At 30.2% G+C, this 288,358-nt stretch overlaps 2 protein-coding genes across 3 annotated transcripts; both read left to right on the top strand.

Moving 5' to 3' along the window:
- The first annotated feature begins 95,978 nt into the window (after window positions 1-95,978).
- Window positions 95,979-240,192, top strand: LOC129985014 (uncharacterized). Its single transcript, XM_056094944.1, has 27 exons — window positions 95,979-96,203; window positions 187,841-187,882; window positions 193,046-193,261; window positions 195,637-195,837; window positions 198,777-198,995; window positions 200,747-200,776; window positions 201,461-201,685; window positions 202,901-202,963; window positions 203,753-203,971; window positions 205,437-205,616; window positions 207,540-207,625; window positions 208,132-208,213; window positions 209,171-209,281; window positions 210,081-210,191; window positions 210,453-210,647; window positions 211,236-211,457; window positions 212,500-212,700; window positions 214,581-215,020; window positions 216,321-216,402; window positions 216,497-216,607; window positions 220,126-220,338; window positions 222,073-228,924; window positions 229,640-229,846; window positions 231,284-231,472; window positions 233,420-233,623; window positions 235,522-235,938; window positions 238,250-240,192. Exons 1-27 carry the CDS (start codon window positions 96,134-96,136, stop codon window positions 238,261-238,263), a joined length of 11,202 nt encoding a protein of 3,733 aa, XP_055950919.1. The 5' UTR covers window positions 95,979-96,133; the 3' UTR covers window positions 238,264-240,192.
- Window positions 240,193-251,262: 11,070 nt separating this feature from the next.
- On the top strand, window positions 251,263-281,691 carry LOC129983912 (keratin-associated protein 16-1-like). Of its 2 annotated transcripts, XM_056093614.1 has the most exons (11): window positions 251,263-251,421; window positions 254,862-255,059; window positions 264,103-264,216; window positions 264,423-264,527; window positions 267,541-267,645; window positions 269,619-269,723; window positions 271,450-271,560; window positions 271,662-271,775; window positions 275,045-275,158; window positions 280,121-280,228; window positions 281,342-281,691. In XM_056093614.1, exons 1-11 carry the CDS (start codon window positions 251,361-251,363, stop codon window positions 281,458-281,460), a joined length of 1,254 nt encoding a protein of 417 aa, XP_055949589.1. In that variant the 5' UTR covers window positions 251,263-251,360; the 3' UTR covers window positions 281,461-281,691. The 2 variants fall into 2 exon arrangements, with proteins under 2 accessions (XP_055949589.1, XP_055949590.1); XM_056093615.1 differs by lacking the exon at window positions 275,045-275,158.
- The last annotated feature ends 6,667 nt before the right edge of the window (window positions 281,692-288,358 follow it).

Here is a 288,358-nt window from a genome sequence, read left to right as displayed (position 1 = left end):
TGACAAATGAAAGTTTATTTGTCTTTTATTTGTTAGCACACATGAATAATTAAAGTGCTCATAAAATATTCAATTTCAGTGACATTTTTTTCTTCTGTTGTTTTTAAGAAAATACAGAGAGAATCTGTAATATTTGCGTTTTAATAAAAGTGTATATACGGTATTTTCTCGCCTACTAAGTACACAAGGAAAGAAGTATTGTAATCGTGAAAAGTTTCAAACTCGACATTTTGACGAATCTTTATGTTTCAATTTTCCCAGTATATAAAAAACACATCTTTTGATTTATTTATGTTTGCTCTCTGACTTTCTGTCTGCCTGTCTTTCTGTCTGAACCAAAAATGCTTTGTGCTAAACAAAGAAAATCAGGCATGGGGCTTTTATAGTAAATTTGTAAATTTCTATGAAATTATGAAAAAAAAAATTAAATTACAGTATGCTTCCGAATATCCGGTTCACGACAATCCGGCTTCCGTACTATCCGGCCTAGTTTTCTTTGATTGTAATTAAGTAAGGTATTACAGAATTTATGATAAAATGTGAACAGTTTATATCTTGGAGTTACTTTTTCTCTTATAAATTCTTGAAATGTACAGTGCAGTATATAAAAGTACAGAGCCTTCTACTTTAACTCTACACGTTACCTGCAACTTCTTTTGTGATTCACAAGGCGGCGTTCAGATTCTACGCGGATTAAGATAAATGGAGGGCTTAGTACTTAATAAGAAGAGTAAAAATATGTATTATAACAATGAGTTTTTGTATAAAAACTTTGTCTTCTGTTATTGGTGGGCAAAAAGGTGAATTCATAGAACTTCGGCCTCTCAGGCTTTTTAGATTTAGCCTGCACTTCCACCACATTAGGCTGGATGCTTGGGTTGTTGTTGTTTCTTACGGCACTTGCCACGGACAAGCCCGCTGTTCAAAGACAGCCGATTTAAGCCTAAGGGGGAGCGCCTCTTGTTTTCATCGTAGAACCAACTAGGGCCAAGAGTACGACTTGACTACTCACGCATCACTCATTCGCTTGCACAACCCCTTTTTAGAACCCCTTAGGGGCACATTCACACACCTCACAGATAGAACACAGAAGTAGGAAAACAACCATTCCCAAACCGGGACTCGAACCCGAATATGATAGCTACAAAACATAATTAGGTGATAATAATAATATAATAAATAATAAAATTTGGCGCATAGATTTAGCTTGTAAATTGTAGATTCTTGCCAAATTTCCAGTTAAATCCAACATAGAAGGACCACCTATTGATCATTACTATTGCATACATTTAGACATGGTAACTCAGAAACTCGGCAACTTGGATAAATGAAAATTAGCAGAGTTTTAATACTTGAAAATTAATCCTTATTAACATTTTAATCAGATCCGTCAAATGGTTGACCGTCTGTCGGTCTGTACATTCTCATGCATAAAAATGCAATAACTCAAAAAAGCATTAGCTCAGATATCTAAAATTTTATATGTCAAAAATTGCACAAACTGAATTCTACTGCAGGAGCTTTACCAATTGTTTAAATTATGAGCTAATATTTGAATACTTGTTTAAACATGTTTTTCCAGTTAAATTCGATATTTCTTAAATTATCATAATAATAGAAAAGAGCTTTGACATTAATTGCTATTAGATGCTCTTTTAGTAAAATATGAAAATCGTTAGTAAATTTTAATAGTATAAATAATTTTAAAAATTAAATGATGTCATTTTCCATAGTTAAATCTGCGTGAACAAAGTTGTACAAATACATTTTGAAAATTTTTTTCTTATATTTTAATGTCGATTCAACACTTATTTTTTTCAGAATGAAGCCCTTTTCATAAAAGACAGCCCATGTAAATGTAAAGAAAAGATAAGCAGCTAATGACACCAAAGATGATGAATTGTTTGAAGAACTTAACATCATTAACTGTAAGAGTTTCTAAATTTTATAATGATCCAGGTTCTTTCCAGGGCTATTAAGAGCTTCCAAGTCCATTTCCCAAAGTGCGCTGGACTGCTCTGCATGTCTTCCATTGATTCTTGAATGGAAGAAGAAGAGAGAGAGAGAGAAAAAAAAAAGAACGTACAAGGAACTTAGTTTTAGTAATTCTCGTGTGTTAATTACGAAAGATTTTAGCACGGAATTCCCAGGTGAGATTTTCTAAGCTCGCTTTATTCATTTTGAGTTGATTGTACATTTTCTGCATGTAAAATAACTATTGATATATTATATTTTTTAAGGTCGCGTTTTCAGCATATAAACCACTGCTGATTTACCATATCTCTTTTCAATATTTTTTTTTTCAAAAACCTGACTAAGAAAGTGGGTGGTTATAGTACATTTGAGTCACCTTGTACCGCCATAGTATAAAACCGCCCAGTGGCCTACGGTTAAATTGAATGGTCGGAAAGCTACGACTGCAAGAGTCAAGAACTTTAGTTGAGTCCTAATGGCCATCAGCGCCAACAATACGTCTTCATTCGATGGAAATACGTCCCGTCATTTGCAGGCAATGACTTTGCCCCACACTATTATTATAACTATTATTATTATTTTTTGTTATTTAACTGGTATATTTTGATTTCATAGATGTTTTTGAATCTTTTTTTATCCAAATATTTGAAAATATAGCTAGTTTCGAAAGTTTTTCACAAAACTCATCTCGAATGTGGCGCTTTCGTATTACAAATTGCTTATTTAATTTTCTGTTACTGTTTATCGTCCTTGGATAAAACACGAATTCAAACCAAATCCTAAGAGATAGAAGACAGAGGGGTGCAGTAGCTTCTAAGGGTAAGGACCCCTGAGCACACGAGGGCAGAAGTCTGACTTCTAGCTCACATGAAAATAACACTCACACACTCAGCTGCCCAACCACTTTTTGCAGGAATGTGGGGGGGGGGTATTTCACACACCTCACAGATAGAGAGCAGGGTGCAGAACAAACATGCCCGAACCAGAACCCGTCACGCACAGATCACTCAGAAGATGCGCTACCCTTAGACCAGGAGGCTGCCTTTTACGATCCGTAGAATTTTTTTTTTATAAAATCAATTTAATTTTTCATGCGTTTTAATAAAAACATTTCCAACTAAAAGGAAGAAAGGTAAATAAGTTATTATATTACTAGCATTCTTTATTCAATTTTATCAAAAAATAATCTGCTTATAACGAAGAATCCGTTATATCGAAAACTTTTACCACAAATCTATACATAGCATAAAATGAATGTCTTCTGAAAGCGTCTGTATGTTTGAAAGAGAAAAACTCGAGAAATGCTTAACTGATATTGGATATATTTGTACCATTTTGCAGAGCATTTATCGGGGAAGGTTTTAGTATATTGAAGTCATATCAAAACAAAAAAAAAGAGTTTTATAATTGCGATTTTAATGCCTAAGGACAAACTTTTCACACTGCTGGAATTCATTTAGACGAAGAATGTTTTTCTCATGCACAACTTTATGTGGCACAATCTAGAGTTACATCGAAACAAAATCTCTTTGTCTCGGCACCAGGAGGAAAAACAGCCAATATAGTTTACAAAGAAATATTATGAAGCAATCTGAATTTTATTTTCATATCAAATTAAGCAAAGTTGATAAACAAGTGTGGAAGAGTTGGTACAATGACTTATTTATATATTTTTAAATTTTTAAACGGCTTTTCTACTGTATATTTTTAGTGAATTGTTTTGCATACCATATTTTTACCTTTTTAACAGTCTAATTATTTCTGAATATATGCTCTAAAATTGTTTTGTAAATACTTTTGATGACTTCTAAATATATTTTTTTATGTTTGTTTGATGTTGCTTGACACGCCCATATCATATCAGATTCTAGACTTAAGTTTAAAACTAAATTTACTTCTTGAATGTTATGTCACGAGCCACGCTGCGCGGGTACTGTTAGTATATAATATAAAAGACTTTTAATGTATTTCAGAAACGTAAATCTAGCTGAACTAAATTTATGATTTTTTTTTTTTTTTTGAAAAATGAGAAAGTCCGCCAACATTATGAGAACATTTTTTCAACTCCAACCATTGAAAATTCCACTGTTGCCTCTTCTTCAATGCGAATTCACTCGCATAATCACAACAAAACGAGTTCAGGAGCTCAAGTTTTAACGCAACAACTCACATTTTCGGATAAATTATGGCGACTGTCAGTGTCACCTGGCCTTCACGTGGAGTTTTGAAGGAACACCCTGGGACTTCAGAGAGCACGTCTCCTAAAGTATTATCAGCATCATCTTGCTGATAATACCTTATCCCTCGACCCTCGGCTTCGGTTTCCACGCGTCATAAAGCATAATATTTACATAAATGAGCACGCGCACTTCATTGTGATGCATGGGGAAGCCCGCGACACTGAGAACGCCACTGCCGGGAACTCGGCGCTTCATTAGTCACGGGGCTTTGAGGGTACTTTGCGAGAAAGGGGAGAGGGTTGGCAACCTGTGTGATTTATGATGCCCGAGAGACACGGCCTGTTTGAGTGAATTTCAAATTAAACATGAACCTGAGAAGGGGAGGGTCATTACGTTTCGTTTGGTCAGTAAGGAAACTGGTGGTCGTGGTACGTGTTATCACTTGGATTCGATTTGAAAAATTGAGGAAAGGGTGTAGATTTTTTTTTGGGGGGGAGGGAGGAGATGAAGAAGTAAGTGATTGTAGAATAGAGAAGGAACAGATTTAGAATAAGTGTCAATCCTGATATTGAAATTTTCAGCAATACCATCTAACCTTTACTAATAGATAAATAATTTAATGTCTATAAATAAAATAGAAGAGAATCTGTTTATTGATGCTCTGCAGGTTAGATCATTGGACGTAGAGCTATCAAATCATGTGCCAATACATTTAAGATGGGGATATGGGTGCTTTTAATTTTAATTAATTAAAACCTAAGTGGGAAAATATAGTTTTTCTGCAATATTTCCGAAAAATATTATTGCATAAAAGACTTTTTACACCATTTTAAGATTGTAACAAGTATATTTTTATTGATTCTTGTCTTTTTTCTTAAAATTTAACAATATTTAGAAGACAATATTTAACGATATTTTTTTTACATAAATTCTGAAAAATAATTTTTTTTTTGTTGCAATGAAATTTAAAATTTTTCTTCCTTCCATCAAATGTTTAATTACACTGAATTTTTTTAGTTGTATAAAACTAAAGAACAACATACTATTTAGTATCTAACCATGTCACACGAGGAATAGGAAAGTGAAATTATAGTGTCACGAAAATCAACATGCAATTCGAAAAATATATCTTTAAATGTTCATTTTAGTGCTCTATCATATCATGAACTTGATTTCGATAATATTGTTCATTTCTTCAATAACAGAACAGATGTAAGACTATTAAAATAACACAGCTTTAATATTTACAACACTTAGCTGCTCAAGAATTCTTTGCAATTATTAGGATATACTTTTGAGATTTAGTTGAAAATTAACACAAACCAATATTACAGGCGAACCAGTTGATCACGGAAGCTGACTAGTATTAAAGAAAATACGAATTTGGTGTTAGGTCCAAGTACCAAAATTCATTCATGTGGCTCAAACCGGTTTTTTAGGTATGGTATTTACAGACAGAAAAATGATTCCAAAAATATTTTTGTTGCACTTCTTATGCACAGCCGACCACCCAGCTACCACTGAACATGGTGGTATCGACAAGATTTGTTGTGGCGGACTGCTGTCTTTAACATAACCCCTCCATAGCAACTGTCTGTTCACCGAACTGTCATCATCTTCGAGGCAGTGGCTCCCCAGCTACAAAGTGGTCAATCTGTGCCCTTTCTCATCTTCCCGTATAGCTATAATCCTGTTAAAGGAGGATAAGGCTACCACTTAAAGAAAGTCTTCGTAAAATTCTCGTTCCACAACTAAAGAAATACAAACACTTAGAAACCTTCAAATAGCTGGTAAAAAACTGATAATTTTAAACACCATGTCCTTCAGTGTTTTAAGATTACCTGATGCTATTTTTATTGGACTCGAGGAAAATACCAGAGCTGACAGACCCCTCCCCAAACTTTCACACCATACCAGCCGGAGGACGTTTGGCCCTGACAGATTTAACGTGAACCAGTCCCTCTTACACGACGGTTCTTCGGTAAAATCGGGTCTCGAACCTGAAACCCCCCGGTTCTGAAGCCTTATCACCAGGTCACCGAAGCCCCAAATCGATTTGGAGTCTATCTTTTGTTGATAATTATAATGCTTTTGATTTTCACATTCTTATATCAAAAAATAAAAAAAACCCAAAAAATAATATTAATTAGCTTTAATCGTAAAATATTAAAAGTCGACAGGATCCCGTTTTGCTTTCGTTATTATTAATTAACGAAAATTTCATAAACATTATCAGTTTTATACATCATAACTATTCAAAATATGCATACATTTTCCAAATTAAATATATTGAAATGAAATGTGCATATAGACAGTTTAAATTATTTATTATTTCCATTTATTACTCATTTTATATGACGACTGATAAATCAGTTACTGATATCTCTGAATATTAAGATAAGTGCGTATATCATTCTGAAACAAACTAGCTGATAATCTTAAATGAAACGGCAAATATTTCTCAGTCTGTCTGAGAGTGTTTGTCCAGTTTATAAATTACGCATCCAATTAGAAATTCCTAAGGTAAATCCTCCACCTTCGGGAAGTCTGAGCCGTGGTAAACATTCTCCAGTCTCGCGACATCTCATCAGTTAGGACAAACTTCGCCGAATTCGAATAAACCTCTTAATATAACTTCAAATGCTCTCTCTCACTCTTTGACGAATGTTTAGATCTGATATACTAAATGGACTAGTAGTGGGTTTTAAAACTTTTATCAAAATAAGTCACTGAGAAATCATGTATCTGAAAAGTAAATCAATCATATGGCCAAATATGAAAACGCAAATAATGATTAAAAATGTATTCGTTACATCATATTTACTTAAATATAATCATTATATGTAAAATCACAATCGTAGATCAGACCTAACGACCAATGATGATTATAGTACATGTACGTCGCTTATCTAATACCTTATGCTGTACACATTGCTATTATACATGCATACCTTAATCAATGCTTCTGTACATACATATCTTAATCAATGCTTCTATACATGCATATCTTAATCAATGCTTCGATACATGCATACCTTAACCGATGGTGCTATACATGCAAACCGTAATCAATGCTTCTATACATGCATATACCTTAATCATTTCTATTATACACGCATATCTTAATAATAGCTGCTATACACGCATATCTTAATCAATGCTTCTATACATGCATACCTTTATCAATGCTTCTATACATGAATACCTTAATCATTGCTGTTATACATGCATACCTTATTCATTGCTGTTATACATGCATACCTTATTCATTGCTGTTATACATGCATACCTTAATCCATGCTTCTATACATGCATATCTTAATCAATGCTTCTATACATGCATATCTTAATCAATGCTTCTATACATGCATAACTTAACCGATGGTGCTATACATGCAAACCTTAATCAATGCTTCTATACATGCATATACCTTAATCATTTCTATTATACACGCATACCTTAATAATTGCTGCTATACAGGCATTTCTTAATCATTGCTGCTATACACGCATATCTTAATCAATGCTTCTATACATGCATACCTTTATCAATGCTTCTATATATGCATACCTTAATCATTGCTGTTATACATGCATACCTTATTCATTGCTGTTATACATGCATACCTTATTCATTGCTGTTATACATGCATACCTTAATCCATGCTTCTATACATGCATATCTTAATAAATGCTTCTATACACGCATAACTTAACCGATGGTGCTATACATGCAAACCTTAATCAATGCTTCTATACATGCATATACCTTAATCATTTCTATTATACACGCATACCTTAATAATTGCTGCTATACAGGCATTTCTTAATCATTGCTGCTATACACGCATATCTTAATCAATGCTTCTATACATGCATACCTTTATCAATGCTTCTATACATGAATACCTTAATCATTGCTGTTATACATGCATACCTTATTCATTGCTGTTATACATGCATACCTTATTCATTGCTGTTATACATGCATACCTTAATCCATGCTTCTATACATGCATATCTTAATCAATGCTTCTATACATGCATATCTTAATCAATGCTTCTATACATGCATAACTTAACCGATGGTGCTATACATGCAAACCTTAATCAATGCTTCTATACATGCATATACCTTAATCATTTCTATTATACACGCATACCTTAATAATTGCTGCTATACAGGCATTTCTTAATCATTGCTGCTATACACGCATATCTTAATCAATGCTTCTATACATGCATACCTTTATCAATGCTTCTATATATGCATACCTTAATCATTGCTGTTATACATGCTTTCCTTATTCATTGCTGTTATACATGCATTCCTTATTCATTGCTGTTATACATGCATACCTTAATCAATGCTTCTATACATGCATATCTTAATAAATGCTTCTATACACGCATAACTTAACCGATGGTGCTATACATGCAAACCTTAATCAAAGCTTCTATACATGCATATACCTTAATCATTTCTATTATACACGCATACCTTAATAATTGCTTCTATACAGGCAATTCTTAATCATTGCTGCTATACACGCATATCTTAATCAATGCTTCTATACATGCATACCTTTATCAATGCTTCTATACATGCATATACCTTAACCATTTCTATTATACACGCATACCTTATTCATTGCTGTTATACAGACATATCTTAATCAATGCTTCTGTACATGCATGTCTTAATCAATGCTTCTATACATGCATACCTTAATTATTGCTGTTATACATGCATACCTTAATCAATGCTTCTATACATGCATACCTTAATTATTGCTGTTATACATGCATACCTTAATCAATACTTCTATACATGCATATGTTAATCAATGTTTCTATACAGGCATATTTTAATTAATGCTTCTATATATGCATATCTTAATCATTACTGTTATGCATGCATACCTTATGCTGTATACTTGTCTGTATACATTGCGTGCATTTTAATCAATATTTTTACTTTCTCATGTACACTATACTAGACTAATGCTGAGCGTTAAGGATGAGCCCCCATTTAAGGACGAAGATACGAATTAATAATTATACTTAACTCAGATCTTGCAGGAGAATCAAGAACCTGTTTTTAAATCTCACTAAAATATAAAGTGTTACTAAGACTCGCATTATTCGATCAATGCATTTATCGTGCTATTGTGATAATAAATGCATCGATTCCATTTAGAAGTTTATTTTTTGAAATCTAGAAATGATATGATCCTAAAACAACAAGTTTCTACTAAGAAAATTCTCAGAAAATTTCAGAACTTTTTAAATTGACGACACAATGAATATAAAATATTCATTTAATCGTGGGAATCAAATATTTCTAAAAAATCCATTAGAACTCATTTTAAATTGATATACAAATCAGCCGCAGTATTTTCTTCTCAGTCTTTTCATACTTAGATATTCTAGGTCTTTATTTTCAAAACTCCTTATAAAAAACTGTATGACTTTAATGAATCATGGGGAAGGGGTGAAAAAGAAGAAACAACGCCCCATCCTCCTAAAATCAGGAATAGTCTACAAAAGCATATCCCCTTCATCCAACCGATTTCCGTTTGATGTGACGCTCAGTATATAACACTGTTTGCTTCGTAGCAAAATGAACAAAACTGAGTATGAAAATCGTCCAACACATTGGATCCAAATTTCAATGCGGATCTTTTAAGAACAAAACGGCATACTAGATTTCATTTATCTAAATCTTTGGATTTTTTTAGTCATCGCGCTCATATATATGTAATAATATATCTTAATATATCTTAATTCCTAATTTTTATCATAATTTAACCCATAATAACTTCTTTCTAAAAATGTTCTCTTATTTCCTGATCCATTTCCCGCTATTTTTATTTAATTTATTCTATACTCGCTCTATAAACTGCTGAATTCAGCAAGTTCTCATGCTCTGAGCGAAGGCATGAAAATTCTAATGCTTGCAACATTCTTTTAAAGATACCTAATATTCCCTTTCCTATGTCTACACATGTCAAAGAAATTCCTATCAAAATATCATAGTAAAATTACTAAAGGGAAAAATTTATATCGCTTCTGCTCTTGTGTCGTGATGTAGACTAACATATTTCTTACCATTTACTCTTTGTACTTAAGTTATGCCTTCCGTGGTGAAATAGATCGAAGTTTTACAAGTTCAAAATTGTCTTCTCTCTCTCTCTCTCTCTCTCTCTCTCTCTATATATATATATATATATATATATATATATATATATATATATATATACGAAATACGAAATTTTATCTATATATTCCTCCTCGTTTTATCCTATTCACATTATATGGGCAGATGCATATCCCTTCAACGGATTTATACCAAAATTTATTAAAAATCAACAAATTTGACGTTATAATCACTTGCCAAATTTCATTAATATAGCTCAATGTGTTTTTGAGCTCTTGTGTCCGTAGAACAGATAGATATATGCGGAAATACATATTGTGATCAGAATGTTCTGACGATTCCAATAATTGCTCTTTGTGCACTTTTCATACAATAAAGTAAAAATGCAGAAGACATTTATAAAAATATAATGGCAATGTTGTTTTTATTCTTTCGTTGTTTTCTCTTATTCTTGTACTTCGCACTAAATGATTCCTACCAATTCAAATTCCGCGTTATCAAATTACCTATTTAAAAAACAGAAATGTATTATTTACTTTTCTTATCGCAACTTAAAACCGTGAAAAACGTTTTCTTATCGCAACTACCGTGAAAAACGTAAATTTTTCAAAAAGCGAATTACCCTTAGAAAGAAAACGAATTAAATTCTTGCGTTAGAAAACATATCTCGTCAAATTCTCAAGAGACACCGCTCCCGAAAAAGGAAGAAATTCATAATTCATTCACCCTGGGGCAACAATTTTTATTCGGCGTCGTAGATGTTGGAAGAAAAGCGATATGAAAAGTCGTAATGAATTTTCAGATAAATCTTTGATACACTTTAGAACAATCTTTAAGAAACGGTTTTTTCATTTTTATGGCGATTTATTGCCTTAGGAAATGTCTTTAATTTAAGAAATGTTATAAATTTAATTTTTAACGTGAAACTATCTTATAGTTCAAATTATTTTTTACTAATTTACAAGAGTTCTGTAAATTGTAAGAAATAATCTCTTAAAGTAGACAAAGTGTAGCTGAAATATAAATAAATGGAATTAGAAATAGGGAAGATTATTGTGTATTGAATCGATTCTTATATTACAAAACTGAAATCAAACAATTTATATTTTTATTTTAGCTATGAGTATCTTATTTTATGGAGCAATATTCAATTTCAAATTTTGCTATTTGCAAACGGTAAAATGTATTTTATTTTTTTAAAAATGAAAAATTATAGTTGCTTGTATCACTTTTTCTTGCACTTTGTATCACGGTACTATTGTCAGTTCTGTTTCATTTTTGATTTCAGATGCAATAAAGGGGAGGAGGGATGGAATATTTTTAAAGAATATTCTATCGTTGGTTAGAACTAATAATTGTTACCCTTGCGAAATGTGTCTTATCTGGCTTTCCATTGAATAATTTTGCAGTTGTCGTAATTAGGGTTGCGTGTATTTGTTGTGACTTCATTCAATTATTGGGACGTTTTAGAAAAATAATTTTATTTACATTTTAACTAAAGCAATCAAACATTTGATTTTTACTACGAGCTTCACCGAGGCAGTGTGCGAGAGAGTTCCGAAGAGAAAGGAGAGAGAATAGCTTTTTCAGAAGCATACCCGGATGATGAGCGCCGCTGTAATTACATCACACACAGCCTCGACGGAGCCTGTAGTTTACAGATATCTGATATGATTTATATGATTCATGATAGATATGTATGATTTATGATAGGTATTCACTGCACAGTCTTCCTTTTCATAAATGGACTCAACTATTCTTCTCTAGCTGTTACCCGGCGGAGTACTAAGCCTCTAAGAGGACTACAGAGGATTACAGATTTAGTAATCCAGTGACGTAATGTTGTATTGATTAGTTCTGTAATGTTGTAACTGCTAGAGAAGCTATAATAGTTCGAGAAGATTGCTATTATTATTTCTTAATATTATTTTTTATGTCACAAGGATTCAGATATCTTATAATGAGGTTATTTGAAAGTATCTTTATTTCCCAGCAATTATTTCGTATTATTAAAGTCAATTAGAAGAACTGGGTACAAGAAGTAATTGGTAACCGTGTCTACAAAACGCACGGATGAAGCCTTAGCGAGTTAGAAACAATATACCTTCTTTAAGACACTTTAGAAGATGATAAGCACTTTCCAGCTTTTTTTCAGTCAAACTTTTTAACGTTTATTTACTTTAGTTGCAACCGTAGTCAATAAGTGAAACCAAAACCTGAATAGGGTAAATGTTAAAGAAAATTAATTGAATTCGAAACTGAATGTTCTACTTGAGAACGGAGCTTAAATTTCTACTACTAAATTGAACTACTAATCCTTCTTCATTTTAAAGTAAATTTCCAAATATTATATACTTTCTTCTTGGGTCTCATAATATTCTATCTTTCCATTCTGTTAAAGGTTCTGAATTTTCTAAATAAAATGGCAACGGAATGATTATAAATTACTTCAAATGAAGGTATTAAATAGTTATAACAAGGAATAAATATAGCAATTAGGAACAAAGAATAGTTATAATAATTTATATGCGATATTCCATGAAGTGGAATACATTTTCATTGCAAAACAGTTGTAATCAACTTTGGGGTAGTTGGGAAAGAGAGGTAAAATAAATTCTAAGGCAATGAACAGCAATTTCTAATTATTTCACATATATTCACTTCACTCCATCGGTTCGTTACTATGATCAGAAGTCAAAATAAGTTTTCCCAATTATCCCATATTTTCTGGGGTAATTGGGTACATACCGGGATAATTATGAGCATCACTGTAACTAAGATTGGTTAATTAATAAAATAATTTTGGAAAAGAAGTATTGTTTAATGAGCCCTTCAGAATAGGATTATACACTCACATAAATTATAGACTCGTTTTCCTTTTCATAAGAACATTTCAAATCGAAGTAAATGATAACTTCATTAAAATTTGTTCCCATTTCTATTGATATTTCTACTCTATTGATATTGTTTTTAAATCAAGGATTTATGTTACATTTCTGCACTTAAGAATCTAATAATCAAATTGAATGGGCATTACCCTTTTTGTGTTGCATATTATTTCATTTTATTGCCTTATTGTTTTGTAAACCTCTTATTTATGTTGCTAAACTACATATAGGGATTTAATAACGTCTTGCACGGTTCACCTATTCTTGTCCAGCTTTGTTTATATTGTAACCGTTTTGTAAAATACGGATTCTTGGCTGCATTTAGGATTATAATAACAAAATTGCTAGGTATTACTTTCCTGATTCTAAATTTGTTTGTATTTTAAGTTGTTTAGCTTTTTAAAACCTGAATTCCTGTTGAAAGGGGACATTAGGAAATGTAATAGCAGTCCTATATGGGAATATATTTTTATGATTTTGCATCCTATAGTAAACTGTATTCTTCCATAAACTACAAATATATGTTCAAGATAGTAATTAAGAATTGGATAATGTGTCCAAAAGATAACATTTTCTACAACGCTATTTCATAAACTACAAATAATGTACAAAGTAATTATTAAAAATTGGATAATGTTTAAATGAGATTACATTTTCTAGTCCAGAACTGTTTCATAAATTACAAATAATGTGCAAAGCAGTTATTAAGAATTGGAAAATGTTTACATGAGATTACATTTTCTAGTCCAAAGCGGTTTCATAAATTACAAATAATGTGCAAAGCAGTTATTAAAAATTAGATAATGTTTACATGAGATTACATTTTCTAGTCCAGAACTGTTTCATAAATTACAAATAATGTGCAAAGCAGTTATTAAGAATTGGAAAATGTTTACATGAGATTACATTTTCTAGTCCAAAGCGGTTTCATAAATTACAAATAATGTGCAAAGCAGATATTAAAAATTAGATAATGTTTACATGAGATTACATTTTCTAGTCCAAAGCTGTTTCATAAATTAGAAATAATGTGCAAAGCAGTTATTAAGAATTGGAAAATGTTTACATGAGATTACATTTTCTAGTCCAAAGCTGTTTCATAAATTAGAAATAATGTGCAAAGCAGTTATTAAGAATTGGAAAATGTTTACATGAGATTACATTTTCTAGTCCAAAGCGGTTTCATAAATTACAAATAATGTGCAAAGCAGTTATTAAAAATTAGATAATGTTTACATGAGATTACATTTTCTAGTCCAAAGCTGTTTGATAAATTAGAAATAATGTGCAAAGCAGTTATTAAGAATTGGAAAATGTTTACATGAGATTACATTTTCTAGTCCAAAGCGGTTTCATAAATTACAAATAATGTGCAAAGCAGTTATTAAAAATTAGATAATGTTTACATGAGATTACATTTTCTAGTCCAAAGCTGTTTCATAAATTAGAAATAATGTACAAAGCAATTATTAAGAATTGGATAATTGGATAGCAATATATATATATATATATATATATATATATATATATATATATATATATATATATATATATATATATATATATATATATATATATATATATATATATATATATATATATATATATATATATATTTCATATAATTTGTCAAAATACATACAAATTTCTACAATCTTGTATTGAAGATATTTATATGTTCAGCTTTATTGGTTGAATTTTGCTCTTTTATTTTTTCATGCACCATTTTTTTTCCTCCTCAAAAGTCTTCTTCGAGTTTTAAAAGACAATTAAGTCTTAGCCTTAATAATAATCTCCAGCCTGACTTTCATTTCGGAGAGTTTTCTAACTCTAAGATTTTAAACTTTCTATTAAGTCTATCACTTCAGAAATTCATCAGTTGAGAAGCTTCTTCGGAGGCAACCAATTATCTCGGGATCGGTAGAAAACGAGACTGAGAAAGGAGCTTTTTATCCATTTATTGGGTCTTTTCCCCTCAGAAGAAGCTTGGAATTTTTGGATCCAGTGAAATGCAATGTATTGGGCAAAATTGTGCGGATATTTTTCCCATTTATGTGCTCAAAAAGAAAAGACTCTTAGATCTAATTTTATGTGCATTATAAGTGAAATCAGGTTTTCATTTTATATTTAATTTTTAATTTAATTGAAATATCTTCGCTCAAAAAGATTGAAATTACAGAAATTTAGATGCAGTGTATTTTCTGCTTTTACACACTAAAATTGACACATTAAAAATTTGACTTGTTTATATATATAGTAATAATATTCAATTCGTCATTTATTCTGTTAATGAGAAATATTCTGTGAACTTTTTGTCCGTAAATAAACTAAATGTTTTTAAAGGTTTCCTTTTTAACGATTTTATATAAAAATGTTCGATGTCAAAACTCATTAGCTGCTAGATACTCGAAATTTGGATATAAAAACTGGAACCATTGCAACATACGGTATTGCGTGAAAAACGGTATTTGTTAGTAAATGTAGCTAATTTTCTGCACGTAATTTATATAATCAAAATGTTTTGGTAAATTTGATACATGGTATTTCTATATAACGTTGACAATATTCATCTTTTTAAATATAACTTTGTCGTATATGTTGTATAGAAAAGTATTTTGATCGTCAAAAAATTGAATTGGAGATTTTGACTATGACGTTATATATTTGACGAAATATATATGACGTTATATATTTCGTAACTATTAAACATAAATATCATGCAAGGGGTTGTCCTTTAACAGAGAGTATGCAGAGAGAAATTACAGAGAGAAATTTTTTAACAGAGAGAAATTTTTTAACAGAGAGAAATTTTTTAACAGAGAGAAATTTTTTGGATTTTCCCACTTCATTTTTGTACCGCACTGTAATTTGTTCATATGTCAGTGCAAACGATTTATTTATTTTTTCGTGTTTATTTATATATTATAAGAAATTTAATTATTAATGAATAACTTTCACATTAATTAATTTATTGTGAACGACTGTTATATTTTATCAGAATCTCATGGTTATTTCTGCTTTAAGTATATAAAGAAAAAAGAATGAAAGAGTTGTTTAAGCTATTGAATTGGAATGCAGTTGAATATATAAAGATAAACACGATGATTTATGTATTTATAATTTATAATATTATCAATGCACTGGATCATTTTCAAGCAATATAAGATGTTAAAAGCATAACAAGGAACATAAGGAATGATATTACGCACCAGTAATCTGTCAATATACTTTCCAAATTCCTTTTAAAACGAAAGATGGGGCCATTTGACTTTAGATGGTTAATTAATATCCTAACATTTCCTGATTTATAGAATTTGTATTGTCTTATTTAAGAACGTCAATTAGAATAATTACGTCTCTTTAAGGTACTTGCTTGCTGCCTCCTTCTTAGCCTAGCAATTCTAGGCAGCTGCCTTTGTCTGCCTAGTTAGAAATCCGCCTTTGACTACTCTAACTGAAGGATTTGACAAATTTTAATTCGAAAAGTGTAAATAATATCCTAATATTTCCTAGTTAACAGAATCTGTATTTTTTATGAACGAAAACTAGACCAATTACATTTTTTAATGTGCTTGCTTGCCTTCCCTTTCTTAGCTTAGAGATCCTAGGCAGCTGCCTTTATTTTCCTAATTGGAAAATCGCCTCTGACTTCTCTGACTGAAGGATTTGACCAATTATATTTGACAAAGTGTTAATAATATCTTTATTAACAGAATCTATATTTTTTATGAATGTAAATTAGATCAATTACATATAATTTTTTAAATGTGCTTGCTTGTACTCCCCCCCCCCCCCCTTTCTTACCCTAGCGGTCTTAGGCTGCTGCCTTTGCATTCCTGGTTGGAAATCCACCACTGACTTCTTCCTCCACGATGTTTCCCTTCAGATATTTGAATTTCAGATTTGCCTCTTATTTAAGATCATTAGAAAGGAAACAAAAAAAAAATATCCCACTACAAAAAAAAAAAAGGCAGTCAATTTCTAAGAGCGAAAGATCAAACTATCTTTTGAAAGATCAATAGGAATATGCGTGAGTATATCCTTACAAAAACAACAACAACAACAAAAACTTATAGCTTTTATGTGCCTATCAAGTTACCTATGAATTTCCAGTTATTGTTCTAATATCAAAAGTCGGCTTTTAGTTTTTACTTTTCTTTCATCCCCTTCCATTTAATAGTTGTTCGGGGCTGATGTCGAGCTCAAACGGTTTCACACATATTGTTTTTGAATGGATGTAGTTTATGCACATGAACTCTCATCTAAAAATCTTTATAAACACTGTATCAGATTTTCCACCTTTTTACGAAATTGCACGGTTTCAACCTTCACCAAACGATCGTTAGATAAGGACTATCTTAGTTTGTTTTTGCTTATTTTGCAAGTCGATATGCAGGAGATGGCTGTTCTGGTTATCTATGAAAAACAAGCATAAATACTTCGTTGGGAATAAATAAGGGATGGTGGAAACTGTTACTGATAACAGGTTGTATCAGTAGAATATAATTTTTTGTATATCTTAAAACTCACTCCCGATGCTGCTGGTTGTTACTCTGGTTATTATTACTTTTTTTTCTTTTTATATTGGAACATAGATACAGGAGAACATACATGAACATAGATGATCCACCCATTATATCTCGTAAAAAAATAGAGGGAGAAAAATTACCCTAAATTTTTGGTCTTCGAAAAAATTTTGCCTACAAAAATTTTCAAAATAATTTAGAAAATAAATAAAACCATTAAAATATTTAAAACTACAGACAAACGACATGTAACGGACTGTTGAGGCTTTCTTTTTTCTGTCTATTTTCATGTAATTGCAGAAAACTTCCAACATTTAACTTTGCAAACGATATTTTTAAGTTAAAGTCAGAGTGGATTTTAAAAATAAACGTCGTCTCGTGTCTTTTATAATATCAAAGAAATTTATTGCATCAGAAATTATTATATCAAAAAAGAAGTATCAGAAATTAATTTCAGAAATTCTAAATAAATTGTTGTATTCGATTTTTATTCTTTTACTAGAAAGAGCAGATTTTCATTTCCTTTCATAAGAACCTAAATCCATTTTAATATTATCTTTAAATCTTTTTCTAAATTCTAAGAAATTCTTTAGAATTATCAATCTATTTATAAAAGAAAGAAGACAATAGGAATGTTTGTATTATAGGAATATTTATTTTACAGGAATATTTATTATATCTTTTAATTAAAACATTTCATTGTTGTCAAAATATATCAATAAAAAATCAGAACTTTGTACCATTGAAAAAATTTTAATCAGCAAAAACAAGAACGCAGCTTTTTTTTTAATTTTTAACTTCCTTGTCAATAATTATTTTCACCAAAACATCTTAAATGTTATGCTCTGTCGACAGTTATTGGCATTTGTGACGATAGTTTTCAGTTTGGAAAATGCCAATAAACGTCACTGCGAATTTATTTTTCACAAATATTCTAAACAAAGTTTTTTTAATTGCTTAGTAGATTGCAGTTAGGTAAGAGATATTGTTGTAAAATGTACAGTGTTGTGAAATTTAATTCAATTTTTACTTTCTGATATATCTAGTGTAGAGGATGTGTAGTAACTGTCAAAAAATTCGAAATTGAGATTTTAATGAAATTTCACGCTTTAGACCGCCCTGAGTTCGAAAAACATATTTTGGAGATATGTGAAACACAAGTTATCTTTTCGGATACTATTAATCTCCAAAAAACTTGCAAAAGATTCATTAAAATAGCTAAATTTACGCCAAAGCTTTATTTCCTAACTATTGTATGTCAATGCATGTATTATTAATGGAAAGTAATTGTTGTATGAAAGCACTTCCACTGGTTTTATTATAAAAATATTTTTTTTAAAACTTTATCATATATTGTTTATAATTGCATTAAAATTATTTATCTGAAACTATTGGTCATGAGTTTAAATTATTGTTACTAAAATGATGAAGACAGTCTTGCTTTCCGTTGACTTTTGCCTTAGCATGATAATTATTAACGAAATCTAAACCAGAATAACTTAAAATAAAGTTCTGAAAACCGAAGGAAAAATATATAATTTTCTTTCTGAAAATGATATTATTTAGTGCACTACAGCCGCTACAATTAAAGAGAGACAAAAAAAAATTCTTTCTAAAAAGAGAAAGGGTCAATGAAACTAGAAAATAGGCAGTAAACGATTTTATTAAAATTTAAATTATATGAAAATAGTTTTCCCGGTTTTTGATTTTCGAATTTGCTTGCTTACCAAAGCAGTGAAGAAGCAAAATTTCTCCCCACAGATCAGCAAAAATAATCTTTCAAATCACCGGAAAATAATTAATTAACTATCAAGGAATAAAAATTTTCATCGTTTTTTTTATTTAAATTAGAGACAAACATTTAATTAATGACATCAAAAAATTTGAAAAGGATAAAAGAGTTAAAATATGGAGATTTTAGTTTTTAATTCCTAGATTTTGCCTGGTAAATTCATTATTTTATAATGTTTCCTTACGAAATTCAATAAATAATGTTACAGCCATATAACATGTTTTTTAAAAACATCAATTGTTTGCTCTCTTTGTTAGTGTACCCATTATTTTTCTACTGTCGTTAGAAATGAAACTATAGATAACAAAAGCATGAAATGTCCCCCAAAGCAACTCAAACTATTAAATAATAGATTTCTACAGTGAATTTTAAAATTAAATTTTCAAGTCAGCATTATAAATACTTGCGTATCAAATGCCAAGTATGTTAGATTTATTTAAATAATCGGATCATTTGGCGAAATATATAAACACTTCTTTTCGTATATACTTATTACCGTTGCAATAACGATAATGAATTTGTGTTCTATAAATTTATTTCATTCATAAACTTTTATTCGTCCCAAATTTTAAATGTTTCACCTGCGTAAAGTTTAGATATTTAATAATATTTTGAAATGTTAAATTCAGTGAAGATTTTTGTGTTCTATATATTAATGTGTAGCAATAGATAGAACATTTTGACTCTATTTGATTTTAGAAATTTGTCACTGAAAGATGATTAACCTAATTCAAAAAAATAATTTAACGAATTCTTAAAAGAGAACTACCAGAAGACAAAAAATTTAATTACAATTTGACTGTAATTAGAATATTAGAAATTGTTTGAGAAAAATAAGTAGCGAACAGTAATATATTGGAAAATAAGCATAACCATGGTATTTAGCCAATACTGTTTAGGCAAATAAGTCTTTTGATATATAAATCAAATAATTACTACAAATTTAACAGAAATAATTTCAACACAAATTCTTAATTCCCTTTCAAGTTTCGATATTCTTAAATGAATTATTTTAAACTGATGTTCTGAATTCATAAATTAAAGCAGAACGTTATTCGAAAATTTCGAAAGAGGTAAATATTTAGCTTCAGATTTAAATTGTTCATATTGCAATAATTAATGGAATTTTATTTCATAGTTGAATTAGTTATCAAAATCGAAATTTACGCAACAGATGCTTTTCAGAAAAGACGATTTAATTAAGTATTTAACAAACATGTTACATTATTGAAAAGTATTGTAACAATTATGTTTTATTTATTAATTTATCACTGTTGATTAATTTTTGATATCGATTAATTTTTAATTCAAAACTTATTTATAACTTTGAAAACCCCTTTTCAATGAGCGCCCGTTCTACTACCGAAAATGTTGCCAGATTTAGTAACTCTCGATGCACCAATCTATCGCGGTTTACAGTTAATATGCCAGCCTAAAATCTTTATCATTTTAAAGTTCTTACATTTCAGAACTGACAAATATATACCTTGTGAAAAATTTTGCTACTGTTACTGGAGTATTGAGTTGCTGCTTCAATGTTGCAGTACTACAAGTTTGAAATTATATTCTACCACTTTGTGGGAATAGCTGTTTATTAACAGTGAAGATTTAGAACATGAGTGTTTCACGTTCGAAACTCAGTTCCATCAATGAAAATGATCCGTCATTTATGTGGGTAAATGCACATTAAATCAGATATCAATTTTAAGCTTTTTCTCACAAATATCAGGAGTGGATGGTTCAAAATGTCTAAGTCTTTCTCCAAATAACTCCGCATTACCTTTGGCCTGGTGTTAATAAAGGATGTACCAGAATTAACGTAGGATTTGAATTTGCCATCATTTGCGAAATAAATTGTTGGTAACACTATTAAAAAACAATTGACAGCTGATAGTTTAGGGTTAGTAAAAATGGAACGTTACACGATAGAACAACGTGCTTTCATCGTTGAATAATATTTCGTTATTGTTATTTCGTAAATAATGAAATTTGGCAGCCACAGTTCGGAAATTGGAGAATTGGCCTCCTAGATCTCGTGATTTAACACCATTGGATTTCCTTTTATGAGGATATTTGAATTTATAGATCTATACCAACAAGCCCATAAACACGCGTGCATTAAAGGATGAAATAAATCCAGCCACATTTATGCAAAATGGTCATGGAAAATTTCGGCAAAAGAGCACGTATGTGTCAGCAAAGCCGTGGAGGCCATTGTTCCTATGTGTTATTCCATACATAACTCTATTCTGTGTACTTTACGATTAAATAAAAATACAACAATTTAAAGGGAAAAAAAACTGCGATTTTTTAAAATTTAATTCATATTTTGTGTTAACACGTTGTTCTATCGTGTAACTCTCCATTTTTACTAAACCTAAACTGTCAGCTGTCAAACGGGTTTTTAATTGTTGCCAACATTTTACTGGAAGAATGGAGATAAATTCAAATCTTGTGTTAATTTTGGAACACCCTTTAAAAATAATTTAATCGCCATCCTTATATCTGTGATCCTAGCTCCCTGTAAACTGGCATTCATATGGTAAATGTACTACATTTATTGTCTAATAAATACAGGGTGTTGTCGGGGTTTCTGTACCTCATAATTTTCGAATAAAAAATATTACGCAAAAACCGATTACGTATTCGTAAATTACAACTCAAAGAATTTTATTAATGATATTAAAAAGATTAATGAATTTGCACATGGCTGCCCTTCGTGGCTCGTAATACATCGAGACGAAATTCGATTTCCCTCCACGTGTTCTCCAGCATTTGTGGGGTAACATTTAGAATCGCAGTAACAATTCTGCTCTTCAGTTCATCAAGGGAGGGCACAGGGGTCTTGTACACAATGTTCTTGACAAACCCCCATAGAAAGAAGTCCAGCGGTGTTATATCTGGTTCTCGGTCTTCCCGCTCCCTTTCGGTGTAGAACGCTACCAGTTTCCTGAAATTGTGTTAACCAGTGTCTGATAGAATTATCCGAAGGAGGATCTTTCTTGTACGTGGTCCTGAAGCGACGTTGAGTTTTTATGACTGATTTAGTTTCGAAAAACCACAATACACACATTGCTTTTTCTTCCACGATCGCTTTTATTTATGACGTCATAATTACCCAGACTGCAAATGCGCTAAGATCGCATTGTTGCCACGTAAAATTCTTTGAGTTGTAATTTACGAATACTTAATCGGTTTTTGCGTAATATTTTTTATTCGAAAGTTATGAGGTACGGAAATCCCGACAATAATTAATGAACACCCTGTATTTCGTTATCATCCTCACCATCTAATTAGAATCCAGTTCATATTCTCTCTCAAATAGTCATCGTGTTGAGTTCAAAACAGAGCATTCATTCCAAAAAGAATTACAAACATCAGATCAATGCTCCAGGCCTAATAAAATATTCACTTATGAATATTTCATATCAAAGGATGTTTGATAAATATTTAAATGATGATGTCTCCAAAAAAATTATTTTTAAAACTTTTTAGATTAGTATCGATTTGTTGTTTAAAATTCAGCTTCTTTAAGATTTTATTTGAAAAATTATCGCTTTCGTTTCAAGATAAAAGGTAATTTTTAATCTATCCACAGTTTGAGTTCTGCAGTATAAATTCCTAATCGAATCGTTCCCTAATCCACTTAAGAATCAAGAGGATTAATGGATTGGAAAAACAATTTCAAACTCTCTTACGTAAGCCATTGTCTCAGAAGTGATTTAAAATAATGTCTGAAAGTGGATCCCGTAAGATTACCCACCATATTTATCTTTCACTTGCTGATTAGTATCGATTCCGATTAACGTGAGGAAAGATTACCTTTATTGGGGAAAAAATTGTTTTGGCTTCGTGGACGGTATTCTTGGTTCGTTGATTTAAATCAAAGAGAAGAGATAAGGGAGATAAAGGGTTAAAAGAAAGTAAAGATCCTCGAATTCTTGTGTAATTAAATAAAGTTAATTTTGGCTGTTTCGAGCTTTTTAATTTAGAAAAAATGTCTAAGACTTTATTTTATCGTTACCATGCCCTTTCTTTTTGATGATTTAATTAACAACTTAGTAAATATTCAGATGTTACTTAACGGATGGTACAGATGTTCTACATTATACTTCTTCTTGTGTACAGCCGAGTATATAGTAAGTAACATCGACAGGGTTTGTTGTGGCATTTGTTCATTATACTATTAAATATTACATCTTTAAGGAAATAATATAATTTCTCTAATGCCTACCCTCTTGATAGTTAAAATGCCCTTTATGTTGCTATGTAATATACTGCTGCTGTAATATTTTATCGATTATTTGGCTTTAAAGTACATAGAGATGATAATATGGATATAATCTCATTGAGCACAAAATGGAATATTTGGAGATAATTTGCATGAGAATTGGCTTGGTAGATTTTGGTAATAGCTCATTAATATAACCTGGACGTTTTAAAATACCTCTTGTTTTTATCGATCATTCGGCTATTTGTTTAATGGCAGGCAGTCATTACAACAGAGAGGTTGATAAGTAGTAACCACAAACTGGCTACTCTGACCCGCCGGAAGGCACATGGAAAAGTCTGAATGACCGGACCGTCGCAACAGCAACATTGGTGTGAACTATGGTTGAGTCTTAAGAGCCGTCATCGATCACGGTACAACCCATCCCTAAGGAAGTACATCCCGTCATCGATGAGAGAAGCCAGACCCCCACCTTTTTGTGCACCCACAAGGGTGGTGAGAACCAACAACCATACCGGAAACTTCTTATCACTCAATTACGAAGTGCACTCCCCCCCCATGGGACATGGTAAGTAGTAACACTTCCTCTCCTCTAAAACCACCAAGTGTTATAGCTATATTCATTGCTAATGAGAGAGACAAGAATATATTATTTCATATTAGTCACATAAGGCCTCGGCTTTTCTCGAACAAGTAAAGTTTTCTAAAATACTCTTTGAAATGGCCCCTTCATGGAATCAAAATTTAATTAAATTAATTGATGAACTGAGAATTAAGTTTTAAAAATTTTAAACCATTATCATAATAAATATAATAATTGCCAAGATAACATGAGTACACTAATTTCACCATTTTAACGCATCAGAAAGGGAGCGAATAATCGCTCTACAGAAATTCACCTTTTACAAATGAATGAATAAATGTGTTTAAAAATATGGTGAATCGATGATAATGAACCTTTTTGTGTTTAAATTTATTAACCAACTACTTTTAATAGTAATATGCTAAAGAGACTTTGTAAATTCCCTAGTCTTCCACGGGAGTTACCAAAGGATGGATGGATGGTAATTCTTAGGATTAGCCTTCCTCCTGCTGCCAGATAAGGGGGTAGGGATTACCAGTTTGGGATCAAAGCAACTGAGGAAATGTAACTACCATTATGGCTTTAAACAATGCTGATAGTTAAGTTTCAACATAGCAAGCAGTTGAGGAAGTTAAGAATATATTCTCTAAAGGCATGAGAAAATTTCTACTCATTTCGGATTTGGAAATATTCGTCTGTATCAATTCTGCCATGCATGCCAGGATTTTGAGAGTGAACCCTGTTTTAGAATGTTTTTTTTAAATGTAATTATATTGACAATGTGTCTTTACACCTCTTTAATTACCTCTTTAATAAAAAAAATGAGGAGTTTTAGTGTTTTCTATATATCATTTTTATCATTTATATTACCGGCGTCCTGGCATAGGGGTAGCGTGTCTTCCCTGTGAAGTGGGCGTCTCCGGTTCGAATTCCGGTTCGGGCATAGTTGCTCTTCATCTGTGCTCTATTTGTGAGGTGTGTGAATGTGCCCCCCTGTAGAAAGGGGTTGTGCAAGCGAATGTGTGTGAGTTTCATGAGCTAGAAGTCAGACTTCTGCCCTCGGGTGCTCAAGGCTATTTACCCTCAGAAGCTACTGCAACCCCTTTCCGTGGTAACGCGGACACGACATCATCAATTATGTTTTCTTGGATCTGTGATGAATAAATCATTTATTTTGTTTCATTTGGTACTGTAAACGAATTTTCCTGCAGTGCGCATTTTGATATCACAATCATCCGTGTGATATTTTGATTCAGAATGATCCGTCTCATAAAACTGAATGACTGGTCCCCCGAGACAGCAACACTGACGGAAGGTGTGGTTGAGTCCTAAGGATCATCATCGGCCACGGTACAACCTTTGAAAGAAGAATAAAACTGCTGTTTTACCCTTTTTTTCAAATAATCCGCTAGAATACAGCCAAATATCTAAATATATAAAAAATGCTATCATAAATACCTCTTATTACATATTGTAGAATGGCAACAAGTCACTATGCGAGGGGTTTAGACAGTTAATGAACGTTTTTACAGCTGTACTTTGTACTTAGTAATCAATGAAGTTTCAGAATATTATTAGAAATATCTGGATAGTTTTCAAAAACTTCACCTTGGGGAAGGAAGATGTAAAAGAACTCAAAAAGTAGACTTCAAAGTCTAATCGAATACGAAAATAGGCATAACTATTGCTATATAGGTAATGATTATGAATTATCTATGGAAATGGATGACCATATAACTAGTGAACTACTACTAAAAAACTAAAACTGTTAATACACAAAAAGACTAAAACTACACAATCTCACCAGAATGGGTTTTGCATTACTTAAAAGTAACGAAATGATGATTTTTTTTAAAGACCAATTTTATTTCTGTACAATGTTTGTTTTTAACAACTATTTTTAATGTACACAATTTGTAACATTTACTTTTTGAATTATGATGAAATTTAAACTTATTCATCAAAACATTTAATCGATTTCATTTGCCAATGTTAAAATTAAGATTTCAAAAAACAAATACTTTGTTAGGACATTAATTGCGAAATAAGATTTTCAGATCCATTTTTATTCCCTAGTATATACTGTTTTTGATATGCACGAGTTATAATTTGTTTTGATTTATTTAATTAAAATCATGTTTTCTATTTTATAAAATAAAAAGGTGATTTTTTTTTTCAAAATATATCCATTCGACATAGAAAAATAAAAATATCCATTCCGTATATTAAACAACCTAAAATCTCAACTGGGAAAAACAAACTGATTACCAGAAGGGGATAATATAGTGAATTTCACGACACAAGAATTATTAAACAATTATTCGCACAATTATTATTAAAAGACTATTTTTCTTATTCATAATCAATGAACATTAAAATAGCCAGCGATTTTACAGAGAAAAAGTAATAAATCCTTCAACAGAAAGTTTAAAGTCGTGTTTTTTTCGTTAGCAAGACATTAATCGTCACTATGCTAAGCTCATAACGACAATAATCAACAATTATTAATTAAATCTTGCCGATAATGTAATATCATTAAATCTTGGCGACAATGTAATATAATCTCTTATCATTAAATCTTGGCGATAATGTAATATAATCTCTTATCATTAAATCTTGGCGATAATTTAATATAAACTCTTATCATTAAATCTTGGCAACAATGTAATATAATCTCTTATCATTAAATCTTGGCGACAATGTAATATAATCTCTTATCATTAAATCTTGGCGATAATGTAATATAATCTCTTATCATTAAATCTTGGCGATAATGTAATATAAATAACAGTCAAATATTGGAGTTAAAATTTGATGCTTTAATATTGGTGGGGTGTTACCCAAAATGCATCATTAATAGATTAAATTAAAAAGATCGTCATTTAAAAAAAATTTCGAGACCAAAACTAATAGATATTTTGGTTAAAATCTCGGTTAGAATTCCCTTTCATCTCGCCAATCATGCCAACAATGCCAATTCGTCAAAGCCTAAAATCAAGATGGCAGATAATAATTGTTTTCTAGTATTGTTTATCTAGTCGATATTCTAATTGGCAATTTGGCATTGTTGGCATTCTCAGCGAAGTGAAGGAGTGTCCTAAATTTGATTTCGACCGATATTCTTCATTACAGATTTTAAACTTTGTGGAGATACATTCATAATAAACCATAGTACTTAATCAGGCATTTACAATTTTAATAGTTAATTTTTATAGAATAAATGCAAAAAACAAAACGTAATTCAGATTTCTAAGTACTACACGCACACACCACACACACTCACAACACACACATACACTATCACCACCACACACAAACACACGCACGCTAAGCACACAACACACATACTCAAACAAACAAAATTATTTAAATATAAAACCTTCTTTAACATCAAAAAAATGTATCCGCACTTTTTCACAAAAAAAATTCAATTTCCATCTCCCAAAAACCTCTTCAACCTCCTAATAAAAGCCCCACAATCAAAGATATCTGCTTTTACCTTTGCCGCTGCCACAAAAGTGCAGTACCCCACCTAAAAATATTACAATAATTCTACATATCCCCCGCTCTCTGACAAGGCTCTTTCCCTAACTAAAAAGCCCGCAATTCCTGTTCGCCGGATGGCATCCGATCTGTGCGGTGGGGTTAGGTCAAGAACGGATCCATCGATCGCTATTGGTTCTCGTTAACGGGCCAGTGCGTTCCGAAATTTCCATTTGAAGAGATTTTCAGTGCCGTCTCAGAAGTTGTCCGACTCGGATGGAGCAGACCAATTGAGTTGTTTTCCAAGCGGAAGATTGGGGGAGATAGACTGATCGGTGGTTGAGAGGTTCTCTCTCCCTTTATTGCATGCCTTCTTTTCCCGGGGAATATATTTCAGCTTTATGGAAGCAGGAGGAAAGAGATGGGTATACGTAAATCTAATTTCGGCCAATGCCAAAAAAGAAAAAGAAAAAGCTTTTATCTACGGAAAGTTATCTGGAAATGTAAATGAGTTTGGGCTTTTAGATGGGTTTTGGTTCTGAGTTGTTAAGTGGAACGATGGGAATATTCTTCGGTTTAGACTCACCTGTTGGATATCTTATATTTGTAGAAATAAAAGGTTAAATAAAGGTTTTTAATTAACCTTTTATTTTTGCAGGTTGATAATTTCATCTTTTAGTATTGATATTATTGATCTTAAGAGATATTAATGGTTAATTCCAGATGAAAATATATGACAGCAAAAAATTGTAAAACAAGAAATTTTTAACCCTCTGCACTCGGTAAAGTCATTCGATGCTTAATTATTCACCTAATACAACGATTTGTTTATTGCTCTGAAAAATAAATATACACAATTGTTCTTTGAAAAATGTATGTATATCTCATTACCATTCTGTAGGCTTTTTTGCAATCAAAATTGAAAAATAAATAAATAAAACGTCAAATGGATGCACCGTCTTGAATGGTGTATGAAAGACACCATCTGAGTACAAAGGGTTAATATGTTAAATGGTATCTCTTAAGGCATCCAACTAGATTAAAACATGAATATGGATGAAAATTCACATATTTATTTATTTTTTTGCAGTTTCCAAAAATAGAAACGTTTTGTTTTCCTGCGAATTTTTTTTTTTTGCCCCTATGTTAATGAGAAGCCAAGTATTTGCAAATTAACTCTAATGCATTTTCTGCCACCCGGGATGAAATAAAACGAAGTTAAAAATTCAAAGTGTCTTCTATGTCTTCGATCACGAGTCTGCTATATATATATATATATATATATATATATATATATATATATATATATATATATATATATATATATATATATATATATATATATATATATATATATATATATATATATATATATATATATGTAATGATATTTTAATTCTATTTTCAATTTAATTAATTTCCAAGATTTTATTTTAATTCAGTCCATAGTACCTTCTTTAAAAAATATTCTGTTATTTCGTGATCCAATTCCACTTTCGGTTTAACTAATTCCTCTTAAAACTAATGCGGCATCAGTACTACATATCAAATGAAAGTGATACTTCCTTTTCCCTTGTCAAAGGTCATCATATGTATTCCATTGGCGCATGGCCGGAAATCCTATGTTATATAACACTAGTGATCATTTGTTTCGCCCTTCTTTCTTACTTCTGCTTTTGTGTCGCACTGCGTCTGCTTGTAAATGAATTGCTGTCCCGAGATGGATATTAAAGAGAATTAAAAATACAACGTCTCATCTATGTCTTTAAACCAAAATAATGATATATATATATATATATATATATATATATATATATATATATATATAAGAAAATAAAATTAAAAGCAAAGAGAATGATAAAATTTGCTATTAAAATCCGTCAAATCCGTCTTCTAACATAAGAGGTTTTTCAATACAAAATACTATTCATTAGCTAAAAACAATTGATTTTTCTCAATCAGTAAATAAACAAAATTGTAAAAAAGCAATAGTTAAATGAATTTTGTAGAATAAAAATTAATTTAATTTATAAACATCATAAGCTATAAAATTGTGTGCTTCTGAGCTGAAGCTTTTTTTTTAATTATGAGTCGTAACTAGTATCCTAGAGAAGAACATCAAACACAGAACGTTGCCAAAATTTAAAACATAAATTTTAGAAAAAATTTTTTTCTGAGATCTACTTCTTGCATTTTGCTTTCGAATTTTTCATAAATAACTAAATACTCCGACATTTCAGAAAGCATTTAACTTTAAAAATCTCATTGAGAGTGGGCATTTTAATTCAAGATAAACAATAAGAACTCACTTCAGATATGCACATCATAAATAAAATCATCTCTAACTCAAAACCTTAGAATGTCTATTTATTGATCCCTAACTGATATCAAACGCATTTCGTTGAAATGAGGTCATGAAAAATTCAGTACTTTTCATTGTCGAAGTCTTCTGTCAGCACAGATTACCATTCATTTAGCTTTATTTTATTTCGAAGTATAATTATTTGCTTTGAAAATGAGAGTTATGAATATTTCAACTTCTCAATCTGGACGTTTAATTCATGAGCGAATTTGAATTTAGATGCATGTTTTAATAAACGGTCTATTTTAATGAATAGAGAATGTAGATATTCTTTTCATTTTCTCTAGTCATAAGGAATTGCTTTCTAACATTTTGACATCTTTTCATAAATTATATATCTTGTATTTAAAAACTGTTTTCAAATATGTTTTTTAAAAAATTATTTTATGCATTTTTAAAAATAATACTTTTGATGGTTATACAGTTTTAAGTGAAATAACTTTACTTTTAATCACAATTTTTCTAAGCATTTTAATAATATAATTTAAATATTATCTAATCTTAAATATATATATTATTTTATCTTGCATATAATATCAAAATTATAATAATTGCGAAACTGCTGAACTTTGAAATTAGATAAACAATCAGGATTTAGATTGTAAGTCCGAAAAAATATTTTAGAAATTATATCTATCAGTTAGCTGAAACTGTAACTAATACTTAGAGAGTGAGACAGAAGAACGAAAAATTTATTTTATATAGATTTAGAAAAAGGCCGCGGTGGCCTGAAAACAAAGGGTTCCAGATTCGAGACCTGATTCCACCGAAGAACCGTCGTGTAAGCGCGACTGGTTCAAACTAAATTCTTCGGGGCCAAAAGTTCTCCTGCTGGTGTGGTGCTGAAATTTGAAGAGGGGGTGCTTGCTCAGATGTAGTCCTCGTCATCTAGCAGCCGTTCAAATTTACATGGTCCGTCCCTAAATAATAATAATATTGCTCTAAAATGGGACGTTAATATAACTAAACTATGTAGATTTAGAAAGAAAAAAAATGTAGATTTGGCAAAAAAGTTAACATAATTAAAATATTAATACCGGAAAAAAAAGGCTGAATTTTTCAATGAAATATTTCCTAATATTACATAAAATATTTTCTTTACAACATAGGAAAATACAATAACATTTAACCTTTTGAGCGCAAATTTTTAATAATCTCTTCATTTTAACGCAAATGAATATATTAGTTTCTGAATATGACAAATTTGTTTGCAATTTTTTTCCAAATAATTTTTTAATCAAAGGCTGACAAACAATATCAGAAAAACCACAAAAAATTATCTTAATAAAAAATTATTTAAACTAATTTTAAATGATTAGTGAGATATATATGTCCTTTTAGAAGACAAAGGGTTATTTTTTTATTGTAAAACTCGAATATAGGACAGATATGGAATACTTAAAGATCTTTAATAGAAATTGACAAAAAAGGAAATAATGTAATAAAGAGTTTTATTTATAGGAATACAATGTATTACAATCAGACAAACTAAACTAAAGAACCATATATGTTGAAAAAGTTATAGATTTAAATGGTAGTTTACAAAATATGCACAATAAATACTATAATGCTGCTTATATGTCTATAATTACAAAAATTAAATTTTTCAACTTCCATTAGAGTAACCAACACATGCTATGTCAGCTCATTATATACAACAGAAATACTGGGCTTAATTTTCTCCTCTGATGTCCTTAAGAAAGTTTCTATCACAAAATGTATCTTCATAACTGGATTTCTACATCAGGAATGCTAATTTCACAGATTGATCTAGAACATTCTATGAGCCATGAAAACTTGCCTCTGATTCGTCTTGAAACCGTTTTTTCATTATTTCTTTCAAGGATGCTTGGTAACCACTAGATCAAGTAGAGACTGTTCAATCGTAAAGTCCTCGTTTGATTCGTCTTGAAACCTTATTATCATTATTGCTTTCAAGGATGCTTAGATTCCCCGAGATGAAACAGAGGCCGTTGAATCGTAAAGTCCTCGTTTGATTCGTCTTGAAACCATTTTATCATTATTGCTTTCAAGGATTCTTAGTTTCCCCGAGATGAAACAGAGGCCGTTGAATCGTAAAGTCCTCGTTTGATTCGTCTTGAAACCTTTTTATCATTATTGCTTTCAAGGATGCTTAGTTTCCCCGAGATGAAACAGAGGCCGTTGAATCGTAAAGTCCTCGTTTGATTCGTCTTGAAACCTTTTTATCATTATTGCTTTCAAGGATGCTTAGTTTCCCCGAGATGAAACAGAGGCCGTTGAATCGTAAAGTCCTCGTTTGATTCGTCTTGAAACCTTTTTATCATTATTGCTTTCAAGGATGCTTAGTTTCCCCGAGATGAAACAGAGGCCGTTGAATCGTAAAGTCCTCGTTTGATTCGTCTTGAAACCTTTTTATCATTATTGCTTTCAAGGATGCTTAGTTTCCCCGAGATGAAACAGAGGCCGTTGAATCGTAAAGTCCTCGTTTGATTCGTCTTGAAACCTTTTTATCATTATTGCTTTCAAGGATGCTTAGTTTCCCCGAGATGAAACAGAGGCCGTTGAATCGTAAAGTCCTCGTTTGATTCGTCTTGAAACCTTTTTATCATTATTGCTTTCAAGGATGCTTAGTTTCCCCGAGATGAAACAGAGGCCGTTGAATCGTAAAGTCCTCGTTTGATTCGTCTTGAAACCTTTTTATCATTATTGCTTTCAAGGATGCTTAGTTTCCCCGAGATGAAACAGAGGCCGTTGAATCGTAAAGTCCTCGTTTGATTCGTCTTGAAACCTTTTTATCATTATTGCTTTCAAGGATGCTTAGTTTCCCCGAGATGAAACAGAGGCCGTTGAATCGTAAAGTCCTCGTTTGATTCGTCTTGAAACCTTTTTATCATTATTGCTTTCAAGGATGCTTAGTTTCCCCGAGATGAAACAGAGGCCGTTGAATCGTAAAGTCCTCGTTTGATTCGTCTTGAAACCTTTTTATCATTATTGCTTTCAAGGATGCTTAGTTTCCCCGAGATGAAACAGAGGCCGTTGAATCGTAAAGTCCTCGTTTGATTCGTCTTGAAACCTTTTTATCATTATTGCTTTCAAGGATGCTTAGTTTCCCCGAGATGAAACAGAGGCCGTTGAATCGTAAAGTCCTCGTTTGATTCGTCTTGAAACCTTTTTATCATTATTGCTTTCAAGGATGCTTAGTTTCCCCGAGATGAAACAGAGGCCGTTGAATCGTAAAGTCCTCGTTTGATTCGTCTTGAAACCTTTTTATCATTATTGCTTTCAAGGATGCTTAGTTTCCCCGAGATGAAACAGAGGCCGTTGAATCGTAAAGTCCTCGTTTGATTCGTCTTGAAACCTTTTTATCATTATTGCTTTCAAGGATGCTTAGTTTCCCCGAGATGAAACAGAGGCCGTTGAATCGTAAAGTCCTCGTTTGATTCGTCTTGAAACCTTTTTATCATTATTGCTTTCAAGGATGCTTAGTTTCCCCGAGATAAAACAGAGGCCGTTGAATCGTAAAGTCCTCGTTTGATTCGTCTTGAAACCTTTTTATCATTATTGCTTTCAAGGATGCTTAGTTTCCCCGAGATGAAACAGAGGCCGTTGAATCGTAAAGTCCTCGTTTGATTAGCCTTAAAACTGTTTTTCCATTATTACTTTCAAGAGTGTTCAGTCCGGAGATCAAATCGAACACTGTTGAATCGTGAAGTCCTCGTTTGATTCGTCTTGAAACCTTTTTATCATTATTGCTTTCAAGGATGCTTAGTTTCCCCGAGATGAAACAGAGGCCGTTGAATCGTAAAGTCCTCGTTTGATTCGTCTTGAAACCTTTTTATCATTATTGCTTTCAAGGATGCTTAGTTTCCCCGAGATGAAACAGAGGCCGTTGAATCGTAAAGTCCTCGTTTGATTCGTCTTGAAACCTTTTTATCATTATTGCTTTCAAGGATGCTTAGTTTCCCCGAGATGAAACAGAGGCCGTTGAATCGTAAAGTCCTCGTTTGATTCGTCTTGAAACCTTTTTATCATTATTGCTTTCAAGGATGCTTAGTTTCCCCGAGATGAAACAGAGGCCGTTGAATCGTAAAGTCCTCGTTTGATTAGCCTTAAAACTGTTTTTCCATTATTACTTTCAAGAGTGTTCAGTCCGGAGATCAAATCGAACACTGTTGAATCGTGAAGTCCTCGTTTGATTCGTCTTGAAACCTTTTTATCATTATTGCTTTCAAGGATGCTTAGTTTCCCCGAGATGAAACAGAGGCCGTTGAATCGTAAAGTCCTCGTTTGATTAGCCTTAAAACTGTTTTTCCATTATTACTTTCAAGAGTGTTCAGTCCGGAGATCAAATCGAACACTGTTGAATCGTGAAGTCCTCGTTTGATTCGTCTTGAAACCTTTTTATCATTATTGCTTTCAAGGATGCTTAGTTTCCCCGAGATGAAACAGAGGCCGTTGAATCGTAAAGTCCTCGTTTGATTCGTCTTGAAACCTTTTTATCATTATTGCTTTCAAGGATGCTTAGTTTCCCCGAGATGAAACAGAGGCCGTTGAATCGTAAAGTCCTCGTTTGATTCGTCTTGAAACCTTTTTATCATTATTGCTTTCAAGGATGCTTAGTTTCCCCGAGATGAAACAGAGGCCGTTGAATCGTAAAGTCCTCGTTTGATTCGTCTTGAAACCTTTTTATCATTATTGCTTTCAAGGATGCTTAGTTTCCCCGAGATGAAACAGAGGCCGTTGAATCGTAAAGTCCTCGTTTGATTCGTCTTGAAACCTTTTTATCATTATTGCTTTCAAGGATGCTTAGTTTCCCCGAGATGAAACAGAGGCCGTTGAATCGTAAAGTCCTCGTTTGATTAGCCTTAAAACTGTTTTTCCATTATTACTTTCAAGAGTGTTCAGTCCGGAGATCAAATCGAACACTGTTGAATCGTGAAGTCCTCGTTTGATTCGTCTTGAAACCTTTTTATCATTATTGCTTTCAAGGATGCTTAGTTTCCCCGAGATGAAACAGAGGCCGTTGAATCGTAAAGTCCTCGTTTGATTCGTCTTGAAACCTTTTTATCATTATTGCTTTCAAGGATGCTTAGTTTCCCCGAGATGAAACAGAGGCCGTTGAATCGTAAAGTCCTCGTTTGATTCGTCTTGAAACCTTTTTATCATTATTGCTTTCAAGGATGCTTAGTTTCCCCGAGATGAAACAGAGGCCGTTGAATCGTAAAGTCCTCGTTTGATTCGTCTTGAAACCTTTTTATCATTATTGCTTTCAAGGATGCTTAGTTTCCCCGAGATGAAACAGAGGCCGTTGAATCGTAAAGTCCTCGTTTGATTAGCCTTAAAACTGTTTTTCCATTATTACTTTCAAGAGTGTTCAGTCCGGAGATCAAATCGAACACTGTTGAATCGTGAAGTCCTCGTTTGATTCGTCTTGAAACCTTTTTATCATTATTGCTTTCAAGGATGCTTAGTTTCCCCGAGATGAAACAGAGGCCGTTGAATCGTAAAGTCCTCGTTTGATTAGCCTTAAAACTGTTTTTCCATTATTACTTTCAAGAGTGTTCAGTCCGGAGATCAAATCGAACACTGTTGAATCGTGAAGTCCTCGTTTGATTCGTCTTGAAACCTTTTTATCATTATTGCTTTCAAGGATGCTTAGTTTCCCCGAGATGAAACAGAGGCCGTTGAATCGTAAAGTCCTCGTTTGATTAGCCTTAAAACTGTTTTTCCATTATTACTTTCAAGAGTGTTCAGTCCGGAGATCAAATCGAACACTGTTGAATCGTGAAGTCCTCGTTTGATTCGTCTTGAAACCTTTTTATCATTATTGCTTTCAAGGATGCTTAGTTTCCCCGAGATGAAACAGAGGCCGTTGAATCGTAAAGTCCTCGTTTGATTCGTCTTGAAACCTTTTTATCATTATTGCTTTCAAGGATGCTTAGTTTCCCCGAGATGAAACAGAGGCCGTTGAATCGTAAAGTCCTCGTTTGATTCGTCTTGAAACCTTTTTATCATTATTGCTTTCAAGGATGCTTAGTTTCCCCGAGATGAAACAGAGGCCGTTGAATCGTAAAGTCCTCGTTTGATTCGTCTTGAAACCTTTTTATCATTATTGCTTTCAAGGATGCTTAGTTTCCCCGAGATGAAACAGAGGCCGTTGAATCGTAAAGTCCTCGTTTGATTAGCCTTAAAACTGTTTTTCCATTATTACTTTCAAGAGTGTTCAGTCCGGAGATCAAATCGAACACTGTTGAATCGTGAAGTCCTCGTTTGATTCGTCTTGAAACCTTTTTATCATTATTGCTTTCAAGGATGCTTAGTTTCCCCGAGATGAAACAGAGGCCGTTGAATCGTAAAGTCCTCGTTTGATTAGCCTTAAAACTGTTTTTCCATTATTACTTTCAAGAGTGTTCAGTCCGGAGATCAAATCGAACACTGTTGAATCGTGAAGTCCTCGTTTGATTCGTCTTGAAACCTTTTTATCATTATTGCTTTCAAGGATGCTTAGTTTCCCCGAGATGAAACAGAGGCCGTTGAATCGTAAAGTCCTCGTTTGATTCGTCTTGAAACCTTTTTATCATTATTGCTTTCAAGGATGCTTAGTTTCCCCGAGATGAAACAGAGGCCGTTGAATCGTAAAGTCCTCGTTTGATTCGTCTTGAAACCTTTTTATCATTATTGCTTTCAAGGATGCTTAGTTTCCCCGAGATGAAACAGAGGCCGTTGAATCGTAAAGTCCTCGTTTGATTCGTCTTGAAACCTTTTTATCATTATTGCTTTCAAGGATGCTTAGTTTCCCCGAGATGAAACAGAGGCCGTTGAATCGTAAAGTCCTCGTTTGATTCGTCTTGAAACCTTTTTATCATTATTGCTTTCAAGGATGCTTAGTTTCCCCGAGATGAAACAGAGGCCGTTGAATCGTAAAGTCCTCGTTTGATTAGCCTTAAAACTGTTTTTCCATTATTACTTTCAAGAGTGTTCAGTCCGGAGATCAAATCGAACACTGTTGAATCGTGAAGTCCTCGTTTGATTCGTCTTGAAACCTTTTTATCATTATTGCTTTCAAGGATGCTTAGTTTCCCCGAGATGAAACAGAGGCCGTTGAATCGTAAAGTCCTCGTTTGATTCGTCTTGAAACCTTTTTATCATTATTGCTTTCAAGGATGCTTAGTTTCCCCGAGATGAAACAGAGGCCGTTGAATCGTAAAGTCCTCGTTTGATTCGTCTTGAAACCTTTTTATCATTATTGCTTTCAAGGATGCTTAGTTTCCCCGAGATGAAACAGAGGCCGTTGAATCGTAAAGTCCTCGTTTGATTCGTCTTGAAACCTTTTTATCATTATTGCTTTCAAGGATGCTTAGTTTCCCCGAGATGAAACAGAGGCCGTTGAATCGTAAAGTCCTCGTTTGATTAGCCTTAAAACTGTTTTTCCATTATTACTTTCAAGAGTGTTCAGTCCGGAGATCAAATCGAACACTGTTGAATCGTGAAGTCCTCGTTTGATTCGTCTTGAAACCTTTTTATCATTATTGCTTTCAAGGATGCTTAGTTTCCCCGAGATGAAACAGAGGCCGTTGAATCGTAAAGTCCTCGTTTGATTAGCCTTAAAACTGTTTTTCCATTATTACTTTCAAGAGTGTTCAGTCCGGAGATCAAATCGAACACTGTTGAATCGTGAAGTCCTCGTTTGATTCGTCTTGAAACCTTTTTATCATTATTGCTTTCAAGGATGCTTAGTTTCCCCGAGATGAAACAGAGGCCGTTGAATCGTAAAGTCCTCGTTTGATTAGCCTTAAAACTGTTTTTCCATTATTACTTTCAAGAGTGTTCAGTCCGGAGATCAAATCGAACACTGTTGAATCGTGAAGTCCTCGTTTGATTCGTCTTGAAACCTTTTTATCATTATTGCTTTCAAGGATGCTTAGTTTCCCCGAGATGAAACAGAGGCCGTTGAATCGTAAAGTCCTCGTTTGATTAGCCTTAAAACTGTTTTTCCATTATTACTTTCAAGAGTGTTCAGTCCGGAGATCAAATCGAACACTGTTGAATCGTGAAGTCCTCGTTTGATTCGTCTTGAAACCTTTTTATCATTATTGCTTTCAAGGATGCTTAGTTTCCCCGAGATGAAACAGAGGCCGTTGAATCGTAAAGTCCTCGTTTGATTCGTCTTGAAACCTTTTTATCATTATTGCTTTCAAGGATGCTTAGTTTCCCCGAGATGAAACAGAGGCCGTTGAATCGTAAAGTCCTCGTTTGATTCGTCTTGAAACCTTTTTATCATTATTGCTTTCAAGGATGCTTACTTTCCCCGAGATGAAACAGAGGCCGTTGAATCGTAAAGTCCTCGTTTGATTCGTCTTGAAACCTTTTTATCATTATTGCTTTCAAGGATGCTTAGTTTCCCCGAGATGAAACAGAGGCCGTTGAATCGTAAAGTCCTCGTTTGATTCGTCTTGAAACCTTTTTATCATTATTGCTTTCAAGGATGCTTAGTTTCCCCGAGATGAAACAGAGGCCGTTGAATCGTAAAGTCCTCGTTTGATTCGTCTTGAAACCTTTTTATCATTATTGCTTTCAAGGATGCTTAGTTTCCCCGAGATGAAACAGAGGCCGTTGAATCGTAAAGTCCTCGTTTGATTCGTCTTGAAACCTTTTTATCATTATTGCTTTCAAGGATGCTTAGTTTCCCCGAGATGAAACAGAGGCCGTTGAATCGTAAAGTCCTCGTTTGATTCGTCTTGAAACCTTTTTATCATTATTGCTTTCAAGGATGCTTAGTTTCCCCGAGATGAAACAGAGGCCGTTGAATCGTAAAGTCCTCGTTTGATTCGTCTTGAAACCATTTTATCATTATTGCTTTCAAGGATGCTTAGTTTCCCCGAGATGAAACAGAGGCCGTTGAATCGTAAAGTCCTCGTTTGATTCGTCTTGAAACCTTTTTATCATTATTGCTTTCAAGGATGCTTAGTTTCCCCGAGATGAAACAGAGGCCGTTGAATCGTGAAGTACTCGTTTGATTCGTCTTGAAACCATTTTCTAGTAGTTTTTTTTTCGGTTGCTTATTTTCGAATTCAGAAGGTATTTTTTTCTATGATGACAAATATCATATATTATTCTATATTTATCAATTTATTAGTATTGCATATTTATATATATTTATATTTAAACATATATTAAAATATGGAAATATTTAATTAGATTTCTTTAAAAATGTCAGTGAAAATAAGTTAGACATATAAAACTTTGATGTAAAAAATAACAGGAAAAGGTAGAACAACAAATAACATTAAATAATGCAATAAATATATTTCATAAATTCATTCTAGAAGGAAATCATTTTCATAATATTAGAATTTATTTTCTATAAAGCAGAGATATTATGTAACATTCTATCTACGCGGTGGCTTATGAAAGGATATTGAAAAAACACTAAACTTTACTTAACTTCTGGAAAACATCTTTTAAGTAATGGAAATTTTATCGTTTTCTGCAACAAAAGCGGTACTGATAAAATGGAGGAGAAAATATTCCCTTCAAATTCAAATGTAGAAAAGTATTCAAGTCAAAGAATCAATTTATGACATAAATAGAATTTCTTATGTGACAGTCAGACGGCTTTGAATTGTTTTTTTGCTCCCCGGCAATGTACTTATTTTTATCAACACTTTTTCTCTTTATATTTTAGACATTTGGTAGTTTTATAAGTAAATACGAAATATATCTATTTCATTGTAATTTTTCATATATTTTATTTACAATAATTGAAGATAATTTTTCAAGAAGGTATGAAAATTGACTTATTGAGAAGGTCTAGTTGAAAATATATATATAAAAAAAGAAAGCTGAAAGACTTTTATAGACTAATATTTTTAAGCATAGTTAATATTTAAAAACATATTATGACTCCATTAAAAAATATCATGCAGAGTTTTTAGTTAAGAGTTGATACAAGTAGTTTTAATGAAAATAATTTTAAAAATTTAATTTAAATAATGTATTGAATTTTTTACTTTCCCTTATACGTAGTATAAAAAAAGTCGTATACCTAGTATAGAGATTTAGATCTCTCCGAGTTCGAAAAACTCTTTTTTTTGGAAAATGTCCGTCTGTCTGTGACAAAGATAACTCAAAATCACTTTCATATAGACGGTTGAAATTTAGTATACGCACTTTACACCTAATTGGAAGATTTCAGTAAAAATTTTGAGTAGTATCTGTTAAGATGAAGTCCTTCGTCTGGCTGTACGAAGATAAGTAAACACAAAAACTATGAAATGAAGAGAACTAGATAAATTCGGTACACAGATTTAAAGTCTATAGAATAGACACCTGTCGAATTTTCTACCAAATCCAACTACCGTTTGACTGTCTGTCGGTCTATCTTTACAGAAACATGTAAACGCGGTAATTCAAAAGTGATAAGGTCTGAGAATTTATGACTACAGATGCAATTTTGTGTCAAATTTTTGTTTCAATTAGCCGAGAAAAACGCCAAATCGCTAAATTACTCGCCTAGGATCACACGATATAATCAGTAAAAATGCTAAATTCACGAGAAATATTCTGTAACAATTGTACGCCAGTGACAAATAACTCGTTCTCTAGCATGACAAGTTTGTTTAAAAGTCTACAAGAAAGTTTTAGGGAGACCATGACTGCTTTTTATTTTAATTATTTCGCTTTTTTTTTCTTTAATTTATAATTCATTGTTATGATTATGTTAATAAAAATGAATTTTTTTAAGTAGATTTTACTTTACTTTTGTATACAAAGGAACAAAAGTAATGCATAATTAATTTCAAACAATTGTAACGTGACATTTTTTATGAATCTCTATGCTTGAGAACTCCCTGAATCTGCAAGACCCATTTTTGGAATTATGTCTGCTTTTCTGTATGCCTGTGAAGACGATAATTGAAAGCCACTTTGAACTGTACAGATGAGACTTCGAAAAAACTAGAAATGATCGAAATAAGAGTTCATTTCATATGATGGCAAATATTATATCCCTCCATAAATTAATTTTAAATAGACGTGAAACAAATAATGAATTATATAACAAATTCTTAAAACTGCAATGTAGAAATATGATATAAATGTTACATTAAACTTTGAAGGGAAGTCAAAGAAAAAACATTGAAAAGAGTTGTTGAAGTTATCAGCAAAGAATTTCTTATCGTCTGCTATGTTTACGTTATCTTTCAATCAACTAATTTGTCAATAACATCTCCAAGGTGCTTTTTTTCTTTTATATTGAGAAAGTAATAATGTCTATGAAAATTTAATCAAAGTAATTTAATTAAGTTCATACAAATGAAAAAATGAAAATAAAGTTACTTCCAAAGATTGTGTTTATGTATATTTACTTTTATTCAAATTTCTGAAGGCTTTCAATGTCTTTGAATCTTACCAAACAACGTGTCAGGGAATTGTAAATGTTGTGAATTTTCATTAATATAATTGGTGAGTTTTTTATATTTTGCTGTGGAATTTATAAAATTTTCAAAGATTTTCCATACATTTTTATTTATTTAATAAAATATTTAATCCTTTGCAAGCATTATATGAAATTGACTGAAGTTCAAACATGAATCTGATAGAAAGGTTCATATTTCTTTAGAAACTGTAAACAGGGATCAATCTAAAAATGTGATAACTTTGTTAAAATTGAGAAACAAAAGAATGTGCCAACCGTTGCAAATTGTTTAACTTTTATAGTCATCATAGTCATAGTTAATGAAAAATTCAGTTTGATCTAGACTAGAATAATTAAATTATGTTTATAAAGACACAAGCAATTTTAGGAAATTTTGTGACTTATACATTTGTTTTGTTCTCTATTTATTTCAGGATTAATTAACCTATATTTAATTTCGTTATATTTTATTTTGTAACAGCAACACCTAAGTAATAGATAAATAAATAAAATAAAATAAATAAGCGAAAATTATAGTTATTTCAATTGTTAATTATTTTTGTAAAAATAATCTCAGTAGCCCAGCCAAAGGTGCTTTTGTTATCTCTATTTATGCGCAACACATGTGATAAAGACAGCAAGCCGAACTGTTATCCACATTAATAAAAAATACCAAATGTATTGTTAAGCTATATTTACTATATTTGGAATATCGATCAATATCGGTGGGTTTGGTTTGGTTTAGTTATATTAACGTCCCGTTCGAAGCAACACTAGGGCTATATTGGGACGGACCTCGTAATTCTGAACCACGGTCAGATGACGAGGACGACACCTGAGCTGGCACCTTCCCCTCCACGCCACACCACACCAGCGGGAGGACGTTTGGTCAGGACGGATTTAACGAGCAACAGACCCCCTTACACGACGGTTCTTCGGTGGAATCGGGTCTCGAACCTGAAACCCTCCGGTTCCGAGGCCGAGACCTTACCACCAGGCCACCGCGGCCATAATAGTATCTGTGGGATATCGTACCATATTTTCTACTTACAGGGTTCAGATAAAATAGAGAAAAATAATAATATATATTTCGTTCAATTACGAAAGAATTGTGATTTATGTATAGCCGTACGGAAGAGGATATCAGTGAAGGTTAACCAGAGTGCAAGGATGAAAAGTATAATAATTATTTGGTCCGGCCACCTCTGCGTGCATTTTATGTGGTGAAAACTGATTTATGGTCCTTCTTATGCGGGGAGCTGTAATGGGGCATGTTTTATAAGAAGCATAATTTCGACTGTGAATACATTCAACTGCTTTTTAAAAAATAAATTGCTATCCATGTTCTTAGTTAATATAATAATTTGAATTCGGTGAACAAATGATCGACAACCATATTAATAGTATAAATTCAGTTACATGAACCAACTTTGATGAACTAGATTTTACCCCAATAAAAGAATACTTTATTTTAAATTATATTTTCATAATAGAGCTTCGTCGTTGAATGATTGTTATATTTATATGATGACGAAATTGTTCTTGATTTTCAGTCTGTCGGCTGATAATGCAGACAGCTGTCAAAGTTTGAGCCAAATCAAACTACGGGTTGACTATCTGTCGGTTTGTATTTCCAGAAACATGTAAACACGATCATTTAAAAATGCAATGATTTAAATACATATCAGATTTGGCATAGAATTTTGTGATTACAAGTGCAGTTTTGTGCCAAATTTTTGTTTCAATCGGTTAAGAAAAACGTGTCTAAAACGCAAATTCCATCTTTGGATACTATTAACGCATGCCAGGGATTAATCGCCAAATAACTCGCCAAGGATGACACGATAGATTCAGTAAAACTGCTAAATTCAAGCCAAAATTTAATATTTCAGAACTATTGTACGCTAATGCCATGCAAGGCGTTCTCTGGCATGACAAATTTATTACAGAATATGCGAGAAAGTTTAGAAGAGGCCACTACCGCTTATTGTTTTATGACATTTCTGGAAACGAAAGGGAAGGACCAGTGTTATTATTGATGGCATATCTAGGAATCATGAGGTTTTAGATCAATAAAAGAGTTGAAAAATCTAGAAGGTAATTGACTATGAGGGGGGGGGGTCTCGTTTTCTACCCTCTCCCTTTACAAAACACGGTGATATAAAGTTGTTGATATTTTTGTCGAAAATGGTGGCGTAACAGAGGATAAAAATAATCTGTCTTTGGTAATGCATTTAGGTGCCATGAGTCTTTTATATGAAAAAATGTAGAAAACAAAACCCCTTCTTGTATATGAAGGACTCTATTGTAGGTATCCCCCCTCCTGCCTCCTCGAAAAAATATATAGTGAAGCAGTGATTTCGAGATTTTTCTCGATAATGTGGGTAACTAGAGGTTAGATGGCGATTGATGGTATATTTAGGGATTATAAACTTTCATACGAATCGGTAAAATCAGGATGGCGGTTGGGAAATTGATTCGTTAGTTGTTTTTCCGATTATTTTAATTATGTAAATACAATACAACGCTGTTTTAGTTAAGGGATTTATTCTTTGAATTCTATTTTCCCGATTATTTTAATTATATAAACATAATACAACGTTTTTATAGCTGGGAGGAATTGATTCTTTCCTTTTCCCGAGGATTTTAATTATGTAAGTACAATACAACGTCGTTATAATTATAATAATTTAAATAAATCTAGTAGTAATTTAATTTATAATAATACATATAATAAATAAGAAGTAATATCTAAATTACCACCTCAGCCTAAACATATCCTGAAAAATATTGGAACAATTTTTTATATTTTTATTCTCTTCTGATAAAACAAGCAAAATCGACACCTAAAATTGACATCCCGCTAAGCTCATTCACATTATTTTGATGGCAATATGAACTTAAAATTATATTTTCGCCGAGTATCGAGTCTCCTTTGCAAAGCAGTCCCAGGTTATTAGTTAGCTCCTCGTTTGCACGATAACGAGCAGCGTTTACACCCAATTAGACCCATAGTTACACTCGAGGTTGTGATAAGCGAATTTCCGATAAATCAGATGCTTCGCCGAGCAAGGGGTTATCTCTGTTGGTAATAAATTTAAATTTATCCCTACAGCGATGTAGCTCTGGGGGAGGGGGGGAAGTTTCTTCTGGTGAAACTAATGCGTCCGCAGTGGATTTAAGTCCAGAAGAATAATGAAAGTGCAGTGTGATAGTTAGAAAATATTGGAAATTAATTCTCTTAATTTGGATTAAACGTTAACTATTGTTTGTTGGTAGACTGGTTTTTGTTTGAGTGTATTTTGTAAAAGATAAAACATTGCAAATAATAAAATTTTGTGGTTAGTATCGGAAATTTTATTTAGATAAGTGAATTTAAAAATTGATTTTTCCCCCTCTTTTCAGATCCTGTTTCGGAAGGAAATTTTCAGTGACTTTTTTTTTCTTTAGCAAAAGAATGAATAAAAAAAGAAGAAGATTAGATTTTAAAGATTATTGGAGTATTCTCATAACGATTTTTAATATTTACATAGTATTTTGAATTATGGATATTAAATCTTTTACGTAAATTAAATGTTAACTATTGACTATGATAAAAAGTTGGTGACTGGTTTTGTATGAGTTTGTTTTATAAAGAAAAAGACATCGAAAGCCGGCATCCTTGCATAGGGGTAGCGCATTTTGCCTGTGATCTGGGCGTCCCGGGTTCGAATCCTGGTTCGGGCATTGTTGTTCTTCATCTGTGTTCTATCTATTAGGTGTGTGAATGTGCCCTCCTGTAAAAAGGGGTTGTGCAAGCGAATGTGTGAGTTTCATCTTCATATGAGCGCGAAGTCAGACTTCTGCCCTCTGGTGCTCAGGGGTCTTTACCTTCAGAAGCTACTGCACCCCCTTTCTGATGTAACGCGAACACGATATTATCAAGACATTGAAAAAAAAAATTCTGAAGGTTAATTCGATAGCAGGTCATTTCGAGAATTAATTTAAATTAAATGATTTTACTTATATTTAATGATTAAATTATACTCATAACAAGTTTCCAACTTTAAACACTATTTTAAATTTTGGAGATTAATTATCTTATTCGAATTAACCATTAACTCTAGTCTGCAATCAGAAATACGGCGACTGGGTTTGTATGAATTTGGTTTTTAAAGAAGACAAGTTAAAACTAATATAAAGGCAGAGTTAATTAGGATTTATCAGAATATATTTTAACCAATGAGTTTAACAATTTAATTTTTATACTTTTGTATTCGAAATTTGAAGGAACATTCAAAGATTTCTTGAGAAAGAATGAATAAAGAAAACACGAGATTTAATGGTTTAGAATATGCTTATAATCTTTTTTTAAAAGATTACATATAATTTTTAATTAGGGGTCCCTTTCCTTTGTCCAAAATTTTTATTAATAGCATATATGCAGAGACATTAAGGATTCAAATTCAGTTTTAACGATAATGATGATGTCGTGTCCGCGTTACCACGGAAAGGGGGTGCAGTAACTTCTGAGGGTGAAGACCCCTGAGCACTGGAGGGCAGAAGTCTGACTTCTAGCTCATATAAAGAGGAAACTCACACATTCGCTTGCACAACTCCCTTTTACAGGGGGGCACATTCACACACCTCACAGATAGAACACAGAGGAAGAACAACCCTGCCTGAACCGGGATTCGAACCCGGGACGCCGAGATCACGGGGAAGATGCACTTCCCCTATGCAAGGACGCCGGCTTAATGTTTTAATAATTATACAATACACTTAATTCGTTAAGAAAAGCATAATTGATGAGCATAAATTCGAGGACTGAGATACTAAATATTGGAGTATTCAAATATTAGTCAAGGAAGAAGATATTCAATTCGATGAATCTTTCCAAAATTATTCAAAATTTAGTAGACCAGTGAGCATTTCAGCAAAGGTTTATCACTGTGGTTGGATTGGAGAATCTTTCCTCCAAATGAAACGTATGTGACCTAATTTTTTTGAAAATTTGTTAAAAAGACAACTTTTCTCATATATTTCTCCCACTGGGGGGGGGGGGGACCTCAAAAATGAGAATGGGGAACTTCCGGTATGGAGGTTGGTTCTCGTCTTTTGGTGGGTACAGAATGAGGTGGGAATGAGGCCATTCATGATGAGATGTACTTCCCAAGTGAAGGGTTGTGCCGGGACCGGTGATGGCAGAAAGAAGACATCAAATACACTGAGAGTCCTTGGAAATAAACGTATATGTGAAGACATAGATATACTCATTTTTTTGGAGCTAAATAGCACATTTGTAACTAAAAATGAAATATTGAAAAATTAGCACAGCAATATAATAGTAAAAGTATACCTAGAGACATCTAATCATTGTCGTTTATTCAGAGATATTCAGTCTTCCTGACGAAAAGTCATCTGGTGAAATTCGATGAGTTTTTGAATATTATAATCAAATAATGAAGAGATCTAATCAAATAGTGCTCCCGAAATACATTTCAAATGAGTAAAATCAATTCAGTTTTGAAATCACTAGGAAAATCGAGTTTCTTGGTGAGTTTGAAAGAGGTGAAATCTGGATAAATTTCGAAATCTAACAGGTTAAGTTGTGTTGTAATTTTCGAAACCTTCCTTTCAATGGTTGAATTTATTTATTGGCAGTTGCATCATCATCACTGATATACAAGCATACCTAGAAATGCCTTTGGCGAGATTGAAACATTTGCAGGGCATCATTCTTCAGAAGTGTGAAATAAGTTATATATATTTTATTTTAAATATAATAATATCAGTATAATTTAATAGAAATCGGAGTTAGAATATGATCCTAGGGCAATATCAAAAGAGAAGTATTTGTTCGATAAACGAAATTGGAAATTTTTATTTGATTTACACACACTGAAATAAACATTTGATTGCAATATTCTAATCTATGGCGTATATGTATTGAAATAAACATTTGATTGCAATATTCTAATCTATGGCGTATATGTATTGAAATAAACATTTGATTGCAATATTCTAATCTATGGCGTATATGTATTGAAATAAACATTTGATTGCAATATTCTTATCTACGGCGTATATGTATTGAAATAAACATTTGATTGCAATATTCTTATCTATGGAGTATATGTATTGTTGAGCCTGTAAATATTTTCATTTTTAAAATATAATTGAATCTTTATAAAAATATTAAAAATATCTTGTTAAGTTACAAAAACAATAATATTTTTAATTTAAATCTATTTACGTCAAGCTATGCTAAATTTAATTATGTGCGTGAATATGTAAATACGTATTAATACATAAATGATACAAACGAGAATTCAACAATGACCAGTTGGAACAAAACATCTACCAATACAAAAGCATATCGAATTAAGACATTCATTTTCAGTGAATAATTTATAATGCTTCATAAATTTTAATTTTATGACAAATCGATAAATGCGTTTATGTCTCACTTTTGGAAAAAGCACAAGTACACAGCAAACAAAATGTACAGAGATAATAAATGAGATAATAATGACATTCAATATCAGAATTCTTGTTACAATAATTCAAGTAAAATTTATTGAAAATTAAGAATTTTCCAGGATATTATCCTAAAAATGTGTACAAATTATAGCTTTATATGAAGTGTTTAAGCTGTTTGTTCTAAATTTGACTCCTAATTCTTCTTTGGTGCCAAGTTATTTGTCAAAAAATCCTTAGAATTTCGCAAGATTCAAAACATTTTTGGGTAAGTTTTAGTTTCTCATATACATAGCATAAAGTACAGTAGTAAAAAATTTAAAGTCGAGATTTTGATGAATTTAGACCTCATTGAGTTAAAAAAAGAGTAAGTCCTTCCGTCCGACTGTTTGAATATAAGTTAACACTATAATTACAAACGAAGAAAGTTAGATAGATAAAATTCGGTACACAACTTTTATTCTTCAGACTAAACATATGTAGACATTTGTAGACAGAATAGACATATGTAGACATTTGTAGACAGAATAGACATATGTAGACATTTGTAGACAGAGTAGACATTTGTAGACAGAGTAGAAATATGTAGACAGAGTAGACATTTGAGTCAAAACCAACTACAGGTTGGCTATCTGTCTGTCTATACTTTCAGAAATAAGTAAAAGCGATGATTCAAAAACGCAATGTCTTAAACGTATCAAAATTTGTTTTGGAAATTTGTGACAACAAGTAGAGTTTTGTATTAAATTTTTATTTCAGTCGGTCGAGAAAAACGTGTCTAAAACAAAAATTCGACTTTTCTATACTATTAACACATGCCAGGGATTAATCGCCAAATGACTCGCCAAGGAGACACGATAGATTTAGTAAAAATATTACATTTACGCCAAATATTAATATTTCGTAACTATTGTGCGCCGATGTCATGTAAGGCGTTCTCTGGCACGACAAGTTCATTTGTGAAGATGCGAGAAAGTTTTTGGAGACCACTCCCGCTGATTTAGAAGGGTTATTTTTTGTATCATAAAAGAAACTCCCTTTGACATGAGTATAAACAAAATGAAGTGCAATAATTTAACTACAAATATTTTGCTAATACCTGGAAAAAAATTCCAATTCTCTCGTGAATTTTCCTGCTTTTACATTTTTTATTTCCCACTCCATTTCTTAAATTGTTAAACGCATTTTCATCTTCTTAAAAACCATCCGAATCAGTTACATTTAAGCATTTTCTAACCATTACTGAAATTAGTTTTTGTAATTTTATTTAAATTTCTAACTTTGTTGATAATTGTTTTACACTCCAAACTAAGCCTTACTAAACTAAATACAGAAAAGTCGATACAACTGTGCGAAACTCTCGCTCTCAGTTGCACCTAATCTGGCAGAAGGATCAACCATCAGAAGCGTAGAGAACATTTTGGGTTACTTTTAATCTAATGAAATATTCAGAAAATCTAACTAAATTTTCGCCTCTGTTTCGGCAAAAAAGTGAATAATTTGATTAAATAGTTATTCGTGCAAACGAAATTCAAGGCTGTGTAAGTTAAAAAGAAAAGAATTCAAGCTCCATGAGCATTCCTAATGAAATAAAGATTTCTTTTTTTAAGAAGCATTCATTTTTATTGGCCTTCCTTCTTATTATTCTGGCAAATCATTTCGCCAATTATTTGAAAACAATTCATTCCTTTCTTAAGACGTGTGATTGTACACTTTTGAAGGCAAAGCGTAGAAAGATTTCTTATTTAAGAAACTTTCCTTTTTATTGGACATCCTTCTTATTATTCTGACAAATTTTCTCATCAGTTATTTGAAAACTAATCACTCATTTCTTCGATACAGAAATTTGATAAAAACTATGTAATAAATTTTCAATCTAGCATTTTACGTTTATTATTATTGTGTTCACTTGTATTTGGATAGATAGACAAACAAATTTACTGTCAATGTATATTGTCAAAATTCACTAGAAATCAATAAAATTGGCATCAGAACCACATGCCAAATTTCATAGCTGCAAATCAGTACGTTTTAAGGCATTGCGTTGACAGAAAGAATGCATATTTCCAACTCAGAGATGTGTTTGTTATGTAAATTGTTATATTTTTATTGAATCGTAAATGACGCAGGTTAGGTTTATGTATGGAATAGCACATAGAGCAAATGGCCTCCATGGCTTTGCTGGCACATACGCACTCTTTGTCGAAATTTTCCATAACCAACTTGCATAAATGTGACCGAATTTCGTTGATGCAGTATTGAATTTCCTCCTTCAAGGCACGCGTACTTGTAGGCTTGTTCTCAGTGACCTTTGTCTTCAAATAACCCCATAAAAAGGTATTCAATGGTGTTAAATCACACGATCTAGGGGAACAATTCTCTACTTTTCACACTATGGCCACCAGACTTTCATTATGTTTGAATTACAGTGTCCGCTGAAATATACAGTACTGAAACTCGCGCATCTCGAACACGTAGTTGCGTTTGCCGACGAGGCATATCTCCAGTTATATGTGTTCGCAGTAGTGAAAAGGAAGTTGTGTTGTGCAGTTGTTATTGGAAATGGGTCTCTCGATGGAGGAGAAATTATTTATAGCTGAGCATTATTTCCGCTCATACGGAAGCGGTCGTGAAAATGGACCGAGTCTAAAAAAGGTGGCAAAACAATTCCAAGAGAAGTTTAATAAGACAGCACCAAGTAACACAATTATACTGTCTATTCTGGTTAGTATACTGTATGAACTGGAGGAGACGTCTGGTCGACAGTAACTGTTTCTACAAATGAAAATGGGGAATGTTAAAGGAGAGTATGTTCAACTTTGAATATTTTAGGCGATTGTGATGCGCGAGGATAGAACCTGGAACCTTATGGTTCGTGGACCAGTAACATAACCAGGATACAAAAGCAATTGCTGGTGCAGCGTAATTGTTAAATGGCTTATATCCTATTCACCACAGACTCTCCCTCCAGTGAGTCGGAGAGTGAGACGAACGATATGACAGTTGAGTGGTGATGTATTTTAGCTGTTGTCTATTAGGCCTGTACCCAATTGAGTAGTGTCAAGCATTATGGCGAGCATGTGTGGGTGAGTAGTTGCTGATGCTGCGTCACGTAAGTGTGATGACTTTAGGTTGCTGTGTCAAGTGAATCTGACGATTTTGGTTTTCTGTGGGTAGATGGCGCCAGCTGTACGAAGGTTGAAGATTCATCGTCCGAAATCACCAATTTAGGGGATTATGAAGCGCGAGGATAGAACCTGGAACCTTATGGTTCGTGGACCAGTAACATAACCAGGATACAAAAGCAATTGCTCGTGCAGCGTAGTTGTTAACTAGCTTATATGCTATTCACCACAATATCGACCAAGGACTGTGCCTGCATGACGTGAGAAAATCATCTCTTTTTGCAGGAGTGAGCAGCAACCTTTGCTTCAGGATATGATTGAAAATCTACATGAACGATATGAACACTGTCTACAGCGAGACGGTGCACACTTTGAACGCTTACATTATGCATACCGTGGTGAATCAACAAGCTAATAGTGTACCTGTATGTATGTTAATTTCTTTTGAGGAAAAATAAACTCACAGATGACAATAACGCAATTTTGTTCATCTTTTCATTTCAGTATATTTTGGCGCATACTGTATTTTTCAATAACGAAAACACATTGTTCTATGGTGTAACGCTCCATTTCTACTAATTTTAAATTATGAGCTGTCCAATGATTTTTAAAAAGGTTGCCAACACTTTACTGCACGAATGGTGGCAAATTCAAATCTTGCTTTAATTTAGGGACACCCATTACCGGATATATGGGAAAATAAATGACAATTAAATAGTCATATCTATATATCTATCATAGGCTTGAATGAAACTACTTTCGTTTTTACAAATAGCTAAGTTTCGAAGAGAATGGGAGAGTGCATCACTGAAATCCTCCAATCGATTGCAGGCAAAAGTAGACCGAATTTTGTTTCTTCGGCATTGATCAAGTTGAATAATTACCTCGGAGCTTTTGTGCCGAGAAATGAGTTCTTTAAAGATTCTCGGCCAGTAAAAGAGACGGAAAATTCCAACTCATCCATCATACTGCTTTCCACTTTACATTTCCTATTTATTACGTATGACTGGCAGAAAGTTTTCGAGAATATTAACCCTCTAAGAAATGGCGAAAAATCCCTTAAAAACTAAAAAAAAAAAAGACAGTGAATCAATTAGACTAATTAATTAACCAGAAATCATCTGCCATTGTCCCAAAATGTTATTTAAGTATGAATATATTGATGGATCTTCTAAATACGTTGATGGATAAAAGGGGATGAATATTTGTCTAATAATATCTGTCTTCGTCAAGTCTCTATTGATAATCGATGAGATTGTATCCAGACGATATTCTAATCTTCCTTTATGGCTATATTCAAGATAACGGCTGGGGTTTTCCGGGTGGTAGAGTTTCAACTTCCAGATTTGAAGGTCTCAGTTTCTTGATTTAAATGCATTTCTTATAGAATGGTAAGGTTATGGTTGCGGAACCAAAAATCACCTGCCTGAAACTTCTATTCAATTAAATATCGATTATATATGCGCGTTTGGAACTAACATCAAGAGTCAACTTTAATATTCCGTCAAAAATTCGAGAAAGTGTGCCCTATCATATGCCGTCCTCGTCATCTGGCGCCGGTTAAATCTGAAGAAATCAGACCCAAATATCACTACATTGCTTTAAAATGTGACACTAATAATTTAAAATTAAACTAAGCTAATCCATTAGGAATTATAAGTGAGGCATTAATGTTAGTTAATGATAAATTTATCCCTTTCCCAATAGTGTTTGCATTGATATGATTTTAACTGTGGATTTGTGCAGCATAGTCACAAACCATGGCTTTTGAGCTAGAAAAATCCAAAGAAATCCAAATCCCAATATTGTATCAGCTATAATATAATTCATTTTATGCGATCGCCGTTATAATTGCGATACCTTTGAGAAATTGTAAAATAATCCACAATAATATCAAAATTCGACATAAATCTAATCAATAGAATAATTTGGGAACCAGGGCTCATATTTCGTGCTGATCAGTGGTTTGAGAATCTTGTTTCTTTTTCCCTTAAGTTTGCATGAAAATGTAATCGTTTGCTGTCCCCTATTAAATAAAGGTGGAATATCTTGTATTGCTTGAACAGGTCCACTATCCAGTATCCCTGGGGATAAAATTCATAATTTAGTTTCCGAAAAATTGATATTGTATTCTATTTTTTTCTACTTATTCAAATTGATTTATTCGTTCTATAAATTAATTTAAACCTGGCTCCATCATTCTTAGGAAATCAATGGAGCGCAAAAGGCTAATGTTGATTGTTTCATTCAATAAATGCTTTTCAATATTCATTCTCATATTATACAAAAATTAAAGAGTAAAACATCATTACACATAGTATTATTTTTAGTTGAAAAATGAGGAGCTTATTATTATTACGTTTAAATCCAAACTGTCCCACTCACTTTTTCTGAACAATCATTCATACAGGCCTCTATCATTCTAAAAAGCTCATTGTAGCAGTTGCATTACTCTTATCTTCTCTTTTGGATACTAGATGGCGATGCCTGATTAGGCCATCCCATAGTGCATTGCGATTGTAACTAGAATAAGATGTGACGCTGAACTGTGAAGCCGCGCGCGTGAATGTCTTGTCTTTGTATTTGTTTAGTGTGTGAATGTGATTATTAAAAACATTCGTCCTTTTGCTTCCTGCACGGATCATAATAATCTACATACCACCACATTGGCGCCCAACGGAAAAGAATTTGTGAGGAAAGGAAAGTGACGTCGTCCCGACCATCACAAGAAAAGTTTCCCGCCACCACATTGGCGCCCAACGAAAAAGAATTTCTGATGAAATGAAAGTAAAGTCGTCCCGACGATGAATTTTTGATGGAAACGATGAAATGTGTTGTCCTGACACAAAATAATTTTTTCCATCCCGGGAATGGTTCATCATTGTGTTCCAGTGAAATGATAAAACTGAAGTGAAATCGTACCGACCATCACAAGAAAAGTTTCCCGCCACCACATTGGCGTCCAACGGAAAAGAATTTGTGAGGAAAGGAAAGTGACGTCGTCCCGACCATCACAAGAAAAGTTTCCCGCCACCACATCATTAGAATACTGTAGAGTAACTACCAAATTTTTAGTTTGACTTGCTGAAAAGTGTCAGTTATATTTCACATTATTTGGTCTATTTGATGTATCCATTTAAATACACTTAATTTGATTATATAGATTAAAAGCTTTCGTGAACAGGTGGTTGATACTGTTAAAAGTAATGGAATTAAAAGTTTTATATGTTGGACAGTTATAGCAAGATATTTACTGATTCAGCATAAGTTATTATTCTTTATTTCTATTAAAATGCCCTTCTTTCTGGAAATATACGTATCTGGAAAAGATATGGTACGATATCTCCTCGATTTATTTTATTTTAAATATCAATCCACATTAAGACGACGACCTAACAATATCATATTTAATAGAGATATGTCTGTTTATGATAATACAGGAATTAGTTATAAAATAGAATAACTAAATTCTGCTTGTAACATTGATAGGAAAATCGTTCTACATAAGAACAATTCATACAATGTGGGGTTCGAAGATTCTACATATCCATAAAATACTTTTACTATGCATTTCAGATCAAGCAAAATGTAATTGAATAGATTTCTTCCTTTTAATGCATTTTTACTACTCCACCAGCTTTACATTCACATATTTCAGCAAAACTCTTTCCCTGAAATCTGCCCGGGACGTTTTCATGGCTCATTACCAGTGAAAGTACACTTAGGATTGGGTAGAAAAACAAATCCCCGGGTAAAGTCGAATGTTAAACTACCCTCTTCAGATGCAGCCGAGTTATTTTTTTCCTCTTTTCTTTTTCTAAAGCGATTTAGAAGAGATCTTGAAATGTTTTGAAAGAGGGGGAAGCAGCGTATATAGAATTCAGCTCTATATGGCTGTTTACGGAAATGCTTGAACTATTTTATATATGGTTTGGATATATTTCTTCAATATATATTTACTATATCTGAGCCAGTCTCTATCTATATACACTATTCACCGATATCTTAATTGTATATCCATTAAATATATACTTATTAACAGTATATCCATTAACAGTATATCCATTAACTGTATATCATTAAGTATATACTCATTAACCGTATATCCATTAAGTATATATTCATTAAAAATATATCCATTAACTGCATATCATTAAGTATATACTCATTAACCGTATATCCATTAAGTATATATTCATTAAAAATATATACATTAACTATATATTAAAAATATATACATTAACTATATATTAAAAATATATACATTAACTATATATCATTAAGTATATACTCATTAACCGTATATCCATTAAGTATATATTCATTAAAAATACATCCATTAACTGTATATCATTAAAAATATATCCATTAATTGTATATCATTAAGTATATACTCATTAACCGTATATCCATTAAGTATGTATTCATTAACCGTATATCCATTAACTGTATATCATTAAAAATATATCCATTAACTGTATAACATTAAGTATATACTCATTAACCGTATATCCATTAAGTATGTATTCATTAACCGTATATCCATTAACTGTATATCATTAAGTATATACCCATTAATCGTATATCCATCGCCGATATATCCATAGATTATAAGCATTTTTAACGCTTTAAATTAAGTATATATTCATTAAAAATATATCCATTAACTGTATATCATTAAAAATATATCCATTAATTGTACATCATTAAAAATATATCCATTAACTGTATAACATTAAGTATATATTCATTAACCGTATATCCATTAACTGTATATCCATTAAGTATATATCCATTAATCGTATATCCATCGCCGATATATCCATAGATTATAAGCATTTTTAACGCTTTAAATTTAATGAGACTGTATTTGAGGCAGCGGTTTTGTTGATTTCTTCTCGTGCTCCACTAAATCGTCTGATTCTTCGGCTAGTAACTAAGTTCTTATTTTCACCTCCGCCATTTGAACCCCCTGACACAAATCAAACGAATCCTTGGGATTTTAAAATTCATCATTACTAAGGAGAAAACAGAACTTCGATCATATCAAAGTGTTTAGAGACATAAATCGAAGTACAATTCCAGTATCTACTTTTTGGTATTTGTGCGCCAGATCGTAAAATAAACTTCATAATGTTCCTTCTTTTACCTTTTAAGTCATTTTCCATTGGAAATAATGGTTAGGAAATCGAGATTAAGTAACCTTGAATGACCTTACATTTAATTGGGATCATTTAAAAATTTGTGTAAATTAAATAAAACATTTGACTTGAACAATTAACGAAGCTAATATTATTGGATTGCTGAGCATACATATTCAAAAGTTTGCCTGACTAGAAATAAAAGCGGATATAAATGGATATATACTTAATAGATAAACAGTTAATGAATATATACTTAATGGATATACGGTTCATGAGTATATATAAAAATTAAACCTTTCATTTAATGACCAAAGATCAGTGTAACTTGGACAAAAATATGTCGATGAAAGATTTGATAAAACAATAAAATAAGTTTGGATTTAAATATAAAAAAATAGATAAAATTGTCTAAAATTTATAAGTAATTTTGAAAAGAATTAAAATTGAAGTAAACCTGTTCTACAATAAAATTGTATTCGAATAAAAAAACAACAATTGTTTGCTTTTTAAGATAGTATAGAAATAATATTCGAATGATGATTATTTCAGAAATAATTAGTGGCGAACTGCATGAAAATACTGAAATTTTGCTTAGTTTTTGGGAATAAAGAAAGTGAAAGAAAGATCCAATGGGACACAAAGAAAGTTCATCTTGTTGCTATACACCAATTCGAATCAGTTCTTGAGATAGACAAACAAACAGATACATATGTTTTCATATTTATGATATAAATTTACCTCGTATTAACCCTGAACCCTTGGATTTATTATCAAATTCTATTATATAAATTACGATGAAATTTATTTATTAATATTTTTTTAGCATCCATTTTGTTTTACATCATTCGGATTTTTTTTAATGTTATATATTTGCAGATTTTTTTTTGTATACAATCTTTGACACTTTGAACACAATCTTTTGAGAATAATAACTGCGCATGTTATTTATTATTCAAGAACTACTATGACGTCATCCCTTTTCAGATTTGAAATGAATCCCATGAATAAACTTTCGCTCGGCATTTTAACTCCGTTACCAAGGCAAAAACATTAATAATGCTCACATAAATGGATTATTGATACTGATTTCTCATCTTTGATGTCTGGCTTTTTGTAATTTATTTTTAATTTCTCATATATACAAAGGCATAAAAAGAGAAAAAAAATTGCAGTTGTCAAAAAATTGGAAAGTGGAGTTTTGACGAATCTTCAAGTTTCAGGCTTCTTTCAGTCTGAAACACAAATTTTTGGAATTATGTCGGTCTATGCACATGATAATTCAAAAACATTGAGCCAGACGGAGAAATTAGACATTTGTCTTACTCAACAAATTTGTGAATTTCTATGAAATTTTGAATGAAATCTATTCAGAGGAAGTCCTTTTTTCCATGTGAAGGAATGGAACTGAACAATATAAGTACTATAAGTACTATAAAAGGTTAAAAAGGAAGATAAAAAAAATTGGTACATAGTTTTAATATCTAAAATGTAGATTCATTTTTCAAATTTTGGGTCAAATCTGCAAAAGGTTGCCCATTTACCAGTCTGTACTTTCTCATGCATATAAAACATAATAGTTAAAAGGTGCAATGTCTTAAATGAACTTTAATACCTTAAAGAAATTTCTTAAATAATTTTATTACTTCAATTGCATCAATTAAAATCTTCAATTCCTCTAAAAATGCGTCAACGATATATATTCAATTCCCTGGACTTCAATAATTACCGCATGCCACCGATAAAATGAGAAATATTGCACTCTAATAGGGGGTTTTCGTACACAAGTACAGTTTTCCTTTACTGTAATAAGAAACACACAACTCTCATGTGAGTGATATTGGAAATAAAAATCTGAGCACTCGTGGAGAAGATATAATAACTTTATGAGAGAATATGCTAGAAAGGTTTGGAATATCCCTGGCCACGCTTGTCGGATGGGAAGGTATCAGTTTCGGAATTCCGAGACCTGCTTCCACCGAAGAACCGTCATGTAAGCGGGTATGGTGCACGCTAAATCCTTCGAGGACAAACGTGCTCGTGCGGAGAGAAAGTTAGGAGAGGTGGATGCCAGCTCAGGTGGCATCCTCATCATCTACCCGCGGCTCAAAATGATGAGGTCGTTTCCAAAATAGCTCTAGTGTTGTCTTAAAACAGGGCGTTAATAGAACCAAACTGAGGGCTCGGAATATCACTCCCACTGTTATTTTCTCGTGTACAAAGTACGAAACGAAACATAGCATATCAATCGTCAAAAAACTAGAGATTAAGATACTTATGAACAGCTTCATTCTAATTTAAATTATTATGTGTTTGAAAAAACACTGTTATCTGAATTAGTCCTTTTAGCACTATAACTCAAAAATACAGCACACGAGGTGATCAAACATGGCATGCGAACTGGCATATGAAAGTTGCATATTTCTATAAAATTTTGTTTCACTTGAATCAGGTTCCAACTGTGTATTGTTCTATAATATGCTTAAAAAATTTAAAAATAGAAACTAGCAAGAGTGATCTCCTTAAATCCTTCTCCTATACTTTGTAATAAACTTTGCATGCCTCTGAATACCTTGCATGGCACTGGCATTCAATAATTACGAAATATTAAACTTTGTCGTGAATACAGCATTTTTATTGTATCTATTGTGTCTCCATTGGCAAATTATTTGGCGTTTAATCCCTGGCACGAATTAACAGTGTGAAAAATCAAATTTGTCTTAGACACGGTTTTCTCAACCGATTGAACCAAAATTTGACACAAAACTCCCTATCAAATATCGCATATGTAAGTCACTGCGTTTTTGGATTGATCGCGTTTACATGTTTTTGAAAGTAAACACAAACAAACAGTCAATCCGTAGTTTGTTTTGACTCAAAATTTGACAAATGTCTACACCATAGAAGTTAAATCCGTATACCGAATTTTACCTATCTAGCTCTCTTCGTTTTGTAATTATTGCATTAACTTTGAATCGAGCAGCCAAATTGACGGGGTTTTTTTCTGAAGAGATTTTCCTCAAATTTTGATAGATATTTACAAATTTGGTTTATAGACCATATACCGAATTTCATCCGTTCTAACTCAAAGTGTTATTGAATTATTTTGGCACAGACAGACAGATAGGCGGACGAACATTTTCTATAAATGTGTTTTTTGAACTCAGGAAAATCTAATACGTGGAGATCTGTTAAAATCTCGAGTTCAAAATTTTTTACGCTTATTATATTTTCTCTATACTATTTATACGAGAAAATAAAAAATAAAAAAATTGATAGCATTAAAAGGACATAATTTTAAGATGATGTAATAATTTCTAAAGTCCCCACGAAAAAAAATGTAGCTTAGTTTTTAATTAATAGAAATTCTAACGAAAATTTTTTAAAAAATCTATCCGAGGTGCATTTATTTACCATCCAAAATATATTAGTAACGAATCAAATTTGTAGTTTTTTACTAAACCGCTTGCCCTGTAAAGCGCCAAAGTATACACTCATTTTCTCCTTTATTACTGGTGGAGTTAAATTAGAGGAATAAAAAAATATGATTTTTAAAAATTTATTTTTCTTGATTACAAAATAAATCAATTAAATTAAAAAAATAATACAATGAATCAATGATAAAATAAGGTAAAAAACGTTATTATAGTTTGGATCATTTTCCTTAACTGAACTCGCATTTGATTCGTATATCCGAGAGAGTTTAAAATTAATTCTCGTATTCCGGGCTTCTTTCCGATACGGTCTTTAAATAAAATAACTAACCCGTCGATTTTTCAAAATCAATTTAATTACAAGAAACGTACGAATAAAAGAAACATGTCGCGATAGGGACAAAATCAAACACACTTTCATATGGAAATTCGATACTTAGAAGAACAAAACAGCCTTGATGCCAAGAACGGCAGTTTTTTGACACTCAAAAGCAGACGATTTCTATTTGTTGCCACTAGGAAAGTAGAAATTGGATGCCTGCAGCGATTCTCATCCAATATCACGCCAGCAAACTCAAATAAGCTTCATCTTTAAATCAATTTCTTTTTCTAAACTAGTTATACTTTCATCTAAAAGTGCTTCTCTGTCAGCAATTTGAAACAGGAGGAAAATTATTTTTTTTTTTCGTCGAGCTTCGTAAATTCTTCTGAGAATTGGATGTCATGGATAATTTTTAATTTACAGTGAAATTTAATTTCCCAAACTTTTTTTTTCTTTTCATCTCTCTTGTGAAAGATAAAAATATCGATATTCTTAAAACATTTTCATAGTTTATTTTTATTCGTAAATTTTATTTCGCCTCTTCTGTATTTAATTTTTTTATTGGAAAGTAATTGAAAGAATATAAATAATTTAATTAGAGATGGAGTTTTAAAAAGGAAGTAAGAAATGGATTAATTAATTACTATCTTTCTATTTTAATTGAGTTATTTGCTGAAAAATTTATTCAACTGAGAGTTTTTTCTAAATCTCTTTTTCAGGAATAAAAGAAAACCAAATGTCGAATAAAAATTGAGAATTAAATATCCAAGCAATATATGTATGTTTAAATTTTAAAACTGTTTTAGCTAATATATCTGCATTGCTCCAGATTATATAGATTTATGTTCAATATTTTAATGTATAATTTACATTTTTTATGAAGTATTATAATTAGCAAAATCCGCTTATTATATGAAAAATTTTAAAATTAATCTGAGAATCAATTGCAACAGACAATTTTTAAAAACATCTGATAGTTAATTTTCTCCATAACAGTTATTCAAATCCTTAGTTGCTCGTAATATAAATTGCTAATAGTCTACTTTTCAACTTTTTCTTTAAGAGTTCTTTAAAAATTCTTATAATGTGTTCTTGCAACAATTTTTCTTATGTGTTTTTCTTCTCAGCAATAAAAAATATTGTTATAAATAATGCATGGATTGTATTTTAAAGCAATAAAAAAATTGTTGCCGAATATATTTTTAAAAAAGCAGAAATATCAAAAATTGAAAGTAGTATAATTCAAAGTTTCACCGTTACAACAGATTATCCATACATTTCTTAATTTCAAAATTGTCTGCTCCTTTTTTTAATTTTTAATTAATTTTTTGAATATTTTTATAATTTTTTGATAATAATTTTTGAGTAGATTACATTCATATTTTGAAACTTGTTGTGAATTTCAAACTACTGAATGCTTTTAATTCATAGAAGTTATTATTGTTAAATTTTCTAAAGATTTTTCATTATGACTATTATTATATTACATATTAAAATTAGATTTTTATTTATTGTTTTTTTAATTATTAAAAACAATTCAATTTTTAGATTTATTAAAACTGTTTATTTAAAATCAATTTTTAATTCTGTTTTCAGTATCTGAGTTCAAATTTTTGATACATTTGAAGATTATTTATCGGAATCCAATCAGCTTCGATTAATCAAATTTCATGTATGGTTTTCAACTTATTAACAAAATATATTCATTAGTAGAAGTTATAACTCTATTCAAAATTCCACAATAACGTTCCACAATAATTAAACCAATAACGTATTTATAAAGCATAATATGATATCTAATAAGACAGAGGGAAGGTTTTCTGCTCGAGCAAATTTCATATTCTGTGAACTAAATTTCTTACTCCTCCCACTTAAAATTGGGGCTTTGGTTAATTCCGTGAATACCTTGTATGGCATTAGTGAACAAAGTTTAAAAAATGTAGAATTGTCGAGAATCTAGCATGTTCAATAGGAGATATAATGACAAAAATGTGTTTTTCGATCTCAGGGTTATTTGAAACTGTGGTGAAAGCTTATAAGCCAGTTAACAGCTATGCTGCAGTAGCAATTGCTTTTGTATTGTGGTCATGTTATTCGGCTGCGAACCACAAGGTCCCAGGTTCTATCCTCGCTCAATTCCATCCGCTACGAAACGCGAAGAGTCGTCAAAATTTTCTTTCGATTTTTTTGACAATGCATATCAGAAAACGTAAAAACAGAATTGTTAAGTGATTAAATAACTGAGTTCTTTTAAGGAGAATTCGGCCCTAAAGTTCGTAATTCGAACTTATTACAAAATTATTCATATGATTATCTAGTTAATGCTGCCTTTTGATATAACTGTTGAAATATTATTGCGCAGACGATTATATAACGCAACAGATTATTTAAAGCATCGCTTTCATGAAATGCTAATCACAATTCACCTGCAAGCAATCCTATGTCCATAATCTACTTAGACAGCACTGAAAGTTATTCATTTGCGCAAAGAGCAATAACTGCTACGTGTAAACAGTGCCGACAAACAGCAAATCCGTTTTAAACACATGCAAATGATTTCAGACATTCTGAGTGGAAACGAAACGCAAGCAAAGCAGCTTGTCAAATGCGTGGTTCAGTGGTCCACGATGGCGGTATCGCCATTTCGAGCCCCTTGCGGAGATTACAGTTGATTACGAAACTAGAGACCATTAAAATGCCATTTTAGAACACAGATCTCAAGAGTTGAGAATTATTAATTGGCTCTTTTCTAAAATTTTATTGTTGTCCTTTAAGAATGTGAATCAACTCGGTGTTCATTAACAACTTGAGTCGGGTTTAAATTTAAACTTGATAATACTTTTATTCCGTTGCATTTTCTGTAAATACGTTATATGCATAAAGAAATGCTAAAGAGAACTGTCGCATTGTACCTAGAGTAGATCCCATTTGCTATTTAAAATTGCTATTTTTTTCAGGTAGATATTTCTTTGTTAATAGATTTTCATTAAAAAAGTTTTTTTTAAAAAATAATTGATGATAATTAATAAAAATTTTAATACTTTTTCTAAATAACTTCGTAGCATATAACAATACAAAAGTATTTTTACACCATTTTTGATTTAAAAAGTTTTATTTTTCAGTAATAATCATTTTTAATTTTGAGCAATTTATCTTATTTTAATAATTATTTCAAGATTAATTTTAAAAATAACTTCTAACAATGCTTTTTACCTTTTTATATTCCAAGTATACAAGGAAAAAGTATTATAATCGTCAAAAATAAATTAAGCATCTAAAATGTATATGCTTAAAATTTTTTTAAAGCAAGTTTGTTAAAAGGTTAATAGTCTATTGGTCTTTACGTTCTCATATAAGCAAGCACATTAACTCAAAATAGGTAAATGAAATTTGTGTGTGTTCTTATGCCTACAATTGTAATTCTGTATCAAAATTTGGTTCTGACTAGTCGGTAAAAAGCTTCTAAAATGCATATTCGATTTTCGGATACTTGCTTACTAGCTGTGTGCCAGGGGCTAATCAAAAAACCTTTTGTACTAATATATTTTGAGATTTCTTTAAAATGATATCTCAAAGAAAATTAAGCACCTTTATCTCTGAAGCTAATAACCACACAAACTGAAACATCTTCGGTAAAATTTGCATTTTATCTAACTTTATTAAAAAATTTCTAGCAAAGAATTGGTTTTATCCAATTGAATAAAAAAAAAATATCGAATAACGATATTTTTTCTAAAAAAATGAAATAGTTTGCATGCAATTAAGTTATCCATAAGTATTATCCAATCAAAGTATCCATGCATAAGTATTATCCAATCAAAGTATCCATGCATAAGTATTATCCAATCAAAGTATCCATGCATAAGTATTATCCAATCAAAGTATCCATGCATAAGTATTATCCAATCAAAGTATCCATGCATAAGTATTATCCAATCAAAGTATCCATGCATAAGTATTATCCAATCAAAGTAGAAAAACCGCTAAATAGGAATAAAAGCAGACATTCGAAAACGATTTTGTAACAATATAATCAAGATCGTTCCACGTTCGAAGATATAAATGGCATTTATTTATTTCTCAGGCTTGTATCATAAATTACCTGCGTTGTTAAGTTTCCTGCTTTGAAAGAAAAAAAAATGGTAAGCACTTAATTTATTTCCGATAGCACAATTAATAAATCATTAGCCCGCAGTTTATTGATGGCTAATTCTTGACATTTAAACCAAACCACTCGAATACTTAACGGATTGCGAATGTCATTTAACAAACGATTCTTCTTCTCTTTAATTTTAAAAGTTTTCGCCCTCATGCATAATGATGAAATTCCAGCTTTTACTAAACTTGTTTCCAATATAAGACAATCGTCTGCGCTTTCGAGAAAGAATATCGATTAAACTTTTCAGTATGTCATCGATTAATACCGTCGAAAAGAGTCTGTTTATTATTCAAAAGCTTTGATCTTTTAGGAACTTCTTGAACTTAAAATAAATCAGCGGAAAGTTGGATTATTATGCAGTTGAAAGTTTTGGATAATTTAATGGTTGGCTAACTTTTGTGGTTTTCCTTACGATGAATTTATTATGCAATCGTTGAATTAATGGGTTTAAAAAACATCATTTTTCGCTGAATGGAATAACAGGTTCATATAAAGAAAATTATTTGTGATCTTTCAAATGAAGCAGTGGTTTAAGACTTCGATCTTTAGAGCTTTTATGGAAATGGCAATCGAATTTAAATTCAATGATTATAAGTCTTTATATCCCTAATTATTCAATGAATTGCTGCAAGTATCATTTCGAAATTGTTAAAAACTGAATTTTTCTTCGGATACACTTGAAAATTCGATTTTCTTCATCTTTTGCGACTGATAATATTACATTTCATTAAATTTAAATTTTTCACCCACCCAATACTTGAAATATTTTAAATCTATAATTGGCAACACCATCGCAATTTATAATTGTTGTATAACGTAATATTTGCTTGTGATTTCTGTTTTATTTCTCATATTGAGAAGTATGAAAATTTCTCATATTGAGAAATATGAAAATTTCTCATATTGAGAAATATGAAATGGATAATTGCAAACATTAAAAAAAAAATTAGATGAATATTCAAGCTTTAGATTTTATTGAGTTCCAAAAATAAACTAATTTTTAGATTTATATCTAATTGCCGAAGAATAAAAAAACAACCCAAAAATGCATTTAGCTAGACAATTAAAGCTTGGTTTGCGACTTTACACTAGAAGAGTTCTGTCAAATTTTGATCCGAATTCATCAAAAAGAAGCTATCTAATTTCTTGTCAATTTGCATGTGCACCCGATAATGCAGAAATACACTAAATGGATGCAATCTGACACATGGTTTTTTGACCAAACTTTCAGCTGCATAAGAAACAATACAGAAAATCATGTTTGGATACTCCCTAGATTGTTTTAAATTGATAAAATCTTAAAATAACTACACAAACTCGGTACTAAAAAACTGATACCATCTTTGTTATTTATACAACTAAATTCTGTCGGGTATAAAAGTAAGATTCCATCCTTTTTTTGAGTAAAGAAAATACAGTTATTTGTTATTAAAATTAATAATCGATTTATTTAAAATATTTCCACTCATAAATTATAAAATTTGGATATCTTTTGGGCAACAAACGAATTCCAAGAAGAAAAAAGTCTCTTTGTTTAGACACAATTCATTTATCAAGCCAATTTTTGATATCTGCGAAGGAACTGAACCCCTCTCTGAAAGGAAAATCTGTATGGCGAGAAATAAACGTTAGTCTGAAGGAGCAACGTCTGGTGAAAACGACGGTTGGGGTAACATATATCATAACCTGTCTTTTGCCGTACACTTGATATTTCTCTTTCAATGGTTCCTTCAGAGATTCTTATGTCGTTTACCACTCACGTTTATCAAATAATGCTTACATTTTGCATCTTTAAATAATGTTTACAATCTGCATTTTTGGTAGTTTATCGTGTCTTTTATCTGTATGAAATAGCTATCTTTAAATCGTCAAAATCACGCTTTGTAAATTAGATAGGTCAGTTCACCATAAATATCCAGTTACAACTTTTGTGATTCTGCTGAATTTTATTTACTATGAAATAAATAATATAACATAACTTGCCCGCAACATTTGTCCACCAACATTATGAGACAGGTAAGTGTTTGGATTAAATTCAAGATCTAGATTGTCCGTTTGACTCTTCATGGATACGTGAATTGCCGTAAACAAAAAATGTAGCAAATTATATAAATAAAATTCGATGTAAAACCCTGAAATCTCAATTTTATCAAAGCATGAACTTTTAAACTTAATTTGTTCACAGGCATATTAGTTAATTTTCTACTAAATATTTACTAGTTTTTGTTCGTGATCAATAGAACTTAACACAAAATATGAGAAAGTGTAAAAGAATATTTAAAAAATCATGGGTGGAAATTTGTTGATTGTCTATGTATTGTCATTTTTTAAAGTGTAAATTGAAATGATTTTTATTAAAATTGGTGTATTTTTCGTTCTAATCAATCGATTATAAAACTAGATAATATGAAATCTGAATTTTTAAGAAAGACATTTTTTTGAGAATAGATAAGTAAATAAAGTTAAACAGTTCTTGTCTACAAAAAAACTAAAATTCTTATATAAATGGTTATAATATTTTTTTTTTACTTCCATATTTTTGATAATTTATAAAAAAAACCATAAAAAAGAAACAGTACTCCGAATTTTTAATTTTTCTTCTAAAAATTTTACGAATGATTTCATAAAATCCTCAACTTTAACATTCATTAAAGGTATTAACATCTGAATATGATAGATTTAAATTGTAGAAAATTTATGTTCTGTAATTTATATTAGCAAATTCTACTTAATTTTTATAGAGAAAAAAGGTGTTATATTATTTATTCTAAGCGTAATCAGCCAGAAAATTAATTGAACAAAATTCAAATATTAAATATTAAACCGTAGTTAAATGACCATTCCACTTATTTAGGAAAACATTATACAGGTACAAAATTCTATAAGCTGATGGAACAAAATTTTAAAACTGCTTGTGAAATGTACGAACATTGCAAAGATCCATTTCTGCTTTTTTTATTATTCTAGTCAGAAAAATGTATATAAAATAGTAGAAAAATTATAATTTACATGAGACATTTGTAATCAAGCAACCACTTTGTTAGTTCGAAATATTGACTTTAAATGTCAAAACCTGTTATTTGAAAAAATCATTTTGATAAAACTAATAGAATCAATCTGCTACAAGTTACTACCTGTGAAAGTAAAAGGAGAAAACATAATTATATCTCTGAGCTGCTATCCAAAGAAATATTTTTTTTAATATTAGTTTTAAATCTGACAAAAGCAAGCGATTGAATGATATACTTTGAACTCTATTTTAACAATAAAAATATTGCAAAAGATTGTAAATGAAACTGAAATTTAACAAAGCTGTCATAATTGAAGAAAAATTATACTTTAGAAATGAAATTGATGTCACCAAGAAGGTAGTTTTAAGATCATTTTTCTGAAACAACATTCTTGTGAAGTGTCACTGAAAAACACCAAGAAATTCTTTCTTTTTTTTTTCATTTATTTTCAAATGTTGAAAGTGACCTTCTTTATTTATTGAAAAGCACATTAGTCGTATAACATCAAAATCGTGAAAAAAAAATTTGAACAAATTTGTATTAAAAAAGAGAATACAGACATTCATATTTATTTAGATAGAAAGATTAAATGGCGTTTCTGTTTAAAATAATATTAAATCCATAAATATATTTTTAAAGACAATGCTTTTGAAGCAGCATCTGAAAAAATAAAACTATGGAATTTTCAAAACTTTTCCAAATATGTTAAGTCAGTGGATTTCGTTGCCTTTCTCAAAATCCACATACTTCAGACAAAAATAAATTATAAAAAAAACATAGACTATTTTTTATTCTAAAATATTTTTTACTTAAAATATACAGCTATTCGAGAAATCAGACATTTCTGGTGTTTTATAAGACATATTTTACAGTACTTGGGCCTCTTATATCCTATTTCATTTTCATACGATGGAAACTATGGTCATAATTCCGCTAGCTATCATTTCGAATTCTATTTTTCTAGTTAGGTCACGTACCGATATGGTAGATATCAGATGGACGAATGGAAAAGCATAGAGATAAGTGAAACATTAAACACTTTAGTAGAAAGAGACCAATTTATTGGAGTAACTGCATCAAATCTTCAAAGAATTTATGTGGACTTAGCTTCTAAAATTATGGAGCTTATGAATAATTTATGAGTGTTTTTTTTAAATTTATGCTAAATTTTCAAATATATTTTATATTTATTACTGTAGGAAATTTCTTCTAGACGGTTGAAGTGGATTTTCTTGAAGAAGTTGGTTCAGAGGCTTTTTCATGGAATTCAGTTGGTCAATCAATATTTGATCATTTCTTGAGTTCAAGTTTCTCATTTTTTGAGAGTAAAAACCAAAGGATTCTGCTCTTTGTATTAAAAATTACATGAGAAACTGAAATTACTGTTTTATCTACTTAGCATTCCATTTTAATGACCTGCATATATAAGAAATCGGCCGGCGTCCTGGCATAGGGGTAGCGCGTCTTCCCCGTGACCTGGGCGTCCTGGGTTCGAGTCTCGGTTGGGGCATGGTTGCTCTCCATCTCTGTTCTATCTGTGAGGTGTGTGAATGTGCCTCCCTGTAAGAAGGGGTTGTGCAAGCGAATATGTAAGTTTCATCTTCGTATGAGCGAGAAGTCAGATTACTGCCCTCGGGTGCTCAGAGGTCTTCCTATCTATATATATATATATGAGGGTGTTCCTTAAGTTTCCTCTTTCTAACATGAAATGAATACACTATATTTACTTTAAGATATTATTTATTTTTTTATATAAGAACCCTTTTGCTCTATTACCTTCTTCCATCTCTCAGGAAGCTTCATTATGCCTTCTTTCCGAAATTGTTGTGTTTTGGACAAGAAATAATCCTCGAGGGGTGCTTTTATTTCGCTGATGGATTTAAAGCGCTTTAAAGGATTTAAAACACGAAGAGAAATTTTTAAGGAGAGAAAGAAGTAATAATCAGATGGAGCGAGATCTGGAGAGTATGCAGGATGCGGTAAAACATCCCAATCATACATTAAGAGCTTCTCTCTTACAACAAATGCAATATGTGGTCTCGCGTTGTTATGAGGAAAAACAACGCCTCGTAGGTTCATTAATTCTGGCCGGTTTTTTTTATTGTTATGGCAGCTTTCAGTTGATCCAGTTGATGACTATATTTCACAGAATTTATTGTTTCACCTTGAGGAAGGAGCTCGTAGAAAATGACGCCTTTCCAATCCCACAAAATGGACAAAAGAATTTTTTTTGGAGTGTAGTCTCGGCTTCGACAATTGAAGGCCTGTTGTGCTTACATCAAATGACGTAGGTGGCTAATAAATAAGCCTACATGTTTGCACAAGCAGAAGCAGCCATTCATAGCGAGATGAGAAAGAAACTTTTGGGACACTTTAATATATAAAGGCGAATATGTGCTTATCTGTCTTTTTAGCAAATTTACTGTTATTAATCTATTTGGTTTGGCATCCAAATTTGGCATCCATGCTTTTCAACCAAGAAAAAGTCTAGTGTCAAGTTTCAAAGTCTAAAATTAATTAAAATATATCTTAACTATGAAATAAGTAAATTTTTGAGGTTTTCCAGCTAAATCTTCCGAGAATTTTATTTAACAAAAATTAATTTTACGCACTCATAAAGCACAAAAATTGTCTTTTAAACACTTACACATTTGTAAAAGTTTCTTATGGGTAAAACTACTGAAGTCTACGATGCCAAACATTAAAAAAAAGAACTAGCAGGAAAGATAATCCTTCAATTTTTCTCATATTAACCGCATACCACTAATGATCAAGAGTTGCGAAAGAACCTGTTGGAAGCGGCGATTTTTTTGCAAGCTGGAATGCACAAGCACCAAAAAATCAAATGTTTGTTTTTAATTATTTCTTTCCAATTCATTAAAGCCAAAATTTGATGCAGAATTACAATTGTAATCTTGAAGCTACATACAGAATTTCATTTATTTCTGTTACTGCGTTTTTCAGTTATCGAATTTACGTGCGTGAGACGGCCGCAATGGCCTGGTGGTAAGGTCTGAGCTTCGGAACCGGCGGGTTTCAGGTTCGTGACCCAATTGCACCGATAAATCTTCGTGTAAGCAGGTCTCGTGCGCGTTAAATCCGTCCTGGCTAAACGTCCTCCTTCTGGAGGAGTGATTGGTGCCAGCTGAGATGGCGTCCTCGTCATCTGATCATGGTTCAAAATTATGAGGTCCGTCCTAAGACAGACCTAGTGTTGCTTTAAAACGGGACGTTAATGTTACTAAACTAAACTAAAAATCTAAACTTACATGCATGAGAAAGTTTGGACTGATAAACGGTGAACCCTTGATAAATTAAATGCCAGAGTTGATAACGATCTGCCTTTTACGTGCTCAAACTCTGCATCAGTTTTTATTGACCAATTCTTTGTGTTTATCTTATATCGTTTCACCTTATATTCAGACATGTGCAAACAGATTTCCTCCGATTTAATTTCATTCAAAATTTTGTAGAAATCTATATATTTTGTATAAGGGCCATACATCAAATTTCATCCGTCAAGTTGAACTAGTTTTTGAGATATCATGTTCACAGACATTAATGTGTATTTTAAGACAGTTTGTAATGTGTTTTAAACAATTAATAATTTTTAACTAATTGTAACAAAAAGTTAAATAACCAAATAAATCTTCATTCTATTTTTCTTGTTTTATTTATTGTCGTCTTTGAAGATTTACAATGATTAAGTGATAAAATATACTGATTATATAATGTGAAATTATTGCACATTCTATTAAGTATTTTCATGTTCGTTAAAGGAAAAAAATTATAGAAGGACGAGAATTTTTAATAAAGTTTTATTAATCATAAACATTTTTCAGTATTTTTAATTTTTATTGACAGGCTTATAAGTAAACTCTGAGGAAGAAAAGCGGTTAAAATAATACTTTCAATATCTTTCAGAGAAGAGTTGGTGTCCAGGCGTTTGAGATTGTTCCGGGGTTTTTTTCCACTTCAAAAAAGAGTATAATTGTGCAACACAATAATACGCTTTTACACATGCGTGTTTTAATTAAAGACATGTACCATTGAGAATTGTGAACATTTTAAAAATTCTTTTTCCCTATACATAAAACCTCCCGGGAGGCACCTCGAAATAAGGATGAAATGCTTCTGATATGGTGGTTGGATTTCGCCACCCTGGAGGGTACACAAATAGGTGGGGGATCTGACTCCTCCCATCGATGACGGGACGCACTTCCTTCGGAGAGGGTTGTACCGTGGCCGGTGACGGCCATTAGGACTCAACCACAGTTCCCACCAATGTTGCTGTTGCGGCGGTCCGGTCATTCAGTTTTTATGGTTTAAATCCGTGTGCCTTCGGGCGGGTCGGAGAGTTAGATGGTTGACTTCCCTATACATAAAACCTCCCGGGAGGCACCTCGAAATAAGGATGAGATGCTTCTGATATGGTGGTTGGATCTCGCCACTCTGGAGGGTACACAAATAGGTGGGGAATCTGACTCCTCCCATCGATGACGGGACGTACTTCCTTCGGAGAGGGTTGTACCGTGGCCGGTGATGGCTCTTAGGACTCAACCACAGTTCCCGCCAGTGTTGTTGTTGCGGCAGTCCGGTCATTCAATCTTATGGTTTAAATCCGTGTGTCTTCGTGGGGGGTCGGAGAGTCAGGTGGTTGGTTGACTTCCCTACACATAAAACGACTTATGCCTTTTTCCCATGCTTTTTCACTGAAGATTAAAATCTCTAAAAGGAATGACACAAGATTAATGATGGATTTAAAAAACATGTGCAACAATAAATGAAAATAAAATATAATTATAGCTGAAAAAATCTGGAGTAGAGGGGGGGAGAGTTACTCTTCCGCAACGCCTACGCGTGAGCAGCTTCTAGCCATAAGCCGTATTGATCTGTCTTCTCTTTCTTTAGCTTTATTACATCGGCTTTTGTATTTCATTTTTAGCGAAACATAAGCTTAATTATTTAATAATTAAGCTTAATTATTTGCTAAATTCGAAACGTGTAAGTTAGAGAGTGATTGCTATGGCATCATCTGCTGCGTAATTAGGCATTGCATTGTCTTGTTGCAATGTGATAATATACTTACTGTCAACAGGTCCTATTTTTTAAATCGACAAAATTTCCTTTTCAGTTCATTTCAGCTTATATTCGCTTTCATTCTTAAAGTCCCTCAATAACTTTTGCTAAATCACATTTCTGTCTTCAGACTTTTAATTGCATTTCTTCTTCATAGTTTAGTAAAAAAAAATGAATGAAAAGAATCATATAATACCAGAATTTTATCTTATAGGATAAGAAATTAATATTTTCAAAAACCATTCTTCCCGATTCTATCTTCTTAATCTAATTAAAATTTATAAATCAGAATAATTTCGATATGAGGGGGGGGGGGTATCTTATTACTATCTGCTACCGTCAATCAAATGGGGAGGTGGTAGAATAACTTTCTCAGAATGCCATTCTGGCCAGATTGAAAAATCAGGCAAAGGGATACCTGCAAAGACAATGTTATCAACTTTTTCCGTTATTCATACTCAAGAGAGAAAAACAATCATCATCATTACTTTACAAATGCCGCCGTACTGACCTAGGGGTAGCGCATCTTCCATGTGATCTGCGCGTCCCGGGTTCGAGTCCTGGCTCGGGCATGGTCGCTCTTCGCTCTATGTACTATCCGTGATGTGTGTGAAAGAACCGCCCCATCCCCCTGTAAAAAGTAGTTGTGCAAGCGAGTGTTAAGCGGCGTTCCTACGACCTGTCCAGACGGCAGGCAGGCCACGCGTTCCCCCCTTGAGCTTCTCTTGCGGCTTTCTGGGGTGCTTTGATGTTTGTCCAGTTTACCGACAAATTGACATCAAAGCACCCCAGAAAACCAAAAGAGGGGCTCAAAAGGGGAACGCGTGGCCCGCCTGCCGTCTGGACAGGTCGTAGGAACGCCGCTTTATCTTCATGTGAGCTAGAAGGCAGACTTCTGGCTTCGGGCACTTAAGGGTTTCTACCCTCAGATACTACTGCACACCCCTTTCCGTGGTAACGCGCGCACATCATCCTCATTAATTTACAAATATAATAGAAATGGTAGGTTTGTACTGCTTGCCGGATTGTCATTACTTCACTTTAGAGTTGAAAATTATGTTTGCATTTACTTATGGAAATCTAGGAAGTATGTTAAAAAGATCTATAAAATCTATGGTAAAAATAGAAAATCAATTTTATGAAGCTGTCATCATTCGAATTTGTAATTTTTGCAATTTTGTAAAAGAATTTGTAATTTTAATGTGTATCTAAGTAAGAAATCTTTATGAACAATTTAATTTGAGGTTTCTCTTTTATGTAAATTTATATCATTTAGATTTTTCCTATCATATCATAACTACACTGAATTTCAAAAATTAAATTAAATTTTTTTCTAGGACTGACATTCTTTATTTTCTTGTGTAAGAAATATAGAAAAGTATTGTCAAAAATTCGAACAGGAGATTTTATCGTATATCCATGTTCCAGATCCTAAAAACACATTTTTGGCATTGTATCTATCTGTCTGTGAGCAAAATAACTCTAAAATATTTCGAGTTAGATGGATGGTATTTAATAAGCGTACTTTAAATCAAATTTTTGGATTTTTATTAAATTTTGAACTAAATTTTCAGAAAGTCTGTCTATTAAAGCGCAAAGGATTTCGGTAACTACAAAACTACAGGTTCAACGTCTAAAATATAGATTCTAATCGAATATTAAACAAGTTTGCCAAAGGATTTTGTGTCGGTTTACACTTGTTGCTTATGTGTTGTACACATAATTACTCATAAACACAATGATGTGTTCGAATGTAAGTCTATGAAATTCGATAAAGATCTTATGTGTACAATCAGTGTCTCATATTAAATATTTGTTTTAATCGGTTAGAAAAAAGGTGCCCAAAATACATATTTGCACGATAGATTTAACAAAAATTCTAAATTCACACCAAAGATTCACATTTCGAAATTATTCTTCGCTAATGCTTTACAAAGAATTCACGGCAATCCACAATTTTATACAGAGACAGAAAGATAACAATTCTATTGTAGAGAACACAAGAGCGCTTCAAGAAGACCATTCACGTGATTTTCTGTCTAAGTATACTTCATCCTATCATTCAAATTTTCACATATCCGAATATGCCCAAAAACCGTTTTTTTTTTTTTTTTTTTTTTTTTTGTCGTGTGACTATTTAAGCCACATTTTTACACAGTAGCTTCTGAGGTAAAAGATCCCCTAGCACCCGAGGGCAGAAGTCTGACTTCTAGCTTAAATGAAGATAGCACACACACACACTCGCTTGCACAACCCCTTTTTACAAGGGGTCTCATTCACGCACCTCACAGAGAGAACACAAGGAAGAGAACAACCAAGCCCGAACCAGGGCTCGAACCCGGAGCGCCTAGTTCACGGGGATGACGCGTTACGTCTAGGCCAGGACGTCGGCCGGTACACTTTTAATATGGAAAATTAAAGCTGTACGATAAAGTAATGAAGGGATAAATAATATTTACTTCGACCGAATTATGAGCATTAACTGATAATCCTATTACAAAATAAGGATTTTAAATTCACGGCAAAGATTTATATTTCGAAATGATTCTTCGTCAATGCCTTGCAAAGTATTTGCATCCTTACATAAAGTCGACAATTTTATACGGATAGAGGGAGATAACACCTTTATTAAAAAGTCAAGAAAACCATTCCTATAAGTTTATCCAGTCATCCGAATTTTCGCATTTCCGAATCTCTCTGGTACTCGTTTAATACAGAAAATTGAAGTCGTACAATAAAATGCTGAAGGAATGAATAATATACCGAAATAATTACCGAATAATTACCGAAATATGCTCATTAACCGATAAACCCCACGTACAAAATAAGGATCAATGATTTCAAGAATATTTATCAATAAGTTGTTGATGAAAAAACAGGTCACGCTTGCTCTCTGTAACATGAACTTTATCCATTGTGAATTTAAACTTCTTAAAAACAAATAAGATAATATATAAATCATCAATCCATAATTGAAAAATGCTTCCGTACCTCCAAAGCAATTCTCAAACAATAATCCATGGGAATGGATGGCCTCCAATTTCCCAGAAGTCTCTGGTCCTGTATGCTCTTTCTGTATTAAACAATCGTCACCGAATAGTACCGGGGTGACCTCAGACCGAATTACATTTGTTTCATTTTCCCCAAACAAATTACGAATCAAATTAGCTACAAAAGGGTTCTGTTTTTCTGAGTATCAGTGGTAAGGGGGGGAGGGGGGGTTCCGTCTGCATTCCGGCAAATCTCCGACCTGTGAAAAAGCACTTCCACACAAGTCGAAAACATCATTGCCCTTAAAATTGAACAAACACATTGTTCTCTCGCGTCTTCACACATTTTTGAAATAGAAGACAATAGATGAGAAAACAAAACAAACGAGTTCCAACGGAATCTACGCAAATGTGTTCGAGCTCTTTGTTTTCAATTAAGCCACAGCCAAGGTTGTTTGATTTTCGGTTGTTTTGTTAATCTTTTCTGTACCAGGGCGGAATTAAACCGCTATTTTTTTTTATTATTGTTGGGGCGGGCAGATGGAATGCGTCTTCCGGGGCAGGTGGTGTGAGTAAGGGCAACCTGCATTTGTTTAGAATTTGTAAATAAGGAAGGTTTCATCTGCGGAGAGAATGGGGAATAATGGCTGTTGTTTAAGGTATCATGAGGGTTATACATTTTTAATTCTGGATGAATGAAATATTTTCGCAAAAAAAAAAAAAAAAAAAAAAACTAAGGTTGGTTTTTTTTTGGGAGGGGGGATGTATTTCGGTAATCAGAAACTATAAACTGTTTTATGGATTTCGAACTGAATATTGAAAGATGTACCTAAATATGCCTGGTTTTATGCAATGTTGAGTCAGCTATCACCAGTTGCTGAAATGAAATGTCATGAAGTGGCGAAAAGATAACTTACTGAACCTGTTTAAAGGACTTATAGATAAATATATCAATAAGTCCTTTTAATTATATCAATAAAATACTTATCAATATGTCCTTTTAAAATAAGTACTTATTGATAAGGAGAAAAATTATTTTGTCATGCCGCGAGTGTCTGTTATCTATCATACGCCACTGGTGATCATGTTACAGGCTTTGAGCTTATGACTAAAAATTTTGTTCAAATTGAAATAAAATTCCTATTCGTTGCATAAAATTTATTAAATAAATAATTCCTAATTAGATATTAAACAGGATAATATTTAAAAGTTCTTATACTATATGTAAATTGCCGGCGTCATGGCGTCTCGGGTTCGAATCCCGGTTCGGGCATGGTTGTTCTTCATCTGTGTTCTATCTGTGAGGTGTGTGAATGTGTCCCCCTTTAAAAAGGGGTTGTGCAAGCGAATGTGAGCTAGAAGTCAGACTTCTGTCCTGGTGTGCTCAGGGGTCTTTACCCTCAGAAGCTACTGCACCCCCTTTCTGTGGTAACACGGACACGACATCATCACCATATGAAAATTACTGCAAAAAATGAGCGAGAGTGATTTGTCCGGAGCTTTTTTGCATATCCTGTAATTACCTGTACATATCTGTAATCACTTGTGCATTATTAATATTTGCTACTGGTAAACAATAATAACGAAAGAGGAAATTAGCTTGCAATATTTGACGTTTTTTTTTTTTTCACTTTGGGATGCTGTTAATACAAAGATGTGGGAAAATTGACTTCTTATTTCCTACCGACTTATTTCCGGCCCGATTCAAACCAAAATTTGACAAATTCACACAATATATTTCATATTTTTAAATTTCAATTTTAAGTTAACTCGTTGACATGCTTGCGAAAATATAAAGCAATAGACGGTCAACCTCCTCGCGGATTTGATTACAGATTTTATATGCATTTATACTTTGGATGCCAAACCTGTGTACCAAATTTTTTATTAACTATCTTATTTTTGTAGCTAGTGTTTTAACTTTTATTCGGACCGACGAACTTGATTTTCTATAAAATTTGAAAACAGTCTATATATTTGGTTGTTAAATCCATATGCTGAATTTCATCCGTTTAATTCAAAAGATTTCTGAGCTATCGTGTTCACAGATATAATCCCAAAAATGAGTTTGTCAGAGTCAGGAAGATTTAAAACATGGAGATTCGGCAAATTCTCGCGTTCGAATTGTTTTTCCTGTGGACAAAATTCTATCCGTGCAGCTCTTTACGTTTTGAAGTTATTATGCGCATTTGCATTCGGACTGCGGGGCAAACTGACTTCCTCTGAATATAATTCGTTAGAAATTTGATAGAATTATATCCATTTTGTGTAAAGACTAAATACCTTATTCCATTCGTGCAGTTCAAAACGTTTGAACTGTCTCGTTAAAAGATAAAATAGGTACAGAAATAAGTTTTTCTGACTTATAGAGGTTCGAAATGTGGAGATTTGATAAAATTTCGAATTCGAATTTTCTGATCGGCACAGTAATTTCTCTTTGCATACATTACATATGAGAAAGTAAAAAATTACTTAATATTGATACCTAAAGAACAATTTTCTGTCCCTAAACAAGGGATTTCCAATTTGTGAGGCAAAAAGTGCGTAAGAAACTCAAACTAATTTGGTAAAGATACCTAAAAAGTCATTAAAAAAGCTGCAAATAATTTGATCACCGAGAGAAATACTGAAATCAAAATTTGGTAGGGAAACATTAGACTAAATAGAAATAAATCTTTCTTTGTAAAAAATAGATTAAAACATATAAAACATTTTGATTTGATAACATGCTTAAAAAGTTTGATATCAATTCAATGGTAATGAAAAAAAAAGAATTCAGCAACGCAGACGATTCCTGAATTACCAAACGTCGAGAAATATTATTTTAATCTATTTAAATTAAAATTTTAAATCTAACTTCTGAACATGAATTAGAAACCCTTTTGGCACGAAGATATCATGATACAAAAAAGGAATATCTAATCTCATTTGAATTAGAAATTATGCTAATATTCTATAACTGTAAATTAAAATTGCTATTTACATTCCAAACACCGTTATCGAAATTCATAATTAATACTTTGGAGTTAAATATTACCGAATTTTTTTCTCATCATTAAAGCCTTCAGCAACACACCCAGAGCTAAGAATATATGAATTACCATTTTGAGAGAACCAAGAACCATTTTGAGTAAGTGAAACATCTCTTGGAGCTTCATAATTATTTCTCTCAACAGAATGTTCGAATTTGCATGGCTGCCTCCAGATGAAGTTATTCCCAGATGCTTCAGAAGCCATAAAGCGCAGACGATTTCTTTATTCATGAGCGCTATCATATCGATTGCGCGTGCTTCCTTCTGGAAATGCAGATCTAAACTCAAAAGAGTTATTCTTCTCGATTTCGGAGGAAGTTTCCATTTTGTCAGCGAAATCAATACTGATTAAGATACACTGACGAAGCCTCTGAATGTAATTGCGTGCTCCTTGCTTACAAGAAAGCAATCGAAACCATCCACTGGCAGGTAATCTTTTCATGCAAGTTCGGTCTGAAAGCGGATTGGTTTCACCCGGGATTTTTTCATTTGGATGAGATCTTTTCAATTGATATGATGATGGACCTATTAAGTGCTTACTGCATTCATAAGTTGAACTCTGATATTTATTACCAGTGATTTATACAGGTAATTTTTGGAAAGTATCGAAGGAATACAAACAATTTATTTATTTGATGATGTTCTAAACAATAAATGGTGAATTATGAGAACATTCACTATAACCCAGTTTTAAAAGACAGCAGTTTATTTTTCGATAAACATATTTAGAATGGCATATTTAAAGAATCTTAAGAACCAACCTACGTAGCACAAAATGGTAAAGTCTGATAAAGGATGCGTTTCAATTATGAATAATAATGTAAACGAAAAATTTTAAAAATCCAGAATCTCAAATATTAAATTTCGAATTGTTTTCTTTTTTAATGATGCTTTTGAACAGTTATTTGAAAGAGAAATCACAGAGTATGTTTTCAGTGTTTATGTTCTCATTTCTTTGCTGAAATTTTTATTTCTCTTGAATCACAGATTTGATTAATTGTTAACAGGTTTCAAAATGCGGATAAACCAATAATCTAAAGAAGAACCAATTCTCTTAAGTTGAAATTGCATATTTACTATTTTTGGGGTACAGATAAATTTGGGGGGTGGTTTGGAAAGGGTCAATGGAATGCAAATAATTTATTTATTTGATGATGCTTTAAACAATGAATGGTGAATTATGGGAACACATTATATGTACATGGAACGTCATGATAGCTCAGTGTAAACAGACAGTAGTTTATTTTTCAATAAACATATTTAGAATGGCACATTCAAAGCATGATAAGAACCAATATACATAACACAAAATAGTAAGGATTTTAAAATCTGACGGAGGTTGCGTTTCATGAAAAAATTATAATATGAATGAACAATTTTAATAATCCAGAATCTCAAATTTTTAAATTTTTTGAGTTTTTTTTAAATGATACTTTTGAATAGCCATTTGAAAGAGAAATTATTTAAATGAAATTAAAAAAAAAAAAACTTTCTTTGATCACAGAGTACGTCATTAGTGTTTATTTTCTCATTTCTTTGCTGCAATTTTTATTTCTTTTGAATCACAGATTTAATTAATTGTTAACAGCTTTCAATATGCGGATAAATCAGTAATCTAAAGAAGAACCAATTCTCTTAAAGTTGAAATTGCATATTTTCTGTTTTTGGTGTACAAGTAATTTTTGGGGAATGTTTTGTAAAGTATCTAAGTATGCAAACAAATTATTTATTTGATGATGCTCCAAACAATAAGTAATAAATTATGAAAACACATTATACATGGAGCATTACTATGACTTAATTTAAAAAGTCAGCAGTTTATTTTTCAATAGACATATTTAGAATGGCATATTTAAATAATGATAAGAACAAACCTACACAACACAAAATAGTAAGAATTTTAAAATCTGATAAAACATGCGTTTGAAATAAGAGTAATAATGTGAACGGACAATTTTAAAAATCCATGATCTCAAAATTTTAAAATTCCAGTCGTTTTTTAATGATGCTTTAGAATAGCCCTTTGATACAGAAACTATTTGGAAAGTTAATAGAGAAATTTATTGGAAAGTTAATAAAGAAAATTTAATAGAGAAATTATCAGAAGTCAAAAAAACTTTATCTGATCATATAATATGTCTTTAGTGTTTAGGTACTCATTTCTTTGTTGCAATTTTTATTTTTATTGAATCAAAAATTTTATAAATTACTAATTGCTTTCAAAATGCGGATATATCTATAATCTAAATACGATAGAATTCTTTTAAGTTTAAATTTCAGATTTACTATGAGATAGTTGTTATATAACATGAACATAGATATCCCTTTTTGCTTTCTTTTATAAGAAGTATATAAAGTGTAAGTAGTATAAATATCAAAACATGCAACATCGGTATTTTGACGAATCTCTACCCTTCAAATTTACCTGTTGTTGTTGTTTATAATGGCACTTGCCATGGACAAGCTCGCTGTCGAAGTCAGCGATTTTAAGCCAAGGGAGCGTCTCTTGTTTTAGTAGCGCCAACTAGGGCCAAGAGTACGTCTTAGCTACTCACGCATCACATTCGCTTGCACAACCCCTTTTTACAGGAGGGAGCATTCACACCTCTCACAGACAGAACACATGAAGAACAACCATGCCCGAACCGGGACTCGAACCCAGGACGCCCAGATGACGGGGAAGACGCGCTACCCCTATGCCAGGACGCCGGCTCAAATTTACCTAAATCCTAGTAATACATTTTTGGAATTAACCTTTTTTGTCTGTGAATACCATAATTCAACATCGTAACTAAGCTATGTGGACAAAATTTGCTACGTAATGTTTAAATCCATCAATTTCAATAATACTGAATAAGTCTCTTACTAGTTGTCTACTGACGCTTGCTTATAGCTACCTAATCAAAACTGAAAATTACCTTAATTTCGATTTGATTGAAAGTGTTTTAATCTAAATTCTGAGAAGGGAGAAGAAATTCCGGTAGATATATCTACCATCCAATGCAACGCAAACAAAATGGGCTTCTACCCAAAAGGTTACAAGAATAGAATATAGCTTACATCACACTCTCTTCTTGCTGTAATTGTATTAATCTATTTAAGATGTAAAATTTACTGAATGCTACACTCCTTGTTTTCTTAGTTACAAGTACCAAATAGCAGATAAAAAAATGAATAATTTTTTTCACACGAATTTCCAATATCAGTTAGCTAAGCTACTAGGCCTCCTTGTAGAGATTACGTAATAGAATTATGTAACTGGAAAAAATTAATATTCGTGCGATACAGGTCAAATGTGCTGCATAAGTTTAATTTTGAAATTCATTATGCATATTTCTGGAACAATGCGGACGTGACATGATAGCACAGAATATGGCAACGTGCAGTTATGTATTAGATAACTTGCGGAACAACATTAATTCTGACGAATTTATTACATTGTCGTAGTAAAGGTTTTCTTTCGGGGAAAAAATCGTAAAAGGAATTTTAGAAATTAATTTGCATTTTAAAAATATTGAGAATTCCTTAAGATATATTTCGAGTATAATGACATTAAATACCAAATATAGATAGATAGATATAGATATTTGTAAAAAGAAGTGGAATACATTTTTTTTCATGCAAACGCATTAATGTAAAAATAGCATGCAACTATTATTTTAAATTTTATTGAAAACTTTCAATATTTCATGCTCTGGTTTTAAAAGTAAGAATTAAAAAATAAGCAAATAGAATAAATTATATCTCACAAAAAAATATTATTTGCGGATGAATTTGATATAGCTAACTTATCGTTATTTTTCTTAAACATTAATCTACTTAAACAATAACTGTCATGTTGACTTTGGAATTTTGGACAATGGCAAAGATGAGACAATCAATAAAATTGTATATTTAGTTGAATGAATTTGTTCCGATTCGTCAACCATTCGATTTGTCACTGTTTTTGGAATTCCGTAACTACAAGAGCAAAGTAACTATTACTTAATTAAGAGTAATATGTCTTCCTAACTGACATATAACTAGAAAATAAATTATGGTTTTTATATTAAGCGGCAGTACGAAACAAATCGATGCACAGCTTAGCATAATAAAAAAGCTCTTCTATGACATTTTTTTCTTTATCTAAATAACAATCCATTATATCTGTAATAGTTTCAGATTTCGGTCATCGCATAATAGAAAATATTTATCCTAAAGAAAAGAAAATATAACACACAAGTACCTAATATTGTTTCTTTCTGCTCAAATATTTATCCTTATAAAACTAATCTTTAGAGATTGGCAACTGAACAAGCTAAAGTAGACTTTCACCAATATATAATTAATTAGGGGTACATTTTGGAAAACTCCTATTAATACTTATATATTCTTTTATAAAAATTAAATTGATAAAAACCCCAAAGAAAAAAAAATGGCAAAAATATTTTTTTTTCTGAACAGGAATTCAAAAAAAGTACGAAACAAAACGCTTAAAAATTCATAAGCATATCAAAATATTTGTTCAAAATTTCACATATAAGAAATACATTTCATAGTTCCTGATATATGAAATAATCGGTTTTTCAAATCAATCTTTTATTCGACTGATAACGAGAGAAATTTTCTATCACATTTTGAAACATTTAAATAATTATAAAATCATTTAATGAGCATATTATTTATTTTATATTTGAAGAATATAAAATATAGCAAAATTCTAAATTTTGCTATTTAGATTTCGGATAACAATTATGAGAAATTATTTTACGAAATTTGAACAAAAAAAAAAAACCATGAATTTGTATTGAATTTACAAGGTTTTCCGAAAAATTTATCAAAAATTTAGAATTAGAGAAAATATATTTTAAAAATGTAATTATAGGGTTAAAATGCAAGTGAAAAAAAAGGCAAGGGCTTTATAAAGAAAGTTGTCCAAAATATGATACAGAACTAATGTTGTAGTCGTAATATTACGTATCAAATATCATTTAAGAAACTGTATAGACAATGCGGTCTACTATTATGTTTATATGCATGTGGGAGTACAAACCGACAAACTCAACTCTTTGACGGATTTGATTTAAAATGTCACACTTTACATGTTATCTCTGTAGTTTAATCCATTTAATTCTCTAAGGTTTTTTTTAATTATCTCTTTTTTTATATCCTCTGATAAACAAACAGATTTTCTCAGAATGAATTTCATTCAAAATTTGATAGTAGAGAAATCTACGAATTTGGTACATTTTTCCTCTACGAAACTTCATTTGCAATGTTTCATGTATTAACTTCAATGCACAGAGACTGTGCCTCAATGGTTTCATGTATTACTATTCATTGATTACAGGTATTGTTCTTAGAGTGTGTTCTTCGATCTCAGGGAGCTCTGAATATGGAGATACGTCAAAGTCTCGAGTCCGAATTCTTTTTTTCTTTTTTTTTAAGTCTTACGGATATTTTTTCACTTTGTATACTGGAAAATAAAAGTCGAATATTGTCTATAATTCCTTGATATAGTTTGAAATTCTATGTCCGAGGTCACAAATGGGGCACAACGTGGAATTTAGTTTTCGAAGTTTTAAAAGAGAGGGAAAATACTTTTCCCAGTGCTTATATACTGTAAGACTTTAATAGAGATCTTTTAAAAAGAATGTGTTTGGTTGGACAGTTTTTATCCCTTCACTCGGAGTGTGGGAACTTGTCGGCTTTTAGCCGATTAAGCAATTTTAGAAATATATATATATATATATATATATATATATATATATAATACTTTTCGAATCCTGTCGGCTTTTTAATAAGTAACAAATTCGAATCCTGTCGGCTTTTTAATAATATGTAATAATTTTCGAATGTTGTGAAGCATGATGCAGTTTGAAGACAGTGAAGATACTTTAATTTTTGTGACGTCGTTTTATTTCATTTTGAAGAAGCAAGCATATGTACAAGCGATGAGCACACAGAGCGACACAGAAACGGAATGAGGGAAAAAGCTCTTGTACATTTTATCCCTGGTCTTATATAACCTATGATTTTGATAGGGAAAATATTTCTTTACAGTGCTAATGTATTATGAGATTTCGATAGGGATTTTCATTACACGGGTGGACAAGGTAGGGGAAACACAGGGAGATTTGAAAAAAGAATTTGCTTGATCAGAGGTATGTTATCTCTTCACGCGTAGTGTGGGAAAGTTAGATTTTAGCTGATTCAACAATTTAACAAAGCTTCTCTTGAATTAATTAAGTAGTGACAGTGGAATTGGATCACGAAATAAGAGAATATTTTAGAATGAAGTTACTATGGCCTAAATTAAGATGAAGTTACTATGAAAATTAATTAAATTGAAATTAGAGTTAAAATATCATTACATATATATATTATCAAAAACTTGTACAAAACAGCATAAGGGAAAAATGTATATAAATATCGAACTTCATATTATTTCTTTCACTAATTGTTGTTCAGTTTCAAAAATGATATGCGCATCCAAAGTATAATAATTTTCTTCTATTGGAATCATTTTTTTTAAAGAAATTTTGGCACACTAATTAAAATATACGATAAACATCTTTCAATGATAAAATTATACTTAACACAGTCCAGAGATGTGTGAGCTATATTTAATTATCTTTGTAGCATTTTAAAATAAAGAAAGCAAAATATAATGATTGGGTTTAATTAAAATTGCTTTAGCCCTTTTGAACAAGCTTTCATACATGTCTTGGCAGTAATTATTATTCTAAGATATTCCTTAGAGAAGATTACACCCATCATATTTTTATTTTCTGAGTTTAGAATATGCATTTCATCACATTCATTTTGATTGTTCTATTTATTATACATTTTAAAATTATATACATTGTATCTGCATTGATTAAATAATGAGGTTAGGGTTGATTGATCCGAACCTTATTTTTGGCTCGACTCTCGGGGAATATATATTTACAAATTAAAATTCTTTTTGTTATTTGGAGGTGAAGTCTGCAAAAATATGCATCTATAGTTTTGTAAATATAAAGGTAATGGTAAAATCTATACCATGTACCATGGTAAAATATATGGAAAGTACCATGGTAAAATCTATATTATAACCAAGTATTTTTTCCAATCAATACTAAATGGGAAAAATAGGGAGTTAGTTGTAAATGTAATGTAAAAATAATAATGTAAAAATAGGGAGTTAATAGTAAATTAGTTGACAAGATATCAGTATAATTTCGATGCTTAAAATGCTTCAAGATTTTCTATTTTTTTGCCAAAACATTTGTGAGTTTACTGCTTTGTTTAATACATTAGTCATAGTTAGATTCCAAATTCCAAACGTTTATTTTCCAAAAACAAAAAATACTTTCGTTTACTTTATTTTGCCGATTTGTAGCTCCATAAACTTACCCTGGATTTAACGAGCACCTTAACTGGATGTCTTTGTTGTGTAGGTCTTTTTTTCCTTTTCTAATTAATTATCTGTACTTTTTTCTGTTGTTGTTTTGCTTCAGTTACAGTTGCCATACTGGGTAAGCCGATGCGGAACATCTGCTCCAAACGATAATAATCGTCGTCTGCAAATGAATAAGATATACAAGGTTATTTTGATGAGAAAAATTATGTACTATTTATTAAGATATGTGTTTTGATTCGAATAAGATTTTTTGCTGTGCATTTATGTCATATATTAATATTCACATATTAAATAATAATTAAAAAGAAATTCATTTATTACTATTATTAAATTATATGTGTTTTTATTAATTTTCGCTAAAATATTTAGTTTTTATTTTAATTCCTATTTCCAAAATGTGTCTTGGATAATTCATAAAAATTTTTTCATTTAATTTATTTCTAATAAAATATAATTTTAAAAAAAGAAATGATGACATTTTAATATTTAAAAATATATCACTAATGCTTAAGGTAACCGAAAATGCTTCCAGTCGAAAAATACGACTTTATTAATTAAATGAAGTCGTAATAATATATTTATTCGATGGCGATAAATCCTTTTTCTTTAAATTAAGTTAATTCCAAGATGATTTTCTAACTCCAAGGAGAAGTTTGTCACCGAAAGCCGGAACGATTAAGCTAATTAGACAGAAGTTGAAAAAACGAATTCAATTAAAACTTTTTTTTAAAATAGAGTCATTTTAGAATTTTTTTCTTGTTCAGTTACTAAACGTAATTGATTGATTCAAAGAAGTAATTGATTTTTAATTCTTGATTTTTATGTTTTGTAAAACTTTTTAAATCATTTTATTGATTTAAATAAAAGTTCGACATATCGGACATTTATTAACAAAATTCTCAAATTTCAGGTACATATATAATATAATTATAGGTATTTTTTTGTTTAAATTTTATATAAATTTGTTTTCATGGCTTGAATTTTATATAAACTGAATGAAAGTGAATTTTTATGACTTTGATAATCAATATTTTTCTTGTAAGAGCTTGTATATCGAATATTTCCCACATTTAAAAAAAAAATGATCGAAGGTTGTACAACTTAAGTCAGTGATGACCAAATAGTTTGGGGAATTCTGTTTTCGGATTATATTTCTGAAGATGAGATTATATAAAGGGCTTCCAGTTCATTTTCCAAAAATCAACAAGTATTTCCAAATCTCGGATTTTTGAAAAAGCTCGATATTTGTGTTTCACTTTAGTTGAAGGAAATTTAATAAACACAGTGTGCTAAATCTGCAGTTTACGTTACTAAAAGTATTAAAAAAGAGTGCAAGAATTCCGTATAAGTAAAGATATTGTAATTTATTGTAATTGTTAAAAAAATCGAAATCGAAATTTTGAAAAATTTCAGCATTTTTGGCATTATATCTGTCTGTTTCTGTGACTGTGAACAAGATAATTCAAAACCTCTTTTGGCTAAACGAATGAAATTTGGTATATGGACTTAAGATCAGATTTGTAGATTTCTACACAATTCAGAACAAAATCTATTCAAAGAAAATATATCTATCTGACTGTTCAAGTACAACAAAATTCATTAGCTCGAATAAGAAAGATAGATAAAATTTGGACAAACCTTTAACATCTAAAATGTAGTTTCTTATCAAATTTCAAGCCTAATTTGCCAAACGTTGATCATCTGCTGCAAATTATTTCGAATGTATTGCAATCTTTCACTGGAATTCTAGATTCCAGTGAAAGATCTATATTTCATAACTATTATTCGTCAATAAAATACAAGACATTCCTCGTATTAAAAGGGTTAACAATTTTATGCGGCGGGAAGATAAGACTTTTATTGGAGAATATGTGTTGTTGTTGTTTCTTACGGCACTTGCGACGGACAAGCCTGCTGTTCGAAGACAGCCGATTTAAGCCTGAGGGGGAGCGTCTCTTGTTTTTATAGTACCGCCAACTAGGGCCAAGAGTACGACTTAGCTACTACACACGCATCACTCATTCGCTTGCACGACGCCTTTTCACAGGAGGACACATTCACACATGGAACAACGGAAGAATAACCATGCCCAAACCGGGACTCCAACCCAGGACGCCCAGATCACAGTGAAGACGCGCTACCCCTATGCCAGGACGCCAGCGGAGAGAATGTGGGAATATTTTGATAAGACCATTCCTGCTAGTAAAAATGAATGATAAAAAATGGTTTGCTTGCTATAATATGGATTGAAAAGTTCTTGGAGTAAATAATAATACATGTTTCTGAAATTATAGACCGACATACGGTAAACACCTTGGTGGATCTAGCTCAAAATTTGATATGTGTTACACTATAGATACTGAAACTGCGAACCGAATCTTACCTATCGTGCTCTCTTCGTTTTGCAGTTATCGTGTTAACTTATATTCGAACAGACAGACAGACAGGCTTCCTCTGAACTGATTTTGCTCAAAATTTGAAAGATATCTACAATGTTAGTATAATACTCGTATAAGTCTTCCTAATTTCATAAGTCTATCTCAAAGCGTTTTTGAGTTATCTGTGTCACAGACAGACAGACGGACATTTACCAAAAATGTGTTTTTCGAAATCAGGGAGGTCTAGAACAGGTAGATTCTTCAAAATTTCGGGTTTGAATTTTTTGACGATTACTATACTTTCTCTAGAATATGTATACGAGGAATTAATTTATAAAATTGGACAAAGTAAAATGTCCTGAATCGGCTACTATCAACACTATGGCATCTGAAAATTTTGCACATCTTTAGTGACTCATAAGAAATAATTAGAGTTTTTGTACTAAAGGAGTATCATTTATTTTTATCTTTTTCCGCAAATTTATTTGAATGATTTTCATGCAGAGGAATCGCCATTTGATCGTGTGCTTGTTAATAAGGGCCTGAAGTGACACGAACAAGAGTTAATGATAAAGTTATCAAGCTAAATGGAAAATTTATTGCGAATAAATGTTCTTTCAAAACTGGTACTTAGTTTCCTAAGGGTAAAAACAAAACTATTTTTGCACCATCTAAATATACCGACTGTAATTATATACTTGCTGCTATTAAATTTCCAGTCTTTGCATTAACAAGTATCTTTTATCAGCTGGAATAGATCAAGCAAAATAAACCACTACCATTTTATGGGTTTATTCCATTTGTCGATAGCTTGAATGCATTCAAACGCTAGAATATTCTATAATAATTATAAGAGTAATTATTGGAAGTTAGCAGCTTCTTTTTTATTCGAAATCTTCTACAAATGGCTGAATGATAAATTTATATGGATGATAGATGCGTTCCACGGGCATTCCATAAAATGCCTTCTAATATGCTAACTGAGTGTGAAAAAAACATTAAAAATTAACTATTCTATTAGTATTCAAACAAAATTTCATATTTATTGTTTCCATTTTTATAACTTGAGATATGTTATGACGTTTGGGGTGATGTTTTTGAAAAATATTCGAAAATAGTTACAGTTTTGAATAAGAAAAGGTTGAAAATACATCTATAAAATAAGATTGTACCAATTAAGTAACAAATTATTTTTTAAAAAGATGGAAAAAGGGCGGGTTTTTTTTCGAATTAAAAACTGGTATAAAGCAAAAATCTTTCAAATTAGAAGTCTAATGATTTGCTTAAAAGTTTTCAGATAGTTTACGGAATATATAATCTAGTACTTGGAATAAAAATAAGTTGTATTTATATTCATTCCTTAAGTAATGAGATTCCTCTGATAAATAAGACGATTTTTTTTACAATGTGAAGCACTAAAACAACTATAAAATATTTCTGAATGAATAGATGACTTATTTTCTATTTCAGGAATTGTAGACCATGTTTAGAAATTACTATACCGAATTTGAACATAAAATATGCATTAGAATTTCATTTATGAGGTTTTTAGTAAGAAAACTCTTCAAAAATTAGAATTTGAAAAAATAGCATTAAAACAAATATAAAGGCAAATATAAAACTCTGCGTAGTTCCTAAATTCAGGAAAACATAGACTTAGAAATGAAGTTCTAACAATTTTATAAAGAAACCTGTTCAAACAGCAGGAATATTAAATTTTAAAAATTTCATATTTTCACAGAAAAATCGACTTTTTAACATTGTCATCTACCTTAGTTGAAGATCTTTCTGATTTTAAATTTTCCTTTTTCTTTCGGGTTTATAATTTAAATAGGAATCAAAACATGATTCTCTTCTAACACTGACAATAATATCTTATTTTCAAAATTAGGAAATCATCAAATGAATTCGGTTGTGATGATAAATATATTCTGAAGAGAATAAATGATTGAATTATTTTATGGCAACCTTATATATATTTTCAATCTATAAATTAACTACTTTTATTTCATTCATTCTAATTTATTTCAGAATCATAATACCTGATCCACATTAATTTGTTACAGAAATTCTAAAAACATTTTAAAACAGATTCGAGATTTTTTCAATTTGATTGCTTGTTATATTTAATACACTAGCAAAATACCTGGAATTTTTTAGTTTTATTTTTTACCAAAAGGGAAATCTGAGATGGCATAAAGTTATATTAAAATATAATGCTTGTTATTAATATATTTTGATAAAATATTTTGCAAATTTCAAAAACAGTATGTCAGTTAATTTAAAATGCAAAACAAAATACTTATTTTCATTTCAATACAGTGAAAATAAAAATTATTAAACTTGCAAAACTTAACAAATATATGCTATTTTTAATTATAAACAACATCTTAACAACATTAATGCACAGAAACAATAAAGCTACAACCTACATATGCATAATGTCTTTAAATATTCTAGTGTAAAATTTCTTGTCTAAGAAATGTTAAAAAATATTACATATGCGTACCTAAATTTGAAATATATATATAAAGAAAAGAATAGAAAGAAGTGATAAAGAAAAGAATCAAAAGACAAACATCGAAAAAAAAATGCAGACTATTTTATATTTTTATCACATTGATTCTATTTAGCAACGCTTTTATACTCAAATTTATAAACTTTTAGAATTTTTAATGTAAAAACCTCACACATTTCCAGAAGCAGTAGAATATTTTTAATTAATAAAGCTAAAAGTGAAAAAAAATTTGATTCCTTGACAGAATAAAATATTTCCATTTTCTTAAGAAGAGAAGCCGAAAGATAAATGAAAAGGTGAGGTAACGGGAACTTAAAGATTTTTCAGAATAATCCTCAGAATTTTTTTAAATATAGTTACAATTAAAAATATCCTTAATATTTTCTCTTAGAGATTCTCTTTTGCTTAAATAAGATGACTTGTTTTGAATTTAAATTTTACCTGAAAGAGTGGAGAATTGAATATATGTTTTTTAATAATAATAATTTTTAGATAATTTTCTCAAAAAGAAAGATGAGAAAATTATCTTAAAAAGTTTTGCTCTCCTATTTTTAATGAAATTCATACTAGTGTTACAATATTACGAATGTATAAAACATGAATTTCATTAGAAAAACAGCCAAACGATTTTCTTAAATCTTGTAATGAATCATATCAAAGAGATTCCAAAAGGCGATATAATTTATTATTATATATCACGTGATTGGAAAATTATGAGATAAACTATTGGCTCGAGCTTGGATTTTTTTTTAATATTACGGCAGCTGAATGTTTACGCTTTAATGATGTTTCAATCGCCTTCACAATTTTACTGGTATGCAAAATAAAAGAATCAAAAATATTCCTTCTTAAGTAAAATTTATCTGATATAATTAGATATTTTTGTGTAGAAAGGCACTGACGATATGTTTATCTGATTCATTTGCATCTTTAAATCCATGACATTAGAAGCATATAAAAATATAATAAAGATTTCCTGAGGTAAAATCTTTTGCTATAGATACAAAGAAAAAAGAAATAAATTTTTCATAAAAATGTCATTATCTTTTGAAATTATTTAGATGCTGAAATATTTTACGATATTAATAACTGGCCACCTTTTTCGACTAGCTGATTTCGACAAAATATACTGGTTATGACTAATCTCAATTAAATTCCTTATACATAATTTACGTTCATAGTTTTCTCAACAAAGTAGTTGTAAGCATTAAAATGTTTGCAGACATTAAATCCATGTTATTTCATTAATATTACAATTATTCTGTTTATAGCATACATAAACCTTCTTAATGGTATGGATTACATTGGCACCTTCATGTCATAATTTAAGTGCTTGGGTAATGCACTTAATTTTTTTGTGGTTATACAGTTTCAATTTCTGATTCCTCCTATACATATAATTTGCAGAATCTTTCTGCCTTAGATTCCCACGATGGAAAAAATCCTGCAATTAAATATTTGGTAGTATTGAAAATGATTTGAATATCAGTAAATATTGAAAGCTAATATTAAAAATTATACAAATTTTTTTTTAAAAAAAATCGTCAAAATTTAGATAAAAATATTGCATGACATTAAATTAGCATCATTAAAAATATTTTTTTTTCAATTTTTTTGATTGAATACTTTTTTATTAATACTTTTTTTTTACTTTTTACTAATGGATTAAGAATGAATTTTGGGCAATTAAAGTTTTGGAAGTTATCGCTGAAAAACGCCAAAATCCCACTAAATTTCCACTCAATTAAAAAATTTTTAAATTGTCCAACATGTAAAATGTCAAATTTCCACTCAATAATATTTTTTTAATTCTACGAGATGCATATTCCTTCCCTTAAAAATATATTTGTGCCCTGTTTGGTACTTTTGAGTCAATGATTGATTGATTGATTGGATTTTAATGGCGTAAAAGCCAGACATGGCTATGCTGCGTCAAACGTAACACTTTTGAGTCAAATAATTAGTCATTCGCCTTTATTATTAATAGATCTATCACAAAATGATTTTTATTGTTGTTAATAAATCAGCCTTGAATTCGATTTCCAAAGAAAATATTTTTAAAAAATGAAGTAATTATTTTCAAAGCATGAAAGGAAGATATATGTGGCATCAAAGTCACGTGATAAACGCAATGAACATGTCATCGAACAAAAAAAAATCTGTACGTAGCAATGCATTCCACTTGATATGCAATATTTTTAAATCTCCGTGTACGTTGGCGATGAAGCAATAAAATCGTCAAAAAATTCGACCTCAGATTTTGATGAATTTTCACGTTTTTGACCTACCTAAGTCGGAAAATATTATTTTTATAAGTTATACTAATCTGCCTGTCTATGAAAGCGATAGCTCAAAGCACACGAGAAATGGAAATAGACTTTCATATGCTCACTTATCATCAAAACTTAGACATCCAGAGTTATCCTTCTTTATAAGGTGGCCTATTCTTTATAAGACCTAGGTACAAAAAAACCATTTGGGACTTTAAATGTTTTAGAAAGTAAAAAAAGAAACATACAAACAGAATATGTAGTACAATTGCGTGCTTATTTATTACGTAATTTTGTTTTTTCTATTAATTATTTCAGAAAAAATAAAAAATTATGCAATTTTTTTTTTCATGAAACAGAAGTGCATTTAAGCGTGATTCTATGTTTTCATTGCAAGAGTGTTCAGTTTGTGCGGAACTTTTTTCCCCAGTTGGAGCTTGAATTGTAACTTCTGAAGTCGAAGCAATATCATTGCCAGAATTACTTCAGAGACAAGAAAACAGATTTACTTGTGACTTCTTGAAATGTAGCTTTTATTTATTTTCCTTTTCTGCTAATTTTTTTTTTCAAACAGAAGAGTATTTCCATGGCATGGACACGATTACATTTAACAATAATAAACAGTTTTTGGTATGAATTATCAAAATACTATATGCAATCTAACCTAGACGATGAGGTAAATGACCGTAAATCTATTTACTTCATGTTTATAATATGTAGCACATTTGCCCCAGAATGTAATATATCTGCAAACTTCGTATATTTCCAAATACGTCGTTTGTTTCAGTTAAATTTCTTTCTCTTTTCATTTCAAATCGCAATTATTACACACAGCATTATTATTTTTATGTTATTCATTAGTTGGCCCCCCTCAATCACGGGGCCTCTGTGCATGGCACCCACCGGATGGCCGGTCCTGTATACATAAAATTTTGTATGGAATTTATCCAAGTGGAGTAGTCTGCAAATAGGCTGTCCCTCTGTCTGCAACACGATAATTTGGAAATGAAATAAGCTAAATGAAAGAAATTTGGCAAATAATTTTATTACTAGACTTGCAGAAATGTGTCAAATTTTGGATCAAATCTGTCGTGAATGTATGTTGGTTTGTTTAGTCATGCGCATTTGAAAGCGATAAAACAAACAGAAGAAAAGTTAAAAATTGTAATTTAGTGTGAGGACTTGAAGTCGACACTTTTAATCATATTTTTGCTCATATAACCAAAAATATATATCACGTACCATTTTTTTGTAACCAATGTTTAAAGACATGAATTGCAAAATTCTTAGTTACTTCCCTACAATTTAAACAGAAATTTCTAAAAAGTTAATAGTAAGTAAAATCCTATATGTTCTGAATTGAGTAAGTATACCATAAGATTGAGAGAAAAACATTGCAGCGATTTCAATAGAAAAATACTGTGTTATATTCCTAAATAGGTTTATTATAATGCAATAGAGAAAGTTGGCATTAGAGCGAAAGATAAGTTTAAATTTCTTACTTAACAAACCTGGCATATGAAACTCTTGCATTACAAGACAACTTATATAAGAAGATAAATTTCTAAGCAGTATCTCATTTTTCATAAAGGATTTTCTAACGCATTGGTGAATATACGTGTGTTTATTAAAAAAAAGTCTAGTTAATAATTTAAATAACATTAACTAAATATATCACCACTTTTAAATTATCAGCCAGCTACATAAGGCTTTTAAAATAGGAAAATAATATTTAAAAACCTAGACCCTTTAAAAAAATTTTAAAAGGTCGAAAACAAAATTTCATTAGGAACTAGAATTATAAATGACTATTTCAAACACTAAAGGAATAATTTTGAATATTACTAATAGTAATTACATTTGTCACTCGTTATGTTACATTGGATTTCCATTTAATTTAATTTTTCAATTTTTATTTTTATTTTAACATTAAGTTTCAATTTTAATTTTTATTTTAACATTAAGTTTCAATTTTAATTTTTATTTTAACATTAAGTTTCAATTTTAATTTTTATTTTAACATTAAGTTTCAATTTTAATTCAGGTATATTAGAATTTCAATTATAATTGCCTTATTAACATTCTTCGTAATTTTGTGGGCGGTAACTACGTTAAAAAATGACATTAACGTGGTTGCCATAATGGTGCTATAAATAGTCATATTTATTAAATACATATTTTTCTGACTTTACAAACATTTCTGAAAGACAACGCTGTTTAGTTTGAACAATTTTTTTTAAATATTTGTTTAATAAATTTTAGCACGTGCGAATCTACAATCTTTTTTTAAAGATGTTTTGTTTTTCACCTCAACAGAAATATTTTCTATTATTTCTTGGACCGGTATTTGTTTAAACATCATATTAATTTATTAAGTGATAATGATTTTTAACTCCAATAGTAAGCATGTTGAATTTCTTGACGGCTGAGAATTCTTTAGCAGTTATAAAGAATTTGTTTTCTTTCAATATTGATAATTTGCAATATTTTATTTTCATTTTATAAAGACAGCGTAAAAATATTAGTAAAAATTATTGAAAAAACATTTATCAAATTAGTATTTTTATTATGTTTTAAAATAACTCTTGGTTAAGTCAGAAATAAAAAGAAAATAAACAAGTGAGGATGAAATTCCTTCCCGTACCATCCAGTTACATAAATTTTTCATATGGAGTAATTCTCTCTCATAGGGTTCGAACATGTGTCAGTTCTTAATTTTGCAAAAGTATGTAGGAATATTACTAACTAAGACATAACAATGAACTAAAAATATCATACAAATACTAATAATTATTTCATTTATTTTTCTATCTTTTTTCCATCTTTTCAATATTTTAACAATCATTTCATGAGTTTTAAAATAAATCTCTATTTTTATTTCAACCCTGAAAACGTTTCAATCAACGAATAGCAAAAAAAAAGAAGAGCATCGTTCTTTTATCAAATTCATCAAGGCGCGACTCTCCGGTTGGCATTGACCCTTAACGATGGATGCAACTGCCTTACGTGACCGATAGGGGGCGCAGCTGCCACGGGTGACGTCACCGTGTCTATAAATACCCCCCAATACCTGTCGGGCATGTCAGAGGAGTGATAGAAGAAGCGGGAAGAGAGCGAAGATAAAAAGATACGGAGGAGCACCGAAAACTTCTTGCGCGCGAGTTCTGATTTTTTTACGGAAGCCGCAAAGGACTTTAGTTTTATCCTGAATTCGAACCAGGGAATTTTATTTCCCGCCTTTTAATTTTGTTCCGATGGAGTGCCGAGGACTTTGGAGTGCTTGGCATCTCGTTCTTCTATTCCTGTGCTCGACGACATCAGCACGTGAGTTTTGGAATTTATTATTTCTAAAATTTGCATATATGCCAATGGGGGTATTGATTGCCTTGTTGGTAGTGTTGTCAATGGGATTTGTGGCAAGTTCTTATTTTCTAGAAGTGTTTGTCATTAATTTTAATAGAATTGTTAAAATATTTTTCAGTGAATATAAATTTCGAATGCATAAAAGAATATTCAACAACGATTTAGGTTTTTTTTCATCGTGATTTTGGATATTTCTTTTGGATAAATAGTTTCTATGCCATACTTAATTTGTTATCATTGGGATTTATTTTATGGAGCTGATGAATAAAATTGTTCATAGTTTCCAATAGAAAATGTTAAATAAACTCTGTGAATTTTTAAACCGTTTTGCAGTGTTTGATAAAAACAGTATGAAAGAAAATGTAGAAATTTGTATTGGAATTAAGCTTGTACTAACGATAAAGTTATTTCGGTTGATACGCTGAACCTACTTAGTAATTTATCGATAGGAGTAATATCAAACGCTCATGTTTAGATTTGTTCGTAAAATTTTTTGGAATTATATGAAAAGTTTACCTATGAGGATTTTAAATCTTATTGAGGGTTTAGATATAAGAGAAAGAGAACGCCAAACAAGGATATCAATATTTTTTTCGAAAATTACTAACTGCTTTCTTGCCGAAGAATATATTTTGTGCTTTAAAGAATAATATTTTTCTTACTTAATAATGTATTAAATCGATTACATCTGGATTTTCTTTTAATATCGAGCATCGATTCTTTCGTTTATTTTTTAAAGACTTTATTTTCTGAAACGTTTTCTGCCAAAAATATTGTTACCTTATATTTCTTAAGGATTATGAATCAACATTTTCTCAAAATTCTTGTTTAAGTTTGTTTAAAATTCGAATTTTATGCTATAAATTTTATGCTTGAAACTATTATTTAATATGAAATGATTAAAATTAATTATTAATTAATTCTATACAAGTAAAGAACTATATTTTGATAAATTTTCATTTTTTAATAGTGATGTGAAAATGTGAATGTTTCATTCTTTTCGTGTAAAACATCTACCAATAAGTAATAAAACGCGGTATTTTTGCAAAATACTTTTTATTTAATAGTTTGGTTTAAACACGCAGCAACATTGTTAAATTACTTAACCTTTCTTTCTGACTCAATATATTTATTAGAAAAAGATCTGTTCAAATTAAGTTAATTATTTGTTAAAATTACTTGAATTACATCCATGTCATGCAAAAAAATAGCTTTTTAAAATGCATTTATTCTGTTCATCACTTTATCAGAATTTCATTTCGGAATGTTTCAAATTTTGATTCATATTTTTGAAATAATAAATGACTGTTGAATTAATCAGATGGATATTATATTATACTGTGAACGATTTCTGAAAACGTAGTGAATTAATCAATAACAAATCTATTTTCACTTTATTGTCATTTCAGATGTAAAATAATTTGTGACAATATCATCTGTAGATAATTTTTATCATCATCAAATATTTAAAAACATCTTCTGTAGAACGATAATTTTTAAAGGGTTGTTATTATAAACATGGTATATTTTCATAATAAAATATGCTCTTATTTGCTATATTTTTAATAGAAGTAAATAACGAATTATATTTCTATTTTTATTTGCTTAATTAATTCATTTTCATTGATTGTTTATCACTTAAAAACAATCGTATACGATTAAGGAATTTCAGAAAAGAAATAAAAATAAGAAGATGATGTTCTGAGCCAAAAAATGTCGAATATTTCATATAAAATATGTCTTTCTGGTTCTAGGATATTGAACATTTATAAATTCCATTATTATTGTATTGCAACTAATAATACATGATTTTTATATCATACTGTTTAGTTTAGTTTAGTTGTATTAATGTCCTGTTTTCAAAGCAACACTAAGGTATTTTGGGACGGACTCGTAATTTTGAACCACGGTTAGATGACGAGGGCGCCACCTGAGCTGTCACCACTCACTTCCAATTTCCTCACTGCACCAACGGGAGGACATTTGTCCCCTGACGGATTTAGAGCGAATCAGACCCGCTTACATGAGAATTGTTCGGTGGAATCGGGTCTCGAACTTTCTGGTCCCGAAGACAAGACCTTACCACTAGGCCACTGCGGCCTTTTTGAATCATAATGGATTTCAGACAAAATATCTTTTCAAAACATACGAACAATTTTTAGTAATATTTAAATAAAATAATAATTTAATTAATATTAATTAAAATAATGTTCATTAATTTGTTTCGGAAATCGTTTGAAAAATCTTTAAATAAGTTCTTACTAAAATTTTAATGGAGTAAAATCGCATCATGTCTCAAACACCTGACAAAAATCATTGAGTCAATCATTTAATTTCCAGTCGCATGTTATCTTACTACATGCTGTGATATCATGTCTTTTTTAACTCTTGAAGATGTGGATTCTAAAATTAGATTGGCGCTGCCTCTTAGGCATCTGAGTTTTGTATATAAACTAATCACATTACAATTATGTTGCTTTTTTAACTTATTTATCTTGGAAAAACATTTAACTACAAGAATATTAATATTAATAGTTAAAGGGATAAATTTTCACATGAAAACTCTTCATCATATATAATCATTTCTATAGAGAAAAAAAGTTTTTTGATTTGCTCCATATATGTGCATCTTATCACAAGTCCCTTCTTTACAAAGAAACTTTACATGAATAATGAATATGAATCTTGCATCTAATGCATTATCTTCCATCTCTCATTTTATTCCTCTGATAGCTAACTAATAGCCCTATTTCAGCCTGAAGAGAAGAATTCTGGAAGACATTAAACGTGAAAATCAATTCTTGCGGAATACAATCTAGGATTCTGTGTTATAATTTAATCTTGGCGGGGAAAATTTAATGAAATGTTAAATCATAAGTTCTAGTGGAACTGATTTGCTTTGGAATAAATGCTTCTCAGATTTAATTAACTGCAGTGTAATGGCCGGACCTTGAAGAATTTAATTTCGGGTTTTCCTGCACGAGGTGGAATTGTTTTCGTTTTGCCCGCAACGCTGGAATAATAATTTAATCTCTTTCGCGGAATTATTTGTTTTGGCTTATTAAAGTGTTATTAAAACTGTCAAATGCATTTATACAGTTCTAGTTATATTTTCCCCTTAAGTCACCGTTGTTGTTGAGGAGAGTTGAGATGTCTCGAAAAAAGTCGATTGGTCTCCAAAGTTTAATGTTATTATGAATAAACTATTTATTAATTTTTCAAAAATATATTATTGAACGAAGTTTGAAGAATATTATTTTTTATTTGTTTTCGAGCTAGAAATAAAAGTATTTGATGTTTAAGGAGATTTAAAATGAATATATAATGAGACTTAATACGATTTTAATTAATGAAGTCAAACATTCTTAATTTTTATTCTAGAGATATATATTAATTCAAAAATGTGTGCATTGTTCTTTAAATCCACCTGTTTCAAGATGAAAAAGAAATGAAACATTCTTTTTTTAAAAAATCTGGATTTATATATTAATTTATTGTCAGATTATTTGTCCTGCTTATTGAATTGTTACAGAAACTGTCGCGTATTGAGTTATTCTTTTCCAAAACAATATTGTAAGCAAGCGAATGTTGAGACGTTTTCAAGAATATCTGTTTATTGAATTCAATCCAGTTCCTGAATTTCTTTATTGAATGAAATAAAATAATAAATCAGAAAACTTTGCTTAGGAGAACTTCGTTTTATGATATATTTTACACACACACACACACACACACACACACACACACACACACACACACACACACACACACACACACACACACACACACACACACACATATATATATATATATATATATATATATATATATATATATATAAGCAAAAATATTTAACTTTTTTTAAAACTATGTAACAATTTAAGAAAGTTAAAATCTAAAGTTTTTAAACATAAAGGCCATATTTAAACTAGTAGAAGTTGCCTAGAAATTTTCGTCTTTTAATAAGTAAATCCTAAAAATTTTTCACTTTAATTTAGAATTTAATAGAGTTTAAAGATATAATCTAAGATAAGTATTAACGAACAAATCATCCTTAACAATACAAAGATTTTTTTTCAGTAAAAAAAAGATCGTATTTTGAATATAGTTAACGCATAACGCATAACTCAAGAAAAGTATGGATTAAACATGTTGCATAACCTTCTCATTTTTAAGCATGAGGGCTATAGAAAAAAGACCTTGTGCTCTGAGACCCTAATTGGAGCTAGGAATAGCATTTTACCAGCACTCTACTCGCCAAACATCCAAAATGTAAGAACATCTACATCAAGTTTTAGTGCAAGTTTGAAATTTTGTAATCTAATTTCCTTCTTTTCTTTCGTAAGAATTTCGTCATTATTTTTGCAGTCAGATAATATCTTTGAAACTAAGCTAGAATTATTTTGAGAAAAAAAACAAAATTAAAAATTTTCCTATATATTAGGTCGCAATGAGCTAAATTCACTGAATGCAATGCTTTTTAACCTCACGTTTCTATTAAATTAATTAATAAAGGGAAGTAGTGTTTGAAAAAATTGGAATATTAATTTCTGGACGTATTAAAAATTATGTTTATGCGTTTGCTCATTAAAAATATGAAATATGTATAAATTATGCAGTAATAAAATTATTCATAGGTAAGTGCATAAAATGTTGTTTATAGGCGTTGTTATAGCGACCGTATTTTTTCAGTCGCAAATCTAGTGTTAATTCTATTATATCCCTGCCTTGTTAATGAGAAACAACATCGTAATGCAGATGAATATTTTTTAAAATATATTCCCGATTCCATGAACGTAATTAAAGTGCAAATATAAGACAATAAAAAGTCAACAATCTATTGAGTCACGACTATAGTGTTGCCACTGAGAGCCTAGAAAATGTACTATTGGTTTTTGGCTGACTCGAAAATAATCAATTCTTTAGTTCTATTTTTTTTTTTTTTTTTTTTGAATTTCCTGAATTTAAAGAAAATTTAAAGTCTATTCTGAATCATTTTGATTCGGAAACGACATTTTTTAAAATAATTTGTTACCATTTTTAAGTATAATTTAGTTACATACTGTGCAAAAAAAGATAATTTTGCGAGAAATTTGAATATTGTGAAAAATTGTTTTCTCCTTTAATGATTTGAAAAGAAATGTATATTTTAGGATGGGAATCATATCATTAGAGTACTAAAATTGATACAAAAATTGAGATACTTGTAATGAAATACTATGCAAAAAAGATTTCTTCAATATGTTTGGAGATTTTATTATATTTTGAGTATGACATCTCATACAATATAAAAACTGATGTAGAATTGAACTTTTTATAATAATGAATTTTGTTTATTTTGTTTTCTCTCTGTTCTTCTGGGTCATTTTTTTTTGTCGAAATAATAGAAGGTATGTTTTTTTTTATATATTTTCGTTACAGATCCTCCAATAATTTTTTTATCTAATCAGATTATTATTATTTTATCGTTATTATTTCTTCACATTTTTGTATCATTGTACATTTTTTGAATCACTGAAACACCGTACCTCGTTTTTGAATCATTTTATGCGCTGAATTATTTCTTGTTCTGGGATTCTACTGGAAATATGAAATTTGTGTCAAAAATTGACTTTCTAAATTCCCACATAAGATTATAATAAAGATGTTTGATTTACCGTAAACATATAGATAAATGTGATCAAATCATAAGAAAAGGAAATTTATGTTAATGTATTTTTGTTGTTTCAAAATGCCGTCTCTATGACAAAAAAATATCAGGCATCTGTGAACCCTCGTCAGAATAAAATGTACTGTACTTATATTAATATGCGTAATGTTTTTGTTTATCAATACGTTATTCTTATAAATTATTATAATTTGCTATTATTAATCATCATACAATTATTTTTTTCGCTCTCGTGATCTGTTCAAACCGAATTTTAATTATCGCCATTCACTTAGGAAGAATATTGGTTTCAATACAATTGAAGCGCAATTAATTGTACCTTATATACAGTTCATGGCTGGTTTTGACTGCTGTGTTGCGGAATATGATATTTATTATCAATTGAAGTTTTAATACTAGTTATCAAATAGCTCTGCGATTGTTTCCAGGAATAGTTGGCCAGCGGGAATGCTGTTTTTGAAACTTTTCTCGCATATTATCTAATAAAGGTATAATCCACCACCCCCACAACGCATGAAACTGTGGGCCTCGTATAAAGTCATGAAGGCAATGTGTCTTCAAATTTATATTTTGAGAACCCCACACATCAGTTGTTTGCTTCTTAGTTTAGAAAACAAAATCTGTGCTTGTGTATTGAATACTTAGCTTTGGTGAAGAGTATTTAAACTCTATTGAATCTATTTACCATTTCCCTGACATGCGGTTAATACACAAGTATCAGAAAATCAGATATGTATCTTAGACACCTTTTTAGAAAACGCTACATTAATAAAATTTGGCATACAGATTTAGCATCTAAAGTGTGTATAAGTAGCAAAATTTGAAAGAAATCTGTGCAGGATTGATTTCTGTACTTTCACGATCATGGAAACGAGATAACTCGGAAAAGCAGAGAATTAAATATGTATTAAATTGTTCATGCGATTTTTGTAATTATAATTGTAATTACGTTCCAAACTGTGACTGTAATCGAACGGAGAAAAGACGTCCTAAATATATATTCGTTTTTTTACTGCAGGCGTATGAAACGCATCCTGGCTATTAATCGCCAAATAAAAATCGCCACAGATAATTCTTTGATAGACTCTTTTCTAACTATTATTTGGTAATAGTATACGATTTATAATACAGAAGTGCGTTTATTAGAGAGGGTGAGAGAAAGTTTCTGAGAAACTATCCCCACTTTTATTAATTTCAAAACTCTATGCAGATTTATAATTCTAATATGGAGGTGAAACTTAAAATTTAATTTATATAGGTATTTGCAATTTTCTGATATCATGTTTATATATACAGTATTAGAAAGGCAGATCTTGGACATAATTAATTGAAGATTTAGCATATATTAACTATGTAAATTTAAAGACGACATAGCCGATTTTATACAATCTAATATTTTTCTCATTTTTTTTATATTAAAGTTATTTTTTTAGCTATATGCACCCTGTTTGTATACACTCGAATTATTCGGATTTGATCAAAAATTTGATCAATAAAATGAGTCTTCAGTTCACATCCCAAATGAATCTTGCTCAATTTTTGAATTTTCATCTTAATAAATAGGCAGAGTTAATTTTAAATACGATTTTATAGTTCAGAGAGATATCTAACACGTGGATGTTCCTCAAAATCTCATGGGGGAGTTCTTTGGGGATTACTTTAGATTTCTCCTTCTATGTTTCATATTCGAAGTAATAAAAATTTGCAAACGAGCGAAAACTTTGACTGCTGGGCTTATGGAGATAAATATCTCTGCGGAACTCCTCCCCTCCCTTCTTTGCACCCCACACACCCTCTGAAGTCAAGTTTCATTAAATATTACGTACCCAGCATCTCAATAACGGAAGCTTTCTACCATTCTCTTCTCATTTAAGTTGTCCTAGGGTATACAAGGATTAGGAACCAACTCTCGTGTAAACAATAGAAACGCAGCTCTGTTAATTCCCGCCAGAGTCCAACTGGCGTCAGCAGTGGGGGCCTATAAAAGGCATTCTCCATTTGCTTCTCTTTTGGATCGATGGTTTTGGCGGCACCCACAAGACTTCTTACAACGTGGCAGATCATCACAAAGATGACGATATATGACGTCATGAAATTAGACGGAGGACTTCCCCGCTCATCTTGAGATTGGTTTCTGGTTCGAGATGCTGATGAAAGAACGCCGCGGGGGCAGATTTTACGCTTCATCCTACTCCGTTAAAGTGTTCCTCCGTGCTTGAAAACTATCTCAGAAATCTCTGGAGATGATTTTTGGCTTTAAGGAACATGTTAATGTCAAAGTGGAATCGAGGGATGATTGTTTCGTCACGTTTGTTTCTTATCGATTGTTGTTAGCAACTTTGTTTGAAAACCCTGGGATATATCGCCAATACAAATAAAAATTACTGAATGCTCGAAATTTATTTGATACTTAGTCATAAAATACCTTCTCCTATTCCCCTTCCCTGCGCAACCATTAAATCTTCTATTAGGGATATTTTGTTAAATCTTTTGCATTTAGCTCTTTCCTAATGTAAAAAGTGAACACTCATTTAATGTTATTTTATGCGTTTTTAATGTTTCACAACTTAATGTGTAATGTAAAATGTAATGCTTTTTTTTCTATTTTTTTCTTCTTTTCTTATATGCGTTTTCTCTGGAGGGGCCTTTATTGTTTCCAAGGGTCCAATGTCAATGTAGTTGCTCCTTCGTGCTAGGTAGAGTTGCTCTTCGGAGCCCCCATGAAGTTTTTCTACATGGCCTCTGGCTAGGTCGGGGTATAGCACAGTTTATCTCCCCCCGTATCTCTAACCATTTTGGCTGCACAGGGAAGATGGTTCAAGGGATTAGCATTAGTAACAGACTATAAGTTTGGAATGAAATGCAAAAATTATTTCTTCAGCTTGCAACGTGAAATCTGGTTCAAGGCATTGCTATCATCATTTCTGAAAGAACTCTTGAAAGATGGAAATGAAAAATGTGTTTACATTTGTATCAACGATATTTTTAAGTATGCATGTTTTCCCCTAAAATGTGTTTTAACATTAAACATCTGAAGCATAGTGAATTCATAAAATGCATCAGAGTTTCAAGACCCAAATAAATTAATATAAATGTAAAATTTCGTTAATTCTGGAATTTGTTGATATGCCTATTAGAATCATGAAAGCTCTTCTTAAAATGTTGACTGAAATAATTGTAAATTTCTCTAGCCTTATCATCTGGCATTTTGATGCATTTTTTTATATATATCTTTGGTTTTATATGAACTAGTATATTGAAGGAATATTAGGGCTATTTGGGACTCAATTCGTAATATTAAACCAGTGGTCAGACGTGGAATTCGTCGTCTGAGCTGGCACATTTTGATCCAAGCTTACGCCCCACACCAGCAAAACACGACAGCCAGAACAGATTTTAAACATAATAAGTCTGCTTACAAGACTTAATAGGTGGAATCGGATTTTGAATCTAGAACCCTCTGGCTCCGAAGTCAAGGCTTTACCACCACCCTCTTCGTTCCTCAACTTATGGATTATGATTGAACTTAAACTTTAAACTATAAACATTGAGTTCTAGAAAAATTTCCTGCCTAAAGTATACATTGGGTAATATTCAGTGTATAAAGGAAGTTTCCACCTAATTTTATTTACTATTTTGTCATCATAAATTTTTTAAGAAAAGTATTAAATAAAATTCTTCCTCAAATTAATACATTCAATTCGATGGCAAATAATATATTCAATAAATTCAGAATACAACTTCTTCTATAGTTGTTTTCATTAATTGCAGATTCTCTTTTCTTTATTTTATTACTAATTCCTTGTTGAGAACTACATATAATTCTTAACAAAGTCTAGAATTTGAAAATATAAGTCTGAGTTCCGGTTACATTGAAAATTCTCCGCAAATTCTTGCAATATTTGATGCGGCGAGTTTAAATGCTAACGTCATGTTAAAAATGAGTGAGTTATGAATTAAGGCATCAATTTTGTCTTAAAAGCAATGCCTAGAATCAAGAGGTCATTTTATAATTTCAAAATTCCTAGATATATACATTGAAATCATTCCAATGTAAACAGTTTTAAAAAGTAGTTTTTGACCTTTATTTCTCCCATATAAACATCATTTTTTTGTTTTTGTTTTTTTACTTTTTCATAAATTTTTGGAAGTGATTCCAACTTCCGATTGTTTTAAAAATAAGAAAAATGAATGAAATTTAGACACGTCCATTACTTTAAGTATAGGAAATATAAAAAAACAAAGGACTAATGCATCCATTACATTCAGCTGTTGTGGGCATATAATAGATGATACAAAACGGATTGTTCTTGGAACGAGAACACAGAAATGCGCTCCTTTCTTAACGTTTTCCCGCCAAAATGAATAAAAGAAACATTCTTCAAACTCAGTGCTTATCGTGGGCAAAAATTCACTGCCTATCTCTAGAGTACCGTAACTCAGGATTCTTTCCCTAAAAGGCCATACTTTTTCCACTTACGTTGCTCCCTATTCACAGCAGAGTATTTACGACTCCATATGCATGTGAAAAGGGTCGTACTCGTGTGTTTATAGTTAGTGGCTTTATTTAAGCATAATTTATGGTACGGAATGCTGGTCGAATTTTAATAAGATTTTGTTGTACCTCGTGGACTTTTGGAAAAAGGTTACCATTCTTTTTATCATCAGGTCTCTAGAGATTTCGTTTAGTTGTTTCTGGTTTTGAAAAATGGTAGGTGCTAAGTTAAGAAACAGCTCTGCATTCTGATTGGTTGGAACTGTAAAATAGCGTTTGAATTTATAATAGAAATGTAATTCTTTTTATTTGAGTAGCATTTAGAAGGGGTTTTTTTTATTTCCTGTGAGATTTCATATCAATTTTTGCCATATTTAGTTGGCTACAACTATGGAACAGTTAAAGAATTTGGAATAGAAAGATCTACTCGTTCTTTTATCTACTTCAAAATGCATTAACATTTAAAAGCTATATTTTTTCAACAAATTCATATGCTATCAATTGCGTATACCAGAAATTAAATTTCTGGCGTTCAGTTGGTTGAAAATTTAACAAATTGCTTGGAAATGGAGAATGTTAAGTTGTTATGCTTTTGTTGTTATGTTAAAATATTGTAAAATATAAAAATTACGTGCAAAAAAATCGTTTTTTTTTAATTTTTAAAATTCTGCATATAATATAAATGTATGATATTATATGTTTACAAAAATAATTTATCTTGCTGCTTTATAAATATTTAATTCTAATACATAATATAATATTTTATAATTATTATATTAATTTATAATTTATATTAATACATTATATAATATTTTACTCTAATATATAGTTATTCTTAAATGCTGTTTTCCTTTCTGGACTTAAGTGAATTATTATATAATTGTAATTAAAACTAATTTTTTAAAGCGAAGAGAAACCTGCAGCAATATATTCGGAATTAAAACATTAGAAATGGCATTTTAACAAACAGAAATTTGAGATGCAAAAGTAAAAAGTGAAATATGAGTAAAGTTAAACAAGCCTATAAAGTATATCTCTAGAACTTAAATTACTTTTTGTATATGAATATTATATTATTATTTCAAATACTCATATTTTCAGTTATATACTTGGGACAGAAAGTGTTTCCTTAGTAAAGTTAACTTGTCAAATTTAATTTCTTTTTTAAATTGAAATCAAACAGTTTTTGCCTACAATTTCTTTCGTTTACCTTACAAAATCCGAAATGTGAGAATTACTGTTTATTAACGAATTAGCATTTTTTTTTGTACAAAGTAATTCAGGTAAATATTTACGGCGATTAATTAAGATTTTGTTTATCATGCAAAATAAACGATTCTTTATAGCTTGGTGAATGCTATTTAAATTATTTCTATTCTGTTGGCATAGAAATGAGAAAATTTAATTTTCTTCGAGACAGAGTTGCATAATTAAATGTCATCTTCAGAATGAGTAATTGTCTATTTGTGGAAGAATGATTCTTCCCAAGATGTAAGTTAATTTAATTCGGAAACAAAAATGGAAACGGAGCAACGGAAATAAAAGAAAGCTTGCAAATTAAGTTTTTTGGCTGTTTGTCAAAATGTCTGTATTTAAAAAAAACATTAAAATATCTGCTTTAGGAATTTTATATTTTTCGAGCATGACATTTTTATCTATAGAAAAAAAATAATTAAAAAAAAAAGATAGCGTGTTTTTTTTTTTGTTTTTTTTTTTTCTTTTTTTTCTGTTTTAACTATTGTTTGGTATTTTTGTTTGAAAAAAAGGAAAATTTATTAAGTAGTGGCAAAACGTTTATAAATTGATAAGATTGTAAAAAAAAATCATACCTTTACTCAAATTTTAATTTTTTTCAAACTTATGTTAAGAACATTATTAATGCATTCTTAACCCTAAAAACATTTTATTTTTATTTTTGCATTAAATTTATTATTTTTTGTCAAAAAAATCAGCAAAAAGACGATATAAATGAGCTTGATTATTTGGTATAAATATGCAATTTTGAAATTATTTTTACTTAAAAAAAATTCAAAAGTTACATAGATGGGTGTTCGACAAAATTTTTTCTTTAGAATTGTGCATTTAAATACAAGATAAGAAATTCCATAATGCACTGATTTAGTAAGCAGATAATTGTTTCCGTTTTTAAAAAAAATTATTATTCTTCTTTGTATACAGAGAATATACACAATAAGTAAATCCTTTTTTAAGCCATAAAATAGTTTTATGCACTTAATTTTACGAGAAAATTAATTGATTTGTTATAATGAGAATAAAAATCCAAAAATTATCTGCAGAAGCTTAAATACACATTGAGCATTCCTTAATTAATTTATACTTACATTAACACATAAAAAATTCGTCATTTTTTATGATCGTAAAAGAGCATCCATTTATTAATGTTTTCATTTGAATTTTTTATCAGCATTGTTATAAATTAATCCATAATAGCATAATAAATTATTTTTAATAATGCGCACATCTCTTAATTATTAATAGTCTTAATAAGCACTACTTAACTATTAAGATTTATATTGCTTTTTTACCAAATAACTCATTGTGCTAATGAGAATTGTCTTTTTGAAAACAATAATTTTAATTAACAGGGAGATAATAGTAATGATTCATTATATTTATCATGAATTTGTATACGTTTTGTGTAGATAACTATTACAAATCTATGTGTATGGGAAGTACTAATTTGTAACAATTGCTATTTTAAAATAATTATATGCATAATCTGGCAGTTACTGTTTTTTTTTTTAATTCTTCAATATTTAAGAGATATAAAGGGATTTACTGAAATAGTATTTATAGAATTATATTATAAAAGTCATTGAAGTTTTATTTATTTCGTTTTAAATATTATCAGGATAAATATTTAATTTATTAATCATTAAATTGTTAAAAAATACTTAAATCTTCTATAAATTAAATACATATGTTATTAAATGAAATAAAAAATTAATTGGGAAAGCTTTTATAAAAAATAATGAAAGCTTATTAAAATGCTATATTTTTTCCTCAAGAATGAGTATCTCAGATAGATATTCAATTTAAAATCTGTACTAGAAACTTTTTTAACTGTAAAAAAATATTATACATTAACAAATGCAAGCATTTTCAACGACTGTTTCTATTAAAAAAATGAAAGTATTTTACTGAATACTTAATTTTGATATAATATTTTCATTCAAAATAAGCAGCCACATATATGTTTCATACATGATTGAGTATATTTATTAAATTTGAATTTAATTAAATAATTTTTTATCGAAATTCATCGATATTAAATTTATATATATAATTACCCGATAAAAATATGTAAAAATTGAAAGAAGTTGGGGTTTCTACTTTCATTTTTCTCACATAACACTTCAGTTATCTTTTGAACATTCTAATTTCAACATTAAGTATGAAAATATTTAAAAACATTTTTCAAGAAACCCAAAAAATGCTGAAAGTTAACTTTGGCATGAGTATCATTAACTGAAAGGAGGAAAAAAGAACTTTAACAAGAATTAAAAACGCATTAAAGGATTCAGGAAGAAACAGAAACGTGTCGCCACTTAAAAGATAGAAAAAAAAACCCTGCAAAAGAAGCAAGATTTTTCTGTGAAAGTGAAATTTATGATGCAATGCTTCGTTATTATTTTTGCCAAGTAATTTGTAAGTTTTATGGGGGAAAAACTGATTAATTTGACTATAATTTTTATTGAAAATTATTAATTCGTTTTTAATTAAATTTTTTCTGCATTTTATTGTAATACTTTCAGCCAAATTATTTTAAATAGACGTTAGCAGGCCCTATTTATGATATTAATTATTAATTAAATCTTTGTGTTAGAAAATTCTAAAATTCGGCTTGGTTTTTATTTAATTCTTTTGCAAACGATAATTTTAATTTTCAAAATAATAATATATGCATTTTTATTAAAATATTCTGCATCTAATAAAGATTTCTAAAATATAAAAATGAACCCTTTTTATTCTATCTAAATGGCATATAAATTATAAATATTTTTACGAATTAAAAGATGATTACAATTCTTTATTGTAGAAGATTCTGTTTAATTCTTTTGCAAACGATAATTTATGTTTTCAAAATAAAATAATATATGTAATTTTATCAAACTCTTATGCATCAGATGATTTCTAAAATAGAAAAATAAATCATTTTCATTTATTATCTAAATACCAAATAAACTGTAAATATTTTACGAATTAAAAAATTTATAACATTTCTTTATTGCAGAAGATTCTTAACAAGATCATATCACTTCAGAACTTTTTGACACTTATATATTTAGCTTCTTTTAAACCTGGCAATGAGATTCTCTAACATTAAAATGCTTTCAGTTTCTTGCAAGGCTTAACTTACTTTTATGTTTTTCCATAGATTTTTCAAAGATTCCTTGACAATCCATGCGATGCATTTCGCATTAAGGTGCTTGTCAGATGCAATTTAAAAAATCCCTCCCCATTTCGCGGAAAGTTTCAAAATAATCTTGAATCTATAAATAAATCACACGTTTATGAGATACAGCAAATTTTGATTGATCGAAGAATATTATGTAAAATTCTTTCATATTGCTGAGCTGGAAGGAAATTTCTAATATATTCATTCTAAAAAATTCTGCATTGAATTCTTTTTTTGATATAGGATCTTATATTTTACATTTCAATTCCATTTATATATAATGCAATCACTTTTATTTCTTAAAATTTTTTAATTTGTCAAATGCATTGCAAATTATATCAATATCAAATGAATCTTTTAAGCATTTTTTATAACTCTATATTTAATTTACTTTTATGTAATGCTTATATTTAATAAAAGGCTGGATTATTATTGCTATGGTGCTTTATATAAATGAATATAAATAATAGTTAATTTTCTTTGGGGATTCAGTATATTTTTCATACATAGTAAAATTGCAAATCTGAAATAGCTAATTTATTGTTTATTGCAATGAATTTAAGAATAAAAAATATTTACCATTGAAAATATTGAGTTACACATATAGAAAACGGTTATGGTATTAAATTAAAATTGCAAAGATTATATTTTAGAATTAGAAACATAAGTTACTGGAATTAGAGGTTATTATTAGAATGATTAGGTCTAATTAAAACAATATTATGTTACTTTTACAAAGATTATATATAAGATAAAAAGAATTTTCACCATTATAGTATATTATTAGAAAAATTAGGTTTAAGAGTAGTAAGTGATTTTACTGTTAGAACAGTTAAGTTTAAGAGAAGAAATAATTTTTTATATATGTATTGGAAATATGTCGAACGAAGAAGGTATCAAGTAATAGAAGATATTTCTAAACGACGTATTCTAAATTTTACTAGATACGTTATGGTTCAAACTTTAATAAAACACACAAAAAATAAATGCTAATCTACTTTGTCTTTATATATTTAAAAGAATAATTTTTAAAGCATCCCAAAAAAGGTTTATTTTCTGAAATTCAATAAATTACAAGAATAAATAATAATATATAAATAATAAAAATAAAGAATCAAATGGAACCAATGAAAATGCTTGATATGTGTATCACTTTTACTATTTTATATGATTGAAAATTCAGTGGGGAATACAATAATTAAAATTAATACTGAATATTTAAATGATTCTTTGAAAATACATTCTTTGCTTTATTTCCCCAAAAAAATAATGTTATGAACGTATCAAACTTGTCGTAATGATATTACTATGAATATATTTTATTGCTGAAAATCCTAAAATAAATTTCATATCCGTTTTATTGTACATAAACTTAATAATTAAATGTATACAAAATTCAATTACAAAATTTTTAAATTACAAATATAATTTGGATTGAGGTACATTTTGTAGAAAGTGGTTATTACTATTGTGACTAAAATATTTATAATATTTAAATCAAACCATGCTACTCAGAAAATAAAAAAAATAAAAAATGAAAAACTCAGAAAAGAAAATAAATTACTATTTCTTTTTTAAACTTTTGAGATCGTAATTAACTGTAAAGTAGAAAAACTACTCTCGGACAGAAAAATTTATCTCTATTCCTATGGGAAATGTAAATTTATACCTCTGACATTTAAAACATCGCTTATTTTGATGGTTAATTAAGCCTTAACTATCAGTTATGGATAACGACTTAACTTTAACCGAGTGCGATACGAGCCAGAAATACTTTTAGTTGTTTTTTCCTGTGTAACACTATTTTCGCTGGGAAAGTACTTTTACCGTTACTCTTAGAAGAGTTACAGATCATTGGTTCTTGAACTGTTGAAGTTGTATCGCTTCGTGTTTTGTACTCAAAATTTTATAAATATTTATTTTCTTTAGGATAATCATTAAATTTAATAAAAAAACTGTTATGAAAATAATTTTGATTTAAATTCATTTATTAAAATTATTTAAAATTCTTCATTAACTGATGATTCATTAGTATAGATTTAAAAAAAAAATCTTTTTTAAAAGGCCATTTAAAATTACGAAAAAAAAAAAAAATCGACCTTATTTGAAATTGTAGAAATATCTCTCTGTAAGATAGTGTACTCAATTTGGAAAAGCATTACGAAGATTTTTCATCATTTCTTTTGCCCATATTGTCAAATGTTGGTGCACAAATAGTTAGGTTAAATTCATTTCAAGCTTCACGCTTCGAATCAATCTATCTCGCCTCTAATACTGCTCTCTTTCACTACCAGAGAAATTTACAAAAACTTAATTTTACAGCAGCTTTCTACGAGATATTTCGTAAAAGGCAGTAAATAGATTAAAAGACAAAAAGCATTTTTTTAAAAATTCTCCATCAATATTTTTAACTGCAAGAGGACATTTACGATATTTTGAAAAGAATGAAAGAAACTTTAATTTAGAATTTGCTATTTTTCTAATTTTTTTGTATATTTTAATTATTTTTCGTAATTCTTTCAAGAAATATCTTTTGTTCAAGGAGCATTAATTAATTCTGAATAAAATGTAAAGATTTTTTTTTATTTCTTTTATCTGTAGTCTATTTTCCATTTTTAGTAAATTATTTTTATGTGTAAAAATTATTGTCGATCATTTCAAATAATTGCCCTTTAAAGAAGCCACATTGATCGAAAATTAAACATTTCCCAATTACAGGATTGCCCTATTTTTATGAAGTAATATTTCTATTTCATTTGTAAGTAATAAATAATTTAAACTATTATTATAAATCATAAATGAATTGTTGATTCTAGGGTTGAATTATATATGCAGCAAAATAATATATTCTTATTAATTTATACAACGTAACTTTAAAATTATAAATTTATTTGTCATATGGTTCTTACAGAGTATCAATATATTTCTCTTGTTTTCCTATGAGTAAATCCTTTTCATGGCGCATTTTTCTTGACTGTTATTTGAAGATAATGGCTTTCACCACTCTTATATATAAAATAGAAATATATTTCATGAAAACTTTCGCCAAAAAAAAAATTTTTCCAATAGTTGATTTTTCCACTCGATGAAAAAGTCACCAAAACCGAATATTTTCCTTCTTCTCATAGTAAAGCATAAAATGTATTGGAGTAAAAATGGTATTTCAATGCTTATGTTTCTATTCCAGGCAGCTATTTTATGGTAAAAGTATATGTTGAAACGATACAAAGTAATTTCAGTCATATTTTGATTAAAGCAGCAATATATTGATTATTTTGCTGTTAGTTGCAACCGAGTTTTTGAGATATGTTGGTTTGTTTAATTTTTAAAAAAATAACATTGTTACAGCAGAAGAATGATTATAAAACTAAGAACAATTTTTAATCCATAACTATCATACGTGCAAACTACATAGACATCCATCATTATCACAGATGATGAAGTCATTGGTATCAAAATCATGTGATGCAGATAATTTCAAAAATTCATCTAACATGTGACTTAACAGTTCTTCTGAAACTTAACGTGACGAAACTTCCGAAAACGAAACTTCCGTGACTTAACAAAAATTCAGTTCTGTAATAAATAAGGCATCCATCAGTATCACATATGATGATGTCATTTCTCAAGACACACTCACGTGATACAAGTAATTGCAAAAAATCCTCTAACATATGACTTAACAGTTCAAAATGAATTCATTTCGTTAATAAATAAGGCATCCATTAATATCACGTATGATGAAGTCATTTTTCATAGCGTCACAATCACATGATACAGGTAAATGTAAAAATCATCTAACATGTGACTTAATAGTATTAATGAATTTAATTCCGTAATAAATAATTTGCTATTATTATAAATCGACAAGATTATTGCCATTTGAATACTGTAAATAACTTTTATAGTTCTGCTGAAAACCATAAGGACAATTTCAATCAGTCACTGTCGTCAGAAGTGTCAGACAAACAAACTTCACACTGACAAATTTTGTCCAACTTTTACACAGATCTATGATATTAGTGTATCATATACCAAATTTCTCGCTTGTTTTGTTTTTGAAATACTGTGTTCACAGACAGACTGATAGACGTAATAATGAAAATGACTTTTGAACTGAAGGAAGTTTGAAACATGGACATTCAACAAAGTCTTTACATGTACAATTACAATTCTCTATCTTTCACATGCCTAACAGTACTTAAGAAACGTCATTACCATATTTCTTCCAAAAAATATCTATCAATCTATTCAAGATGTGTTTTCCTTTTTTGAATCATAGCCATTACAATAAAAATGGCTTTTGAATTCAGAAATGGTATGAAATGTGGTGCTGTATCAAAGTCTCAAGGTCAAATTATCCATCCTGCTTATGAAAAAAAGTTTTTAAAAAGTCTCTTTAACATATTTCTTCCAAAAAAAAAATATCCAACAACCTGTTCATGACATGAGCCGAAGATTTCCCGTCACTATGAACTCCAAAACCGAATCTTCTGACGGCTTATAAAGCAATCGACATCGGGGTTATCCAGCCTTATAAATCCCCCCTCCCACCTTTTGCTTCGTTAATCACAGCATTATTTCTCCTTTTCGACTTATTGGATTAGCGGTAAGGCTCTTCGATCTTCCGCACGTAATGCTCCACGAGGATCGGCTTCACGCTACCTGCTATTATTGCATTTTATTCTTTTATCAAGCCAATACACGGGGCCGGGGTTTAATTCCTTTTTTACGAGGCCGAAACAACTGGATCCACCCCGAGTGGATTACACAAGAGATGAATGAATGTTTCGATTGGAGCTGTGGAATGAAAATGTGTGTTTTGCAGTGGAATGGACTCGTTTTTTTTACTGAAGTTTTGCCGATTATATTAAGTGGAACAAGTTTATTTAATTACATAGGTAAGTTTGGTATAAGGATACATAAATAGTGACTTTTAAAATTCTTAAAGAATTTTTTTTGTTGTTATTTGCAGAATTGATAAATAAAAGAAGTTTATTTTCAAAGTCAAACGAAATAAATTTGTCAGAATTCTACGCAGGTATCAATCAATTATCACAAAAATAATTGCTAACAGAGAAATGTAGTCTCTTACTGAGAAATGCACGAGGATTAAAAAAAAGCATTAGTTTGATGGTGAACGTGAACTGTGAAAACAAGGTAAACAAAACACGAACTTCCCATCATCCATCTTTAATGGAAGAGAAGAGCATAACGGTTCTGCAAATATCAATCTTTTATAAATACATCATTTGCTTATAAAGGGAACTTAGTCACTGAATATAAATTAGTGCTCTAACTTATACCAGTAATTAGAAATTGGTATTAATATATAAATTAAAGCTAAACTGAATAGGTCGAAACTTACCAGTAAAACATTTTTTATGCAATTAAAGAATTTGTTGACAATAATTCAAACAGTTCTATCAAAATTCTATTTCATTCGAAATTATGTTTCTCTTTGAAATTAATTGTTCCTTTTTATTTTGTTTAAGCAAAATAATTAGAAATGCACAATTTAGAAAAATTTAGAAATTTTTGAAAATCAATGTTAACATATTGTTAAAGCTAAACTGAATAAGATGAGATCCTTGCCAGTAAAACATTTTCTATGTAATTCAAAAAATACTGATAATAACAGAAATTCAAATTATTCAATAGAAATTCTATTAAATTCTAAATTGTGTTTATCTTTGATCGTAATTGTTTCTTATTTTTATTTTGCTTTTAACAAAATAATTCGAAATATATAATTTAGAAAATAATTTGTTCAAGCAAATTAATTTAATGTTATGCAATGATTTTTAAGTATTTTATAATCGCATCATATTTGTGATATCATAAGTTTAAAAAAAAATGTTCATTTTACTAGCGAAGTTGCCCAATTCATTTCAAAAACAATTGAAATAAATTATTAAAACAAGCAGATTATTTAATTGTCTAAAATATAAACATTTCAGCGACACTGGTGTTTCAATATGTATTAGAAATTTAACAGTTAATTATCCATTTGATAAAAGAAGTTAACAAATGTTTTACCATTGCTAACTAGATACAAATTGTAATTCTACGTATAGAAAAATACTTCACTGAAAAATAAATTCGTCTGGGCACTTAAAACTATACTTTTTAGAACATAGAATAAATACTCTCCAACCAAATATAAGCCGTAATTCGACGTATAGGAAATCACTTCAGTGAAAAAAAAAATTATTTTCTGTACATACAACTATACTTATTAAAATTTAAAATATTCTCTAATGAATACAAATGATTGAATTCAAGCTTATATAACAAACGGAATGTATCAATTTTATATTGAATTCCACATCTTTTATATCAAATCATAATGCCTGACAAGTGCCGATGGTTAATATATGCATTTTCTTTTGTCATATAGCTCTGTTGTAAATCAGCTTCATTTTAAGACAAAATCTCAAAAACTGTTTCATTAATTTTTTTTTTTCATCTTTCTACTGGCATTGAAATATTTTGTTAAAATGTCGAAACTCTTTCAAAATTTTTAAATGCCATATACTTAAAAATACAACCAGAAGTATTTTCAGCATAAAATGTATTTTTAGATAGCATTAAATAGTTTTTTTTTCATATGAAGTAAACAATAAACGTCTCTCAAACAATTGTTTTCAATTTCCAGCATATTTTAAAGAAAAGAACGCTTTGTTTCATTTGAGATAAAAAGATGCGGAGTTAATCTTGGAACAAAACAGTTATATCCGCAGCGGGGAAATGATGCATGAGAGTTACTGCATCTTTTTCTTTCCCTATTTAGTTCATATTTTCTTCAAAACGCATTGAAAAGCAATACTAGTTTAAAATCAGCTTTTTCAAAGCTTAAAACTCAGATATTTTTCTAGGCTGCTCCAATCACCAAAAGAAGAAAAGAATTCATGATTTTATATGAAAGAAAAAACGAAGCGTTAAAGTACTTTTTGTTTTAGCTCGAGACATAATTTTTCTTTCAGAGAATTTCTTGCTCAAGTTATTCTTGAAATTCAATCTTTTTATATTCCGATTCTCAGTCTGTGTTGAAACGAGCCGTCTTAAGCCTCCTAAAGAAAATAAATAAATAAATAAATAAAAATTGCAATATTGAATAACGTCGATTGGGTTTATATGCATTTCAAAAATTTGCACAAAAACGGTTAAAGAATATTGAGAAAACTGGCAAAAAGAGGATATGCAATATAAAATCTGTTTTATGCAATCGGGTGCTTCGAGATATAAAAATGCAAAGCAGATACTTAAATTTTCTTGCGTCCGGAAAAAAAAAAATGAAAAATATAGCAATGGACTTTTTCTTTAGGGAAAAAACGAAAAATGATAGTAATAAGTAGCTGTATAATATTTTTGTTAAGATTATTTTTTTGTTTGAAATAAAATCAGATGTAATCGCTTTATTTTGTTTTTACTTATCATTATATTTAAAAATCGTTTGTCGTTGCATTTAAAAATCGTTTCTGAAGCATGTATCTATTATGCTTTCAGTAAATGTGTATTTAAAATTATATAAAAGTGCAGGATATTCCTAATGCACACAAACTGTATTTGACTATTTCGTGCTAAAATGATATGAAAGAGAGATAAATTCACAATTTTTAAAAATTATGCATTGTAGAGCTACGAGATTCTTTATAACTTCATTATGAAGTAGATGAAAATAAAAGACGAGCTTCCGGAACAGTTATTTAATTATTTTCTAAGTTCCACATTTCACAAGACAAAACAAACACGAACACGAAAATACACGACACTCACTTAGAATACCATCTAATAATGACATTTAAGAAGGATCATGGGAAATATACTTTGATGCTAATAAAGTAACGCCATCTGTTGCATCAAAAAAGAAGGTAATAAAGTTATGTAACCGCTACAGCATGGATTTTTATAACTGTTTAGTTGTTATAGTAAAATCAATATATGTGCGTTATGCATATAAAATCCGTCTCATCAGTCTACTTTTCATATACACTGGATATTTCCCAGCACATGATGCCACAATATTGTGAAAGACAACATTAAAATTTTAGATAGACACTTTGAGTGTAACCATGACTTGACAAAATCCATGCCTTTGATAAAATTTATTAATTCAAATTTTAATTATTTATTATTTTTAAAAATATCCAAAACTTGATATAAAAAGCAATTACGCTAAAAATATTTTAACAAGATTGGATGTAATTAAAATTTCCACAGAAGACGGCATGTTTTTAAAACTGTAACACGGCAATAAATCATAACAAACTGACCTGGGTATGGGAATTGTTTAAAAAACATATGTTCGTATATAAAGTTTTGCATATATTTACTGAAAGTATTTGCATATTTCTCTTTTTGTCTGCTATAGACAATGCAATTTTTCAAGCATAGAAGTTCGCATTTCTCTGTAGCTATCATTCGCTATACGCGAGCATCTGCTATGAAAGAAAGAAGAAACATTTTAGAAACAGAAAACGATTTTTATTTCTTCCAGAAGCGAATAGTTAAATATACGATTCAACATTCGCTTGTGCACATAGCAGTCTAATTCTTGAAAACGAATGTTTCTTTTAGAAGTGTTCTTTCTTGTTTTGGAACAGGCTGCTAATTCTCATTATTTAAAGGAGAATAATTTAAAAGCCAGAAACTTTTTAGAGGAAGTATTATTTTTGTTTTAATTTTGCTTTCGAAGTTAATTAATATTTTCTGCCAGAAAAGATCTTTTTTGTTTTGTTTTTGTTGCCGAATAAATACAGTTTAACTTCCATTGATTTAGTAGTATTTGTCTAACATTCTTATCGAAATTCATTCTTTTTCGTTATTATTAAACGAATACTGACACATTCAACAATATTTTCTGAGATAATTTACATAAAAATATATATAAGCATTTTTTTTTCATTTTCTTCGTGAAGGCTTTTCAAACTTTCCTTTTCCTTTCCTTTTTTTTTTTTTTTTTTTTTTTTTATAAAATATCCAAAAATCCTGTATTTTACACGAACATATAAATTGTGCTTGCGATTACGTACTGAAAGTGTTCAAATATTTTTCTTCTTGTTGTTGAAAATAATACAATGTTCAGATATAGAAGTTATATATTCCCTTCATTCAATGGTTTAATCCAATGTATTCAGAAATTTTATTGTAATGAACAATAGTTTCTGTCTCAATCGTTTTATTGTTAAAGAAATTTTGGGGGGTTTTCTCTTCATTTCTTAATAGATTGTTAAATTTTGGAAAGTGCTTATCTTGAAATATTATTACCTTTTTTATTAGTTAAGCAACTCTTGTTAGAATAATAGAAATGTTAATTATTAATTACACAATTAGTCATACCATAAATAAGTAACCAGTATAAAAAGACGAAAATTAAAGACATGTTGTGTTTTTAAATGAAAAATAATCAATTAACTAAATAATGCTCTTTCATTTTGTACTGCTTTTTCTTAATTGCCTTTTTTTCCGCTGCATATTGTTGCAGTTTCTAAAAAAATACTGAAATTTTATGACGGATAGTTATTTAAATGAAAAAAAAATATTCTCACATGTTGTGAAAAACTAAAAAAAAAAAATCTACATTAGACAAAAATAAAAAATAAAGCATTTTAAATTGCACCGCAATCTCTCTTCTTGCGTGACAGTAAACGGATAGAAAGTATACAAACAATCTTCCTTTTTGGATGTAAAAGAAAGAGAACAAAAAAAAAAAAAAATGGAAGAAATAAACGATTTTGCCACGCGTGTTTTCTTTTACCATTTCCCAAAAATTCTTACATCCTCTCCAAACGAAAATTCCCAACACGCAATTTCATCTCAACCCCACTCGAACTTTAATTTCTTAAAAGAGCAGACGATAAAATAGAATAAAGCTTGGCACACATGGAACATAATTAGCGAGGCCCATGTAAAACCTTTTCCACGTTCGATGTTAACGCTAAAAGGTGCTTATTAACATGCTGCATCAAGAATGCTTAAATTAAGCATTGTTTAGAACTAAAAATGGTTGAAAAAATACTGCAAATTGCGTTCGTTCTACGAAGTGGTCGTTCTTCAAGAAAAAGCGGGAAAGAAATTAAGGCTCTCTAAGAGATAACAAAAGATTTAAATAAGTTTCCGAAAGCGAGGGAATTTATGGTAAAGAATTCTAGTTCCATTTTTAATAATCTGACGTCAATGGATAATGAAGTGGTTTAATGTTGAAGATATGGTGATGAGGCTCCTCTTTACGAAAGGAAGCCATAAGAATTCCAAACGATTTTTTTCTTTATTTTTATTTTCATCCTTCTTTTTTTATGAAGAAAACGAATTTCATGCCTCAATAATTTTTAAATGCCTCCATATTATTTCAAGTAGAAAGGATATGAGATTAAAGAAGATCTTGGAATTGATCGTTTTCGTAATAGACTATGAGATGGAATTTAGAGATTGGTTGTTCCGTGGGACCATATAATACTCATTGATACGAACAAATTGCGCGGTTGAATTGTGATATCTAAATCCAATACTCGAAAGTAATTTGCATCTGAAATTGCATAAATAATTCTTACATCATTTGTTTTGAATCATCAATGTTCTGATAAAAAGAAAAAGTGTGGGGTTTTTTTTCAGTCTTCCTTCAACCAATGTGTGGAAATGTATTGAAAGAAAAGTAGATGTGAAAATATTGGAAATGCATTAGAATCTAGACAATTTTTTGAACTCATTCTAATGTATGATTAATCGATTTCAAAAACATCATTTATTTTATATTAAGGCATTTTTAAATGTTTCCAGCAGACAAAAATAATCGTTTATTTTATCTCCTTACATTTGATATTTTGTTAGGACAGTTGACTTTGTTTGTTGTTTTAAATAGAAGCGTTATGGAAAATAATATTTTTAATGTGATAATTAATCACTTGATTTAATTTTATGAAATATAAAGACTTTCTGTATTTTATAGATAAATATAATTTAATTTTTGATAAATGTTCTAGTTTATTTTAAAGTATGAAAGACAGAGGCACATAATACATAAATTTGTACTTTAAAAATTACGTCATTCTTGCAAAAAAAAGTCTGTAAGTACTTAGGATAATGTACTTTTGATAGTATTTTTCTAAAACTATTTTTTTTTAAATGAAGCATAAACTGTCATTTTTAATTAAACATTAGAAATATAAAGAAACAAATTTTAAATAATGCAATGTTTTTGGAGTATTTTGTTTCATTTTCAATCAACTCATAGCTAAATATTGACTACAATATCTGAAAATTTTCCAAATGTAAAATTATATTATATAAAATTATGTAAAATAAAATTATAGAGCTTTAATAATAAGAATTTCACTTAAAAATTTAATTTTTTAAAAAATTTACAATAAATATTCTCTTGGTAACACATGCAAGCTGTATCATAAATGTTCTTTAAGTATTATTTTTTTACTTAGCTGTTTTTATGGAAGAAGTAATTCTTAATTGAATTTTACTCTACTCGGATTTTAAAATAATAAATTATTTGTATGCAATATATTTTTATACAGATATTAAACAATGAGCTTTTAGACAAAATAGAAAAATGATGTTGCAAACGATTAATTGTTTGCCCATGAATATATTTTCTTGAAGAAAATGGTTTAGTGAAAGAATTTTAACATTTAGTTTACAGCTTGCGTAAGAGAATTTTATTTTGAATAAATAAAAGTTTTTAAATGCAAAGAGGATGAAAATGAAACCAAATAAAAATTATAAATTTAAAAACTTGTTTCAAAATATATGACTGTTATAAAAAAGAAAAAATGCATTATTCTTCAAAAGAAATTTTCACTTTAGAATTTCAATAAAAATGGCTTTCATTTTCAACAATTTAGTATTCCAAATCATACTTTTTTTAAGTTTCTAAGATTTTTTTAAAAAAGATTACAACTGACTTCATCCTTAAAGGGAATTTAAGGCCCAATTATTTGCTATAGAAATCAAACTCTCATTACTGACCATTCTGAAAAAAAATGGAATTTCTCAACCGACCCCCCCCCCGCCCCGATAAATTGTTCTATTAAACCCTAAAAAGATAAAGACTCCTTTTGAGTTACTTGTTCAAAGTCTTTATACAGATGTCTTTTAAAGCAATTTTATTTCTTTTTTTTTCTCAGGTGAGCATATACATATATATTCCAACTACTCAGTAATGAGCCTGGATATTTCTTTATTTTTTTTATATTTGAGTTCTCGCTGCTTTGCCTAATTAACCTTCGACCAAAAGTAGTTCGTTAAGCAAGATCAGGTTTGGTTAAGACTTGAATCATCAGTGTCATTACACTGAGCAAGATGAGCTTCCTGATACTTTTTCTTTCTTTCTTCTTCTTTTTTTTTTTCTCTCTTTTTCACTGCCTGCTCAACCCACCAATTCAAAACCTGTGCAAGAGAAGATTCTTTATCTTTTTTATGCTTAATCAAGAGTTCGAAGGAATCACTCATTCGGTGATTCAGAAGGAATCGTCAGCAGCAGTGCCTTCGAGATTCCTTTATAAGAAAAACGAGGAGGAGATGCGGTCACATTGAATTGTTAATTAGGATCACTCTTTTCAGAGAGGCGAGGATGGATTTCTCATCTCTTCTGTTTTATTAAAAAATATGCACCTCATGTCGATGTAAAAGGGGTTTTATTGATTAGGACTCGAATGTTAAGTGACCTTCGAAAAATGAAAAAGTCATTTATTTTTAGAAAGGAATGAGTGGGTATTAGATAAAATAGTCTGTTGAGTTATTTTGATGGAGGATTTGAAGTGTTCTATTTTCTGTAATTAGTGATATTTGAATGAGAATTTCATATAAATGTAATTTAATTAATCGAATAATTAAAAGTGGTGACCTTAATTGATAAAAAAATAGAAACAAAATATTCTTTCTTTCATGTTTTAAATTTTCATTCTTCTGTTTATTTTTAAATACATATTACTACACCATGTCACTGTTTATGAAATAGTAGTATTTAAGTAGTCTATTTTTAAAACCTCGGCATTCAAAACAACGCTGACGTCCTGGCCTAGGGGTAGCGCGTTTTCTCTATGACTGGGCTTCCCGGGTTCGAGTCCTGTTTCGGGCAGGCTTGTTCTTTGCCCTGTGTTATATCTGTGAGGTGTGTGAAAGATCCCTCCCCCTTTAAAAAGGGCTGTGGAAGCGAGTGTGTGAGTGTTATCTTCATGTGAGCAAGAAGTCAGATTTCTGTCGTCGCGTGCTTCAGGGGTCTTCACCCTCAGAAGCTGCTGCACCCCTCTTTCCGTTGTAAAACAGAAACGACGTCATCATCATACAAAATGATTATTTTTTTATGTGATTTTACTATAGGTATTTCTTTCACTCTTACTACTACTACTCTTTCTTTTGATAGGGATTTCTTATATATATATATATATATATATATATATATATATATATATATATATATATATATATATATATATATATATATATATATATATATATATATATATATATGCAAGCTGAAATATTTCAAATAATGAAAACGATATTATCCTCCCTAAATTAAAAGGTACATAAATATTATGTGATTCTTGAAATAACTGTTACGAATAATTCCTTTAATAAACTGAAGTTTGCTGCTGGAAATATGTAAAAGGCCTCGTCTTATGAAAATAAATTACAAATTGGGAATGAAGTCTTAAGAAAGGCTTCTAATCAGACTTAGTTATTATTCTAAGCCGGCGTCCTGGCCTAGGGTTATAGCGTCTTCCCCATGAACTAGGCGTCCCGAGTTCGACATCTGGTTCGGGCATGGCTGTTTTTTACCCTGTGTTTTGTCTGTGAGGTGCGTAAATGAGCTCCGCTGTGAAAAGGGGTTGTGCAAGCAAGTGTGTGCGTGTTTCTTCTTCATATAAGCTAGAAGTTAGACTTATGCCCTCGGGTGCTCAGGGGTCTTTACCCTCAGAAGCAACTGTGCAAAAACTTGGCTTAAAATAGTCACACGACAAAAAAAAATGTTATTGTCTTTTTCTAATTCATTGAAAAAAAATTAGGTGGCAATTTCCTCTGAGTTTTGGCTTTATATTCTTTACTTGCCTAGTTTCGAATTTTCGAACATTCTACTTTTAAATGAAGAATTTAACAGAAAGTTCAAGGCATAGCATATTTTAAAAGCAAAGAGGTTCGAATTCTAATAATATCTAATACTTTTAACATTCTATCTTTTACATATTCTAACACCCTTACTTTCAACAACTCTTTCATATTTGGCAGCTATTTGTAGTACACAAAAAGTGGAAGCAAAACCGATTCGCAACCGAACCTTAAATGGGTCGTTCGAAAACGAATCTCAAGGTACCAAATCTGAAAGTTTGGAAAGCTGCAAACCGAACCGAATCTCCACTCTCAATTCCACCCTATAACGACGCCATTTCAGTCGAACTGCCTACCCTTCCTGCGCTTGATAGTTTCATTTCACCGATAACACTCCCTCCTTGGACATGATCCTCGAACACATCAGGTTCCGTTCGAATTCCGTGAAGATAGTTGGGTGGTACAACAGTGTTCCTAAATGGGCGCAACTGATGGTAGACGTTAAAATAATTTACTACCATTAAACCTGAAATTGTCAGTTTAAAAGGATGATGCATCAAAAACCAAACGACTCTGCCATGGATGCTGCATTAACTAGCACTGATTGCGTTAAAACTTTTATGATTTTTCTATTAGCGCGTCATCGATATTGATTTATATCATCGATATTGGAAGCTCTGTCATATTTTATATCAATCATTTTTATGTAGTTTACATTCTAGTATAAACATGGTTCGTTAAAAACAAATAATGTTGGCCTGAGATGACCTATTTGATCTTTTTGTAGGTTAGTATGTTTTGCATTTAGAAATGATGATTTCACTGTAGTTAATAATATAGTATATGAATGTCATGTCTTGGCTATGAATTTATTTATAATTTTTTGCTTGAATTGTAAGCAATCCATTAGTCTATTTAGAGTGCATAATAAAAAGCCAAGTAGGAATCGAAATTGTGATTTTTTTATTCAGTTTAAGACTCAATCCATTTTTAGCTAATATTTATGCTTTTCTTTCTTTCTCATATACAAAGCAGACAAAGAAAAAGCACTATAATTGTCAAAAATTTCGAACTTGAGATTTTAAAATGTCCCCATATTTCATACCTCCCAGACTGTGAAAATTAGATTTTTGGAATTATATATGTCTATCTGTGAATACAATAATTAAAACTCGTTTTGAGTCAGAGGTTGAAATATAGTCTCAATTTGTAGATTTTTATCAAATTGTGAGCAAAATCCATTTAGAGGAAGTCTGCCAATCTGACTATCTGAATATAAATTAACACTGTAACTACAAAATGAAGAAGATTAGATGGGTAACATTTGGTAAATAGATTTAGCATTTAAAATATACATATTTTTTAAATTTAGAAGAAAAAACAGTTGTAATACTTTTAATTTTGAAATCTAAACGAAGCTTATTTAAGATTAAAATAATATAAACAAAATTTAAGGTTTTAATACAAACTAAAAATTACTGAGAAATAAATGTCTATAGCTTAATTTAGCACTATTTTTCGTTTTGTTATAGACCTTATAATTTTTAGTTAGGCGAGGGTGTCTTCCTTTTCGAAACTTACGTGTCAAACCAACTAAAGTAAATTTGATCTTGACGGATTTTATATGCGCGACACTCACTTACATTGCTGTTCTGTAAAATCTTGCCCATATAGGCGTTTGAAACCCTGCTAACAGTTGGCAAATACAGAAAAAGTAAGTTTAATTCAATTATATTAACGTCCCATTTTAAAGCAATACTAAGGCTATTTTGGTACCAACCGTGGTAATTTTGAACCTCGTCAGATGACGGGGATGACACCAGAGCTGGTACACTCCTCTCTTAAACCTCGCACCATACCAGCGGGAGGACAGTTGGCTCCTACAGATTTATCGTTCACCAGGCCTGCTTATACATCGGTTCTTCGGTGGAATCGGGTCTCGAATCTAAAACTACCGGTTCCGAAGCCGATACCTTACCACCAGAAAAGTCAATAAAGAAAAAGAAATTAAGAGAAAAAGATTTTTAGATTTTTTCACGGAAACATTTTATAACTGTGGTAGCTTCCGTCGTAAACATAAACAGCTGGTAATTTCACTTAGCACTGTTTTATGTATCCCCTCCCCCACTCCAAAAAAAAGTACATTAAGTAAACTCCAGCGCCTACTTCAAAAGCGGGCGCATTTTAATAAAACGATTCATCCCGAGTAAACAAGTTAAACCTCCTTTTTTACATCTATTATTCAGAACCCTGGAGATCTATAACAAAACGGCATTCCTCTGTGTCCCAGACTTCTGCCAATGCTATCGTCATAAAGTGCTTATAGCTCTCTCCCGGAAAAACTGTGCATCTTAAAATCTCCCATTGACCATCCTAAACATAAAACTACAGCAACAACAACAAACTCATGCCTACATTACCAGGACGTGTTCCTCGTGAAAGCGAATGTATCTATCATGCATACGACGAGAACTCTTAGAGGACCAATTTTTAGCATCTTCCGGTGTATATTTATGATCTTAAGGAATAACAAAGTTTTGAATACGTGATTTACGACTGCAAATGTTTCCTTTGCGCGCTTGTTCGGGTCCATAAATAAGCAAGTTTTTACCAGAATGGTTTATTTTACTCTGGAGGGTTTTAGGGGCAAGTGGTTTTGCGCATTTTTTTTTTTTTTTTTTTTTTTTTTTTGAAGAACTAGGCGAGATGTACGGTGCCTTGGGGCCTAGAAGTGTTGTTCTTTACAGGCATTCACTATCTGCATGAATAATTAACTACCTGTTAGCTTAGTACGCGTTTTTAAGAGCGAAATGGCATGGCAAAATTGGATTAGTTTTAATTATTTAATTTGCATTTGAGACATATTGCGTTTTAGTGAGGAGCTATTCTGTTATAAATGTAATGAAATATTTAAAGTGTTTTTCATTTTTCTTGCTGATATTTTGCTGCTATTTTACTGATTAATATGATCGCGATAATCAGACTTCTTCAAAATAGTTACGGGCAGTTAAAGTGTTAATTTAATTTTAAATTAATTTTATACATATACTATAAACAACCAGAAAACCTTAAATTTACTGGTAAACCTTTGCTGCTATCTTATTCACTGATTGCTGATTGTGAGGTTTCCACATTTTAGAATCCTATTTTATGGAAATCGTTATATAAATTAATATTCCAGTAATTTTTTTGAATTATGTAAATGTTATTGTAAAATATTTTTAATAATTATTTTCTTGTAGAATTTACCTATCGCAAAATGTCAGACTTTATAGATATATTTTTAATGTTGATGAATCAGATTTTACCATGCGCAAATATATATGTTTCGTTATTGAAAAGATTTAATTGTTTGAAATTCTTTCGTGAGAAAAGTTAATAATAGTGGCAATAAGAATATTAAAATAAAGATATCCTGCGTGGTTTTATTGAAATATTTATGTTATAATTTTAAACTTTAAGAATATTTCTACCTCATTTCTTATTTTTATATTTATTTAAATGGTATAAAAAATTAATTCATTTTTAAATTTACCAATCAGTAGATTGAGAAACATTCTAAAATAATATGCAATTTAAATTTTACTTATTTTTTTAACTTCTTAAATATTTATTGAATTTGTTTTTTAAAATAATTAAATATTTTATATACTAATGAAAAGTTTTTTTTTGTATTCAAGTTTGTTTTCAAAAGTTTATCATCATATTTTAAAATTTCAAGAGAGGCAAAAATAAATTTTGGTTTAGAAAATACCAATAATGCAAAGTGAATTTATTTTAAAATATTTGAAGTTAAAAAAAAGCAGTTTATTAAATAAAAGCAAGCAATTTATTTCTGCATGTATAAATGAAAATCGTTTTCACTTCTGGTATACATAATTTATCTTTTTGTTCACAATAATAAGGAAATGTAAGAAAATTAAATTCTACCAAGAAAGAAATGCTTACTTATAAAACTTTCTTAAACAAAGGAGCAGAACATGTTCTGTTTCTTTTGTTTAAGAAATTTTCGCTTATATATCTTTTTTATAAAATCTACCACTTTATGAAATGGAAAGTAAAATTAACATTTCTCATAATAAAATAAAAAAAATTTTGGATTTTATTTTGACGAGTCCGGAAAATAATGCCTCTCAAATTGCAATCTTAGAAATAAAAATTCTTTTTTGGCTGAGCATTAAGTACCGGATAAATTATGCATTAACTTCCAAAGTTTTGCATATGCAATTAATTATTCCTTTTTTTAGTCACGCAAAAAAAAAAAAAAAAAATCTACAACGAACAAACGATAAGTGCTTTAGGAGTCATAAATGTTCATCATATTTATATAGCAAAAAATTGCTATAATATCCAGCCATTTTTTTTCTTAGCAAATGTTTAGTAAGACAGGAAAAAGTGCTTCTGTGCTGCCATCTGTAAGAAAATGATGAACTGTGTTGTCATTTTGAAAGCTACAGAGAGGTGATTTATTATGGCTCATAACAATGGACTAAATCTGCTGCAGGTTAATTTACATTTCGTGTCAAAGTTTGAAAAAGTTTAACGATATATTTTTCACTAAAAGATCTACTATCTTTTATCTTACAAATTAGAAAATGTGGAAGTTTTGTATCTTTTTTTTTTTCAGCCCTTTTGTTGCTTTTTCCGGAATTTTTGTTTGATATATTTATTCAGTTCTCAAAAGTTATGCTTTCCAATTTTGAAATGAAGTAAGGAATTCTTATACATTTGTATTCTAAGTATTAGGGAAAAAAATTAAGTAATCTTATGTATTACAACGTTCAATCGATTCTTTTGATATTTGTATAAAAATTTGGGTTTTATCTCATTATACAGAGTTTAATAGATAATGCACAAAATATATTCTTATAAGCAATTTTCCTTAGTGACATCTCTGCTAAATTCCAAACAAAATGTAAAATAGTTTTTATAAAATATAAATCGTTATAGAAATAATTATTGCAGTGAAATTACACAAATATGTGAAATTATTACTATTAAAGATCAAAACCTTACAAAATAAATTGTAATCTACTTTGTACGTGATAAATTCGTATGTGAAAAATATTTTTGAGTTCTTTTTACTCCTATAAAATGTTTTAAAAAGAATTGCATAATCATTTAACATTTAACTAAAATATTTTTTTTTTCTTTCTCTTTTATAACGTTAGTCAGCGCCGTGACATTTATTATTTTTTTTCCTTCAGTTGCGCTGTAGATTTCAAAATTAATTTGATACTTGATATCACATGTACATGAATGGGCTCTAATAAGAATTATATTATAAATTTATTTCTGTTATTAATGTATTTCTTTTTATAGTATTGCAGTGATATTTTCACCTCATTTTATCGAATTTCAGTAATATATTTATCTATATTTATCAGTAATATATTTATCTCATGTTTCCAGAATTTCTGTAACGTATATATCCATTGAATCGAATATCAGCAGTAAATGTATCTATCTCCCTTTCTAGAATTTCTTTAATATATAAATCCATTAAATCGAATATCAATAATAAATATATCGATCATCCTTTCTAGAATTTCTGTAACATATATATCCATTGAATCGAATATCAATAGTAAATGTATCTATTATTTTTTCTAAAATCTTTATAACGTATATATCCATTGAACGAGTATCAATAATAAATGCATCAAGCTCCCTTTCTGGAATTTTTGTAACGTATACATCCATTGTTTCCAGTATCAGAAATATATGTAACTTATGTGGAATTTCTGTTCGAATTTCACCAAATCTACATTTTATCGTTATCGCAAGTTTAACACCTTACAGATATTTTTAATTTATGTCAAATAAGCATTTTTTTCCCAGTATTGCATGTGAGACGAACTTTCATAACCCAAAAATCAAACATTCAATGCCCTTCAATTCATCTAAACCAAACATTTGCTTATCTTCTTTTGTTTTTTAACCTGAACTGCGTGAATTTCACGACATACACCGAGCCCTCGCGGACACACCCATTCGAACTTTTCAAAATTGGGAGGGGTGGGGGAGAATTGTCTCGAGTTGATTCATGCATAACCGATAGATGAAACACGTGGGTCGTTTTGAACTTTTAAAAATATTCCACTTGTACCCAAAGAACCATAACACCACGATGATATAACACGGGGAAGGTCATCGAACCGAACTCACTCTAGAACATGTCTTTCCAGACGAACATCACTACCGGCAGGTCGCATGCCGGCACATCCATCTAGTTCGAAGAATTTTCTTTAAAAAAAAAAAGGAAGAAAGAAAGTGTCTAGCTGAAACATGCCCTAGAATTCGAAAATGAAAAATGAAAGAAAGAAAAAAAAGAAGTCCGCATCATCTTCCAAGGTCATAAAATTCGTTTGCGTGGTTTTAGCGGATTAAAGTACCTTTTACCGAAATTGTACACCGAATTTGAAAGGTTGTTTCGCAAAAGCGGCTTGTGTAAGACGGGATTCGCGTTCGGAGATGGATTCTTTATAGTTGTTTTCCGGTTGAAAAGACAGCACCCATCAACCTTTCAAAATTTTACATCCCTTTTTCTGAAATGGGCTTATGGAGCTTTTCAGAAAACTCGTGCACAAATAAACTCGACATCGTAAAAGTGTATAGCACTAAAATTGGTACTATACGCCGTTCCTATTCTTTTCCTTCACATCGTAGTTTCCGAATTTCTTACCGCAGTACATAACCTTATAAATGAAATCTCGTGAAACAGAATGAAAAAGAAATGCTTTAATGAAATAACGCTTAAGTTCTGTTATATGAACAGAGAATTTTGGTAAAAATATATGCAAAGAAGAGATTTAAAACCGTTTTGTTCTAAAAACGCTCTCGTATTTGTTTACGCTTAGTTGAACATCATAATAAACAAATCATTTAAAAATCCTCAAATCATTTAAATCATTTTAAATTCGTTATTATACCTTTAACGGCACGTTTTTGAATTATTTTGGTGTTTTGAAATGAATAGGCAGTTTTTCGTGTAATAAAATGAAACATTTTTAGAAAAAAATAATAATGTTCTGTTATTCAGAAATTGGAGAATTGATTTTTAAAGAATGAAGAATACGAAATTTGTTAAATATTTTTATAAGTTTACTGCTTTAATTTTCTGTCGGTTTTTTTTATTTCATTTTTTATATCGATACACAATGAGATCGATTTATTTTCATATGAAATGTGCCATACAGTACAAAAGCAACTCTGAAATAAAATGTATATTTTGCAGGAGAAAAACAGACATTATATACTGGCATTGCGTTTGAAAATGTATAGTTGGAATCATTTAAGACAATATGATAAATGGTTTCATGTATAGCTAGGAATTGACTTTCATTTATTTCAAAACAAAGGTCATGTGACTAAGTATAAACGCTGATTATAATGTGTAGAGAAATATTTTCAGCTCTACTGTGACGAATATTGCACATATAAATACGAATGCAAAAAGTTTTTTTAAATTCTAATAAGAGCTTGTGAATCATTTATAGAGAATTCCTTGAAGACAAATAAGAATTTTTTAATTACATTGAGATAACACAAAAACCTGTGTAAAAAACTTTTTTTATTTATTCGAAATTATATTTACACCTTATTATATCTACGTAATATTTTTTCAATTATTTACATTATTGTTTTATTTCATTATTTCGTGAAGTCAATATTCCACATCATGTGTTTACAGAAAATAATTATATGAATATTACTTGAGTTACATCAAGTAATATTCTACATTATATAAGTTACATCAAGTAATATTCTACATCATATAAGTTACATCAAGTAATTTTCTACGTCATATCAGTTACATCATTAAGTTATATTCCACATCATATATTACATAATTAAGTAATATTCTACATCATACAAGTTACATCATTAAATAATATTCTACATCATATGTTACATCATTAAGTAATATTCTACATTATACAAGTTACATCATTAAATAATATTCTACATCATATGTTACATCATTAAGTAATATTCTACATCATATGTTACATCATTAAGTAATATTCTACCTTATATAATTCGCATCAATAAGTAATTTTCTACATCATATAAGTTGTATGCTACATCATTAAGTAATATTCTACCTTATATAATTTGCATCAATAAGTAATTTTCTACATCATATAAGTTGTATGCTACATCATTAAGTAATATTCTACCTTATATAATTTGCATCAATAAGTAATTTTCTACATCATATAAGTTGTATGCTACATCATTAAGTAATATTCTACCTTATATAATTTGCATCAATAAGTAATTTTCTACATCATATAAGTTGTATGCTACATCATTAAGTAATTTTCAACATCATTTAAGTTCATTTACATCAATGTAAGCAATCATATGAATCATATAAGTCATCATATGAATCATATAAGTCATCATATGAATCATATAAGTCATCATATGAATCATATATACAATCATATGTCATATAAGTCATCATATAAGTAATCACATGAATCTACTAAAAAAACGAATAACATCTCTCTTATGTTTTTATATCTGGACATAAAATCACACCACTCGTTTGAAATTTAAATACAAACAATATTGACACAACTTTTGAACGAATTTTTATATCTTGAAAACTACAACGCAGTTCTTTCTTTACAAAATAAAATGATCTGGAAAGAGGATATCAATATAATAACTAAAAAAAAAATCTTTTAAACTATTTTTCTTAAAACACCGAAGAAATAAAAGGACGATCAGCAAAGTATGAAATGATTGCTTACGACGAAAATAATACTTTGGTATCTTATATCCTGAGGGAATAATTCATTTTGTAACTTCTTTATCATTGAATTTGAAACAAGAACAATTCTGTCTCCCAGCTGCTAACACAAAAAAGGAGGAAAGAATTCACAGGTTTTTTATTTACTTTTTTCAAACTAAAACCCCTAAGGTAAATAAGTCTTTGACTTATGAAGACCCTTGGTGAATGCCTTCTAGAATATTCGAAAGATACTTTGTTCCAAGAATGCATGGAACATTTCCGCGTATCCTTATCTCACTCTTATTTCTTCATTCTGAGCTGCTTTGATCCAGCCTAAAAGTCAGCTTTTCCGAAGCTAAAACCATCTGTTTCCGAAGATTTGTTGTTAGTATCATAGTTTTTTTTTTTGTCACTAGGAAACATGCAATTTGTTATTGGTTTTGTTCGGCTGTGCCTATTTGGTTTGCATCTTCTAACGCAGAACAAACTCCATTGTTGTTCTTAATATATTTGGCGTCATTTTTTGTGTATTTTCATATGAAGATCTGAATAAAATATTTCTATTTATTCATTTATAACGAATTACATATTGCTTTCTTCAACAATATGAAGCAGTTTTGCCCCAAAAACTAGTTTGATTGACTGTAATGTAACTTTTGCAACGGTTGTTTATTTTTTAAATCCACTGTTTACAAATAAATTGAAACACTTGGAATTTCATGAAATTATATTATTCAGTATTCAAATTTGTTTTCTTCAGTTTAATAATACAGACCGCGTGCATAGTTATGCTTAAAAATGTGCAAATCCCAAATTCTAAGTACGATAATATAAGTATCATGATATTCTAAGTATGATAATAAATTTATTATTAAATTATCAAAAAAACACAAAATTTTCCTCAAATTATTAAAATCTAAAAGGAATTTATGAATTGTACAATATTTATAGCTTGATATTAAATTTAAAACGCAATTATAGTTAAATGCAATATTAAAAAGTAGAACATCGTATCAATATATTGTTTTATAAAATAATGGTTCTGCCTTTTTCAAATAAATTATGCTTATGAACTATAAATATAGTCATTCTCTGCTGTTCTATAATCGTTAAAAATATCTTGCCTATTAAAGGTGTGATTTACAATAAATAAATAAATAAAATAAAAATAAATAAAAGTTTTAAAAAAAACCATGTTCGAAGGCGAAATTCTTTTCTAATATGCGTCGTCCTTAACAACATATTTTTTTAATTACTTATACATCGAACAAATCAACTATAAGTATGAACTTTTTTTCTCTCTCATGCATTTTCTTAGAAAGGAAGGGTCATTATAATAGGGTCAGTCAAGGCTCATTTAATGCTAAATAAACTGTCCTAATTTAATTTTAGAATTTAATTGCATATTACAGTCGACTAAAAGACAAAACGTCACAAAGTAGTATAATAGAATTAGCAGTTAAATTGCATGCAATTAATCTATTAGTAGCAAATATTATATAATATCTCCAAATATTTGATATTCCGAATGCCGCACAAAACCGGGTGGATATCGTAGAAATGTTGTTAGACATTTTGCGAATTAAGATTATTCGCACAAGATATTGTCATATCCCCATGAAATTGTTCTAAATGTCATATAACGTCGTGAAGATATCATGACAATATTGTTAGGCATTTTGTGCGTTAGGATTTCATCAAGTAACTGCAATATCTTGTATTGTAGAAGAAAATAGTAAAGTAGGCAAATGCATTAAATCCAGTACGAAATCAACAATAAATTCCAGTAAAATTGATTTTATTTCTACAGTTCTTACCAAATGCATTTGCATCTTCTCATGAATTAGAAATTATGACACTGAAATCGATACGAAGTAGGAAAAAAAAATCTTCCCGATGTAAATTCATTGGGCGATCTTCGATCAAGCTGTGCTGCAAGTTTTAATCAAAGTCATAAAAAAAGGCTCTTCCGATTACTCCGGAGCAAAACTGCGCCTCGGGGACCCCAAAAACAAACGCTTTATTTTGAAGTCAATGACCCTGAGCAAACGATATCGTGTTTGCCAAGACCGATTCTACCACACCGAATTCCTTCACTACCCCGGAAGATATTACAGTTGACCTTCATTGATTACTGAAAAAACTGAATCAAAAAGAACCTGTATATCCCCCTGAGGGAGAGAAACAACTCAACTCAGCCATCATCTCATTCGGCCACCCTCCTCCTACCGTCCCAACCCCTTCGAATTTAGCGGCTACAAAGTACAGTTAGGGTTAACCAGTAGGTGAAAGGAACAAAAAAAGAGAGGAATTGGAGAATCGGTTTTTCTTTAGTTCTTTTATCAAGGCAGCAGTCCGGTACTTAGAAAGAAAAAAGAAAAGCATTATGGCCTTCCAGTGGGGCCTATTGTTTTCCCTCTTGTTTCCTAGACAAAGAGCCAAATAAAATATTGGTTTATTTCGATTGCCCGCTGTCAAAGCTTGCCTCAGAAGCATCAATAAAAACCTCTGGTGGGAGAAACATGTTATTAATGGATTTTCTGTACATGTCCGTTATATTTTTGACTCAGATGTTACCAGAGATGCAGTGAGAAGAGATTCTATGAAACATATTTAAGACAAATACACAAGAAAAAGAATCTTTCTTTCTTCAGATATTAATAATGGCAATACAAAACTCGCAGTCTGGAATGAAAATTAAATGTGTGATTTTGATGGGAAATAAAAGCTGTTTGGTTAAAATATCCTATTTATAGCGCTATTATTGAAAAATATATGGACTTTTTGACTATATATTTTTCAGAATATAGAGAGCACAACAAAAAAGCAGTAATTAAAAAAAACACGTTTGCCTTAAAATTTATTTTATTTTTGTTAAAATTCAATATTTTATATACTTAGGTTAAATACATATCTGGATAATTATGATATATAATAATACACATTACACTTTTGCATTATTTAAATTCGAATTAAATATGCATTACGACTATGATTGAATTACTGCTGGCATAAAATTTGTAACCATAACCATAACTGGCTACTCCGACCCACCATTAAGGCACATGGATTTATCTAATTGACCAGACCGCCGCTATAGCACTACTGACAGTAAAAGGTTGAGTATTAAAGGACATTACCGGCCACGGTACAACCTTTCCCTTGGGAAGTACGTCTCTTCATCGATAGGAGGTAGCCTATCCCCACCATTTCTGTAACCCACTAGGGTGGCTAGAATCAAAAACTATACTGGTAGCTTCTCAACCTCATTTCTGATGTGCTTCCCTAAGTGGGAGGTATAAATTGGCAAAAAAAACTATCATGTTTTATTTCAAATATTTTTTAATATGAATGAAACTGAGCAAGGTATAGGATACAGGCATTTTACGACCATAGGCAATATTTATTATGCCCCCCCTCTTTTAATAAACTAGTTGATTTAATTTCGCATTTTAACATATTTTTAGCTTAATCAATATATAAATTATTTATTTAGATTAATTATTTTATATCAGTTATTTTTAGAAATGTTATTTATTTATTTACTGAGAACCTTAATTCCATGGCAACATGTTTCTACGCAATTTTATTTATCAGCAAATGTTTAATGTTTATAAATATTAGAATAATTAAATTGATGTAATAAGTAAAACAGATAGAAACCTAAGCAACCATACTTGATAAGATATTTTTATACTAATGCCTTATAACCCATAGAATTTATACATTTTTGTTCAAATTTATTTATTTAACAATTGGACTAATAACAATTTTTTTAATGAACTGCTTGCAGCGCCTTCTGAGCCCAGCGGCTCCTGACGGGAAACCACAGTTTTTACTACCATTATTTGTTTAATTAGAATAATTTGACGCAATGCTATAGTTTTAAATGAATCTCAGAATGAATATTTTAGCATTATTAAAGCTCGAATTAATTCATTTGTAATTTTGAAAATAAAATCTTGACTTCAGAAATTCATCTATGCACTTTTGAAAGAATTTCTTAACATTCGAATATGTTTAAACTTAGAATGTGTCAAATAAATTTTTGCTCCAACTTTGTCAAGTGTTTCTGATACTTGCATGACTTTATTTATCCTTACATAATTAATTAATTTTTTTATATCAGCAAAATATTTCTTTTTTAGATTTAATTTCAGTACAAAAGACCCTCCTATTGTTATCTTTGTCTAATATCTTTCATTATTTATTGTCTGACATTTCGAAAAAACAAGACCAAGAAACATGGCCAGAACATTCAAAAATATTTTAATATTCTAAGAATGTTCTAATAAACAGGGTGAAACTTGTTAAATGTTTGCATAATTAAAAAATATTTCGTAATCATGCATAATCAATGAATGTTTCTGAAAATAATTAATATTCTTTTGAAAATCCTTAATATTAATTTTTTTTTACCAACCTGAATTATGAAAAAAAAATTAACTTATGTCTGTTGACACTCATAAACAAATGGCAGTCTCCGTTGTAAATCCTTTCTTACATCCTCTTTCTGCAGGTATTTCTCATAAACCCTTCCAAGCTTCAAATCCGTACAACCGAAATCACCAGCAGAAAATCTCCTAACACCTGTTTAATGAGAAAAATCTTCAAAAAACTGCTTGGGGTTTTAAATTGAACACAGTGTCAACCACAAGAAATGCTGTTTAGTTTTAGAAAATTTCACCTGCGATGAGGGAAAACTAAATCTTTTTGAGTACGGTGATAATTAAATCTTTCTATCCATCTGAATATTCAGAATAGAATTTATTTCATTCAATTTTCATTTTTTTTCTCTCTTTTCTTTTCTTTCATGCATTTGGGAATAGATAGAAAAATGGAAGTGAAAATGCAAAGCTTGTTTGCGTTTGTGGAAGCAATTTGTTTTGCAGGAAGTTTTTCCCTCTCCCGTGCAATTTACGTATTCTTCATTCTTTTTTTCAGAAACTCTTGGAAAATTATTGTGTGATTTATGTTCTTGAAGAGATCAAAAGGAAATAGTTATGTTTTCTTTCCGTAGTAAAAAAAAAACAAATAGTTTTATTGTGCATTTCCATATGCCATAAGTACAAATTTTTCCATTATTATGTTTTCGAGCTTCTTTTTATTAGTATGGACTTAGTAATTATTTTTCTCTCAAATATAAATTAATTAATTGATTTTATTTTTTGCATGAAAATAGAATTCGCATTCTGTAATTCTGTTTCGAATGTCACGATTTCTAAACTCATAAAGAAAATATGTGCATGCATGTGTGTGTGTGTAAACATATTTTAGTATGGCCGAAAAGATGAAACTTTTGAAATATTAAAGAAGTCTATTTATTTCACTACAAGAAGCATTTTATGTACAAGATGCGATGATAAAATTGACATCCGTTTACATTGCGATACAAGTGCAAAGAGACAGTAATTTTTCCCTTCAGGGATTTTACTATGAGATTTTGATAGGGATTTCTTTGACACGTGTCGATTTAGGCTAGGGAATATTAGTTATCTTTAAAAGTATTATTTTTATTGTGGGAATTTAACAATTATTTTAATTGATTATTTTATTTACTGTATATTTAGACATCTTTTCTTTTTACTTTCTAAGAATTGATAATTTTGATCCCTTCACTCTGAACGCCAGAAAATGCTGAGATTAATAATTTTCTTGAGAGCGTGCAGAATAAATAAATTTAAAAAAATGGGAATTTGGATCAGAAAATAAGAAAACATTTTAGAATGAAGTTAATATGGTCTAAATTAAAATTAAATTTAGGAAATTAATTGGGATTTAAATTAGATGAAGACATATCATTACATTATATAATAAAGTAAGAAAATAAAAGAAATATAAATATTCTGGATAATAAACAACCTCAAAACACTATTTGCGATTTCTCATTCAGTATTTAAGATTGTTTAGTTATATTAACGTCCCGTTGTAAAGCAACACTAGGGCTATTTTTTGGGACGGACCTCGTAGTTTTAAACCACGGTCAGATGACGAGGACGACACCTGAGCTGGCACTCCCCTCTCCACACCACACCAGCGAGAGGAAGTTTGGCATGACGGATTTACCGTGCAACAGACCCCCTTACACGACGGTTCTTCGGTGGAATCGGGTCTCGAACCTGAAACCCTATGGCTCACAAGCCGAGATCTTACCACCAGGCCACCGCGGCCTCTCAATGTTTAAGAATTATCTTATATAATTCGTAAAATAAGGGAGAGGGGGAAAGTGTAGATTGTAGATTAAAAATACTACACCTAGAATTCAAAATATAGAAGGATTCTATGTTTCGTTTAATTTATCTTTTCTTCTTCTAGATTGATTGCACCAACTTTTCCATTCCACTCTTAACAGTTTTCATATGCCAATACACTAGCCTAAAACTTTTGCCATATTAATCGATCGATACATTCATAATATCGAACAGTATTCTCTTCTATATTTCAATTAATTAACAGTTGCTACCTTCCTATTTTGTATGATTGATTAGCAGAGGGTATAAACAGATAATTTCTTGTTTTATTATTTCTTTTACTTTGGTTCAGAATTTTAGCCTCAAAAGTGCAGTATATTGTCTTGAATACAGTTTTTATTTGCTTTTGTTTCACTATGCATCTTAAAATAAAACTCGCAGGAATTTTCTCCCAGTGACTTTCCTGTATTCTTTTTTTTTTTTTTTTTTTTTTTTTTGGCAATAGGAAGCACTTTTGAGTTTAGCTTCGTATATCGAAGGAAATCGAGGATGCATTTTGGATCTCATCTCATTAACAGACAAGAACCAAATATTGATGCCCGTATAGAATCTCAATAAAAACATAAACTAAAATGCAATCATCAAGTTTGTTACATGTCGTGCAACATGTCATGGTTTATCAGGAGCAAAGACATACGAAAAGATCTGAATGTTGCAACCTTGCAATAAGATTTGCATAAGAACACGCTTCTTTGAAAAATTGACAAAGCAATTGTCTTGAATTATACGTCCCACAATTTTCAAAGACTTCTAAGCGACCTTGCCATCACCTGTATGATTAGGACATCATCTTGCTTTACCATTGACTTCACTCTGAACCGAATTTGCTGAAATTCATTCATATAAATTCTTTCTTCTTTTTATTTATATTTCTCTTGCTTTATTAATTAATTGTTATTTTATATGTAAATCCTCGATTTATTTTGCATAACCTCTTATACGTAATCTCGCTGCCATATTTCTACTCTATTCACTTGTTATGTCCGGAGGTTAAGAACCTTGAATTCAAGCACTCCGTGTTTTCAAATGAGTAAATCAATTTAACTCATTCAAAAGCATTGAAACAGATAGTCAACGTATTTACAATTTTGTTCCAAATAGTCAACGATTCAGCTTTTATTACAGTTAACTAAAAAAAACTATCATATAGGAAACATTTATTCAAAATAATAAAAATAGGGAGCACCGGTGTTGATAAATTCTTGCAAAGCTATTTCAGAAATCCCATTTCATAACCTCAATATATCTTCGAATTCATGTACTCTTGTTCTGTGAGGATTTATACAATACAATCCCGGTAAGTCATATGAAGTATTTTATTGAAATACTGTTTCATATTTTTGAAAGAAATGCATCAAAACTGTATTAAAGGAACTAACTGAAAGAAAGAAAAAAAATGACTTCGTAATAAAAGTTATATACGAGTAAAAACGATAAATAAATCGAATACTATAGCATTGTATTTGTTTTAGCATAAGAAAAATAAAACATAACATGGAATATCTCAAATAAAAACTTTTCTATCTTCAAATGGTTTGCAAAATTCAAAATATAAATTGTTATCTTCCAAAATCAAATGCAAAATAATATTATATTTAACGACAGTTCTTGTCTGGAGCATGGAATTTATTTAGCGTATCTAATGCAAAAAGCAAACGATTTCTTTGTCTTGGTCATTATTCGAAAAACCATGTTGCATTTAGAATTCAAATTAATACAGAGATTGGACTGGATTATTACTTTTTATCTTTGATACATATTCAGCAGATAAATTTCGTTGATATAGATATTCGAAAACAAAGAATGCTTATGTCTGAGGCAGTTTGTTTCCTTATGATTTTGCTATTTTTGGTAAAGAATTGCATTATATTTTCAAAAAGTAATATTTGCTTAGCAATTAGATCCTTTGAAAAGAGATGGCAAAGTAATAAGCATTTTATTATCTTGGTGATATTTTGTTGAAAGATGCATTCATTTGGTTCCAATTCTAGCAAAAAGTAATGAGAAAAGTTTAATAATCTCAATAAGTGTAATCTCGCACTTTGCAGTAAAAAAAATTGAGTTAATACATTTTCTGAGGTTAAGAAAAGAGAAGATATGTTTAGTTTAACGTTTTAATTTTTTTAATTATCAAAATTGGTTTTTAATTCCAATATCGTTTTGAATTGCAGTTTTGCAAATTTATATAATTGAAACAATATCTCAGTTTGTATCCAAACATTTTGAACGTAATCTGATTAACTCATTTGTTCTTAGATTATTAAATCTAATTTAATAAGCCAGGCAAAGTTATTGGATAAAAAAAACTATGAGAATTATGCAGAATGAATTAATTACTTTTATTTTGTTATGAATAGAAAGTTTTTTGATGCTCGGAATGTGGCATAATTTTTCATTTAATGATGTTCTAAAAACTGCTTTTTGCTTATTCTTAAAAAGAATTCTTTCTATTCTTTTATTTTTTATTTATCATAAGAACTTTGATATTCGCTGTGAAATACAATGTTCATTTAAAGATGTTCCGATTCTTATAAAGATTTTTTATAATTAATAATTTTTAAGGCAATCTGATCTTAATCTTGAACTTGATTATATTTTCGTAGAATACCAGAATTACAACAAATTATGATCTGGATAAATAATTTAAAATGACTAATAAATTGAAGTAGATTTACAGATGTGGCGAAGTTGGTTTTTTTTTTAAAAAAAGACTAGCTTATTTGTAAGACTAATTGTATTGCAGTTATGATGACTTATGCGTGTGATTAGCTTAAAATTTGTTCACAAAAGCTATTATTAAATTTTACTAAAACCAAAGTAAATTAATAAATACTAATAATCCAATTATATGTAAAAATGTAGACTTGGATGATTATTATATATATGTATACAATATATGTTTCTGATTATATGTAAAATCAATCAATATGCACAATAGAACATGATCTGCATATATTTCAATAGACTATTTCATAAATAAAATGCCAAATCTTCATTTTAATTAAAAATTTGCATTTTTTAAAACTTAGTGCTATTAATACGAATGCATTAGAACTAATAATTTTAAAGGATTTAAGAAGCTACCAACAAATTACTACAATAGCATAAAATTAAAATAAAACTTTTATCATAAAAGTGAAAAAAATTATATATCTTTATTCCATATCTTGAATATTAATAATATTTTTCTTGTTTTTCTTGTTTGCAAGTAGGTAAATTAATTTTAACACAGACAGACGATTTAATAAAATCGCCTGCTATATTAAGTATTAAATTTAACATTTTAAATCATATTCATTCTTTATTATTTATTGTTTTAATTTAAAAAATGGCCTCGAGGTTTTACTTTGGAGACTATATCATCTTTAAAAGAAGCTTCCATTGCTTCTTTGAAGAAGAATTTTCACATGTTCTTTTTTATAATCTCTTAAATAAGCCTTGGGCAATATGTCTTCTATATTATTTTAGAAAAGAAAAAATAACTTATAATGTAAGTTTACGTACTTTATATTGTAAAAATGAAACATTTTATCCTTACATGTCGCTTTACTGAGTTTTTTAAAGGGAATTTTATCATTTTTACTTAGATTTTTGTAATTATCTGCTTTTTTGATCATTTTTTTTGTTTTAATTTTACTGTCAACTACTTTTTCTACAATCTTAATTTCATAATTGATTTTTTTCCGGGCTCAATTCAAATAACAACTGAATAACGACTCCATACCCTGCTGGGAATTCCATAATATTGCAAATCATCGCCTTGACGTTATCTGTACTTGCATCTCAAAGAGTGGTGTCTAATTTCTGTGTTAGATGAAAACTTCCTTATATCCAATTAAAGCAACTTTGATTTATGTAAGAAAAAGAACGTTGTTAAAACAACATAATTTCTATCTGGCAATGAGCCATTGCAATAAAATTCGTAGTGCGGGAAGCATCAAATACACTCCATAAATGCTACGAGGGTGGAAGTAAAGGAAGTATATGAAGTAAAATGGTGTCGCATCTAAAATGATATGTGTGCATAAATATTAAAGCAAAAATTCAAAAAGTTGCATAAGGAAGTCAATAAAGATGATGTCATTGCCACATGATAATGTCAAACTACTTAATATTTAGCTATATGTCCCGATCTAGATCTATCCATTACTGCAAGATGTTGATTATGTTTCAAAATTAAATCGGATTGTATATTAGTCTTTAAAAATTGCTGAATTAAGAGAAGGTTTGAGGATAGCCATCTTTCTTTTATGTATATATCTGAGTAATGCCATATTTTATTCCATTAGTTTGCTAGTGTGTATTCTGAAATTTGACCCAATGTTTAAATAATATTGCCTGCAGTTCATTTTTAACCTTCTACGAATGTGATTCTAAATTGAATAATAACTGAATGTTTTCTTCCTTTCAAGTTAGTCTTAATGTATAGTATTTTTATAGCAAATTTATTATTTAATTTTTAGATGTTGGCTAATATATATATATATATATATATATATATATATATATATGATCTAGACAGCAGCCGAGGTTGAAATATGAATTATCTCCAGTATAAGGGAATAAATTTTCTTACAGAAGGCATTTAAAGGAAATTGTCCCGGATTTGTGCTCTTTTGGAGGAAAATCTTTTGGCACGCAGCCAAACTGAAGCTAGAAACTTTTTCAATAAAATTCAAATGCTTTTTGACCATTATTTGATGCTTTTAATGTCGCTACCAGAATATTACGATCTTCTTAGGAGTATTGTATTTTCTTAACCATAACGCATGTCTTCACTCGATTGCTGGTGAGCATTCTTAATTTTAAACCATATATTCAAATGATTTTGCATCTAATTCACTTTCATCCTTTCATGTGATTTTAGAATTTGAAATTTATCAATCTCTTATAATTACTGTAACTTTACGATATTTTTCTAGAATTTTGCTGAACTACACTTGGTACAGCAGCAGGTAATGACCACTGTCCCATAAACTCTAAACAAGTCATAGGTATATGCTCTTATAATATAACCAAACTGCACCAGTTTATAAATAAACTAATCTTTTTTTATAAAACCAACTGCACGAACCACCAGACCGTTAGATCCACGTCACCTAGCAAAAGAAACGATCTTCCTCACAAACCTCGAACGAAAGTCGAACGATTCAGACGGACGAACTCTGGAGTGACTGAATTTCAGACAGAACTCCCGAACGTGCCCGTTCGGGCATGACTTGAGAAAGGGAGAGAATCACGCGGAAGAACGGGGTCCTGCCCGGCAGACGATGCCTGGGGAACTAGTGGAGCGTCCTCTCTTTCCTCCGGGGTTGGTTATTGCCTAGACCCTTGCCCTTCCCCCAAAATGTATACTTTGCAGAATGGAATTTGGCACGAGAATCGATGGCATATCAGATGATCATATTCGATCACCAGGTAGAAAGATGTGATGGAATATTCTTAGAGGAGAGGAAATGATGAGGAGATTTGTCTTTATTGAAGTTTCAGTTTTCCTTTGGAAATTTTAGTGATTTGTATAGTTGAGGTTCAGTGTTTGACTGATGACTTATTTTTTATTTTATTTAGTTTATTTGTGATTCATATTTCTGCATATTGATTTTTATAGCACATCTAATAACTCAAGCTTCGTTGTCATTTTAAATTGAATTGTCATTTGCATTCCTTTTAAAAATCAAATACCTAAATAAATATTTGATCTTCATTTGGTTTTAATAAAAATATTAGTCCCCATCGGTAACCAGTTGTTCGCCTACAAATTTATAAGAGCAGTAATATCAACCAAACTGCACCTAATTACACTAAATGACACTTCTATTTTAAACTATACATGCATATAAACATAGAGCGTTCTGATTAGTTAGCTGTACCCTCAAGATGGAGAAATTAATTGGCGATATCGCTCCAGGTGTAGAGGTCGGGAGTTCTAGCAAAGTTTTATTTTACGTTAGCTTTTAAAAAATCATGAGCTTTCTAATGAAATCGGGTTAATGATTAGAGCTGGGGGGGGCTGGTTCTTTGGTTTCTGAGTTATTTTTAATATACAGGGTGTTTATAAAGTCCCGGACCCATTTTGATGTTTAATAACTCATAAAATAATAAAGATAGATTAAAATTAATAACGTAAATGGTTAAATAGACTCAAAAAGTTTCATGACCCTTGTCAATGAACTTCCACGTGTGCCCCCTTCGTCGCACGGAGAATATCAAGTCGATAGTCAATTTCACGCCAGGTAGCGACAAGCATGTCGGCATCCACAGAGCCATTTGCGCACATTATGGCGATTAACAATGCCAGAAACATGAAAGGATGCTTCATCGGAGAACATTATGCTCTTCAGAAAATCAATAGCATCTTCTATCCTCCTTAGCATATCTGTTGCAAAGGCCATCCTCCTAGGCCTATCGTTCGGTTCCAAAACTTGAACAATTTGAACTTTCTATGCATACAGTGTTAATTTTTTCTTAATAACCTTGTACACCGTCGAAATTGGCATATCCAATTCTGTTGCCGCTGATCTCGCAGATATTCTAGGATTGTGTAAAAATGTCTCTCTGACACGCTCAACATCAAAATCACTTGCCCAAGGACGTCTGGAACGTTTCTTATCTTCGATACTTCCAATTTCTAGAAAATTCTTTTTCCACCGCAAGATGCTGTTTTTGGATGGAGGATCTTTTTGGTAAATTCTTCTGAAATTTATCTGTGCTTGCACTATCGATTTCATTTCTATGAACCACCATAAAATCTGTGCTTTCTCTTGTGGTGTACGCATTCTCCTTAATATCCACTCGAATAAAACATCACATACAAAAGTACTACATAGAACAAACACATCAAAAGTAAACATAACATTGCAATAGTTGCCAAAAACAAAAGAGAGAAAAATGCAATTAATAAGCAGACAATATTTAGAAAAGTACAGATATTTAGACTGGAAAATGAAATTATCTGAAAATAACCATACGTGCAGACGATATTTACAAAAGTAAAAATATTCAAACCTGAAAAGGAAAATATATGAGTTATTCCATCAATAAATGCCATAAGTTTGTTTATATCTTTATTATTTTACGAGTTATTAAACATCAAAATGGGTCCGGGACTTTATAAACACCCTGTATAAATACATTTTTAGCACTTTTTTGTTTAAGATCATTTAGTATATCCAAATCCATTCTTGAAACTTCTATAGATTCTAAATCGATTAATCATTTTCAGCCGAGTCATTTCCAATATTGTATAATATTTGAAACTAACAACAAGAAAAGTTTGCAATTTTTTGTCTTTATCTTTTTCCCATATTTTCTAAATGTATTATCCTTATATTACCCTAAAATACTCCGAAGCCGTTCTCTTAAGTTTTAAGATCAGAGAATTTCTGTCCTGCTAATTAATGGCATACAAATAATAATCTCGTCAGATCTTAGAAAATCAATCCAAACTTTCTCCTCATGATTTCCAAGTTGTTTGAAATTGGGCTTAGTTATTTTTTTTTTAGAAACAATAGTAGAATTGAAGTTATTAATATTGTTTGACAATGTTTTCTGTATGAAATAATTGTTTGGTATCCTGGTTATAGGTTATTTATTGCCATTAGGTTATTCTTAATAGAAAGACAAAAACTGTAATCTTAAAATGCACTCTTTTGAGCAAATTAATTTATAGTTTTGTGGTGGAATGAAGATCATTATGATCCGTGCAGTGGAAGCAAGAAGACATATGCTTTCGGGAACATTTCTTTAAGATCACATTTCACACAAAACAAACACAATTCACGAAAGATAAGACATTAAAGCGCGCACCTCATAGAACAGCATCTCATCTCATTATAATAACAATCGCAATGCACTGTGGAATGCGTACCTAATCAGATATCGCCATCTATTATCCAAAAGTGAAAATAGTGTAATGCAACTGCTACAGTTTAACAAATGTAGAAATAGGATGCCGGCGTCCTGGCATAGGGGTAGCACGTCTTCCCCGTGATCTGGGCGTCCTGGGTTCGAGTCCCGGATGAAATGAATGAATTTGTTATTAGCTTATCATATATAAAAATCTTAACTGAGTTTTGCATTTGTTTTCGTAAAGTATTAGTATTTAACATTTTAACATTAGCATTAGCATTAGTATTAGTACATTGAGGCCAAAAACTATGCGAATGTTATAAACAACAACCAAATAATTTGCACTTCATTTTAGAGAAAATATTTTGATAACAGATAAAATTGAATCATGGAGCAATTTCATTCAACCACTAGTTCAGAATTTCAAGAACTCTTTTCAATTTTCCCATCTTGCAACCCCAAATTCAACAAATTCAGATTCAACATTCAAGTTCAGTCAGATTAACTTCCTGTTCTTTCAAAAAGAACGGCAATGCAAAAATAAAAATAACAAAAAAAAAAAAAATTCTTGTTTACTTTTTATATTCAACGCACCACACACGCATGCAATTGAAAAACGGGGCTCTGAAAAAATAAAAGGGGGGGGCTTAAAAAGGGAAGAGAGAAAGAGAGCTTTATATACCTTAAGTAATACTAAATTGAAGAGGGACTGAATCCCATCTCTCTTGTCTAGCTCCCAAATCTCAATCTTCGAACAACCCCATCTTTTTCTGTGTAATTCCCTAAAAAAGGATGTAACCGATGACGAGCAAGAAAGCGAAAAAGGAGGCCGATTGAATGAAAGAAGAAAAAGAAAAGAAGAAAGAAAGAGAAAAAAAAAGAGTGAAACAAGGACATGGGGGTCCTCTTTTTCTGCTACGCTGTAACTCGTCTCTTTCCAGTTTCAACCATCTTGTTTCTCCGGTACATATAACTTTAGAACTCAATTTTAAAAGCAGTTTTCTTTTGACTTGATAAGGTTTTTTTTTCAGCCATCTTTTTTTTCCTTTTCTATCCTTTCTCTTGTGTTGGTTTCGGCGGGATAAATTATTTTTTCCCGGGGTTGAAAAAAAAATTGAGAAAGGAGGCCGCCGGGATGAAATAGCTGTCAATAAATGTGATTTTGGAACTGTGATAGGCCGTGGTAGTAATTTCGTTCGCGAGGCAGGCTGTCTTGTTAAGTTACGATTTAAATTGTTTGTTGACGGAAATACATTGCCGGGGTTTGTGACGCAGAGACATTACATTGTACTGAAGTGATTGGACTGATGGTACGTAAAGAAGAAGGGAGCTTTTAAATAATAAAATACACTCAGTTAACTGATTTTTTCCAAGTTACTGATTCTCTTCTGTAGCTCTTTTTGGAATTGTTCCAGATCTCTTCATTTTTTTTCTTTCCTGTGCATGCTGAAATGTTTTGTATATCCCGTTTTAAGTTTATGCAGCGATTTAAGTAAAGCAGTGCTCTATAAAGCTATTAAGATTTTTAGGGCATAGTTGAAAGAGCTCGGAATTTATTAGTTTTGTTCTCTGTCACATTCCAGTAAGAATGTTTTTATGAAGCTCTATGGCATCGATTACAGCAATGCTCTCTAAGAAAAGAAAAAGAACTTCCTAAAATCTTCACAAATTATCCTTAATGGTAATTTATGATATCGTAATATTGTATTGGAGCTTTAAACCATTTTTAAATAACTAGGGGTGAATTCTCAACTGTGTAGACTAGGCAGCTTCCTAGGGCAGTTAGGAAGAGAGAAGCCCGCAAGTAGGTCGATTAAAAAACCTTATTTTCCTAATCGCTAAATATATAAGCTTCTAAAGAATATAAATTCTATAAATGAGAAAATATAAGGATAATATTAATAATTGAGCTTTGTATATGCGGCCAGATTCCTGTTTATTTCATTGTTTGCTTAGTAATTAGAAATTTATAACATCAAATACTTGCACAGGAGAAAGGATAGACATTTAAAATAGATAATTAATTATTTTTAAAATTTCCTTATATGAAGTCAAATTAACCATCTTATTAAGAGAAGCATCTTATAATGTTACTTATCTAAGGACGCGAAATACCTAAATCCACCATTGTAAATGACGTCATTTCTCTGGGATGTCTTTCATAGTTTTAATTCTTGGTTATATGATAAAAATTCCTTTTGTATATACTGCTTTTAAAACTTTCACGCCAAAAAAAGAGATGACCAAAAAAAAAAAGTGTAATAAGCCGCCATGTTCGGGGAATGTTCGATGTAATCAGCTGTCGAGCTTTTGACCTCTGATACTAAATTTCATACTTGATCACTTGGGGCTGTACCACTCAGCTAGGAAGATTAAATGCTAATGTAAGAGATGGAACATATTAGTATCTGCTCGAATCATTCTGAAACTTACAAAATGAACATCGCGTTTACACGTTACGATATTATTAATATTATAAATAATATTTCTTATCTACTGACATAAAAGTAAATGTTTGTTTTTACCTCTATAATAAAAATGTATAGTTTTTTTTCCGGGGGGGGGGGAAAGATCTCCATGAAATTTGACTATCTGCTCTTTACCACTAGAGGAAAATCCGTATTGGCTCTTAAAAATCCTGAGTTATTTATAAATTAAACAGTGTTTTTTTTTGTTGATTTTCAGCTTTACCTATCAAAAATATTATTATTTAAAAAGATTTATAGGCTAATTTAAGACTCGGTTTATTATCTTTTTAATGGTACCAATTTCATTTACATTCAATTCCTTCCCAGATTCTAATAATTAAAAAAAATTAATTTAGCAAGCATGTTGCAATAAAGTTCAAATTAATTTCTATTGTTCCACCAAAGCAGTCAATCTCGTACTTTTATCTATATTAAAATTAAAATTTAATGGGTTCCCTTTTTTTTTAGACATAAACTCAAATGTAGAATTTGCAACTTTGAACTTATTTTGTAATATATTTATTCTTTTTAATTTGCACGCGCAGCAATTCATAGTAGTTTAATTCATCGCATTCATATTTTTATGTTTTATCAAATAACTAGGCTAAATTTTAAATAAATACATTCCAGTTAATAATCGATATAATAATAATCTAATAATTAGGGAATTCAATATGTCGAGTTATCAATTTGGTCACTAAAAGCAGCTAGTATAATCATATTCGGTCAGCTTGAAATAAATAACATACATGATTTTGTGAAAAGCGAAATTTGAGATAAGTTATTTCCAATCTCTCCAGATCATTACTCTTTAAATTTTTATACAGCATTAAATGGCACCACACATTAAACTTACAAACGGTGACTGAATATCAGTCCTGCCTTTCGCCACAGTGCAAACAAACTTGTCTGGTAGAAATCATGAAATGTTTAATCTGAAGTAACTAATGGTCTAGACGAAAACCTGTGTGCATTATCTCCCGTGCCACAGTATTTGATCATGCAAATGTCAAAACAGGTAGCCAAACAGCACAGAAATGCAAATTAGGTAACTCTGGTCAAAACGCCTGTTTTCGGTGAAATGCCCCGAATTGAGAAAGCCATTTATTGGAAGATTTTAGACTAATGATTCTTTACGAGCGAAATTCTCAGCTACCCTGATGGGAGATAAATGCGAAAGTTCCAACCATTGAGACATGCTGGTCATTTTATATTCAACAGAGAGGAAGGTTTAATATGAGTTAAAGGATCTCTTACGTCCAATGAGTCTGAGATCAGGCATTTTAAAGTAGTTCAGGACACCACATTCCATGAATTTGAGAAGTTGGAATTGTAAAACTTTACAAATACTTAATTATAACTAACAGCTTACTTTGGCGTCGGATGTCAGAAGCGTAAGCCTTTGGTCAATGACTCCTAAAGAGGGTTAACTTCTTTAGAGGGACACTCCAAGATAAATAATTTTTTTAATGCTAGTGCTTAGGTAGTTTTGCTATTTGCTGTTTATATTTGGACGATTGTTGGAGGATCTACAGTAAATTCAAAAAATGACCAGTTCCCCTTTACAAGAAATAATAATTCTCTAATAATTAATTATATCAAATATTAAAAGATTGTAATCTCTACAGTCTCTCTTTGGACCTTCTGCAGTCCTTATAGATAGTTTCATCGAAAACTCAAAATATTTTGCTAAAATCAATATGAAAAAGAAACTGAAAATAACCTTCCAATTTAGTTTCAATAAGAAATGAAATATTTAGTGATTAACAGGGCCATTTAAATCAGAAGTTCACAACTATTTTTAGACCACTTTCCTTTACAAGAAAGGAAAGACACTTCCTAATAATTCATCATACCGAAAAAGAATAGTTTCCTAATAGTTAATCGTACAAAAAATTAAAATATTGTTGTCTCTGGCTTCCCTATAGTCACCATATTTGGTACCGTCATAAAATCAAAGTATTGTCCTGAAATCAATATGGAAAAAATTAAAGTAACTATGTATAATTTAGTTCCAATAAGCAATGAAATATATAGATATTAACAGAATAATCCATACAAAAAAATAATAATCTTTTTAAGACCACTTCTTTTTACAAGAAAGTAAAAACATTCTCTGATAATTAATCATACCAAATTTTGAAATATTATTGTCTCTGGGCCCGTTACTATCTCCATATATGATTCCATTGTTTACTATGGGAAACGTCCTCGTTGGGACCTATGATCTATAGCATTGATTGTTATTTTTATTAACATACCAAATATTAAAATATTGTTGTCTCTGGACCCTCTACAATCCCCACAGATAGTTCCATCGCCTACTAGGGAAAACGTTTCATTGGAAACCTATGATCTATAGCATTTATTATTTTTTTATTGACATATAAAATATTAAAATATTGCTGGCGCTAGACCCGCTACCATCCCCATGGATGATTTCCACGCCCACTGGAGGGAAAAGGGAGGAGATGCCTCCATTAGAAACCAATGATCTATAACATTGATTGTTATTTTTATTAATTTCCATTCAATAAATTTTCAAGTGACTTTAAATGTTTTTTTATTATTTTTAACTAACTTAAACAAAAATAATAAAACTTATAATCTTTTATAAACAATACTTTAAGAAGTACTTCTATATAAAGCACCGTGATAAAATTCAGATTCAATAAAGACGCCGATAATCAAAAGAATTTTAGAACCCAAAACTAATTTAACTGGATTAGCAACTTTCTTAGAAATCTCGAGAAATTTTATCGAATAATTTTTTAGCTGTAAAACATTTTATCTGTTTATGATATAAAATCAATCCATTTGTGATGATTTCCTTTATGGAGATCCAACTTATCAACTTTTGATGGCATTACTAGAATTCATTCAAATCCTGAGATAGAAAATAATAGGACATAATAAAAAATAAATATCTCAGCCCAAATATTCATTCGTTCACATAAAAATGGCCAGCCTAACAAAAACAGAGAGATATGATACATTTTATTGGGCACGGATGTACTTTCTTGTCTCCATATTTTATTCCTGTAAAAGGAAAAATACATTCCTCATAGCGAAATGGACACAGATGTCTCATTCAACAGTTTTATAGCCGCTGTGAACTACATTTTGGGGAGTATGCCATTTTGCATAATTTTCGCATGTATTACTTAGCTGTGATATACTGTAAGAACTAAATAACCCATTTGAAAGATATGCTATCATATGGAAATAGCAAAGATCACTGTAATATTACTTTTATAGAGCCGAAACAAGCATTTAGTAATGGTGATTTTACTTTTATTAGTCGTAAATGACATCCTTTTAAGAGTCAGCAAATACGTATTTACATTTGACTGTAACATCAATTGTTTGATGATTTTAATATCTGTTGACCTGGATTAATTTTATTTTACTTTTGGTTGTTGTTTCTTATGGCACTTGCCATGGACAAGCCCGCTGTTACGAAGACAGTGACTTAAGCCGGTGGGTGAGCGTCTCTTGTTTCTTTAGTAGCGCCAACTACGGCCAAGAGTACAGCTTAGCTACTCACTCATCACTCATTCGCTTGCACAACCCCTTTTTACAGGAGGGCACATTCACACATCTCACAGATTGAACACAGGGTAAAGAACAGCCATGCCCAAACCGGGACTCGAACCCATGACCCCCCCCCCAGATCACAGGGAAGACGCGCTACCCCTATGCCAGGACGTCGGCTTTTTTTGGTAAATTATTGATTACATCTTGTAATATCTTCAGTGGCGGATTACTATATTTTTTAGTTTGTTTTCAACCAATTGTTAATGGCTAGTGAAAGGCTACCGCAGATATGGCGACCAGCTTGAAGTTATTATTTATTTCTCCTATATTTGTTGAGAGAAACCTTTAAATAATATCTTAATAACTTCAATCATTGTAAAATCTTACAATATTTGTCCCAAACTAGAAATAGTTTCTAAAATTGGGATTAACTTGAAATGAATGGAAAATTTTGAATTTTAATATTTTTTTCGCTTTGATAAGTAAATCGCCGACCGACAGCAAAAAACTTTCAATAAATCTTAGCTACTGAGGATAGATTTTTAATTCCTAATAATAAAATTTTATTGTAATATTTTGAATAAAATATCGTTTTATCACTAGTTTTGCATATTATTTGAAATGTATCAGTAGGCGAAAATTCATTTCATTTTATACGAAATATCTCTTTTAAAAATAAAAGCGACTGTATATGCGCTCTTAGAAAGGCAATCAAGTTGAGTCCACTTCTAAAGAGAGACCTGGTGACGAAGTCTCAACAAGAAGACTGGAGGACTCCAAATTCGAAGTGCGTGTGTATGCTTAGCGTACTCAAAATTTGATGTCGCGAACCAAATTGCTTTCTTTAATGCGCTGTAAAAGCTTTGGAGATGGGGGTGTCAGCTCAGGTGTCTCTCACGTTATCTGACATGTTACTAAAATTATGAAGTACATTCCAATATAGTCCTAGGTTTGCTTCCAAACAGGAAGTTAATTTAACCAAACTAAACTAACTAAGCAATTCTTGAAGATTAAAAATTTAAATTAATCTTAAAGAAAATTGATATCAATAATAATCTGGAGATTGATGAAAGTTTAATGCATTTATAATGCCATTTGGGCATGACTTCTCAGCAATAAATTTTCAAATTGTAGTTTAAAAGAAAATAATTAACTTTAAAAGCAAAATTTCAAATTGTGTTTATAGTGTCACATTAGTGTTATAATTTTGTAAATAATCCAGCTACAGTGATTTCCCGATACTTTCACGCATACTCTCTAATAAATGCACTTATGTATTATTAACCCTTACACCACTGGCAAACCACAGTTACGAAAGAGTCCATTACTTAACTATACTTTCGACGGTACATGTAAATATTAAATTTTATGTAATTAACTTTCTTAGTTTTGTGGTAATCGTGTTAACTTATATTCGGAAAGTCGGACAGACAGAATCCCAATAAATGGATTTTATTCAAAATTTGATAGAAATATACAAATATAAATAGAACCCATTCCAGTTTTCATCAGTCTAACTCAAAGCATTCATGTCTGTGTTCACAAACAAAATTTCAAAACTGTGTTTTTCTAACTTGAGGAAGCCTGAAAACATGAAATTCGTCATGTAATTGAATTTTTTTTTACAGTTCCAAAATTTTATTTTTCTGTTCTTTATATACATCTTCTGAAGTTTAAAAAGAAACACAGAATATCTGACTGTAACTTTAACTTTCAAAATTTTATATTTGTCATTTCAATATTTTCATTTTTATATTTGTCACGTGTAACACAGACTTTGAAATCAACATCTCGAATCTCATTCGGATATATATTTTTTAAATTTTTATCTAAAAATGTCTTTAAATACTTTCACTTTGAAAAATTAATTTTTCGAACAATATTTATAACTTTTTTTTTAAATAAAAACTTCTCATGTACCGCTTGAAAAAATTCCAGAAAGTCATAAAGAAGTTATGGATAGTTTCCCTAACAATAACAGTTGTATAGCAAATAAAGAAGAAATGGCCATCTTTGAATGAGATACAAAACTCAAAACATTCCAAAAAAAAATTCTAAGGCAAATATCGGAGAAAGCATTCTCGGTGCATAGTATCACTTCATTGAGTCATTTTTTAGTTTTCGTAGTCCGAGTTTCCAAGTGCAACAACAACAACAAAAAGAGTAAATAAAAAGAAGAAAGGGAAATCCGTTTCACAGAAAAGGGGGAAACTTCTTTTTTCAAAATGCACATTTTTCAAAAGTCTCTTGCTGTAGTTGTGATTTACGACAAAAAGTATCTCGGCCTTGGCCTATTTTAGATTCATGAACATTACACGTTTCTTTGACTTTCAATTTTTTTTTGAACACAAATAGTAATCACAAGTCTTTGTCGTAATATTTTAAAAGCCAGGAAAAGAAAGCATAAATCATTCAAGATCTAAGAGTTTTTGAGTAGTCAAGGCAATTATTTCGGCACAAAGAAAAGTTTGTGTGTTGAATTTTGGAAAGAAATGGTCTTTAAATAATTGACTGCCTGTGACGTGAAAGTTTTTATTATTTCTTTTGTATTCTTCAGAACTCTAAAAAGATGTAAGGAAAAATAAAAATTTGCAGATTACTTTCAGAAATGGATAATAAGATACAAACAGAATAAAATTAAATATGTGCAGTTAAATGGAATACAATTGTATATATTATAACGTTAGAAATTTCAGTAACTATGTAGTTAAATATTCATAGTTTAATAAAATATATATATATATATATATATATATATATATATATATATATATATATATATATATATATATATATATATATATATATATATATATATATATATATATATATATATATATATATATATATATATATATATATATATATATATATATATATATATACTTTTCCTTTCGTAGTGTAAGGATATCTAATATAGAATAAAACTCTAGAAAATTGTGGTAAAAATTTGTTTCTAAATTTATGTTTATTTTTTCATATGTATGTGTGTTTGTTCGTATGTACGAATAAATGGATATGTGTGTCTAAAAAAAGTAATGATTTATATGTTTTAAAACCACTGATAAGATAGATTTTTTTAAAAATTGTGTTATCAGTTTGAAATTTGAATAAATGAACAGCAGAACTTCGTTTATAGGTGCTTCTAAAGGTGAAGTATAAATGAATATATGGTTTTAGTAAACAACTTTGATTTCTATAAATTATAATACTACAAATGCGATTCCATTTAAAAGTAATAATTTTAAGGGATTTTAAGACAGTTTTAATATATATCTATTAAACATTAAAAATCAAAAAAATTACAAAATGAAACATCTATCACAAAAACTAGAAAAATTAAATATTGAATGTTGATTTTGGGTACTAATTACTCATTTCTATTTTATGTTATAGTACATATAAGTTAGTATAGTACACAAATTCATTTAAAAAAGTCTTTAATCGTCTTCTCATGTGCTGATAGTTTGCATTAAGTGCTGCATTATGAATCATATTAAGCTTATTCATATTTTTTCATTAGTGTTTTGCCAAATAAAATATATTTGAAGATTTTTTTAATGGAGTCCCTTGAGAACTTAAAAATGGAATAAATTCACTCATTATTCCAGAATCGTTTAAATAAGCACCTGAACAGTCTGTCCTCTATTAATTTATCATTTGTGAATAATTTTGAAGCCAAGAGTATTTCCTTTTTAAAACAAAGTGAACCAATCAAAAAGGCATAACATTTGTAAATTTTATTAAGAGCAATGCGACGTATAACCAAACTTTGAATCAAATAATGGATGTTTTTATCATCGCATATGATGAAACGATATATAAATGTGATATAAATAGTGTTTTACTGTATTTTTAATTTATTATATATGTATTCAATATAGGTCAAAATTCATTAGATTTTATTGAAAATGAAACTTCATGCATTACATTAATTTAATTAAATAAATTAGAATTTTGTAATTATTTGATTTAATTTGCATTTTATTATTCATTAAAAACCTAAACCTAAACGAATTTTATCATATTTATAAATACAATGGTATGAAAATTTTTGCTCTTGTATTTATTAAGAATTATTTTAATTTATCGTTTGTTGCTATTGTTTGTGGTTTAAATAAATTAAAAAAAACGTTTATAATTAAAAGGAAATAAACACAGTACTGTTATTAAGTTTTAAATCTTAATTATAGTAATATAGCATTCTATGCAGTTTCATTTTTTTAATTAAATAAAGATGATAATAATATATTAATGAATATTTAATTGAAGCAAAGAAACAACATTATACTGAAAATACTACATTTCTTTTGGACGTTTGAATTCTTAATCGTTTTATTAGTAAAAGTTTTTGAAACTTTTTATCCACAATCTCAAAAATATTTTTCATCTTTCTTACTATAAGCAATCTTTAAAAACTGGTCCTGAAACAAATATCTAAAACATAAGAAAAATAAAAATTTAAACATGAATGCAGCAAGAAAAGTTTAAACTGAATGTAATTATCTTCGAGATTTTAGCATTGGGTCGAAAGTACGAAAATTCCGAAGTCACTTGTTTTCGGTTTATAGCATTAGAGTAATGTAGTGGAAAATGGATTTTTCTCGCTGTGAGGTCGCCATGATTTATAATTAAGAAAAATGTAAATTGTTTAATTAACGTGACCAGAAAGCGTATGAGAAAACATTTAACTTATTTTTTTTCAATGCAACATTTCTGATTTGCTGACAAGTATAATTTTTTAAGCCATTGTTAATACTTTAGCTTCAATTCTTTTTAGATTAGGAGTTTTAAAAACTGTCTAATAGATACGTACCATTAAAGTTAAAAAGTTATTTTAATTGAAGACTTTATATAAAGTCAAATCAAACGAATTTTACTTTTAACTACCATAAATTTGGCACATATTTTTTACTGAGCGACTTTTATATGAAAGACATCAATCCACTTTCAAATTATACAGAAGAATTAAAAAATAATCTGGGGTTATCATAAAAAACCTTAATTCTCCCTCAGACGTTAGTTCCTAATGTTAATAAATAATATTTGTAAAATCAATAGCAATACAGCTCTGGCCTTTATTTAACGTAGCTGACAAAAGTAGTGCATATGCGCAATGCTTTAATATAACACCATATTTAAAAAAAATCGCAAATCGTAAGATCTAGGAACTTTAACCAACCAGTGAAAAATCCCCCAAAGCATTGTTACGGTATATTATACAAAGCGATTACAAAATTAGCAGGATTTTAAGCAATACATCTATTAATTTTGGATTTAAAATTTTATTAACTCTAATTAGTAATTTCCCCTTAAAACCTATTATGAATAATTAAAAAAATATGGTTGCATTTTAACGAAAAACGTAAAAAAGAGATTCAAACAGAATTTATGGAATTTTTTCAATGGAAAGGATAAAATAATTCTTTTTTATATCACCAGTATTTCAAATAATTAAAGAATAAAATTTCACTTTCCCTTTCAATCATAAAAAAGATAAAATCATCACCGCACCCCACCGCCCAAAAAAAAAGAATAGGATTAGAGCATTGTTTCTTCAAAGGATATTCTTTCTACTTTTAAAAGCAATTAATTAAGATTGCTCAATCCCGGTTTGCATTTTAAAGCGAACGAGCGTGCGAGAACAAATCCATTCCATGATGAATACACATTCCATAGCACACAAGGAATGCTGGGATGTTCCACCCAAACCCCTTACCTTCCATCGGTCTGGCCCTGGGAACAAACAGGTGGGAACCCTCACGAAACCGCAACTCCTTGCTGCAGGAGTTGAATTTCGATCTTAACCCAGAAAACGATTTTAAGGATATAATTTCTCAAAGTAGTGTGGCAACAGGAGCAAACCCTCATCGGCAAATGCATTACTGGATGAAAAAAAAAATTTTTTTTTTCGACCAAAATCGATCGATTAGGCTTCAGTGAACAAAAGGGGAATTTTGAAGAAGATAAAAAAATTAACCCACCGGATCTAAGCACCTGTGTAAAGGAAAAAGTAGGAAAATGATTGTGTAATGTGACGCATTCCAAGTTTTTGGGAAACTCTCACGAACTCGGAAAAGTTTATTTTTAGTTTACTTTTTGAGGCTCATTTTTCCCATTTAATTCGCGTCTTTCAGTGCCGTCGGCACTTTGCTCGTCTCGTTTAAAAGTGTCCAAGACAAAACTGAAAGCGACGAATTAAGTGCACTTAATTTGAGCATAGAGAGCAAGCCAGGAAAATTTTGCTCAAAGGACAACAAAGGGAAATTTTCAAGGTTTGTTTAAAGGTTGTAACATTCTTCTCTGAAGTCTACTCAAAGTAAAGAAGGGATGAAACTCAGTGAGCATGCATTCAGTTCGTTAGCGAAGACAAATCTTGATGCAGTTAGCTAAAAGTAAAAGCCTTTAGAGTTCTGTTTAGTTTGGGGCGTATAATATCTCGTTTAAATTTTAAAACTGTAGAAAATTCAAGCTTTAAAGCAATATAAACAGCACAGAGTCACTTTTTTGTGCATTTTTAATTAGGTGACTAATATCATGTTCTTAAAAATGGAATTTTGTCATTAATTTTCCATTCATCTTCTGATGTTCTAGAATTTTGAAATTTCTTACCTTTATGTATTCTCCATGCTAATGCATTTTTCTCAAAATTTTCTGGATTTAATAGCCAAGAAATCAAATAACTTAATTAAATTTCGATTCCATATCAGTGGCTCCATCTGGAAAAAAAATTTAGAAAATAAAATGCTTTCAAGATTTTATTATACTTATAATAACGAATTATAAGTATTTATTCTTAGTGATATGATTATAGAGTTGGAAATATTTTAAATAAAATGTTTTAATGTATCAATAAACGTATTTTTCAGAAATTGTTAATTAGTTATTTAATTAAATCTATTATTAAACCTATTTTTAGTAGAATGCTTTCTTATGTCTTCAAAATTCCATTTTAGTTTGAATAAAAATCCTATAGATTAATAAATATGGTTTTAAATTAGTTTAATGAGTCTCTGGGCAAAATAATGTTCCATGAATGCTGGTGTGGATTTTGTGTAAATAGCATGGATGAAAAAATAATGTAAAGAAATAACATATTATAATTAATTATTATTCGGTCACATACACTTCAAGTTTAAAGTCATTTTTTAAACATGAAAAATATAAATAAAAATGTTCAAACTATTATGAAATATAAATACCATGAACGAAACAAGTAATGTGAAGAAATATCATAATAGGATTAATTTTTATTTTGTTACATAAATTTCAAATTAACAGTCATTTCTTAGACATGAAAGATGAAAAACTATTAATAAAAATTTTAAAATGTGTTCTGTTAACTATGAAATATGATAATAACAATATACAAAAATATATAATAAATATATGTATATTTCAAATCTTATGAGTAAACCATTTTTAAAGACAGACTGCTTTAAAATTCTTTTTAGGGATATAAAAATAATTTATGCTGTAAAACCTTGCCAAATAATTTATTACATTATTTACATATGGATAATTTTTGTAATTATAAGGCTTGTTAAATTATTATTTTTAAATTTGAATTTTTCTCGTGTTTATGAAACCTATATTTCAAGAGTTTTAATTTAAATAATTTTAAGTTTAAATATGTATGAACAACTTTGAAAAATATTTGTAAAAATTAATCCAATATGAAATTTTAGATGAATTTGTTTGTTTATTTAGTTTCATTTAAAATTAATTAATAAAAAATTAAAATTGCTTGACGATTTTTTTACTAAACATTTCTGCTCTCCTCAAATGGAAAATATTCTTAATATATGGTTTTAAAGATTGATTATGAAACTACTCAAGATTATTTTTTATAAGTTAAAATTGCGATACTCAACTCATAGCGTAAATTATTCTAAAAAGATGAGCCAAATTATGCAAATACTCTAGACAAAAAAAAGACTGATTAGTATTTCTTTTTTATTCTCTTAGCAACAAAAATAAGAGAACTGTGAAATATTTAATATCCCCTATTGTTTCGAATAATTCCTTCGTATATTTTATAGCGAATTTACTTGTTTACTTTTCCGCCCCAGCCTATTTTACTTTCAATCCTTCTTCCATTTTTTTTTTTTTTTTTTCGTTACATAAACCAAACTCCACTGACATACTTTCCTTGGAGTGCTGGAAAACTTTTTCATACACATAAAAAAAAAAGAATAAAATTAAAGAACGGAGGGTATCAAAAATTTTCCTTTTCCCCTAACACCTTATTTTTGCTTTTGCATGTTCTTTCATCAAATGGCGCCAGAACTAAAAATCAAAACATTCCAAGCAGAAAATTTCTTTTTCTGAATTCCTTTTTTTTTTTTTTTTTGTTATTATTATTATTGTTCTTTTCTCTCTTCACTTCTTTTCTTTTTTGGAGTAGAGAACGTGGAAAAGAGAGACGTCGTTATTCATAATCTAAACCGATGTGTTCCTGTCAGAAGACAAAAATCGATGGACGAACACTTTGTCTGCTGCGTGCCACACCGAATTGCTAGCTAGAGTGATTTTCATCTGCATAACGGAATAAAGGACGAATTCGAGTACGAATCGGTAATGTCTTTATTTTGTGTGTTGGGAGAAGTGGCGGGCACGGGAAATTCCAGATTATTCCGAATGAAATTTGTATTGGGGAATCTTGGATTCCCCGATTTTTTTCCTTCCTCTTCTTCCATTGTGATTCGATGCGATTTGGATTGCGATACCCAATTGAGTTGCCACTGGAAAATAAAACGATAAAAATTACAGAAAAAAAAGTCATATTATTTTTTACAAGAAAAGAATTATTAATTTTTATTAATGATCATGCTGAGTATAATATAAAAATATTTAAAAACATAAATAAATAATTTTTTGAGATTTGGCTAATTTTTTGATAATTTGAAGAAATTTGGATTGCGATATCCTATTGAGTAGTCACTGGAAAATAAAACGATAAAAATTACATAAAAAATCAGGTTATTTTTACAAAAAAGAATTATTAATAATAATGTTCATTATAACATAAAAATATTTAAAAATATGAATAAATAATTATTTTTTCTTGAAATAAACATTTTTAGTAATATCGTCTGAAAATATTTAAGTATAATATATAAGAAAATATTAAAAGATCGTTTTCCGATTGTTTAATTAACGCATTGCAATATTTTAAAGTATTCTTAAAAATTGATATGATTCATTATAACATCTGAGATATGATTTTTTTAGTGAGCAGAATTTCTTTACTTTTTATTTTATTTAGATTTAAGAACTTGATTTTTTATGTCATTTTAATATAACTGCTTATATCATATAGTTATATGAGTAAAATGTGTATTAAAAGGAATTTTATTTTTCTTCATTTTATACAAAATTATTTTCATCCTGTTGATTATTTCAATTTCCTTAAAATAATTATTAATAGCATGCCAACATTTATATGTTATTTCTGCAGTTTTCACATTTTTTTAATTAATTTTATTTAACAATGTCTATTGTTTCAAGTTAATTTTTACTGAAATTATTTTGCATCTTATAATTACCTTAAAAAGATAAGAGTTTATTTATTAAAGGTTAATAATCATTTGTTTCGTAATTTTCAAAACTCAATCTTAATTTTACTCTATATCTATACCTTAAATCAAGAAAAAGAAACGTAAATAATTATTATACCTATAATAAAAAATAAAAGACCCCCCCCCCCAAAAAAAAGAATCTTCAAACTGGTAGGGGGAAAAAAAAAACAATCTGAAACATTTTTTCCTTAAAAAAGGGTTTTTTTTTTCTCCCTGAATTTTTTTTTCTCTTTCTAAAGCTTTTCTGAATTAATTGTTCAAAGATTAACTTCTCTATTTATTCCGAAATGGTTTTCTTGGCATCTATTATCCTCCTCTGAATTTCCCTTAAACGCCAGCGATACCTTTATCTGACAGTCTGTCAATCAATTAGAAATGCCAGCGGACTTTTTTTGGGCCCCTGGGATGACCTTACCAAGCAAATTGTTTATCTACAAAAACTTTCCATTAGGCTCCCCAGGATTTTCTTTCCCTCCTTAATTTTATATACTACAGCTTTTCCAAAATAACTAAGCACCGAATTTCGGGGAACTAATTAATTTGAAAAGGGATTTGGAAAATAATCTATTCATACTTTATAGGAGTTAGTGGAATTATAGTTGGGAAACTTTTCTAAATAGCTAAAATTAAATCGAAAAATATTCATAAAAATGAACGAATTTTTAAGGAAAATTGTTTTTTTAATATGATCACAATATTTTGTAAAGCAGTTTTCCTTAAAAATTCTTTCTTCATTCGTGTTAGTCTTTTATTTAGCTGAACGTATTTCATGTTGTAAAAATGGAACTTGGTGATCGATTTTTCATTCACTTTTTTAATGCACTAGATTTCGGAAATTTTGAATGGTTGTGTGATTTCCGATGGCAATAACTTTTTTTTATATTTTTAAAACTTTATTATAATTTTATTAGTAATTTAATATAATTTTGTTTCTTTTTCGGACGCCACTTAATAGTGAGTTTGTGTGACAATATATCTCAAGGTTTAAAAATTAAAAATAATAAAAAATAATTGCCTTTTTTTTAATACTAATGAAATGTATTTTTTTAAATTTCTTTTTGATTAAATCTATTATATCATATGCAAACTCTATATTGTCTTGGGATTGAAATAGATGAAGTTTACATTTTTTTCTATTTGTATTTAGATATTTTTATTTCTGATGCAAATTATATTATCAATTTAACTCTCCCAAGAACATCTTCACATCATTGAAGGACAATAATGTTCTTTTTTTTAACCACAAAAGCCTTCTATTAAGTATTTAATTAGTCTGAATAATTTCATACTGCCTTTTAGTTCCTAATCATAATAAGTTATAAAAAGATAACATGAAATCATGTATTTTTATAATTGGTTTTATTGAACATTTCGTTAAACTTATGAAGAAAAACGCAGCAAAATCTACAAAAATAACTATATCATGATAATATTTAGAAATATAGTAGATAATAGCTCCTGAAGGCTAGTTTCAATTCGTTGGTTTCGAAATTCCCCATTCTATTTATTTAACAGTTTAATAGACTTCACCTGATATGCACGTAGCAAAAGATTAAAACACTTAAAGCCAATAATTTTTAATAAATTTTATTTATTTAATTTTAGATTTACTTTTTAATGTACTTTATATGATTATTTTATCTATGTTAATTCTATTTTTTTAGTAATATTTATAATGTTTAATTGTTTGATTTATGTTTTATTCTTCTATTTATAGCAATAATTCTATTCTTTAACACTTAATGAATGAACGATTGAATATTTTCTAACTCATAATTTTTCAAATGTGGATATCTGTCAACTTATAAATATGTATTTTAGCTTAAGTGCATATTCTATTCATCGATTCAAAATAAAATCAATACTAAATGTATATTCAAACTTCCAACTTCCAAAAGAGATTATATCTGAAAAAAAATTGAATAATTAGTATTCTACACAATATTGTGTATTTTTATTTATTGAGTGCAGCATATTTATTCTGTATAAAAATAGTTTTAAAATAAATTCATCAACAATAATGAGATTAATCCGCGTTAATAAATAATTCTGTTTCTTCTAAAAAGCTTAAATTTTAAATTGCAATAAATTGCAGACGATTATTATCTTTAAAAAAAGAATAAATGTTCTTAAGCAGAATTTTTATAGCTTCTGAAATATGTCATGATCAATTTTTAGAAAAGAGTTATTCGATATAAATTTTCAGAACAGTATTTGGATCTTTTCTTTCTTCTTCAGAGTAGAAGTATATTATTATTTTTTTTTGAAATATTGTTATACTTGGTTGGAAATAAATTTCTCAGAAATCGAAAAAAAATTCTGTTTCACCAGAATCTTTAACTTTAACCACCACATGCACGATTGAGTTTCTTTGCCTTTTTTAAAAAACAGAATATTGATTTTCAATCAAACGATATTTTTAAAAGTTACAGAAAATTTCAGTTATATACGCATGAATAAATAATTAATGAAATGATAAATCGGTTTATAGATTCTTTGAATTGCTGAAAACGTTTTTTTTTTCTTTCCTTTTTTATGATTGTATGTTGTAAAAAATATTATTAGGAAAAATTCATGATCTGAAGAATGAAGCAGTAAGTTTAGAAAATTCTTTTTTTGTATTTGCTACTGTTAAAGTTTGAAATACGTTGTTTTATAAAATAACTACTGGAATTTTTCAGCCATTTCATGAAATAATTAATAAATTATAATCAATCCAAAGCAAAATGAATTATTTTATAGGATAATATGTTTTTAATAAAATAATGGATTTCATACTTGAACGGTGGCAGATAAAATTTTATTATAAAACTTTAAACTTTCTTTTTCTTTTCTTGTGTTTATGGTCCAGATAATAAAAATATGTTGTCTTATGAATAACTGTAACTGATTGTGTTAAATAACTAAATTTTGCTACTTAATACCTTCTTTTAAATAAAATAAATATGCATTGTCATCTTTACTCATGTGCTTATTCACAGTATCAGTTCACGAAAGTCACGTAACTGTCACGTAACAAAATTAATTGTGTGTGTCATCTAACGTTTAGTTGCACACTGTTTCACAGTGTGCTGCGAAATAACATTTTTTTCCTTTGATGTTTTTTTAATGTTTTTAAAATCATTATTTTATTTATTTTGGATTGTAAGTAAAATCATAAGTAAAACTGTGCAGCCAATGAATATATTATTCTTACCTAAAATTTTCCAATATTCATCAGTTTTAAATTTTTGACTAACAATCTATTATTATATTTTAATAAAATTGCTATCAATTATTATCTATATCTATACTTATAATAAAGCTCAATGTGTGTGTGTGTGTGTGTGTTGGCGCTCTACAGGCCAGACCGTTTGACATACAGCTACCAAATTTGGTACATGTATACCTTGGAGGTTGGGAATGTGCACCTGGGGCTTCTTTTTTCGAATTTTTAATTAGAATTTTAATTATTAATTAAAAACTAACTTTCCCGCCAAAAAAATCTTCCATTTTCCCCACCGCCAACTTTTCCGCCAAAAAAATCTTCCATTATCCCCAGCGCCAAACGAGAAAGGCTTCAGTTTTTTTTTCTCCCAACAGTAATGAGGCTAGGGTTAAAATTTTTCGACGGATTATTTCAATCGGTTCTGTTTATTTTCTTAATGTTTGATGCATTTAAAATTAAACATTGTTAATGAATCAATCTTTCAGATTCATTCTGAGGTACTTTTGAATTAAAATAAAACAGAATAAAGGAAATTAAAAAATTCTAATCCGCATAGCGTTACCCCAACTGGCGTAGAAAAAATCACGTTAAAAATCACCGGTTGCGTTACGTAACCGGCGAAGAAAATTCACGCATGCGCATTCTGTTCTGATTGTTGCCATGACAACGTTATCAATGGATGATTTAAATTATTTTTGGGTTAGTTGCATGCTTTTGTAAGTAAATTGTATTTATGTTAGTTATATATTTTTTGTATATGCTTATAGTTTTAAGTACATCGTTTTTTAAGTAGTTTTTTTAAAACCTGTTTTCAACCATTTATTTTAAACGATTCGGTTTATTTTCTTAGTGTTTGATGAATTTAAATTTAAACATTGTTAATGAATCGATCTGCTCATAATGAATCTAAGAAAATTTTGTTGACCAACTCTTGAGATATTACATAAACTAAAAAAGATATTCTTTAGTGCCCATAAAGTTTAAACGCTGAGTGACTCTATTTTCAGTAATCAGATTATAAAAAAATGCTTTGTTTCACTAAAAAATATTATTATATTAATTGAAGATAAATTCTTTCCACTTTAATTTAAAGCATAAATTCTACCGTTTTCAACCGTTTACTTTAAACGATTCGTTTTATTTTCTTAATGTTTGATGCATTTAAATTTAAACATTGTTAATGAATCGATCTGCTCATAATGAATCTAAGAAAATTTTGTTGACCAACTCTTGAGATATTACATAAATTTAAAAAGATATTCTTTAGTGCCCATAAAGTTTAAACGCTGAGTGACTCTATTTTCAGTAATCAGATTATAAAAAAATGCTTTGTTTCACTAAAAAATATTATTATATTAATTGAAGATAAATTCTTTCCACTTTAATTTAAAGCATAAATTCTACCGTTTTCAACCGTTTATTTTAAACGATTCGTTTTATTTTCTTAGTGTTTGATGCATTTAAATTTAAACATTGTTAATGAATCGATCTGCTCATAATGAATCTAAGAAAATTTTGTTGACCAACTCTTGAGATATTACATAAATTTAAAAAGATATTCTTTAGTGCCCATAAAGTTTAAACGCTGAGTGACTCTATTTTCAGTAATCAGATTATAAAAAAATGCTTTGTTTCAGTAAAAAATATTATTATATTAATTGAAGATAAATTCTTTCCACTTTAATTTAAAGCATAAATTCTACGGGTGCTAACAGAAAATGAGAGAGATACATATTACGTTATGACTGAAGGCCTTTATAATATTATGAATGAATTATATAATAATCAAAATTTGAAGTTTTAAAATATTTTGCTGAAGAATCTATTAAAGTTGGAATTGCATAAAATATTTAATTATTAAAATTTTAACGAACATTAAGATTGGCGAACCGGCTGGTCGCCAAAGGCGGCTAGTATTTAATAATCTATTATTATATTTTTTTAAAAATAATTAAATGATTGCGATTAATTGCCCCACTATATAAAGGTGTTCATTTATTCTTGCCTTAAAGCATTGTTAGTCAAGAACTTAATGATTCCATCAGTAGTTTTCTTTTCTTTTTTTTTTTTTTCCTTTCTTGCCACAAATAAATTTCAGTCTTTATTTATCCAAGAAATCTTCTATTTATCTAAGAAAGAAGGGAAGATTATTGAAGAAAGTTAAATTCTTTAGATTTTATGAAACGAAAAAAAAAAGTCTCTGTATTACTTTTTGAATAATTCAGCAGAAAATTCTAAATACAAATTTCTAGAATTGTGTTTGTATTTTTTTAGAATAGAATTTCAATATTCAGTCAGTAATCAATGTATCTTAAGCAAGCAGATTTCGATTTCTAATACACACTTGAGATACAGAATAGTTCTTGAGGCAATTTAGAAAATGGGAAATGTGACAATCGATTTTAAATTTTCTTGGCACTGTTGCAGCGCAACTTTTAATCTTCGCTTTCTACTTACGAAGAAATGCATCCAATTCATTTATTGCAATGCATTTATTGGTATCTGACCATGGAAAATTGTCTTCTTTTTTTTTTTTTTTATTTGTTTGTTCTTTTTCTTTTTTTAATCTTTTTTCTTTTTCTGTTCCCGAGTTTTGGGATAATGGATTTTTATGGCGGTAGTCAGGGCACTCTGTCGGAAGGATTGCTTTCTAGTTAAGTTTCTATTTCGCCCTAGGGAATCATCCGGTTCTCAGCAGGTTGCCATGGTTACAGCAGGTAGGAACTCTGCTTCCTTGACAGCTTATGACAAGTTGGCGGAACTCCTGCGGCTGACAACGGCAGCTCTCACTAGATGGCGCCACGGCGTTCGGGCGACTATTAATTCAATCAACAAATCTTGTCGAGACAATTTCAATTCTTCCGGGCTTTTGCGAAGTAGTTTCGCTGCTATTCGAAGCGGGAAATTGGAATGTCGCAATCGTTTCCGGAAGAATTTCTTTCCCATTTCCGGCGTGCCGGAAGTGAGGCGTTCTATCATTCAAGGCGCCCAGCCGGACCTATTCAATAGGTGGTTTCGCTAGTCCTGTAGTAGTTCTAGGATGTTCTTATTACATCGATTCACAACTTGCCAGATTGGAACGTTTTATTGAATAAAGTATCGATTTGAAACAACTAATTATGTCACGCAAACTGAGTCGATGCTTGTACCCACTTTCTATATCTTGTAATTGCAAATAAGCGCTTTTAATTAGCCGACCTCGAATTACTGAATTATCAGTTCGTTCGGAGAAGGAAATACTTTCTCAAAGTATGGGTGTAAACTATTTGCAGTTAATTATTATACAGAGAGATTTCTACATTCTGTAACCTTTTATTAGGAATAAGCATATTTAAATAGGCACCTTGAATTATGGTAAAGAATCTAATTATACGATACACGTATTCTTTTCAATATTGATACAGCATTTTGTAGATGAGTTTATTGAGATATTTTTCTTTGGTTAATTCCAGTTTTGGACGATATCTGAACTGCAATGTTTAATAAAATTTGCTTTAAAAATTTTTTTAAACTTTTTTTCTTAACATTTAATATTTTTTTAATATGTAATAAATTATCGAAGAAGGATCAAGGATACAAATATAATAAATTGGCCTCTGTTTCAGCATCATGTTGATAATGTTTTTGTGGTGGTTATCTTTTTAAAAAAAAGGTATTTAAAGTAGGTATGTTGCTTTGGTTTGGAAATCTAACCTTTCCGGTTTAAAATGTAAATAATTCATTTATGAAACTGCCTTCCATTTCTAACTGTTAAAATCAAATGTTTAAAATCATCATGTTATGCGTCGAAATATTCTACTGATTTTTACTTTATAGTGTAAGACATAGAAAAAGCACTGAATGCATCGAAAATGTCCATTTATTTTGATGAATATGCACACATTTTAGACATCCACAAGTAAAAAAAAAATGTATTGTATTTAGTTGCATATACGATAATTTGAAAACGTTAAGATTATGTTCGATAAATAGCCTTTACAATGAAAACTTCAGATTACTATAAAATTCTTGATGAAGTAAGTTTTTCTGAAAGTTATATATATAAAGCGGTAACTCAAAAATCCAACAAGTAAGAAGTATAAAATTTGAGGCATTGTTTTACCACTAAATTTGTTGGTCAATATCAAATTTTTTATCAATTGCATCATTATCAAAGAAAAATGTCCAATTCAACTCAATTTTCTTTGCTATGCTACGAAACTCCAGGACATATTGATCACAAATTTTCTTCTTTTGTTTCAGTCTTTTAATATTGAAGAAAGTCAATTTATCTTTTTAAATTTGATTGAAAATTATGGTCGTTGGTAAGGTCTCAGCTTCTAGCCCCAAAGCGTAAAGTTCGAAACCGATTCTACCGAAAAACCATCGTATAAGCAGGTGGGTTGCACATTAAATTCGTTAGAGTCAAATGCCCAAATGGCGTGCTAGGAAAGGTTAGAGAGGGGCTGACCTTTCAGGTGTCGTATTCTCATCTAACCACAGTTCAAAATTATGATTTCTCTTTCCAAATAGTCTTCAAGTTGTTTCGAAATGGAAAGTTACTACTGCTAAACTAAACTGTATTAAACTTTCAAAGTTAACAGAATATTCAATGCAATAAAAGATCTATAGTTTTTATGGAAATTTAATCATCGGATGTTTCCGAACTATTTTATTCTTCTGATTAAAGAAAAGGCATGCAAAATATGCATTTACTTTGCTGCTATTTTTTTTTTTTTTTTTTGTACCAAAAGAAATTTTTCGCTTGAAAAACTTAAAAGGTTACTATACTTCATTGAGAAAGGGCACTCATAAAACGTAATGGCACATGTGACGCAATGGCCTACATGCCGATCACTTTATACTTATAGTTAGTTTCTCATGAATGATTCAGTGACCTCCCCCCCCCCTGCCCTCGATAATGAGGACCAAGTTGCGCAGGAATTGGCGCGAAATTTTATCATTAATTATGACTGGGTCATTAAGCGACGAAGATTTTTTTTCTCCAACCCTTTTTTTCTCTGAATTTTAGCATAAAAAATATTTAAGGGGATTGAAAAAGGGGTAATTGATGGTTGAAATGTTATCGATGGAACGGAGGATTAAGTCGCTCACGCTTATGTGATGATATTACAGGGTTTGAATTTTAATGTGAAACATTCTTTGGATAAAATAGAATCATCTTTTTTTTTTTTGAAGGAATGGAACTTTACCATCTTTTTTAGATACTTACTGCCCAAATATAAAATTCTATATTTTATAACATTATTTAATTAATTAACATTTATAACATTATTAAATTTATATTTTATAACACTAATCCTTAATTTAAAGTTTTAAAGCTTTAGCAGAAATATTTTGAAATATTTCCCGTTTTGTTCTATTGGCTATTCCTTTAACTATAGCATTCTTTTTACAATCTACCATTTTGCACTAGCGGGAAAACGTTTGACTCTGATACTAACGGCTATACAGATTTGAATCTTGAACCCAAGATTCTTTGGGTTTTTTAGTTCATATAATTCCAAGGCTTTATTGTTTACTTTTATGTATTTGCACTGCAAATATACTACAAATAGTAGTCTTTTTAACTTCTCAAGTACCCTGACAATGTGTATGAGCTTTTTTTATAGCAATCTTAGTTATTTTTTCTGTGACGTTCAGATCTAAAATATTTTTAACAGGAAAACAGCCATCTAGACGAGCTCATCTGCTGATACGTACGTATAATGTCAATTTCCCGCAGACGCCACAACGTTCCGTCAAATAATAAATATACTAAAACATTAAAACATGTATATCTTCTTCACAGAATAAAAATAGGCCGTTAAAAGAAATGGCATTATTCAGAATATGACTTTTCCCTTCATAATTTACATATTTAATTCATCATTTATTTTCCTTTATATTTTACTTGTTATTAAATAGTTTAAAAACACTTTTATGAGAAAATTCTTATATTTAAACAAAGTAAATTGCAAAAAAAAAGAGATACAAAGGAAAAAAAGTTAAAGCTAGCAAAATTCGGAAATTAAATAAAAATTAATATATATATATATTCTTTTTCGGTTCATCGTTGAATTCTCTGCAATTTTATAACCTATCGACAAGAACACTCATGAATCAAAGAACACTAAGAAATACATATGAATATGCAATCTCTGCACTTTTTAATTGGAAGCACCCCTTTCTACAGTTGAGAAAATCTTATTTATTCCAGAGGTATAATTGGCTCTTTAATTAAAACGCCGCAATAGTTATCTTTTTGAATCAGAATTCTTTTGAGCGCTATCTATTCCGACATTGCCATCTAATTCAACCGATCATAAGATAGTCGCACGCACACGCACGAGATTTTTCGAATAAGTTATTTTTAAAAATAATACAACTTTGCCGAATTTTTTTTTAAAAAAATACTTTGCCACTATAATTAAAAATGAGCTAATTAGCAGATGCTCTTGGATGAAAATTCTTAATTATAATCCATAATTAAAAAGCGAATCACGTTTAATTAATGTTTTAAAATAGAAGCACCTTGATTTTTTTTCCTTGACAACTTTTTTTTGTCAAGAGAATTTCACAAAATAAAAAAAATTAAGTAAATAAATAAAAGATGTGTTTTAAATTTCTCGATTAACGATAATAGCCGCCGCTGTTCATATTTTTGTAAATTTCTCTTCCTTTCAGTAAAAAAGAAAAACGAAAATAAGGAGTTTTACGTTCATTTTTATTTAAAGATTTCGGGATTTTTTTTGTGTGTGTGTTCCCTTTTTCTGTAATGCTAATGCTTATTATGTATTTTTTGTATGCGTTTTATTTTAAAAGTAGATAATTAAAATATATTTTTGCTGAGCCTTTTAAAAATTTATTCTTGAAAAATACAGTTTTAATTCGAGTAATTCGGTAATTTTGATGAGCAAATAGAACAAGATTCTATTGTTAATGACGTAGGGAAGGTGGTAATGCCAGATACTTCTAGGAGCCATTTTAAATGGACATTTTGGAAGCGAAATTCTACCAATTTTGTGTTCTATCAGTGGTGGACTTCTGCTACTTAGTTCAATATGATGAGCAAGCTGAAAATAATATAATATTACCCGCACCCTTTCTATTTCCTTGACTACTGATATTGAATGAGAATTGAAAATTTATATGTCCCCGGCGTGTTTTACTACCGCAGTGCCGTTGATTCTAATGTCTAAACAAAATTTCTTTACATATTCAATGATAACTTGAAATAATATATATTGTTGCACTAAATATAATCAAAAGATAATTCAATTTTACTACTTATCTTCAAAACGAGAAAGAATTTTTTGGATTTTAGTATCAAGCAAATGGATTTAAAATTAGTTTTATATTTAAGATTTCATATTTGTTTTACCTTTAAAATTAAAGCAAAAATAATGCTACTTCCTCAATGTTCTCTTAAGTAATGCACCCTTTAAACTGATAAAATTTTAACTTTAATATTTAAAGACATTAAGTTACTGATGAAAAAATTTAAGTTGAATTTTATAAAATGGATTTAACCTCTATCGCGGCAAATTCATTATAAATTTCGATTTAAAAATTTATCTGAAATATTCACATAGTTTTTGAAATGTACCGTGAAAATAAATGGCGAGTTCTGTTTGAATTTGTATTCGTTGATTGAAGCTTATATATTTATCTTTTTCACACTTTCTTATTTTTTACAAGTTCTTTCAAATAAAAATGCAACGTGTTCCCAAAGGACAGAGATTTTTTTTCTACGTTCAAATACCGAAATGCTTTTTTCCTGAAAAGAACAAGTGCAAACCTTTATTAACACGTCTTATCTCTCCTCTTCTAACAAAGACTTTTAAAATTAGCTGTTCAAAATGCCAGGGAAAAAAACCTCTAACACTACGATTTTTTTCCCTTTTCTTTTTTTCCCTACCTGAATTTCCTTGTCACATTCCTCATTCAATGGTTATTTAGTACTCACCAGAGTTCAAACAAGCGATCCATAAATCGATTGTAGTAACAAAACAATAATTCCCGAAGGAAATGTTTATACATCTCAACTCCTCCCTTCATTATCCGCCAACTCTTTTACTCTGAAAAACACAGTGAGGTGTAGATATTTTTAATTGCATAAAAATGTTTTCAAATGCGATTCATGTTTTGGTTAGACGCGTTTAGGTCCCTCGCGTGCCAAGAGCAAACGATTCTACAAGATCACGCAAACCTTAGAACGAAAACGAGCATTAAAATTCTAAGTTGCTTTCGAAAGAGATGATGGAACGCGAAAAACGTGACCTTTACGCGAATAGAAGGGTTTGCAGTTTCTCTTTAAAGCCCTTAAGAATTGTCGGTCTACAGTTTGAAGATTTAAGCAGTTTCAATTTTTGTTCTTGGTTTCGTTACAAAAGAGCTCCGGTTTCAAAGAGATACGATCTCTAAAGCTCATTTTTCAGATGTGTTTGAGATATATTAGTCGTTTAACTCTGTGCAGAGATAAAATAATATTTTTAGTTACTGCTCTTCTTTATATCAAGGTTCTTATTTGAAAAAGTTTTGGGGTTTTTTGTTTCTCCTTAAAGCATTCTTTCAAGTGTATACATACGCCAGGGGCATGTAGTAAATATTTAAGGATTTATCTGCGATTCTTTCAGTGGTGAAGTAGATAACAATTTTATTTTTCATTCTTTTAATAATTATGGTTTGTTTAAAACTTACATTTATATTATTATATTATTATTATTGGTGTTTTTTAGAGGAAAAATACAAAGGTTTTCGAGTTTAATAGCGAAAGTAGTAGTTTGACAATGCTATTCCAGAACTACAGTAAAAGAAGCTATTGTATGGTTACAAATCAGTAATAATGTTTCCCTGCATGGTTAGTTGTAAGCAAAGAATAGAGATTATAGAAATTCTCCGTGGATGCCGAATGAACGCCAGATCCATGTTCCTCAGTCTTAGAGATCATTCAGCGATAAATATAGCTCTAGGAAATACAAGAATTACGGCAATATCTCTATGAGTAGCCGACATCCGTACATCCTTCTCGAAAATTCGATACTCTTTCATAGAAACTTTAAAAAAGCGGGAGAGCTAAAATGATTTAGTCTATAGAATTTACTTTCTGGTATGTAATTTCAAAGTGGAATCACCAGATGAGTATTTTTGTGCAGCGCTGCTATTTAATTAGTGTGTTGATAATATGCTAGAGCGTTGTTGGTTTCTATATGTAGCGTCTCTGCGGACATTTCAACTAAATTTTTTATTCTAAAACTTTTAGAGAGGTTGACATTTAGTATACAGTCTTTAGACCAAATTTGCAGATTTCTATCAAATTTTGTATAAAATCTACTCAGAGAAAGTCGGTCTGTCCAAATATAAGTCAACACTATAAATTACGAAACGAAAAGATATAGAGATGTAAAATTCGTTGTAGAGATTTAACACATATTGTAGACAGCTGTCAAAATTTGAGCCAAACCCAACTAAGGGTTATACTTTCAAAAACATGTAACCGCGATAATTCGAAAAAAAAAAAAAACCTCAGTGACGTAAAAAATATCCAATTTGGTATGGGATTTGTTACTAAAGTGTAATTTTTAAATTTTTATTTCATTCTAGTGAGAAAAACATACCTAAAACACGAATGGAATGTTTGGATACTATTAATGCATGCCAGAAAATTGATTTTAAAATAACTCTTTTATATTTCGTTTAATCAATTGATAATAGTAATTAATAAAAATAACATTTAAAAATGGGTAAAATTTGGTGATTGCGATTGAAAATCATTTGCTGTAAATATAATTAATCATCCTTTTATAACTTAGTGGTCATATCTCCTATACTTTTAGATGCACAGTGAAATGAAAACTTTTAAATTTTAACAGACAATAACAATCTTAATATAAAGCTCCAGTATATTATATTACTGAGTTCAATGATTATTAACAATTGAAATTTCAATAATTTTTTAACTATTATTAAAATCTAACCATAACACGGTAAAACTTTTAAAACTTTCAAATGCAATTTTTGGATTACTATCCAATTAACATTCTTATCGTACCTCCTTCTCACAGTGGAATAAAATGAGTAACAGCATCTAAGGCAACGCCAGCCACTATGATTAGTTAACGCATGACTTGCTCCGCTCCTAACTTTAATTCAATGGAAGAAAATGCAAAGCTTTTAAAATGCATTAAATGTTTTTAATTGATTTACTAATCCCCAAAGTCAACTCGGCTTTTCCGACGAACTCCGTGATAACATTCATTGGACAACTTTACAGGGAAGAGAAAGCCAGAAAGCATTTGGGGATTTAATTGAATTGCTTAATTAATTAGGTTGCTATGAGGGTTTTTTTTATATTTTTATTTGACTTGCATTATATCATTTTTAATTCCTTCTTAGCAATCATTATCTCTTGCTAATGCTCGACTTATCTTTAATTCCCAGCATACCCTGTAATAGATACATAGCCCTTAACGTCATTTACATTAAGGAGATAAGAAAAAAAAACTGAAAGAAAGAAGAGATTGGTAAAAATTTTGGAAGGTATCTCCAGACGGATAAAAAAATGGCTGATTTATTTTTAGCTAATATTAATTGAGTGAATAAGTTAATAGTTATTTTTTTATCTTCTAATTAGGAAAACTGGTAATGAAAGATATGTCGCTGTTTTATCTCATATCAATTTAATCTTAAACAATACGAAATATTTAATAACGAGTTTTTAATTTTTAACGTAATTTAAGGAATTTGTAACAAAATGGAGAAATAATTGCAGCCTATATATAAAGTAAAATTCTAGAACATAAAAAAAGAAAGAAAAAACTAGGGTTGTCTTTTAGTTTTTAACTACTTATTAATTATTTATTCAATTTTTTTATTGAACTGAATTAATTTAACTTAATTTGACTAAAAAAGTGTTTCAAAAAAATTTCAAAAATAATTCTGAAAAAGTGGTGTAAAATATTGGTAGTTTTTTTATATGATAAAAAAAATTAAATAATACATTTTTTTTACGAATATCGAAATTATTTCGTATTTAAAGTAAAGTGTAGAAAAATCTAAAAAAATTTTAAAATGTACATGTAAGTAATTGTTACGATATATGTAAAACGAAATTAAAATTGTAATTTTTTATAACTTTTGCTTTACTGGTTCTGTTTTGTTTGTATACCCATAAATAAAGCTAAATATAATAGAATAAACAGAGGAAGAAAGTGTTAAAGAGGGAAAAAATCATTTGTCTTTTTAATGCTTTTAAACACTGCAAAAAAAGCAGCAAATCGTTTGCTTTAAATTCCCCAAATATTTAACTTCAGATTAAAGCAATTTGTGATTAGTTCTATATTATATTTTCTTTCTTTATTTATTTATCGTTTATTTGTCGTTAAAAACAAAACTTAATATCAGTTTTCAATTGAAAAAAAAATACATATTTTTAAAACCATATGTTTTTTTATTTAATTTTTTAAAAAATCCAATTAACTATTTATTTCTGGTTTTGACAGAGAAAACAAACATAATAGCATTTCAAATAAAACCTGTAACGATTTTAAAAGTTTTAATTTAAAAAAATTCTTTCATCCGTACAATTTTTTTATTAATATTGTGCAATAATTATAAATCAAAAGAATAATTAAATTAAATTAGTTAATTTTATAAAAATACATCAACTAAATAGACATCTCAAATATTTTCTTCATTTATTTGAATGCCATATAAGACTAATAAGACAAATGACAAAATTTTAAAGAAGAATTCTATCATTTCATTTTTCATCCATTGTCGTTACTATAAATCAAGAAGAAAACTTCCTTTTCAACATCCTCATTCGAAATAAATTATTCAGCGCCATTTAATCTTGCATTTTGTTTCCAAGTTTTGCGACAAATTATTCCTCACGAGAATGAAACATCGATTTCAGAAAGAAGAAATTGATATTAATTATTTATACATCAAGGAACTTCCAGATACTATCTTTCCGAGAAACATTTTTAGAAATCATTAGATATCTTTAGAATATTTCAGCTGTTTCTGATGCCTTTTCTGAAATGAAAGCATTGGAGTCGCCTGTTGTTATTAGCAATTGTTTCATATTTAAATTAAAGAAATGAAGAAAGCATTTTTCAAATAAAGCTGTGTATTAGAGAACTTGTTTGTTTCACCTGTTGTTTAATATTTTCGTACTTTTATTCCAATTCAAATATGAAATGATATTTGTAATTTATTTCATAGTTTCTTTTTTAAGAAATTTAGTATAGTTACGGTTATGAACATATAAGAATGCTAATGATTTTTTTATCCTCATATAATTTTTAGAAAAGTTAAATTTAATAAGTTTTGGGGGATATTAAGGATTTTTTTTTCCATTTGGGAAATGTTTTTCAGATATTTTGTTCTCGTTTTTATTTTTTCCCAGATTTTTATTGGGTTCCGAATTATAATTTCTTTCTTTAAAAAAAAATAATTGTCATTGATGCAAAATAGCATGTAAAAGTATTTAAATGCAAATATGGACAACGTATGTAAACATATATATATGTAAAAAAGTAAGTGAATCCAAGTATAAAAATCAGTATAAATTCCCAAGAAATAGACCTAGAAACTAAATTCTAATGGATTTATAAAGGAAGCTGTTCCAATATTAAGAATATTAAATAAAAATTAACTTCATATTTTCGCCAAAAAACCGACTTTTCAATGTAGCCACCTATCTTAAACAAATAAAAGAAATAAAATATGCCATGCCAATTACAGAAAAAATATCACTTATATAAGCTTAATATTTTTTTTATAAATGAACTTATGAATGAATCTTCAAATTTTTACAATTAAATTAAAATTTCATATGTTAAATGAAGTTTTTATTATTTCTATAAACTGCGCATTACATTTTTTTTCTTATAAAGTTTTCTTTATTTGTATTAAATAACCAGTTTGTTAATAAAGAAGAGAAAACTGAATTATGTCATTCATTTTATATAACCACTTTTTATCGATTTCTTCCTATTGTTTAAAAACGTTCATTCTATGATTGTCCATTTTTCGAATAAATTCAACGATACTTGAATTCCTTGTAATACCAGCATTTAAATCCCATTTAAACGCCATAAACGTTGAAAATTCATTCATTTCCATATGTATCGGTTATTACAATCCGCAAATGGGTTTTAGTGATTTCCTAAAATAGAAAAGACGGTCTCTGCAATTCGCTTCTAACTTTTGAATAAACATCAAATGTTATCCCTAGTCGGTCGTATTGGACAGAAACTATTGGCCCAAATGTTGCGCTCAGTAAATGTTGTTTCATCAAATGAACGAAATGGAATGCAAAGCAAGTTACCGATTCCAATAAGCGCTACTTCATTTCAAAACCGTAATCAACAGAAATATTTTGAACATTTTACATCTTTAATATAAGGAATATTATAATACTTAATAAAACTTTTAAATAGGAAAGAAATTTTAAAAGTTGAAATTAATTCACATAGATAAAATTTAAAATTTTCAGATGAGTAAATTTACTTTTACAATTAAATGCGACAATTTGAAATATATTACTTAGAAATTACTCATAAATTTCAAAACGAAATTTTTTTCTGAACTTTATCTAAGTATAATGCTTCAAATAGTGTTCTAACAAAATAAGTCACAATTTACAAACGAAATAAATAATTAGAATATAACAGTTATATTCCAAATATAATATAAATCATATATATATTGTATAGATAGATAGATAGACAGATATAGATATAGATATCTATAATGTTTATTTTAAAATCCGATTTAAATCCTAATTAATTTCCTTATTTTTATCTTAATTTAACCCATATTAACTTCATTCTAAAATGGTCTCTTTTTCCCTGATCTAATTCCCGCTTTTTTATTTAATTAATTTTCTACACGCGCTCTATAAAACTACTAATTTCATCCTTTTCTTACGCTCCAAGTGAAGGGATAAAAATTTCCAATGGTTACAACATTCTTTTAAAAATACCTAAATTTTCATTTCTCTAAGCCTAGCCGTGTTAAAGAAAACCCTATCAAAATCTCATGATAAAACCACTGAAGGGAAAAATTTCTGTCTCTTTGCACTTGTACCGCGATGTAAATGGACGCCAGTTTTATCATCGCTTCTTGCACATAAAATATCTCCTGAAATAGAATAATTCAAAGTTTTAAAATTTCAAAGGTTTCTTCTATTCGGTCACGCAGCTGTTCAGATATATTTAAATATATAATATATAATCTAAATAAATATTATATGTTTAAATATATAATATATAATCTAAATAAATATTATATGTTTAAATATATAATATATAATCTAATTAAATATTATCCTTTATATATTCCAATATAATATATAAAGCAATCCAATAGCACGATTATACTCATAATACTTATTGTATAAATTGAGAATTCATTCTGAACAAATAAGAAAATATTGCAATTACAAAAACTTAATCATTCATTTGAATTTATGAAATAAAAAGATAACAACCGCTGCTATATCTAAACATTTCTCAACGTATAAAAACTAATCGATTCTCTTAGAATATTGTACTTAAAAACTAAATTTAGCAATCTTTTTAATTAAATTTATAGGTAATCATCTAAGAAGAAGTTCGAATTCCGTAAATGACGAAAGATCACGTTTCAAAATTTAAAAAAAAAAGAGAGAATAAATATCCATTCAAATGGTAAAAAAACATTTTCAACATAATCCTTTAATTATACTTAATAACTTAACAATTCATACTTTACACTTAACTATTGAAAAATCCATCATTGAAAATTCAAAAATGAAATGTTTCTATATCATAAGAAATCACGTGCTCAAGTGACAAAAAGTCGTTATCTAACTTTGAAGTATTAAGATTCAATATTTATTATTTTTACATTTTTTTTATCGATATATATTTCAATTTCCTTTCCTTATAAAAAAGCAAAGAAGGAAATCGGACTTGTAAATGTCAAGTTAGGCTTTTTTATTTTATTTTAGGGAACAGTAAATTTTCTTTTCTTGGTATTTATTCTCCGAAGAAAAAAAATTAATTTCCTAATTAGTCGTCGAAAAGATGTTTATCATTTCCAATTATTTCTTCATTTATTTTTTTAAATCATTTTTTATTCACGTGAGATTTTTTTTCCCCTATTCTTTATGAGACAAAAATATCGCATTTGTTTCATAACATTTGCTAATTAATTTCGGTAAAATTATAATGAATGCAGATAGTTAAAATAAAATTAAATGAAATAATATCAATAATAAGTGTACAGATAAGAATACTTATTATTCCTGAATAATATTCTAAATTTGTTGGGTGTTTTTATTTATTTATTTCATTTTCTGTTCCTATGAAACAATGGCAATCATTTTTTGAAAAAAATAAATATTTAATACGAATATTAAGTTGCAAGGTTTTTAATTCCCCCCCCCCCTTCCATATATTATTACCATATATTTATTCTATTTTAATATTCCATGAATAATAAAATGTGAATTACTTATCAATTCCATTAATTAAAACAACAATGTTTTTTTAATTTCAAATGATCTACACGAATTTTTTAATTAAATCATTTTTCCGAATAAGGCTAAAAAAAGTAGTTTCAATTTTCTTTCGCATTTTAAGTAAACAAATATAATTAATTATAATTTGTTCGTTGGATTGAAAATCTTAGAAATAATTATTTTTTCATAGAATAAGAATGTGTGCGCAATTCATATAAAAACAATTCTAATTCTTATTTTAATATTGTAAATACTTCGATTTAATTAAATTTCCACAAATTGTTTATATCTATGCTATCAGTGAATGAATGTGAAAAACAGAAATTGAAGCATTTGATATATTTTATTAGTAACAAATAAATTATTATTCTTAAAATGATTGAATATAATGTACTAGCTCACTTTAAATGTTGATGGCAGTTTTTTTATGTTTATGTCGTATTTTTTTAATAAAAAAATTCATTAGTTTTTTGTAAATAATATTTGTTATTTCTTGGGAACATATTTTTATTACATTCATTGTTTTTTGTAAACGCATTCTATATAAACAAAAATAATTAATTAGAATTTGTTCATTGCATTAAAAATCATAGAAATAAATATTAGTTTTTTTTATGTTTATAACTTATTTGTTTATTCTATAAAAGATAATTATTTTTGAATGAATTTTTTTTAATATTTCTATTAATTTTCATAATTTTTAAATTTGTTTTTTAAAGGAGGCGTTTACAAAAAATAATTGAGAATATAAGTATAATAATTTTATTTAACGATATAAAATATACCTATATATATATATACTTCAATATTTTGTATCTTTAGTTTTTTTCCGAACTTAAAATTCGTCATCTTTCTTACATGTTATTTTTATATCTCCTCTTATCCAAGAAAATTCAATCGCTTTTTGATCTGAATTTTATTTTTTATCCTTTTGAATATTCTTCACCGAACTCCTATCGTTATCCAATCGATACGTTACAAGGAAGTTGGATAGCTTTTTTTTTACATCCATCGACAGTACAAAACAAAGCTGTGCGAGGTTCAAAAAAGAAGTTGTTGCGAATTCTTTTCCGAAACATCGATCAAAAGAGTGACGGAAAAGTCTGGGATTTTCTTCATCGTCGGCTTCCGTTTCGAGCAGTGAGTTTCTTTAAAAAAAAATGATGAAGTGGACATGTATTACTTACTCCTACAGGGTGGTTTTTTTTTTTTTTTTTTCGTCTTTTGTGGTATACTTTTATATTTACAGTGAATCCCTTTCTTAATGTAAATGGATATGTTTCTATTGTATTAAAAGATGAGTTTGTCGGTAATGATATAATAATTAACTAACTTTTCAGTAATAAATTATATGATTTAAATTCTTTTCGAATTAAGTAATTATATTTAAAGCCTGTGTTTGTATTTTTATTTTTCCTATTCGTTTATCGGCTTTTAATTTAAGAAACTTCAAGTCAGTAGGAAGAACTAATCATCAATCGATCTAATTACATAAATAATTTATATATTTTTTATTTTTTCGTATATGAAGCATAGTAAAAGTATTGCAATAATCAAAAACTTCAAAAAGATTTGAAGAATTTGCACATTTTAGATATCTTTGAGTTCAAAAAGCACATTTAAAAAATGTCTGTCTGTCTGTGACAAAGATAGCACAAAAACTCTTTGGGACAACGAATGAAATTTAATATACGGTCTCCATACCAAATTTTTAAATTTCTATCGAAGTATGGGCAAAATCTGTTTAGAGAAAGTCTGTTTATCCGGCTGTCCATATGTAAATTAACACGATAATTACAAAACGAAGAGAACTAGATAGATAAAATTCGGTACGAAAGATTTAAAATCTATAATGTAGATTCCTGTCACATTTTGAAGCAAATCCAGCAACGGATTGACTATCTGACCGTCTGTACTTTCAGAAACATGTAAATGCGATAAATCAAAGAAGCAGTGACTTAAAATATATCAAATTTGATATAGGACTTTGTGGCTGAAATTTTGTATTAAATTTTTGCTTCAATCGGTTGCGAAAAACGTGCCTGAAACGCAATTTCGATTTTCGGACATTATTAATCGCCAAAAAAGCTGCTAAGGACGACATGATGAATTCAGTAAAAATGCTAAACTCATGAAAAAGATTAATATTTCGTAACTATTACTCGCTAGTGCCATGCAAGGCGTTTTCTGGGATAACATCTTCATTAGAGAGTAAGCAAGACAGCTTTAGGAAGATCACTCCATCTGGTTTTAATATATGATAACACTTATTAAAAATTAACCTATTCTTTCAAATCATTAATTAAAAAATAAAATTTTTAATAATTAATCTACTGATTGCCACATCAAAGCTAATAAAACTATCAAAGTTAAGAGCTCTGATTTATTTATAGAATAATTAAAAATTAATGATTTCCTGAAGAAAAGACTATTATTTACCGAACTATAGATTTAAATTATATACATTAATAATGTATTTGTAATGTAATAAAATAAAAAATATGAAAATTTTTCCTCTCAATAAATTAATCTATAATTATTTAAAAATAAATTTCATGTATAAGCAATAAGAGCATGTTACCGAATTGCATAGAAATAGCTGCCTAACTCAATTAATTAAGAAACGATTTCCGCTCACGGTAAAGCACATCATACGGTTGAACTTCTTGACACGTAATTTAAATCACCGTCATCTAACAGAAAACAACTAAACCCCAAAGTCATTATCGTTTTCACAGGTAACATTCCCCACATCAAGTAGAGTAGAGATGGTTGCTTTGAACGAGCAATTAATCTTTTCCATCAAATCCACAGTAGCTCAGGTCCAAACTAATTTGGATGCCGATGCTCGGGTACACGCAGTATTCTCCAATCACAGAAGCCCTAAACTTTCCCAGACAATTATCTGTTAAGTAAGTCAGTGTAATAGGCATCCTATGCCCCAGCCTTAATGAAGATGTGGAATTATTCAGAAGAATGGGTCGATGGATTGCCGAATGAATGGTTCGTGCACTGCTCACCAGGGAAATTAGATTAGATTGGAGTTGACAATTTAGGATAAAGTTGGCTATTTGTGTTGAATCACACAAATGGCTTAATGATGATGCTCAATTTGGGAAAAAGCAGTGGACATTTGAAATAGCTTTATTCTTAGTAGTATCCGATAATTCTAAAATTAGAATATTTTGTAATATAACTTTCTTTTGGAAAGCAATATTGGAATAATTTGGTTCATTTTCTAGTGTAGATCCTTTTTAAATGATAGCAAATAACAAACAAATTAGCAAAAGAAAATTCAAATGTTATGAATAGCGATTTAATAAATCTGTAATCGTCTTTATGCACTTATTTATTTTGACTTATTTTATACTCTTTAAGATGAAATTTTATATATGTTTATTCGTAACACTTTATATATATTTTAAAACTTCATTATTAAATAATCAATTGTTTAGATAAATTCTGACTCTATTCACATGGCGCCATCTAGTAGCAGTTTTATATCAAAATATTTTTAACTTTGCCATGATATTTATAAAAATAAATTAGAAATAGAATATAATAATAATAAAATAATTTTGTGCACTAATGAAATTCTCATTTTTGAAACAATTTTGTATCTAAACTCTGTATCCTTTTTAAATGATAGTAAAATTAAATTATATTAGCAGAAGAAAATTCAAATGTTATGAAAAATGATTTAATAAATTTGTAATTTTTGTTGTTGTGGTTGTTGTTGTTTGTATTGACTTATTTTATACTCTTGAACATGAAATTTTATAAATGATTTTTCATAACACTTTTTTATGTTTCAAAACTTAATTATTAAATAATGAATTATTTAAGTAAATTGAGACTCCGTTCCCGTGGCGCCATCTAGTGGTGATTTTATAAAAAATATTTTGAAGATTACTATGATATTTATAAAAATAAATTTAAAAAATAGTATATAACAGCAATATAATTTTTATTTGTACACTAATGAAATTCTCTTTTTTGGAACTATTTTTTCTAAATTTATTGACGTGGAATTTTTATCTAATCATTTAATTAATCTGGCCTGTAAAATGTGTTTAAATTTCTACAATAGACTTCTATTGCTTTAAAAATGAACAATAAACCAAGAATAAAAAAATTAAATGAACTAAACTTCTCCATCAACTTGAAAGATTTCCTTAACGCTGCTTTAAGTGCGTGATAAATACTTAGTTAATATTCAAAAATTTGTAAACTCCCGATGAAGATTAATCCTCCCTGTATTCCCAATTACGTCACTCTTTCGGAAATCTTTCCTAAGATTTTTATCCAGTCAAGGCGAAACACGTGAACAACTCGCACGTCATTAATCAATAACATCCGGGTGTTTTTCCATTCTTCTCTCCCCCCCCCCCCTTGGAGTTTATTAAACGAACGAAGAAGAATTTGAAAAATGGATTTCTCACGGGCTAATTTACGGAACATAACAGAGGAAGAATTAAAGTGTTTAGAGCTGAGTTACATAAATTATTTTTGACAAGCTGTATAGAAAAAGAAGCATGCAGAATTTTCCGAAACAACAAAATGCTTCTGTTAGGAACTGAATGGCGGCATGTTTACTCAATTCTTGTTGCTTGTTTGCTGTGTATTTATAATAAATTTATTAGCCTTTTTTAGGAATTCAGAGAAAAATATCACGTGACCTCTTTTCAGTCTTGCTTATTTTTTTGAATAATAGTTGCTAATATTTTAAAATAACAAGCGTGCAACTCGATTCCGTGAGAAAATCGTTTGCTAAGCACATTGCTTGTGTAGTTAAAGTTTTATCTACAAATTGTGATAGCAGATTTCTTGTTTAGTTATAGAGTTAAACCCAAAAGCGCTCTCTGAAAACACGCAAAACTTTTTTTTATTGCAATAAGCATTAATAGTGATTTACATCGCCATAATATTTAAAAATTTACTGCCACTTTTACACTTTTAAATTTTTTGATTCGCCCCCAAATTGATTGACTCGTTAAATGAAGTGAATTTATGTAACGTAATTGATGCACTTGTCATGTAACTATTATTATGCTGTTGTTAGTTGTTTACTGAAAATATATGTAAAATGTGTTCTATATTTATTACTCATTTATTTACATCGTAATATAGGCAACATATATCTCAAAATGAATGAAATCCTTATAACTAAACTCTATATTGTTAAAGAAAATTCGCCCAATAGATATATGTTGCCAGAAGTTCAAAAATCTCTACAATGGATATATCACTGATTCTCCGATCAGCCTCGAAGGCACACCGATGAAAAAAGACTGAATGAACGGACCGCCGCTACAGCAACGCTGACTGTAACTGTGTTTGAGTCCTAAGGACCACCACCGGCAACGGTACAGCCCTTCCCAAAGGAAGTACGTCCGATGGGAAGAGCCAGACCCCCAACTTTTTGTGTACCCTTCAGGGTGGCGAGAACCAACCACCACGCCTAAAGCTTCTCATCCTCATTTCGATATACCCCCGGGGGATCCCGACAATGGACAATGACTGTTATTCCCCAAGAAAATAGGAAACAAATGTAGCAAAATATAGCCAAATATTCAAAAAGACTTTGAAATTTATTATTATGGCTATAGGTAAATAAATAATAATTTATAATTTTTAAAAATTTACATGGACCAAATTCACTAGGAAGAAATTATTAAAAAATCTAAAAGCGTTTGCTTTCTTTGCTTGTCATGCACCTGTCATTTTTTTTTTTTTTTTTTTTTTTTTTTTTTTTTTTTGTAAAATGTAATTTATATACTCGAGACATGATGTTCTGACCTTATTTTTTTCTGTTTCAGATTACCTCAGAGAACCTAAAAATGAAACAATTAGCAGTCAAGGTAAGAAACCTTATTTTTCTGTCCAGAATTACTTGTTCCACAGATATAACAATTATTTATTTTCTTTAATATTTATTTCTGTATTTAACAATGATTAATCAAATTAATCCGTAGAGTAGTAAAGGGCAATTTTACGCCATGGATTTGCAAATTTAGAGAGAATGAATATAACTGGAGCATACCCAACTTCAAGATAAAGAATTAGTATTAACTTTTGTAATAATATTTTGTCAAAAAAAGCAATTAGAATGCAATCTTAGACTAATAAATAGCGTGTATTCATCTTGAAGATATCTTGTATAAATAAACGCTTACATAACAAGCATAGTTCCTTTGATCTTATATGCAATTCCCAGTTCGGACAATTAAAATATAAATAAATAATTTTGGAAAAAGGGATAAATGATGGAGAAGAAACATTGCAATTTTTTGTCAGAAGAAAAAAGAAATTCCATTTTCAAATATTTTAAAAGTTTTGTTTACTCATCTGTACATGATGTTTCAGAGCATGCATCGTCAATCATAAATATTATGCATATACAATGGTTAGGAATTTAATAGCAGCAAATATATAATTCTTGACAATACAACTTTGGAGCTAACTTGAATCTTTAACGTTTCTTCGAAGTAATTACCAACTCCAAATACAACATATGACTTAATACATTTCTATCGCCAAATACAACATTTCTAACGCCAAATACAACATATGATATAATACAACATTTCTAACGCCAAATACAACATATGATATAATACAACATTTTTACCGCCAAATACAACATATGATATAATACAACATTTCTAATGTCAAATACAACATTTCTGATGATATGGATGTCGAAAAATGCCCGTTATTTTTTTACTTGCTTCTTGATGAGTTCGAAGTTGATTGGTTTGTATTTAAGTTTATAATAAGAATTTGATTCCAAAGGCCACAGAACCACTTCGTGACATTGGCTACTGACACTATTTCAAAGATTTTTAAAGCAGTAGATCTTCCAACTGAGCCATAATTACTAATGGCACTGTTGAAGATATTCTGCGTCAAGCACACTTCTTGAAATATAATATATTATACATAATCATGAGGGTTTTATATTGATTATCTATAAATACTTGAAGTTAACACCAAGTTTTATTATCAATAATGATATGATTGGATTATTAATTTCCATGCCTTATATTTCTTCAGATTTCTTTTGTGCTTGTATTAATAAGTTTGTATCTTCAGTTTCTTTTCTTTTGCAATTTTCCGTTTTGTTATCGCACCAATAATCTTCTACAATAATTTTACCATTAATCTATAATCATCTGCTTCTACATATTCAAAGGTATAATGTAAATTTCAAATTAAATTAAACTAAATACCTTCCATATCCGAAATACTTTTGATTTCCAACCGACGATATATGTACTCCTTCGATATATTGAGAAGAGTTCAAAATCAGGCGTACGTTCAAAATTCGTACTGCTAAGACATGGAAAAAGATCAAATAGATCTAAAACTCTTTAAAACACGAATTCGTAAAAACTGGATACGTCTATTTTTGTGTCTTCTCGATACGTATGGTTAGCAAGGTTTTTAGAAGTATATCATATAATGATTTTCCTTTTTTATGGATCAAATTCTTAGGAACTTAAAAAAAAGTTTCTAAAGAGGCTAATAAAAATGAATATTAGTTTTGATTTTTTATTTCCATTATTTTGTTATTGTGAACCAGGATCAATGTCGAAAAAAAAAACTTTTCAAAATTAAAACTTATATTTCCTTGGAAACACATTTAAAAAGTTTATTTAATTTCTTTATTTAAATAAATTTCATCACTATTTCTTGCTATGATACTAATCTATTAAATATGGATTTTCTTCTTTTGTAACAGACAATGCCTCACATATTCATGCCTTTTGGTGAAATGCGAGTAAAACTATATTTTTCTCTAGTTCTGACATTCTGATTCATTCACAAATTGCCAGCTTTTGTTCTTCAACGGAATAAAAATCGAACGACGAAGGCTCCGGACATATTTCCTACAACCTTCGCGCCGTCAACGCGAAAAATCTGAGTTATTTCACGGTTAAACAGACGATTAAGACTTCGCGAAAGAAAACAGATTCATCATGGCGGCGCTCAACGTGAAATATGAAGAGCATTATCAGTAGTATGTTGAATAAAGACAGTTGAAGATGATTTATTCTTTCGATCGATTCCGTTTACTCCAGAGAAAAAGAGTTGTTTTATTTTTCTTCTTTCCGTTTCACATATTTAACCGTTATTCCAATTCTTTATTTATGACGAATACTGCGCCATTTTGTTGTTGTTTTTTATTTGGAAAAAGTGTTGATAATGGAATAATAAGAATTGGTTCTTACGAATAATTTCTTAACAAAATAATCCGTTCGTTTGCTATTTTTGTTTATTTATTTATTTTTTTGTCATAGAAACTTTTCTGATCGAAGAGGGAAAATATCGTTTGCTTTAATTTTATTGGATAGATGATTGACCGGTGCATTGGATTCGAATAAGCCAAATGTTTTCTTTGGAAAAGTTGAAGAACTCTTGATTACTAAATCAATCATATTCTTTTGTTGCATTTCAAAGTAAATACAATAAAAAAAAGTTTTGAAGTATATTAAAGTAATGCATATTCTGATTTTCTTTTGCAGTTAATGAAAATAATAGAGAAATGAAAGATCTAGAATAACTCAATAATAAAAAACTTTGAGTCGATTATCGTAAGGAAAATAAGCATAATAGGAAAAGAAACTGGAGTTAGAGAATTGATTGAAAATTGAGAAATAGAAAAAGTAATATAAATGTCAAATCTTTTGAAAATCATTTAGAAAAGAAATAACCATAAAAATTCATGGATATCATTAATTCGGAGATATTCATATTTCAAATCACCATTATGAAGATTGCTGAAGGCAAAAAAAAAATCAAATTTTTGTTTTTGATCGGCATCTAATTTATAAAAGCATTTGTTAAGAGGAGATAAATATTTGATGGACATAATTAGCACTTTTCAAATTAAGAATCTATTTTTCAGTCATTTTATTTTGTAAGATAACGTTTTTTAACATTAATTGCTTTATATATGAAATACCAGAATGACATTTCATATGTTAATATTTTAATGCGTAATTTATACACTATACAAATTGCAAGAAAAAATGTCGTTATGTTTATTTATTTATTTTTATTATTTATTTATTTTTTACAATAAAAACATCTATTTGTTTTCCAATAATATATATATGTTTTCCAATCTGTCGATACCGGCATAGATACTCCAAACATTTCCTATAAATCGATATATATAAGTAAAGTATAGAAAAATAAGGAGTCCAAAAGTAGAACGTAATTTATCATCATGGAAAATGCAAAATAAAAATAGATTCGTCGATTTCACAACTTGTTTATTTTTATTTATTTAAAATTAAAATACTAACTTCAATTATTGTTGCAATCTACATTCAGAATGTTTTGATTTAAGTTCATTTAAATTAAAAACGTTGCAATAAATTTTAAAATAAAACGTATAAAATAGCATTTGAAAAACAATGATAAACCATAATAGAATCTGGTTTTCGAAGTTGTCTTCGAATGTTTTTTAGTAAAATATATTCATTCTAATCAGGACCCATTTATCAACTAATTTCTAAACTCTCAATTATAGGCATTTACTTTTAATTGATAAATTTTTTAAATGATCTAAAATAAAATTTAAAATGTTTAAATCAATAAATATATAGCTCAAAAATTATGAAGGTTAGGTAAATCTTCTTAACTTGCAAGATCATGTTTCCTTTGGATACATTATTCGTTTTCAATAAAATATTATAGACAAAAACCATTTAACACCAGAGACCATTTAACACAAAAAAAAAGTTCCATTATTTTGCGACTGATTGATTTAAGAAGCATTTTTATATAAGTATTTAGGATGAGTTTAATTCGTTTCAGTGGCCATCTCGATGATGCTTCTTCAATCATCTTTTGATGTTGCTCTAGATGGCGTTTTATTGTTTTTTTTTTTTTATAATCAAATAATGAAATCCAAAGCTTCATAACTCTGTCAGATTTTAGTCGCAGAATGAAGGAACTTTTTTGTTTAAAATGTTAATATACCAAGAATACTTTAATAAATATAAATAATAAAATTGTGTACTGAATAAAAATTTTGACTTTGCAATTTTTCCAATTGGAAATTATGTTAAGTCTTAATTATTTATAAATTAGTTAATGGTTCACGGTTAGATTTTATATAATTAAATATGAATTGAAATATATTCATTTTTATCACGTTGCAAAATCTGTTTGTTTCTCAAATTATGTTCTCTTTTATTCCTTACTTTTTAAAGTTTTTCAATGAATTGTTTCAATGTCTCATTTAATATTAAATATTAATCATTTTCTTCTCTCTCGTTCCCATTTCCTTTCCTAACCTACACTTCCCTATCCTTCCATCCCATTACAAAATGATTACAAATTTTCCAACTTATATACCTTACTCCATATTTATTATATTCCATACGCCATTTCTATAATTCATATATATGAATTTTCACTAACATATGGAATTTATATTCCATAAAATTGCTTAATATTGTAATGTTCTTTTATACTAAAACAACTCACAACATACATTTATATCTTTTGTTTCTAAATATAAAAACATATTTTTTTCACAATAATTGACATTATATTTTCTTTTGTTATATTACATTTGTGGTGCTCTTTTATTCAAAAAATTATTAAACACTGATTTCTTTCTATTCCACCAAAACAATATAACTTTTGTTACGAAATAAACTCTTCAACAACATTTACTTTTTCTCCTTCACCGCACGTTACATTTGACAAACCATGTCACGCATTTCCCTCCTCGATGTACTTTATTCCTTACACCTTTTCGAACACTTCATGATTTGTTCCTCTGTCCCCATCCCAAAACACCCCCTCCCCTCCTCCCTTTCTGCATTCCCATCATTCAACGCGCCTAATCAAATGTCCCTTCAACGCAACACAAAAACATTTTCCCTTCCCATCCCAAACCGAATTTTCCTCCTGTTTTGTTTCCACCCCGATGTTGTTCCTGTTTCCTGCATTAACTTCCTCCACACCCCACTCCCGCCCTACTCCCGAATTCCGGAATGCAGGCACCTGCTTCTACAATGGCACCTGGTTCCAGGAAAAGGAGGAGCTGCCGACGCGAGGGCTGTGCCTCATCTGTCACTGTTTTCCCGGATTCGTGGAGCCGAACGCCTTCACCTGTTCCGTGATTGACTGTCCCTGGGAGGACTATCACAGGAGGTTCCCAGGATGTACTCCTATCTACGCAGATAGGGACTGTTGTCCCATAGGATGGGAATGTGGTACGCAGGTTAACTAGCCAGGATTTGACTTTATGCTTGATAAATTTATTCATTAAATGTGTATGTAGAAGCCATGATATCTTGAGCAAATGCGATAGCTCTTTTGATTATAGACTAGTTGGGAACGATGAAATGTTACGATTATGACACTGATATTGATCTTAGCATCTTATATTTTCCATTGTAACAAACCAATTCATTTTTTCTACCTCAAATATCGGTATGATAAACATGCCAGAGGACAAAAATGAACTTACTTCAGTTAGACAACAAATACAGTGCACCTCCGAGTATCGGGTTCGCAACTATCCGGCCTAGTTTTCTTTTATCGTAATTAGTTTAGGTGTTACAGAATTTATGTTAAAATGTGAACAGTTTATACGTTAACATTTTTTCTTTAATAAACTCCTGAAACCTGCAGTGCAGTGTATAAACTACCAGTACAAAGCCTCTTATTTCAACTTAACACGTGACCGGTAACTGCATCTATGATTCAACAGGCCGGGGCCGCGTTCGCATTCTACGTGACGTGAGATAAATGGAGGGTTTAATACTCTATAAGAAATGATAGAATACATATTATAATGATAAGGTTTAGTATAAAAACTTTGTATTTTGGTATTGATGGAAAAAGAAATGAGTTCACAGAACTCCGGCTGGCCTATCCGGCTTTTTTAGTATCCGGCCTGCCCTTCCGCCACTGGGTATTTGGGAGTGTACTGTATAAGATTTAAATGAAGAAGATTTTCTTAGTTCTTTCTGAATATTAATGCGGACAAATCTGGAGGAATTCAGTGGCTACCAGACTGTTTGCTTAACTTCAATCCAACTTTGCTTGCTGATACTCTTTGGAGGTCCCAACCCACAGTTTAAGGAGCAAGTGTTTATAAGATATTGCTCTATAGTTTCGTATAATTCGTACCAACGTTCTGTCCTGCCTTGATACACTTTAAAATGATTTAATGAAGTCTGCTATTAGATTGCCCGTTGGAAATTTTCATGATTTGCGTCCGAGCAAGACAAAAGTACAGAGCGGTTTCCAATGAATATTTTTCAAAAAATAATCAGAATGCATGTAATGGGGTTTTAACTGAGATATCTGACTTAAACCACTTAGATACTATCAAATCCATTCTTACCTTACTTAGATACTATCGAAATATTTCAAAGTCATTTTGGCCAAAAGAAAATGCCAATTTTTCTTAGAATAAATCATTGAATTTTAGACGTTTGGACAGTTAGACCAAGTGGTATAATAGAAAAAGTCAAGACTGATCTTTGAAGCACAGCTATAAAAAAACCCCATAAAGAGCTGTTCAATATAATTTTATGCACATTATTACTGATGTTTAAGAAATTTTATAATTATATTCGTTAGTTTTATATTTAACATCAAAGATGAGTGTTTTAGGAGCATATTGGCGCTGCTTTGTATATATATTTTTTAAGATGCATCTAAAAGAAAAATAGTGAGAGATCTTGATCTTAAACGGTTTCCTGAATTGTTGTTGCTTCTAATGGCACTTGCCATAGACAAGCGCACTGACTTTAGAAGTCAGTGATTTTTAGGCCAAAGGTGCGTCTCTTTTTTTTTCAGTAGCTCCATCTAGTACCAAGAGTACGACTTAGCTGCACACACGTCACAACCCTTTTTACGGTGTGGACTTCATTCACACATCTCATTCACTCGTCCACAGATCGTAATTTAGACCTGAATCAGAGAACGATCACCCCTGATCCAGTACCCCCAGTGGTATTACTCTCGGCATGGAGGACTTTATGACCACAACAGATTTATACGTGCACCAGCCACCACACACACGGGGAGTCTTCGGCTGGCGGGTTCGGGATCGCAACCCAAGGGACGCGAATCCAGCGCCCTATCAACCAAGCTATCCTCCCCCCTTCTTGAATTATAGAACAGCATTTATTCACTGGTTCTTCTAAATGTCTCCTCTAGGACTATCAAAGGAGGTATCAAAAAATTTACATGTTTGTGTAGAAGTTGTTATCCTATATGACGAGAAGGCAAAGCACAAATTAACCCTCAAGTATGCATTACATCTGTACTTGCAGAAATGGTAGGAATTATACTATGGGAAATATGATGAAAGTATTTATAAGGCAATAAATGAACTTATTTTTATATAACAAAAATGTATTTCCGATCCCCGGTTGTTAAAAGATTCTCATTTTATTTCCAAGAACTCAAATCTTCCAATAATCTTTTCATATTTTACTAAACGCATCTATAAATGAAATTTGTTGAAAATTCTTAATGAGACGACCTTATAATTACAAAGTTGGCAATATCCCTTTAAAATAATTGTCATCCAAAATTAATTAAAAATAATTGTGCTACTTCCTTATTGTAGATTACGGAACCCAAAATCCCGGCCAACAGTTGTCGAAAGCCTCTAACTGTGACTGCGAATGGAGGTACCTGAAACATTATGAAGCCAAGGGGTGCCGTCCAGTGTACGAAGAAAAACCCCAAACCACTGATAAACCGTCCTGTACTTGCCCTTGGAGGTTCGACTGCTCGCAAGCAGATGAGATTCAACCAAATGACAAAGGTGAGTATTGCTTTTCAAAATGGTTTTCGCACAGTTTGATTGAGGTTCTGTCAACCAAGAAATCAGATTCACTGGTTCCAATCTGGTCAATTCACTGACAATATTTTTTTTTATTCTGATAAATTTGATCTTCAATGATTTGCTCATTACGGCGAAGAGTTTTGCCATCAGCATTCTTTATATTTTAACTTCCAACAAAAGATATGCTACATGGTCTGCTGTTATTATTATTATTTTGCTATTTCTATTATTTAAATTTATAGTAAAATTTTTTCAAATCAACAACTATTACTTCAATATTGTTTATGATAGTATTCATCACAAATTATAAAACGTAAAAATAACCAGGTTTTTTTCATAATTTTTTTTAAATCTTATTTTTAGTTTGAGAAAAAATTTTTTCGCCATGTTGAAGCGTAATAGATTCATTTTTATTACTCCTTTTTTCTCATCTTTTATTTTATAAAATCTATGAATAGTTTTTTTATTCGAGAATATTATTTGAAAAGATTTTAATGAATTCCTGAAAATTTGATAATGCATGCAATTCTTCTGCTCAAGAAGTATAAATGTCTATTTATATAGAAATATATAATTTCAGAGTTCAATTAAATTTGTATAGTTAAGCTAAAATTATTATGCTTTCGTGCTAAATCTAATTAAAGGAAGTATCATGCAACTTCTGATTCATTGTTGCCATTAATTATTACTTTTAAAAACCTTAATTTCGTATTTCCGCGGAATTCAGACATCGAGTTACATTTCATTCGTTAATTTCTTTTCAGTTAATTAATACTTGACAAAATCCATATTAATTTAAGCTCAAAAATTATTTCCTGCATTTTATTCAAAGAACATTTAAAAAATTGTTTCTGTAGCATTTCATCATTTTTGCGTGCATATTACAAATAATTTATTTACAGTCTTATAGTATAAGATCTTTTAAATATGCTTAATTTAATACGTTATTTGAAAACCTGAGTTTATATATGATAAATATATATGAATTGATACTTTTTCAAAAGAAAATTGCCAATTCTTTAAACGTTTGGGAATAACAATTTAGTCACTAATGAAATACTTTTTTCAATTATTTTTATATAATCATTTTTATTATCGTATCTAAGAATCAAATCTTATGCAGATCAATTCTTAAGAGAGTCAATTTAATACAACAAAATAAAATATTTTATATTTATTTACTCATATATTTGTATGATTTAAATGAATAAAGCAATATTTCAGACGATTTGCTTATTTATTTGTATTATGTAAAATGATTACACATTGCAGACGACTTATTTATTCATTTTTAGTAAGTTAAATATATATTTTATCTGCAAGTTAAATGCGATATAGCAAACCGATTTATTTTATGATTAGTTTATGCATTTATTAAACGATAGGTGGCATTATAGTGAGATTCAAGAATTATGTGCGTTCAAAGAATGTAAAGAATAGCTTCTTAACTAATTCTTTTTTACAAATAATACAAGTATTAAATTTTATTTCTTTCATAAGGATTGCCTTCAATAAAACAACCTTTTTAGAAGATAAATCACACAATCTTTCATCTTTATTCTCTGAGTTGAAAAAGGACGAATCCCACTGGTAATAATTTGGCTTGGTTATTGTTATGTGAAAAGAAGCTCAGACTTCTTCTCTTTATCAAAGGTTTAGTGCAGAAGAAAATGCCTAATCTCTTTTCAAAGTACTTATTGTCGATTGTGAGTGGAATAAATAAATAAAAGGTTCTAAAAAAATAAAGAATAGTATGTGATGGTTAAACGAAAAAAGAATGTTTGTTGTATTTAAGTTGTTAAATAAGCTGCTGCAAGGTATTTATTTCATGGTTTTAGTAGGCTGTGGATAGCATCATAACGTAATCCATGAGTTTGTTAATTTATTACAATATATAATATCTTAAAGTAACTAACTCAGATATTTTTTTATCTTATCGTTTTTGTCTATGACATATAAAGGGTGTAGAAACAATTTGAATCCGATTATTAAAAAAAAAAAATGTGATGATAAATCTGACAATATATATCTGAACATCAAATTAAACTTAAATCTTTATTAAAATTTGAAAATTGTGATAAAGCTTCATTTTTTTTTTGCCTTTATTTTTCCTATAACTAAGCTATTCCTATACTATTATTCGCTATTATTATTTACATATTTAGAAAGAATTATTTTGTTTCCATAATTAATTACAACTTATGAAGACAACTTAGATTTTTAAATACTGTATTTTTAAACTTAAATATTTCAAAAATATGTGAAATTCAATAAGGAAAATCATCCTAAATTTTCATTTGTCTGATTTAAAATTTCAATTTTAATTTCAACCAATCGGTATTATAGACATATTAATCTTTTATTTATCCGGTTAATGATATTACAACGATAGATTCCATGAGGTACATTCAATAATATTCTATCAGATTTCAAACGTAAAATATTATATTTTGTCCTGGATAGATAAAAGCATATCAGAAAATAATGTCAATCTCATCAATTATCTATCTTTAATCATTAATTCTGACGCTATAAAACGCTATAATTAATCATTAATTCCTGACGCTATTAAAACAAGAGATCCTCTATCGGCTTATAATCGCTGATTGTTGTCAGCAGGCTTGTCTATGACTTTGTGCCTTTAGAAACAACAACAGCCACATGAATTGTTGTTGTGCAAAATATCAGTTAATGAAAGCTTTTGTTTAAAAACTTCTTTTTCATTTTAGTTTTAGTGCAATTTAAATACTTTTTGGTAATTATAAAGTTATCCATTATTTTTTTTAATAAATTTTTCATTTGATTCTATACATATAAGAAATTCTCTCTTTGGACGTTGATTTCTTTCTCACTTTGGACGTTAACATTTCTTGAATAAGAAATATTTTTAAAACCAATGTCCTTTATCTCATTTTCAGTCTGCGTTTACAAGAAGCATGTGTACCCTGTCGGTTCAAAAATTCCCACCAGCAACCCTTGCGAGACATGCAGCTGTGCCACAGATTATTTTACTCAAGCTGCATCCATCTCTTGTACGACAACTGAATGTCCTGCTGTCTACTCGCAAACCCCCTTACCTGAGGGATGTCACTATGTCTACAAAGAAGATCAGTGCTGCCCCATCAGTGTTGAATGTCGTAAGTAGGCTCAAAATTTCAGTGACTGTAAACTTTAAACTGTCATTTTCAAATGCATTGGAAGTTGAGCACATCGATTTTTATTACATTAGTAGTCCTTAAGAAAATAAAATTTTGAGAGATTAAACTGTTGATTTTAAAATTATTTTTTACTCGTCATAATTATTTAATGAATTTACATGAATTAATAAATTGTTTCTTCCTGAAAGCTCTATGATTTTTGAATTTGAAAGCAAGACGTAACCATTTCTAGCACTTCCATCCCCACAATGTCCTCTCTAACTGATTTATTTAATTAAAATCGCTATTTTGAGTCAAAGTGTAGCTTTTTCAGCTTGAAATAATACAGTTTGTTATTTTAATGCATTTTTAAATGCACCATGGACGACTTTTTTAATAAAAAAGGATTTTAGAGTAAAATGTCACTTTACAATTACCTTATTCTTGCTGCTTTTAGTATGTTTTTAAGTAATTAAAATGAAATTTTTCTGCTTTAAATTCATTTAAGTTTAATGGCATAAGACTAGTATAAGACTATTAAAAAAAGCAATAAAATAATTATTTTAAACAGGATTTATCTTTAAGCTGGTTTTACTTTGTGAAAACGAAATTGAGCTTAAATTTGGAGATACTGCATATTAAAATAATGAAAAATGATTGTAAGTTTTCATCTTAAGTTTTAATTTCATAGATGGCAGCACGGAAATTTATTCCATTTATGTCTTTTCCTCAGATTTTTTTTTTTTTTTTTTGTTTGTGTTTTGAATAATTAAGTATTTATCCATTGCAATATATTTTATAGAAAAAGTGTGGATTACTGCAGAGAATAATGTAAGATATTCTCTCTGCGTATTAATAATACATCTATATAAATTTTTAAGGTAGATCATTAAAATAAAAGAACTAAATTTTTCTGTTTATAGAAATATATTTCAGTAGATGGCAGCACAGCAATGTTTTTATTTTAGTTCTGAATAATAAATGAATTTATTCAATTTTTGAAGGAGGAAACATCATAAATAATATATTTACTTTCAGAAATAGGATTTTTTTTTTGTACCTCTTTTGTAATCTTACGAGAAAGAACATTATGCTTGTATACTGCTGCGAGATTTTCAAATTCTAACATATGTTTTTTTTGTATTTGCGCATACAGTTAGATTTAATAATAGTTACAAGTTAGCAATGACGAAAAATGTTTTCAATTATTTTTCAAATTTTTCTTATTTGATATTTTTTTATTTAATTAATAAGAAAATTCATAATGTTCCAATTACAACGTTTTTACTATTAATATTGCATGCAAAAATTTAATATTTATCATTTGTTCAAAAATTTTAGGAATATTGCTTAAAACTGTCGAAAAAGGTACTGCAAATTTCTCAATAGCAATATTTTTTCTAAAATTTGATTTTGTATAATATATCATAATTTATATTAATTAAAATTTATGAAAAAAAGTCGTATTCGAAATTTCCTATATGAAAATTATATGCAATCAAATCAGTCACCAAATCTTCTCTTCAAATTTATACATTAATGTATAGTTTAAATTTTAATATAAATCAGCTAAATTAATGCAATCAATTTAACGCAACTGGAAAAATAATATTTTTTATACGAATAAAAACTCGTATGCCCTTTCGTTTCAAATATCGATATTATTTTTTCTTTTATGTATGAAATAAATATTTTATGATTGAAATTCTAAACAATTTAATTAATTTATACAATATTTCTTTTTCCTGCAGCTACAGCTCAAAAAGACAATATGTATCAAGGTAAGCATCTAATTGTTTATTGAATCCTTCAAAAGTTTTAATATTTTATTTCCTGTTTATTTTACGATATTTGAATGGAATATTTTTTCAAATTTAAATAATAATTGTAGTTGCTTATAATTACTTTACTGATATATTTTAGTGTCAACTTAAGCAATTAAATATATCAATTTAATATTTTATATTCTGAAATATTTAAATCTACAAATAAGGATTTCTGTAAATAATTTTATTGATGCGAAGAAATAAAAGAATTATTTTTTACTTTCGCCACAGTTATTAAAAAAAAACAACGACGTCAAATGAATTCATTTAAAGAAAAGGAGGGAGGGGGGCCCAAGCAGTCAAATTTCCAGTAAGCATCTAAAATTAAAATGGGCCTATTAAAATGCATACAGAAGTGTTTTTTGTGAGTGCATAAGTACATTGTTATCAAAAAATAAAATGACATATTTTTGTTGTTGTTGAGGCACGTGAAAAAAACAACACTTTGTATACCTCTAAACTTCTATTTCAATTTCTACTCTCTTTCTTCGTATAGCTAAATAGCGATCTGCCACTATCATTTTATTTATATATTAACTGAAATCAAAACATATATTAATGAATCAGTAGCTATATACGGAATACCATTTCTTAAATTCCAGAAATTTCAAAAACTGACTTTAAGTTCATTCTTTACAGTGCCAGCGTGCGAATACAAAGGCAAGATGTACTATGAAGGCGAACAAATCTATCCGGATGAAGACCCTTGCCTGATATGCTTGTGCAACCAGAACTGGACTGGCATTAACAGCAGCAGCTGTCGGCAACACGATTGCATGTTGGAGAGGGACGCCAGGAAGCTGAAGCAAGGGTGCATCCCAATCTACCACGAGAAGACATGTTGTCCCATTGATTACCATTGTGGTAAGTTAACAGGTGGTTCTTTAATACGGCACGAGATTAATAACCAATTATTTTTAAATCAACTTTATAAAAACTTATATTCTAACGGATAATCTCTGAATCGATGGCTTAAAAACAGTGATATAGTGAATTAAGGTTCGCGTAGCATAACATGATTTATTATCAAGAATCGGAAATAAAAGATTATGAGTGTTATCATTTGATTCTACTCGTAACTAGAATTGTTCCGAAACTGCTATTTTGATGTATGCTTTAGCAATAAATTCTAACTATGATTGAAGAATAGAGGTTGTCTGCCTTCAGACTGAAGTGATGTTATTGACCAGTTTTTCCAGGAGCTTTTTAAATAAAGCATCCGATTTCTTCATATTGCACCTTAATCAGACTTCTTCCTCAGATTCTTTTGTGCTCCAAGTTCGCTTTGATCCACTGAAAATGTCGCAATTCGTCTTTGTTATGAATCATTGTTTCGAGTTTATATAGTATATTTTTTTGTTATTTTCAGATTAGCACTAATTACTTTGGGCGAACAACTGCTTTTCCATCATATTAGTGGCATTCATTCAGTAATATCAAACAAAAGTCTTGAAATGCGTCTTATTGCATTAAATGAAAGCGAAGTTTTAAATTATACTCTCATAATAAATATTAAAGCAATAAGTAATATAACATTCTGATTGATTGGCTATACATGGAAAGTATCGAAATGAATTGGCGAAATTGGTTCTGTTGTTGAGGTGGGAACTGTATTATTTTGCGATAACTCTCGACACTGAAGGAGTGATTATTGACGACATATCAGGGGCTGATGAATTTCCATATGAAATAAAAATTAACGAAATCGGTACAATGAAACTGGAGAACTGTGTCGTGAAAAATGTACTATATTGAGGTTTTTTCAAAAATGGGAGGTTCTGGGGATCAAGCAGCCATTTAGAATCTTGGGGATAGAAGATATCATATGGAATAAAAATTTGCGAAATCGGTACATTGGTTTGAGCTGGAAAGGGTGATTCTCTGGTTTTTCTAACTTTTTTATCCATATTGAGTTTTGGGAATGAATGTATACTTTATTCTATTTATTTATTTTTAAAACATAATGATTAAAATACTGTTTGTTATTAAATATTAGTGCATTTAAACATTTATTAATATTCATTTATTTGCCTTAAAATTTTGAGATTCTAGTTTGATTTCAAATGCCTTTTGTTATAGCTGACGACGATTTTGATTTCAAGCCAAACAGAGGAGCGAGTTTCAAATCAGATGATGATGAAGGTGAGAAGAAATATATACTTTGATTTATTTTTGTTTTCAAAATTTTTCTTGGTGATTTCTTAAAATTCAACAAAATTTGTTAGGAAAAAAAAATCTCAAAATTTAGTTAATTTAGAAATGAAAGAATTTGATCCGTAGGAAAGTATTTAAAAATATTTAGAAACAATGTAAGATTAGAAATAGAGCAGGCGAATAAATTTTAAGTTCTTAATGAAGCTCTAGCCTTTTATACAACAGTCACAGGTCATCTGATGTTTGCACTTTTTTCATTGGTTATGGTAACGGAATGAAATAGTACATTCATTTTGTGGAAATGCCTATCTTACGTGGTAACTTCAGCACTTAATATATGTAATTTTTTTAAGTAGTCAATCTTTTTCATTAATAAAGTAGTAATGCTTTAATTCTAAGTATTAAAAATCAATTTTTTAAAAATATTTTTTTTTATAGAAATGGACAAGGGTGAACTAACGAGTGTATCACCAAGAATTTAAAAAAATATCTTTATGAGAAATTTTTTAAAGATAATATCAAAATTTGCATGTAACAAATGGCAACGTTTGTATTTTTGCTATTCAGACAAATTATACATATTTCTCTTGAGAAACACATGAATACAAATGCATGAGAAATATACCTTTCTCCAATAAATACAAACATTTTCTGCAAGGAAGAAAAAATGATCAAGAATCCCCCTCCCTCCCAAACTTATAATATTCTGACACATTAATACTTCAGACTGCGAGAGGTTTCTAAGCTGTGTATTCACGAATGATTTTCATGTTCCAGACGAGATGTGCTTTTTCGAGAGTCGATATTACCCCATCGGTCACGTCCTGGACATCAAGCACCCTACCAACTGCGTCACGTGCACCTGCAAGACCCCGCCAGATTTCACGTGCATTCACAGTTCGTGCCCGCCGCCACCGAACAACGATTACACTAATTGCAAAGCTGTTTACAAGCCCCACTCCTGCTGCCCCGATTACACATGCGAAGAGAAAACTAGTAAGTTTTTTTTTTTCTCATCCATTGTTTGCATATTAACCCGGTGACTCCAGATGATCGTTGAGTTATTTATTACTCCAAAATTGGTGATCAAATTTTGTGGCCGTATTTTCTTTTAGTTTGCATTTAAATATTTTTGAAAATTAGTTGATTGACCTCCATTTCGACGTATTATGACAAAGAGAAAGAGAAGAGCTGCGTGTGATTGTTTAGAAGGCCTGTTAACTGCTTAGAAAATTTAAGGCCTCATAGCAGGATAGGGAAGCCTTATCTTAATTTATTCTCCCTAAGTTAACCACTTTTAGTTACAGTTAAGCATTTTTAATAATTAAAATACCATTATAACTTAAATCGAACGAAAGACTTTTTAATAAAATTATCTCTAATATGTAATATCACATTATTTTTTAAATTTATTTTTAATTCTTTTGAATTAAAAAGAATTAATAACCAATAAAAATATTAAAGACAAAAATAAATAACCAGAATCCTATTTTTGCAGTAATGCAGCCTTCAATATGTCTGATTCTTTTCAAGGAATTTGAAAATCAAACGATTCTTTAATTATTTCATTCATACATGGATATATTTTTGTCTTGTGCATTTTTACATTCATTTCATGGGTTATAATGTGCTGGCATGCAAGATGCGTTTTTTTTCCTCCCCTTAGAAAGATAAGAATTAATTAGGCAGTAATTTTTCAGAATTTTAATATAAAAAAAAGAAAGGAAAGAATCATGTTCTTTTTTAAGACTAGATTTTTAATTACATTCTAATAAAACTCAATATGTCATTAATATATGATAATATTTTATACTTAGAGAATTTGATTAATTTAAACCAGCCAGCAGTTTTTGTGATCCCTTTTTAAAGAAATAGAGTAATTCTTTCAATATACATATATTAACTTTAAATGCCGCAAGTTCAACTAAAGATTTCCGAATATCAGCAAATATATTACAGTTAGAAAACAACTCCATATATTGCTTTTAAATGGCTGAGTATCATATATGTAAAAAAGAATTTAAGTATAATTAACTCAGAAATGAAATGATTGTTTCAGAATTTAAAAACAAAATTGTCGTTTGGTAGATAAGAAATAAAATTGACATTTTAATTTAAAAACCAAATTATCGTTTGGTAGATAAGAAATAAAATTGTCATTTTATTTTACAAATAAAATAACTTTTGAAATAATAAAGAAATGAATAATCGTTTGATAATTTAGAAATAAAACCACACACAGCTTTCGAAATTAATTATAAGGAAAAAAAAATTACTACGATGAAGTATTTATTCATGGCTATATTTTACCATACCAGTCCTTGAATCCATGAGTTTAAAAAGCATTTTTACTTCACAAAGAAATAAAATTTTAAAACAGCGATAATTTTCTTAATTAAATGTCTTGATGTATTGAAGATTGGATTGGCCGCTTTCCTAATGCTGCCTTTCGTACCTGCAGGTACGTTGTGTCCCGATCCGATTTGCAAAGGGACCAACTGCTGGCTGGTTAAGCAGGCGGACGGTTGCCAGATTTGTCGATGCAAGTCCCGCTGCATGCCCTGCCCTCCCATGTGCCAGCCAGAGAACCCCAATAATGAGTGCTCAGGATGCATTTGCCAAATCAATAGCACCGCCCTCTGTAAGCACAAATTCCTTTTTATTCCTAGTAGACACCTTTGAATCGTTAGAGATCCTTTAGGGACGGTAATATGTAGCTTGGTGTTAGAACTATAGGTCCTCGATTTGTTTGTCTGGATTCGATCATCTCAGTCTATTCAGACACATTTCTGGTATCTCGATACCCTCGCTTTCCCCCTTTATAATGTATTTTATCTAGGAGATAAATAAATAAATATATTACATAAGACTGTTAGGCGAATGGTAAAGTAAAACAGTAATAAAAGGCTGAGGGACAATGGAGAAATTAAATTATTTATCAATTCTTTATGAAAATCGAATTGCAGCTGCTGGTGAAAAATTCCAATTTTCAAATTAAAATATTAAAAAAAATATGGGTTGTGTAAATATGAAGAGTGATATAATGTGTTCCTTCAAAATAAAATATATTTTGTGTTTATTGTAACATAGAATTATTTTATGATTGAGTAAATGGTTAGAAACATAACAAATTAATTTTAAAAGAAACGACGAAAGTTTTTCTTATTTTAGCCTTAAAATATTCTTATTTTTTTATTTCACTTATTTAGGAAATTTAAGTTGAGCATCATCAAGTTTACTTTTTATTGTTCTAAAATAGACAAACATCAATTTATATTATTAATAAAAAATATAGAAACAAAATTCCAATTAAATTATTATTAATAAGTTGTTAGTATCTAAAAATATTATTTTTTACATATTTTATTTGTTATTATTTGTTTTATGCCATAACATATTGAAATTAAGGATATATAAACACCTTTCAGCAATGTTACCTTTATGTAAAATAGTGAAAACATCATATATTTTAAGAGGAAACCATAAATTCTGATTTTACATTGTAAATTGCACAATTTAACGTAATATCAAATGTCATTGATAATGAAAAACTATTAGATGTTTTATTTTATTATTATTCATATTATTTATTGCCTAGCAAGCTATTGAAATATCGTAAAAAATATTCAAACTAATAATTTAAATAATTTTAGTGAGAAATCCGGATTTTTTTAAATATTTCTTTGAATTTAAATTCAGATTCTAATTTTTAATTTGACCTAGAATTAATTTTAAATATTGATATTTTTCCCGAGGAAACTTCGGAACGAAAAAGCTATTTTTACTAGCTGAAGTACGATATAGCAAGAAATATTTAAAAATGATATTAATTGTTCTTTATATTTCATCGTAAACGAATTCAAATGCATTCTTTTCTATATTTGTATTTCTCATTAAATCTATTGTTTATTAGTTAATGATAGTCAGTCAGGAATTTTAAAGTGCATTAAGTTGTAAATGAAAGTGAGAAAAGAGCTCGCCTCTCCATCCATGACAAGTGCACACGAAAACACCTGATCGTGTGCACACGAAGACACCTGATAACAGTGAATTTGAGTTGAGAGGCAGTAAACATGTTAAAAAATCTTCACAAATAAAACATTTTAATGATGAAATGATAATCGAAATATTCATATTTTAAGTTAAATATTTAGATTCTAAATTTGATGTTTATGTTATGTTAATATCAATAATTAATGTAGTAAGTTTAATTATTTTAAATAGCTAATTGATATCATATAAGTAAATACTCAGGGAATTTTAGTCTCCAACAGCAAAAGAAATATTGCTCCATGTACATATTTTCATTTTAAAAAATTAGTAATTTTTTTAAATCGTGTTCTTCAATATAAATGTTGATATGTGTATATTTCTTTTTTATTGTAACTTTAGAATAAAATTAAATTTTTGTATATACGATTCATATTTGTTATGTATTTATATGCATTATTATTATCATTATGTGTGTAAAACCTAAATAAATATCAATAGAGAATGAATTCTAATAATGTTTAACATTATTGAATCAATTTATATTATTTAACATGTACCATTTTCATTTCAGTTGATACTGAAAATAAAAAGAAAGAGGAAGAACTGAATGAAGAAAAGGAAAAAGATTCTGTTCAACGACTCATCCAAGAATGCAAGGTACGCAATTTTTCAGCTTTATGTCAAATAAATTCATTTATTTTATTTTATTAATTTATTATTATAATTCCTATACTGTTTATATTTTACCTCATTTGCATCTGTAATGCCAGATTTTTTTCACGCAATAGCTGTTAATATGTCGGTCATGGATGCAATGACTTTTTGGATTTAAAATCAGAAAATTCATTAAACAAGCTATCCATTGGAAATATTTTTTATAAAATTGATTAATAATTAATTATTAATAATAATTTCTTGACAATTATCATTATTTCAGAGATTTTACTTTTTTTCTACAAGAGTTCACAATTTTTTTATGAGTTATTTCGAGTGAATTTTATAAAACACATAAGATGTGATTTTAATTGAATCAATAAATTATAGTTAAGATAAAGAAGCTTAATTAAAAAAAGTTACTTTCAAGCAATGTTTTAATATCATGTTATTTTTGAAATATTTAAATAAAAGTGAAGATTTCTTAATTATTTTTTTATTCTTTACAGAATATGCAATGCGCTTCTGATGAGCGTTGTATGCTTGTCCAACAGACCTGTGATAAAGAACCATGCCTACCCGTTCCTAAATGTAAGATAATATTTTTTTCTATTGAAACACAAAAAATTTCGCATGGCTTTAATGTTAATATTTTTTCTGATCATTCTAATTTAGTTTTGCTTCCTTGTTCCTTACAATATAATAACATATATTTAAAAGTATGCAAGCCTTATTTGAAAATATGCAATATATAAGTATACAATATAGCCTTATTGAAAATATCCTAGTGTATGAATCAAAATTAAATTATTTGTAAAGCCTTTATATTTAATAGTTTTTGAGATAATTTAATAAAAGCTCAAACTGAAAGAAGAGTATATAGAGGTTTGTATGTAAGCAGATAGGATTTAGAGATATGCAACAGATCAGTTTCAAATGACCCATAGTTAATTAAGATAAAAATATTTAATTTATTTTTATTAACGTCTTAACTTTTTTTTAATTCGTCTTTGTATTTAAATAACAGAAATTGTTGTTTTAAAGCGGGAAGTTAATATAACTCAACTAAACTACGCTTGTGCAACAGAAAACATTGTATATTTAATTAATTTTCTAAATGTGCATTAAACTTAAAACATAAACATGAACTTAGTTACAAATATGACATTAGCTTGTTTCCAGAATGTTTATTAGTTTAATTCCATTGGTTAACGAAAACTAATTTTTAATTTTTGAAATAATATCGTAGTAAATTCTTATCCAAGATAGAATCTTAGTTAATTATTTCATTAAACATAGATTTATTTAAAAAAATAAAGAAAAAAAGGTTTTACAATCTGAACGTGAAATTCTCAGAGAACATGAGCATAAGAATTGTATAAAACTTATATTTGTAGTAATGATTGCTTATAAATCATCGTTTCATTGTTTTCGATACTTTTTAAGAAATGAATAGGTCTTGAATAAAATAGAATAGATGGGCTTTTATTTCTTTCTTATACATAACTTTTTGACTGTATTTTTTCATATTCTTGTTTCTTTAACTAGGTGAAAAAGTATCTTTTGGCTGTGGACAGAGCTCTTGTCCCGAAGGTTGCACCGAGATAGGATCCTACGAAAATAACTGCCCACTCTGTTATTGCAAGGAACAAATAAAAGGTAATTGATTCAGAACGATTTCGTATGCTTTCTTTTATATATGTTGTTATTGAAAATACTTTTTGTGGGTGTGTAATGAAATGTCCAACAAGCTCGATAAGGATGCTCTGTTCTACAAAAAAGTGTAGGTGTAGAAAATCTCAGTAAACGCATACATGAAAATATCACATGCAGAAATGAAAAACAGATAAGCAGAAAATCGTTATTTCGCCGCAACAGAACAAAAGTGCTCAGAGAAAACTCTCTGGAGATAAAACTCTAAATGGGAAATTCCCTCGACTATTGTTTCAGTTTTGTCTCACGGGTTTCTGCAGTCTCTGAGATAGGGTATTGAATTTTGTAGAAGGATCTGGGTCGTTGTTACTGACAGAGATAGTAGCAAGAATAATGCATTTTCGAGATACTTCATTTTGTCAACAAAATGGCTAAATGGTCGCCAAGTTTGTTGCCAAAGTCGGTCATCATTCACCAGGCTTCCATTCAGCATCCGTTAAAATTTTCAATAAAATCTCTTTTTCATTAAGGGCTACAACTATTTGCCGATTTGAGAGGAATGTGAGGAACTCAGAGTTCTTAACCTCCAGACGTAACAGGTGAATAGAGTAATGGCCCTTAGGGAGTAGCTTATCACTTACTAAGTCAAAAGAGATTACTTAGTAAATGATAAGCTGGGATACTAGGGAAAAGAATATTACCTCATTTATGGTTGCTACAATAATTTTCATGTATAACCAAAATTTGATTAGGTGTTCTGATTGTCCAAAGTGCCTTAAATATACCTATGCCCGTTCCCTTGCAGAACCGCAATACAAGCTGACCTGTCGTGTGCAATCTTGCGAAGAGAACTGCATCCTCACTGGCCGAGATGAAGAAGGGTGTCCCATCTGCAAGTGTCCACAGGGAAATCTGGGTAAGGAAGTTTTTAAAGTATGATTATAATAATTAAAAAAATGATCATAAACATGTGTATTATAAATCTATAAAAAATGTGAAATAGAAGAGAATTTAAAGAAATATATATATATAAATCATGAAAATGGAAATTAATATTAATGTGATTTAATCTACTTCCATAGAGCTTTCTCCACTGATAAAGTATCTTTAAATTTCAATTAGTATTTCTTAAAGAATAAATATCAACCTCGGACATTAATGTCTTATAATCTTTCAGAAGAAAGAGCGTGTGCAAGTTCACCATGCAGAGGTTTCAATTGCACTATGGCCGTGAACTCTCTGGGTTGTGCCGAATGCCGTTGCCAGTTGTCCTGTAAACCTAAAGAGTGTCCGGCAGGATGTGATCTGGACCTTGATGTACCCGAAAACAGCGGACTGGAATGTGGGTGTCAGTGTAAAAACTCAACAACAGGTAAAATGTGCCATTTATTTTCTTTGCAGACTACATTTCTGAAGGCTCAAAACCTGTAGCAAGATTGCTTTTCGTGCTACTTAAGACATTTGCACTTTTAATAATAATAAATTCAAATTATTGAGGTTTAATAATTTGAATGTAATGAAAGTAATAAATTCAAATTATTGGGGTTTCTAAAATGAATGTTTAACCATTTAAATTCAACCCCAAAAACAGTTTTACTTCAACCTCTCAGTTGCACTGTCATTATTAAGAAAATCGTCATAGCTAAAATAATTAATAAAACTTACCAAACAACTGTATTAAATGGATTTTTCATTTATATTTTACTGACGTCTCTTGGATCGTTTTTAATCTCCATATGCATATAAGTATTGAGATTCGCGGAAAAAAATTCACCCAAAAATAAGGCAATTTTTTTTTTTTTTTTTTACTTGATAGAGATCTCAAGAGATAAAAATTTATGAAGCTCCAATCTGAAATATTTAGTCCTGTCTCTGATTTCTTTAAATATTTATTATCATTTGTATTCTAAAACTTCTATTGCATCTCAGTTTAAAACTTTTACGCTTTCTTTCTTCACAGCTGTGGAATATATTCATTCGAAGCCCATTTTGGAGAGCTGCAGTGACGTCTCATGCAATGGCCTTAACTGCACGGTGGGGGAAGATAAATCGGGCTGTCCCTACTGCAACTGCAAGGCACCATGTCCCGCGCCCGTTTGTCAAGAAGGATGTCAAATAGAGAAAACCACGGAGCCCGGAAGATGTCCCGGATGCGTCTGCAAACTCTCCAGATCCATACGAGGTAAAAATCTGATTCTCAGTGTCTGCACTATGAAACTATTGATGAACTGTTATGTTGTTGTTGTTGCTTACCCCCCCCCTAGAGTGAAAACCAAGTGAAACCAAGCCGAAGGGATCGGGGAAAGAGGGGTGCAGTAGCTTCTGAAGGTAAAGATCCCGGAACACCAGAGGGCAGAAGTCTGATTTTAACATATGAAAACGACAATCACACACTCGCTTGCACTGCTCAACCACAGTTCCTACCAATGTTACTGTTGCGGGGGTCCCGTCATTCAGTATTTATTATCAATGTGCCTTCGGCCGGGTCGGAGAACAAATAATATGACTTATGAATACTCCAAATAATGAACTTGTTCTGTGGTCAAGTAAAGAACTTGTTCTTCACAATATTTCAACATTGCCCCAGTAAAATAGATAAAATTTATAATATATGTATTTTGAAGAACAGGTCGCACAATATTAGTATTCAGTTCTGAATAAACAATATTTAGAATAAATTTTGTTGCAGAATGTGAATTTTGATCGTTTAATTATCAGGAAGTTTTGGTTGCAGTGTTATGAATATTATATCAAATCCCAAGAGTTAGCCTAGTTGCAGTAAAAATGAACTGCCATAATCCATTCGATGATTCAATAAGATGGATAGTTATAGGCAGATTTAAAGCTAAGAAAACTAAAGCGAAGGTAGCGTGAAAGTTGTAGAGCCAATTCCAAACAAATAATATTTCTCACATGTGAGGTGCGAAATTCCGCGAAAAAAATTGTAATCTTCCCTATGCGACCCTGACTCAAAAGCACGACATTTCTCATAAAATAGCTCCGTGTTCCACGCTCGAACTTTAATTATAAATTAATTGAATGATAAGTCTCCCTCTAATTAAAAAAAAATAATCATTATCTGTTTTAATTCCTACCTTTGATTTTTATAATTTATTTAAATATTTTATGATTTAGTGCTATCATACATCGGGAAACGTTTCATTTTCCAGCCTATACCATCAAAATGAATTGCGCAATAAATACAAAATCTTCTTTCATTCCAGACAACAAGGCGAAGGAGTGTCCTCCCCCCACCTGTTTGGGATACAACTGCAGCGTGATCACCGAGGACAACGGCTGCCAGAAGTGCCTGTGCGAGTCTCCCTGTGAGGAGGAACCGCAGTGTCCGGCCCACTGTAAACTCGAGACCAACGTGCCGGAAGGAAGATGCCGGGGGTGCGTCTGTTCCTTCGGAGAGCAAGCCGGTAATCACATTTCCTGCCTCGCTTCGCCACTCTTAAAAGTTTACAGATCGGGTCAAAAGATAAGGAATGAATTAAAACAGCGGATTTCAAGTCTCTGACATCTTTCCTGCTTTATGCTTGATCAAAATGGTGGAGGAGAAATAAATAAACTGGTAGTTTCGAAATGATGTAGGATTGGTGTGTTAATACATTATCATATAGAATTTACACAGAAAATCATAGATTTTTATTCTGTCACATTTGTAATTATGTGATTAAATCTATGATTTGCATTAGTAAATATCCGGGTTTTTTTCAAATAAAAATAAATTTTACTTATTGTAGAAAGATTAGCAACTAAATTGTTTTTTGTTAGTTTAAAAAATCAATTCATTCTTATTTGCTAGTATAAAGAAAATATTGGGAAAAAAAAAGACAATTTAGAAATGTTCAAAAGAATAGTCAGTCTAAATTATTATTTATTAGTATTAAGAAAATATTGTAAAAAAAAAGCAATATAGAAATGATACATTTGTGAAATTATTAATATAATTTCGATTATTTTATTAATTAATTTTATCCGGATTAATTAATTAAAATGTCATTCAGGAATATATAGAGCATTATGAGTCCAAGTGATGAATCTGTTGATTATTTTAAGTATTACGAAAGAAAAAAATATAATTAATTCGCAATTTAAAGAAAACAAACACTTAATTACAGTGGGTCGGACTTTGCTTAAAATTTTTACATTTATTGTTCTCGATTTGCAGCTACTGAAAAATGTTTTATATGCAATGATTTGTTATAATATTAAAAAAAAACATTTCAACACCTAATAAAAGCATTAGGTGACATCTAGACAAATTACTATAATTCATTTCGGAACTTCAAATACCTTCCGTAAGACGGTATCGTATAGCACAGATTCATAGTTGGGATAGAACAAAAATTCCTCATAAACAAAGAGTCTGGAACATTGTAACAAAAGGAAAGGCTTTCATTTGACATAACGTTTTTGGATTATTTATAATGATGCTGCAATAAGAGTTTTAAAAACAAAAATATCTATTAAGGTCTCTCAACTGAAAACAAGCAATTTAAGATACCGTTTGTCTAAAATAACATTAGGATTCATTAAAAAATCCAATAAGTGTAACAATTATGTTTTAGATTTTTTTATTTAGAGTCAATTTTACAACATTAATTTTAAAAATATAAAAAAAGCACAGAAGAAAGAATCAGTTCTAGTGCATCGCATACACGCATGGATTTTACTAAATCCTGATAGCTCCCTTCAACTAGCTTAGACAGTCAATTATCATTAATTTTATTAAATCGTTTGGAAACATTTTGATTCATATGTGTGTTAAGTTATTGAATTGTTGGCGTTTCACTCTTCCTCAATAAAAAAAGAAAAAGAAAGAAAGAATTCTTAAGAAATCTCTGGAAATGAAATTTGGTAAAAAAAAAAACATGTTCGGTTAAAGGTCTTTAGCTGTGATAACACACACGCACGTACGCACACACACACACACACACACACACACACACACACACACACACACACACACACACACACACACACACACACACACACATATATATATATATATATATATATATATATATATATATATATATATATATATATATATATATGTATATATCTTAAAGATAATTTTATTATACATAGGAATGTGATACTGTGTATTCTTTTCTTAAATTTAGAATTATTTTCATTCCTATTATTTTCGTGAATTATTTACGTGAGATGTGATACATCCTAAAACAGAATTTTATAGGTAGCTAATGATATCACTTTGTTAATTTCACCGGTATAATTTCATATTGAACTGAATAACTTTTCTCTTCACTAATGAATCCATACCTATTCCTAGATGCAAACAACAAACCCGCAAGAGGAGGAGGCAAAGTTCCCGAAGGAGAGGAAACTGAAGGCGAGCCGGAGAAACGCGAAGACTTGGAGGCCGATTTCATTCCTTTGCCTGGAAAAGAATTAGTGCCTGGAGTAGACAAGCTTTTCCTGATCCACGGCGACGACGACCAAGATCAGTTCGCTGGAGTGCCTGGCTACCACTACAACGGTGGGCATGCCTACCCTGTCTTTGGAGAGCCCCTAGAGTCTGGTTTGTACAATGTGGATGACCACATTCCTGGCGAATTCGAAAGCAGCCTGGCTGATGAGGCTCGAGAAGAAGTTGATGAGGCGACGAGCGAAAACAGGAATGAAGACGTGGATTATGGACACGAGGAAAGTTTCGATCCAGAGTATGCTGAGGAAAAGGCAATGAATGACGAAGATGATGAAAAGTGCAAGGTGAGTGTATGATGATATAGTGTATCCGTCTGACCAGATATTCTTGGAGCAGCTAGTTCAACTTTTGATTCTAGAGTGATAAAATTCTGCAGTAATAGCAACAAATTTGATTAATTACTCATAAATCATTTTTAAAAGAGTTCATATTTCAGAAGTTTGATTTTTTGTTCCTTTTATAAAGATTGTTGCTTCTTACCGCATCCGTTATCTTAAAAAAATGTTTAATATTAGTTGTTTAAAACACAATTTTAAGCAATGATCAAATTTAAGATTCCTTTTAATGCAGTTAGAATTTAAAAGTCACTGTCACGATCATCATCAAATAGCTGCGCCATTTAAACTATATATTTTCTACTTCGTTTCCAATTTCTATGGACATTTATCACTCTTATTACTGATTCGCCGTGATTCTTCAGCATTTCTTATAGGATTCTTGATAGAATTATGTGTTTTAATCTTCACTTACTTTCAAACTAACAGCATAAATGCTGCAATAGAATCAGAAAAAAACTCGCATATTAAAGGATTTTTATATTTTTAATTTTACAATTTTTTATATCTTGTTTCAATAAAAATAACCATCCATTTATTTTCATTATTTTAAGAATTGCATTACTTTTTATCCAGAAAAGGACATAACACTTTATAATTCATAAATAAGAAAAGAAACATAGATGTCACATATCAAAGAAAAAAGAAACATTTTTTAATGTTGGAACCAAAGTAAGATCACAGTAGTTTAAAGTAAAGAAAATATTTTTGAAATAAACTTAAAGATTTTTTATTTTTATTTTACATATAATTTTTAACAAATATCTCTATATCTCACGAAAGAATCGTTCGTTCTAAAATTGATATACCGGAGAAAAAGCGTTTCTTTTTTTACAATTGATATTTTTCATATGACACTTGCCATGGGCAAGCCCGCTGTTTCCAAGACAACGATTTAAGCCGGTGGGGGAGCGCCTCTTGTTTTAGTAGCTCCAACTAGGGCCAACAGTACGACTTAGCTACTCAGCATCACATTCGCTTGCACAACCCCTTTTTACAGGAGAACACATTCACAGATAGAACAGATAAAGAACAACCATGCCCGAGCCGGGACTCGAACCCAGGACGCGCGGATCACGGGGAAGAAGCGCTATCCCTATGCCAGGAAGCCGGCTTTTTTACACTTAAAATATTTTGTATTAAGTAATAATTGTTTCAATTAAGGTGGGATTCTGCTGTAATGGTTCCATTATTTATTTTTTTTAGCTGGGATGGAACCATTCATGATATATCCTTTTTTTTATTTCAGAAAAAGGATTGCCCAGAAGGTCAGAAATGCGTCATAAGGAGACTGCAGTGCATTCGTACACCCTGTCCGACTATACCAGTTTGTAAGTCCCTTTCTCCCATTTACCGATGAAAAAAATGTTTTACTTTTACTTTATAACTGAGATATATTGGTTTGTTTTTCTGGTGTATTTATAGGTATTGACGTGGAGCCCCGCTGTCCCATTCCCATGTGTGCAATCGGATGTATGGTCATGAAATGGGACGATGAAGTGTGCCCATCCTGCTTCTGTGGAATCATCAGAGGAGGTATGTATTGGTCTGGAATTTCATTATGGTAATTGCAGGTGGGTAGGATATTTAAAATCGGGTAAATGTGTAGATAAAAAATATTATATAACATATCGGGAAGATATATTTCACAACGGCTAATTCACGTAACACACTCATCAAAATTCAAATTTATTACAAAAAACTGTCTATAAAATATCGAAAACACATTCATAAAATTATATAACAAAGTGATTTATACCATCAAATATATTTCAGAAGTCATCGCACAGTTCGGTGATTTCTAATTTCTTTTTTGCTGTCTGGTCACTAATGATCACATGCAAATTATGAGAGATGTACAAAGACATACTTCTTTTGGGTAGATTCCTATAGCAAGACTACCTATTGCAATGAGTCTCATGACAAGACTTCGGGAAAATTTCTTCAGTTCTTTACCGATCATGGTTCCTAGAATCCAAAACTACCCTTTGTTTAAAAGTATATATATACGAGGGCAATTCAGAAACTAACCTCCGGTTGATTGAAAAAAATACACCAAGTTAAGTAAAAATATTTTAATATATACATCTTACAACTACATCTTTGCAATATTTTTCGACATAGTCTCCATAACGATTGAGGCACTTATCGTATCTCTTCACAAGCTTTGAAATTCCTTCTGCATAAAAATCACCCGCTTGTGCCTTGAGCCAGCCTGTGACCGCATCTTTGAGCTCTTCGTCGTCATCAAACCACTGGGACCCGAGCCATTTCTTCATACGCATGAAGAGGTGATAATCGCTTGGCGCCAGATCTGGGCTGTAAGGTGGATGGTTGAAAACGTCCCACTTGAAGGACTCAAGAAGGGCTGTTGTTCTGCGAGCAGAGTGAGGACGGGCGTTATCGTGCAAAAAAACGATACCGGAAGTCAGCATACCACGGCGTTTGTTCTGTATAGCCCGTCGTAATGTTTTTAGTGTTTCACAGTACACGTCTTGATTAATGGTCGTCCCACGTTCCATGAATTCAACCAACAACACCCCTTTGGCATCCCAAAACACCGTTGCCATCAGTTTTCTGGCAGAAAAATCTTGCCGGGCTTTTTTTGGTTTGGTAGGCGAATCTGAATGTGCCCACATCTTTGATTGTTCTTTTGTCTCAGGGTTCACGCACTTAATCCAGGTTTCGTCACCGGTCACGATTCTGTTTAACAATGGTTCTCCTTCGTCCTCATAACGTGACAGAAAGTCTAATGCAGAGGCCATTCTTTGACTTTTGTGGTGGTCGGTAAGAATTTTGGGCACCCATCGTGCACAGAACTTACGGTAACCCAATCTTGCTGTCACTATCTCGTACAAAAGAGTCTTAGAAATCTGTGGAAAATCAGTAGACAACTCCGCCATTGTGAAACGTCGATTTTCACGAACTTTTGCATCAACTGTCTGAACGAGTTCGTCAGTCACCAAGGATGGTCTACCACTCCTCTCTTCATCATGAACGTTTTCTCGTCCACTTTTAAATAAACGTACCCATTCACGGACAACTCCTTCACTCATAACTTTTGGTCCGTACACGGCACAAATCTCACGATGAATAGCTGCTGCAGAGTATCCTTTGGCTGTAAAAAACCTTAACAGCACGCACTTCACATTTGGCGGGATTTTCTATTGCAGCACACATTTCAAACTGCCACAAAAACTAAACTAGCGCAGGTACGATGTTCACTCGACTACGGCGTGATGCCGACTGACCTGCTGAGCGTGTGAATGCACAGATGGCACGCTACTCCCCCCACTACCCGCACTGTGACCAATCGGAGGTTAGTTTCTGAATTGCCCTCGTATAAGCGTAACGCTTTGACCATGTTACCTTGTAAACAGGATGACTAGAGTAATTTTGTTTGAATTCTAACTGGCTTGGAATATGTTGTTAAAAATGCAAAACTCTTGGACGAGTTGGTAAATGGCCCATCTAACCCAAAGAGGATGGGAAATGGTGGGAGGTGGAAATTTTCATTTCGCTATAACTTTCTTAATATTGAAAATAGAAAAATAAATAAATTAGACAAATTAGTGTTTTTTTTTATAACTGCAATATTTTAGAAGTTATGAGCTGAAAAAGTGATTTTCAAGCCCTATTTTTGACTATTTCTAACATCAATTTATGTTGTTAAATAGTAACTTAAATGTAAAAGAATCTACTTTTGCCTTCCAGCTTGCCGGGAGGAATTTTTTTTTTTTTTTCGTCTCTATCAGAAATAGTCAGAAAATTACTTTCTGACTATTTCTATTATTTCTGATCAGGAAAATTGCTTCTGACTACTACATCATTCCTATCGATTAATTAACAATATTCCATTAAAATATCTGAAATATTTGTTCCATGTTCCTCTTTTAATTATAGGTATAAATGTTCTAATATTGGCATTATTCCGTTAATTATTAGATGCTGTCAAACGCTTGACTGAAACTTAGGCTGTGATATAAACATTTAAGATAAGAAAACCATTTTAAAGTAAAATATCTATTTTAGATTATTAAGTCTTGTCATCTTTTCACTGTGTTACGAAACTAGTTTAAGATGTGTGAATATGAATCTAATATGAAAACCATTTCCTCAAATGTTAGACCTTTGACTGTTTACTTTTTAAAATACATATATCATTTCTTTTGGAAGTTTAAAATTTTAGAAATCAGTATTTTTTACTATTGAAGATATATGAAGTTCCTTGTTTATAATATCATTCTTAGTAAAACTTAAAATATTAAAGTTTATATATGAGTTTTATGTATGTATGTATATATTATGTTAAAGTTCATATATGAATTTTTAAAGCTTAAATATATGATTTTTATGTATCTAAAATAACAACATTTGGAAAATTTGTAATATTTCTTACCACCCAAATATTTTATACATATAAAATGATTCACTTTCATTAAATTAAATTTAATTATCTTCAAACACCATCTTTCATCCTATTTATATTTATTCTAGGATGTTAAACACCCCTACACTATTTCTCTCAAAGTATTAAGCTTTGATAAGCCTCGAATCGAACAAGATTCGATTGCTGATTTAGGTCCCTCGATTTCTGATTAGTTACGTCATTTCCTGTGTGGTGGCTTGGCTAGTCTCTCAGTAGCCGTACTGAGGCTTGTCATCCAATAAAACTGGAGTCAATCATAATTCATATTTGTGGACCAGTCGCTCCATTCCCAATGTGCGCGCGTAGCTTTACGAAATTCTGATTAGCCGTACTGAGGCTTGCCCTCCATTGACTTTTTTCTCAGAAAAATCACCTATATTTCACGAAAAGAGTCAAACTATTTCGAATCATCTCAAGCAACAGCGACGCTTCTATAAGGGGAGCTATGACAACTTCAGGCTTCAAAGCAAATTCACCTTTGGGACAAAGTTTTAGAAAATACAAATATGAAATCTATTCTTAAGTCTGTGATTGTATGGAACTACTTTAGTTAATTGGATAATATTGACATTGTGGCACACTTTCCTTTTGATTTAATAAATATATTTCCAATTTGTATTTTCAGCTGAAGGACGGGTGTGCCCAAGGACTCGATGCATGGGACGCAGATGCTATAATGTAATTGGGGATGATGGCTGCCCACAATGCAAGTGTGATTCTATTTGCATTCCACCTAAGTGTTACGATGGATGCTACGTAGAGAAGGATCCTCCACCAGGAAAATGTCCTACCTGCACTTGTCCTGACAGACATACCGTTGAACAACCCATTATTCCTGGTAATTATTTTTCCATATTAATATATCAAATGCAGTTTTTTTTGTTATGTTCATATTTTTAATACTAATATTATATATTTTTATTTGTTTTGATTCTAAGATCATGCCTTGAAAAAAGAATTATATTTTACATTCCTGTGAAGATTTAATATTAAAATTCTTTTGCAAAAAATGAATGCAACATCTTGTTCTTGTTTTTTAATATTTTAGAAATCTCTGCTTTATGTTTCATAAAAATCTTAAAATTTGTTCATAAATTTTGATTCAATCATGGTCATGTGATACTCATCCAATGTTCCATATACTGGAATCCACTGCGCATTTTGTAGGAGTGGAAAGGGCATGGCACAATATATCTTGCATTTAGTTATTAAAAAACATGAACAGTAGCATTTATTATGACTGTGGAATTTACAGTAAATGAATTCATTTTTTAAAAAAAATATTTTGTGTGTTATTTAATTTCATCAAAAGTTTCTAGAAACAACAGATATTTCCTAAAACTTCTTTAGAGAATCATTTGTATTTTTGCAATTTTTTTAAAAATTAAGTACTTTTGGGATTATTGTAAATTAATTGAAGAATATGAATTCTTCTACCTTAAAAAATGTTTTCAATTGCTCCATTTTTTGTCAATTCATTTCCCAATCATTTGAAATCTGTGAATATAACTATGTTTAAAACATATTTTTATGCTGTAATGTTGTTGATGTTGTTTTTATGTATTTTAGTATTCTCATATATGTCCATACTGTATATTTATTAACTCACTACTAACAAACTTACACAAAATGAAACAATTCTTTAAATAGATGAGATTTCATATTAAATTGGAAATAAGCTGCTACTTGAGCAGAATATCCTAACTTATAAAAGAAAACTGCGATTTTCGAATCAATTAGTTAGCAGTATTACCGTCTTTACATGTTTCCTGCTTTCTACTGATATAAAAGATATAGAAGACTGTTTAAGAAAATCGAAAAATAAAGATCCATTTGTGATTCTGTTGAAGATTTTTCAGAAGGAAGAGTTTTACCACGTCACTGATACAAGATGGAAGCTCGGCAGAAACTTTGTTCGTAGAATGGCAGGGTGTGATGTCCTTCAACGTTCTTTCAAAAAACAGTGATAACGTTTGAAAGGAGCAAGCTAATATTCTTAAGTCTAGACATTCCCTTAACCTTCCTCACCCTAACGGCAAATTGCATGGCTTCTTTCAGACTCCCATTTATCAAATTTTGATAAGATCCATCATCAAAAATTTTGATTAGCAATGCTTTTTACTTTTATTTTCTTCTGTTTTTATAACTGTCTAAAACAGCTTCTACGATGAATGAAAAAAAAAAAACAGGTGCCTCCAATCAGCACTTTGGAAATTGTTTTTTCCCGATTTAAATTTCACAATATAAAATGCCTGGTGTCTTTAATTCCCAAGACACCTATTTCTGTTGTTTTGCTTTACTGCATTGCATTGCATTTTTTTTTAGTACTGTACCCTGCCTGAAGTTTTTATTAAAGTGTCCATGTTTGCAGAGTTTTCTGCTGGGCAATTTCCTATTCTTGCAAAACTGCTGCATGTATTTTTGATTTTTTTTATTAACCTTACTAACCAATAACTCTGAATATACGCTGGCCTTGATTTCGGCCATGTTATATCAGTTTTTCATTTCTGATCAAAAAATGAATTAATTATGCTTGCTCCTTGAAAATGTTCCTGTTTCTTGAATCTTTCAGGAACATCTCCTGCCGACAACGCAACTGGGCCAATAATAGACCATGGAAGCGAAAACGAAAACCTTGAAGAATCATCAACAACTGAGGGAACAGAGAAGAGTGATATAAATTTGGAAACTACAGAAGCAACGGATGATATACAAGAAAGAAATCCAGGCATGATCGCTGACGAACCATCCCCAAGTTCACATGCAAGACCTGAATCAGGCGACAGAAACAAATTATTAGATGAAGACATCGCAGATGATTTTTATAACAGTCTGGCAGAAATAGAAGAACAAGTTAAATCTGCAGAATTAACGACGGTGACTGTAAATCTACCAACTACCATAGACGAAGCTGATCTTTTGAATATATCTACTGCAACGGCTTCAGAAGAATCTAATGCAGCGATTCAAGAAAATCATTTTACAACGGAGGCTAAGGTAGCCGAAGAATCTACCACATCATCAAGCGCTGGAGATTCAGCTACAGAGCAAGAAGTACCAAATTTTGCATTAAATTATGCGGCTGATGAAGCAGAACCTACACCCGTAAAACCTTGCATGCTGAAACCAAACGTATCTGATGATGAAGAAGAAGAGGCAGGAGTTCCACAGGAGTTGATAACTTCTACGGAAGAACCGATTAAATTTAGCCTCCCTGAAGAAGAGAAAGATATCGTTATTCCAACAGCAACAAATCCACCGCAAGTTCCATCCACTCGAAGGCCCCAAAGAAGACCTGTCCTATCTAGGCCAGTTTCAAATACTCCTAACAAAAATACTGCTAATCGCTTAAAACCACAAAATGTGAATAATAAAGTTAAACCAAGGCCTCATGCTACTTCTACTGTACAAACTAGACCTCTTTCGAACACTCATAATGAATACAAAAGGCCTTCTAGCTCACAGTCATCATCATCTAGTTCTTCTTACGGATCGAAGCCTGTTTCTAAGCCACAAGTATTTGATCCTTATTTAGATGAAACCGATCCTGATGATATGAAACCTATTTTAGAAAACTTGCAACAATTGATGTCCAATTTGCATCATGTTTTGGCTAGTCATCAGAATCAGAGGCCCACTAATTTAGAGGAAGCATTTCATAATTTACAATCGAGTTTAAATGCCCCCACAAAGGTTCAAGAGAGTCAGAAACCAAATGATGTGAAGCATTCACCTCAACACAGTTCTGTCGCTGCAACGATAAGTGAACATGAAAATGGAAATAAGGAAAAGATTAACAACACGCAACATGTCGACAAACTAGAATCTATTGAAGAATCCCCAGAAATTCCAAAGAAAGATCCTGTTCCACAGAAAGAAAGTGCTGAAAAATATTCTGAACAAGACCAGAAACTTACAGCAGATGATATCACCAAAAATGTTACCGAGGAAGAAAAACCCTCACAAAGTCCTCAAAACGAAGTAGTTTATCAAAATGATGGAGCACAACAACAATATTTTGTAAACCCGCCAATTCTGCCACATCAACAACAATCTATACAAAATCAACAAGTGGTACCAACCATATTACACCAAGGAATGCAGTCACAATTTCATGTGTACCCTCAATTTCAATATCAAACTTCCCAATCAAATCTTCCAGGTATAGGAATGCAACCACAATATCCTTATCAGAATCATTTGCAGTCAATTTACACTGGAGGGCAAGCTCCCATTTTCAGTAGTCAACCTCAAGGTCCTTATTATCCATCCATACAGCATCCATCGTTTATAACAAATGTCAATCCTTTCCAATCAGAGACATTTGGCCAAACTCAACCGAATAAGCAACACCTACTTTTGACAAATATTCCTATTCCACCATCTCTTCAGCAACAACTGAACGCGGGTACACAAACATTGGGTTTCTTGCAGCATCTCTTCGGTCCAAATAATCCTTTTTATCAACAACAGTTATTACAAATGCAGCAGCAGCAACAACAAGGACTCTTATCTTCTGATATTAAACCTATTAAAAATGAGGAAAATAAGGAAGAATCAAATTTAAGTGATACAAGTTCTTCTTCTAATGTTGAAGAAGTCAGTAAGCTAGAAGTCCAGGAAGCTCAACAACAGAATATTTTTTCAAATGTTCAGTCGTCTTCTGAATCACCAAAAGACGAAAAGGCAGAAAGCCAGCAATATCTTTCCTCAACAGGCGAACAAACTCTTTTATCTTTCTCTCAAACGCTACAACAGGATAAACAAAAACAACAGTTAATTAGTTCAGAACAGGAGAGTATTCCCGTCCAAGAGCAGCATGAAACCAATTCGTCGGCCGAGGTCAGCCAGTCAACCGTTGTTAGTTCAAATCATCGTCCAAGTGTTCAGTATTTAGATCAAAACAAAGATGAAACTTCAACGGAATTACCACCTATGCCTGCCTTTCCTCTTCTCTTAGATTCTTTAGATTCCAAAGAAAAGAATGGAAGCATTTCAGCTGAAAAATTTGAAAACCAAGAAATTCATTCGTCTACTTCTCAGCCCGATGTATCGATCCAGTTCAATCACCATGCACCACAACAGCCTCAAATTACTACTGCTGACAATAGCACAACTGAACCATCTGCTTCAAATTTGCAGAATGGCACATCTAATCAACAGCAGCAAATCTTTGCGTTTAATGCTTTTTCACCACACCAACAGTTGCAACATTTAGAAAATATAGCTCAACAGTACCAAGACTTGCAAGAAAGGTTTAAGCAACAGCAGCAACTGCAACATTTAGAAAGTATAGTTCTGCAGTATCAGCAGTTGCAAGAACAGTATGATCAAATACAAGCTGCTTTACAAAAATATGCATTAATTCCAAAGAATTCTTCGAAACCGCTGGATGATATTGATGGAGAAAAGCAACAATCTGAGCAATCAATACCACAAGTATCAAATACAAATACTGCTCCGTTTCCATCTCAACAACAGGCTCAACAAAGTTTTCAACAGACAGTTAATACAGCTTCACAGGAACAAACAGAAGTAAATGGAAATGATAAACCCACAAATCAATATAATATAGGCCAAGAAAATGCACCACCTTCGATAAACAGCAATGTTCATTTTCAATCTACAGAGGGAAAAGATAACTCACAACAAACACTTGTTCACCAGAATTACATTAGTAATCACAATGTACCATTCTCAGGGCAACAGCAACAAGTACACCAAAATGTGTTGCCTACAGCTGGACAAATGCCATTCGGCCAGCAAGGAACGATAGCAATAGAGCAAACTAATTCTCAAAATACAGCTTTACCTTATCAGCAGCAACAAACTCATGATCAAACTCAATACAATTTACAAGGAGTACCTTTCAACCAACAGCAGTCTGTAAACCAACACATTTCCTTTGGACTAATACCTGCAGCTATAAATGAGCAAATCGTACAACAGCAGAATCAACAAGCACAGTCTAATGCATTTGAAGCTAATTTCAGGCCACAGCAAAGTGAACAGCAGCAACAAACAAATTATATTCCAAATCAGCCACAGACGTCATATCAGGAATCAATAAATGTTGCCATCCCAAATATTCTGTCATCTCAACAATCTAGTACTAGTCAAATAAGTGATCCTAGCTCTTTTGTTGTTCATACACAACATGCACATAGGCCTCAGAATGTGTTTGGTCAAGACGTTGTAAATCATCAGTTAGCTCAAGCTCAGTTAATAAATAATCAAGAGCCATTATCAACTCAAACAGATACTAATTTTCCAAGACCGATAATGCCTGTTGCTACTCACATAAATCAACAACAAGCACAGAATCATTATGAGGTAACCGAACAAGGTTTGAACAATCAGCCTGGAATTTCAGAAGTTCCAGTAGTGCAAGAATCATCTATTCAGCAACAGAATACTTATTTCCAGTATAGACCCGCCTCACAACAACAAACTTTGCACGAACAAAATGTAGTTCACTCAACTCAGCATTTCATTAACTCGCATTATAAACCCATTATACAACAAAACAACATCACACAACATTTCCCTTTTAATCAGCAACAGAATTATTTGGCTAATCAACCTATTTCAGCTACTCAACAATTCGTAAACGCTGATGATAAAACTGAAATTCAACTTAAGGTGCAGAATGAAACCAATTTAACAGATCATTCAATCAATGCTTATGATCATATTACTACCTCTCAACATGTTCAACAACCACCAATAAACGTGAATGCCGGATGGAACTATGCTCAACAGCAAGCTAATCAACAAATATCTCTCAACTTACAGGACAATAAATTGGATCAAAATCAGCAACAAGTTGCTTCTGCTGAAATAAAACCCATCCTTCAACAGAACCAAAACCAGAACAACTTTACTTCTAACGAAAAACCTATAGTTGATCCTTATCAAAGCCAACAGCAATATTTACAGCAACATGTTCAGCAACAACAAACAATTCAACACCAGCAAACTATTAACCAACAATATTTAGTACCACAACAAACAGGTCAACAACAGCAGTTTGGTCCAAATTTAGCACCATTGGGAGCAGTGCATCAACAACAGTATTTACAGCCACATCAGCAAATTCATCAGCAATACTTTACTTCTAACGAGAGACCTTTAACAGATTTATATCAAAATCAACAACAACATTACATTTTAGGAGAAAGACCGTTACCTGAAACTCAGCAAGGGCATCAACAAGTAATTTCTAATCAAAATCCTATACACGAATCTCAACAAGGGCAGCAACAATATATTCAGCATCAAACATATCAGCAACACCAATTCATTTCTAACGAGCAACCATTACCAGGATCATATCCAATTCATCAACAATATCAGACACATATTCATCAACAGACCGGCCTACAACAACAACAGTATATACCACAACAGCATAATATTCCGCACTTAAATCAGCCGCCTGTGAATTTACAACAGCAGCAAAATATTCAGCAGCAATATTTCAATGCAAACGAAAAGCCGATACCAGCAGTCAACATTCAGCAGCAATTTGTTAGCACACCTGAATTGCCACTGTCTTCTGTGCAGCAACAGCATGTTGCTACTAATGAACAGCCTATAATTTCTTCCCCTGTCGTTCAGGGTCAACATCAGACTTTCAATGGACATGAAGTGCCTGCATATCAAGTACATCAATCTCAATACCAACAGCCTCAAATCATGCATCAGCAGCAATTTGTTTCTAACGTGCATCCGCCAACTCTGTCACAGCACGTTCAGTATCAACAACAGCAGCCTACTCAACATGATGAACAAAACGTACAATCGCAACATTTTAATGCAAATGACAAACCATTGTTGCCCTCTCAATTCCAACACCAGCAACAACATGCGCAACAACAATACTTAAATGCAAATGAAAAGCCTCCAACGCTTACACAAGTTCAACAACAATTTTCTGTTCAGCATTCCTCAACATATGGCCAGTCAAATCAACAACAGCAAAATGTCCAACAACATGCTGTGAATGTAAATCAGAACGCAATGCATCAAAATAATCAGCAATATTTTGTATCTCATGAAGCACCTATAAGTCCAGTTATACCTGTTCAAGATAAAATTGATCAAATACAGAATATCAGTATTCATGCTAACAGACCTCTGATACAATCACAACAGGCATCCACTTCTCAAGAACAAGGGCATGTAAATGTAGAACAATTTTCGGATCCAAACGAAACATTGCATCAACAATTCCTGATTTCAGATAACAATGATCCATCGCAACAAGAATTTATAGATCAAGGAGATTTGGAAACTCAATTTTCAGATGAAAATGCTGATCAAATTGAGTATTCCAGTAACGAATCGGAAAATCAACAAGCACAAGATAATATTCAAGTTGCAGATTCTTCAGTTCAACAACATAATATAGAAGACAAATACTCTGCTTTGAAGCCCATAGCTCAGATAATAACTGCAGAAACACAGTCGAATCAACAAAATCAAAATGAAGATAACCTATCAATTCTTGGACCAAATGAAGCCGCTCCTATACAGCAAGTCCTAGAAAACCTCAAGAATAATGGCACTTCTGAATTACACTCACAAAGTATCCCACAGGAACCTCCAGTCCAACAGGTTCATATAAGTACCCATGGCTTGAAAACTCGTCCAGGTGCTGTTGTTAGACCACATTTCCCCATTATTAGCTCTACAACTACGACTACCACACCTGCTCCTAGTGAACATGATTTGTTCCCTGCACCCTCAAGACCTATAAACAACAAGCCTGAAATTCAGCAACAAGATTGGTTTGATCAAGAATTTGTGGAAGATGATGTCCCACAGGAATCGGAAGTCTTCGAATATGATGACTTTGAAGAACCCGAATCCACAACAATTGTTGTTACAGAACAGTCGCTTGATCCGTACAGACAACCAATTGCTTCATCAACTAAACGTCCTGTCACTCATTTTTCACGACCAACTCCCGCTCAGCAACCATTACAGCATGAAATCATCGAAAATTTCGACAATCACCAACCTGATTCTATAAGAAAGCCTATCGATCAACAGCAGATAATTGACGAATTTAAGTCCACATCCCAAAAGTACTTTTTCCAGAGAACTTCGACTACCCCGAGACCATTTACATCTGATAAATTTACTTCTTTCTCCACAGTTTCTCCGACTGCAGAAGCTTACTCGGTGTCCAAGTATCCCACCAAGACACCCTTAAGTCCTATTCCGTCCTATCAATGCCCAACTCCCCACTGCAACGGATACAACTGTTCACTCATTCGAGGATCTGATGGATGCCAGAAATGTGTATGCGATTCACCATGCGCGCCTTGCCCACAACACTGCGTGAAAACCAAGACACTCTCCGAGGGTCGTTGTCCAATTTGTGATTGCACAGTTGCACCACCGGTGGCATTAGCAAGTAAATATATTTCATTCTTTGATTTTAAAAGTTATCGTGTTCTTCCATAATATTGTAAACTTGCTATTTCATGAAATTGTATTCAAAGGCATTATATTATGAGATGAATGTTACACTTGTATTATTAAGATTTTGGGGATATAAAGGAAAAAATGTTTCTATTAGACAAACATGTATTAGAACATGATATAACTATGTAAATGTTGTAAACCATCCCTAAGTGCTATTTATACTTTCATGTAAGACTACAAATTCTTACATAATAATGATAAAAGCATTCATTTAAGTTTTTTGCAATGTATGTGATTTGTAATTAATTAATCATAACATTCACCCCACTTATAAGGTACCTGTAGCAATTTTATAAATACTTCATAATATCTTTATAACACTTTAGTCATTCAGAAATAATCATATATTTCTAAAGGTCGCAGAATCTTACACTGTAGGCTAAAGTTATTTCTTTCTATTAATATTGATTTTTTATAATGCTTGTTTTATATTTATATTAGAACATTTCTTTTTGGTGAAAACAGCTATTTTTGATGTTAAAAGTTGTTTAAATTTTGGTGTTGTTGATTTGTTTTATTAATTTCATGGTATAAGTAAGTTCACACAGATCCAAATTTTATTGAATGTTATACTTATAACGACTACAGAAAATATAATGCGGCCTTTAATGAAAAGTATTAAATGTGTAATTTTACCCTTTCAGCTCCGGTTCGTCATTGTCCTCCTGTGGACTGCAGTGGTAAAAATTGTCGCAATGTCAGAGATAACGATGGCTGCATGACCTGTATCTGTGATCCCAAATGCGTCGAGCCCCAGTGCGATCCAGGATGTGAAATCCTGAGAGACGTCCCTCCTGGTCAGTGTCCTGGATGCGTCTGTAAAGTGACCGTTGTTCAAGCTGTGGTTCCTAGTATGTCATCATACATTTCTTTTAATATTTGCTGCCAGAAAATATGACCTAGTGGTTTTCGTAAAAAAAATTATAATGAAATATTTATTGAGTAGTGTGAAAAAAACTTTTTTAGATACAAAACAACAATACTCCCCCCCCCCCAATTATTGAAAAAATAACTGACTTGAAATGAGTATCCACTCACATAAAGATTAGACATCTTCATCTCGCTTTTTTTCTATAGGATATAACTCATATTTTTATACCCAGTTTGTTTAACTGTCTTTAGTGTGCATGAAGTTAAAATAATTAATATCTCTAGAATTATTTTAGATAACAGCAAAAACAAGCACACATTTTTAACATTTAGCTTACTTATTTAAATACTATTCTAGGATTTTGTCATATCAGAGGCAAGAACTGAAACTAAATTTGTGGGAAAAGATAAGGGAATTTGCACCTTTTTTTAGAATTACTTATTTATAAGTCTGAAGTTAATTTTACAGCACAAATGCGTTTACAGAATCAAAATGATATTGTAAATACTTTCTAATGTACTTCTCATTCTAAGAGCATATTAAATTCTTTCAAATATTTATACATTTACTTAAAACTATATGTAATATTTTGTTTCTTAGAAAAATATGTATCAGTTTTCAGTAAGATTTAATAATAAAATTATTAATATCAAATGTAAATAACTATCGAATTAGAATAAGTTTATTTCACATTATACTGGTTAATTCTTAAAAAATCCTGGAAATAAAAAAATTCATAAAAAAACTGATAAAAAAGTTTCATAATTTTTGTAGGAGGTGCAGCTTTTATATCAGTAAATTTTTGTGCTGCATACAAGCTTGTACAGATATTATATAGATAGAATTTTTTCTAGAGCTTACAGGCTGGGATAAGTGGTGTACAACCAGATCGTTTGCATTTCTATCTAATCCAAGATGCTACTTAGTCTATCATCTTATCTATCCAAGATGCTAATTAGTCTATCATCTTATAATCGTGTAAACCATCTTTATGCCCTGCCCTATTATGTAACTTCACGTCTCATGTGAAATTATCATTTATAAGGGAAAAGTCAATAAGAGATAGCTAAGACGTTATCAAAAAGGATCTAGGTCTTATTCTATACTGACATGAAAATGAGTAAATTGTCTTTCCGCTATTTTTCAGTTAAAGTTTCCATTAGATGAATATTTTTAGATCTCAACTTCCTGAAATTTCAAACTGAATTAATAATGATTTAAATGTCAATAAAAGTCTTTAATTATCAATAAAGAATTTTTGAAAATCAAATGAATGTAAAATGAATGTTTAATTAGAATAAAATGAGATGCGTACTAATTGAAAGAAATATACATACATATTAAATTAATAAATAATTATTCTTCTCTCTATAATAAAACAATGCGTAACATAAAATTACGATTTCTTTCCGTTAAGGACCCCGACCCTGCTCTCCGGTGACCTGCGGCAAAAACTGCAAAGAAACCAGAGGACCCGATGGTTGCCCACAGTGCGTGTGCCATGCCGAATGTCCTCCGCTCAAATGCGATCCTGGATGCACAGTGCAGAATGACGTGGCAGCAGGAAATTGTCCTACATGCGTCTGTTCTAACTATGCTGATGATGGTAATCCTTTTAAGTATTCTGTTATCAAACATTATTAATTTAGTGAATGAATTCTCTCTAGTCTTTAATATTTTTTTCTAAGCTCAATAATAAGTTTAGAACGGATCATCATAGAACTCTTAAAGAAAATAATATATATATATTATAATTATTGAATGACTAGGATTATTTACGCAAGTTAAAGGACATATCAAATTCAATTCAATAATGAAGCCGAATCTTAGATTTCTAATTTAAAGTACAATCAACTGTAGCTACCATTGCTCATAGCGTTTGTGGGTTTTAAATATATAATTATTAAACGTACTTGTTTATTACTGTGCAAAAATTCATTTTTTGTGATTGTATTCACGTCGATCTTAGAGATTTCGCGTGTTTCGTAATGATGGACGAAATTAGGTTTACCCTGACTATTTAAGCAAGGAATTTTTTCATCATTTTCAGCTACTGATAAATATCTATTTTTGTTTTACCATTTTGGTATTTATATTGTCGCGTAGATGAGATTAGTTACTTAGTAGATGAGACTCAACTCGACCCTAAGTTAACCATAAAGTCAGAGATAACACTCGCTAATCTCAACTCGACCCTAAGTTAACCATAAAGTCAAACCCTGTGTTAAATCAAAGATAACACTCGCTAATCTCAACTCGGCCCTGAGTTAACCATAAAGTCAAAGATTACACACGCTAATCTCAACTCGGCCCTAAGTCAACCATAAAGTCAAAGATAACACACGCTAATCTCAACTCGGCCCTAAGTTAACCATAAAGTCAAAGATAACACACGCTAATCTCAACTCGGCCCTAAGTTAACCATAAAGTCAAACCCTGTGTTAAGTCAAAGATAACACTCGCTAATCTCAACTCGGCCCTGAGTTAACCATAAAGTCAAACCCTGTGTTAAATCAAAGATAACACTCGCTAATCTCAACTCGACTCTAAGTCAACCATAAAGTCAAAGATAACACACGCTAATCTCAACTCGGCCCTAAGTTAACCATAAAGTCAAACCCTGTGTTAAATCAAAGATAACACTCGCTAATCTCAACTCGGCCCTAAGTCAACCATATAGTCAAAGATAACACACGCTAATCTCAACTCGACCTTAAGTCAACCATATAGTCAAAGATAACACACGCTAATCTCAACTCGACCTTAAGTCAACCATAAAGTCAAAGATAACACACGCTAATCTCAACTCGGCCCTAAGTTAACCATAAAGTCAAACCCTGTGTTAAGTCAAAGATAACACTCGCTAATGTCAACTGGACTCTAAGTCAACCATAAAGTCAAAGATAACACTCGCTAAACTCAACTTGACCCTAAATTAACCATAAAGTCAAAGATAACACTCGCTAATCACAACTCGAGACTTTATTCAAGAAACTAAACCTTACATCTGTTTTTATACACAAGACGAAATGACTCGAATCTTCCAGATTTAGAAATTATAAGAACATGCTAGAACAAACGAGAAATAACAGAAAGTAAATCCATAACAAAACAACTTTTAGGCAACTTGCCTGCACTCGGATACGAACAGTCGCTTTTAGTTCATAGCGTTGTATCACTCAGCCATTCAGTCCGCGCCAAGCTAGAATAAGTTTCGTTAGAATATATTAATGAATACTTTTATCTTAAAATGATAGAAATTTAAAAGGTATATGTTTTCATTATTGTTTTTAAACCAGCCAACACTTTGAAGAAAAATATTTTTTAAGTACTTATTTAGAATAAATTTTATTAACTAGCAATACGTTTAAAAAATTTAAACTGTATTGACTTATAATAAGAAAACTTGAAAGCAAAAACAAACCATTCATTTAAATACTATATTATACCTACTTGTTCATTCACCTATTATTTTAAGCTTATTTCATTCTTAATTATCATCTGAAAACTTAATATTTTATGTCCAGTATTCCTAAAACTTCCTCTCTCCTAGATGATGATGACGACGATGATCTGTATTGCCCGAATTTGTTCTGTTCCGAGTACGGTTGCAGAGAAGTTCCGGGCCCTGCTGGCTGTCCAATCTGTATGTGTGATCCAGTTTGCAAGACTCCCGTCTGCGACCCGGGCTGCCAAGTTATTTCGGACAAGTATCATGGCCGCTGTCCTGTGTGCTTGTGCTCCAATCCAATAAACGGTGAGCCCAAAGAACCGAAACTCTGTTATATTATCTGTCCGTGCTTTTTTTTATGTGTTTGCCATTCCTGGTCAGCTTTGTATTTTCACCTTGTAATTGTGTCATTCACTTATTTTTGAATTTATATAATGGGATGGATATATGATTTTAGATATTGGTAAATTGTTTAATACTGCTGTACTGTATACTGTGTCTTCCATCTTTTGGACATTGTGATATTATTTTTGTGTTCATGTATGTTACTGCTTTCTCTGTGCACCTTTCAATTTGGTCTCTTGAATCCAGAATTGGTTTGCTAACTATTTAATTTAACTTATTTTATTCAAATGAGCTATAATGTATACCTTTATTTATCTCCCATATTCTGGCGATGACTGTAAGCATTTCAATAAATAAATAATGGCTCTCTCCCCGGCGACTTTCAAAGTCTTACAACCTTTCGGGTAGGCGGGTCGTCGTGGGGTAAACCAAGACTGTTATAAAGTAAAAGAAATACTTCAAACTGATTTGATTGATTGATTGATTGATTTCTCTGTCTTTTAAACTTTTGACTATAATTATTTTAAAATCTTTTTCTCTTTATTTTCAACACAAATATATTGCATAATTTCTGAATAAGACACATTTGTTCGACATTTTCTTTAATGTTTTTAAGCTTGCAGCTATAACATAATTGTCACCCCCCCCCAAAAAAAAACTACTTCTTCTAAGAATTAATAAAACTAATTTTAAAAGCTTAATAAGATTTATATGTTCTGTTAGTCATTAAAGGTTTAAAGATTCCGAGTAAATACTAATTGACAAAGAATTTATCTCTATTAGCTTCGGTTACCATTTCCCTACACAAAATTGTTTTATTCTTGTAGAAGAGCATTTAAAATATGCAGAAGCAATCCTTGAAATTCTTCGAAGGAATTAACTTATCATTTCTGCCTTCTCGAATGATTTAGTTTTCTGCTTTGACAGAATTCAATTTCTCTGTATTGGATTTGTTTTTCTTTTTTCATATTTGTCAAAAGCGTTTCAGTATTTCTCGTTCAAATGAGTACAAAATCTGAAATGTCATGCATTGTCCGTGAATTGGTAAATGAACAAAAAGATTTACCAAAGTTATTATTTTAATATAACCAGAAAAATGCTATTAATTACCATTTGGCTTATATTGAGCACCATTTTATCATTTAAAATATTTTGGACAGTATATATTTAGTTACTTGAGGATAACTGACTACCTGGATAAACAATTTTATTTTAAATTCCAGTTTGAAAAAGGCAAGTGTTTGGCTAAACTTATAAACAGCTTTTTTTACTTTGTCGCTGCAACTTTTACTGAGTTTTATTAATTAAGACTACTACATATCTACTACATAAATTTATATAATAAGATCTAATGGGATTTTCTTGGTTTTTATTCTGCTTTTAGAGAATAAGAGTTAATGCTGTATACTTAACCTGAATTTCTAGCAGGTGTTTTCTTAACTGCGTTCTTCTTGCATAATAGTTAAAAAATGTACTGCTGGATTCAATATTTTTTTTTAATTATTCTTAACTTTTCCGTGCTTTGATAATCAAAATTATCGATAGCCTTTATCAAAAGACATAAATCCTTTGACTTTTTTTTAAATTATTGTGTATTGAAGGAGAACCAAATATATTTTTGTAAGATTTGTACATATATCGCCACTTATATAAATATTAACCCTGAAAGTTATAATATGCTTCTGCGAATAACCGGATGTCGTATATTAACCAGATGTAACCGTAATGTCAGATATTTTATAATACCCCAGCATTTTGGGTGGCATTGATATGCTTCTAAATTACAGAAATAAAACATATTCGATCAGCTATGAAATAATTTATTTAAGTTTCATTTATGAAAATTCTTTCTCGAACAGGAACCTCCGCTTCTGAGCCGATTAAATCAGAGGAAAGTATTAAAACCGTGCCTGTGATTGCCCAGCAAGAGCAACAAGTACCAGTCACATTCTCCGGCGTCGTAGAAGCAGTCGTAGCAGAAGAGGAGACCACAGAATCCACGTTACACACAACAGTGACCGTGGAACTAGAGACGGAGCCTTACACTGAAGAACCGACAACCACCGAAGCTACAACGACAACTACCGAATCCCCGACTTGCCCCGCCCCCGTGTGCTCAGGGCTGAGGTGCAGTATGGAGATGGGTGATGATGGCTGCGAAGTTTGCAAGTGTAAATACAAGTGTCCCAAGCCCAAATGCGTTGGAAGCTGCTACGCAGAGACAAATGCACCGTCCCACCGATGTCCCGGCTGTGTATGTCCATCTAGGTCGAAGCGTAAGTACTGATTTCGTTACCATTAGAATCAAATACAAATCAGTGAGTCGCCGAATTCGAATTGCATAATAGTTAAAAAATGTACTGCTGGATTCAATATTTTTTTTTAATTATTCTTAACTTTTCCGTGCTTTGATAATCAAAATTATCGATGATGTTTCGTGATGTTTAAATACACATTTTGAAACCTGGTATCTGTATCAATAATTCTAAAATGATAAAACCCACATTACTTGAGTCACGAGGGTTGGAATTTTAATAGTGGCAACACTGCTGTAAAAACGCCACTCAACAAAACCAAAGAATGTCACGTACACCACACGTTAGCTACATACCTACCTTACCTCTTTTTTTTTACACCGTATCATTACGCTGGATGAGACTTGGCCAGATCGTACCAGCCAAAACTGAAACGCCAATGAATCGAATGGCGTCATTATGGGTCACCTCGAAGTTTGAAATTTCTTCAGAACCCCAGCAATGTGAAAGTTATGCTGATTCTCGTGTACGACTGTGATGGTGTCATCCGAACGCATACCGTTCCCCCACAGCAGACCGTCAATGCGCAGTACTACTGCTCGTTTTTGGAGCACCATCTCAGACTAGCTTTGAGAAAAAAAACGACGACACTTTCTGCAGAACGTCCCTATCATTTTGCATGACAATGCTCGGCCACATACAGCGCAAGCTGTGGCTGATTTGCTCGATCGATGGGGCTGGAAAATACTTTACCATCCACCATACTCCTCAGATCTAAGCCCTTTTGACTTTGACTTAATTCCTAAGATGAAGAAACCACTTCGTGGCATTCGCTTCAAAACTGTTCCAGAGATTCTTGCGGTAGTAGACCGGTCCATTCGAACTATCAACAGAACAGGCGCTGCTACAGGTGTTCTGCGACTTCCACATCGTTGGAAACGGGTTGTACACAATGCTGGCGACTATATTGAAGATCTATCAAACATTGTGACATGAATGACTTTTGTATTCCATGTAAATAGATAGTTGCCACTATATAAGTTCCAATCCTTGTATATCTGTGAGTCACAGGTTTCGTTTTGTTTAAATACGGAGTTTACAAAAAGTGCCTATATCAATAGTTCCCAAATAATGGCATCCATATTTCTTGAGATATATGAGTCACGACATTTGTGCAATTTAAAAATAGAGTTAGGTGACTAGAATGCTATATTAGTAATTCCCAGAAAATGGCATACTCTTGAGATACAAGGTGGAACCTTTAAAATTTCACAAAATGCCACTATTCATTGGAATAATTCATAGAAAATACACATTATGATCACTATTTGTTACCCTGGTAGCACAGAATGTTGCACAATATTGCACAATATTATATAATATTATTCAATATTGAAAAATGCCACTATTCGTTGGAATAATTCACAGAAAACACATATTATGCTCACTATTTGTTACCCTGGTAGCACAGCATGCTGCACAATATTGTGCAATATTATATAATATTATTCACTATTGAAAAATATTGTACAATATTGTGAATATTGTTTTATATCATACAATATTTTATAATATATGTGTGTTACTATGGTAATGACATGTCATTAAAGATTCATATAGCATGTAGGGTTCATATTAAAAGTTCATAGAATTAGGAAATTCACCTATATTGATGCGTAGAGACCATTGATATAGAATTTCCAAATAAATAACATTCATCCCTGTTGAAACGTACAGGATTACAAAATGCCATCTTTCATAACAAAAATTTATTGATAGTTCTGTGATTTTTCTAATTCTGAATTAATGGGTGATTTTTTTTTCTTTTCAAACTTATATAAAGTAAATTTTTGATTATGCTTAATGCATATGTAAATTCAATTTCAAATTCTTTAGTTTGTTTTTATATTTGGTAGGGTTAGTTTGAAGAATTAATGAAGGCATTATTGAAAATTCGACGAATTCTTTTAATATGCCTCAATGTGTTTTATCTACGTTTAAAGATATTTTTATTAAATAAATTCTCGAATATTTTCTTTGATTTGTTGAATTATGATTTCATTTTAATATCTGATTGAATCTGTTTAATGCATACATAAATTAAATTTCAAATTCTTTAGTTTGTTTTTGTATTGGGTAGAATTAGTTTGAAGAATTGTTTTAGGGCATTACTGAAACCGTGATGAATCTTATTAATATGCCTCGATTTCATCTACGTTTACAAATATTTTTATTAAATAAATTTTAAAACATTTTCTTTGATTTGTTGAATTGTGATTTCAGTTTGACATCTGATTGATGAGCGTCTAATGATTATCTTTCTGTCTTGCAGCGTCTAAATACTAGAAATGGAATACCACGAGATCCTTCAAAACTGCTGGTCCAGTTTTGATTTTACACTTCGACCGTGAAAAAAAAATTCTCATCCAGAAGTGATACATCTACCATTCCATGGACAGTGATGGACGCATTTATAAGCTTACAGAATGAAAAAAAATTACGTTATATCAGCAAAGAATTATAACAAAAGTTACAAAAGAATAATCCAAGATTATATTCATATAGAGAGTATCTGTAAAACCTATTTCTATTCAGACTTCCACCATAGGAAAAACAAATCTCAGCACATAACGGATTGATCCTGATTTCCAATAGCTTTTTTGAACATTTTTATATATTATATTTTCCCTTATGATCAAAGAAGAACAAATTGCTTCTGTGCCAAAAATTACCAGGCATTTTTTATCCAATGCTACTTAATAAGGAATTACACAATTCTAATTTAGAATAATATATATATTCATTTTAATACACATTTTTATATCAATTCTGTATAAATTGAACAAGTCAGATGTTCTTTCTCTTGTTATAATTTCTTCGTCCTATTTATTGTAAACCTTTGAAAGAGTTGTGTCTTAGGGATGGCTATTTGTTATTTATTATCATTTGTTCATTCCTCACTATTTATTTATTTATTTGTTTATTTATTTATTTATTTGTGTCCCTTCTCACCTCAAGAAAAAACTCAAAGTTTTGCTCATTCCGTCACTCTCTCATAGTGTGTGCACACCACTGCTCTATTTTTCTTGCCCTGTACCACACTACTCGTCGCCGTACCATTACTATACAGCCTGAATGAAGCAGCTGCGTACAATCATCCTGTGAATAACTTTTAACGAAGCGTCTGTAAACTAGCTTTAGCTTTTAGTTCAGCAGAGGAACTTGGAATTGTATATGTACATATGGAAGAATGTAGAACAAAAATTTTTTAAACCACATTCCCCTCGTTCGAATTTTATTTATTTTCAAATACTCCAGCCTTCAAAACTTTTACTTCACATTTAGATAAGCATTATGTTTAACTTAGAACTAATTAAAACATATATTTAATAAACCATCTTTACATAATTATTAGTCAAACATTCTTATCAATTATCACTTTTTTAATTATATTTTTTTTCTTTAAATCTTCTTTTTTAAAAAAAACTATTTCTTAATTATATATAAAAAAACGTATACGAATTAAAATTAATTTTGTTTTGAAAATTAATTTCTTAAGCAAGTGAAGGTCAAGTGCATTTTACATTAAAATAATTGTAGATATAATTCGAAAATAAAAAAGTATAGTTCCTGAAATATTTTTAAAGATATTTATAAATATATAAATAAATTTATTCAGATAACAAGCATATTAGTAAAAAAAATGCTGTTTTCAATTTATGTTTCAATAATTTATTATAAAATAGCATTTTTTTTCAAGCTTTTTTTCCAACTAACAGCTAGCATTTTCGATTGCATTTTATTAATTTTACAATAAACAATAATTTTTAACTAGTATCTATATGTGAATTCAAACATTATACATGCACAAAATAGTTATAAAGCAGTTAAATGTAAACAAATACAGCAATAAAGGAATTAAATATATTATTAAAAATATGTTTGTACTCCTATGATATTAAAGCATAAAAGTGCAACACTAAATGCAGATGATACATTGACATCTGCAACTAATAATATACGATCCTTTGTTGATTATTATTTTATAGGAAGAGAAAAATCATTTTGTAAATTTTTAGTTCAACAAATATATATCCATTTATAGAAATATTATATTCTGCTAATAATTTTTCAATTCTTATATGAACATTTTTTCCATGATTTTTTTTAAAAATTTATCAGTCTTTTAAGAATCATTTAAAAATTTCATTAACTTTCATATGATTTTATTTTTTCATTTATCAATATCTTACGAATTGTTTAAATTTTTTTTATTATTACTATATTATGAATCATTTTTTGGTACATTTTTATTAGATATGTAATTTATTTATTATTATCTTATAAATTGTTTCGAATTTTTTTATTTATATAAATTAATTTGTTTTTTTAATTATTAGTATTTTACGAATCACTTTTTTGTAAACTATGATATGATACTTTGTTATTTATTTATTGATATTTTACGAATCGCGTTTTCGGAAACTTTCATAAGATACTTTGTTATTTATTTATTGATATTTTACGAATCGCGTTTTCGGAAACTTTCATAAGATACTTTGTTATTTATTTATTGATATTTTACGAATCGCTTTTTCGTAAACTTTGTTAAAATGCTTTTTTATTTATTGGTTGATATTTTACGAATCGCTTTTTCGTAAACTTTCATAAAATGCTTATTTATTTATTGATATTTACGAATCATTTTCAAGTTTCGGTGAGACAATAATAATCAAAAATTGAAGTGCAAATATCTGAGTTTCTCTGCGGTTCTGCTTTCCACGATAATATACACATTCATGCACAATCTCTGTACAGTTGGATACCGTGCACTTTTTAAACCGCACACACGTGTATAGAATGTAACTATTCGATCACAAAGCCAGAGGCCTTTCAAACGAAAACTTATACTTTTGCCAAGGAACAACTATGTACATGTCCGCTCTTTATACCTTATTCGATAGATTATTCCAGTTATAATAGATTTCTGAGTGTCGCCGTGCCTAGCCATGCTTATTCATTCATTTGAGGAGAAATTTAGCGTCGAGAATCGTGCGTTTATTTAACTATCGTTCATCTTTATTTATTTATTTATTTATTTTTTCATTCGTTCATTCACACTGGAAGTGTGTTTGCTAATGCAAGAATTTTTTATTCTTTTGAATAATAAATGCTCTTTTACAAAAAAAAAATGTAGTCCTGTGTTTTATTTCATGTTTTTGGTTTTTATTCTATTAAATATTTATTTTATAAGTACACGCGTTTAAAGATTCTTAGTATTTGTTCAGCAAGGGATAATAAACACTGAATGAATTTATTTTTGAATACTAACAAGTTCAGAAATGGACGTAATTATTCAACAAGCTAATTAACAACAGTTTAAGATAAACAAGCAAGGCCTCGGTGGCCTGGTGGTAAGGTCGCCGTAGGGTTTCAGGTCCGGGACCCGATTCCACCGAAGAACCGTCGTGTAAGGGGGCTGTTGCACGTTAAATCCGTCATGCCAAGCGTCCTCCCGCTGGTGTGGTGTTGTGTGGAGAAGAGGGTGCCAGATGAGGTGTCGTCCTCGGCATCTGACCGCGGTTCAAAATTACGAGGTCATTCCCAAATTAGCCCTGGTGTTGCTTTACAACGGGACGTTAATATAAATAAACTAAATAAACAAGCAATACCCCGACTTAGCCAGAGGCCATGCGAGAACCTTGATGGGTCTATAGAAGTGCAACATCCCTTAGCACAAAGGAGCAAACGATACTTGAAAATATTGGACACTTGGAAACAACATAGGACCATCTAGATAGAACGCATATTGGTCCATAAAAAAAACAGAAGAAAAGCATTACATTTTACATTGCATCTTAAATTTTGAAACATTAAAAATGCATTAAATACATTAAATTCACATTAATTTTTTTTAATTAGGAGAGAACTAAATACTGCTTTGGCTAAATGTCCTTAATAGAAGATTTAATGACTGGAATTTTTAAGATATCTTCGACGTCAAGAAACATCCCATTTCTTGGCAATCAGAGTCTGTGTTCTCGCCATAGTGCACTGTCTTTGATCATAAGATATACATATTTTATTTAAAACAGTATCAAAATTTCCGATGCAAGGCTTTCCAAAAATTAATTTATGTCATTATAAATATTCTGTTGAACAATGTAATAAACAATATACACGGTTTGATTTCGGAATGCGGAATTACATGCATATTCATACACGATCTAAACAACACATAACTTAATAGGTTATGCATAATATTGTCTGAATTATACATAACATAATAGAATACATTATCCTGTCCGAATGACACAGAACAGAAAACTAAGCTATATATACCCAATATATCTATTAAGTTTTAACAACAATAACATATATCATTGTACTTTATGTAATTAGAAATCCATAATTCAAATTCTAGCGTCAAAAATTTAAAATTATATGTAAAATTGACAATATAATCTCTTAAAATTGAACCGAAAATTAAAATTGTACGGATATTAAAAAATTAGAACTGTTTCATGATGTTTTCACAAATGTTTTTAATATTTTGTGAATTTTATTTGTCAATCTCTCACCAGAGGGCCACCTGGAGTTCGAGAATAAAAAGTCTATAGAAAGATAAATTGACTTTCGTTGTCCTGGTGGCATATTTAATGAGCTTAAAATACTTAACTACAGATGAAGAGATAACCAAACTTCAAAGGAATTAGTTTTCTGCGTTAAGCAAATCATAATTGAAAGCAATTAGACATCGATCATATTTAGCTAGTTTCGAGAGGGGGATGCCAGCTCAGGTGTCATCCTCGTCATCTGACCACGGTTCGAAATTACGAGGTCTGTCACAAAATAGCCCTAATGTTACTTAAAACAGGACGTTAATATAACTAAACTAAACTAAACAGCTAATAACTCTTATTTAGATATTAATATGGTTTGCAATTTGCGCTATTCAGGATATATATGATTTTTTGAAATATGTGTACTAATAAGGCTTTAAATTATTTTCAGAGCATTATAAAGTCTTGCATTATTTCTTTAGAAGTTACACAATAGGATCCAAAGATTGGTGTTTCAGAAAAAGTTACATAAGATAATATAAGAGATTGTAACAATTTCACTTTTTGACGTGGAATATTATTTCTAAGTACTAGAAGGAAAGTTGGAAACATTAATTTGATGGACAGCCGAGTAGTATAAATAAAAAATTAAAAAGTATCGTTCACATGAATTGACAAGCCATAAGGAAGTTGACTGAATTTTAAGAACACGCCATGTGTTCCAGCTTATTCTTGTACTAGAAACAAAAAGAAGACACTCCTCAATTACTTGACAGCTCACAACCTTAAACTCTTAGTTTAGTCAGTTAAATATCAAAAGATACTGAGAAAATTCGCTCGAATTTGAATACTGACTTCGTGTAATAGAGTTGCTTGTTTATCAAGTCTTGGGCATGGCGGAAATTTCAGAGATAAAATCTGTCAAATTTGCGGTCAGGAACAGGAATCAAAGTTTCGCATCCGGTTACCTTTTCAGTTCCTGGAAAAATGTCTATTTTCTTTTCCACCGCGATAACATGCGATCTGGTGGGTACGACTTTTTTTAAATGTAGGAAGGTCTGAAATAACTGAGTGATTCACATTTTTGTTTGTTCCGATGAAAGTAAAAATACTTTCATTTCAAGGATTCCGTAACTGATATTACGCATCTAAAGTAAGGTTCCCTGAAAATTATTAACAAGCATTAGCAAAGGTCTAATGTTATTTTTAGGTGAAAAAGCAGATAATCGAGCAAATCGAGATGCTTCTTATTTCTAACAACTCATGCTAGTATTCTGTCATTCAAATGTGAAAAAATAAACTCTTTGAGATGTGGTATAAAATAATTACATGCAAGTAAAATAACAAGAAGGGGTATAATAAAACGGGTTTCAATACATTTTTAACACGATAACATTTATAATCTGATATATTATTTGCAAATTATGACATGTCTCCCAAAACATTGTTCAAAAGGCTCAAAGGGGCGGATTGGTGGGTGTAGACTTCCAAAGTTGGCATATTGTTATCTTTGGATAAAATTGTTCATTTTACCAAAATTTTGATTGGTAAAAAAAATCAATTAAAAATTGATCAAAATTTTTATTTTCTTTCCCTTATAACTTCGAAGCATATTACGGCACAAAACAATTTTAAAATTTTGAAAAAATAAATTTTGAATGTCAAAAAATTAGCATTCTAATTTTATTTCGATGCAATTTTTTTCTTTAAATTTAATCGAATTTCAAAATTAGGTTTAAACACGATTTTCAAACAATCGTTTTCTTTTAGAAAATCATGAGCAACAAGACAGAAAAACGTTAAATAATTTAATAGCATTCGTGTGTCTAAACAAAACAAAATATTAGATCTTTCATGTTTTTTTACATATGAAATTTAACATTATTTAAACATTTTGTATTTTTTAAAATAATAATGTTTTCATCCTGGCTTTTTGTTGCAAATTATGCAAAAATCATTAAGCGCATAATGCAATGGCTGATGCAATCAAGACAAGCAAAGCTGGCGTCCTGGCATAGGGGTAGCGCTTCTACCTCTTGATCTGGGCGTCCTGTGCTCGAGTCCCGGTTTGGGCATGGTTTTTCTTCGTTGTTCTATCTGTGAGATGTGTGAATGTGCCCTCCTGTAAAAAGGGGTTGTGTAAGCGAATGAGTGATGCGTAGCAAAGTCGTACTCTTGGCCCTAGTTGACGCTACTAAAAAAAACAAGAGACGCTTCCCCCACCGGCTTAAAATCGCTGTCTTCGTAACAGCAGGCTTGTCCATGGCAAGTGCCATAAGAAGAAACAACAAGACAAGCAAAGAAAAACAAATAAATCGAATATAAAACATTGTCATTGCATGATGCTTCGCATTAAAACTCAAATATCCTTTTAAAAAATTTATTGATTGGTGATATACAAAATGAAGATACTATAACTGTCACCTCAGGTTTTTGTTTTAGCTTAACTTCGAATTTCTATAAATCTTCTCATTTTAGACCTTCTAGACCTGAATACATTTTTGGAAAATCATCGGTTCTCTTTGAATCAAATAATGGGAACATACTTCCTAAAAATGGAAGCATGACTTGTGAACTTCACAGCTAAACTGCTGATTTCTAACAAATTTATCAACTTATCAACAAGGATATCAATTCATCGGTGCACATGTGAACGATAGATAGAAACCTCACTGAAATACGTATAAAAATGCAACATATAGTTTCATTAGTTCAACTATGTATCTGTATGAGAATCAAATAATGGGAACATACTTCCTAAAAATGGAAGCATGACATGTGAACTTCACAGCTAAACTGCTGATTTCTAACAAATTTATCAACTTATCAACAAGGATATCAATTCATCGGTGCACATGTGAACGATAGATAGAAACCTCACTGAAATACGTATAAAAATGCAACATATAGTTTCATTAGTTCAACTATGTATCTGTATGAGAATCAAATAATGGGAACATACTTCCTAAAAATGGAAGCATGACATGTGAACTTCACAGCTAAACTGCTGATTTCTAACAAATTTATCAACTTATCAACAAGGATATCAATTCATCGGTGCACATGTGAACGATAGATAGAAACCTCACTGAAATACGTATAAAAATGCAACATATAGTTTCATTAGTTCAACTATGTATCTGTATGAGAATTTCGATGAAAACCTTCTACAGGTTGACTGCCTATTTATTATCTATTTATGCATATGTAAATTTAATTGCTCAGAAATACAACAAAAAATGCGTAGATTTTGGAACATGATTTTTTTTTCACGAAAAGGTTATATCTGCATGAAATTTGTGCCAAAACTTTAATAAGATAAAAAGAAAATCTACTTCTTATTTATATGAAAATGTCAACTTAAGAAATGTCCTTGGTTCCCACGCAAAAATTACAAAACTATACGAAATTGTGGAATCACTAATTGAGTATGAAGAGGTCCAAAGAATGTTTGATTCTCTTTTCCATATTACAATATCAACCACTAAACATTTCGTATTATATAAGGCATTGATTGAGTTATTTTAAGGGTAAAACATGATTATCCAGAGTTAAAAAAGTTTTTTCAAACTACATATGATGTCAATTCAATACTATCCGATCGTTTTTAAACAATGCAATGATCATTCTTTTTAACGTACATTTAAAATTTATTAAAGGTGTCAGTAATTCCATAAAAAAAGTAACTATAGTGTGAAAGTTATTCAAATTAAGCACTTGACCTTCTATATCATATAGAATGATATGATTACTGACACCAAATCCTGTTTGAAAACATAAAACAGATGTAATTTATGCAAGAGGAAACGGAAGTTGAAAAAAATCCAGAGTGACATGTTTGCTCATGTGTATTCACACTGAAAATGCAAAAACAAAAATAATGCACTGTCCTTGAAACCTTTAGAATTTATGGGCAATTCAAAACTTTTTAATCTATTGCTACATTAATTTTTGATGAATCCATTATTTTAAATGTTTCACTTTTATTTATTTATTATTTGGTTATCCGGTATTGCTTGGAATTTAAATATTATCATGGCTAATGTTTTTAATGTAAAAATTATTCTTGCTTAAAATAATATAATGAATAAATATAATAAAATGCATGTAATAAAATTTTTTAAGGCCAGGAAGGTTTTTTTTTTAATTAAAATGAATATATCTTCATACATTCTCGTTGATTTTTTAAATTCATCAGTGTATGATATTTTAGCTCGATTCTTCATAGTCTGAATCCGTTATTGTTGCCACAAGTCTGTTTCATTTGCTCATAAAATTCTTTCTTTTTGAATTTATGAAATGAATTTTAAATTTTCTTTCAAGCATTATTAAATCTTTACCCTATTTTTTTATTACTCAATTTTTAAGATCTTCACAATTTTAATAATACCTATTTATTAACGTCGTAGGAAACGCAAGTAAAGATTGCGGGATTTTTTGATGTCAGTAATTTTTTAATCTTAGCAACTTTAGAATTCTTTGGAAATCTATAGAAATGTCATCGAAAGATATTTCAAAACGTAAAAGAAAAATGTCAAAAAATAAAACTTGACTAATTCAAAGTTTCATCGTTTGCCGAGTTCATTTTAGTTTTCTTTATCCAAAATCGTCTGCATCTGTTTAATTATTTATTAAATTTTAAAACATTTAAGGAAAAATGCAAGGAAATAAAATTAATATCACTGAAAAGGTAAAATTTATAGTTTTAAACTGACATAAAATAATTTCACTTGGAATAATTTGCTGCTAAGTTACTGATGGAAAACTTCAAAATTTCAGTTAATTTCAGTCAGTAAATTGGATATTTAATTATCCTTAGCATTTTGGATAAGCTGAAAATTTTTTCACAGAAAAATTTTCCTCTTGTTTTAAAAGGGCAATGGCTCTATTGTTTGGCAGTAAATGAGGAACATGCATTGTAAAAAGGACATTTATCTATATTAAGATTGGATACTAATTTTATTATATGTTTCTTTTCTAAGGTATTCTATCCAGCCATTTAGCCTGATTTAATCTAAAATGTAACAAAAGATATCGGAATTCCTTTGAGACCGCTGTTAAATGTATCAAATTTGAAAAAAAGCAGAAAGTCTGTAAAAATTTATTATTCTATTTACTATATAAATGGTTTCAAAATAACAAATGACCAAATAACATTTTAAAAGTTTAGTACAATATTAAAATTTGAAATATTTGGCGCTATTGCAGAAATCATACAGCTACTCAGACACTATAGCAGTAGTTTATAGCAAGAATTCAATTCGTAGCTATCCGAACTGAAAGAAATATTTTTTATGAATGTGACAATTAAACAGACAAATATAAATGAAAATAAGTAACTTTTCAAACTTGAAACTTCCAAATTTTTGTGAATAAATAAATTTTTATAAGATTAATTATTTTTAACCAGCGGAATTTTCCTAAATCTTTCTCATATAATCGCTAATAACACTCATACCCCAAAGAACGCCTTACATGGTACTTGCGTAAAATAGTTACGAAATGATAACTTTTGGCTCGAATTTAATATTTTTACTATCTGTCGTGTCATCCTTAGTGAGGTTTCGGCAATTTATTCCTGGCATACCGTTAATAGTAATCGAAAATCGAATTTGTGCTTTGGATAAGTTTTTCTAAACCAATTGAAATAAATTTGTGATACAAATCTGCACTTGTAATCACAAAATATTATACCAAATTTGACATATTTACGTCACTGCGTTGAATTATCGAGTTTACAGGCTTCTGAAAGTACAGACAGTCAAACAGTCAACCCTTTGTTGGATTTGGCACAAATTTTGAAAAGAGTCTACACTATAGATATGTACCGAATTTTATCTATCTAGCTTTCTTCGTTTTGTAGTTATCGTGTCAATTTATATTCGAACAGAGGGACAGATGAGCTTCCTCAAAATAGCTTTTTCCTCAAAATTTGAGAAAAATCTGTAAATTTGGCATTAAGACCGCATGTCAAATTTCAACCGTCTAGCTCAGAGCGTTCTTGAGTTATCTTTGTCACAGACAGACAGACGGACATTTTTTAAAAAAATGTGTTTTTCTAACTCAGGGAATGTGAAAATTCTTTGAGGATTACTATACTTTCTCTATACATTGTTATAAAAAGTAAAAATAGTTTCAAGTAAGCAACTTGAAACTAAGTTCCCATTTTCATTCTGTACAGTGGAAGATTAAGTTTTGAATCAAAGGGCCTTAAACCATTCCTTTCCATTAAACATATCAAACATTTTATCTGATATCTTCTGGGGGCAATATGTATCGATTTTATTATTACAATATTAGCGTTTTCTTATAAACTATAATCCTGAGAATCTGATTAATTTATAAAATCTCTTTAAACAATTATTTTAATTTATAAAATCTTTTCTATAGTCTATCAATGAGGATTAATTGATAGACTATTATCTGCAAATTGTGTAGGGCAATGTTCAGTATGAAAAAGTCATCCAAAATGCTTCTTTGGAATTCCTACTTGTTCTACAACAAATGAATACCAAATATAGTTATTTCTTAAATAATAAATATTCAACAAAAAAGGATTTTTTTTAAAAATTTTAATTAAAATTTAACCAAAATTTTACCGCAATAACTTCGGAGCATAACAAATATATATATATATATATATATATATATATATATATATATATATATATATATATATATATATATATATATATATATATATATATATATATATTTTTTTTTTTTTTTAACTCGTTAAAAGGATCGAATCAAATTCAGGAACTTTCGCGCGGAAGAAAGAAATTCTACAATTTCTGCGAAATTCCGAATGCAAAATCCTATGCTTCGAAATGGTGATTATTAGATTAGAAATATTTCAATAATTAATGAAGATCATTGGTACCATTCAAAGGGCTGTTATAATATTTAGACCTTGTATATTCTATTATGTAACATTGGCATCCATAATTATGTAGAAGCGGCTCTATTTTGGACTCGATCGGCATGAGTGAACGCGTGTATCACGCGATGATAAACTGTTTGTGGATCCCTCATGCATACTGATAGTACCTGCAGAATAATTACTGTCATACAGCTTCAGAATAATGCATCAGTACGAATTCGCATCAAATATTTGGAGATACTATTGTTTTATAAAAATTGCGATTGATTAGAATTGGGAAAGTTATTTTTCGCAATATTATGTGATCATTATCAACTAAGTGAAGCGAAATATAGTGGCTTAGTGATTCAAGTGGAGGTTTTAGAATGGAGGGTTATTGGCTCGATACCAGATGACACTGAAGACCTGTCATATATATCTTGTTGGTGAGTAATAAATGCATCATCAATGTTGAAATAAATAAAAATAAAATAAAGATAAAACACATATATTCGTAAAACATGATTTCAAGAAACGGTCGTGATGTTCTTTCATGAGTATTATTCTTCATGATTTAACAAGATATTCCAATTTTCATCTATGACTAGAAGTCTTTGTTAAAGCTATAACGAGATAAACTATAGAATTTTGTTAATTAAGGGGCAGCATATCGAATAAAAAGGCAGAAATCAGGAAAGAGAAAGCGTGAGAAAGTATTCTGAGCTTATATAGATTTCGGAGATAATTTGCCGACGCAGCTTTTTGGTCGTATGGAAGGAATAATAATCAGCTCAGATCAGAAGTTAAAGTTACAGTGAATATGAAATTCAATTGATTAGAAAATTATTTGTAGAGCTCAGATTAATTAGAAATTATTACAAATGCAAAAAAGAACGTTTATTTGCATGTCCCTTATACGAATCTACAACTTTTGTCTGATATCATAATGAAATTTGGCAGTTGTGATCTTCAAGACTAAATGAAAATCACTGTCAATTTTTCAAATTCCAGAAATTAATTAAAATATTTAATAAAAATTTAGCTATATTTGTGAGAATATTATAAATAATCATAAAATAATTCTTCCAATGTTTTAAAATTTAAAAAAAATACATTTTTAATAATATCAGTTTCTTTAATTTCTATAATTTAAAAAAAATAATTTGATGTATAGTCTGCAAAACTGCCTTTCTTTTATGATGAAATTCAAGCTAATTTCTTTGCTAAGACAAACCAATTAGTTGCATGCATTTACCATATGATGATATAAACTATTATGGAAAATACTGCTTTATTTGACGTTAAAGTTGAAGTACAATTTCCATTTTGTAGTTTATAAACTTTTAATTTGAACAAGTAGTAATTTGTCGCAGAGTACGTCCATCAAATTCATAAGAATTATTACCAACGACAAATTTTAAATAAATAAGTTTATCATTAATAGTTTAACAGCGAAAAGAACCAATTGAATCAGAATAAGAACAAGCTGGTCACGAAAGAAGGCTAACATCAGAATATAAACAAAATACATAAAAAGTATTTTGTATAGTTTAAAATAATAAAAATGCAAGTAAGATAGGAGGAAAAATATACAAGACATATCATTGAAGTGAGATTTAGAGTGAAAAAGTTAAATTGAACAATATATCAGATTAGCACAGGAGAAAATATAGTAACTAAAAAAAGCCCTATGGAAAAAGCTCTGCAAAGATTTCTGTACCCAAGATACAATGTTTCAAAATAAAGAATAAAAAGAGCTGGAAGCAGTTTCATAAAAACAAAAAACAAAACAAAAAAAATGTGACTCCTTAGGTTGCACTTCCTTTTTCTTATCTTCAGGAAGCGGACATGTAAATTTTCTAGTAAAAGATCACCTGCAGTGACAAACTTTCGATAAAATGCTCACAGGATATGAGTAAGATGATTTGTTTTTGACAAGGTTTTGATAAGTAGATAGCATCGACAGGTATACCTTAAAGTTGTCCTGAGATTGGTGCTCGCAGGATATCTCCACAATCATGAAGCTTTCTCTACTTTTCGTCGTTGTTGCCCTGGTTATAGGAACTGAGGCTTATCGAAGTAAGTGCTCAGTTGCATGAAATATGTTATTTGAAATTAAATTTTATATTGTAATACCATGATTCAATTGTTAATGACAAAATAACAAATTAATAAAGTAGATGTCTAAAATGATGATTTAAATTAAATAATTAAATGTAAAGAAATCAGTTAATTATCACTTATATCATTTTTATTTAGAAGTATTAAAATAGGTAATTTAATACAAATCTAGTTAATTAATCTCGGTAATTAAATCCAGGTAATTAAAACTAGTCAGTTTAATTTAAGTAATTAAATACAAATCCATTGTTCAAAAATCAAAGAAAGCAATGATAAGAATTTTGTTATCAAATCAGGCATAACATTTTTGAGAAATAATTATAAAGAAATGTTAAAATTCTTCAGAATAATTGAATAGTAATGTATTACTTTTACTTTGATTAACTTAACACTGAAAGAGATACATATAAAAGTCTTTTAAGAGGAAATATAAAGGATGTCCCAAAATTAACGCAAGATTTGAATTTGCCACCATCTGTGCAGGGAAGTGTTGGCAACCTTATTAAAAAAGTCATTTGAAGCTGATAATTTAGGGTTAGGAAACATGGACTGCTACACGATAGAACAAAGTGTTAAAGCAAAATTTGAATTAAATAAAATTCGCAGTTTTTTTCCTTTAAATTGTTGTGTTTTATTGATAGTGAGTGCTTAGCGCTCCCAGCGCGTAGGTCCGAGATTCGATCCTCGGGCTGGGAAAGGTCGACTCGGCCTTTCATCCCTTCAGTGGGTCGATAAACTGAATTCCAAGCTTGCTTGAGAACTAAACACTGGAGGTCCCGCGTTAGACTGACCACCTAACCGCGACATATGCCTTGCATCATAGGGCCCTCGGTCATAAAAGCAGATATGGGCACTGTAAGCCTTGGCCCATATGGACTGTCGCACTACTGAGTTTAGTAGTATGTTTTATTGAATCGTAAAGTAAATAGGATAGGGATATGTAAGGAATACCACATAAGGCAAATGGTCTTCACAGCTTTGCTGACAGATACGCACTTTTTTGTCTAAATTTCTTAAGAATATTTTGCATAAATGTGGCTGAATTTCGTCAATGCAACATGGAATTTCCTTCTTCAATGTACGTGTGCTTGTGCGCATAGATCTTTGACTTCTAATAGCCCCATAAAAAGTAATCCATTGGTGTTAAATCCACGATCTTAGGGGCCAATTCTCATATTTTCGAACTGTGGCTGCCAGACTTTCATTATTTTTTAAATTGTTCAACAATGAAAACACGTTTTTCTATCGTGTAACGCTCCATTCTTACCAACCCTAAACTACCAGCTGTCAAATGGATTTTTTAATGGGGTTGGCAACATTTTGCTGCATGAATGGTGGCAAATTCAAATCTTGCGTTAATTTTGGGATACCATTTTTCTTAAAATATAATTATTCCTTGATGAACTTAAGTATCAATTATTTTATTGAACCTATTACATATCAATTAATGCATCCGAAAATACAGAAAAAAATATTAATATTAATTTATTGATGAAAGGCTCGCATAAAGGCATCTAAAATTAGCATGTCTTGAATCATATTAACTTAAATTAAATTATAAAAAATATTCTCTTTTTTTGCTACAAATTATTGCAAAGAGCAAAGATCCTAAATTTTTTAAGCTCCAAAAAAATGCCTGCAGCAGTGTTGATTCAAAAATTTAATCTACATCCATTCGCAAAAATATAATGTACCATTAGTCTAATTAATAATCGGGGCAAATCTAAATTAATAACATTTTTCAATTTTTGTATTGATTTAGCTGTAAATATACATAATATGTAAGACGAATTTCTACTCTGGAGTTCTACAGAAATATATACAGGAATTAAAGCCCTCTATAAAAGTCACTGAGTCACTAAATATCACTAAATAAATAAATGCTTCGTATAAAATTTACAAAATTTTCAATTTTAAATCTGCAATAATTTTAATTATAATTAATCATAGAGCTTAACATTAAATTAACCAAATTATTTACCTCTTTCTGTAAATAAAATATAAACAGAGTTTCAAATATTCTAAATTTTGATGTGGGTGTACAGAAAAATAATTGTTCAGTGCTTAGAAAGTATATGAAATATCACTGCTTTTTCCCGAATGTTAAATTAGTAATGATAACTAATTTTATGTTTCGACTTACTGTACAGATGGATTGTGTATCAAGACAATAGTTTCCTCAAGAAGCTTACTATTTTAGAGAATCAGAATTACCAAACTAAAAATTTCCTATCATTTTTATCCAATGGCTTTTTCAATTTCATAATTCTTTACGATGCGGATGATATGTATCATCTATAACATTTTAATCGAAATCACACTTTTATTAAAACTAATCATTATTTAAATGGAATTCAGCAGCATCAGCAAAAAAATGGGGATCTTCTTGTTAAAAAGATCAACTACAGAATGAAATTAAGCAAATTGCACATCTGTTTTCCGTTTAATATCTCATACTTTTGAATTACCTTGGATACAAATGGCAGTAGAAAATGAATTAGTTTGTAAGACAATTATGGATAAATTTGAAAGAGGAACACAGAGTTTTGATATTTTAATATGATCCGAACAACATAGATTGTCATTAGTTTGACGCTACTTGAAACTGACCTATTATTACATGAGTTATTTTATTGACCTGTTTTTGTATTACTTATTTCTCACAATTAAATAAATAGTGAACAGTTCATTATGTTTCTTTGTTAAACATTTCTAAATAAAATGAAATCTCATTCATATTTTGAAAAATTTATATGCTGCAATTTTTTATTTATTTATTTATTTTGCAAATTGCAACTATGCGTTTTAATAAACACTAACCGAAGATCTCTAATTATATTTCTGTTCCTTTTTCAATCCTGAAAATTACTTCCATCTAGCTCTGTCAAATGCTGACAATTATATTTTGTTTGTTTCAAAAACGAATTTCTCGATTATAACATTTTATCTCAATATTTTCATTTTGTGTAATTTACATTCAATATTATGACAATAATAATAATTTAATAATTTTAAAACAGGTTACATTTTGATGTTTTTATGTAATTTTTCTTTTTCATTTTACATTCCAAGAAGGATTTATCATACCAATAAATTGCTTATTTTGGAAAGATTTTAATTTCATAAGGTTTGAACCCTATTTGGATAACATAATACAATTAGTTTTATGACTGATTTATTAGTTTGATTGGTTTTAAAAGCAACTAAACCACCGAAATGCAGAAATTACTTTGCCTTATAAGATCATCAGCTGAATCGAAATTCTGAAATGTCCTTTGTCTTCTATTTCAATATATCTCTGAAATTATTTTTAATATTGATTGTATGGGTTTATTTTAAAAAATGAGCAATTTCCTGCCCTCCTTAATTTTTTTTCTGAATTCTTTTTGATATTTCAGAGGGTGACTGGCGCCGAAACAAATGCGAGAGAGTAAGATGCGAAGCCAACTGTCGAAAAGTGAAGGGCGAAAATGGATGCTTCAAGTGTGCTTGCCCTCCTCTTTGTTCTCCACCCAAATGTGACCCGGGATGCGTGGTGCAAGAAAAGTTTGATGGGCCATGCCCAGGATGTGATTGCCCGGATGACAAGGACACAGGTAATAAATAGCAAAAACTGACATATTTAACCTTCATTTTCCATAAAGAATTTGTAAAAGATATTTTTTCTTATTTCAAGTACAACGTCATTTTATCAGGGATTGACGTCAACATTTAGCATAATGTCAGTTAGCGGAGACTGACGGTATACTTTCCTGATATGAGTCAGTTAACGGAGACTGAGGGTATACTTTCCATTGAGATGACATCTATCATTAAATAGACGATAAAGAGTAGATAAGTGATCTATTAAATAAGTGATAAACAGTATAACTTATGCTCTTATTGTATCGGTCATTGGCGATAGTATATCATTTGCACATGCTATATCAATCACTGGTAATAGACAGTATATCTTTAGCTCATGCTGTGTCGATCACTGGTGATAGACAACATATCATTTGTCACTGCTGACACTATTCACTGATCACTGCTGACAGATATCTTACTTTCTATTCATGCCCCGCCGGTCATTATTGTTCGGAGATATGCAATTTATTAAATTTATTTTTAATTATATCCTATTTTTAATAAATTTAGATCTTAAAAAATATAATAATACATGCAATTTATCGCAGCCTCTCACAGATCTCTGTTGCCAGTGTATCCATAAAATCGAATATCGTGGAAATGGAGAGGATGGTTAAAATAATAGGGCATAAAACAATAAGGATGTTAAATCTAGTGCTAAATATGTTAAGAGTGGATGTTTCAACGAGATATTATCGTTCTAAAACGAGAATTAGCAAATGAATAAATAAAATTTTCAACAGTCTGTTGTTACGGAAACTGACCGTAGTCTATTTTCCACAGGTTGTACTTGGGATATCATTACAGGTGATACCTTCTTCTACAAATTCGAGAGCATAAGTTTCAGGATTTTGTGTTATTGTTAGACTATATTTGACAAATAAAGTAGAAAAAGTTCCTAAATTGTCACATTAGTTGTAATAATTATAGAATTTTATATAAAAAAAAAGGTTCAACAACCTTTGCTGAAATTTAATATTTTTTTAAGTTATCTCTTTATTACTATGCATAATTCATATTTCCGACACGGAATGGAGTTCTGGTGGCTTGCCGATAAGGGATTGGTTTGTTTAATTTAGTTATATTAACGTCCCGTTTAAAGCAACATTAGGGCTATTTTGGGACGGACCTCTTAATTTTGAACCGCGGTCAGATGACGAGGACGACACCTGAGCTGGCATCCCCCTCTTCACACCACACCACACCAAAGGGAGGGCGTTTGGCCTGACCGATTTTATCGTGCAACAGACCACCTTACACGTCGGTTTTTCGGTGGAATGAGGTCTCGAACCTGAAACCCTACGGCTCACAAGCCGAGACCTTACCACCAGGTCACCACCGTCTCGAAAGGAGATTGGATTCGATGATGAAGGGTTTTAGGAGCGAAACCCGCTTTCACTGGAGAATTGCTGTACAAAGGTGGCTTTAGTACTGTGTAAAAAGTCTTTTCACTTGTGAGGAGCGGAAATTCAGAGATAGGGTCCACCGAGGCGTTATTATTACTGTCCAACAATGATTCGAAATTGCAAATCTGCACCAAAAAATACCCAAGAGTTACACCAAAATTGTACGTTAATATAATTAAAGAATTAAAAAATGCAATGCAATTTTTGGGTATTTTTTTTTTGTTTTTATAACTGAGTTCCTCGTTTATTTAATAAGTATTTCACATTACTAACAAGAAATGAATTAATCGTCAAATTAAGATCATTCTAGATATTTACCGCTGAATGTATCTATACTAATCAATACGTTTTTTTGCAATTATGTTTTTCAAAAATAGGTTTAAACAAATTTATGATTTATATCCGATCTTAATGAGACAAAACTCACGTGATTTCCACGGCAAGAAGTTAACTGTCAACGTTTCAATCCATTAAATCGATTGAATTATTAACTTTTTAATCGATGACCATAAAAATCGATTAAAATATGTTCGTTGAAATTTCAGAAATTTTTGGTGTTTTTTTAATTATATCTTCCAGAAATATTAACACATAAAAATGTGCTTTTTACTACCTTTAAACTCAAAAATGAACTTTTCAATGATTGCAATTCCATTTTTTCCCTGCAACTTTTTTCTCCATTTTTAACATTTTTTTCAGATTTAATTTGATACACAATCGATAACAATGTTTTTATTATTATTATGAAAATCCAATTAATTTCATAATTAATTTAATTCTATCATATTATTGAATTGCGTGTTTTTGCCAGTGTTAAAATGAAGGTAAAAAATTGCATCGACTGAACATCGATTTCGCAATGGCTTCCGCTTTTATTTCATATAATACACATTATTTAATTCGCACGTGCGGTAATTTTTAGTTTGCTAATTCCAATATATTTACACTTTTAGTTGTATCGAATATCAAGGTGAAATTTTAAATAAATGCAATCTAATTATTGGTTTACAGTTAAGGAAGCTAATGTTCCGAGAGGGCAGATTGGCCACTAAAAGTGTTAAATTAGAGTATAATATTAAGCCTCCCACACAATTATTTTTCATTTATTCTCCTCTTTTTCAGGCAGATATTTTTCTTAAATTTATAAAATGTACTCACAATAATATTTTCATATGCTGCATTCTGTTCAATATAAATTTAATTGGACAAATATTAATTATTGTACTATAGATGCATATAGTAGAAGCAATTAAGCGTTAAATCATTTGCTTACACTAATTCTTTCTTTTCTTTAAGTCTGAGAAAATCATAACTTCAAAACTTTATTTTCCACTAATTCTTCTACAACCAGGTGAGAAGAGATAAATCAAGAGATGAAATAGCTCGTAAAGGATTGCACATACTCAAACCTCCATACGGTTGGATTAAAACCTGAAAGGCAGGGAAATTATTAAAACTTAAAATGAAAGCAAGGATTCCATTTGTTTTTTCCTTTTCTTCTTTGATGTTTCTATTATTTGCAAACAATGACATTTCCAGGCCAAAATTCGGTTTAGTCTCTGTGAGTCAAAAATAGATATATCTTAATACATAAGTGCATGGATGGATTTAGGTTATAATGACGAGTCACTTATCTTCAAAAGATAACTATATTATTTATAAAACGCATTGTAATGCTATCATTTTAGGAGTATCTTCGAATGGAATTTATCATACAGTTTGAATTAAATTGAATTTTTTGCATTACTTTATAGTTTAAAATTATTTTTCAAGTAACTTAAACCACTGACGCTTTAATTCTTCTATGTATAGATTCATAGAAGAATTTTGGACAGAATTCCATCGAATGAATAGCTATTTGACTATTGAATATCCCTCTTACGTATGAATTCGACAACTCGAAAACGCAGTAAGTTAGATGCACGGGTTTGGTACGCTATCTTCAAATAAAAATTATAAACCAATACCAAATATATTTTAATCATAGCCCGAAGCTGAATAATAAAAGTAGCAAATATTAAAATTTTTCATGAATGCTGAAAAAAAAATGCATTTCCACTGATTAGTTTATAAACCTTTTACCCAACTGACTTCTAACCTGATTTTTCTAATGTTACACTATTTTTTCACGAGGTAAAAATATTAATATTTAAAAGCATTTGTTTTTTAAATATTGACATGAATTCGAAATATTGCTTATCTGCACAGTTATTGATATTTATGTTGGATGCCGGGTCAGTGACTTCCCGGCATGACGATTATTTGTCGACGAATTTAATGAAAAAGTAAAGGTTCTCGAAACTGCAGGAATTTTGACGATATCTCTACAAGGACTTGAGATCTCAAACATTCGACTCTTCTTTGCTTTGATGACAAAAAATGAAGGTCTGCAGATTTCTGGCTTTGGAGAATTATCTCGGAGCCATTCTCTGATCAAAACTGTGCTATCATTTTATTCAGCTAATAATTTGCCAGTTGCTGTATTTTGTTTACTTCAGCAAAAGCTATCTTGCGTACGCTTCGGCTACGTTTTACTATTTATTTTTCGTGTTTCATTGTGGAATAATACCATAAAATATCAATTTGTTTCCATATTTTATAAAAATAATATATTCTATAAAAATAATATAATTAATAATATAGAATAATATTCCATAAAAAGATTAATATATTTAGTTGATAAAAAGGATATAGATAATCGAAGTTAAATTCTGCTTAAAAATATACAAAGGTAGTAAATTGTCGATAATTATAAAAGCTGCCTTTCATTAGACTAAATTTTTCTTCGATAAACAATCAGCTTAATTGGGCAGAGTACTAAAAAAATCTATTTCTCGATGGTTTCTTACCTTTGTGCTTAATTTTTATTAGTTTCTCTATCCACATCCACGTTCCTGATACATCTCAACTGCTTTTAAATAAAAAAAAACCTATAAAAAATGTATTTATTTCTTTATCTCAAATGTTTTCATTCAGAAAGTATAATTAGTTAATTAAATAAATGATATTAGATGTTTATCAATAGTAACTAATGACATACAAAAAACACCCTTCAGTTTTTGCTATTTAAGAAAGCATAAAAAAGGAAGGAAAGGAAAATTGACTAATTTAATTTGTTTTTCAGCATTCATTAAAAATTTATGCAATCTACATTTGTTTTTCCACATTTTTTTTCTTACATCTATATTATGGCTAAGTTTCGAATAAATACAGTTTAGTTCATTCTAAAGATTTGCTGCTGGTTAGAAATGGAATTTAACATTTTATTTTCAAAGAAAATTGAGAGTCTTAATTACCTATAATACTTTTTAACGTTTTTTTCTTCTAAATTTTTGTTTGTACAAAGGAAAAAATGTGAATTGCTCTGAATTGCTTTTTGCGATTGCCATTTGCATAAACAGAATACTGTATTCTTTCGAAAGAATATAAAAAACACAATATTACTCTTCTTTTACACTTATTAAAGGCTCAGTAAAACAATTATCTGAATCGCGAGAAATCACTTGAAAAAATAAACATATTAAAACAGCACAACTTAATAAGAGAAATCACATAAATAAACGCATCACAAACACACATTATTGTTATTATTAGGTCAAATCTAGCATCTATTTAATATTCATTCAATCATCTGTAAAGCTCACTTTCTTGCTTTAACACTAACTAACCAGGAAAGAAAATTACAGATCCATAATATTATTAATATTACTTATTCTTATTCTTTACAACAAAATATATCCTATCTACATTAATTTTAATGTTATTCTGTCTTTATATTTCTGCTTGTCTGTTAACTAGGACAAATATCCAGTAAAACACTCTTTTAATATGGTTATTTTTTATGATACACTCATGTTTTTACAAACATACAACACATTTTCTTCCTTTCTTTGAAACTTTAAAATTTTAATACTTAGTATTTTTATTTTTAATATTAGTATTTATATATTAGTTTATATTAGTATTTTAATATTAGTTTATATTAGTATTTTAATATTAGTTTATATTAGTATTTTAATATTAGTATTTTTAATAATTAATATTTTCCATATTGCCACATTGATAAAAATAAATAATGAAACTTTTTATAAAACAAATAAAACAATTTCTTATTTATTAAAAATGATTAAACAATAATGTGAAAAAATAATAGTTTAAATAATGTGAAAAAAAAGATGCCAGGATGAATAAAAATAAAGGAATAGTAATATTCGTTGGCAACATTATGTAGAGATTAATTGGAAGTTTCTAGAAGTTGCAAATGTTTTTTTTATTTTTCCATATATTATGAGATCTTAAAATTAATGTTGTGAATTGCTTATTTTTGTTCTCTTTTTCTTTTAACTTTAACATAAATAGAATTAGTTTATTAAATAGTACTTTCTTAAATTTCATTCGTGATAATATTAACAACTATTTATTTCGGAAGAAAAGCATAACTACTTCTTCTTACCGAAATCTGTAATCCAAAACGGAATTATGATTGCATGTCTTATTCCTTATGTTCTCCGTTTTAGCTCATAAAGAATATAAAGACTTCTAAAGATAATTCCATTGTATCTTCATTATTTCTATCTGATTAATATTGCTTCGATTGTTTTTCTTTCTAGAACTGTATGTTCTAGTGTTTCGACAGTGAAATAAACAAAACAAAAACCACAAATTAAATTTGAAAATTTTAGCATACAGTCTACGGAAAATCTCATAGGACCAACAAAGAGGATAAACTACGGAATAATATTAAAGAGAGAGAAAATAAATCATTGCAATTGCATTTTTCAAAAAGCTTCATAATTTATTATCAAACTAACAACGATCCCAATCCGATAAAATGAATTTTTAAAAAAAATTACGTATTAATAATACGTTAAATTTATGAAGAATTAACTAGTCTATAATGCTTTATCTCTTTCCAGAATTAATAACTGAATAAAAGAAGTGCGTATTTTATAATATTAATATAAAAAAGAACATTATAAAAATTGTATAAGTTATTCACTTTTATTTCAATACAAATATTCAAAATATTACAAATAACTATGAAGAAAATTATGAAAATTTATTTTTTAACGAATTAAATTATATGTGCTTAATAATTTTTGTTCACTTAAGAAAACGAGATAAAAATTTCAAAATAAAACATAATTTCAGATTTTATTTATTTACAATACAAAAAATAGCGAGTGCTCTTGATAATTCACTAGTGAATTAATAATTCTTAGTGAGTGCATATAATTTAATTCACTTGATGAATTAAATTATATGCATCTTCTCTTTCACTTAACAGCCATAAAAAATAAATTTCAAAATAAAACATAATTTCAGATTGTATTTATTTACAATACACATAATAGATTGTTAATATTTCCCCCTTTATGTGTAATAATTACACTTACATAGTTTGATAGTTTTGCACATTTTTTTCTTATAATGAATTAAATACGATCTGTCATACGGAATGGAACTTGGTCGTTTATCGAGGCTGGCATGTGTATTACTACTGCCCCTTTCATTTACTGACCGACAGTCTAAATAAATAATCTTCATCTGCTGAAGAATTCTTTCGTCTACATCAGCTATTCCTATCATTTAGTTTCTCCCGTCCCTTCTGCTGTCATATCCTACCTCAATCAACACTTGGTGTAAAGTTTTATTAATAATAAGTAAAAACTTTTTTTGCTAAAAGTAAACAAAGAATTTTATTTGATAACATATGCAGTGATAATTTTGAACTTTTTATTTCATTTTTTAAATAATTATTAATCTAAAATGAAAATAAATTAATGAAATACTGAAACAACTTTGAAATAATTAATGATGAAATTATTTATTAATTATAATTACCAATTATTCAAATTGGAACCTAATTTCAATTCTATCCTTGAACTTGTTTCATGGAAGAGTGTTTAGAAAATTAAATTTCAAATGAAGACAGAAAAAATGTCACTTCTGGAGTTGCTTTAAGCTTATTTCAATAGCTGTTGTAATGCAAATTTAAAAGACGTCTGTTGTTTTTTTTTTTTTATAACTTGTGTGTTTGTAAACGATATTAATCATTTTTTGCTTTAATGGCAAGTTCATGACGCTTTTCAGTCTATTTTACCCAGTTGGTTTTGTAATTGCATAACATTTACTTTTCATTAAAAGTAGCGAAAGAAAAATTCTATTTATTTTACTGCCATTTTAACCCCCAATTTTGCATTTTCCACAACTACCAAAATTACTTTCTTACCTCTACTTGATTAGCTGAATACTTTAAAATATACTCATACCGTAGTTTGCGAGCCAATGATCTATATCGGTACTGAATTCCATTACAGTGGAAAGAAAGTTTTAGCGAGAAAGATCATCCCCTTGTATTTAAACAAAGAAATAAGAAACCCAAAATTATATAAAACCATTACATATAAATAAAACGTACCCGGGAGATTAGTACAATTTAGCAGACCAGTACCATACACGAGAGCTTCATTCAACAGTTTTTTTTTTTTTTTTTTTTTTTTTTTTTGTAAAATTGTAGATAAAATTTTATCTCATGGCTCATTTCAAGTTATAAGCGAAATCTAACTGAATTTCAAACACAGGATCGAACGTGAGAAAGGTGCATGAGCTCGAAGTCATAACCACTACTTTTTTTTGTCGTGTGACTATTTTTAAGTCAAATTTTTGCGCAGTGGCTTCTGAGGGTAAAGACCCCTGAGCACCTGAGGACAGAAATCTGACTTCTAGCTCAAATGCAGAAAGCACACACACACTCGCTTGCTCAACCCCTTTTTACAGTGGGGTGACTTCACTCTCCTCAGCAGAGAGAACAACCATGCCCGAACCAGGACTCGAATCCGGGACGCCTAGATCACGGGGAAGACGCGCTACTCCTAGGCCAGGACGTACGCATGCCCTAACCACTACTCCATCTCTAATATGCTTGCGCAGATCTTGTATAATCACATGTCAATATTTGGTTATAAAAATTTTATGCGTGTGAAATCGTGTCTGTTCAGGGAAAATACCTATATAAATAAACTTATAAAGCAAACTCTTATCTCAATATAAAGTTTGAGCTCATTAATCTAAGAAAAGATACAAATAGGAAAAGGAAAATTAGAATTTTATCTATCGAATTCCGGAGCATATTCAAAAACTTGTAGATCGATGTTCGCTTTAGCAGTACAATTCTCCTGCAATCTAGCTGGCAGGTGTAAAGTTTTAATTCAAGAAAGAAAAACAATTGTGAGTTGGTTTATCCCGAATTTTTTCCACACTAAGGCATCCTATCTTATTTGTAATGCTTAAGCAAGATTTTGACTTCCGACTTAGATATTTGTGTATTGTCTATTGCACTGCGCTATAGACAATATATCGTGCTATCACAAGTATTCTTCAGATAAGTAAAATGATAAAAAATACCGTTTATTCATATTGAAAGACATATTTTATTTATGGGTAAGACATATTTGAGAAAGATTACCACACTGATGCTGAATTTAAACAAAAAAGCCTAAAGTGTTATTAGAAAAAGAAAGTAAATCCTGTACAATTCTTGTTTCAATATTTCACAGTAGAGTTATTTGTACTTTGATAAGTTAACTATTGTTATCCGTTTCAGATATTGGTGATATTGTGGAGAAAAAAGTGATCTGTGAACCTCCCGTGTGTGGACCCGGATGCGAAGTCGAGGTGAACTTTGAAGGTCCTTGCCCAGGATGCGTTTGCAAAGAAGGTACACTTTTATATTCACATAATGTCATCAAAACAAATTGATGAACGTCACTAACAGATTTTTGCCATCTAATGGCAGAAAAGCAGTCAGAAAAAAAAATATTTGTTTCTGTATGTTTTATTTATCGACCCCTATTTGTGAATTATCTATAAAAGTTATCCATTCCCTTCTTTATTTTAAATTTTTTTTTTTTTTTTGATTCGTAGAACTTCCCATCCCGAAGATTGTGTGCGATCCTCCCAAGTGCGGACCGGGCTGTTTCATTCAGACAGTTTATGATGGACCCTGCCCAGGATGCCAATGTGAAGAAAGTAGGGCTCTCAGTTACATCTTTTGCTAACTGAATGAATTTATCTTCAGTATGTGATAAACAAAGCAACTATTAGTTAATATTAATTGAATTTTTTAGAAACTAATTCTAAAATTATAGAACAAATTTTAAACGAAAATTAAGTATACACAGAAAAAAGTCTTTTTTGTTTTGTTGATAGAAAAAGAAACGCTCAATGCAAAAATTGTTTATACTGGGAGGGCGGGGAGTACCTCTACACATATACCATTTTGAAAGATAATAAAGAACAAAGAAACGGAAATATCTGATAAAATGTATGTTCAATATTTATATAATATCAAACTTATGTTCAGTATTTTACAATAATAAATCAACAGGTTAGATGAATAAAATTATTTAACCCTTTAAAAGACCTTTTTTTTCTGGTCATGTTATTTTAATTATTTTTAGGATTGAGATTGGCTTAAGAAAAGTGATTCATTTACTTTATTAGATAAATTTGATTTGATTAATTAATTAATTTGGTTAATTAATAATTAAGTAACATTTTGTGTGAAATTAAGAATTGGAACATCTAAGTTTCTGTCGTATTGAAAAATTTGTCAGAACTTATGCCAACCTACATAACTTCATACAAAGATTGATGAATTTGGTGGGAAATATATTTTCCATGGCTGAGAGCGGGTTAAAGAACACGAGTAGCGCCATTGAATCAATTATGTCTGTACAAGTCGTACGTAACAGATGCAATGGTAAGGTAAATTCCTTGTAAAAAACAAATTTTCGGATAACTTTAAAAAATGTTTGATTGACCTCAACAACAACAAATCTTTATGCATTTATTATTCTTGCACCTATGTTTTTTTTCCACAATAAATCTATATTCTTTTAAATCTTCATAGAATATTTTATCAGATGATCCTTTTGTTTTATTTAATTCAATAGCAAATAGTGAACGTTGGTTGCAGACGTTTGCTTGCGATTCTATTTTTTTTTTTTTTTAATTCTAGAAAGGAAATGTTTTCTGATCTCTGGTAAAAATTAATTCTCTGATTTTTACGTTTATTTATAAGATGAGGCGAATTTTAGTAACCTCAGTGATGAACACCATACAATTTTTATATTTATTCACAAAAATTAAGATCCTTGAAATTTTATATCCTTCATGCATTTCCAAATAATATAACAGAAGTAAGATTCAAAAGTTAATTTTTTTTCTTTATTTCTAAATTACTTAACTACAGAAAAGTATATTTTTCTGAATAAAATTGTGAGAAATTTTAGCAAAAAATAAACGTTATATGTTAATTTTACTTAATTAAGTTTTTAATTAATATTAAAAGTACAAATCAGTTTTAGCAAAAAGACAATTATTATTACAATTAGTTTTATATTCACAAAAATTCCTTTAAACAATGTTTTTTAATTTCATCTTACTATGGAATGTCACTAAAGTGCTAAAGGAACTCACCTGTTTGATTTTCTCAAATACCAAAGGGGAACGCTATCATTATTACAAAATTCCACACCAACAGATGGGTAGATAGGTAAGGCGTTATGGCGCAATAGTCATGCAGGGCCATACGCCAGCAGGTGGGTGGATACGTTTATTTGACTTCGGTGATTCAGTCAACACTAGGTTCATATACATGGTGAATGTCCTCAAGTGTCAAACTCGCAATAGCGTCAGTGTGCTACGACAATAATTTCAATAGCAACATATTTTGTTTTACGTTCATGAAACCTTTATTACCGAAAAGAAACACATTTTGAATGCATAAGTGAGCTTCAATCACTCAACAGAATACCTGTGTTAAATTAGGCAACTTTAATTTCACTAATTTCTGATATGCATCTTCAAAACATATTAATGATTAATATTTTTTCTTATTGCATAATTTGATACATAAGAGATAGGTAAATGTTTAAAAAAAAACTCTTATATTTTATTATCATACATTCAAAATTCAGTTGAAGTTTAATCTTATAAAAGAAAGTCGGGGGTAAGTGGGCGGTGAATGCGGTTTCGAGATGATTCGATTGCACTTACAGACATTTGAAAGAAATTCGGCGTACAGTACTGTACGTCAAATGACGTACAATAATTATGACCCAATGCCCTAGGAAGCCTTAGTTTAATATTTAAAGTAAAACATTTTTGTTTAATATTTTACAATATTTTCGGGGTTTTTTCGCATGTTTTTGTTCTTGAGACAGCTTCCGATGACTGTTGAAAAAAATTAGGTATACAATTCGGTAAAATTAAAAATTATCTCTTTAAAAAAATTTCTTTTAACGCCTAACATAATTTTCTTCATTTTGAGTATATTTTTACTGCTATATATACTGCCTGCATCCAATATTTTAATTTCGTTACCTTTTTCCAAATTTTTTGAGGAAATAACTATAACATATCTCTTACTCTAAAACAGGAGCGGTCGAAATATATCTATCTCATTTTTTTCAACGGTTTTAAATGATTCGTTTTCTATATTAGCTCACACATTTTCGCCTCAGATCCACGAAGAAATCTTAATTCGTTGCTGATTTGGCAAGGAGCCAAATCAGAATGAAAGTTCCAAGAACTTGGAATTTATTTTTATACGATTTAAATTCCAAAAATATCGCTTGTAGCAAACTTTAAAAGTTCTTTCTTCTTTTAACACGTCATCATTTTAATCGTTTCGATTTTATTGTTAGTATTTCAGCTCGCAATATCATGCAGCAAGAAAATTTTATTTTCAAAATCACTATTATTATATTTACTATTTTTATTATAACGCTAATTTTATTTTTATTTTACTTTCATCTATAATTTTATTTCAATTTGAATTATTATTTTTTTATTTTGTTTGCAATGATCATTTTAAAGGCAACTTCATATAGACACAACTAGTGATTGCAATGCTAAATGATGTGATTTAATAATCACAAAAATTAAAAGAATTCCTGTATTCCTATCCAATTTGCATATTTTGTATTACTTTACTATTATTTCCCATTAATTAATGAGACTCATTTTTTTGATACAGAACCCAAAGATAAAGTTATCTGTGACCCACCCAGATGTCCCCCTGGATGTAGAATAGAAACTGTGTTTGATGGACCTTGCCCAGGTTGCGAATGCAAGAAAGAAGGTACAGAATTATTTCCTGAAGTTTATTCTTTCAAAATAACAATATTTAACTATGATTGTTACAAATAATGGCAAATTTTCATATGTAGAGCTTCTTTAATTATATTTTTGAAGAATACGATATCGTAATGGCTTATCTATACGTACATTAAAGTAAAAAAAAAACTCATAAATATATTATTCAGTATAAAAATCAAAATAGTTTTCATATTTTTCTCTAAAACATTATGAAGCATAAAATAAATTTCTAGGACAATAACAATTAATTCAATAGTCAGTTTTTATTACTTAAAAACTATATTTCAACATACAGATACATGACCATTCTTTGTAAATGAAAACATTATTTTATTTATTCGTCTCCGAGTTTCAATGTTTCAATACTATCAACATTTTTTATCATTGCCATTATTAGTTGCAATGTTCAATTAATTAAACTTCATGTTTTCCTTTAAAAATAATGAAATACTTATAGAAAAAAAAAATTTGCTTTAGTCGGGTTTTAGAAATCGTTTGGCATTATTTGTATTATTGGCTTAAAAAATAAAAATTCTTTGTTGCATTTGAAAATCATATTTTAAGTAAAAATAAGTTGGTAAATTCTAGAATGTTATGTCTCATGTGAGAATTTAAACAAAGTTTTTATTTTAATAAAATATTAATCACTATTAAATATTTTTGAAAAAAAAGTATTAATCAATTTGTGACGTTCCTTTGGATGGTTACTTTTAAAGACTAATTATAAAATTTTTTAATATCATCTTATTATTGAATTAAAATTTGGCATGGAAATATTTTAATTACTTATTATTTACGTTTTTAGCATATTCAACATATTAAAATTATGTAAGAAATATTTTTCGGCTGATAAAAATAGATGATAAATTTAAAAGTTTTAGTACAATGTTTCTTCATTTTTTCTCTGCTCCTGCTGAAATAAAAGATACTGAAACCTAGTAAGCATTACATATAAATATATAGATTAAATATTATTAATACACATTTATTAAAAATTTTCTTTCCGAATAAAAAACACCCTGCACTTTTAAACATCATGTTTCTAATGTTATCTATAAATTGTACAATGTAGATGTAAATATTGTTCAAAACATTCTACAGAACAGAACATTTGCCCTAGAACTACACGCACATAGTAACTTCTAGCAGGTTCTAGCTAAAAAAAGTTTGTTCATTTTTTTCGTAAGGTTTTTAAATAGTTAAAGATCATTCGAAATTTAAAGATTATTCATTAAATATTTCCGAGAATATTAGGACAAAAATATTTACAATAGTCTAAAATTTAAATAAATCAGTTTTTTTAATAATATTACCTTTATTTCAGCTCAATTTTAATAATTTTTTTACATTTATAATATTAAGAATGATGCAATAAATATTTACCAATCATTTGTTAGTGCCCTGTTTATAATACTTATTTCTGTGGTAACGGGGCGATTGACAGTAATTTTATATATAAAAAAAAGTTCGTTATTGAATGTTCAATATTTTCGTTCTTTGTGGAATAGGTTATCTTGTATAATTTTTAATTCAAAAATTCTACATTCTTTCTGAAATACAAAATTTCGAGGTTTCCTTGCATAACTTTTTTTTCACTTTTTATCTTGCCTTTCGTATTACTTTGAATTTGCAAAATTAATTCAAAAACGGAATCGAAATAGCATTACAAAATAATAGAAATAAAACTTCTTAAATTATAATATTATATTTAACGTTATGTTTGAAGCTAAATGTCCCAGTCCCCTTTTTATTTTTTATTTAATTTTAATTATTTATAATTTTTTTAATATTTTTAAAAGTTGGAACAAACAGATTTTGTCAATTTGGCACTGAAAGTCTAATGGAAATGTTTGCTCCAGTACATTTTGGCTTCTACTATTACCATTATTCGATGATTTTTTTTTATAAAGATTACTATCTTTACATTTTTTTTTTCATTATTTTTTCTACTAATAGAAATTCCCATCCCAAAGATCGTATGCGATCCTCCAAAGTGTGAGCCGGGTTGTTTCATCCAAACTGAATACGATGGACCCTGCCCCGGATGCGAATGCAAAAAAGGTAAGTCTCATTTTTTTATATTTACTGTCGTGTTGCATTTGATATGTGCTATTATTCTTATGATATATTGATATTTAAAGGTCTACATATTTAAAAGAATAAGCGATTTTTTTTTTTTTACTTTTTGTCACTGAATATCGAATATAATTTAAAATGCTATAGAAATAGCTACTAAAATGCTTCAATGGTTTGTTTTTGATTCTATCTTCGCAGTATGAGCAAGGTGAAGGAAATGTTTTTTCTTCAATGATTTTACGATGAAATTACGATAATGATTTCTTCTGAACGCGTAGACATGGGAAATGGAATCTTAGGTATCTTTTAAAAGAATGTCGTAAGCATTAGTAATTTTCATTCCATCGCTCTGAGTGTGGGAAATGCAAAAATCATTAGTTTTCAAGGGCTCATGTTAAAAATAATTAAATAAAATAGTGGGAATTGGATCAAGAAATAAGGAAACATGTTAGAATGAAATTAACATGGTCTAATTTAAGATAAAAATAAGGAAAGTAATCAGAATTTAAATTAGGAGATATCATTACACACACACATAATATATATATATATATATATATATATATATATATGTAATGATATTTTAAACTCTTAATTTCAATTTAATTAATTTCCAAGATTTTATCTTAATTTAGCCCATAGTAACTTCATTCTAAAAATATTCTCTTATTTCGTGATCCAATTCCACTTTTCTACTTAATTAATTCAAGAGAAGCTTCATAAAATTGCTTAGTCAGCTAAACACCGAGATACTTTCACACGCTCGGCGTGAAGGGGTAAAAATGTCCAGTAAGCACATTCTTTCTTAAAAGATCCCTGTGTTTCCCTTACATGTGATCGACATGCGTCAGAAATCCCTATCAGAATCTTATTAATATATTGGCACTGTGAAGAAATATTTTCCCTATCAAAATCTAAGGTTATATAAGGCGAGGGATAATTTATTTCGGCCCTTTTTCCCCACTTCCGCTTTTGCTCTGCGCTGCGGCGGACGCGAAACGTCCGCGTCTTTGCTTGTAAATAATTATGCTTTCCCGATGGATATTAAAAAGAATTTAAAAATGTTAAAAGGTCTCTTCACTGCTGGTCACAACTGCATTCTGCTCACATAAAATAATATTACATATTAAAAAGCCGACAGGATTCGAAAAGTATTATATATATATATATATATATATATATATATATATATATATATATATATATATATATATATATATATATATATATATATATATATATATATATATGCGAGAAAATTCCCAGGAAATCAAATTTAATGTTTTATCTATAATTCTTTTACTTAAAACATTAAAACACAACCAGACAGTTCATGAATCCGTTCAACAGTATTTAACGTAATAATACGCCTATAAAGTAAGAAAAGTAAATTTAAAGATATAAAGAAAAGCCCGCAGTTTTCAAAATTAAAAATCAGATAAATGATATTAAAAATAATCGAATTGAAAATATTTCCAATTTTCAAAATTAGAGTTTAAGAAGTGGAATACAATTTTATCAAAATGCATGAAAAAATTGAGATTCTTTATGTTTGATAAAATTCAGGGGCTTTATAAAAACTTTTGTATTTACAATGCTTATCAAATTTACAATAAAACGGAAGAAGTGCTCACATTGGATGAACCAAACGAAATTTCTATAGTAAAATAAAGATATCTCTTATAATTATCATACTAATTTCTTACGATAGATGTCCCTGAACCGAAGATTGTTTGCGATCCACCTAGATGTGCTCCAGGATGTAGTATCCAGACAGTCTATGATGGACCATGCCCAGGATGTGACTGCAAACCGAAAGAAGGTGAGTTTGCTAAATAATTGACGTTGAAGAGAATTTTCTCTAACAACAATGATCAACTGATTAAATTTGATTGAATCAACTATCTTTTTGTCTAATTATAGACATAAGGGATACCAAAAAAGTTATCTGTGACCCACCAAGATGTCCTCCAGGTTGCACAATCCAAAGAGTTTTTGAAGGACCTTGTCCGGGGTGCGATTGTAAAAAGGAAGAAGGTGAGGACACCAAATAGGGTACCTGCAGGAAATACTAATTATGTATTTATTGTATACTGTATTAATTTATGAAGACTCGGAAATCTTAAAGAGAAGAAATTCGATAAATTTTATAAAGAATTAATTGTTTTGCGGCATATAAAGGAATTGTGTTGAAAAAATATAAAAGAGATGTTTTTAACATATTGTTGCCGAAGATAGATGCATTAATAATTGATGTTTTGTATTGTGATACTCTACAGGCAACAATATCACACACGGAACAGTACCAAATGAAGCTTCCACAATAAAATTAGGATGCAGTTTATTTCTGTAAAGTGAGAGTTTAAACATGAATAGATAAGATTTTTAAAATTGTGAATGCTTATTAAGTTTACAACACGAATAGGATTAAATCAGATTGTGCTTTATTGTGCAATGTACAAATGGGAAATTTAAACTAAAAATATCATGACGAAACATTGGAATTATACAGATTCCTTACACTTTATAGTTGAATTAATACGATCCAAGGGCAATTTATACATTGAAAAAAACCATTAAAGTATCCATACTGTTCAATGGATACTTTAATGGTTATTTTAACAATCAGTTAAAATAACCGATGCACGAAAGAAACAAGATCCTATTCAGAGAAGAAAATAAAAAAATTCGTAAAAACTATGAGAATATAAAAATGCATGCACATTTGATGTTGATCAAAAAAGTATCAGTACTTGTGCCCTACCCTCAAAATTAACATAAGCGAAGTCAATACGTTTGGCAGATACTGCCCTTGAATCATCAAATACAGGCCCAAAATATAACAATATGATAACCTCTGTCACTTCTGTACAGCAAAACATTTAAAAATTACATGCATTGTGCTGCTGTCATCTCTGTCAAGGCACAGAATTTTCAGTTGAAAATTACGTTTAATCTTCTTGAATCATAATCATGAGTCCATTATTTCATTTCCTGATACAATCTTTTAAAAAAACTTCCTCATTTTCATTATATTCAAGGAAGTCAAAAGCAGCTGAAAGTCGGTCTCTTTTTTTTGGTCTGCAGAGTGTAATTTTTGCATAAACTTTACAACCCCGTATATCATATACAAATCTTCAATTCAAATTATAATGAACAGCTGATGCCGCAGCTGCACTCATCATATAGCTCAAAAATTGTGATTTTCGAGCATCTTGGATTTTGGATTCCCATGTTTTGACATTTGTCAATGACCGTTCTTTTAATCATAGTCGTGGCCGTAATGGAGGCGTTTGAACTACTCGTTAATTGTTGTGCGGTTCATACAATGTTCATCATGAACCTTCTTCCAGTTTGTAGAAGTTTCAACATAGCCGAAGTAAAGCTTTTGATTAAGTTTGATGAAGATCACCTGTTCTACTTTATAACCACTTTTACTGAGACATCAGTACATTGCTTGTATCTATATGTACATCATAAGCGACGTCTCCATAATTTTCTTCGATCATTCAAATTTTTTGATGCTTATTAACCATGATTGTCTGAGATTAAGGGACGACAATTTTTGTTGCTAAAGATCCCAATTTATTCACTTCAATAATAATAATAATAAGGCATTCAGATATTTTTGCATGCGTATGTCTATGCAAACTATGAATATGTATATAAAAATTATGGAAAAAAAGATAATTACAGAAATTTAATCAAAGACTAAAAAGATTCTAAATAAAGAACACATTTAGGAAAATTCGATATTTTTGAAAATTATTTTCTAGAAACTATTTAGATTTAGATCTTATTTTTTCATTCATCTGTAGATACATTTCTTACGCCGGCGTCGTTGCGTAAGGGTAGTGCTTCTTCCCCGTGATGTGGGTGTTGTGGGTTCGAGTCCCGGTTCGGGCATGGTTGTTCTTCATCTGCTCTATCTGTGAGATGTGCTCCTCTGTAAAAAAGGGCTGCACAAGCGAATGTGATGCGTGGGTAGCTAAGATGTACTCTTGGGCCTAGTTGGCGCTGCTGAAAACAAGAGACGCACCCTCGGCTTTAAATCGTTGACTTGGTCAGAAAGCTTGTTCATGGCAAGTGCCATTAGGAAGAACAACTTCTTAGTGTTCGTTCCGCGTAACTTTAAAATGAAAATTTATAAATATTAATGTTTAATGATATCTTTTAATCTAATTTATACCCTATTTAATATCCTAATTTTTTTCTTAATTTATCCCATACTAACTTCATTTTAAAATGTTCTCTTATTTCCTGATCCAGTTCCCACATTTTATTTAATTAATTCTACAAGCGCTCTATAAGACCACTGGTCTCAGCCTTTTCTTATTCTCCGAGAGAAGGGATAAAATTACTTAATTCTTGCAACATACTTTTAAAGATACCTAAGATTCTCTTCCCTAAATTGAAACGTGTCAAAGAAATCTCTATCACAATCTCATAGTAAAATCACTGAAGGGAAAAATTTTGGTCTCTTCTGCTCGTGTGTCGGGATGTAGACAGACATATTTGGTACCACTTATTTTTTGTACTTAAATTATGCCTCCCATGGGGAAATAAATCGTTTTAAAATTTCGAAAATTTCCTCTTCTCGGCCACGCATCTGCTGAAATATGTTTACATATATTTATGCATCACTAGAGATTATTACATAACTTGCCGTCTTGGTGACCAGTTGTTCAAAGGAATGTTGATTCTGATTATGTTCAGTTAAATTTCTTATATGTAACTTGAGTTCACGCTTTCATCCATAATTTTTTTTTAATTACCAAATTACGAGAGTAAGGTTTTCCTATTTTAATGACCTTCCATTTGCCCTTCCTATCAGTACAATGAACTTTCTAATGGAAGCGAGTCCCAGGATATCATAGTATCATGAAGAACTCGAATATCTGGGTAATCTCTTTCAAATTCGCATTGTATTTCTCAGTATTGTAACTTCTCTTCCTAATTCCTCTTGTAAAATGCCCAGATAATAAACAAAATTTTTCTTTCTCAGTTTTAACTGATGTAAGAAAATCACACAATTACCAATTCCAAGGTTTGAATTCCAAGGCAATAAGATAATCGGTGAAAATCACATTCAACAATGAAATTTAGTGTTCAAAATTATGCAAGAAAATTTCAGAAATATTTTCAAATTTCAGAAATACACTGCACGAAAAATCAACTGGTGTCATTTAAACTGGTTACAACTACAAGTATCTGTAGAAATCAATCACATTTCATGTTTTCTTACTAAATACAATGTCATTGAAATTCCTTATGGACGATCCTCTACTCATGTTTTTCCGGAATAGAAATTGAAAAAAAGATCATTTGCGATCCACCATTCTGTCCACCCCGCTGTAAGCCTGAAACAGTTTACGATCTATACGATAGACCATGTCCAGGATGCGTGTGCACGGAAGACAGTAAGTACACTAAAACTGCCTTTAAGCTCTGTGTACACAAGTGATTTGTGCCGGATAAGTCATTAGCGACGCAAAATGTCGTAGATATATTTAGCGACGTAAAATGCATAGATAATAGTCCTGTAATGCACACATGTCTCTAATTTCCCTCTGAAAAATTCTGAACTAAAATATCTCTAATTACTAATCCGATGCCTCAATTCGTCGGGAGATAAGGTAGTATATCCTATTGCTATCAATCATATCTTCGACATTTTGAGAAGATAATGATTTCTCCGACGCAAATCTTATGTTTATACTGAGGCGTTTGGTAGAAAACATCAGGAAATAGTCTGTATTATTGAGAACCAGATATTTGATTAATTAAAGGGAAAAAAGTTTAGCGCTAAGTTTTTAAATCATAATGCTACCTCATAAAATGCCTGAGAAAAATGGCTCTCTGCATTAATTATTTATTTGCTGTATAATCGAGCTAAATGCTATTTAACTACTATTTGCCAAATTTAAATTCATCAATATATTTAACAATGAAAACTGATTGAAATGATAGATTGTAAAAGTTTTGAATAAGTGTATATTAAGTTTGAGAGACTTTGGAAGATTGGAAAAAGGGAGAGAGAGTTGGTATTTCCTTTGAAGGTGATTTTAGTCAATGTGATTTCACATATCATGATGTTTGCATTGTGGTTGAAAATAAGAGCTTTGCATTGTTAAATATTGGGAAAATATAGAGAATTCACATGAAAACAGCAAATAGTTTCCTTTAAAAGCATGATCTTATAAGCAGGTTCCGTTTCTCTAATTTTTTAAAAATTTTACCACACATTATTTTTTAATCAATTAATTCATATGTATATATATTTATTTATTAATGCTCTCGTCTTTTTTAAGAGAATATTTTAGATATCCAGTTATACGTTCTTGAGAAATTTCGTATTATTTCATGCATTTATATTTCAGATTTCAGTTCTATATCTTATATATTAAAAATTTTCATTTAGATGTCGCTTTCACTCCCTTTATTCGACTTCTTTCAGCAATATTTTCCTCTAATGTTATTTTATTATTTTTCATTATTCATAATATTTTTCTGTAATGTATTTATTATTATTTTTCATTATTCTTATTTTCTTTGAAAAAATGAATTTTTAATGCACTTATTGGGTTTTCTCGTATAACTAGAACTTTATTATCCTAATTATACGAATCTACTTTACGAATAGATTTCAGAAAGAAAAAAAAAGAGAGAAAGAAAAGAAAATGAATTCGAAAAATAGTAATAAAAGTACGGAACAAGTTGTTTTGATACCTTCTTTCCCAATCAAAGATTATGTTTAGTTAAAATATAGTGAATAAATTTGGTTAAAATATAGTAAATAAATTCTGTTTAAAATAAGGGATTACTTTCAGAGTAAATGTTTTGAAAAAGACTTAAAATGCATATTTTTTCGGAATTTTTGCATAAAACAAATAAAATCTAAAGATGTTTGAAAAATTGGATAATAGAATGTTTTTTTTATTAGAAAGTTGTATATAAATCAAAAACCTACTACTTAAGAAGATTATCAGATTACTTCTTCAAAATTTTGCAAATAATTTAACCCTTTAAAGGACCATTTTTTCTAGTCATATTATGTTAAAATATTTTTAGGCCTGAAATTAGAATAAGAAAAGGGATTCATTTAGCTTATTAGATAAATTTAATTTGATTAATTAATTAATTTGGTTAATTAATAATTAAGTGACAAACCAAGACACATCATTTTGTGTGAGAAAAAGAACTAAAGCATCTAAGTTTCTGTCTTTCTAAAAAAATTTGTCAGAACTTATGCCAACCTACATAATTTCATACAAAGATTGATAAATATGGTAGGAAGCATACTTCCCACGGCCTTAGAAAGGGTTAAAAATATTTTATCTGCTTCCTTAACAAAAAAATAGGCTGTGTTTTTATTCAATCTTTAAATACAGAGATTTGACTATTAAAAAAACATAAGAACATTTAAATTAACAGATTGCTTACTCTCAAATTCTTAAACTGAAGCACGCGTTGATAGAATACATAGACGCCAGACTGGATGTAAATAAGACCGGAAGGTCACCTTTATTTCCTTTCATTGAAACCTCTATTAATCAGAAATAAACCCAACAATATTCTGAATGACTGATCTTTTGGAATAATACTTTTAAATGCGAAAAACCAGAAACGATTTACATTAAATATTAAAGGACTTAACATGGAGATTTATAAGCAATAAAAATATATACTAAGATTTAAGATGGCATAGCATAAAAACCTAACACCAATTCATTTATTTTTACCATACACATACATTATGAAATTTTTTACTTCTAAATTATGTGTGTCAGCTCTACTGATACAAGCAGCTGCGAAAGATCTTTTAGTTAATTAAAATATGAATCTCATGTCTTCATATCTCAGAGTTTCAGTGTGACAAAAAAAATGATTCTGTAATTTAAGTCTTTTGAGTATAAACTGATTTCAAATATAAATCTTAAGCCCTTTCGCATGGTTAAAAGGAAGGAAAGAGAATTTATAACTTCCGACAGCTAAATCATTCAAACTTTTTCGGAAGTAACATATATATTTCTATATGTATATAAATAATGCATTCTAAATTATAACAAATTGCATTTTTACATGTCCTAGACTCATTAACAATATGCTCATTTTGATTCATTTATTGTCAGCAATTGCATACTTTTTCGGTTAATTTTGTAAATTTGGATAAATAAATTTAACAATGTGGTAAATATTTTTGCTTATTAGCATTAAAATTAATTATCAAGACTTTTGAATGATATTATATGTGTTAGAAAGGATTTAAGGAAAAAGAGATAAAGTCTAAGGGCCAAATAGTAATATATATTTCTTTTATTCGTATATATATCCTTTTTAACAAATTACGAATTTTGTACAAATTTTACATTTTTTTAAAAATACCTATGATATAAACAGAAGCAATTTTTTTATTTGTATTTCATTGATATACTAAAAACTATCATATTTTTTTTATTTGTACCTTACTTAAATTATTGGAATTAGAATGAATAAACTTATCAGCGTAAGTATAGCATAAATCTTACGAATTGATTTTACAAAACTTATTTTCCAACCATTATTTGAGGGCCGCGGTGGCCTGGGGGTAAGCTCTCGGCTTGCGAGCTGTAGGTTTTCAGGTTCGAGTCCCGATTCTACCGAAGAACCATCGTGTAAGGGGGTCTGTTTAATGTTTAATCCTCCATGCCAAACGTCCTCCCGTTGGTGTGGCATGGCTGGAAGAAGGGGGTGCCAGCTCAGATGTCGTCCTCGTCATCTGACCGCAGTTCAAAATTACGAGGTCCGTCCCAAAATAGACCTAGTGTTGCTTTACAACGGGATGTTAATAAAACTAAACCAACCATTTTTTGAAATATTCTTATGATACATTTTATATGCAAGAGCTATCCAAATGATCATTATGAAGTATTTGCAATGTTTAAATCTATAAATTCCAAAATATTTTATATATTATTATTTGGATTGATTCAGTCTTTACACTCCCGCGTGTAAAGGATCAGAAAAAAAAATAAAGACTGCATTCCAAAAAAGATATAGTGAGAGTGTGAAAGCCGCAGTTTAGGTATTTGCCCTAGGCGTCCTTTCATGTAGTTGCGCCCCTTTTTATGAATCTCCACATATGCAATTTGCGATTCCTTTTATTACGTGGCTGATACTTTTATTTCTTTAAAGTATCAGCCATTTCTTATACATGATATTCACCAAACTTAATTTCACAAAAAAAAATTATTTTTCATGTCTGACATTTTTTTAATTGATTTCTGAACTTTATCCAGATATCAAAATTTCAGTACAACCGATTCCCTTTTATCGCGGATAGATAGAGATCTATTATATTGTTTACTCCCCCGTGTACAAAGAGAAAATATTGAATTCGTCAAAAAGTAAGAAACTCAAGATCTTGATGATTCACCAGATATCAGATTACACCGAGTCTGAAAACATACATTTTTGTAGAATTATGTCTGTCTGTCTTTGAACGCCATAACTCAAAAGCGTTTTCTGCTAGATAGATGAAATTTGGTATGTGATATTTACACCAAATTTGTAGAGTTTTCTCAAATTTTGAAGAAAATTCCTTTACAAGAAATCTGTCTGTCCGCTTATTCGAATATGAGTTAACACAATCATTACAAAAAGAAAAAAAAGAGCTAGACATATAAAATTCAATGCAAAGATTTAGAATCTGAAAAAATAGACACCTATTGTATTTGGAACTAAATCCATCAAAAAGTTGACCATATCTTGGTCTGTATTTTCGCAAACGTTTGAACGTGATAACAGAAAAAATCGCAAAGACTTAAATAAAATGAAATTTGACATCCGACTCTGTGACTACAGTTGCAGTTCTGTTTCAAATTGAGTCGGAGAAAAGCGACTAAAATACATATTCGATTTTCTAGTACTTGCGTGCTAACCATATTCCAGCAATTAATCGCCAAAAATCGGACGGCAATAAGCATTTTCGTAATTACAGTTCATCAGATGCATGCGGTTAGTAATGCACAAATATCAGTTTTCTTTACTATATTATGAAACACACAACTCCTATGCGAGGGACTCTGAAAATAAATATCTGAGTATTCATAGTGATCAGGATTTTTCTTAAGTATCACAATTTTATGGATATAGAGAGAGGAATAACACGTGCGTTAGAAAGAATATAATAAAATTTCCTCCCTTTGGTTTTTGTAAACCTTCTGTTGTATATGCAACGACCATTCAGTGCTTCAACTTAAGTATAAGTAATAAGCCAATGAATTTAATGTTCATGCTTTGAAATTGGCAAACTTCTTAAAAATTCGATCAGTTGCTGATAATCGCATCTATTTCAAGATATTTCATAAAGTGTGAAATGTTAACCAGATGTTCTCTTGCAGAAGAAGATTTCAAGCCGAAAGTAATCTGTGATCCTCCTCGATGTGACGGTCCTAACTGTAACCTGAAAACAGTGGAAGGCGAACCATGCCCAATTTGTGAATGTGAAGGTAAACTTTTAAGTTTTATTATCCAATCTTTGTGAGACAAAAAAAAATACGTTTAGAAACGGCCATTAACCTCTGCATAGTGTTTGATTACTTAATTGTAACTAGCTAATCTTTAGCGACCAACTGTTAATGGCTTTTTCATCGAAATATTTCTAAACTTAATATTTTAATAGACACGTTCTTTCTACTATGCATCTTTCTAATTATTTACTACCTCACTTAAATTTCCATTTTAATTTGAAACGGAAATAATTAACTTCAAATAACAGGATGGAAAGCAAAATTCTCAGCATAGAAATTTCGCATGTTGCTCAAAATATATTTACCATTTACTTAATATCCTACAGAATTCTTCAATAGCTCTGATTCGGTAAAATTTTCACTGTATTATAATTTAAAGCAATTTTCAAATTATAAGAATAAGATAAAATATATTTAAGGTACGATGAAGCATAAGATATTTTAATATATGTAATTATAATATAATATACCCAGTTACATTATAAGAAACAGTAACAGTATTAAAAATGGATGAATTGAATTTCCATTACTGCCTATTTCTGGAATTGAACTTTAATTTTAAATACAATAAAATTTCCCAAAAAAATTAAAGCATTCTTTATACAGAAACTGATTCATTATGGAAAAATAAGTCGTATTTTTATACTTTCATCATTAATTATGGAAGAAAACAGGGATGAATTATTTGTAAAAACAATGATGTTGATTTGAATTTTATTGAGGCAATGAAATATATTGTTATAAAATATACTAAAAGATAATTTAAAAAATTAAGTTAAAAGGTTAAAAATGTCGACAGATAATTGTTATGGTAAGAAATGTAATTCTATGAATTTCAAGATAGTACATAATTTATATTTTTAAATATTTTTTTATAATTGTTGAGGGAAAATGTTAACATTTTACTTCATTTCTAATTAATTAAATTTTCAAAGAAATTTCTATATCTGTATTCCTATTTTCAAAGTATATTTAGTAGCTCTAGATCTACCTTTTTATCAAAGGTACAGAGGCATACACACAGTACTTATACTCTTCTTTACAATTATTTGAGAAGAAAGTATAATATTCCATTTTTGTGTTTTTTTCCAGAAGAAAAAATTCAGTGCACACCTCCAAAATGCAGACGATATTGCCGCATCAAGGAAGTAGAAGGTGGCTGTCCAGTGTGTGACTGCCCCAAATGGCGTAAAGATAAATATCACGGTTAAATATCAAAGAATGAATGAAAGCCACCCGGAAGCGCAATCATTGTATTTAGTTTCTAGAGAAATGATAATGGAGACAATCAAATGAATAACTGAAACCGGCATTTGGAAACCGGACAGATTTCAAATTAAATATCCATCATTGTATGATTATGTGCTTACTAGAGTTGAAAATATATGTGAAATTGGTGAAAATTTCAGTTTTATATTTCAAATAAACTTAAAATTAGTTTATGTTTTTGTTTTATTTGTCTGAATAAAAATTAGAATTATTTAAGCGAATTAGAATAATTCTCCTCTTAACATTCTCATATGTTTCCATAAAATGGCGCGTTTTCATTTGGACACTTTTGATGCACTGGCTCCCTCCATACTTAAATTCATTCATCAATTCTGTTCAGCTTTTCAGTAACCGAATTCAATTGCAAAATAACAGACAGTAAATCAAATGATGTGTTTAATATAAAATTTGATACAAAATTCTGCGGACAAAACCATATATCAATTTTTATCCATCCATCTCATAGCGTTTTCTAATTATCATATTCTGATGCATACGGATGGACAAACAGACTTCTGGGAAATATACTTCTTTAAAGATTTAATTGCAGTTTACAATTTTGTTATGCAAAGTATATTTCAAACGTAACCCTTTTAGCTGTCTGTGTTTTTGAATTATTATGTTCAAAGACAGATTTGATTGCAAATTAGCTTCTTTTTTTGTAGCAGGAATATTTCAAATATATTCAAAATTCATCAGAATTTCAAGAACAAATCTTTTGATGATTTCTATAATTTCTTTTTCTATACTTCATAATAGAAAAGGTGCATAAGCTATTTAATAGCAGGTTTTTAAAACACACTTTTACTACTGTACTAAAAAGTAGATTTTTTAAAAATCTTAACTAAGTTTATTATCAATTCTTTCTCAGATGTTCTTTCAAAAGATACTAATAACACAGAATATAAAATTTCAATACATTAATTGAAAAGTTGATATTTTCCTGAAAATATGAAAGTATTGCATTGTCATCGAAAATGCGTAAGTGAGGCAAATTTTAAAACTTGCGCACGTCAAGAAGAAAGCAAAAATATGTTTACAAAATTCCATTTTCGCAAACATGCCAAATTAAATAAAAGTGTTTCGGATTGTGAAGTTCAAAAAACATTTATAAATCATGGCTTGAAGATATAAAATATTTTCTATTGAACAAAGAAAATCATCATTTCATTCAGAAATTTTTAGTTCTATAAAAAAAATTTACATATCAATTTATTTTACCATGAGATGTAATTAGCTCAAATGACGATACAATCATATAATAAGCGCAACTGCGCATGATATCTAGCATCTTATTAAAAGTAAGCTAGTATTATGATGTCACATTGAGTTTCCGTCTGTAAGATCTTCTATTGATTTTAGTACGACGTATTTGACGTGTACCACGTGATAACAAATTCATTATTGAAATACTTCCAATAGCATGAATTTGCAAATGTAATTAAAATGAATATTTTATTTTGAAAATATCCAACAGGGTTTAAATTTTAGGTAGCTAAAAACTACGCCACTGTTCGTAAAAATTACTCCAAACAATATTTTATAAACTATGTTGGAAAATAGCATTAGTCCATTTTTATTAAATTTAATCTCTTAAAAAGCACTTTCTTTTTTTTAATTAAGGTAACCTGGTATTCCAATTTTAAACTAATCTTTTCATATTAAAAAAAATATCCTATATTAAATAAACTCTTCTAAGTGTTTAATTTCACTAATTCACATGATAAATTTTACGATCATATTCTATTCACAGAAACATCTAGCTATAATTAAGACATCTGCATAGCTTAAATCAGTTAAACATTTTAAAATAATTCTTTTCATAAGCTCTAGAAATCAATTATTTCAGCCTTAAAGTGATAAGAATTAGTAAATTAACATGTTGGAAGCTAGCTACAAAAATATAGGTATGTAAAATGAATGAGCCTGGGATAACATTTGACAACAAAATACAGTGGAAAAATATGCAAAGCTCCAATTAATAGATTCAATATATTTAGAGATAAAATCAAATAGATATCTCGCAGCAGAGTAGTAACGGACTTTGCTGAACAATATACAGTTTGGACAAGTGAAGAATAATCATAAATTAACCTATTATTTTGCTGACTCTCCTTTTGTAGGTGGCCTTTTATTCTCTACTTGGCCACACCAGTTACCTAATCTAGCTCTAAACATGACAATTCGTGCCACTGCTTTGAATCAAACGGTCTAATGTAATTAGCGACAGTACAGTTCCAAAGCACTCTATAGATAAAATTGATTTTCCGTTTTCCCGAGATGCTTAACCATTGAGTTTTTCCATTCCTCATAGAAAAGACATATTTGTTCCTCTAATACCTAAAAGATATCTTCTAATTAAGGACTAAAAGGGTGTAGCTCCAAAGGAATATTGCATATGATACTTGTTTTGCCAAAACACTTTTTTGTCTTTAAATCTTATATGATCCTATAAAAAATATTTACGACTTCCTTCTCTGGCTTGACTATCCCCTCTATTTTTCTTCTTAAGGCATCTTAAATATTATGATAAGAATTTCGAATAAGAAATAGAGTCCTTGCTTGGGGGGGGGTGCGGCAATGGTAGTCTGTTTATGTTGAAAATTCCCTTTGGCGACACGTACCACTTCTGTGTGTGCGTGTGTGTGTGTGTGTGTGTGTGTGTGAGGGGTGGGGTGATTGATTGAGCCGATAATGTTCTTTTCGTATTCGACCACCGTACCTACGTTACTATTCATAGCAACACTATCATATAGGATCCGAACTCGATGGCAAATATAAATATTTATTTTATAATTCCCCTCCTCCAAATTATTTAAAGCACTATTGTTTAATTTTTATTTTATTTACCGAAATTTGTTTTTTTAGCATAGACACAAACATTATTTCGTATTAAATTGCTGAATATGAATCAAATATATGATTAGTACTAAAATAAATTTTTCCTTTTTTTTAAAGAAAACTTGGAAGGTTTTTAAAAAACAGCCAAAAATGTTTTAAAATAATCCAATTTTTAAGCTAAATTTAATTAAATAATAAATCCTATAACTAATCTGTAAATAAATATTAAAATTCAATGGTAGAGTTCTATATTGCTTTGGTACAATTTTTTAGAAATCAAACACATTTTGATTAAAGGGAATATTTAATAAAGTCATTTTATTTATGTTGTTTATATTAAGGTCAGTGTGTTTTTCTTTGTTGTAAAAAAAAAGAACCTTACTAGATTTCGATTATCTTTTTAGATTTCAATTGCATGAAAGACTTGTTAAATTGTATTATTATATCTGAATTAAAAATCAAGTTTATATATTTGTAAGGCTTTCAATTATCCTTGTTCAATATGGGGCAAGGATTTAACAGGTTCCACCAGCAGATATGCCTTTGTTAAAAACCATGACTTCTAAAAATTACCAAAAAATCAAACAAATCTTTCTTGCTTGCTTTCTTTGCTTCAAATGAACTTTAACACATTTTTAGTTGTTTTTTTTTTAAATAATTATTGTGCTATTTCTGTGTTTCTTTTAATAATAATTCATACTTTTATTCACATAGCAGAGGCAAAACAAAATTTTCAGGTTAGACGAACAATTTCTAGTGAAAGCCTTGTAATCCATCAAAAGAAAGTGTTCTCCAGACAATACTTGGATCCATAACAAAATCGAAATGATTACCTCATTGATATTGTTATTCTTTACAACGAAACCCGTCTGCATAATAATGCACCTCTGGCATTTTCATCCATCCCTAATGTATTCAGAACTTCCACTTGCGGTTAGGTTACTTAGAAATCTTACCAGTAACACCTAACCCTTAAATTAACTTCGACAGAAGGTGTTTAATGTATTATTACTTTTTTTTATCTGCACAGTAGATATTCACCGTAGAGAAGGTCAATCAATGACAATGCTGTCGACAGCTTCAACTGAACGGCCCACGCTTTTAGGGCTACAATTTACCCTCCCTGTTGAAGAGATTTGCTGCGTCCGGTTCAACACGGCTATTGTTGAAGTACCATTTCCTTCTTTTCGTCTGTCTGTCTGTCAATCTTTCTTTTGTCCGTAAACAGGGAAATCCAGCCTGAAAGCCATGCATTTACCAACCTCTTATCAGTGAATATCAGAAGCACCAAGGACGAAAAGCCTAGCAAACCAGTTGAGGCAAAATAAATTACAAACTAAATATTTGGGATCCCTTTTCTTTGTTAATCCTTTTTCGCGATAAGTGTTTCACCATCCAAGCATAACAGCGGCAACAAGAGTTTTAATTGAAAGCTCTGGTTTTTTGTTTGAGATACACAGGATGAGTTGTTTGATCATCTTCAGGAAAACTGAGGTTTAATCAAGTGACTACAATTATTGAATTTCCGTTCCAGAGATTGCTTACGAGGAGGTAGAATGTTTATTGGATAAATAATAATAATTCTACCAGAAAATATTTAAAATAAATACGAACTAAAAGTGAAATTTCCTAATCTATTTTTAAAAAGTCGAAAGTGATAAAAAAAAAGCTAAATTTACACGTTTTGTAATTAATTTCAAACTAATTCATCCATCCTGGTCATATTAGGATGAAAATATCTTTTAAAAAGCAAATTTCGTCAAAAAGTCATAGAAAAATTTTCAGAATTAAATATTATCATATGTGTTATAAAAAAATTTCTTATTGATGAGTAAATCAGAGAAAACGGTCTCCTCGAAACTATCTCGCAAGCTCCATAATAAAAGTGTATTTGCGTCAAAATTGTGAATGCGGCAAGGTTGAGAATGCTACTTGTGATCAGACTTCATTTTTAGAATCCATCTGATTAGTTTTTTGTGCTTATTTGTATAGTGGCAAAGAACATTTCAGAGTGCAATGAAGAAATATACATTTAAAGTATGGGTGCTTTCTTTTTCCCACCAATCTGATACAAAATTTGATATAAATATATAATATTAGTGATAATACCACATGCCAAATTTCATTCTCTAAATCGCTTCGGTTTTGAGTTATAGCTTGCACATAGAGTTCATATACAGACCGACAGACGATCAACGTTTCCACTTACATATATATACAATTTTAATGTTAAATACATTCTACACAAGTTCTATCTAGTTATTTCTTTTTTTACATTCTGTTATAAGTAGTATAGAGAAAGTACAGTAATCATGAAAAAGATCGAACAAACGCTTCAAAACTCAGAAACGCTTTGAGCTAGACGGATGAAATTTGGTATACGGTCTTTATATCGAATTTGCAGATTTCTATCAAATTTTGAAAAAACTCCGTACATAGGAAATCTGTCTGTCCGGCTCTTCCAAAATAAGTTAACACGATAACTGCAAAGCGAAGAGATCTAGATATATAAAATTCGATATGCAGAATTAGCATCCTTAGTATAGACACTTATTGAATTTTGAGTCAAATCGAACAAGGGGTTGATTGTCTGTCAGTCTGTACTTTTAGAAAACAAATAACGCGGTAACTAAAAAAACGAGACAGTTTAAATTCCTCAAAATCGGTATAGGAGTTTTGACTACAGTTTTGATTTTGGGTCAAATTTTTATTTGAATGGTGAGGGAAAATGCATCTAAAACACAAATACGATTTTCGGATAATATTAACCACACGCCAGAGATTAGTCGCCAGAAAATCAGCCAAGCACCACACGATATATTCTGTAAAAATGCCAAATTCACACCAAAGGTTAATATTTCGTAACTATTGTACAACCGTGTTGAATGAGAGGTAACACCTTTATTGTGAGAAAGTTTTGAGTTATGCTCGCATGAACGAATTTATTAACAAATTTGATAATCATTTGCGAATTTGGTGAAAAATCCACATGCCAAACTTCATGCTTGTATCTCGACAGACAAACAAAGTTAAATAATAACATAGACTGTGTCTTTCGGATTTAGTGAGGTCTGAAATGTGGATATGCGTCAAAGTTTCGATGTCTTATTTTTGGACGATTATAATACTTCCATCCTTTATATACTTCATATCTGAAGAAAAATAATGGTCGATAAACATTTAAGAAATTATTTTATTTCATGAGTTTATTTCTGACTTCATAGACTAACCAGCGGCAGTATCTCCCCAAACCAGTCTCGCTTACTCTCCAATAAAGGTGTTATCCTAGAGAACACCTTACATGGTATTGGCATACAATATTTACGAAATATAAACCTTTGGCCTAAATATAACATTTTTACTGAATCTTTCGTGTGATACTTGGCGAGATTTTTGGTGATTAATCTTTAGCATACAGCTAACAGTATCTGAAAATCGAATTTATGTTCTAGATGTTTTTTTCCAACGAATTGAAACAAAAAATACATTCGTAGTCACAAAATTCCATATTATTTGATAGTGTGTACTTTAGACGTTAAATTTGTGTAAAGAATTTTATCTATTTATCTCTCTTCGTTTTGTAGCTATCGTATTAACTTACATTCGAACAGTTGGACAGACAGACTTCCTCTCAACGGATTTTGTTCACAATTTAATAGAGATCTGTAAATTTGATATAATGACTGTATAACGAATTTCATCCGTCTAGTTCAAAGTTTTTTTAAATTTTTGTCACAGACAGACAGACAGACGAATATTTTCTAAAAATGTGTGTTTTGAACACAGGGTTGTCTAAAACATGAAGATTCATTACAATCTCGAGTTCGAATTTTTTGATGATTATTGTACTTCCTCTTATTTATTATTTATACGAGAAAGTAAAAATGACTCATCATTTAGAATATTAATTGCATTTGCTGTGCTCTAATAGCTTAGTTGATCCACGAAAGTTTGCAATGAAATCTACAGATTCGATGAAGCTGCTTTTTCAGATTTTAT

The sequence above is a fragment of the Argiope bruennichi genome, chromosome 9, assembly GCF_947563725.1.
Source record: "Argiope bruennichi chromosome 9, qqArgBrue1.1, whole genome shotgun sequence".
Lineage (NCBI taxonomy): Eukaryota > Metazoa > Arthropoda > Arachnida > Araneae > Araneidae > Argiope > Argiope bruennichi.
The sequence above is the reverse complement of the archived record's forward strand: the minus strand, read 5'-3'. Positions and strand labels throughout refer to the sequence as shown.

Excerpts from the sequence above, each read along its gene's own strand:
- LOC129983912 (XM_056093614.1), top strand. The coding sequence starts at position 251,361 with ATGAAGCTTTCTCTACTTTTCGTCGTTGTTGCCCTGGTTATAGGAACT. Across the intron at positions 251,422-254,861 it reads AGGAACTGAGGCTTATCGAA|AGGGTGACTGGCGCCGAAAC; the intron begins GTAAGTGCTCAG and ends TTGATATTTCAG. Across the intron at positions 264,217-264,422 it reads AGGATGCGTTTGCAAAGAAG|AACTTCCCATCCCGAAGATT; the intron begins GTACACTTTTAT and ends TTTGATTCGTAG.
- LOC129985014 (XM_056094944.1), top strand. The coding sequence starts at position 96,134 with ATGGAGTGCCGAGGACTTTGGAGTGCTTGGCATCTCGTTCTTCTATTC. Across the intron at positions 198,996-200,746 it reads CCCCATCAGTGTTGAATGTC|CTACAGCTCAAAAAGACAAT; the intron begins GTAAGTAGGCTC and ends TTTTTCCTGCAG. Across the intron at positions 211,458-212,499 it reads ACTCTCCAGATCCATACGAG|ACAACAAGGCGAAGGAGTGT; the intron begins GTAAAAATCTGA and ends CTTTCATTCCAG.